Source organism: Zonotrichia leucophrys, chromosome 28, assembly GCF_028769735.1.
Source record: "Zonotrichia leucophrys gambelii isolate GWCS_2022_RI chromosome 28, RI_Zleu_2.0, whole genome shotgun sequence".
NCBI lineage: Eukaryota > Metazoa > Chordata > Aves > Passeriformes > Passerellidae > Zonotrichia > Zonotrichia leucophrys.
In genome coordinates, this window is record NC_088197.1 from 751,247 (window position 1) to 1,018,990 (window position 267,744).

Here is a 267,744-nt window from a genome sequence, read left to right on the forward strand (position 1 = left end):
TGGACTCATTTCCAATCTGCGGTGCCTTGGTGACATCTGCAACACTAAATAAAGATTCTCCCGAGCCTTAGCACGGCGGTTCTGTGACAAATAAGAAGACTAGAGGCAACTTTGGCTGCCAAAGCTGCGAGATTGGTGAGGTTGAGCCGCTTGTTTGGTTCCCGGGAGGGACCAGCAAAGTTAAATACTCCTGGAAAAGCCGAGTTGGGCCCAGCAGGTAACGCCGTTTTTTTCCAATTCGGGACAAAGCGCCGAGGGAAGATGCTGAGAAAGGGAGTGGGTGTCCCCAGGGTGTGCCTGGGGTTGGTGTTGGGGACGGGGCTGGCACCGTTCCCTGGGGACTCGGGAGCGGATGGGGCGCCCGCCAGTGTCACTCGCCCCGAGTCACACAGGGCCAGGGCCAGGAGCCACCCGGGCTCCACCACCCATCCCTGGCGGCTCGAGCCCAGGGAGCCAAATCCTGGCACCCAGGTGGGCTCCCAAAGGCACAGAATGGGGTCCCAGTGGAAGGTGGGGCTGTCCCTGCACTGTCTCTTCCACATCCCCTGCTGACAGGAGAGGCCACCTGTCCTCACAGATGCTTTGCAGTGCTCAGGAAGTGAGAGGTTTTAAAGTGAGGGGTTTTGCCCACTTTGACCAGGGCTCAATGTCATTTCTGTTGGTTTTTTTGGGTGTCTTTACCAGCAGCTATTCCCTCCCCCTAGCTAGCAGCCCCCACAGGAAAACCATGGGCTGGAGCATCGAGGAGAGGGGGGAAAGAGCTCCCCGGAGGTATTGGGTCCTTATGGTTCCCAGCACAGTTTTGCAGCTTAAGGGCTTAAACCCAAAAATTGCTGCTAGCATGACAGAGGCTGCAGGAAGATGTTCTTTGGGAGCCAGAGTTCAGCAGTTCCCCCCGCCCCAGCTCAGGGTGGCCTGTTTCCAGGCAGGATTCCCAAAACACTGGTGGCAAAGGCTTGAGAGTCCTGAGGCCAGTCCCTGGAGGATGGGGGAAATGGGGTGCTTGGTTGCTGCTGATGTCCCCCCAGGTGTGTAATGGCTCCCCGTACCCCACTCAGGGACATTCTGTGCCCCCCAGCCAGGCTGAGGCAGATTTGGGGGGGGTCCCGCCCTCGCCCCATCCCGCAGGGTCCGGGGGTGCTGCTCTGCTGCTGGGTCACTGCTGCTCCAGTGTTCTGCTGCTCAGCTCCGCTCCCTGGTCGGGGTTTGCTGCTCCTGGGAAGTTTTTGCCTCCGTTGCTTTCTGATGGGGTCAGGGGGTGAACCATGGGGCTCTGTCTCTGCACCTTAGCCCTGTCCCCCACCAGTGCCCCTCTTCTTCTCCCGCTTGCCCCATCTTATCCCCAGCCCCCCCAGCCTCTCTCACTCATCCCCCAGTGCCCATCTCACCCATTCCCATTGCCCCAGCTCCTTCCAGCTCCCCCCCAGCTCTGGCTCCCCCCATTGCTCCGTGGGACCGTGGGACATGGCTGTGCAGGGCAGATGGGGATCCTGGTGGGGTGCTGGGTGCCTTGGGGGGGTCTGTGCCCCAGGAGGGTGCTCAGCTCCCCTCTCTCCTCTCCTTGCAGGTGTGGAGCTGCGCAAATGAGAAGCAGGTGAGTGAGAGCAGGATGTCATTGGGGGACCCCATCCCTTCCCTGTCCCCCCAGTCCCAGAACATGCTGTGATGCTCACACAGTGACCACAGGGCCCCTGCTCCCCCCCGCCCCCCTGCCCCCCACCGCTGCCTTGGGGCACCCCAGGGTGCAGCACCCAACACCCCTGCCCTGACTTGTGGCTCCCCTGAGACTGCCGGGCTGGACCCAGAGCCCCTGGGGCTACAGACACCCTGTCAGGGTGGGCCTGCAGCTCCCAAAGGCACACACACCCTGCAGCTCCCAAAGGCACACACACCCTGCTGCACTCCCAAAGGCACACAGACCCTGCTGCACACCCAAAGGCACACCCACCCTGTGCTGCACTCCCTGCACACACCCTGTGCTGCAATCCCTGCACACTCTGCACTCCCTGCACACACAGCCCCTGGGCATGCACTGGTTCCACTGGACACACTGCCCACAGCACACACCCACAGCAGCACCCGGCACAGGCTGCTCATGCTGGCTGCACTGCACAGACACAGCACACGCTGGGCAGGCACTGCACATTGCCACACACAGGCACACACTGCATGTGCTGCACTGCATGGTGTGTGCCACAGGCTCTGCAGGTGCCTCTGCTGCCTGTGCCATGTGCACTGCACACACTGCACACACCCTGCACACACTGCACACACTGCACACACTGTGCACACACCCTGCACACACTCTGCACACACACTGCACACGCTGCAAATACTGCACACACTGTGCACACATACTGCACACTGCACACACACTGTGCAACACTGCACACACTGTGCACACACTGCACACACTGCACACACACTGCACACGCTGCAAATACTGCACACACTGTGCACACATACTGCACACACTGCACACACTGCACACACACTGCACACACTGCTCACACTGTAGACTGGGTGCCCACAGCCCCTGTGCCCACAGGCTGTGCATGCTCCACACACACTGTGCTCCCTGCACACCCAAAGTGCTGTGCACACCCTGCATGAGCACTGTGCACACACACTGTGCCCTGTGTGCAGCAGTGCAGACACTGCACAGCACGTGCTGCATGCATGGCACAGAGGCATTGCTCCCTGGCACTGCTCCTGAGTGCTGCAAACCACCCTGCACACCCCTATCCCTGCACACCCCCATCCCTGCACACCCCTGTCCCTGCACACCCCCATCCCTGCACACCCCCATCCCTGCACACCCCCATCCCTGCACACCCCCATCCCTGCACAGCCCCATCCCCACACGTGCACATCCACACTCTGCATTGCTGCACACCTTCCATCGCATGCCCAGCCCAGCCTTTCCCCCCGGACACCGGTGCCTCACTGGGAGCCTCCCTGAGCCCCCCTGGGCCCTGCCCAGGGTGTGTGTACCTGTGCCCAGGTACAGGCACAGCTGCAGCTGCTGCAGGCACACAGTGCACAGCCCCACTGCACACACAGCACCCCACACACACACCCTGTGTGCGCAGCCTGGGCAACACTCAACACCCAGCCCCTGCTTGCTGCCCTCTAGGACCCTCAATGTCCCCTCCCAGCATGAACTCATTCTCCTTTCCCCTCCCCACTCCCCCTGAGGCATGAGGTGAGCCTTGGCCGGCGGGTGTGGGCAATGCAGTGACTTCCCCTTGCCCCAGGATTACAGTTTTCGGCCCCATTTCCATGTCTGCTGACATCCTCACGGTGGAAAGAGACCCTTAATCCCCTGCAAATACTGCAGGAAGATTTCAGATGCCGGATAAAAAGCTTAAAGATGAAACGTTGCGAGGGTTGAAAATGCTTATAAGCGTCACCCAAACGTTATTAGCTGGGGGACAGCGCCGGGTCACGCCCGCCCAGCCTCGGGACTGACACTGGGTGCCCCAACGTTCCAGGGCCAGCCTGCTCCATGGAAGAGGCTGGACAAAGGAGCTGGGGAGGAAGGAGGGAATTAACCCAGGCTTGGTCCCCTCCAGGCCAGGGCAGAGAGAGATCAGGTTGGCTCTCAGTGATGGCACTTCCATAAATCCTCCATTTCAGAGGAAATCTGACTTTTAGCACCAGCGGGTTCAGTGGCCCGGTGGGATCTGACAGCAGAGCCAAGTATGAGGCATCCCTTGGATTCTGGGTCAGTCCCCAGGACCCCGGGTCAGTCGCCGGGACTGTGGACCAGCCCCCAGGACACCACAGCCCTGCGATCCTCTGCTGTGGCAGAGAGGATTATGCCTTTGCATAACCTGTTCTAGGGCCACCCTACCTTCCCATCCCTCCTTTTCCCTGTCCGTCCATCCCTGGGCTGGGACACGTGCGGGGCCCAAAGCCCCCAGGCCCCTCTGACTCTGCGCTGTCCCCCCAGGTGCCACCATGTTCCTCAATAAGTGCGAGGGGGACCTGGGGGAGCTGCGGAAGCCGGGGGACGGCGAGAGCTCCCCGCCGGCCGCCGCCGAGGAGGAGCAGCCCAAGAAGAAGCACCGGCGGAACCGCACCACCTTCACCACGTACCAGCTGCACGAGCTGGAGCGCGCCTTCGAGAAGTCGCACTACCCCGACGTGTACAGCCGCGAGGAGCTGGCCATGAAGGTCAACCTGCCGGAGGTCCGCGTGCAGGTAGGGAGGGCAGCACCCCTGCACCCCGGACCTGCCCCTGAGCCGGGGCACGGGGACCCCAAGGTGATGGAGAGCTCCTCAGAGCCAGCTCTAGTGCCAGTGCCTCCCTCTGTGCCTCAGTTTCCCCACAGCTCGATACGGGAGTGGCATCTCTGCAGAGCCAGCTGCTCCTGACAAAGCCAGGCAAAGGGTTTAAAGGCTGAGCCTTGTTCCTCTGTGGGGTCCCATTCTGACTTACAAGGTCTCAGCTGGGCCCATGGGCCAGAGGCTCCAACAGGACACAGAGATGGTTTTCAGAAATCTTTCCCCCTTCTGGTGCTGGCTGCTCCCATCCCTCCTGCTGCTCGCATGGGAAAGTGGCCAAAAAACCCACCTAGGCTGATTGTGGCTCCTTCCAGGTTTTTGGGCTGGGAAAGCACAAGATCCTCATGGATTTGAGGGTTTTAAGATTGTTGGAGCAGGCAGATTGGCAAGGCAGTGGGACTGGGGAGGTTTTGTTCCTTAGGCTGCAGCAAAAGACTCATGGGGGGACTGAGCCTGGGAAGAGCCTGGGGTCCCACCAGTCTTCTCCCCACCTTTCCTGGACTGACAGGGTGAGATCAGGGAGGGAGAAAGGGTCAAGGAGCTGAATGAAGCCACTGTGAATGAAAGCAGTAGCCCCCAAACAAATGAACTGAATTCCCCAGGCCTCAGCCCCAGTGAAGACAACGCAGCCTTTTTTGTGGGGGTCCAAACCATAAAGACACCTCTGCTGAGCTCTCTGAGCAACAACTGGTTTCACAGAACCACAGAATCATTCAGGTTGGAAAAGCGCTCTGAGTCCATTGAGTCCAACTGCTCCCCCAGCACTGCCAAGGCCACCACCAATCCATGTCCCCAAGTGCCACATCCACACATCTTTGAAGTCCCTCCACGAATGAGAACTCCACCACTGCCCTAAGGAAGAAATTTCCACTAATCTCCAACCTAACCCTCCCCTAGTGCAGCTTGAGGCTGTTTCCTCCTGTGCCCCCCTCGCTCCCTGGGAGCAGAGCCTGACCCTCCCCAGCTGCCCCTCCTGTCAGGAGCTGTGCAGAGCCAGAAGGTCCCTCCTGAGCCTCCTTTTCTCCAGGCTGAGCCCCCTCAGCTTCCTCAGCTGCTCCTCATCCGACTTGTGCTACAGCCCTTTCTCCAGCTCCGTTCCCTTCTCTGGACGTGCAGTTTGCACCAGTGCAGCCCAGTGTCCCCAACAGCCATGAGCAGCCCGTGGAACCCTCCCCTTTCCCACCCAGCCATTCATCTTTCCTCCCCTTTGCCTCCTGCAGCAGACCCCTGTGCCCTGTGCTGCTCTGGGGACGTGGGGACCAGCTCTTTAATGAGCAGTTCCCACGGGGCCAGACGTCCCCACTGGATTTGGGTCGCCAGTCCCTGTCGTTCCTGCTGGGTTTTGGCACAACTGTGACTGTTTAACTTATGAAAGCTGTGACCAAGGGGCTGGGAAGGTCGGATAACATTGTCCCATGGACTGCTGGGAGTCTGCAGGGCCGGGCTGCACGTTCCCACGGAGCCAAAGGGGCTCTGTGCTTACACCTCTCCCTTCCACACCCTGGAGATGTCCTTGGTCTCTGGGGCTTGTGGGAGAGGTCTGGCAGAGTTGCTGGGGTTGCTGGAGCCCTGTAGGACAGCCCTTGTGGGATGGAACACCCAAACGGCACAGCCCCACCTCGAGCACTTCCCGTGGGACACCCACAGGGGATACAGCACAAAGGGGACCCTGCCTGGGGCAGAGGCACGGGGCAGAGGCAGGGGGCACCCTGCGTGGGACACAGCGTGTGGGGCACACTGCAAGGGCCCAGCTGGGCACAGTGAGCTCACCTTGGCTCTCACCCTGCAGGTCTGGTTCCAGAACCGACGAGCCAAGTGGAGGAGGCAGGAGAAGATGGAGGCCAGTTCCATGAAGCTCCACGACACCCCTGTGCTCTCCTTCAACCGGCCCCCCATGACCCCCAACGTGGGGCCCATGAGCAACTCCCTGCCACTCGACCCATGGCTGACGTCCCCCATCTCCAGTGCCACCACGGTTCACAGCATCCCTGGCTTCATGGGAGCCCCCCAGGCCCTGCAGCCCCCCTATGCTGGGCACTCCTTCCTCAACACGCCCCCGCCGATGGCGCAGGGCATGCAGCCCATGGCCCCCGCACCCTACCAGTGCAGCACCCCCTTTGTGGACAAGTACCCGCTGGAGGAGGTGGACCAGAGGAGCTCCAGCATCGCCTCGCTCCGCATGAAAGCCAAGGAGCACATTCAGACCATTGACAAGACCTGGCAGCCCATTTGATGAACGGTCCCCTCCGAGCTCCCCGGCCGCCACTCCTGCCCCCGGCGCTGGCGGGCGAGGGAGGACAGCGGGTGCTCAGCAGGACCAAGCTGGCACCGGGCAGGGATGCCAGGCTGCCTCTTCCCCACACTGACCCAGCACCAGCAGTGCCAGGGGAGCGAGTCGGGTGCTGGCAGGGCCCCACGGCTGGGGGAAGCACTCCAGGAGAGCTCCTTTGCCTCTCTGAGGCGTCAAGATCAACTGAGGATCTGGCTGAAGCTCAGGCATCCCACTGTGCCAGCGGGCCACCCACCACATGCCAGTTGGACACCTCCTTTCTCCACACCCCCTCCCCTTTCCATTATTATTAATTTTTTTTTAATGCTGCAGATTTAAACAAAAGTGAACAGAAAGCTCTAGTTTTGTAGGGAGTACTTGGGGGGATGTTTTAGCGGTGTTGGGGCACGCTGTGGTCGTGCCAGATGTGCCGAGAGCACGGGTGTATTGTGAGTAAAGAGATGAGCTGGACGGCTGCTGCTGGCTGGAGTTGGAGCTGCGGGGCCGCGGTCGGGCCGTGCCCTCCTCAGCTCGGTGTGGCTGCCGAGCCTCTGCCAGAACGGAGCTTTCCCTGGGGGCACCATCCCTGGGCACCCTCCTGTCCTGCTCCCAAACCTCTGCCAGAACGGAGCTTTCCCTGGGGGCTCCATCCCTGAGCACCCTCCTGCCCTGGTCCCTCGGGATGCTGCAGGCAGGGCTGGGCCAGCTCCAGGCACAGGTGACCTGGGTTTGGCTTGTGCTGCTCCATGGCCTCAACAGTCCCAGGTCCCCTGCTGGACTGTCCCTTGGGGGCTGTGCCCCCCGCCCCAACACTCTCAGAGGTGCCAGAGGGCTGCTGGAATTGTGCTGGGGGGAGGATGGGCAGCAGTGGGACCCCCGAGACCCTGGTGAGAGGAGGGGGTCGGCTGTGAGCCCTGGGCTCACCACAACAGGGTTCTGGGGGGACACCACACCTGGCTTATCCCTTGCCAGTGTTCCCTGCCAGGGGGGAGCTGGGGGTGGTGACAAGGTGCCGTGTCCTCAGGGGTCCCCAGAGTGCAGTTCTGTCCCATCTGCCCACCCGCTGGAGCTCGGGGCACAGCCAGAGGCACCCTCACCCTCACCGATGGCAAAAGCCAGCATGGCCCCAGCACACGGCTGAGCCCACAGCGGCTCTGAGGTGCTAAGCACAGCTGGGACAGCAAGACAGGGGAGTTTATGAGTGGGTGCCCGGGGTCCCTGGGATGCCCTGAGTGTCCAGGGTTCCTGGGGTGCCCCAGTCCCTGGAGGAGCCAAACAAAGGACAACCCACTTCCCACCAAAGCTTTTCCCCAGAAAATCTTCTCACTCCGGACCTGACCAGAGTCCCCGTTGGGGGCTGGCTGGGGCAGCCTCATCCCGACCGCGTCCCCCCTGCCCAGAGCCCGCTCAGCGCCCCCAGCCCGGGGTCTCACCCGATCCAAACCCCCCGGGCCGGGCTCTGACGCCTGCAGAGCCCCGGGGTCGGGCGGGTGTGCCCGGGATGCCAGCGGGCCAGGCGAGGCACTGACCTCGGCGAGACCCTGCTCCTTGTGCCCCGTCCCCCGGCTGCTGCTGCTCGTCTGTTTCGTTAGCGACAATTAAACCTTTAACAACCCATTAAACGCATAATCGATGCTCCCCGGCTCCTCGGCCCAGCTAATGGGGCGAAGCGCCCCGGCCGAGGCGAGCTCCGGCCGGCAGATAATGAAGCAACGGCTGCGGAAGTAATGGGGTTTGATCCGGGGGACGGGACGCGCTCAATGGGGGCTGCGCTTTTCACATGACATAATTGCCGAGGCTGGCGCCAGCCCGGGGCACCCCTCGGCCTCCCGAGCGCCAACAAAGGCCGGCTGGCGCTGGGAGCGGCAGCGCCGCACCCCCGGCCCGTTTGATCGGAGCCGTAATTGGGGCGAGGGTGCTCCGGCAGCGCCGCCCGGCAGCGCGGAGGGGCCCGGCGGGAGCATGGATGGATGGATGGATAGATGCGCCTCCCCATCCTCGGGGCTGGGGGCTGTGTGAGTGATGGAAATGAGCTGTTTTCCTTGGGGTGGCTCGGGGGATGTCGGGGTACCCGCACTCGGTACCCCCCTTCCCTCCCGTGGGTGCGCCCGGTGCTGCGCTGCATCTCCTGCGGGAACGGGCGAGATTTCTGACCGCAAAAATGCCATTTAAACGCAGGGAGGACGCAGAAGCACCGAGCCGCCTGGCCGGACCACTTTATTGGTGCTTTCCCCGGTGGACACCCACTGGAGCCTGCCCCAGCATGTAGGAGTTTGTGTGGGAAAAATTTAAGCAAAAAGGAATTTTTTTTCCCTTCGATCCCAATCCTGTCCTGAAATCGCTCACTGCCCAGATGGGGCCGGTTCCTGGGGCTGTACTGTGAGGAGTGGGTGCTGCTGGCAGTGCTGGAGGTACCAGGGGATGCTCCCACCCCCTCGTGGCCGAGCAGGAGCCCTCCCGCTCCCACCCCGGTAATCTCCTCCCGCGGGATTTGCCCCTAAGCTGCTTATTTCTCTCTATTTCTCCCAGGCCTGAACGAACCTAGCCCTGCCCCGGCACGACGCCTCGAGCCTGCTGAGCCGTGGTCTCTGGCACTCTGCCCCTGCACTGCCTGGTGGTGGCCTGGCATGTGGGGCTGGCACTGCCCAGGGATGTGGGGCTGGCACTGCCCAGGGATGTGAGGGTGGCACTGCCCAGGGACGTGGGACTGACACTGCCCAGGGATGTGAGGGTGGCATTGCCATGCCCAGGGATATGGGACTGGCACTGCCCAGGGATGTGGGGCTGGCACTGCCCAGGGATGTAAGGGTGGCATTGCCATGCCAGGGATGTGCAGCTGAGGCCCACAGTCCCCGCTGTGCTGTGCTGTGAGACCTGCACCCCTTGGCTGAGGCCAGGATGGAGCCCAGCCTCTGTGCATGTCACCTGCACCCCGTCCATGCCCCGGCCCCCAGCAGGACAGGCACGGTGCCAGAGGGCTGCGGTGACGGGGTGGCACCTCACTGTCCCTCTACAGGGTGTGGGAGCCGGGGCCCTCGGGGCTCAGGTTCTCCTCGGGGGTGTTGACCCACGAGCTCTCCCCCACACCCCAGCTCCCGGGGGCAGAGGGGCACAGGGGGCTGTGGGCTGGGGAGGGGGGCGCTGCCCACTGCAGGTTGAGCTTGGCGATGAGCGGCCGCCCCACATTCACCCGCTGCCGCTCCTCCACAAAGTCATCCATGCCCTGGTAGCGGTACTGCAGGCACACGGTGAAGGCCAGCTCCTGCTGCAGGGACAGCAGCACCGTGGGCTCCTGCCCTGGCACGGCCATGGTCACGCCGTGCCCCCGACACCGCTCGCCATGGCTCTTACCCGCAGCTTCTGCAAGCCACAGACCCGGCTGTAGAGGCAGCAGGAGGGGCAGCCGAGGCTCCAGACGGGTGCCAGTGGGCTGCCCAGCTCCTCTGGGCTCTCCTTGTTGGTGCACTTGAGGTCCACATCCAGCTCCTGCCATGACAGCATTCACGTGAAGACCACCACAGCTTCCCCCCGTTCCCCAGCGTTGCCCTGGTGGGGGCTTTGGCAGCTGCTCCCACCTCGGGAATATCAGTGAGCCGGGCCTCACACTTGGTGATGTCCTTGGGGGCAGCCACCACACGCGTGTAGATGATCATAATGTTGGAGAACTCGGCAGCAAAGCCCAGCTGGACGGTGACACCGCAGTCAAAGCAGAGGTGCCGGCTCTCCGGCAGCACTGGGGAGGGGACAGGGAGCACAGGGCTGGCACCTGCAGGGGCTCAAGGCTCGAGCTGTGCCCACAGGTGAGGCGGCCACTGGGTCACCCCAGAGCAGGGCTGCTGTTGTTGCTGTCTCCAGGCTGGTGGCTCTGTGCCAGCTGTTTCTCCTCCAGGTGGGAGGAACCCAGCAGGTGTTGTTCACAGCCTCTCTCTGCTCCTGATGCCAGCTTGGGACAGGCTCCCATGACTCACCGTGAGCCTTGGCCCACTGCAGGTTCCTGGCAGAGGACTCGTCCTGGCCCGGGGGGCGGATGGGGTCTGTCAGCGCCCGTCTCTCTGAGAGGTTGCTGCGGAGCTCCAGGGCCTGCCGGCCCCGCGTGATCTCCAGAGTGCCCATGTCTGCAGGGGCACAGGGGGTTGGCAGGGGCCCCCAGGGGTGTCACTGTTCCCCACTGCTCCTCACTCACCCTCGGCCACCTTGTCCAGCAGCACCGTGATCTTCTCATCCTCCAGCAGCCAGCGCTTGAGGAAGGTGACGAAGATGCCGTTGGAGAGCTCACCCTGGCTCAGCTCATAGGCTTCAGCATCTGCACACCTGCGGGGACAGGGCAGTGGCTGGATCTGTCATGGGGTCTGGCACTCCCTGGGAATTGGCCCCCAACAGGATGACAGCCCTAAGGAAGCCAGAGCTGGGTGCCCAGCACTCTTCCTGTTCCTATCACACCATCTGGTCACTGTGTTTGGGACAGGAGAGAATGGCCAGATCCTGGATGCTCAAAGCATCACCAGCCCAAACCCCTGTGCTCTGGAGGAGTCTTGGGGCTTCATGCCAGCAGGTGCTGCCCAAAGCCAAGCAGTGCCATGGGCACCTCCCTGCCCTGTGAGGGACTGGCAGCTGCTGCTTGCCCAACCTCTCCAGCATCAAGGGTGGAGGGATGCAGCCGTGGGGGTCTGAGCCCCTGAGCTGGGCAGGGAGACTCAGCCCCACTCTGCCTGTGCCAGGGGATGGTGGGAGGGGACCCACGTGGCATAGCCAAAGACGATGTTGGCCGTGACCTCCAGCGCCCCAACCTGCGGGATGATGTCATCATTGAGGTTCCTGCAAGAGAAGAGAAGCTGGACAGAGTGAGAACCTGTCCCCCTCCCAAAACCCACCCCAAAGCACACCAGACCTTGAGGGCTGCTCTGTACCCCTCTGCCCGCCCACTACAGCGTTTGCTAGCTCACAGGGGCAGTGAAGTCTTGGGGCATTTAGACAAAGACAATGGGTTTAGATGGGACCCTGGGTGTGCCCTGCTACCTGCCCCCAGGAGCCACCACCACCAGGTCCCTGTGCTGGCTCTCCCTGAGCGGCAGCTTGTCCCCAGGTGGGTGGCAGGGCCGGGTCACCTCTTGCGGCACATGTCAAGCAGGAAGATGTTGAGGCCGGTGCGGCGCTGCTGCATCTCCTGCAGCACCCGCTGCACGCACAGGCAGTGCTCTGACGTGTAGGCGCTGGGCGCGTCGATGGGCACCATGAAGCTGTTGCCAAAATTTTCATAGCCGTGCCCGGCGTAGTAGAGCAAACCTGCTGGGGAAACAGAGGGCAGGTGACATGGTGACATCCATCCCCTGACCTGCCAGCACCTGCTTCTTGCCTGGGCGCACCCCAAGACTCCACCAGCATAAAACCCTCAGCTCCCCCGGGGCTGGAGCCACCCTGGCGGGTGCTGTCGCACCGTAGACGCCCTTGTCAAGGAGGAGGAGGAACTCATCGACAGCCATCTGCATCTCAGCCTTGCGCAGGTCCAGCAGGGACACCACCTTGAAGTTGAGCTGGCACAGGAGGGCACCGAGGGCGTGAACATCCACGATGGGCGCCTGCAGCTGCTTGTGGTGCAGGTAGTGCATGTTGCCAATCAGCAGCGCCACTTTGTCTGTGGCTGCAAGGACAGGAGAGGGAGGTGTTGTTACAGAGTGGGACACACCTGCCCTCCATGCTGCCCACAGAGGTGACACCCAGCTCTGGCCAGCATCACAGTCCCTGGGTACCAAGGTACCCTATGGCATCCCTGGCTCACTGATCCCTGAACCCTCAGGTTATGGGTAAGGGCTAGGGTTGGGGATTTGGGTTGAGGGTTAAGATGCTGATCTGCTCTCCTAATTCGAGTTGGGGCTGGGCTGCTCTTTCACTCTTCCAGTATGCTGCATCCAAAGCATTCCTGGCCTGGTAAAGCCTTATAAGGTGACAGTGATGACACTGGCTACAGTCAGAGTCCCCCAGGGCCACCAGCCCCTCCTGGGCAGGCTCTTACCATACAGCTGTCCAGGGCTGCCATGCTCTAGGGAGCCTGGGAAGAGAGAAATGCCGTGCCATGGTCCTTCAGTGCCAGGGGAGCGTGGCAGGCAGAGCAGCACAGACCTGTTTGCTCTGCTCCCACCTACCTCCATCCCCCTCCTGCCAGGAGCCTCCAGAGGTGAAGAGCCGTGGGCCTGTGGCAGAGGGGATGTCAGGAACACTGTGCATGACATCACCTCCCAGCATGGGCTGCAGTCCCCCCAAAAACTGTGCAGCCATGAGGGCTTTGCTGGGAACAGAGCAGGTGGGGGGTCACAGAGGTTTTTCTGGGGCCCTCACCAATCTCCACGTCCACCTCCTGGCTCCACACCTCGTGGAAGAGGTTGAACACGTGGCAGGAGTAGCTGCCCCGCTCGGCCGTTGTCACCAGCTTCACCTGCCAGCAGGGCAGAGCGGGAGGCTGGGGCAATGTGCCAGACCACGCTGCACTGTGCCACGCTGTGCCATGCTGTACCATGCCATGCCGTGCCAGAGGTCCCTCCATACCTGGAGCAGGGGTGCCTGTGCCCCTTCCACGGGGCGCCGGTTCCTGAACCACTGGTACTGGGGCGGGGGGTTGCCGATGGCTCTGCACTCCAGGGCCAGCGTGTCCCCCTCGGCCAGGCGGCACGGCCGCGGCTGCCGCAGGATCTGCAGCCCTGCCATGCTCGGGCAGTAGCCACTGCCTGGGCAAGGGAAGGGGGGGAAATCAGGCACCCAGCCATGGAAGCACTCGGCAGCACTGCTCCAGGCCTCAGGTTCTGCAGCCACAGGCCCTGGCACCCATGGATGGCGTGAGGCAGCAGGCATGAGGAGGGCATGTGACTCCTCTGTGGGCACCATCACCCCAGCAAGCCCAGAGACCTTCACAGCTGAGCCAGGGCCTTACTTGGCAAATGATACCCCATCCCTGTCCTGATGGGGCAAGAGGTGCCCTGCAGGAGATGTCCCAATCAGGCAAGTGGTGCCCCATCACTGACAGCCCAGGGACAGAGATCTCAAGACCCACCTGAGCTGGGGCTGCTGCTCTTCTCCACCTGCACGTGAGCCCACCTGGAGAAGGTGAATGTGGCCCCACAGTTCACCCGGCAGATGTACCACTGGCCCGCAGGAGTGGCTGTGTCAATCACCAGCTCTGGGGATGTGGCTCCAGGCACCTACAGGACAGGAGGAGGCCAAGGAGTAAAGTGCTCCCTCACCCGTGCGGGTCCCTCACCACAGCCAGGGTGTGGGGCCCTGCTCACCTCCTGCCTCCCACAGAACCACTGGTACATGAGCCCTGGTGGGCCAGTTGCACAGCAGGTCAGGGTCACCTGTGTCCCCTCCGCCACCACCTGCGACTCTGGCTGCACCGTGATGCGAATGCCATCCTGGACTGTGGGAGAGGAGAGACCGGCCTGGGCTGGCTGAGTGCCCTGTCCTGCATCACCCCATACCATCCAGTCCCATCCTATCTTGCCCCACTCCCATCCACCACAGACTCTCCTCTCCCAGTCCAGCCCATCCTATCACACCGCACACCTCTGTCCTGTCCCAGCCATCTCATCCCATCTTGTCCCATTGGTATATTCAGTGCTATCCCATCTGCACATCTCATCTTGTTTCAGCCTATCCCATCCCACTCTGCTCTATCCTACCCTGCCGTATCCCATCCTATCCCATGCTGTCCAAATATATCCTGTCCCATCCAATCAGACCACATCTCATCCTATCTCATCCTGTTGCACCTATCCCACCCCACCCTGCCTGCCCAGCACCTCACAACCAGAGCAAGACCCCCAACAGGAATTGCTGTTCTTCACCCCCATGCCCATTTCCTCTTGCTGAGCCCCTGCCCCCGGCGCTCCCGCGCACCCCCGGTCCCTCTGTCCGTCCGTACCGGCGGAGCTGAGCACCCGGCAGGCCTGTTCGTGCCCCATGCGCTCCAGGCAGCCCAGCAGGTAGCGCAGGGTGCAGTCGCGCTCGGCCAGGAGCTGCAGCAGGCACTGCGTGGGGCTGCCGCGGGGCTCCAGCACCTTCAGCGAGCACATCTCCAGCTCCTCCACGCTGCGAGCGCCCGCAGCCGTCAGAGCCACAGCCCCAGCCCTGGCCATAGCCCTGGCCACAGCCCCAACCCCAAGCACAGCCCCGGCCCCAGTCCCAAGCACAGCCCCGGGCCCAGCCCCAGCCACGGCCCCAGCCCCGGCCCCGGCCCCGGCCCCGGCCCCAGCCACAGCCCCAAGCACAGCCCCAGCCCCGGCCCCGGCTCCAGGCCCAGCCCCGGCCCCGGCCCCAACCCCAAGCACAGCCCCGGGCCCAGCCCCAAGCACAGCCCCGGGCCCAGCCCCAGCCACGGCCCCAGCCCCAGTCCCGGCCCCGGCCCCAGTCCCGGCCCCGGCCCCAGTCCCGGCCCCGGCCCCGGCCCAGCCTTCTCCCTCGGGGCGGATGGAGCCCAGCCCGGGGGGAACCGACCCGTGCGCCCCCGCTGAGCCCCGGCAGAGCTGTGCCCACGGTGACCCGGTCGGAGACAGCCTCCGGCACGGCTCCCCCAGCCCTACCTGCACCTGAAGCGTTTCTCGGCCCCAGCCAGCTCGGCCAGCTTGCGCCAGCCCCGGCCGGCGTTATCCAGCAGCTCACACAGCCGGGCCACCACGTCCTCGCCCAGCGAGCCGATGGGCATGCTCCAGTCCCCCATCGCTCCTGGGGACGCCGAGGGACCAGCTGTCAGTGGGTGGGTGACGGGGTGCCAGGCCCCCGTGCCCCACGGGAGCCTTCTGGGCACAGGGTGACTCAGGGGAGAGCAATGAGATCCCTGAGCCAGGAGCCTGAGGAGGTGCTGGGACCTGGCTGGGCAGCGCTGCTGGATCTGGCCGCCGGCAGGCAGTCAGGAGTGACACATTGCCACTCTGCCAGCTGGGTGGCACAGGGGACGCCACTCACCCCCCTAGCCTTGGGCAGGGAGCCAGGGCACTTTAGCCTGGCCCCAGGAAAGGGACCTTCATGGAATGGAGTCCACAGAACTAGAAGGAGGGGATAGCCCCCATCACCTTCCCCATCCTTTCAGGTGACACAGAGGATGGGGCCCCAGTACCCCTCTTCTTCTGGCAGAGGCCCCAGTGGGGCAGCAGCAGCCTCCCCTTGCTGTCACCAGGCCTCTGCATGGTGTCACCAGGCCTCTGCATGGTGGCCCTGGAGCCACCAGCAGGGGCCTAAGAGGGGTCAACATAAGGTACATGGGGGTCTTAGGACTGGGACCCAGCTCAGCTTGCCCTGAATTCTGGGAAAGGTTTGTGTGACACGAACCATCTGGACAGGGCAGTTCCCTCCCCCTCCCCTCAGGTCCCTTCCCAAGAACCCACCCCAGAAGGACCCTTGTCCCCAGGACTGAGCTGCCCAGAGCAGCTGGGTGACACTCACCCCAAGCAGGGGGCTCCAAGGCAGTGGACAGGGACCCAGGTGCTCCGTCTGCTCACCTGCTGCTGGATTTGGGATCTGGACACACTGGGGGTGGTGAGGGAAGGGTGGGCTGCAGGCCTGGCAGGGATGGGTACTCACCACAGGGTATGGCTGAGCCCCATCAGCTCCCAGGCTGTGCACTGACCCCACACAGAGGTTCAGCCCAAAATCTCCCCCAAAATCGCCCCCGCGCTGCAGCACAGCACTTCTGCTTCCCTCCCTCTTCCTTCCTGTTGTGCAGCACGTGGGCGCAGAGCTGCCACCCCCCGCCCACAGCCCCGGGGGAGCTGGCACGGCCCCGTCACAGGGCACAGCCTGTCACAGGGCACAGCCTGTCACACAGCCTGTCATAGGGCACAGCCTGTCACAGGGCACCTGGGCCACCGCCAGGCCAGGTAGAGGCTGCACTGTCCCTTCCTCACTGCAGGAACCCACAGGCACCCCTTTTCCCCAGAGCCAAACTCGAGCCCAGAAGGAGCTGCAGGGCAGTGAGTCCAAGGTGGAGATGAGCTGAGGTGACTGTGGCACCTCTCAGCCAGGTGTGCCCAACACACAGCCAGAACCGAGGCCAGGGGATGGGCTTTGCCAGGCTGAAGCTGCCCAAAGAGAAGCAGAGTTAGAGCAGTGAGGCCCCCGTTGTGTGGGGAAGACCCTGCCTTCACTGTCCAGCCCAGCCAAGCCCTGCATCCCAGCACCACTGCTCCTGCTGCTGGAGGAGGAAAGGAGAGCATGGTGTGGGGGTGGCACTACAACAGGCCACCATGTCCCCTCCCTCACCCTGCCTGCTGTCCCACAGCACTGCCAAAGCCAGGCCCCTCCTGCCAGCCCCAGGGAGCACAGGCTGCTCAGGCCCCGAGATCCCCTGGCCAGGGACGCAGTGACACAGGTGGGTCATTCCTCACCCCACATCCCCACGGAGCCCTCAGCCCCAGCATCGTGGCACAGCAACAGGACCCGTGTGCAGTGTGGGCTCTCTCTGTGACCCAAAACTCGAGCTTCTGTATGAACAAACACACTGAGACCTCGTGGCCTGTGCTGCCTCAGCCCTCGGCATGAGCTTGCAAAGGGTCTGGGGTTGTCACAGCCTTTGTAACACATAACAGCCTCACCAGAGATTTATTTTTTATTTACAGCAAGGAAAAGAGACCAAAAGCCAGGGCAGATCCCAGTGCCATTTGTGCTGGCACACAGGGAAGCCCCCAGCTCAGCAGCACCTACAGCTTCTTGCCCTTCTTCAACTTGTTGCGCTGCCATGTGTTGTACTTCCGCAGGCGCCTCCAGTACTCGAGTGAGTCGGGGTCCAGCTCCTCCAGCTTCTTGGGGGGCCCGAGGTGGATCTTAAAGAGCCTGGGGGTGAATGCAGAGGGTGTAAGGCTGTGGGAAGGACGACAAAGGGACAAGCACAGGACGGAGCAGGATGTGCAGATCCCTCATCCCACATCCACAGTGCACCCACTCCTGTCTCCTGACCCTGGGAAAGGCTTCTGGGTCGCAGAGGGGCAGTCTGCCTCCTCGCAGAACACTTCTCTGTCCCTCTTACACAGCTCTGTGCCCCTGGGATGGAACCTCTGGGACACAGAGGGGAGTGGGGCAGCACGCACCAGTCGGGGTACTCGGACTCGGGCTTCAGGGCCACCTCCGGACCCTCCTTGAAGTAGTTGACCCCCATGGCATGGGTGGCGAGCATGGTGGGGTCGGTGCACACCTCCGGCCCCTTCAACGCCTCCTTCGGCACACCCTTGCCTTTGGACTTGGCGGCTGTGGGGAAAAGGGCAGGGTGAGGTAGGGTAAGGGCAGGGTGAGGACAGGGTGAGGGCAGGGGGTGTGCCGGGAGTGAAGGATGCAGGCAGGGGAAGGGATGGGGACTCGAGGGCAAGGGCACCGCGGGGCGCTAACAGGGACCGGGGCGAGTGAGAGTGGGGGGCACGAGGAATGGAGCTGGGCCGGCGGCACCACCGGGGAGGGCCCTGGGAGCGGGACACGGGGCCCGGAGCGTGGGCAGGGCATGGCCGGTACCATGGGGAGAAGCGCGGGACCGGGGCACGGAGGGACGGGGGGACACACGAAGGGACACACGGGGGCGGGGCCGGAACCGGGACCGAGGAGCGCGGGCCGGGGCCGGTGCCCGTGCGGGCCTCACCGGGTTTCTTGGCGTAGCCGCGGGCCGAGGCACGGAGCACAGCTCCCGCCGCCCGCAGCAGCGCCCGGGCGGCCATGGGCGCGGGGCACGGCGGGACCGGGGCGGGGTCGCGGCCGCGCCTGCGCAGCGCGAACGGAAACGGCGGCGGGACCGTCCCGTCCCGGCCGGAGGCGCCGGTAGTGACCGAGTCCGCCCGGCCCGGGCCCCTCCCGGGCCGCCGGTCCTATGGATACCGGCACCACCATGGACTTCCAGGCGGCCGCGCTCCCTACCCCCGGCGGCGGCGGTGATGAGAGCGCGGAGCCGCGGGCCATGGACACGGAGGACGGACCGGACGCCCCTGGGCGCTGTGGAGGCGGCGGGCGGCCGGAGGAGCCCTCCCGTAGCGCCCCGCAGCCCGGCAGCGGCTCCGGGCCGGAGGGGCCGGGGCCCGCCGCAGCCCCGGAGCTGGCGGGGGGCGCGGGCGGACGGACCGAGCTGTGCCGGGGCTCGGGAAGGGCGATGGAAGCGGAGGAGGTGCCCGAGGCGCCGCAGGGCTCTGCCCGCTGGGAGCCCGGTGCCAGCAGCGCCTCTCGGGGCACGGGGCGCCCCCGGAGCCCCAGCAGCGCCGACCCCGCGGGCATGGAGCTGGATGAGACCCCCGAGCCCTGCGCCCGCCCCGCACCGGGGGCCGAGTGGGCCGAGGATGTGGAGGACGAACCCTCGGAGATCCAAGGGCTCCTGGCTCAGCTTGAGACCCTCGACCCCAACCTCCGTGACTGCCCGTCCGCCCCAGAGCAGGGCTCGCCATCCCGCTCGGGCTCCGGTGCCCGGCGGGGCCGCGGGCAGTGCCCGGGCCGGTGCCGGCCGTGCCCGCTGCACGTGGCCACGGGCCGGGGCCTGGCGACGCGTCCGTGCTGCCCGCAGCACTCCGGCTGCCACCGGCCCTGCCACGGGCTGCTCTTCGCCGAGGCTGACCGGGAGGACTTGCTGAGCCTCCTGTGCTACGAGGGGGGACTGCCCGAGGCTTGTGCCGAGACCCCCTTGGCCCACTCCGATGTCCTGGCTGGGACCAACCTGGAGATGCTGCAGGCTCGGGAGGACCCAGCCGCTGTGGAGAAGCCTGAAGGGCTGGGGAGGCCAGAGAGCTCAGAGGAAGAACCTTCTGGCAGCTGGTGTTACGGAGAGGGGCTTTGCGAGGACGATTCTGCCTGCGAGGCTGCTCGGGAAGGTTCCCCGGAGCCGGCGTGGGCAGCGCTGCCTTCCGCTCTGGTGGCCGGGACAGAGCAGCCACCTCAGAGCACTATGACCGTGAGTGCACCGTGCCTTGGGCTGCCGTGGGGCAGCAGGAGCCAGGACGTCCCCCTTGGCTCTGGTCCCTCCTGGAGTCTGGGATGGGGGCAAAGGAGAGCCAGGGCCGACTTTCCTCAGGTCTTACAGGGCCTTGCACTGCGAGATTGCTCATACAAGACCCTCAGTACCAGCTTTGCCCTGAATGCATGCTTGCGTGGCTGGCTGGTTCAGCGTGTCCTGGCCTAGAGGCTGGTGCATCCGAACAGCCCCTCTGGTCCTAGGGTCCTGTGCCATCTTCCCCTCCAGCCCCAGGACCCTGTTCTTCTCTGTCCAAACCTGGGACCCTATGCCATTTCTCCCATCCTCAGGGACACTCTGCCTTTGCTGTCCCACTGCTCCAGGGCTAGTCAGGCTGAATCCCTGAGGCCCCAGCCACAGCCTCACTTGCTCTCTTGTTGCTTTGCAGAACAGGGAATCCCCATCATCCTGCCCAGCCTTCAAAGAGGGTGAGTTGCTTCTGTTCTTGAGCAGCAAGCACATGAGGAATCCTGCCCCACCTGCTCTGACCCTGAATGGGCATGGTCCGGGGTCCCGGTTAGGGAGGGAACAGCAGCTCTGCACCCACCCAGAGCGGGTGCACCAGGCTCCACGTGGCTCGTTTGAGGGTTTGCTGAGGAAATGGAGGTGTATCAGGGATCGGGGGGGGGGGGTATACTTGGGGAAAAGGGTGCCATGTGTTGCCAAGGGAAGGGGGAAGCAGCCCTGGACCCCCAGTGCTGCCAGGTGTCCATGTACCAAGCACTGAGCTGCTTCATTGTGTGTAGGAATGCAGCTAACAAGGCAGCAGGAGTTGGTACCCCCAGTTTCAGAGGTGGGGGAGCAGCCTCTGCTCAGTCCCTCCCAATACCTCAGTTCCAGGCCCTTGTGACCCAGAGGACTTGCTGGATGGTGTGATTTTTGGGGCCAAGTACCTGGGCTCCACGCAGCTGGCCTCGGAGAGGAACCCCCCGACCAGCGTCCGCATGGCGCAGGCACAGGAGGCCGTGGACAGGATCAAGGTGCAGGAGGGATGGGGGGCATGGCTGCCCCGAGCCTTACCCCATGAGGGTGTGGGGCAGCGCCCAGGGTCTGCCTGAGGGCACCTGGCTGTGGGGCTGGGTCCCAGCAGGGTCCTGTGACCTCTCCATCATTCTGCAGGCACCCGAGGGGGAGTCCCAGCCCATGACGGAGGTGGATCTGTTTGTCTCCACACAGAGGATCAAGGTGCTCACTGCTGACACTCAGGTGAGCAGGAACAGCAGTAACCTCGTGTCTCTGTGGCTGCTTCAACATTCCTGTTTGGCCTCAGGCTCTCAGCTTTACTCCCACGCCAGCAGGGTCTTGCCTAGTGATGGCCTATGGATGAGGACACATGTCTGGAAGGGGACATGTCACTTCATAGCCATCCTGTGTCATGTCCTTGCCTCTCTCTGTGTGGCTGCACAAGGCCTCTCATGCCACCTGCACCCTGTGGAGCTGCTGGGAACCCAAACTGAGATCTGGGAAACCCAGGCTGGAAATCTGGAGAGCTCTTTGCCTCAGGATTAGTTTCTGCATTATAGCAAGAAGGAAGAGCTGCCCTGTCCCCTGGCGACGTCCAGGGACACAAATGAGTCCTTGATGAAGAATCTGTTTGTACCTTTTGGCACAGACACGGTTTCTGCCCAGCATGTGCTGGGCAGCTGTGCCACATCCCGGCACCGTGGCCAAACCCTTCCTGCTTGCAGTGCCAGCAGGCTCACGGTGCCCACATGGTCTGACAGCCCCGAGGGGGCTGAACTCCGCCTGTTCCCCTTGCCAGGAGGCCATGATGGACCACTCCCTGCAGACCATCTCCTACATTGCCGACATCGGCTCCCTCGTGGTGCTCATGGCGCGCCGGAAGCTGCCGCGGCGCTCGGAGGCGGCGGAGGAGAAGCGGCTCTACAAGATGATCTGCCACGTCTTCCACTCGCCTGATGTGAGTGAGGCAGCACACGGGTCCCTGGTGTGGGTGGGCAGCCCTGGGGACCTGAGTCCCATCCCAGTGTAATAACTGGGTGTTCTGGGCTGGGGTTGCAGCAGAGACCCCTCCCTCCCCACTAGGGAGAGGCAGAAGCCCAGCCTGAGCATCTCTGTCCCCCATAGAGCCCCAGCAAGTGCAGGGGAGGGTTGGCTCCACACAGGGGCCCATTCCAGCAGGGAGGGAGCCAGGACATCCTGGAGCTCCCAAGCACATTTCCTGTGCTGGGCACTGCAGGGCACTGGGAGCTGTTGGCTCCAGCCCAGAGGCACAGGCAGGAACAGCCGCTGTGTTTCTGCAGGCCCAGGTGATCGCCCAGGCCATCGGGCAGGCGTTCGGCGTGGCCTACCAGCGCTTCCTGGAGGCCAACAGCATCGACCCCAGCGAGCTGAGCCCGCGGCAGTACAGCCGTGCCCTGCAGGACCAGGAGCAGCACAACACAGAGCTGACCCACTTCTCCCGGCAGGAGAACTGCAAGGACGTAAGAGCTGCTCCGATGGGTGGGGACAGTGTGGGGAACCCACTGGCACCTCTGTGTCATCCACTCTCTGGCTCCCTGTGCAGCTGAGGTGCTCCCTCCAAAAGCAGAGCCCGTCCCAGCCAGCTGTGAGTGCAGCTGTGGGCTGGGACAGTGCTCCATGGCTCTGGTGGAGGTTGTGACTGTAACCCACCTGTTCTCCCCCAGGTGTGCATCCGGAAGCAGAAGGGGGAGATCTTGGGCATTGCCGTAGTGGAGTCGGGCTGGGGCTCCATCCTGCCCACCGTGGTCATCGCCAACCTGATGCACGGGGGCCCCGCGGAGCGCTCAGGCGAGCTGAGCATCGGGGACCGCCTCATGTCCGTCAACGGCACCAGCCTGGTGGGGCTGCCCCTGGGCACCTGCCAGAGCATCATCCGGGTGAGCCAGGGCAGGGTGACCTCCTGCCTCACGCCATGGGGGAGATGGGGACTGCCCTGAATGACCTGGGGGTGTCTGTGACACCAGGATTCCTTTGGGGCCCCCAGCTTTGGAGACAGGTGTGCCCAGGTCATACCTGTCCTGCAGGCTGTGGCAGTTCCTGCTCAGAGGGCTTGGAGGAAGGCAGGGGACAAAGGGACAAAGCTGGGGAGTGCACTTGCTGTGGCCCCGCCTGAAAAGGAGGGTGGAGGTGGAGAAGGGCACCTGTCCTGAAGGGAACTTGTTGCATCATCTACCTCTCAGTAGGATGGGAAGGAGCTGGAAGCAAGGACAGCATAGCCTCAGGGGCAGGGATGTCTTGGGCTGGGTTTGTAAGTTCTTGTCCCTGCATTTGCATTTGCAGTATCCCGTTGTGTGCCTCAGTTTCCCCATTGAAAACAAGTTGCTAATCCTCAGCCCTCACATGAGCAATGTGGGTGTTGGATGTTGGGTGCTGCTGCCTATTATCTGTTCCCAACAAACCTCTTCTGTAGAAAAGTAGGTTGGATTAACATTTAGGCAATGCAGTTAAATCCACACATGACAGTCACCACAGCTGGCTCAGTGAGAGAGGCTAGAAAGGCTCCTTTTTGCAAGGTTTTAGTTCAGCAAAGTATATCACATGTGGCTGAAGGGAACCCAGCAAGAAAGAGAGCAACCACGAGGCGCAGGCAGCTTGAAAAGGGGAAGGGGTGGGGGGCAGAGCTAAGGGCAGGGCAAAGGGGATTGGTCTCCAAGGGAGGGGGTCAGCCACCAGTGGTACCAAGCCATTGAGGGGACAGGGAAAGGGGAAACCAGGGGAAGTTGTCAAACAGAAGTCCATGTGGGAGTCTGTCTTTTCCCCCAGGAGGACTGCATTACCCCTCAACCAGTCTGAATAGCTTTCCAAAATCTGACCATGCCCCATCCCACCTTCCAGGAGCTGAAGCACCAGACTGAGGTGACACTGAACATTGTGCACTGTCCCCCTGTCACCACGGCTGTCATCCGACGCCCCGACTCCAAGTACCAGCTGGGCTTCTGTGTTGAGAACGGTGTGGTGAGTGCCCGTGGGATGGGAGCTGCGCCAGGTCTGCTGAGGGACAGGCAGAGCCAGCTGTGTGCAGGGACCAGCGCCCAGCTCCCACACTGCAGGTGCCTGCCCAGGCCGAGGGGTCACAGGGCTCTGCAAAAAGCTCCTGACAGCCTTTCTGCAGCACTGGTGGTTGTATCCCTGTTCTTGGTGCTCTGTAGCTGTTTGCTTTCAGGGTGGTGGCTTCTTCCTGGCTTTCTGGGCATGACCTCAGTGACAGTTGTTGCTGTCCCCTGTGCTGAGCTACTCCCTGCCCTGGGCTCTCATGTGGCTGTGTTGGGAAGGCAGAGAGGGACATTCCTGGGCTCAGCGGGAGCTGGGTGGGTGGCACAGCCCCCTCGCACCCCAGCTGCTCCCCCTAGCACTGGAGATGTGGGGCTCTCCTGGTGCCCCAGGGAGCAGCTCAGTCTCTGCAGCCCCAGCCTGAGGGGAGCAGGAGGGCTCAGTGGGGGGACTGAATCAGCTGGGGGACAAAATCCTGGGGGCTGCCCTGGCCCCAGCTCAGCACGTCATGCTGGTGGCAGCAATGCCCAGGAACATCCCTGCCCTCCCTGCGTGCCCAGGGCTGGAGGAGCTGTGCACCCAGGCAGAGCTCTGGCCGAGAGCCTCCGGGGCTGTGAGGGTTTGGAGCAGTGGTGGCAGGGCCGGGCTGAGGGCACAGCCCTGCTCTCACAGCCCTCTAACCCCCCAGATCTGCAGCCTGATGCGCGGGGGCATCGCGGAGCGGGGCGGCATCCGCGTGGGGCACCGCATCATCGAGATCAACGGGCAGAGCGTGGTGGCCACGCCGCACGACAAGATCATCCAGATCCTCACCGAGGCCGTCAGCGAGGTGAGCTGGGCCCCACGGAGCTGCTGGGCTCGGAGCTGTGAGCAGCACCCTCCAGGCCAGGCCGGGGTCTCTAATCTGTGCCTCTCTGCCTAGGTGCACATCAAGACCATGCCAGCCTCCACGTACCGTCTGCTGACAGGGCAGGAGCAGCCCCTCTTCCTCTGAGCCACCGTGCCTGGGGCAGGCAGGACGAGCCCAGGGCTGCAGGGGCAGGACTGGCTCTGCCTTCTGCCTCAGCCCTGCAGCAGAACCCTGAGCAGGGCCTAAGTCTGCACCTCTTTTGTTTTACTCAGGACACAGTGGGACACTGGGGGCTGATACCCAGCCTGAGCAGCACCAAGGTCTGTGGTGCCACGCTTTGGGCACCTCTCCCACTCCAATTACCTCTCCCCAGCTCAGAGTGCCTGCACAGTGCCTGTCCTGCTGCTGCACAGGGTCCCTCACCTTGGCCTTCTGCTTGTGGGAGGTGAGGGGGCCTTATGTGAAAGCTCCCCCCACCCAGTCACTGACTTTTGTACTTTTACACTCACCAACAGTGCCTTTCCCAAGGTGGGGATGGTGCTGGAAGCACAGCTCAACTCCAGAGCACAAGCAGCAGAGCCCCAGAGTAGCACTGACCCCACATAGCCATGTGTGGGTGCACACTGGCACCCCTGAGGGATACCCAGCAACTCCCAGACTCAGCCTTAAGGGCAGAAGCGCTCTTGGCACCTCCTCTACTCCCATGGCTTGGCCAGAGGCTGTTGGGGTGCAAACTCTCCGTTAGACACGTTGCACCAAGCTGGGAATCTGCCTCAGCTTTTCCGTGGTGCTGCCTTGGATCACTCTGCATGCACAGCCCAGCCCAGAGCCACAGCCCTGGGAGCAGCAGAAGGGAACATGGCATTGCCCAGCCCCACATCCTGGCAGTTTGGGGCTGCAAGCTATTTTGTGAACAGCTCTCTGGGACCCCAGGGCTGCAGCAGTGCTGACCTGGCTATGCCTTTGTGCCTGGTTGCTCTAAAAATAAAAATTTTGGGAAATATGGGAGGCTGCATTTGAGGAGCTGCAGGGGGACTGCAGCAGAGGAGGGAGCACATCCCAGGCCTGCCCTGGTGCCAGGCCCCAGGTGCCCCTGTGCTGCCTCATTGTACACAGGGCCACTGGCCAGGGAGGTGCTTGGATCCCAGCAGAACAACTCTGCTACACAGTGTCCCCTGAATGCTGCCACCCAGCACTCCCAAAACCAGCCCATCCTCATCCAAACATCCCTTTTATTCCAGTAGCAGTGGCTGTGGCCAAAAGGGAAGGAGGCACGTGGTAGTGCAGGCACTTGGTGATGCAGGGTATAGCAGGATTGGGCCCAGCCCAGCCTGGCCACTGGGGCACCACCTGAGCTCTCAGCTGCACCCAGCTGTGCAGGGCTGCAGGAGGGCTGGCCTGGAGGGACAGGCCAGCTGTGCCACTACACATCTGTGGCTGGGCCCCACTCGTAGCCTTCATCCTGGTCTGAGTCATCCCTGGCCCGTGTGAACCTCCTCCTCACCGCCTCGTGCTCGTATTCCCTGGGGAACAGAAGGGTGCTGATGGCTCTGTGTGACAGGGACAGGGCCCTGCTGGGACTGTCCCCAGCCCTGGGCAGCTGCTATCCCCACCCCGGGGCACAGGGTACCTGATGCTGTCATAGCTCCTGCCCTGCCGTGGCCGTTTGGGCACCTGGGGAAGAAGAGGTGGGAGAGGTCAGGGGCAGGACAGGGGCTGTGCCCCAGCCTGGGGCTTTTGCCCCTGGCCACCCAGAGCTGGGCACAGACACACAGCTGGACCCTGCAGCAGCCAGAGGTGACACCCTGCCTGTGCCATAAGAATGGGAGTCATGCTCCAGAGCTGGGCAATGTGCCACCCTCCTCTGCCCCACCAGGCTCTTGTACCAGTCCAGGACAACCCACCTGCTCACTCTGGCTGTGGCTCGGGGCCAGCTGTGCTGGCTCAGAGGAACGGGCCAGCCCAGGCTGGTCGTAGGCCTCCTCTGCCTCGCCGTCTGTGTAGGCGCCCGCCTCCCCATCCGTGGTGTCATCGTAGTCGCTGTTGGCTCGGCTGTCACACGTCAGGTAGCCTGAGGGCACTCTGCTTGGTGGGTTCAGCAGGTCCAGACTGTCCTCGGTGGCCACATCTGCCTGAGGGGTGGGGATAACAGAGACATGGGACCTCAGCTTTGGGGGGCCATGTGCAGCCCTCGGAGGCCCAGCCTTGCCAGAGAGCCCATGCCCTGTACCTGCTCTGCTGTTGTCCAGACTGGCTGGCTTTGCTGTGTCCTTACGATGTCCTGGATCTGCTCGTACCATGCATTGCCGCTGCCACTGAGGCTGATGGTGGCCGTGAAGAGGTGGCTGCAGTACTTCTTCATCTTGTTGGCCTGGGCATAGAGGCGCCGGGAGCTCTTCCTGGAGTCGGGTGCCAGCCACTGCCGCATGGCCTTGATGCCCTGGCGGCTCTCGGGCTCGCAGAACACCACCACGGGGTAGTACTGCACGTAATTGAGGCGCTCTACAGCCGAGGGTGTGATGTCCAGCAGGGCGTGCTTATTCTGGGGCAGGGCACAGCCATCAGCCCTGCTGGGAGCAGGGATGAGGGCCATGGGTTTGCCACAGGCCCCAGCTGGCTCCAAGGACGTGGGAACGGTCTCACCTTTTCTGCGATCTGCCGCACCGAGTCCAGCTTGATGACCTTGGACGATGCCCCATCTCGGGGCACGCTCGCTGCAGGACACAGAGATGGGGCATGAGAGGGGCTGCACCTCCCACAGCCCCGGGCTGGGCATGGCCATGCCCAGCCTGGGGCTGTGTTCCTCAGGGAGAGGACGGGAAAGGGTGAATTAGGCCAGGAAGGTGTTGGGGTGTCATAGGGAGGGAGCCAAGGTAAGGAGCTCTCACAGGGTCTGGCTGCTGGGTGTCATTTTCTCCCCAGCCTGGGGGCACTTACGGGCAATTTCAAACAGGTCGGGCAGCTCCCTGCTCAGCTTCTGCACAGCGATGTCTGCGATGGGGCCCAGGATCACCACGGGTCGCTTGAAGCTGGCTGTGGGAGGACACAGGTGCTCAGGGGTGCTGGGGCAAGGGCAGAGCTCCCAGCACTCAAGCACTCAAGCACCCAGCCCCGCTCCTCGTGGTGCCCACAGGCCTGCACCTCGCCCTGCTCCTCCCAGGACAGGAGGGCCCATCAGCAGCCACAGCAGGGCAGCCCCAGGAGCCGTGTCCCCAAGGCAGGTCAGGCTGCCCTGGTGCCCACCTTCCTTGAGGACCACCCTCTCATAGGGTGGGTAGCGCCCCTGCTTTGTGAGGGCAGACAGGTCCTCCCGGCTCTTGCGCAGCATCTTCTTGGCTCCCCGCAAGCCCCGCAGCTTCCAGAACTCAGCCCTTGCCCCGGAGGGGTTGGCTCCAGACGTGGCTTTCAGCACCGACTCCAGGCTGGCAATCTGCTCTGCCCTGGGAGAGGAGAGGGCTCAGGACCTGCAGCCTCTGGGTTTGAGGAGCAGCTCAGGAGAAGCTGGCACCCTTGCTCGGTGGCACAGCCAGGTGAGGCCATGCTAGACTTCTCTCTCTGGGACTTTGGACAACTTGACAGTCAGCTGCCTCACCACTCTGAGCAGGGATTTCACCAGCTCCCGCTTCCCACCACTGTCCCACCAGCCCTGCCTCTCACTGAGCCCACCATCCCTGTCCCGGCTCACTTGGGAGCCTTCTCTGGCTTTGCTTGTCCAGGGGCTGTTCGTGGCTCCATCCCTACCTGCTCCGGTTGGGGATGATGCCCTTCTCCTGCTCCTGCAGGTCCCTGCCCATGCGCACAGCCAGCCAGCTGCCCAGCTTGCCCCGGTACATGGTGTCCAGCACGTGGAACACGTCCCCACGGACAAAGCTGAGCCCTGACGGCGTGTCCTTCTCAAAGTCAAAGTGTGTCCGGATGTAGAACGAGTCACCCACGTTGGACGAGACCATCTTCCTGTAAACTGAAGCCCAGGGCAAGAGGGACCATCAGGGGAGGAGATGGTTGAGGAAGAAGATGCTGGAGAGGTTTGGGAAGGCACTAGGCTGGCTGGGAGGCTCCACAGGAGCCCTTGCTGCTAAGGAGGGTATTGGGGATGCTTTTTCCTCCCATGGCACTCTCAGGCATGCTGGGGACAGTAGGATCTGACTCGCCAGCACATGCTGGCCTCTCCAGGCTGAGCCATGGTCCCAGAAAGCCCCTGTGCTCCAGGAAGCCAAGGCACAGAGCTGGGATGGTCTGGTCCCCTCCCATCAGCACTCTGGAGGAGGAGGAGGGGAAGAAGGACCACCCTGAAGGGACAGGAAGGGCCATGGCAAGTCCAGCAGGTCTGATGCTTGCCCAGAATAGACAGAGGATGGAGAGGCCCGAGCCCAGGATGAGCCTGGTCACCACTCACTGTCCTGCTTGCTCTGGATCCACAGCGTGACCTCCTCGCCTGGGGGCAGGGCCATGAGATATTCCACAGCCTCCTCACGGGTCACGTTCTGGAAACTGGTGTCATTCACCTGCCACAGAAAAACACTTGGACATGGTCCTGCCAGCAGGACAGAGGGCATGGGCAGCAGCAGAGGACCCAGGAACAGCAGTGCCCAGGACAGAGTGGGAGAGGGAAGTGATCCTTGTCACCCTGGAGGTGATACCCTGGGGAGATATTGCACCCAAAAGTGCTGGGGCCAGTCCAGATGCAGCAGCATATGGAGCATTTTCAGCCTCGGGTACCTGGAGGATCTGGTCACCTTCCTGAACCCCCTGGATGTCAGCCAGGCTCCCTTCCTGCACGCTGGACACGAAGATTCCCACATCATTGCCACCTGTCAGCCGCAGCCCCACACTCTTGGCCTTCACAAACTGCACAACCCTGGCGTTGGTGCTGTACCTGCCACAGGGAAGGACAGTCAGCCCCGTGGTGACATGCAAGGACAGGACAGCAGCTCATCATGTGCCCCAGCCATTCCCCTGCCTCTTGCAGACATACCCATCCTTGTGGGCAGCTCGGGCAGTGAGGCTGGTGAGGGGGCTGTGCCCATCCTGCTCCATGGCTTCCAGAAGGTCTGCAGGAAGGAGAGCTGGTCTAGGAGCAGCAGTGGCTGTGCCGAGGCACAGGGAGCCCTGGCATAGCTCCATGGGGCTTTGGGCAGTGGAAATGCACAGAAGCCTGGAGCCCCCCCAGTGCCCACTCACCTGGGCCCTGAGCATCAGCTACAGCCACCTTGGCCACAGGCTCCCTGCTCGATCGTCCCCTCTCCCTGGAACAAGGTTGAGCAGGATTTAGGCAGGGCAGTGGAGAGAGCAGAGCAAGCTGGGCATGGCAGTACCACCTTCAGGGATACTGGCTTAGGAATGGAGAACCAGCATCCCCAGACAGGTGGAGAACACAGAAGGATCTGCCAGGGGACAGAGGGGCTCATGGGGACAGTGTGGGCCTTACGATGATTTTGTCCTGGCAGCAGCTGGAGATCGTGGGGAGGCCTCTGGAGATGGTGGATGGGACAGCTCAGAGTCGATGTCTGAGATATCTGCGGGCACAGGAAGGGAGATATCAGTGGCCATGCAGCCCCCGTGCTGTGTGACTGACCCTGGCCCCAGCACCGTCCCCTCACCGTCCATCTGGGAGCTGTCACTCTGGCTGTCAACGTCGGGGATGTTGACCAGGAACTGCCGGTGGTCACGGAGGATGAGCAGGGTCAGGATCCCCTCTGTCTGCTCAATGAGCTGCTGGGTTTCAGCCAAGGACATGTCCTGGCTGGCTACCCCATTGATCTGGAGGGGCAGAGTGGGAGGCCTCAGGGCACCTGCTCCTGGGAAAGTCACCCCCAGGAACACCCCACGGGGATGGGATACTCTGATTGCCATCTTCCTGCTCCCTTCCCAGCTCCTCCAGGCCAGCCCCAGCTCCTGCAGCTTCACCTGTTCTGTCCCTGTTCCTGGCTGCTTCCCAGTGTGACCTCACTTTGTACAGAGGAAACCATTAAACCATTAGCATGCTTTGTTAACACCCACTTCCACCTGCCTGGGGCTATGCCCGCAGGCAGGATTGCAGGACCCCTCAGACACCTGAACCTCAGTTTTCCTTTGCCCTGGGCCCAGCACTGTCCTTCCATGCCCAGGCCTGATGCAGGGAGTCAGGCCCCAAGCAGGCTCTGGGGCTGAGATCTCCCTGAGCAGTAGCTGCTTTTCCCAACAGACTGTGGGATGCAATCCCTTCTGTTTACCCCAGAGTCACTTTAGCACCAGGTCCCAGCAGCCACGGGTCTGCCTGGACTGGCTGTGCAAACAAAGGGTCTCCCTCCCTCCCTTCTATTTCCTCCTCCCCAAATACTTTAAGCATTGTTTTATCTGACAAACACCTGTGACTGTCATCCAGTGGGGACATGGACACACAGTGGGGGACCACACCCCGTGGGGACAGTGGGGTGGACATGACCCCAGTGTGCCAGCAGGACATGCCACCAGCCCTGGCAGCAGGGAGCTGCTCCCTGGGACAGCCAGGGTGGCACAGGCAGAACTGCCTCCAGCATGGCCGTGGCTGGGCCCTGGCAGTGACACCAGCCAGGGACGACCCCTCCAAAGAGGGACAGATGAGACTCCCAGTGAGTGCCCTGCACCCTGGGGCCCCCATACCTTCAGGATGAGGTCTCCCTCCTGCAAGGAGTTGCCCTTGGCCGCCAGCCCGCTCTCCACGATGTGCTTGATGAAAAGCTGACTCCCCAGCTTCAGGCCATACTCTGCAGCAGAGAGAGCCATGATGGTAGTCAGGCAGATGCAAGATCCCCTCCAGGTCCCTGCTCAGCACCACCCCCACAAGCCCCAGCTCCCCTTGGGGTACTGGCAAGCCAAAGCTGAGCTCTGTAGCCCCCAGCTGAGGGGAGGAGGTTTAGTGCACCCAGCATGGCATGCACTGTCCCCTTGCTGCAGCCAGGCCCTGGCACCCACCCAGCCTTCATCCCCTCCCTGGGGGAAGGCATGGCCGGAAATCAGGCAACAAGAGCCAGAGGCAGCAGGAGCAGGAGGGCCTCACCCTCATTCTGCTTCTGCTTCACCAGGACCGAGGTGATGGGCTTCATTGGCACGTCCTGGCACGGCAGCCGCTTGAAACCCGACACCAGGGCCAGCCCGTTGGTGTCCCCGTCCTGGCCAAAGGAGCAGTGTCTGCCCTGGCCTCTCCGATCTGAGCTGCTGTGCAGGCGGTGGCTGCTGTCCTGGCTCCGCCTGCGGCTCCGTGCCACCAGCCGGTGCTGCCTGCGCTCGTCGTGCGGGTGACCAGAGCTCCTCTCGCTGGACGAGTCCCCGTCGTAGCCCTGGCTGTGGTCCAGGTCATCCCGGGAGCGCTGCAGCCGGTACTCCTCGTCTGAGTCGTAGTGCCGGGCCACGGCAGGGGACCCAGGGCTGCTCTTGCTCACGGGGAGCTGAATCTTCTTCGGCCTTTTCAGTGTCTGCAGGTGCACAGTGAGCAGAGGAGGATGATGGTACAGCTGTGTCTGCCAGGAGATGTCCCTGCAGCAATTCCCAAGCCCCAGACCTCGGGCATATGTGGACAGGGGATCTGGGATGGGGACAGGCACCAGCATGAGCGTGATGCCAGCCCCCATCCCACCACAGAGCACACTCACAATGTTGGCGATCTTGCCACAGGTTTTAAGTGTCTGGATGGCAACAGAGGACGGGACGTTCTCCATGGAAATGCCATTCACCATCACGATGTGATCCTTCTTCCTGGGAGGGAAAATGCAGCTGAGATGCTGTCCCAGGCACAGCTCCCAGCCCAGGGAGCTGGTGGGGTGGTGAGCGTACCCCAAGGGTTCCCATTCCAGCCAGGCAGGGCAACAGTGGTGCTGGCCCTGTCCCAGCAGGAGCGATTCTCCATCCCTCCCACCCTTGCTGGCAGTGACCCCCCCCCTCTGGCCCCATGTCCCTGTGCACTCACTGGAGCTGACCCATTGCTGGTCCCCCAGACACCACATCTGAAACAAACACCGCTGTGTCCCCGGTTGTCCTGTTGGGACGGTCACGGCCTCCGGAGACAGCAAATCCAAAGCCCCGGTGAGGGTCCTGGTGGGGGTGGGCAGAAGGGTCAGGCAGAGTTGACCCCACAGACCCCATCCCTCCCACAGGAGAGAGACTGACCTTGCTCAGTGTCACCGTGTGCTGCTCCCAGATCACCATCTCCTCCATGCTGGGCACCCACCAGCTCAGGCTGGGCAGGGGCTCGGTGGCAGCCGCACGGCCGGGGGGCTCTGAGTGGCTCCGGCTCCTCTTCGCAGCCGCCGGCCCCTTCCTCAACCCAACATCCGGCTGCAACACAGAGCAGCAGCAAAGCTGAGCCATGAGCACAGGGACTGTGAGGCTGCAGGGGACAGAGCTCCAGGGTGCCAGGACACAGGGACTGGCAGCTGTGGCACAGCCCAGCTAACCCTGCTGAACCCAGAGCTGCCTGTGCACCACGACGTCACCCCTGGGGATCCATCTCCATCCCCTCAGACACGGGTCCATGCAAAGGGGGTTTTACACAGGGCAAGCACAGGACTCATCTCCATGGCTGGGACCCTGTCCATGCCATCCTCTGTCCTCCTGGAGCTGCCAGGCCTTGGGGTGCTGCTCTGGGTGGTGTTTTTTAGTGCCTGTCCACCCACTCTGGGCTTCGGCAGCTCTGCCAGCTGGTTTGGCAGCACCACTGCCCCAGTTTCACCATTTCATTTCTCTGGGTTTTCCCCAAATCCAATGTTTTCCACCTGAGGCAAACAAGCCTGACTGACAGAATAATGTCCCTTTGAGGCTGAAACTTCTGGGATGGGCCCAGGGATCTCCACCAGCTTCTGGTTCCCTGTAGGTAATGTCAGCATGAACCCAGAGAGACATGGTGGGAGACAGCACGACCAGAGCCTCCCACCAGCTCCCGTGGGGTGGGACAGGGACAGGCCTGTTCAGGGCCTCACAGAATCATGAAGTAGGAAGAGGCCTTCAAGATCATCAAATCCAGCTGTCACTCCACACCACCATAATCTCCCCTAAACCATGTCCCCAAGTGCCCCATCCAGATGCCTCCTGAATGCTTCCAGAGATGATGACACCAGCACCTCTCTGGACAACTTATTCCATTGCCTGACCACTCTTTCAGTGAAAAAAAAATTGTCTAGTATCTAATCTGAACCTCCATCGGTGCAGTTTGAGGCCATTTCCTCTGGTCCTGACACTTGGCAGAAGAGGCTGATGCCCACCTCACTACAATCTCCTTTTGGGAGAGCAGTGAGGTCCCCTGAGCACCCTTCTCCAAACTGCACACCCTCAGTTCCCATGGCACCACACAGCTGTGGTGTCTGAGGGCTCTGGAGTGCCTGTGCTCATTCCCAACAGCCCCCAGCACACCTCAGCCCTGCCAGGGATGCCCACATTGGTGCCACAGGGAGCTCAAAACCTCCACAAGCCCTTTGGGAATTGGCCACGGGGCAGCTTTGGTGGGACAGAGACACCTCGTGGGCAATGCCAGGGTGGTGCCACAGCAGGGGTGTGGCAGTGGGCAGCACAGCCTGGCACCAGGACATCCCATGGGCAGCCCCCCAGATGAGACCAGCCTGAAACGAGCCCCAGCCCAGTGCAGCGCAGGGAGGGCTGGGGGAGGCCTGGGGTAATCATTCACCCGACAGGCAGGTGAATGCTGCAGCCACGGGCGGGGAGGGCAGAGTCCCCTGTGCGTCACCAGCTGCCGAAACCAGCCCGAGCGCCACCCTGCCACCCAGGGACACGCGGGACCGGGGGCAGCTGGGGCTGGGCAGGACCCCAGGGTGGCAGCACCCGCTGTCCTGGCACTGGGAAAGCTGATAATGAGCAGGAACTCCCAGAGTGGCACTGGGGTGGTTTCAGCTGTGTCACCAGTGCTGTTTGTGCTCCCTGGACACCTACAGGTCACACGGTGGGAAATATAGGGCCAAGAGAGACCAACCTGGAGCAGCCAGATCAACCCTCTCCCTAGAGTGGTGACATCTGCTGAGCTAGAGCCACCCAATACAGCCCCTCACTGTCCCCACCTGGCTCCCACTACTGTCCCACCACCCTGGTGCCCGTTGCTCTCCAGGCAGTGCCTGGAGCAGCAAGGGGATGGCAGCAGCTCCAGCGGCACGGGCATCGTGCCTACGGTGCCACCAAGCCCTGTCCCTGTCCCCAGTCTCCCCCCAAGACCTGGCGCGGGGCCTGCACCTGCCCAAGGCCGAGGCTGGCAGCAGGAGGAGCCGGCTGAGCCGGTTTGCGACAGAAACCAGCGCGCAGCTGGAATGGCCCCGCAGGGAGAGGCAGTATCTGGGCAGAGCTGACCGCGACACACCCAGCACCGGACACCGGCAGCCCCACACCGCCCCACACACGGACCGTGGCACCAAACAAAGCCAAGCTGTGCTGGGGCAGCTCAGCCCACGGCCAGGTGCCCGGTTCGGGGCTGTGTCAGGCCCCAGGTGACACCGCCCGCCATGGGGACAGCCACGAGTCGGGGGTCCTTTATCGGAAAGTGACACACGCAGCCCGCCCCAGCCGTGCACACAGCCAGCCCCACCACCCAAAATGTTTCCTAACCCCCTCCCCTGACAGAGCTCCTCATCCTGGGAACCTCAAAGCCTTCCTGGGACCAGCGAGGCACCTGCTCTCAGCCAGTGCTGCAAAACCCCTCGTCCCTTGTCAGGTCCTGGCCATGCAGCACCGAGGTCCGGATCCCCCAGGGGCTGTGCTGTCCCAAGCCCACCCAAAGCGCTGATCCCGACCCCCTGCCCTGGGAAAGGTCTCTGGAAGGGCTGCCCCGGACCGAAGGTAAGCCGGCAGCAGAGCGGCAGGTCCTGCAGCCCTGGGGCGGGGAGCTCCGACCCTCGGGGTGTCTCCGTGCTGTGGGGCACAGCTCCACGAGGGTCACTGCGTCCTGCAGCCAGCCAGGGAGGGACAAAGCACGGCCAGTTCCCCAGGTGAAAGCATAGCTGAAAGCCAGAAAGGAGGGCTGACAGGTCCCGGGGGACAGAAGGAGGCACTCACCGAGCCTGGGATCCGACCAGGAAGGAGCGGAGCGCCCGGGCTGGTGGCAGTGGTGTCACTCCAGGGTGCCTTGCGTAACCCTTTGTGGCCCGGACTCTGCCTGCAGCAGGGAAGGAGCAGGAAGGGGGTTCCGGGGGCAGCTCCCCGGGCACAGTAGCTCTCCCGGAGGGCTGTCCCTGCTGTTCTCCACCGCGATGGCGGCTCAGCCACCTGCACTCATCACCGTCCCAGCGCTGCACCGGGACAGGCTCGCAGGATGCTGGCGGTGCCTGCAGACAGGGGCTCCTCTGCCCCAGTCCTCGTCCTGTCCAGGGAAGCGGTGGGACTCTGCCCCAGACTCCCAAACCCTCCCAGCGTTACCCATCGTCCCAAGAGGGGACAGACACGGAGGCCAGCCTTGAGATCCCTGTCCCGGGAGGTATGGGGGAAGCTGGTGATGGCTGCTGCCCCCTCTCCTCCCCTTCCCTTGCCCCTGTCCGCACCTGAGGACCAGGTCCCCGCCATCCCTGGTTCCGCGGGGCCGCTTTCCGGCGCTGACAGCGATCAGGTCCACGCCGCGCTTCTCCGCCTCCCGCCGGGGCCGGTACCGCTCCCAGCCCAGCGCCGGAGCGGCGTGGGGAGACCAGTTTCTGCGGAAGCCCCCGGCCCGCAGCCGCCAGCCCGGAGCCGGAGCCATGCCGCCGCCTGCCCCTCCGCTCGCTGCTCGGGACCGGCTGCTCCCGCGGGGAGCCTGCAGCGGCTCCCGCCGCTCCCTAGGACCAGCCACAGCCGGGAGCCCCTCTGGCAGGGCCCGGCGCCGCCGAGCAGCCTCATTAGTGCCGGTGGCCCCGGCGTTGCCTCCTGGCAGCGGCAACCCATGCGGGGCACGCGTGGCCCCGGGGCTCCGAGAACCGGCGGGGCCGGCCCGGGCTGACTCGCGCCCCTCGGCTGACCCGGGCCGGGCGGCGCCACTAGATGGTGCCGCGGGGCCAGGAGGAGCCGGGCCCCGGCTTGGGCTGGGAATCGGCGGCGCTGAACGGCGCCGGGGCCGCGCAGGGAGGAGTGAGCGTGTCCGGGTGTCGGTGCATGGCAGGCCCGGTCCAGCCCGGGATTGTCCGGCTACCGGGAGCTCTCGGAGACGATTGGGGGCGGAGCGAGGGGCGGGTAGGCACCACCCGGCACCGGGAAGGCTCGCGGAGGGCCCCGGTCCGGCCGGGGCAGCGCGGTGGAACCCGAACCGCGACGGGACGGGGGGCACGGGCTCTGCCGCGCAGGGCGGGACACGCCCCCGCCGGACCCCGCCCCTCCGCCTGCGCCACGCCCCCGCTGCCATGGGCACCCGCAGGCCACGCCCCCGCTGCTATAGGCACCCACAGGCTACGCCCCCGTTGCCATGGGCACCCACAGGCTACGCCCCCGTTGCCATGGGCACCCACAGGCCACGCCCCCGCTGCCATGGCGACCGGCAGACTACCCGCCCCCGGGAGCCCCGCCTCCGCTGCCATAGCAACTGGCGGGCAGGCCCCGCCCCCCGCGGGGCCCCGCCCTGGTGCCATGGCGACCGCAGGCCCCGCCCCCCGACCCTGTGGTGTTTCCCCCTCCATCGGAGGTGTCGCGGCTGCCGCACCGTGAGGGATCGGCGGGAGTTGCTGTGGCTTCTCTTGTCCCTCCCCTCCCCCGTCGAATCCCACAGCCCGCTGGTTATCGCGACAGCTCTCCGCCGCATCGCAATTAACTCCGGCGGAAAAGCCCCGCTGTGCTTCCGGCGCTGTTCGGGGCGTGTCCGGCCGCGGCGCCACCCGCGTTCTATGGTCCGCGGCGCTCCCAGGGTCCCCCGCGCCGCGGCCGGTACCCGGGAGGAGCGCGGCGGCGGGCGCTGGCCTGTCCGGGGCCTGTCTTGCCCCGGGGCTGCGCCTGCCCGCGGCCGCCATGGAGCTGGAGGTGCCTGAGGAGGCGGAGGGCTCGGCCGCGGCGAGTGCCGGTGCCATCACTCCGGAGGCCGGCGTAGGGGGACCGGACGCGTCAGGAGGTAACGCGCCGCGAGCACTGGGGGCCGCCCCTGGTTGTCCCCCACCCGGCCGGGCTCCGGCGTGTCCCCGAGTCCCGCCGGCTCGCAGTGGTTCAGCCCAGCCGTACCCCCGGCCGGGCCCCCCCGCGGGGTGCTCGGAGTGGTTCGGTCCAGCCCGCCCCCCCTCCCCGGAGTGCGCCCCCCCCTCCCCCCCCAGACACCGCGTGGTCCCGTCCAACTGCTGCTTCCCTCCCCCCCCCCTCCTCCGGCCCCGGGGTGGTTCCGCCCCGGCAGGGACACCGGGCTCCCCCCGCTCTGTCCTCGGCACGTGAGGGGCTGCGAGGGGCAGCGGCGGCGCCCGGACCACCGCGCGAGGCACAGGCCGCCCACCTCCGGCACTGCTCCCGGAACCGGCCCCGGCTGGGCCTGCAGGGCCGTGTTGGGGCCGTCCTGTCCCGTCCCCGCTCGGGGGTCGCCCCCCGGAGATCACAGGGTCGGGGGGGGACAGGCAGACCCTGGCAGCGCGGGCGGGGGGGCTTTGCCGCCGGCCGGGGTCCCTCCCGCCGGGTTTGTGAGGGCTCAGAGCGAGCCGAGCCCGGCAGCGGCGTTAGCAGAAGGTTTGGGGTTCCTGAGTGGCAGGATGGATCCATGGGGCTGCGCCTGTGCACCTGCCCCCGCCTCCACCGCTGCCTAATTATTTCTAGTTCATTAACAGCCTCAGGATTGCTGCCTGAGCCGCGCTCGTGATGCTCAGCCCTGCTGCTGACACGCTCCTGCGCAGGCCCGACGCGGAGCTCCCGGCACCTGCCGGAGTCCGGGCTGCTCAGAGGGCTTGGCTGTGGGATGGCAGCGATCTCCGTGGCGTCAGGCCTTTAAATGAGCATCATTAGATCTTCTGAGAGCAGCTAATTACAGTGGAAGCCGTGCTCGTTTGGCAGATGCCATCTGCCCTGCTGGGGCTGTGGCTGTAGTGTGTATTTGGGTAAGGTGCCGAGCTCTGGGCTGGGGGAAGCTGCCCCAGCCGTCCTGCTGTGGTTCCTCGGTGCTGCAGAGACATGCAGGGGCTGGCAGCCTGCAGCCTGCCTTCCCAAGGCTGCTTGCTGTGCTCCCACACAGCCTTGGACACCTTTTTGGGAGTGTTCTTCTGCACGGGCAGGGGGGGCAGGTGATGCCAAAGGAGGGAGAGAGAAGCTCTTGCTGCTCACTCGCAGAACAGTTTGGTCTGGAAGGGACCTTAAAGCCCATCTTGTTCCATCCTTCTGCGTGGGGAGGGACACCAATGAACAATTAAAATACAGTTTGTCCTTGTGATTTCACTGTCATATATCTGGTTTTTGGGGAGGATAGGGGGTTGTTGCTCAGGACTAGGCAAAGTGTTTATGGAGACTGTTGCTCAGGAAGGGTTTAAGCAGGGTGAGTGTATTTATCTTCTTCCATGAGCAAGTAAATCTGAATTTATGAACCTGTAAGCTGTCTTACCTCCACGGTGATAGTAAAAAAGATGAAACAGAGCCAGTAATCTCACCAATGCTTTGATTTCTCAAGTCAAGTTGCTTACTCCTCACTTGGGTAGCGTCCAAATTGTGTCACTTGGCCTCAGCTGCTCTTGCAGCTGGAGCTCCCGGGGGGCTGGGGACAGCGTGCACAACAGCAAATGAGATTTTGCTGGAGAAAAGCAAACCCTGGGGGATGGAGGTGGCCTTTGGTGGGCTGTGGGAGGGCATGGCTGGACCCACACAGGGTAGGCTGTGCTGTGGGTCTGGGCTTGTCCATGGTCTGAACTGGGTGACAGATCCCCGTAGCACTGGTGCCTGTGCTGCTGTGTGGAGGGGTTGAAATGCCCGTAGCCCACCTACATGGGTGCTTTGTGCTGCTCCCCTCGTGCTGTCAATGAAGGGTCACAGCATGGCTGAAACCTGGTGGGAGAGGAGGCATCTGGGTGCTGTGCTCTGCCTGAACAGCATGGCAGGGTTAATCCAGACTGGGCCAGGCCAGCAAACACCTTCCCCAAACCCTCAGTAATTATAGAAAAATTACAGTTAGTCTGGTACAGGAGTAAAAGTGCCTGGAGAAGGGCTGGAAGTTGGGGAGGCCTTGGCAGTATGTTGACTTAAGGTACAGAGTGTTCTGAAGGGAGCTTTTGGAAATCTCATGCTTTGAGGGAGAAAATTTCACTTATTGCCAGCAGCAGGGCTCATTCATGAACATACAGGCCCAACTCGTTCATTCCTGAGACCCTGGCTTCAAAGTTTTAAAAAGTTTTGTGACCAGCTAGTTGGAAGGGAGTTTTAAAATCTAATGGATGCAGATGCTTGCTGTGCCTTGTCCCTGAATCTGTACCCTCATGCCCTGGGGAGGGACTCCAGGGAGTGTAAGGGCTGCTCCAGGGTTCTGGTGAGCTGTGGGCAGGAGCAGAGGGGGTGTGTGGGGTCACAGGTGAGTACTGGGGTGCCCTGATCCCAGGCATGGCTGGGTAAGCAAAGGCTGCATCACCATTCCTCTAGCCAGGTGCAGTCTGGAGACACAGGGTCTGGAAACCTTTTATTCAAGGGTGGTTGGGTTATGGGAGAGCTGTTACTACAAGGGAACTGGCACCATCCAAGTGTTGGACAGCAGGACTGGCCTCCACCATCTCCTGTCTAAAGTGGGAATTCTCAGTGGGGAAGCAGAGTTGACTTGAAGTTGGATTTATTTCCATTGGTCAGGTCTCCTGTTCCACGGGCTTCAGTCTGCCCATCACTTATGGTCCAGAGCTGGAGCAGATGCCTCCTATGTGTTCTTCAAGGTTAGATTCTAATCTTTATGGAACTGAAATGATTTAACAAGGATTCACAGTTGTGCTGGACAGCTGTCTTGCTGTACCCGTGGCTGCAGGAGCACAGTGAAGATGCCAGCCCCAGGCAGGGAGAGCCAGGTGTGCAGTGTGCTGGTGGCACCTGTGTGGTGCCTCCAAAACACTGCAGAGTGTTGATTGCGACAGCCCAGGAACAGGATTGCAGCTCTTCCCTCTTAGCAGTGATAACTTTGAAGTGACTTTTGAAGGGTTGCTGGAAGCAATTTTTTCAGTGAGCAGATTAGAGATAAGAGAAGAATTCCACCCTGTGGGGCATAAGCAGTTCAATTCATACCAACTCGATGGAGAGGGGAAATTGAAGAGAGCTTATCAGCTTGAGGAAAAATCAAATGTAAACATCATCCCCAGCATGATTATGGTTCACAGCTTAGTTGGATGTCACATGCCTCTGTGGCGTGAAATGGTGCTAGCGAGGATGATTACAGAGGGAGTCAGCCAGGCAGGAACAGGCAGAAAAACACCCTGTGCCTTGAACTCTTAAAGACCCTGCAGTCACTTCACAGTCAATAAGTCACAGCTCAGCTGCAGGGAAGGAGGAAGGCAATGAAAATAGAATTCAGGCTGCTCTGGCAAATTAATTGTTGTTTAAGATATGAATCGGCTGGAAGCACGTAGGGAAGCTGGGATGTGGAGCCTGGGAGCTGGGAAGGGCAGTGTGCACAGCAGGCACATGTGGGCACTGCCCTAAGGATGCTGAGCCTGCCTGTATGGTGTCAGGGCAGGCTGCAGAAGGAGTTTCTGAGAACACACAGGATGGGGAGTGATTATTCTCATTTTCATTAACAAGCACCTGGCATTGACCTGTGGGTAACCCATTCCACCGCTGCTGGGCAGAGCTGCCACTGCCTGTCCCACTCGGGGGGCACGTGGGCCTCTCTGGAAGAGCTGCCCAGGGAGTGACCTGAGAGGATTCAGTATGAACAGTATATATAATTTGGGAACTATTAGTGAAGTGATTCACTGACATGACCATTATGGGCTCTTGCCAGATGCACAATCATAAGAAATATGGTGTTCCCATATAAGGTGGTTATAGCCTGAAAGGCAGCAGCAGGAATTCCACACTCTCTTCCTTCATGGACACATCTTTCAGTTAGCACCAGTTGACTCCAGAAATAGTCATGCCATGGCTGTGTGATGCTCTGATAAAGACTTGAGAGCTCTTCTCATCACTTGCTGCTTCAGCTTTGTCAGTGTTTGATTATTCCCATCCATCCTCTTGGGCTGCCAAGCTTATTCCCATGTACCATAATTAATCTCTGGAAGCCTGGCAGGTTCCTCACTCCCGACATGGATGCACAACCATGTGGTTGCTGGGACCTACTGGTGTGAGATCTGTTTATCTGTGCATGTGGGAGCTGCAGGTGTTATGTGGGGGTCACTGACTTGTGACTCAAGAAGCAGAAATCACTGCACCTTTTGCACTGCACTGGGGAATGTCAGGAGCAGAGTGGGAGAGGGAAATGTTTGCTAATCCCAGTGCAAGGAGGATTGCCTTTGTTTAGGTGGAATTGAATGCTCAGTGCTCCCATCCACAGCATGGGGAGGGAGCTGCTGGCCATGTCACTAACATGAGATGCTCCCTCTGGAATCCTGGCTGCAGGAAAGTGGGAGCCAAAGCAGGTCCTGCCTTGCCCAGATGGTCTGATCCCATGGATACAATGTCCCAGATCTCCCCTGGATCCCAGGGAAGACAGTGGGAGCAGCAGGTTTTGGAGTAGGCTGCCAGTTTTGGGACACACTCTGGTTTAACACAGAGGCCTTAGCACCTTCTTTTCTCCAGGATGTTTATGTTGAGAGAGAAGTGACTCAGAATGAAAGAATCGTTTGGGTGGGAAGGGACCACCTCATTCCAAGTCTCTACTGCGGGCAGGGACACCTTCCAATGGACCAGGGTGCTCCAAGCCCCATCCAGATTGGCCTTGAAGCTCATAAATAGCAGCAGAACAGCAGGTGGCAAGGTGGGGTATTTCCTTTCCCATTAAGTCTTTCCAGGTCTCTAACCAAGATCTCTGACAGTCCCCTTTGATTTGTTCAATAACCCAGTGACAGTGTTGCTGTCCTTCACCCATCTCCCAGGCCTACACGCTGGGTCAGCTCATGAACGTGTGTCATCATAATTTTTTAGTCACATCAGACTGATTGTCTGATCATGTCTGTGGGACCAGGCAGAAGCATTGTGCAGGTGCAAAGCCCTGGTTGTTTGGTGTGGATTCCCTGTAAGTAGTTACTGTTAGATAGACAGACACACCTCTGTGGTATTTCACCATTTCTAAATCCACGGTGAGTGCAAGAACTCAAAGGAGAAAAGTGCTGTTGTGTTTTGTAAGTCTTTGGCAAAGCAGAATTCCTGGCCAAGCATGGTCTGGATGTTTGCTGCTGGCTGAGGGTGCCTGTGCAGCTGCTGGTGTTTCCCTGAGTGCTGGGCTGAGGCCTCACACCCTGCTGAGCCCCTGCTGCTGTTCTGCCGTGGGAATGCACTCCCAGGCAGGAAAACACATGAGCACAGCACAGAGGAAATCAAGGCACTGCCTGGGACCAAAGACTCTTCAATGCTGAAATGAAACAAAAGCACAAGAAGGAAGAGGATCATGTAAAGAACCAAACTTGTGGCCTCTGTGATGTGGGCTTGGTGTTGATCCCCGGCAGGGCAAGCATTGCAGAGCCCAGCATTGCTCACCTGCCTCCTGGGGAGCTTGTGCCAAATGGAAAGCAGCTGCTGGGCATCCCAGGCTCTCTGCTCTGGGCAGAACTGGCAGACTGAGTGTGGACAGGAGCCTGGCTTCTCCTAGAGCCCTGTACACACCAGTGATCATACAGTGATGTTGGGGCTTTTCCTTCTTAGGTAGGTCTTTGAAATACTCACTTCCTAAGCAGCCTGGCACTTGTTTGCTTGACCTTTTTTGTGATGCCAAAGCTGGGTTAACCTCCCGACTTTCTGGAAAGCATTTTTTGCAATTAAAAAGCTTAAAGTGATTAGAGCAGCTTTTCTGTTTCTTTGTCTCCTCACCCACGTATTTAGCAGAAAATGTTGTCAACCCCAAATTAAGTGTCATCATCTTCCATGGTGTGTTCTTGTGGCTTCCCAGCTTACATGTGGGTTTTGGCACTGGCTTGTGGTGAATTACCAGGCTGAGTCAGAGGACATGTTGTGGTGGGGAGGAAATCTGAAGCTGGCAGTGTGCTGGGGTGTCCCAGTGTTCCCAGCCCTGCCCATGCCACTGGTCACCATTTACCATGACATATTTTTATCTCACAGCTCTGGGGAGAGGCTGTGAGTCCCTTTGCCTCTCTTTCAGCTTTCTTTGAAAGCTGCAAGCTTTCAGCTGTAGCAAGCATACTGCTCTTTTCTAATTCTATTGAAAAAACCACAAATGTGTACAGCTAAGGAGTTGGTGTGTGATTTGAAGGCTTCTCTTCAATATTTACTGTAACACAGAAGCAGGCTGGAATAATCCACACATGTAGAAGAGCTGTGTTCTTTCATAGCACGGAGCTGGCATGTTCTTTACAGTTGCACCTCTGGCAGATGCCTGTGAGAAGTGCTGTCCCTCTGGATAAGTGCTTGACTTTGCATCTGGAGTTAGAGGAAACAAACTTTGCTATGTCCAACCACTGCCTGTGCCGTTTGCATTCATGCTTTGCAGACTCATCAAGTCAGCCCAGTCCTCATCCCCTTTGTAATCAGCAGAACCTGCATGTTCTCTTTGCAGAAATTGCTACTCGAGAGGGTGGGGAAGACTTCCTGGGAGAAAAGAGAAGTTGTGAACCAGCTGTTTGCCTTCATCGTTGAAGACCTGCCTGTTGCATGGGGAGTGTTTGAAAGGCTAGGACCCACATCCCAGGAGCACAACTGTAGCTGCTCCTGCTGCCCAAGGCCCTCCTTGATCCAGGAAAGGGAACCAGGTCATGGCCTGGGGTTTGTCACAAGACCAGCCCGGGCACATCCACGTCCATGACTGAAAGGGCCTGGAGATTAGCTGAACATGGGAACAGCACAGGCAGCAGCTCCTGTCTTTGTTCTGGGTGAAACAGCTCAGTCTCCTGAACTGGGAGGAATTAATGGATTACAAGACAAGGGCAGCTTTGCCTTTTTTGTGGTCATTAAAACATCAGCGCTGCTGGGATGGTGCCACTGGTGCTGTGGCTGCTGGGGAGCTCGGGCAGACTGGTCAGACTCCACCGAACTCCAGCCCTGCTTTTCTCTTTGCTGCATGGTGTTCACCTCTGCTTTTCTCTTTTCTGCATAGTGTTCACCTCTCCCAGCCACGCCGGGGAATGAGGCTTGATTCAGCTTCTGCCCTGTGCTCTGGCTGCTGCTGTTAAAGCTTTCCTGCTTCTGCTCTCCTGTGGGAGCTCTTGCATGGGTCTTGGTGGCTCCTGCAAAATGAGTTTTCGTGCTCTGAGGGCCTGTTTAGGCACAGCAGCTGTAAACTCTTCAGTTTAAAGTCAGTAATGCTTTTTTGGACAAAGCTCTGTCAAACTGCTGACTCTTCACATTCAAGTTGTCTGTGTTCCTGTGTCGTGGCAGACACCTCCTAATTTCTTTTCCAGAAGATCTGGTAGTGCTTTGACCTCAGCCATGTCCTGAAGAAAATGCAGCTCACCAGAGGAAGGGAGTGCTGGGCTGGGAGCCAGTTGGGTCTCTACTCCTTCACTGAATTTAGTAAATCAGAGTAATTCCCCAGCTGTTTCATGTTTTTTTTTTCCATAGGAGAAGTGTCCTGCTGCTTTTGGGGCTGGGGGCCTGAGTTCACAGTCGTTTATCAGGGCTGGTGTTAGAAGCATGTGCCATGTCCTTAGTGTGACCCAAGCTTTGGGCAAATCAGGATGCTGCCCTTCAAAATGGGTGTCTTGGATGTGTCAGACTGTGCTGGTGACCATGTTGTGCTTCTGCAAGAGTAGAATTAGTCAAGACTGTTTTGCCTGCTCATTTGCTGCCTGACAAGATGTTGTTTAAATTGCTGGTTAGACTTTTCTTTCCCTTGGCATTTGCTGTTCTCAGTTGCTGCTTTATTTTCTGTCACCCCAAGTAAGTGAAGGTCTGGATTTCCAGTGGCTGAGACAACCACTGGGACTGGTGAAGTGCAACCTGATGGAGTTGAGGACTGACACAGAAACATGTGTCATGTCCATTGGAAGAGCATTGTTTGTGAAGTCAGTCTCTTGGCAATTCAAGCTTGATGCCCAAACTTGCCTTCTGCCTCCCTGGTTAAGGTTGGGTTCACCTCACCTGGGCAGAGGGGTCTTGCCAACCCTATGTGGGACAGGAAGGCCGGGGAGGAATGCAGTAGGTAGAATAAAAGCAATTCTCCTGTATATTTAAAGCAGTAGTAATTTAGGTCACCTTAATCTGCTCTCCCTCCTCCCTTTCCTGTGGGATGGGAGAATATCCCAGCCATGTGTGCTGCAGGGGGATGATGAGGGGGGACCACCTTCCTCTTGCTGCTGTCGAGCTGTGGTGCATCCTGTGGTCTTGGGAGGCTTCTCTACCTGTTTATTACCTACCAAAATAATCAAATATAGCTCTCCAGCAGTACAGCAAAACAGTGTTGTTTCTGTGCATGAGATGAATGACTTCAAGGTGATTTAATTCAATTATTTCAACTATTTTTTGGGGTGGAATTCCTGATTTGTGGATGGAACTGTCATTCTGGTTTAAGGACGAGCATCCTGCTGAGCTCTAGGAATTTACCTGGTTTTTCACCAGTTATAGTTGGGCAGCAGTACAGTCACAGCATTGCTTCAGGTGCTGTTCACTGCTGGTCCCGTCAGCCCTTTAGTGATGGAGTTGGCTCAGAATGGCTGTGTATGGATTTTTATCTCATTCAAGGCTGAGCTCAGGTAATTCAGGCCACTTGGCACCAATTTGAGCAACTTGAGTGGAGCAGTTTGGGTTGGTGCGTTGATACAACTCACAAAGGGTTCAGAGCACTTGAGTATTTTTATGTAATTGGCAAATTTTGAGAAGTTTCATGAAATCCTTTCAAAGCTCAAGACTCATCTCCTGAGTCCTGTTAGGCTCCCAGCAGACCACAGTGCTGGAAACCACAGAGTCACAGAATCTCCTGGGTTGGAAGGGACCCATGAGGATCATTGAGTGCAGCTCGTGGTCCTGCACAGGAGAACGTCCAGAATGCCACTGAGTGCCTGAGAGCATTGTCCAACACTTGGGAACTCTGGCAGAGTTCAGGCTCAGCCACCAGCAGTGCTGGGTCCTGCTTTGTCCAACACACTTGATAAAATTTTGGGAGTCACAACAGCTGAGTGGGACATGGCTGGTTTCTGCCCTTGGAGCCTGCTTGGTTTTGTGACCACAGTGGATCCCACAGAGGGGACAGCCCAACTGAAGTCACTTGATCCCTCTGGTGTCTGTTGATTTTACTTGAGGTCCTGAAAAACTGGGGCATTTAAGAAAAACCTTCAGGCTTGGCATAAGGCCTAGAAACACGTGTGTGCATTGTACAAAGTAAAGTGAAGGTGATGAACTGGGGCCTTCCATGGCCTCTGGTTGAGTCTTTGGGATGTGCAGCTCTCATCCCAGTGTAGGGCTGGAACTGGAGCTCGCCCTGGCTTTGTGACACCGATGGCATTTTCCACGTGGGTTAATGGGGGAGAGGGAAGAGTTCTCTGCAAGGCAAAAGTGACTTTGTTAAAAGTCTGCTGCTCTAAAATACCAGGGAAGATCTGCCTGTCTTTCTGCTGCCTTGTCATGTTTGGCACATTCTGTGACCTGGGCCAAGGCACAAGGAAGTATTGCCAAAGCCTCTGCTTTGAGGAGGATGCAGCAGCTGAGGACAAAGATGTTGCAGTAGTTTTTCTTTCTGTAGTTTCTCTGCACATCTGATGGACCAGATTTTGTAGATTTTTCAGTATAAAATTGTCCATTATTGCAGTTTTCAAGGGGAGGGAGCTGGCTAAAATCCTCCTCTGGCTGAGTGCTCCTTCCCTGAATGTGCTGATGGCACTTCAGCAGTCACAGTCACTCCACTTGGATGCTGATGTGGAACTTGGTTGTCTCTGTGCATTCTGGATTCCGCAGTTTCTGTCGGTGTAGCTGGTTCTGCATCCCTGTGCCAGGATGAAGGGGTGGTGTGCTCAGTCCCACATGCAGCCCAGAGGGCAGATGTAATACCTGAAACTGCTTGTCTTCTTTTTAAATGTCACTTTTAACTGGGTGTCATCTGCAAAGTGACAGTTTTCCTCCTCTCTGTACGTGTTGGGTGCCGCTCTCTCCATCTGGCTGGCTGTGTTGACGGGGGCAGTGTACAAAATGCTGGCAGAAATGCAAACTGTAGAGATGTAAAATAGTCCCTGACTTTAAAGCTGGAATAGAGAGAGCAGAAAATGAAGTCTCAAAGCTGTGCTTGTCACTGTTAATGACATGCTCAGTTACAGACACTTGCTGAGGTGGAATTCAGAAATAAGGCCTTGGGTTTCACTCTTGCTTAACAGGTAGGGATTATTTGGGAGTTTAAGTAGAACATGTTATGGGGTGATTTTTGTGGTTGGTGAGGACTGTTTGTTCAGTGATTAGAGCTGAAATCTGGAAGGTTAACAATTGCCTTTGCTTAATGGAATGTTTTTTCCCCTTGTAATTCTGAGTTACATTACAAGACAATGAAGTTTTTCAGGAGGTGGATATTGTGTTGCATTTTGTAGCTTTTCACAGAATCCTGGAATATCCTGAGCTGGAAGGGACCCTCAGGGATCATCCAGGCATTAACCAGGAGACCCCAACACCCTGAGCACCCCCGGGAGCTCCTGCAGCTCTGGCAGCCTTGGCACCATTCCCTGGGCAGCCTGGGCAGTGCCCAGCAGCCTCGGGGGGCAGAACCTTGCCCTGAGCTCCATGCCAAGGCCTGGCACAGCTGCAGCCCTTGCTGGGCTCCTGTCCCTGTGCCAGAGCAGAGCTCAGCCCCTGCCCCTGTGCCTGCCCTGGGGAGGAGCTGCAGCCCCCGAGGAGCCTCCCCTCAGTCTCCTGGGCTGCAGCTGAACCAGCCAAGTGCCCTCAGCTGCTCCTCAGCCCTTCCCCAGCTCCGTGTCCCTCCTCTGGGCACTCTCCAACAGCTCTGGGTCCTTCTGATCCCGTGGTGCCCAAAGTGCCCCCAGCACTGGAGCTGAGGCTGCAGCCTCATACTGATTGATGTACATATGGATTTTTTAAATTCCAAGATACTTCTTCTCAACCCAGCATCTCTTCAGGCTTAAATTAATTTTGATGGTAGAGAACTGCTGACAGTCTTTCTCCTCTGTAGTCTCAGAGGGTTGGATGTTTGTTTTCATTTCAGTATTGGGCAGGAGTCACTGGTGGATTAACTATCTGGGACACTCTTTTGAGTAAGTGGCTTCTGGACTGATAATGCCAGAAAATGCTTATTAAAGAAAATGAGAAACGTGGCAATTTGGGAGGAACTTGGTTTAATATGTGCAGGCTCTGGTTTTGCATGGATGGGATGGCAGTGCACTTCCACAGGGGATGAGATTTAAGGTTTATAACAATCTCAGAGACATACTGTGGCTCCCTGAACTTCCAGATTTTCAAACACAAAGATTGGATTTATTTTTAATCTTTTCTAAACTGAAAACTGGGAGTGAAAGGAGGCTAGAAGTGCCCAGCATGAAGAGCAAACTGTGACCTAGAGAAACAAGGTGGGTTTTTACAGCAGCTGAAGAAATTAAATTTAAATGCTGTTTTGCTGTGAAGTGGGTTAAAAACTTAATCTGTAAGGGTGAGGTGGGGTGAAAACTGACTTAATTCAAGGCCTGTGGGAGGGAGGGATAAGATGTGTCTGAATGGCAGCTGCTCATCTAAAGGAAAAAGGAGTGTGTTGCAGGCAGAAGTAGCAAGTGCTGCCAGTACTTCATGTTTTCTATTAGAGCTCCTGCTTTTGATTTGACAGGAAAACAATCTCCAAACCTCCTTTGCCTTATGACTCACCTTTAAGTGCAGGCAGAACCAAGGCTCCCATTTTGGTGAAGAGGAAACCAAGACTGAGGCCCATCCTAAACCGTAGAGCTTGGTCAGGCCACCCTTGAAAGGGGCTGTGGTAGCTGCAGGATGGTTCTGCTTCATCACAGCTGCCTTCTCCTGTTCCATGGGCACCTTCCCCTGCTGCTCTGGGCTCCCAGCTGCCCTCCTGCCCTGCTGTGGGAAAGGAGCCCAAGCTGTGCCTTGGTGGGACAGAGCTGGGGGCTGCAGCCATCTGCTTTGGAAGGAGGCTGCTGGGTTGGGAGCCAGGAAATGTAAACCTTAAGCCATGAGACTGCCCTTGTCAGCTGCAGAATCCTTTATTCCCCACTGAGAGCTGCTGTGTGAGTGTTGGCCAGTGTCACCACACACCTCTGTGTGTTCCTGCCTCCACAGCCACCACCATAAACCAGAGCTGGTGGCTGGGAGGAGAAGCCTGAGCACACAGCTGGGTTGTCCTCCTGGAGATGCTTTTCAGAGAGAATATTTGATGTCAGTGTGCCTGGCTGTGGCTTGTGTTTATCTCCAAACAGAGGAGCAGATTGTGCTGTTCCCCCTCTCTTTTGCAGGTCAATGGCAGTGTGTGTTTGTTTGATCCAAATTTGTAGTGTTCTGGTTCAGAGGAACGAATTTATTTCTTGTTTTATTGAAGTCTTAGCAAACAGTGTTAAAGAATTCATGAGGTTCTTCTGTGTAGTTCAGAAATGCTAAGCTGAATTTCCCTCCATGCTGCTGGCTTGAGTTGTGTGCCCAGCAGGACCAGAGCAGTGATTGCCCCCTGTGCTGGGCACCCCAAATCCTGGGGTCACTTTGGGCCCCTCACAACAAGAAGGACTTTGAGGGGCTGGAGGGTGTCCAGAGAAGGGAACGGAGCTGGGGAAGGGGCTGGAGCACCAGGAGAGGCTGAGGGAGCTGGGAAGGGGCTCAGCCTGGAGCAAAGGAGGCTCAGGAGGGACCTTGTGGCTCTGCACAGCTCCTGACAGGAGGGGACAGCTGGGGTGGGGTCAGGCTCTGCTCCAGGGAACAGGGACAGGAGAGGGAACGGCCTCAAGGTGGCCTAGGGGAGGTTCAGGTTGGACACTGGGAAAATTTCCTGACTGAAAGAGTGCTCAGGCCTTGACAGGCTACCCAGAACAGTGGTGGTGATGATATCCCTGGAAGGAAGTGTTCAAAAAACAAGTGGAAACGGCACTTGGCTGTATGGCTTAGTGGGCATTGAGCTTCAGTAGAGGTTGGGCCTGATGATGTTGGAGGTCTTTTCCATGCTTGGTGATTCCATGATTCATGTGGCATCCCAAGTTTTTCCTTGTGCTGGGCAGATGCTGAGTAAAGCCCTGAGAAGGGCACAAGTTGTTCAGGGCTCTGTTTGAGAACCTTGGAGAGCAGAAGTAGTTCCCAGTTGCATCTGGAGCTTACAAAGTGATTTCAGTGCACATTTATGAGCTGTGTAGGCAGCCAGCCTGGGCTCTTCCTGAGGTGGTCACTTGTGTTTTTGCAAAGTCATTGTCTTGGGAATTCAAGCTTGATGCCCAAACTTGCCTTCTGCCTCCCTGGTTAAGGTTGTGTTCACTCCACCTGCGCATCCTACCTGGGTAGAGGGGTCTTGCCAACCCTGTGTGGGACAGGAATAGTCTTAGTTGTAGTCAGTCAATATTCTTTAGTTGTAGTTCTCTCTGTTTAAGGCATGCCTTTCCTCCTCCTCACTGGAGAGGAGCTGCCCTGAAACCCACAGCACCAGATCTGGAGGCTCTGGCAAGCTGGGAAGAGAGCTGACCCAGCTGGCTGGGGTTCAGCTCCAAGGTAACCTGTTGTCTTTCATCTGTCAGACACATCCTAGAAACCACATCACTTCAGAGAGACCTTGAGCCCTCCTCTGTCCTGTGCAAGTGCAGGAATGCCAAGGTGAGGCACATCCCGTGGCCTCTGCAAGCTCAGCCCAAGCTGGTGCTGCTCCCAGAGGGGTTTGTGGCTGTGCTGGGTACAAGTGTGTGCTCAGCCATGGGGGAAACGGTGCCAGCAATCTGCAGGGTCCTCAGCACCTGGGAGCCTGCAGGAGTTTAGCAGAAGAAGCTCGGCAGAAGCCTCAGTTCTGCCTGAGCAGCGCCTTGGGAGCCTGAGTGCTCTTTTGGAATTTGCTCTTTCTTCTTTTGCATCTTTGGTTGGGCACATACCTGTGCAGAGTCTGGAGATCTGGCTCCCAAATGAATGAATAAATGGGCATTGTTGCACTTGGCTAAATAGAAGTAATAAATTCCTGGCTGAGCCTCTTAAGTGCAAGTCCTCCAGAAGAAGCTGCTTTTCTGCCCCAGCTTTGAGCAGGCTGCAGGTGTGTGCCAGAGCCAGCCTGTCCTCCAGCTCTGGCTGCCTGCGCTGCAGGAGGCTGGCCCTGGTCTCAGTGCAACTGAGACATCCCTGTAGCCCGGCATGGGCAGCAGGCTGTGTCTTCATGCCCTCCTTGTGTGTCTCACCTGTTTGAATTTCCTAGTAAGAGCTCTAGAAGTGTTTTTTGAGATGTCATTGTTTTTTAGGTATCTCCTTTTCAGCTCCTAGCTGAGTCACTGGCTACCATGCTACAGCCAGGATCCCAGGGAGAGGAGAGACTTGCTGAAACTTTGAGTTACAATTTTTGGCAGCACACTCCATCTTTGGAGCTTGTTCTGCTGTGGTTTTCTTCCATCTGTTCAGGTGCCTTTGTGAGAGCAGAGCAGGAGCACCTGACCCAAACACTTGAGTCACAGAGAGCAGAAGGCCTTAGCTAGGCTGGTGAGAAAAGAACATGGTAGTGAGCAATAATGTAAATTTATTCTTAACCTCCAACTCCCCACACCTTGTGTCAGTAGCTGTTGCCCTGGAGGTCATTCCTGAGTGTGACAGCACAGTGACCTGTCTGTCCCGAGCTGCTGCTGCAGCTCTGGGCAGTGTTGGCTCCCAGAGCCCCAGCTGGTGAAGAGTGGAGGCTCAGGATCCCTTCCTGGCCACCAACCCTTCAGTCTGGGGAAGAGAGAAGGTGTTGGCATGTCCAGGGAGGGGAGGGATCATGGAACCACAGAATAGTTTGGGTTGGAAGGGACCTTAATGCTCATCTTGTTCCATCACCTGCCATGGGCAGGGACACCTTCCACTAGACCAGGTTGCTCCAAGCCCCATCCAACCTGAGCTCGAGCACTGCCAGGGCTGGACAGCCACAGCTCCTGAGGACATCCTGTGCCAGGGCCTCGCCACCCTCACAGCCAAAAATTCTTCCCAACATCCCATCTAACCCTGCTCTCTGGCAGTGGGAAGCCATTCCCCCTTGTCCTGTCCTTCTAAGCTCTTGTCCAAAGTTCCTCTCTGGCTCTCTTGGAGCATCTTTAGGCCCTGCAAGGGGCTCTGAGCTCTCCCTGGAGCCTTGCCCAGGTGAACACCCTCAGCTTCAGAGCAGAGGGCCTCCTGCTCTTGCTCCAGGTCCTCTGGACTTGCTCCAGCAGCTCCATATCTTGTTGATGTTGGACCCCAGACCTGGAGGCAGCTCTGCAGGTGGGACCTCACGCAAGTGGGGTGGAGGAGCAGAATCCCCTTCCTCAACCTGCTGGTCACAATTCTTTCAATGCAGCCCAGGATCCATCTGGATCTACCTGGAGGAAAGAATTTGCAGTAGCTGGGATGGATTAAGCAGAGTTTGCTCCTGAAGAGCTGGCCAGCCCTCACTTTGTTGTGCTCTGGGATGTGGATGGGTGGTGCAGGAGAGGCACAGGCATCAAGGGTGGTGAGGTGCTGCCAGGCAGGCACAGGACATGCTGATGGGAAGGAGTGGAGTTGGAAGAGTGAGTTTTGAATGAGACCAAGAAACCAGCTCAGATGAGCTGTATCTGCAGCCTGAAGAGCTTGGATTTCTCCTTTTTACATCAGCAAAAACTCAGGTTTATTTAGAAGTAGGTCATAGAATCATGGAACCATTAAGGTTGCAAAAGACCTGCAAGATTATCAAGTCAAACCTTGACTGGATGTGTCACTGCTCTGCTTTTTTAAGCATGTTTTCTTAACTGTGTGTTTTCATTTGTACCTGGTCAACTTGAAAACCATGTCTGAGTTGTGCAGAGGATGTGCTCTTTGAGGGCTGTATCACAAACTCACACTCTAAAAACTGGAAATGCAACCTAATGCTTTTGTCTGGAGATCTGTTTTTGAAACAGGTAGAAGTTAGAGATCTCCCTGCCTCCTTTCCCACCCAGGCCTTGTCCTCAGCATTGGGATGCAAAGCTCCACATTGCAGTGTTGTCAGCAGCACCTGTGGCAGCCTGGAAGTGTTTGGTGAAGGAGTTTGTTGGCTGCTCCCATGGGCTGGGTGCAAGGAATTTATCTCCAGTGACGCAGGTTACACGTAACCTTGCTCTAAAATCCCCTTTCGAGTCTCCAGTGCTTGAGCACCCTCAGAAAATCTCTGTCAGGTGATGTTAGCCAGAGTGGAATTAAATCTTACAGGATTTAGCCGAGCAGCTTTGGCTACAGAGTAAATCAGGAAATGCCCCACTAGGTAAAAATCCAGGTGCACCTTTGGGATGTCTTGTGAAGGGTGGCTGCAGTCAGAACAGCTGTTTTCCCTTTGGGGGCTGCTGTTGCTTGGGATGCTGGGATCCCACAGATTTAAAGCTGTGCTGACTGTGGTGGCATCTCTATGTCCTGGTGTTGTGGCAGGTGATTATTGGGAAGCCTCAAATAGATTTCCTTACCTTCTTTGACTGTAGTAACTGGACTTCAGCATGTTTTTTAGAGTGCCAGAAAATGGTGGATACCTTTAATGGGTTGCAGTCTTGTATTCTCAGGCTAAATTAGATTAGAATAATTCCTGCTGGTGAGTGAGCAAGGGGCCCAGGCTCCTTTGAGGAAGACATTTTTAAGTAGTGGAAGTTAGAAATTATCTGGTGGAGCCCTCCCAGAGGGAGCCAGGGCAGAGAGATAAAGTCGGGGGGATAGTTTGTCACTGTCTCATGCAGCCTGCAGTCCAACTCTTGTGGTGTCTGCTGGAATGATTCCTTTGCATTGCCAGTGCTCCCTCAGACAGGCTGAGATCCTCTGCAGGATACCCAGAGAAGGAATATTGGAAAGGGAGCCAAGCTGATGTGCAAAGGCATCCTCCTGCTCTAGTTAAAGGGGGTTTGTCCTCTCAATAACAATATCTTGTGCTATTTATCAGCATAAGAAATTTTAGGATTGAGCACAGTGAATATATCCTTTTTCCAGGTAGCAGTTCCCTGTCCTTTGCCTGGCACCTGCCTTGAGGTGTCCTCACAGAGCCAGCGAGTTCCAAAAGGAGCCTGGCTGGTGCAGGGGCTCCAGCAGCACTAATCCTACCTGGCTGGGAGGTGCTGTGGGCTGACACTAAGCCCCAAGCAGGCAAAGCCTGAGCTATGCCACGATGGAAACCCTGGGTATTTGGGACAGAACAACTGTTCTGGCTGTGGCAAGCAGGGTGTAAACTCAGATTAGTCAGGTCAAGCTACTCCCTCATTATTAGTGGCATTGGGAGAGCAGCATGTTGGAGGATGGAGGTGAGCCTCCTTCCCTGCACATTGGTAGGACATGTTAAAGGTCCTGGATCCTGCTTCTCATCCGGAGTCTGCAGGCAGGGGGGATGCTTGGAAAATGAAGGAGGGAAGTGAATTCCTTCACTGCCTTGTGCTTCTCTGACCTGGGTTTGGGAAGTGCCTCTCAGGGACCTTGTGGCAGCTGGAAACTCCATCTGAACACACAGAATAGAGTCCCAGGGGTACCTGGGTCATGTGCTACATTCAGGTCCCAGTGGTTTTACAACACAGCTAGAAAGGCAGCAGGAGGTTCTGTGTCCTCTTGCTGCCAAACCTCAGCTCTGGGCAGGCAGGACATGCTGGAGTGAGCAGAGTCAGTGGGTTGTAACCTGCTAGTAGCGGATTTGAAGCTTATCCTTCCTTTGAACAAAGGTAAGGGCAGCTGAATGTTGCTCTGGCTCTTCTGGATGATTGTGAGGAATGTGGCTTCAAAGTCCTTCAGCCTTTTATGGCCCTGCTCTAAATTGGCGTCGTGGTTTGAGTGTGGCACCTCTGTGCATGAGTGTCATCACAGGCACAGAACTGGCTCTGTCCTGCAGAGGTGACGCTTCTGCTCCATGTTTGCTGTCTCTAATCCTGCTCCAGCTTTGTCGTGAGTGCTGGTGGGCAGATTGGGCTTGCAGGTTGTAATAAACAGCGAAGGCAGAAGGAGGGAAGAGGCCGCCATTCCCAGGCATTCCCAGGCTGCTGCTGGGTGTCCGACCTTGGGAGCCTCCCCTGCCTGCCCCCACTGCCCGGGGGGACGTGCTGGGAGCCTGTGTTCCTCCCTGCACGATCCTCCCGTGGCCAGCGTGTGGAAGGGAGCAGGAACACGGTGTTCAGATAAGGCTGCACCTTTCCCATGGAGCAGATGTTTGCCCGAACATCCCCCTGGATTGCATAATTACTGAGGCGAGCGGCTGCAGCCTGTTCCGCTGCTGGGTGGCAGCTATTGTGTGCTGCTTTTGATGAGATTCTTGTTGTGCTTTTTGTCACTGTGTCACACGCTTTGGGCTCAGCACTCCAAAATTGTCCTTTTTCTACGTGCAGCTGATCCAAAACAAGAAAACAAATCAGTTCTTTTTGAATTTCATTTCCCTGGTCTTGTCCTGCTTGTTCCTCGCTGTAATTGGGCTTTGGTGCTGTAAGTGCTTTTGCAGGGAGTTGTTAAGGAAGCGTTGCAGTGTGGTGATGTCCTGGCTCAGCTCCCTGGGGAGGGCTGAACTCGGGGTGCTGCGCCCCGGATGTGCTGGCACCTGCACTGACGATGAGGAAGGGACGTGTTAACTCCCTGCTTGCGTCTTCAGCTGGGATAAACGGATTTATTTTTGAGGCAGAAAGAGTTTCTGCATAAACCCAAAAATAAACCAGGCTGGTAGATGCCTTTACTGCAGAACATCCTTTTGTGGCAGTGCCTGGCAGTGCTGATGCTCCATAAGCTGGAAGTTTGCTTTGATCAGGAGAGCTGGGCTGTAAAATACAGGTTCAGTGCTGATCCCTAGGAGCCAGCAGGGGAGCAGCTTCTGGGGTCAGAAACATGAGGGGGTGTCTGGGGCTCCCTGTGCCCGTCTGTCTCCACTTAATGGAAGAGCATGTCCATGCCCGGGGTGGAAAGGAGGGGTCAGCCGTGTCACTGCTCTCAGCAGGTAGCACAGCAGTGCCCCGAGGCCCAGCCTGCACATTAAGCTCTTTCCCTTCGTTTGTACAAGCCATTTATTTGTACAAGCCTTGCTGTTCCCATCCCCAGCGTCTTGCTGAGGAAAACAAGACAAAGGCCATGGGAAGAGTGCATCACTCGGAGCTGGGGCAGCAGATCCTGGTGTGCAAATGTTGTTTTATGTGAAGGTGGCTCCTGTGTGCTTCAAACAAGGCACGGAGCCCACGTGGGTGACAAGAAGGAGCAGAGGACAGGGAGGAGGTCAGGGTGGCTGAGGTGGGATTAAACAGGATTATTTCTCTCTGGCCTCTCCTGTACCCAGTTTGGATACTGCCTGGTGCTGCCAGCATTTCTGCTGCAAACAGCTGCTGGACTGTGGATGCTGGCTGAAGTGTCCTGAGGAATGTTGAGCTACCTGTGCTGCAGGTGCGTCAGAGCCAGGCCTCTCCTCCCCCTGTGTGCTTGCCCATAGGGATGGAGCCAGCCTTGCCTGAACACTGGGATGAGTAATGGGGTGAGCCAGGCAGTAGAGAGGGTCAGCACCAGTTTTGTGTGGATGATCCCAAAAGTCAGTCAGTCTGGCCATGCTGCAGGGAAAAATAAATACATTTAGATGGTAAAGCTTTATGTAGGTTCTACATAACAAGCAGAATTTATCTCAGGTTGCTTTATTTCTGTCTTATTTCTCCAAGCTCTCAGATGCCAGGAGCAGTGATCCACACCCAGGGTGCTGAACAGCTACAGCTCTTTTGCCAAGAGATATAGCACATGTGAGGGGAAAAAACCCCAACATTTTAATTTAATTTTGTGCCTTACTTGATGATTCTCATCTGAATAAAATTGTGTTGAATTATGGGAAGAAAATATATTTAATGATCAGAAGTAGATGCCTGGGAAGGGCAGGTTGCACTCAGCTGCCTTCTCTGGGGGGGCTCAGCCAGCTCCTGCTCCCTGTGGTGTCCCCTCCCCTCCCAGGACTGCCCTGTGCTGCTGCTCCGTGTGCTGGGAGCTGGAGCCACACGTGTGGCATGTGAGAAAAAATTCAGGGATTGCTTTTGCCTGTTCCTTGAGACACAGCCTGATGCTTCTGCTGGCTGCTGCTCTGGATCAGAGGCTGCTTCCCAGCTCAGGAGTGTTTTCTGGCTTGCAAGAGAGATGGAGAGGGACTCTGGAGAAGGGCCTGGAGGGATGGAACAAGGGGGAATGCGCTGTCAGAGGGCAGGGATGGATGGGATATTGCAAAGAAGTGCTTCCCTGTGAGGGTGCTGAGGCCCTGGCACAGAGTGCCCAGAGCAGCTGTGGCTGCCCCATTGCTGGAGGTGCCCAAGGAGGGGGCTCAGAGCACCCTGGTCCAGTGGAAGGTGTCCCTGCCCATGGCAAGGGCTGGAATGAGATGAACTTTAAGATCCCTTCCAACCCATACTATTCCATGGTTTGCTGAATCACCTTCCCCCAGTCTCCCTTAAGGTTAATTTGTTTTTACCAGCAGTCTCTTACAGGTAGTAACAGTGGTCTCTTTTGATGGATATGTTTAATTTCCATCCTTTCTGCCTGTATATATAGCAATACATGTGCAGGGACTTTAACTTCCACACCTCCTGTCTTGGCATTCTTGTTCCTGCCTTTGCCTGTAAGGCATTGACTGAGCAAGCTGTATTAGGGGTCGGATGGAACAGGGAATCACGTCCTGGTTACAGTCTCCACATCCCCTCATTGTCCACATGGGCTGCTCAGCTGTGTCACATTGTCTTGTTCTCAATGGAGAAAGTGAAAAATGAGATAGGCACACTCCTCTGGGACACCTTCCACCAGAGCAGGCTGGGTGCAAGTGGCAAACTGCAGGTCTCTGGTGGGCTGGATTTCTGGGAGAGTCATGCTGCTGCAGCCTCCAGCCAAGGAGCTTATGTAGCATTTCTATTTTCACGTATTTTTAGTTCCAGTCACATTGGATGTCCTTATAAACCCTTAAATAAAGTGAAGCTTTTAGTAAAGATGCAGCAGCAGTTCTGATCAGAGAAAGGAGTCCACTGGTTATTCAGATTTGTTTTGACTTCTCTAGGGCATCATAAAGCATCAAATACGTAAAATTTATAAATATATGTCTGTGTATATAAAGAAAACTTCGTTGTTAGATCATGTGGGTGCTGCCCAGGGAATGGTGCCAAGGCTGCCAGAGCTGCAGGAGCTCCCAGGGGTGCTGTGGGTGGGGCTGTTGGGGTGGCTGTGCAGGGACAGGGGCTGGGCTCAGTGGTCCTTGTGGGTGCCTTCCCACTCAGAATATTCCAGGATCCCACTAGGATATTCAGGATATTCTGTGATCTTAAATTAGGCTGCTGCTGGATTTTTGTAAACCTTTTAAGGAATTCCTTTCCAGTGGACAGAAGCCTCTAATGCCTGATTTGATGGTGAAGGGTTTTGGCAAGTCAACCTGCCTCAGCTGGTTTGGAGGGAGTGGAAGGGACACCTTCCACTATCCCAGTTTGCTGGCCTGGAACACTTCCAGGGATGCAGGGGCAGCCACAGCTGCTCTGGGCACCCTGTGCCAGGGCCTGCCCACCCTTACCTTGTGGAGATTTTGCTCTTCTGGCTGGTAGAGCTGAAACTTGAGCCCTTCCCTGTGCAGAGGCTTTCCAGGAGGAAATTCCTGCCTGTCCTGCAGGGTGTCAGCTCAGTGGTGGTGATGTCCAATGTGACTGTGAATATGGAAAAAACACAAGTCAAGTCTGAGATGGGAATTGCTGAATGCCACAACTGAAGTGTTCATTTCAGAGGCTGCACAGAAGCTCAAGCCCTGGGACAGGGTCACTGGAAGCCCTGCACAGATGAGAGCAGAACTGAAGGCAGCAGGTCAAGCGTGCATGAAGTGCCTGGCAGAGCCCAGGCACAGACTGGAGGCAGAAAGTTGGGGTTTCATCTCAAGGTTTCCCTCCAAGAGCCTCTCATCCCATTTCTGAGCACGGCCTGTAAGCCAGCCCAAATCGGATCAGAATTATTTCAATTAGCTCGTTAAGTGTCGAAACTTCCACAGCAGCGCTCCCGCCAACCCCAGCGCTGCCTCGTGGCTCAGTAACCCCTGGAGCTGGAGTTAAATCAGATTTTGCCAGACCATCTGTCAGCTTGTTTGAGCGAGCACAGCCATGTGCCATGCACAGAGGAGCCAGGGGATGATTTTTATATTTTCTGACTAGACAAGTTGATTTTATAAAGCTGATTACTTTTTATTAGTTGTGGGGGCAGAGGGAAGTTTTGCTGGGGTTGCTCTTGCCCACGTCAGGTGTCATTCCTCCCTGAGATCTGTGGTTCCTTCCCTCCAATACCTTTCCTTTGTGTGGATGGTTGCTGTTGATTCCACATTTGGTACGTGTACAGCAGCAGACACTTAAAAGCTGGGAATGAAAGTGGCTTGTGGTAATTATCACAAAATTAAAGATAATCTCCTGTTCTGGAATTATGACAAAGTGCAGAAACGAGCTTAGTGCAGCAGGAGAGCAGTGGCAGCCGTGCAGGGAGAGCACGCTCCCCTGGCCCAGGGCTCTCAGCTGTGCTGTGCTCCCAGTGATTTCCAGTTCTCAGTCTGGGGCAGCATTAGCTCTTTTGGGTTCCCCCATGTTCTGGAAGTGCTGCTTCAGCCTGTGCCCTGGAAGTTCATTAGCCAAATGCTCACTCAGAGCTGTATTTCCTGCTCCCCAGGCCATTGCAGGGTGTTTTGTTCAATGATCACAAAATTGTGTTGGCTTAGGCCAAAGAAGGAATTTTTCAGCACAGTTTGAGCTCGCAGTGGTCCTGAGCCTTGTGGTGCTGCAGTCTGAGAGCTTGAGGAGTGACAGGGTGTCCCTTGTGGTGTGTGTCACCCACCTGTGTTAGGGACACCCCTCACTGAGGGCCCAGCCTGAGTGTGTGCCCGAGGGGAGCTGCTCTGCCCCTTTGGGGTCCCACTGCTCTCTCCTCTCTGCCCCTTTGGGGTCCCACTGCTCTCCCCTCTCTGCCCCTTTGCAGTGGGATTGTGCAGCACAGGGAATGGCATTTCAGTGGCTGTTCCTGAGGCAGGAGGTGGGCGCTGTTTAAACGAGAATAACAAGAAGTGACTCTTCCCGTGCCACCCTGGCTCTGCCCCCAGGCCGGGCTGCAGCCCCAGGGGTGCTCTGCAGACAGCTCCAAATGCTGCCTGACATGACCTGTTCCACATGAGGGACTGCCCAGTTTGTGGAGATCAGGATGGTGAGACACCTGCAGCACTTCTGAGTCAGAGCTGCTTCATCCCCCCTGTGATCACCAAGGGTTTTTGTTGGGTTTGTTGTTTATTTGCTTTCCGGAGTCTGAAATATTTTCCAAAATGTGACTGAGTCACACACTTCCCTGGTGTTGTCATCCCATTATCGTGGAATCTTGGGATGTTTTGGGTTGGAAGGGACCTTACAGCTCATCTTGTACTACCCCCTGCCATGGCAGGGACACCTTCCTATACACCAGGGTGCTCCAAGCCCTGCCCAGCCTGGCCTTGGCACTGCCAGGGATCCAGGGGCAGCCCCAGCTGTGCTGGGCACCTGTGCCAGGGCCTCACCATCCTCACAGGGGAGAATTTCTTTGCAGTATCCCATCTAACCCTGCCCTCTGGCAATAGGAAGCCATTTCTCCTTGTTCTGTCCCTCCAGGCCCTTGTCCAAAGTCCCTTTCCAGCTCTCCTGGAGCCCCTTCAGGTTCTGATGCCCAGGTTCTTGTTCAGGCTCCTTCTGAAACAAGCCCTGGAGCAGCATCACTGCTTCTCTTTGAGGGGGTTGAACAGGTACCATGGGTAAACCCTCAAAGTTCTTCCTTCACCAAACGGGGAAGATGCTGAAGCAGCAGAATTGGGTTGGGGGCTCTTGGGCTTTTCCTGCTCTCCAGCCAGGTGGGACAGAGGACATCCACTCCCTCCCAGGGAAGACCACCCCCTGATCTGAATGTAGATGAACTCAAAACTGCACTCAATGGTCTTTTGCAATTTTAAGCCCTTTCTGAAGGATTATGCCAAGCATCTGTGCCTGTAGGAACACTGTAGGACAGGGGCAGGGAGTGGCAGACTCACAGTGGAAGTAAGGCCTTAAAGCTGTTCCCTGAGTTTGTGTTCTGTGCAGGAGACTCCCCCATGAGAGCTGCTCTGTGCACACAGAGGTGCTGGGGTGCTGTGGGGAGCTCCTCTCCAGCAGCTCTTGATCCTTCATGGTCACTCTCAGGAGCCAGCTGGGCTGGATCTCACAGCCCCACCTTCCACACAGGAGCCTGTGCTCTCTGCTGTCTGAAAAACTCAGAAAAACAAACTCAGGCTAGGAAATGGGAGATGGCCTCATGTCAGAGGGTTTGGGCCTGTGTTTCCAGCTCTGATTTTATACCTAAAGGCTTAAGGCAAAACCCTGATTTCCGCTGTTGGCTGTAATGGAGCAGCAGTGGCTTCTCCTGAGGCAGCAATAAAGATAAATGATGCATTCATTTGTGTGATATATTTGGACATAGGATTCTATAAATATATTCAATTATCAATACAGTTTGTCAAGTGCCTTCTGAGTGGCTGGAATACAGCTTCAGGAGTGTCTCTCTGGGTTTCTGTGTGGATCCAGTTCTTCAGTGTAGTGTGGACCCATTGCTTAATGGGGCAGCAGAGATTTGCAAGACCTCTCTGCTGGAGCCTCCAGGAAATGCTGTTGCTGGGAAAAAATGTGCATTTTGCTGCTTCTGAATATGAAATTGTTCGTGTGACTCCTGTACCATCAGATTCCTGAACTGGTGAAGCTGAAAACTGAGTAAAACCAGCTGCTCTAAGGGCTGGCTGCTGTACTTGAAAAGACAAAGCTTTGAGCTGTTTTCTGAGAGTTTTGGTGGTTGGGTTGGGGTTTTTGTTGGATGTCCCTACTTCTCCTGATGCTCTTCCCTTTTGTCTGCAGGTCTGGGCCCAAAGAAGACACCCATCACTGAGGTGAGATGCGTAAAGCTGGCTTTGACAGTCCTGTGTTGAGAAATGAGAACACAGAGCTCTAGGAAACTCTTCTGCCTGCTTTTTCTGAGCAAAACTGCATTTCAAAATATTTACAAGATTACTACAAAATCTGTATCTGTTATTTGGGAGAAATACAATTAGTGGCAGGTCTCTGGGGTTCCTTCATTGCATCACTGCAGCCACAGAAGGGATGTGGGGGGATTGTGCCCATCTTGTGGCCAGGTTTGGCTGTGTGATCCCTGGTGCCTCTGCATCAGTGACAGGGCACCTCTCCCACACCAGCACCTGGAGGTGGGCACTGGAGAGTGCCCACTGGGCATCCCCAGGCCTCTGTGCTGGGTCTTACCTGTCATTGTCACTGCTTTTAATGAAGGGATGGAACAATTTTCTGGCTAAGAATGATTTATTGCTCAGATGAACATCAGTCTCAGAGCTGTGAGGTTTTAGAGGAGCAGGCAGTCGTCCACAGCTCAAAGTAGTCACAAGTTTTTTGTTACAAGACAATATATAACTTTTTAAACCAATAGACAGTTGCCACGGGGTTTATTTTGCTTTTCTAAGCTATCACCTTTACTTACCTCTGCTGCACTGTGCATGCTTTTATCCAATGGGCTATTATCACACATATACACATATGCTTCTATTATAACTTCTAAACTTTTAGCTTACTCTATACAACCACACCCTTACATTATAAACCCTTCACTGTTTACCCAGTACAGTTTCTCACTTACTTAAGGCATATTCTTACTTACAGCTATAGAAACATAAGTTTATGATTTTTCTGCCTAATGTTTGTGTATTGTATTTTTACATCAATCCCAGCTTCTCCCAAGGCTGCAAATCAAACCTTTCCATGTCTGTGGAAGTTTCTATTTTTCTTATTCCCACACTTACCCACTGGGAGTGAGTTGGGGAGGCTGTGATTTGTGAAGCCCTAAAACAGGGGAACATCTCCAGGGACTCATCTTCTCTTGTAGATATTCCAGGTCACAGGTTCTGAGTCACTGTTACCTTCTGGAGCAAAACTCTTCACAGTTGGCAGCAGGGAATCTAGTAGGAGGCTCTGTGCTGAAAGCTGTTCCCTGAAACCCACACTCATGGTTTAGGGCATCATGTTCAAATGATTTTTGTTTGATCAAATTTTTTTATATCCCCCATCCCATTTTCACCTGTGATGATGAGCATTTATATACATGAACAGCAAAACCTTCCCAGAAAATTGCCTGCCATGTGACACTTGATTCTTTTGTACCTGCACAGGAATGTGTGTAGTGGGAAGCTCAGCTGCTGTGGTTGCATCATTCAGTGCACAAACAGGGCCACTTTTTCTTGCCCTGGAAACAGCCAGAGGCAGAGCAGGAGACTGGAAGAGACTTTTGTCACTGCAGTTCCTAGGATGGCAGCCCCTTCCCCTGCCTGTGTCTGCTCATCGTGCTGGGAGGATGATGGGGAGCCATTGGCAAGGCGGGACAGCACAGCTGGGGCTTGCATGGAGAAAGATCCAAGGGGTTGGTGGAAGGAAAGGCTGAGCTGTGCTGCTGCTCACAGCTGCTGGAGGAGGAGTGCTCAGAAGCAAGGCTGGCCCTGCCAATAAAATAGGGTAGGAAATGGGATTTTTGAAGGAGAGCTCAGACTGCCCCTTAGTATGAGAAGTATGAGCAGATTGACCAGAAATAACTGCAAGCTCTTGATCAAAAGCTAAAGTACAAAGAACTCCTTAGTCTGAGCAAAATTATCCATTGTCTGCTGGAGCAGTTGGTTTGGAGCTGGGTCTGTGCAGCACTCAAGAGGGACGGGGATGGAACAGTGTCACTTGGGAAGTGACCTTGGATCTCTCTGTATGTTGTTCAAAGGAACATCCAGAACTGTTCTGCAATGTCACAAACCCCAAAATGGTGCTGGTCTCTAACAGCATTTCTAGCAGTCTGGTGGGCTCCAGGATCCATGGGGGGGTCAGCTGGCAGAGAGCTTGGGTGGGGTGCAGTGGTGACTGGTGGTGGAGTACAGAGTCCCTAGGCTGCAAAAGGAGCTGCAGGGAACTTCCAACACCTGCTTACACCAGGCTGTTAAAGAGCAGCCCCAACCTGCTGCCTTCTGGGTTGGCAAAGAAAGGCCTAGGCAGACTCAGAGGCAGGAGAGGAGAAGGGGACAGGAGCACGTTTGTTGGCACCCTGAAGTGCTGGCAGTCTATGGCATTTCTGTAAACTTCAAAACTTGTGGAAGAGACATTCCTGTGGCTCACCCTGTGTGGGCTCAGCCTTGGAATTGTAAACAGATGAGATCTTGCTTAAATGGATTATCTCAGTGTGAGAGGGGCTGGGCTGTCCCCATCAGCTGGCTCTGATCTCTCCAGCAAAACCCGAGGTGTCAGTGTGACACCTGAGGGCGTGGGATTTTAAGAATAAGTCTCTGTGGCTGTTTGATTTAATACATGACTGTTTTAACTCAATGGGAACTGCAGTCAAGCACCAGGGCAATCTTGGCAGTTGAATCTTTTCTGAGCTCGGTGTTTTCGCTGAGGGCTCTGCAGTGAGCAGTGAGGGTGTCAGGTGGAGTGCTGCTATTCTAACTCATCTTCAGGGGAGGATTCAAAGAGCTTCACTTTCTGCAGGGTGTTCACCATGAGCCCTGTGTGCAGTACAGTGTGGGAGTGTGTGTGCTGCTCTGTATGTGCTTGGTGGCAGCTCAGCCTGTGCCCTGACTGTCCCTGTGCTCTCCTTGCAGGGCCCCTCACTGCCAGGACAGCCAGGCCAAGGAAAGAGGATTGGTCATCGAAGTGTGGATGCTTCTGGGGAAACCACCTACAAAAAGGTTTGGGTTTGGGGAGTAGGGGATGGCACCCAAGTAGGTGACAGGCTAAGAGAAGTTCTGGCCCAGTAGTTATTAATCTGGTTGAGATTTTTATGCAGCACTCTTGGACAGCACAGTCCTGCAAATAGCAAATCTGAAGCCCTAATTGATCTCTTCAGCAGCTGGGTAAACTTGGTTAGCAGCGTGTGGTGCCTGAGATGACCCCACAAAAGTCACAGACATGACTGTGTTCTAATGCAGGGGATGTTATTGTGATTATCTGCTGTGAAATGCTCACTGACTGCTCTTTTCCTTTTGCCAGACCACCTCATCCACTCTGAAGGGGGCCATCCAGCTGGGGATTGGATATACTGTGGGAAATCTGAGCTCCAAGCCAGAGAGAGATGTCCTGATGCAGGACTTCTACGTGGTGGAGAGCATTTTTTTCCCAAGGTAAAGGAGAATGAAAAAAAAATAAATGCATGAATTAGTTATTTTCTTTTCCTCTCACTGATTTTTCAAGAGAGCTTCCATCTGTCTTTAGATCAGAGTTGCATGCTCTGAATGTTTTAAATCTGCTCTGTAATACACAAACAGAACAGTGGGAAGTGTTGGAATCTGCAGTGCACTGGCCTGCAGGGAAGCACAGTGAAGGATGCAGTACTGTGCACTCCAGTTTGTTACCCTTCCTACACGCTTCCTAGCTGTCCATCTAGCATTTCTTCCACAAAATTATACCATGTTTTGTATGGAAGCAACTCCTTCTGGGAGCTCTCTAACTGTGAATAAACAAAGCTCATAAAAGTTATGTTCTCTGTGTAAATATATTCTGCTTGGCAAGTGGTTGTTCCTTTAATCTCTGGAAATAGATTTTGGCAGATAGTTTGAAACCTGTTTTCCTGTTTTCGTACCACAGAAGAAAGGTGGTGGTGCTTGTTCCAAAGATGTCTTTTTGCAAGGCTCAGTGCATCTGAAGCTTTGGTGTGCCTGTCCTTGAGTGTGGGTGCTAACAGGCTGTGCCATGTGTGTGTTCTGTGCAGCGAGGGCAGTAACCTCACCCCAGCTCACCACTTCGCCGACTTCAGGTTCAAGACCTACGCCCCCGTGGCTTTCCGCTACTTCCGGGAGCTCTTTGGGATTCGTCCGGATGATTATTTGGTATGGGTAATCATTTTAGATTTTGCTGTCTTGTCCTCCTTTATTTACCTTTACCATGAGGGTGGTGAGGCCCTGGCATAGGTTGCCCAGAGCAGCTGTGGCTGCCCCATCCCTGGGAGCGTTCCAGGACAGGTTGGATGGGGTTGGATCAACCTGTTGTAGTGGAAGTGATTTGTGCCCATGGCAGGGGGTGGAATGAGATGGGTTTAAGATCCTTTCCATCCCAAACCATTCCATGATTCCAATTCTGAGTTTGCTGGATGGCAGCTGCCAGCCTGGGCCATGCCCTGCACACAGTGTGAGCTGTGTAAGCCCTGCAATGGGCTTCCTTCTCTGCTCCTTGTGGTAACAATAACTTACTGTGTTTACAAGCTAAAGGAGTTGTGTGCTGCTGGGTGCAACCCTGTAATGTCCCCTGCGACTCTAAGGACAAAGATGGGAATTTTTTCTTGTGTACTCACTGGAGAGCTATGTGAGAGTAGTTACTTTAATCATCTTAAAAAGACACAATAAACTACAGCTTGTTCTTGTGCTTCAAAAGCTCCTCAGAGCTGGAAAGGCTGGTTTTCAAATACCTTGGAGTACAAGCTGTTGGGGCTTTGAGTGCCCTGTGATTGAGTTTGGGCCCTTGCCTTTGTGTGACGTCCTGTTCTGTGTGAACTGGGGAAGGAAACACATCCACGAGAGCACATGCTCCCCTTTTGGAACAGCCCTTTTTGTGTGACTTCACCTGTAGGTAGGGGTGGTCACAGCTGAGGACCTGCCATTGAAACAAGCCTGTGCCAGGGCCCGGTGGGGGGGTAACAGTGATCCCCTCCTGTGCCAGCCAAGGCAGTGCTGCCTCATGGATGAGTGTTCAGAGCTGAGGATAGGCAAGGAGTTTGCCTCAGCTGCAAAGGTCATGGCTCTGATTTGTTGTTTCTGCTTCTCCTGACTGTCTCTTGCCTGCCACAGCAGCAAATGCCTTTAATTATGCATGAGATGATTAGCTTGATCAGGTCTGGGGTTGTTAATCTGTGCAGAGCTGAAAGCTGTTTTCATTACATAATGATGAGCATTTAATTTATTGTTCTGATCACCTCCCTCTCCCCATCTCACCTCTCACTGAGCAGTTCTGTGATCCTGCCCTGAACCCACCTGACCCCTGCAGTGTCTGGATGGGCACTGAGCTAAAATGTGCATCTGCCTGCCTTGCTTTCTCCTTTTTTTTTCCTGTGCTGCTGGGAAGTCCTTATTTGAGGACCTGTTTGTGTCCTGATGAGCAGATGTGCTCTCCCACTTCAGATCCCAGTGCAGAACTCTTTGCTGTGCCTGAGCAGGGCTTGTCCCTTTTCATTGCACACCTGGGATAAGATGATAAGATCTGTAATGTGTTTTTAGCAGGATTGATGGAGTGAGGTGTGGCTGTAAAAATACAGCCAGGTTGGATGGAGCCTGGAGCAGCCTAGTGGAAGTGCCTTGCCCATGTATGAAGTGAGATGAGCTTTAAGGTCATTTCCAGCCCAAACCATTCTGTGATTCTGTGAATCTGGCACTGACTTTTGCAGAGAACAGGGGAGCACAAGGCCAGGGGAGCTGCTGAGAACAGCCAGTGTGTTGTGTTCCCTCCAGCACAGTGATATCTGGCTCCCTGAGCAGGCTGTGGTGTCTCCTGAAATCCTCTGTGCCCATCAGCCTGTGCTGGGCTGTGCTCAGAGAGCCTGAATGTGATACGTGCGTGCAGGCACAATGGGAGCAGATAAGATGTCATTATGAAGGCTGGATATTCCTGAAAGCAGATGATTAGTGGGATACTGAGCAGTTGGGATGCTCTGAACTGTAATCTTAGTCTCTAATTATAAATTGTCCATCAGTTTGGTTGCTCAGACCAAACCTATAATGAAAATAGTTCTCACTTGAGCTTTACTACCCCTTAATCTCCCAGGGAGATGACATGATGGGGAAGGCCTTGAGGGCATAGAACTCAAATCTGCAGTAAATGGGGGATGAAGCATCACCTTGTTTTCTTTTTCTGGCCAGTATTCGTTGTGCAACGAGCCTCTGATCGAGCTGTCCAACCCCGGCGCCAGCGGCTCCCTCTTCTACGTCACCAGCGACGACGAATTCATCATCAAAACTGTGATGCACAAGGAGGCTGAGTTCCTGCAGAAGCTCCTTCCTGGATACTACATGGTGTGTATCACCCAGCAGCTCAGAGCCAGCTCAGCTTTGTCGTGGCAGCTTTTCTGTCATGGCAGAGCACCTCACAGGTCATGTCCTCCACCTGCCCCCATGCCAGGGACAGTGTTAACAACATGTCATGGAGCCAGTCCCAGAAGCATGAATCCTGCTGATAATTAGCAAACTCTGTGGGTAAACATGAGGCAGATAATTGTGTTGTAGTTTGGAGGCATGTTCTGGCCTCAAAATGGCTTCCCAGATGTGTGCTTCTGAGTGCCCTTTTCCCAGAGCTAGTTCATTCCTTTTTCACTTGGCAGTGTGCATCTGCCCCAGCCTGCATTTGGGGATGGCTGCTGATTGCAATCATAGAATAGTAAAACTCTTAAGTTTGGAAAAGACCACCAAGATTATCAGGTCCAACCTTCAGCTCAGCACCATGAAGGTCACATTGTCCACAAGTGCCACAGCCGCACATTATTTGAATGCTTTCAGGAATGGTGACTCCACCACTGCCCTGGACAGCTTGTTCTAATCCTTTACAACCCTTTCCATGAAGAAATTTCCCCTAATATCCAACCCAAACCTCCCCTGGCACAACTTGAGGCTATTTCCTCTCATCCTGTCCCTTGTTGCTTGAGAGCAGAGCCTGACCCCCACCTGGCTGCACCCTCCTGTCAGGGACTTGTGGAGAGCAAAAGGTCCCCCCTGAGCCTCCTTTTCTCCAGGCAATAATGCAACCACCCTGGTTTTGTGGGGAAAGCACTGCTGTCCCTGAATCTCTCCCATTCCTGCTGTTTGACCATTACTCTGAGGATTGTCCTGACTCCCACTGGCAGCAATTCCAAGCTGGAGGCCCCCAAGGTACCAGCCTGCTTTGCATATCAGTCTGGCAGTGCAGGATATTGAGACCCAGAGACTTGCATTGGGTCAAGTAAATTGGACCCAAAGCTGCTGTTCTGGTGTAAAAACCAGGAGCTGGTCTCCCTGCACAACTGTGCTGGAAATTCCAGATTTATGGATGAGGACTCTTGACATTCAGTTACAATGACCAGGGATTTGTTTGTTGTGAAGATGCCAAGGAGAAGGGGATGAGGAGCAATGCTGCTGCCCCATCTGTGTGCCTGAGCAGTGGGGTTGTGTGATCCTACACTGGTTCTGTGAAAATCCTTTCCTCACTCAATATTTACCATGGGAAATTTACCCAAAAGAGGCATTTTATGGGATGTCTGTGTGTGAGTGACAGCCAGGCCAGGAAGAAATGGTTCCCTGTGAAGGTGGGGATGCCCTGGCACAGGGTGCCCAGAGCAGCTGTGGCTGCTTCATCCCTGACAGTGTTCCAGGTCAGGTTGGACAGGGCTTGGAGCACCCTGGGACAATGGAAGGTGTCCCTGCCCATGGCACAGGTGAAACCAAATGGTCTTTACAGTCCCTTCCAACCCAAACCATCCTGAGATTCTGTGAATCACTTGCTTTTGCAGGTGGCACTCACATTCCTGGACAGGATGAGTTTTCTTGGAACGCACTGCCTGTTGCCTGATGTGTGTGGTAAATCAGGTGTGGGGTTTTGAGTGGGAATGGAGTTGCACTGTTAATCCTGCCATCATCAGTCAGTGAATTAAACTGAACTTACCTGTCTGATGCAGAGTTCTGAGTGACCTGTTGCAGCTTTCCACTGTCTGTGGGTTCTGTGGTGCTACCCCAGATCACCCTGCTGCTTCTCCCACCTGTGTCAAAGGAGTCAGGGAAAGGAAGCAGGGTGGTTTCATCCTGAGTTACTTTAAAGCTGTTTCCATTTACCTGCCTCCATTACTTATGGCACTCTCCAAGAGGGCTCACTGCTGTGCTCAGGTGGGTGAGCTGAGGGGAATGAAATTTTAATACAATCACGTTTCTGCAGTCTGTCAGAACCTGTCAGGTCTGTCTTTCCTGCCACAGCGTGCAGAGAAGTTCTGTTTCCTTCCCAAATGTGCCCAAAGCTGAACAAGCAAATCCTGCCTGTCATGTCATTCCTAATTATTCTGTTGCCTAAAAAAAGGAGATGACAGCAGAACAGGATATCCGTGCTTTCTGGTTGACTGCTTTATAAAGCAACTCTGCAACAGGAGGAAAACATTTATGTTGTTTTGTTTAAAAAATAACCCTGTCCATGGTTTATTCTGGGCTGGAGAACAGCTCTTGATTCTGACACTGGTGGAGAGATAAAGAGAGCTGTTATTTTTAAGCTTGAAGTTCCCACTTATTGTGTTTATTTCTCTCCCAGTTTGATTTCCTTTTTTTAGCTGCTGTACTTGGGGAAAGCAGGGGATTTCCGGACTTGGTTATTTGCCCAGAGAGTGCTGAACATCTCAGTCCCTGTGTTTGCAGGTCCTAAAGCCACTGAAATGCAGGACTTTGTCAGATGCATCCACTGAGCTTCTGTTAAGCTCAGAAAACCTCTCAGCAAAGAATCCCTAGTCCAACTGTTGCCATGCTTTGTGGTGAACACAGCAGGAATTTTCTGCTCAAATGACCTTTTCTCTGTGCTTCTTTCCACCCTTGCTGCAGAATCTGAACCAGAACCCCCGGACTCTGCTGCCCAAGTTTTATGGACTGTACTGTGTGCAGTCCGGGGGCAAAAACATCCGCGTGGTGGTGATGAACAACATCCTGCCCCGAGTGGTGAAAATGCACTTGAAGTTCGACCTCAAGGGTTCAACCTACAAACGCCGGGCATCCAAGAAGGAAAAGGAAAAGTCCAGCCCTACGTACAAGGATCTGGACTTCATCCAAGACATGCCAGAGGGCCTGATGCTGGATGCAGACACCTTCAGTGCTTTGGTGAAGACGTTGCAGCGAGACTGTCTGGTAAGGAGAGGCCAGTTCAGGGACAGGCTCTTGAGCATGAGGAAGAGCAATTCCTGATTGAGAGCCTTACTAATGAGCCCAGAGTAGGATCAGTCTTTTCTCCTGCACTTTTCCCTGAAAGCCAAGCCATGGCAGCCTCTGAGGACTGAGGCTGTGCTCCTTTGCCTGGTGCATCACACTTTGGCAGCCTGCTCCCCTTGGAGCTGCTTTGCTGGAGCATTTTCCCTGTCACGGTGCAGCAGATACAGTGGGGTGTTGTTTGCAAGTCTTCAGGCCTTTGCTGTGATTGTGGGATGGCCAAACTCTGCAGTCAAGCCCAAAGGTCACTGCTGGTTCAGAAACTTTCAGGCTCTGTCAAATGAGTTGTTAGTGGGGATGTGGATGGGATGCTTTGCTTTGATTACTTTGATTCCGTGCTACAAGGTCTGTATTTCTGCTGCTGGCTTGATATTTTCTCTTTGTTCTTGAACTCAATATTAACCTGTAGGTATTGGAAAGCTTTAAAATCATGGACTACAGCCTGCTGCTTGGGGTTCACAACATAGACCAGCACGAGCGGGAGCAGCTGTCGGAGGGAGCCCACAGCACGTCGGACGAGAAGCGCCCCGTGGGGCAGAAGGCCCTGTACTCCACAGCCATGGAGTCCATCCAGGGAGGGGCTGCCCGCGGCGAGGCCATCGACACCGACGACACGTGGGTGAAACCTGGGCTCCCTCCTGCTGCTGGGAGGGGGAGGCTGGAGGGGGAAATCCCTCAGGAGGCCCACAGGTGTTGCTGGTCCTTTGGGGGCTCCCTGAGCTGGGTGTTCCCTGGTAGCAGCAGGCAGGCAAGGGGACTCCACACGGCTTCTGGGGGTGCTGATTAGATGGGGGTTTATTGGGGGTCCCACCCCTGGGAGCAGCAGGGCTTCTGAGGGGAAGGGAGGGGGAGAGAGGGAGAGTCTGGGGGGGAAAGGGACCAAGAGAGACTTATCACCCCCCACAGCTTCACAGGGAGATTCAAGGTGGGCACAGAATCAAATTTGGGATTACAGATCCCTGATACTGCAGGGGAGGATCACAGGCTTTGAATAAACCCCACATTTTCGAGGGGTGAGACAGAGCAAACCGTTCAACTAAAATGTAACACCACACACAGGAGCTGTTCAAAGGAGCAGCTCTCCTGAGGTTTTGGTATTGCTGCCATTGTGGTGGGAAAGAGGGAAGCCAGGGTGGGAAATAGTTCTGTAAGGCTCTGGCCTCACAGCAGTCTCTCATCTTAGGGTAGGCTGTAGATTGTCAGTTTGTGTAACAGCCTCTAAATACCCACCTGTTCCCTGGGGAGGAGACAGTTCTCACTCAGCACCCAAATACTGGAGCAGAATAGGGATCAGTCTGTCCCTAGGAGCCTGGAGTTCTCCATCACTCCCACCTCTGGAATCCCTGGCAGTTCCCTGAGGCCATCCCAGTGGGGGTAGCAGACAGCAGTACCCAGGTGCTGGGTCACTGCTGGAGCTGGAGGCTGGGGGTTGCCCTAAGCCTGTGCTGTGCTTGGCCTGGGATTCTGCCTGGCTCTTGGGCCAAGGAATGGTGGAGTTTGCTGCTTGCTGCTGTCTCAAACCAGCTGCTGTGGGTTTGATGGAGGGTCAGTCCTGAGAGCTGAGATAATACTGTGGTGTTTCCAGTCCTGCAGGCAGCATCAATAATTGCAGTGGCTGCCTGAAGGATTATCTGACATTCCTGTGCTTTGGTTGTGTGCTGGTGCCTATGGTTGCTGCACTTTGGCAGGATGGCATTAGTGTGGACAGGACTAGAATCCTTTGTCCTGAAGGATTTACTGCCCTAATGGCAGACAGCTCTCACTGACCCAAAAATAACCTGATCCCCAGAATAAAGCAGGCAGGAGAAAGCTCCGTGGTGCTTTCTGGCCCAGGCAGAGCTGTGCCACACAGCACAGGTGCTGTCAGGACAGTGGTGTGTGGCCATGCAGGCAGTGACCCTGGGACATCAGGCTCAGGCCAGGTCACTCCCATGGCTGTGCCCAAAGTGAGCACACCAATTTTAGACTGTGTCTGACACCACCAGAGCCCCTTAGCACGGCTGCTGTTGCCCTTCCCCGAGCTGGGTGTTAGAGGTGCCCTGGCTGAGGCCGCACCTGCTGAGGTTCTGCTTCACCTGCAGGATGGGAGGGATCCCAGCAGTGAACGGCAAAGGAGAACGTCTCCTGCTGCACGTGGGAATCATCGATATCCTGCAGTCATACAGGTGGGTAACCTGGCACTGTGGGTTGGCTTGCATTGAATTGATATTTGGTGAGGACAGAAACCACCACACAGTGTGTCTTTTGTGGCTGATAACATCTCTTTTAGTACCAAATGGAAGCAGGGGGCATGTTCTGTCCTGGGGACTGTGAGAATGAGTAGATATGGCTGTCCCAAGCTGGCCATGGGCTTCCATCATGTCCTTAGAACAGCTGGGGACACTCAGCCCTTTGTCCAGGATGTTGAGCTGCTCATAAAGAAGTCGTTTCCCACCTCAGTGTGGGAAGCAAATCTCCAGGGGTGTAATGTGTACCTCTTCCTGCCCAGCTCCTCCTTCCCTGTGGTTCCCAGGCAGTCCTGACCTCCTGGGGGAGATGCTGGAGAAAGCTCAGTCCTGGTGACATTGGCAGCTCAGGGATCTCCCCTGTAGGGTATGACAAGGGGGGGTTGGTACATAGTGCATGCCTGAATCTGTATCTTTATTTTTCTCTCCACTTCTCCTTGGAATTAGGTTCATCAAGAAGTTAGAGCACACCTGGAAGGCCCTTGTCCACGACGGGGTGAGTGCCTGTGCAGAGGCAGGAGTTGTCCAAGCCTCACAGGATGCTTGGTGTCTATTTGTGGACCCTGATCTGGCACAGCTGCAGCTGATGAAAGGAGCAGTTCTTGCCCCTCATTCCCGCCCAGCAGGGTGGTGCCACTTATTCCCAGCCAGGTTTCCTTGCTCAATCCAGCTCCTCACACGTTGAGCTGTTGTGATCACAGCTTTCCTCCCCTGCTCTGTCTCCCATGACACCAGGAGCACACACAGTGTGTGTGTTCCTGGGCTGTCAGAGCCCTGGTTCTCTCTGGTGACTGGCTGTTCCCACCTCAGCAAGCTCTGTGCCAGCAAATCCCTTTCCATGTTTCCTTGCTGGCTTCATTCCTGCAGCAGCCAGGTGTGTGTTTCTGAAAGAACCTTGGATGTGGAAAGCATTTTTCAGCCTTGCATTTCCTGGCTTCCCTTAAAGTGGCAAAGGAAATGTGGAGATGCCAAGTCATGGAAGCACATTCAAACATCAGCAGCAGAAAGAGCTTCAGTTTTACTGTTTTAAACAAGAACATTTGAAATATATGGAGACCCTTGGCTGAATTTGGGTGTCTGTGTGACATGCAAAAGTATCCAGGTTTGATTGGAATGGCAGCCAGCAAAGCCAGAAGAAATTTCATGTGCAATCAGGCCAGTGTTTAAAAAAAATCCAGGAAGTCTACAAAGGAATAAAATCACCGAAATCCATTATAAAATCACAGCAAGAATATAATCAAATGCAATCAGAGGCAATGCTTCAGGGTTATTTATAGCATTAATTAGAGTGTTTCAGTTAAGCCTTTCCATTTTAAGGCTCTGTCAGTGCTAAATGTTGGAATAAAAAAGACTGTTGGTTGTTACAGAAATTCTGCCTTGAGGGATCATTTTAAAATTAAACAATTGCTTCTTGCTGTTGTAGGACACGGTGTCAGTACACAGACCCAGCTTTTATGCAGAGAGATTCTTCAAATTCATGACCAACACGGTGTTTCGAAAGAATTCCTGTAAGTACCAAGTTCAGGGGCTGCTGTGCTCTCAGGTTTTACCTTGGCCTTGCTGCTGCAGGCTTCATGAGGAGTCTGGGCTGGAGCCTGAGCAGGGTTTTCCAGTGTGGTACAGCTGTGAGAGCTGGGGCTGTACAGCCTGGAGAAGGCTCTAGGAGGCTTTAGAGCCCCTTCCAGTGCTTAAAGGGGGCTTAGATAAGGGAGGGGGAAGGATTTTTTATACAGGCAAGGGGCAATTGTTTTGAGCTGTCAGGGTTAGATGAGAAGTTAGGAAATATGAGAGTGAGGCCTGGCACAGGGTGCCCAGAGCAGCTGTGGCTGCCCCTGGATCCCTGGAAGTGTCCAAGACCAGGTTGGACAGGGCTTGCAGCAACCTGCTCTAGTGTCCATGTCCCTGCCCATAGAAGGGGGGGAATGAGATGCATTTTTAAGGTCCCTTCTAACCCAAAACATTCCATGATACAGAGCAAAGCTAAGAACTGCAGAGCCTTCAGATTGTCACAGCTTGCCTTGGTCTGCTCAGACTCCCACCCAGTCCCTGCAGCTGACCTGGGTTCAGCCCTGAAGGGATGTGTGTGAGGGCAGAGCCTCTCCTTGTGAAGGGAAAAACACCTTTGGTGTGACAGTAGCTGGTGGTGGTGCTTTGACTCTTGGGTTTTCTGTGGTTGAAATGGCTCCCGAGGTATTAAAGAGTTTTTTTCCCAGCCCTGTGACTGAAGAAGTCGAGATTCCTCAGCTCTGGTTCTCAAGGTTGTTTATTTTCTCTTATCTATTCCATTCTTTCTCTGACCTGCTGAGGTCTGTCCAGCAGGTTGGATTGTGGCACACTGACTGCCCTTGGAGTGGTGTTGGCTTTTCATACTAAAAACTACGTGTACTTTATTTACAATAATTTTCCAGTACCTATCACCTATGTTAGACAGTCTGTCTCTACTCTAAACCAATCCAGAAGTGTCACCATCACAGCAGAAGATGGAGGACAAGAAGAAGAGCACAGGACACACCCAGATTCCTCCATCTTGCCTCCTGAACCCCCATTCTAAATCCCCAAAATTCTACTTTTTCACCCTGTGACAAATTAACTATCATTCTACTCAAACTCTTGTGGCTTCTAAATCTTCACACAAAGTTGGCAATTTTCTCCATGGGCTAAAATGGAAGGCACAGGTGTTTTTGACTCCATGCCAAGGTCTCTGAGGCCCTTGCCAGGGTCTTGAGTCCTCCAGGGCAGCCAGAGGAATGTCCTGGGTTCCGACATGTCAGAGTTCAGGACATCCCTCTGGCTGTCCTGGATTGCCAGGACCCCTGCCAGAGGCTCAAAGACCTTGGCACAGAGCCCAAGACACCTGGGATTTTAATTATGACCCATGGAGCAAATGATCAACCTTATATGAAGATCTGCAAGCCACGAAAGTTTAAGTAGAATAATAACTAGTTTGTCACGGGGTGAAAAAATAGATTTTTGGGGGTTTTTATAATAGGGGTTCAGAGAGCAAGAGAGAAGAATCTGAGTGTGTCCAGCCTTTCTCCTTCTTCTTAGCCTCCATCTTCTGCTGTGATGTTGGCACTTTTAGATTGGGTTAAAGTCAAAGCTCACTGTCTAACATAAGTTGAAACCCAAGCGAGCTACTTACGAGCAGCTATTATTGAGCGAACCCGTCTCTGTGGCAAAAGAGTGGGATGACTTGTTAGTAGAGGTGAAAAGCCAATCGAGCTGGGTGATAGCTGGTTGCCTGTGAAACGAATCTAAGTTCCCTCTTAATTCTTCTCCAAGGAAAACCCACAAACCCTAATGAAGCGAATTAAGGGCTATTTAAAGGAGGTACAGCTCCTTTAAAAAAGAATACAATCTCCACGAGCGGATAAATAATGACCCCCCCCCCCGCACTGTGGGCCCTCAAGCAGCCATCAACAAAGAGTGCGTTAAAGCTCTATACCACAAAAATTTAAGAACCCAATGACTCCCTCTCCATTAACAGGCCAACCTATTGCAGACATCTTTATGAAAAATCCTTTCCTTGGGATTTTTCCTCCTGAGAAGCTGAGAGGCCTCAGGAACAAAATGTAAACAATGGTTATCTGCTGCTGTGGAATGCAACAAGTAGATCTGTGATTGGCCCATGCTGAATGTTTGTAATTAATGGCCAATCACAGCCCAGCTGGCTTGGACACAGAGCCCAAGCCACAAACCTTTGTTATCATTCTTTCCTATTCTATTCTACTCTCAGCTAGCCTTCTGATGAAATCCTTTCTTCTATTCTTTTAGTATAGTTTTAATGTAATATATATCATAAAAAAACAAATCAAGCCTTCTGAAACAGAGTCAGATCTTCATCTCTTCCCTCATCGTAAGACCCCTGTGAACACTGTCACACTAAGCTATATTTAAATAGGAGAGCTAATGCTAGAATGAGTAACCAGGGTCCTCCCTCTATGACACAAGCTTACATCTGTACATTATTAACAAATCACCAATATATGACAAGTCAAACAAGCAGAGTATTAAATATCTTGTTAACCCGACAGAGGAGCGTCCATTAACATAAGTGATAGTATTGGAATATGAATCCCAATATTACCAGTTAGATTGTGCCTGGGCCAGTGTGACCCTCGCTGCCAGGCCAAAGGCGGCAACTGTGGTGTATCACCCCAGAGACACCTTTAGCTTGCTGGTGGTTTCAGCTGGGCACTAAACAAGTCCAGGCTTGTTAGGAACTCCGTTTACCTCAGGAAGAAGACTTCAGGCGAAGGTGAAGAGATAAAAAGGAGAGGATTCTGCTGGAGGGTTTAATATCCAGAGGTTTATTCCATGGTTACAGGGGTCTGAATCTTGGGAAGAGCTCCAACAGAATCCCGACCACATGGCCGGACTCACCTTTTAAGCTCAGGGGGAGGGGAGGGGACAGGTGAGCCACCAACCAGGTGGGGGGGGCGGGGTCTCAAGGGACGAGGGACACCTAGACAGGCCAATGACCTCTGGGCCTGAGGGGCATCCTTTGAATTTGACCAACCACACGACATCTTTGCTGGAATGTTAAGCCTGATTGACAGGACTCACTCAGCGAGGGTTTTGGCACACCTGGGTAAGGGACCCGGAAGTTTAAAACACACTGCAACATGATAGGTATTACAAAGTCATGGTAAATAATATACACGTAGTTTTTGGTATAAAGAGATAACACCACTCTGGGGGCAGCCAAAGTGCCTCTGTCTGTCCTGCCGGACCTCAGCAGGCCAGAAAAAAGAATTTTATAGATAAGAAACAATAAACAACCTTGAGACCGAGAACTGAACAGTTCTGACTCCTTCTTTGACCACCGAGCTGAGAAGAGACTCTGACGCATCTCAGAGTCCCTCTGACCAGCTAAACCCCGAGAGCGACATTTGCCCTTCTGTGCCCCCCAGCTCTGAAGTCGTCCCCGTCCAAGAAAGGGCGCAGTGCCTTGCTGGCCGTGAAGACGGCGGGTCCCACGGCGGCGTTCTCAGCCAGCCAGCTGGCCTCCGACAAGGACGACACCCAGTACGACCTGCGGGCGGCCCGGAGCTACCCCACGCTGGACGATGAAGGTGACAGCCCCGCCCGGGGCGCGCCTCTGTGCTTACCCTCTCTTTCCTAGCAGTTCTTTAGGATCCTCCCTTGTTCTCATCCAGTTCCCCACTGTGCACCAACTGCAGATATTTCCTCATGGATAGCTCTTCATTGCATGTCTTGCTGTGCTTTGCAGGTGCTAAACCTAACCAGGACAGGGAAGAAGGTAAGAGTGCATTGTTTTGTCGCAGCACCAGCAGGTACTTGATGCGACACCTCTGCATCAAAGGAGACCAGATCCCTTCTTTGCAGCACTCTGGGGTTCTGCAGTAAAAATGGTCGCCTGCATCACTGCTGCAAGACAGCTGCTGCCAAGGGGCACCATCAGTCATAGCCCAAAGCCAACAGAGAGTTGCATTTTCTACCCTTTAAAAAAAAGATTGGGGGTTGGGTGACTGGGAACTGCAGCACTCCAATGACAGTGTTTGGGCAGTTATAACAGGCAGGATCTTGCTGTTAGAAAAAAAGAGGAATGGGCTGGTTCTGTGCTGCCTTTCCTTCACTTCCATCTGGCTGCATTTACAGCTGAGTGCTGGAGGACAAGCTCCTCCAGTGCATGGGTGTTGGATTGCTCCCTGTGCAAAGCACTGAACACTCAGTGCATCTCTTAATTCTCTTGGATATTTATCCCTGGTGATCCAAGGCTTTAATCCAGCTTTGGTCACCAGTGAGAAGTCATCACTGGCATTCTATTCCCTGCCTATTATGCTGGGAGTGGTGCTGACTGGCTCTCCCCAGAGGATGCCTTGGGAGAGGCTGTCATGACCCAACTACACTTCTGCCTGTCTGTGGTTTGAGTGCCCAGTCCCAATGGGGGTTGCAGGTTCATGGTGGAACAGCCTCGCACGGGGCTGGTGTAGGTGAAGTGTTGGTGTTTGACTTAATTATCTCTTCTTCCTGCTTCTGCTCTGGGCCAGCAGGCAGGCCAGACCTGCTCCCTTGCACTCCTCCTTCCTTTGAAGAAGCTACCACGGCCTCCATAGCCACGACACTATCGTCAACATCTCTGTCTGTCCCCGAGCGATCCCCCTCGGAGTCCTCTGAGCAGCCCAGGTACAGGTGAGGAGATTTCCCTGCTCCCACTGGTGCTGAGTGGCTGCTCTTGGCTCTCTGTGCTGCAGATCCCGGCAGGCTGCCCTGCACTCTGCAATGCTAATGACCGATTTTAATTAAATCTCTCCTGGGAGCAAGCAGACACAGCTTTGATGGGATTAATTATTGCTGGAAGAAGTGTCAGCTGTTAAGTAGAACATCTCCCTCATGGGATGTGGAGGTAGATTTGGGGACAGTGCAGGATTTCTGGCTTAAATGCTCCTTCAAACTCTCCTGTTTTCTTTCCACAGGAGGCGTACACACTCCTCAGGGCAGGATGGCAGGTGAGAAATGGGTTTTCTGACCTTTTGTCTCATCTGCTCTCTGCTGCAGAGACCTCATGTTTATCCCTGTGCAAAGGTCACTTTTAGAGGGCTGAGTGGGAATTTCAGCAGCTCCAGGATTTTGGCATGGATGCTGAGCTGCTTCTGCAATCAGATGATCCCCATTTCTTACATGGAATTTTCCTTGCAAAGCAGATCTCATAGTGCTTTGAAAATACCAATTATTTGATAGGGAAGGGGACAACAGTGTTGTCCAAATTTACCCACCCACCCAGCACCAGAGTCAAGGAAGGTCATTTAAGTCCCTTTAGGCAAGTAAGTGAGCCCTGACAGCAGGAACATTCCTCCTCTGAGCATCTGCTTGTGGCCTGGGTAAAGTGAAAGGGCTTTGCCTTTATGAGGCACTGAGCACCATCAGTCCCCACAGAAGGAGCTTCCAGTGTTTTCAGAAACCTGTGAGGCTTTTTTCCTCCTGTGGTGTCTCAGAGCCAAGGGCAAGGTAGGACAGAAATGCTGTGCTGCAGAGGGGTGTCTGATTTTAGAGGCTCTTACCATTAATATTGTGCATTATTGTGGAATTATTTTGCATCAGTAAAAATGACCCCATTGCCCATGTCAGCAGGATCTGCACGAGGAGCCAGCGGATGCTGCTGGCTCTGCCCTCGCTTTCCAGGGCATTGTGTAGGTGTAGTAGGCTTTGAAATGACATCAGAGATCAGTCCTAGGATGTGCCATGGCAGAGAAGCCTGACAGGCTGATGTCCTCTCTCCCTGCAGTCAGTGTTTGGTGCTTGGAAGGAAAGGTCTTTGGAAGATGAGGGTTTGCCCCACGTTACTGGCATCTGCTGTTGTTCCAAGCTTTGAGTGATTTACTGAATTCAGTTGATAAGCACTGTGAAAAAAAATCCCTTTCTATGCTATTTCCTAATGAAAATCCCTCTAGATGCTGCATGTTGCTGAATGCTGCCCTGGAGGGCAGGGACCTGCTCACTGTGAGAAGTGTCAGGGACTTGTGAAGCACCTCATGTCCTGCAGAATCCAGTGTTAGGAATTGCTGAAAATTGGAGACTTAAACCCAGGTCCCAGTGGTGGGGCCCATGTGGCAAATGCAGTGACTTCATCCAAAATAGTTCAGACTCGTTGGTACCTCCTGGAGGGAGGGAGCTGCTGTGGTGTGTGACTGTTCCTCCAGAAATGGGTCAGGTGAGTCAGAGTGACCTGGGAGCGTTCAGGGAGCTCAGTGCCTTGGTCAGAGTAGATCTTTCTGTCACACATTTGCCAGAGCTACACTGACTAGGGCCTGTCTGCAGGTGTGGCCACCTTTGCTGGTTTTTGCCCAATTTGTCCCTTTCTAATCCCAATGCTTCCATGTGCCCTTCCTGGGAGAGTAGGGACCTTGCACTTGTGGAGCTCTCTGGGATCCCCTGGTGAAAACCAGTGCAGACACAAATTTGTTAAAGCAAGAATTTACATTCCTGAGCTGAGATGGAAAAAACCTTACCCAATTTGCTCAAGAATGTGTCATGCCTCTGGTTATTCTGGTCTTCTGGGGAATTGAGTCCAGGTTTGAGGTCCAGCCCTGTGAGGAAGAGTGTAGCAAGTTCTGTGCATGGAGCTGGACTGAAGTGCTGCCCACTGGTGAGAGCAGGGCAGTGCTGTCAGTGAAGCCAGGGCTCAGCCCTTCTCTGACAGCTGCCCCTGGGCTGGGCAGGCTCCTGCTCCTCCTTCCCATGGGGACAGCCCTGCTGGCACAAGTAATTGCTTTAATAGCATGAGGTATTAAAGTGAAGATTGTCAGAAACAGTTCCAGAGTGTGCAGATAAATCTCAACCCTGGAACAGTTTTGGTGTGCTGGGAGTGTTGGGGGAGGTCAGAGGCTCTGGGCTGGTGCCAGGCTGACTCTGGACACAGGATTTCCCTGGAGGTCCCTTCTCTTTGCTCCCATGCTCCATTTGACACTTCCTGCTGCACTGGCTGTTGAACTCCTTTGCTCTTGTCCTCTTTTCCCACCTTGTTATTCCTGAGTGCTGTAATCTTCCCTCTCTTTTTCCTGGGAGTTTTGGTTATCCAAACCCTCAATCCTGGGGGGTCTGAGTGCTCCCTCTGAGCTGAAATCAGCCACTGAGTCTGTGCTGGGAGCCCAGTGCCATGGTAGCAGCAGCAGCAGCAGCAGCTGTGTGCTGGGGCAGAGCTGCACAAGAGGCTTGGCTGGCTCTGGACTGATTCAGGCTGATGTAAAATTGAGGGCTGTGCATGTCTCATGTCCAGCTGTGTCCCCTTTGGTTTCCAGGTCACACGAGGAGGGGCGGGTCCAGGAGGAGGTTCAGCAAATCAGTGTCGAGCTGGAGCCCAAGTGTGACGTTGAGATTGTAGCTCCTGAAGAAGAAGTCAAAGAGTGAGTGTTCTAGAGTGTTGCAGATCCCACACAGTGGGTTTTGAGCTGTGGCTGCTTGTGTTGGAGGCCTTGCTGGAGTCATGGGTGTTCAGTGAGGCTGAGCACAGCACTGACCTGACCTGCCCTGACGTGACCTTTCAGGATGTGATAGCATAGCATCTTCAGAAGCTCCTCTGTAATAAATCCGTTTTGCTTGCTCCTGTCCTGACTGCAGTGACTAGACTGTCATTTCTTTCCCCTGTGCAGAGAGGCAGCTTCTTCAGCCTGTGCCATTGTCACATCCCCAGCCACCATAGAGGTGGAGACGGCCAGCCAGGCCTCGGAGCCAGCCAGCCAGGCCTCGGATGAAGACGACGTGCCAGTCACAGACATTTACTTTGTAAGAGACCTTCTCCACCTGGCCCTTGGGGGGTGATGGGAAGGGTTGGACAGGGCTGTCAGTATCATTCCAGGCAGTCAGGTGGGCAGTGGCTGCCCTGCACCATCTTGGTGTGAAGCACCTTGAGACCTCGGTGCTGGGTGGGTTTTTGAATGCAGAGAACTGGATTAAACTCAGAGAACTCAGAACAGCATCTAGTGGGGCTCACACAGGTGGCACTCCTGCTGTGGATGTAGCTGTAGCTGTGCTGCTCTACTTCCAAGCACAAGTGTTTGTCTAGGCCAGCACATTTGCTCCTGGGACAACCCAAGGTGATGTGGGTGCAACAGAGAGGGTTTTTTCCCTCAGCCAGAGATCTTGGCTGCATTCCTGACACAAGCATGGCCTAGAGCCAAAGGGAGGTGGTTGCAGAGGGTGACCCTGGGCTCTGGTGAACTCCGGCTTTTCCTTTCCCTGCAGGCTGCATTAGGTGATGCAGTGGGAGTCTAGTGCTGAGCCAGGGAGTAAGTTGGTGGTTGGCAGCAGAGTGCCGTGGAGCCTGGCGCTGGTCCTCACTCAGCTCCCACAATGGCTGAGCAACTCCTGCAGACCAGAGAAGAGGTTTTTTAGCAACATGTACCTGTCCCATGGATTCCCAGAGCACAGCTGAGTGCCTGTCCTGTGAGAGCTGAGCTCTCTCTTGTGCCTGGGCACTGGAACCCTCATTAAAAGAGGTGCCCGGCTCCTCCCTGCTCGGACTTGTTGCTGTTAGTTCTGTGGTGCTGGAGACAACCTGAGCCCATGCAATGGGCTCCTTCAGGCTAAACTAAAATGCAGCATTGGCCTTCCCCTGGACTCTTGTGACTCTGCTGCAGAGCTGCTTACTCATTGCTGAGTCGCTCTGAGGCTTGTGGGAGCTGTGGAAGGAATCAGCCCTGTTTTACAGCTTGTTTGGGGTTGGATGCATGCTGTTCAAAATGCAAACGGCTCCCCTAACACTGCCCCCTCCTTGCCTGTGGAGGGCAGCTGTGTGCAGGCAGATCCTGCCTGCTCCCCTGGCAAGTGTCTTCTGGTGAGGGTCAGCTGCTCTTCCTCTCTGTCGCTGGGCATATGGACTGCCCCCAGCCTGAGGGGCACCTCTCTCCAAGAGAAAATCCTGCAGTGTGTTCACAGAGAGTGTGACTGACTGCTCATCAGCATTTCATACTTCATCTGAGTCTGAGTTTTGCATTAAATGTGTGTCGTGTGCTGTGGAGTGTTTTTCACTGCTGGGATGAAGGGAAAAGCTGATTTGAGTTCCCATGGGCGCTCTCCTTGGAAGAGCACTTGAGCTGGAGCTCAGGTGAGGCTGCACGCGTGCGCTCAGGCAGCACCACAGCTGCTCCTGCTGGAGTGCTCAGGGGCAGTGCTGGGTGAAGGGATGCTGTGTGCAGAGGAGGGTTTGCCCAGTCCCAGGAGGCTGTGGGCTGATGACTGAAGTCTGCTCCTGGAGAGCTCTTCATTCTCCTGTTTATCCCCAGGGAATAAAAGTGCAGAGTGTGGCAGGGCATGGGCGCCGCTCTTCCCTGCACGGCTTTCCCACCCGCTCACCCGTTCAGGCCTGGAGTTGCCCAACCCCTTGTTTTTTGCTTTCTCTTTCATCCTCTCTTTCACATCACCCTTTTTTTCCTCTGTTTCCTTTCTCACCTCACTTGTCCTGGGGCCACTCAGTTCACAGATGGGAGGTACTGGATTTACTCTCCCCGCCAGCGCAGACTCCGAACTACCTCGCATTCCTCTGGGATTGTAAGTGACCACACCAGCACAGCATGTAGGGGAGCAGAGCTGCAGCTTTGAAACACTGGGGCCAGCATCCCATTTCTCTCAATGGCTGGGGCTCTGGATTGAGTGGGCATTAGGAACCAGCCCAGCAGAAATGGGGGAAGCATATTGAAATTACACCAGTGGATCTCCTTGTAGGATCTGAGAGAATCATGAGCTCTGTCCCTTTTCTGCAGACTGGTGACACAGCTCCTACCCTGGGATGGGCTGTAGTTTCACCCAGCCCTTGGCAAAACTGAGAGCAGTGAGGCCCTGGCACAGGTTACCCAGAGAACCTGTGGTTGCCCTCTCTCTGGAAATGTCCAAGGTCAGACTGGATGGGTTTGAAGCAGCCTGGGGTAGTGGAAGGTGTCCCTGCCCATGGCAAGGGGGGATACTGGGTGATCTTCCATCCCAAACTGTTCTGTGAGTCTTAGTACCAGATCTGGCCAGAGAGGCACTGGGGCCTCCATAGGGGATGTCAGGCTCAGCTGCCTCAGCCCAGGAAGAGGGTTTTAAAGACACCATTAAGATATTTTGAAGATTCTAAAGCTCCAGTAGCAAACAGAACTGTTTTAGCTTGTGGGGAGCATCTCATAAACCAAATGAGACAGGAGCTGGCACTGAGTTAGGGCTGGTTTCAGCTCTCCAGCCCTTCTCAGCATCACCAGTGTGCCCCTTCCTTACTGAAGGTGTTCTGTGAGCAGGTAGGATTTTCCTTTCCAAAAGATGCAGGGAGGCATATGAGCTCTTAGGGGCTGAATCTAGAGCTGAGATTGTTCTGGGGTCTAGCATTTAGCTTCTCCTGCTTTGGGAAAGTCCCCAGGGGGTGGTGGCAGTGCTGCTGCTGGTGCAGCCTGGTGCTCCCATTTGGGGTACAGGCAGGGTGCATGGGGAAGCAGGGGCAGGAATGTGCCCCTGGCTGTTGCTGATGGCATGAGGAAGGTGCTGTTGGGCAAACAGGCAACTCCTCCTGCAGCCCCTCCTGCGCCTCAGCTGGGTTTTGGCTGCCAAGAACAGCAGGGGAGGGGTAATGCCAGGCACTGGGTGCTCTTTCATCTCCTGCAGCTCCCTGCATGCATCCAAGCTCCTAAAAGGCTCTGAAGGAGACTGGCTGGAGCATGTGGTTCAGTCAGGATGGATGAACCATCATGGATGAAAAAGAGGATGTGGGACAAGCTTGATGTGGTGGGGAGGTTTCCTGTACCTCTGACAGAGCCCTGTGAGAAGCTCCAGGCAGGGGCTTCTCAGCCTTCCTTCCTCCAGCAGTCTCTGCTAATGGAGCTGCAGTTCCTGGGGGGTTCAGCATGTGGAGCCCAGTGCTTCAAAGCTTCTCTGGCTTCTTTTAGTTCCTTGTACATTGTAGGCTGCCGCACTCAGTTCCTGGGCTGGGAACACTGCAGGCTTCTTCCAAACACCCAGTTCTGCACTATCTTCCTTTGCAAATGCCAGGCTGGGTCAAAGGGGGCAGTTTCTTCTCTGTGGGAGCTCCTCTGGAGACAGAAGAGCCTGTTTGCAATGTAAATGGGCCCCCCCTGGGAACACTGTCAGCAGAGACCAGCCCTTGAATCTGTGCTGTGTAGGCAGCAGTGTGTGTCTTCTCACAGCAGTGCCCAGTGCTATTATAACTGTCCCTCAAGGCACACCTCCTTCCCCTCATTCTTTTCAGGGTCCCATTGTGTTTTGCCTCCTGTGTTGTACTTGTTCCCATCACTCCACTGTCCCCAAAATCTCAGCAATAACTGTTTCCTTTCTGTGGCCACCATCCTCCATGGTCTCACCCCAGCTCCACTGCCTTCTGCAGAGAAGGAGGAAGGCACAACAAACAAATCCAGTTTCCCAGGAAAAGCCCTCCTGGATATCAGTTTGTAGCATGCACAGGGCTCTGGAAACAGGAGGGTGAGAGCTGGTAGCAGGTAGCAGGAGCCAGAAGCTGTCACTGCTCTTAGGTAAGTCACTTCCCAAATCTCTCAGTTTCTCTGCAGCCAGGATGGTGCCATGGCCAGGAGCTGAGGTTTCCCTGACATCTCAAAAGCTCTAAAACTCTCCCTATGAGAGGAGAGGGTGTGCCACCCCCACTGCCCCAGTTGGCAGGGAGCCGGTGTGTGCTGAGGATGAGGAGGGCTCCTCTGCTGAGAGCTGCCTCTGGGCTCAGTGCTCTCCCTCCAGGTGGACAGCTGTTCTTACTGTATTGTTTCCTGCTCTTTTTATTTTCTCCTTTTATTTTTTCCTCTTCTCTCCTTTGCTCCCTGCTCTGCTGCTGCTCTCCCTGCATTCTCCCTGCCGTCTCTGGCCACTCTGGCAGCCGACAGACGAGAGGAGTTGGGTTTACTCCCCGCTCCACTATAGCACTCAGCTGCACTCTGTCTCCGATGAGGAGAGCGATACAGTAAGTGTCCAAGAGCCGTGTGTGGGTGCCCGCTGGTCGCTCGCAGTCTGTGCTCCCCCTGCAGGGTCAGCTCGGCCTCTGGCAGCGTGGGGCTCCTGCACGGCTGCGGCAGAGCCCGGCTGCCCCTCAGGGCAGCTCTGCTGGCACAGCCCTGGCCTGCTCAGCAGGGACTGTGGCTTATCCCCAGCTGTTTGGTGCAGGAGAAACTTTGGGGAGCTCAGGTTTCCCAGACATGTTGCCATTTCTGGAGGATGTAGAACAGCCTCTGGTTGTGCTGGGAAGTTGGCGGGACAGAGAGTTGACTGATGTGAGCACTGGTGCTCAGGGGTTGATCCTCTTTCCTCTCACAACCAGAAACACATGGAGGGGCTGGGGCATGTCCAGAGAAGTGAGTGGACATGGGGAAGGGGCTGGCACACAAGTGTGGTGAGGAGCAGCTGGGGGGGCTCAGCCTTGAGAAAAGAAGGCTCAGGGGGAGCTTGCTCTCCACAACTCCCTGACAGGAGGGGACAGCCAGGTGGGGGTCAGGTTCTGCTCCCAGGGAACAAGGGACAGAAGAGGAAACAGCCTCAAGCTGTGCTAGGGGAGGTTTAGGTTGGATATTTGGTAAAATGTCCTGACTGAAAGGGGGTTGTCAGGTATTGGAACAGGCTGCCCAGGGCAGTGGTGCCATCTCTGGAAGTGTTCAAATGACTTCTGGCTGTGGCACCTGGGGACACGGATTAGTCGTGAACGTGGTGGTGGTGCTGGGCTGATGCTGAATTTGGTATTCTTGGAGATCTTTTCCCACCCTAATGATTCCATGATTCTGTGACTCTGTTCTCTCTGCCTCTTGCAGTAATTTCTATGCAGACACAGAAGTCCCAGAGAGCAGCGATTCCCTCTGCAGGTCGATGTGTTCCCTTTTCGTTGATGCAGCCATTCCAGTGGGATGGGGAAGAGCTTGCTGACACCAGTATTGCTGCACTGCAGGATCCCGGGCACTGCGTTTCAGAATGGAGCAAAACTATAACCATGTATTTCTACTCACCCCAGACGTGGGCAGCAAAGAAACCACCCGCTCACCCGCAGCTCCCAGCAGAGAATTCTAGCTGGGTGTAGAGAATCCTGGGTAGTAACACAGTGTTTTCCAGATGTGCACTACCATAGCTACCTATCCATGTGTGATACTGTGAACCTTTTTAATTTTTTAATCATGTATTTATTTCTTTTATCTTTGCACAGAGACAGCACAAATGTGCTTTTTTAAACATTTAGTTTACTGCACTTTTTTTTTTTTCTTCTTTTTTCTTTCTTTTGTTTTTTGGTCATATATTTGTGCATCAAAAAGGAGCATGAGACTTCACCGAAGAATGGGTAGGAGCACGTTGCTGGGGAGGGCAGGGAGCGGAGTGGCTTCATGTGAGGCAGCAGTGTGGTCTCACCAACCGAGGGAGTCAGGAGGTTTAAGGCTGTCCAGACACTGCCACGGTTTTTCCAAGTGGCCCAAGGCAAATCACCAAACCACTCTGTGCCTCGGTTTCCCCCGTGCTAATGGGTGCACAGTACCTGCTTCCGTTACAGCACTTAAAACCCTGGGATGAAAGGTGCTATGAAAATGAAATGTATTAAAGGCCATGGAATAGAATTGCTCCCATGTTACCATAGTCCAAAGCAGCCATGCCAATTCACTTGGATCCAAACTCTCTAGTGACTTCTCCTGTCTGTGACACCGTGCGGGCCAGCACACAGTTCCTGGTGACAGTGACGTGGACTCCTCAGCTCTCCCCGAAGTCGTGATGGGTTCCAGCTCCCCCTGTGCTGCACTGCTGCCACCCCTCCCTCTGTGCTTGGAGTCCACACCTCATCCCCGTGGCACCGCCTGCTCCGCCCCGCAGGCACGGACAGATGGAACTGGGACCGCCTGAGCCCGGCCACGCTGGAGGGCGATTCCCCCACTCTGCCCAGCCCACGTGGGGCTTGTCCAGACCCTGCATCCTCCTGGAGCCACTCAGCCCCTCACGTGCTCGTGGGTGAGCCCTGGGGTCACGGACACTGGGCTCACACCCTGCCACAGGGCAGGCAGGGACACAAGGGCACATCCAGTCACTGGAGGCAGCAATGGGAGCCCGGCTCTGCCACGGAATTGTGTCAGCACTGCTGTGCTCACGGACACTTGGACAGAAACCTGGGTGACTGGGGTGCTGCCTGGGGTCACAACTGCTGCTGGAAATGTGGGTGAGAGGGTTTGCTTTGCAAGGGCTGTGGGCTACAGGTGAGAGATTTGATGTCAGGGGTAGTGTTCAGGCTCATCCATCAGCAGGACACATATCATAGCATAGTCTGGAATCCAGCAATCCTGTCCTCATCTCCCAGAAGGAAAACAGGAAGTCCTTTAGACCAGAGGGAGACAGGTCTTGTTTGTGTGCTTTATGAACCTCGCTTGAGAAAGAGTCTCTGTATTCCCTTTACAATCTTCACTGTCCTTGGATTCCAGCCAGAGGGGTGGGGAAGCAGGACCCTGCTCTCAGGCCTCAGCCCCACAATCTCTTCACAGCAGCACTCAGGAGTGGTTATGTTGGGTCCCAGAAGGTAGCTGGGCTGATGGGAAGCTCTTCCTTCTGTACTGTACTGAACTTAGTGAGAATCTTCAGGAATTGATGGTTTTTTCTTGCCCAGAATACAGGACCTGGACTTCCCTTCCCTGCCTGTAGATGCAGAAGGCTGTGAGTTGTGCTTCTTGGAAGCACAGTCGGGGGATTGTGCAAGTTGCTGCTGTTCATGTATCCATGTATTTACCAAATAGTCTATCAAAAGTCTCTTGAGAAACTCTCCCCTTTCTGTTGCTGCTTGGCAGCTCGTTCTCCCACTGCAGTTCCTGTCCCATCCCACCTTCCCGTGGCACCCAGGGGCTCTGCAGGCTGGGGGGCTCAGGGGTTGGTGGAGGGGAATGGGGGCCATGCAATACCTACAGCCTCACCTGCCCTTGGGCTCAAGGCAAGGGGCTTCAAAAAGCTAAAAATTCAACATCTTTTACCTCCAGCAGTGTGTGTAGAAGGCCAGAGGAAGCCACATCCCTGCTGCAGCTGCTGCTGTTGGGTGCTGTGCTGGAGGAGGGAGCTCTGGGGGGGAACCAGGGTGGGCTTCAGCTGTTCTGAGCCAGGGCCCTGCCCTGGGACCACCTCAGTCAGGGGCTGGAGGGTTTGGCCTCATCAGGACTTTCCAGCCACCTGAAATCAAGCATCTTTTTTGAGATGGTTCAAGCATCGTTGGTGGAGATTTTATTCCCCTCATTTCTAGGGGGTCTAAAGCTGTTTGGTCTCCCAGAGAATGAGCTTTGTGAGCTGGAGCTGTGCTTGAGTCCTGAGAGAGGGGGTGAACCCAGAGCTCCTGCAGCATGTTCATCCAATTCAAAGAATTGTGTTCCCTTTCTGAGATGATCCTTGTGCAGTTCTGTAGTGCTGGACCCTTTGGAGCAGGTCTGGATGGGCTGGGGTGGTCCTGTAAGAGGATAGGCAAAGGCTTAGAACAGCTTTGTCAAGGGGACAAGGAGGAACCTTCCTGTAAACAGATGTTGATTTGAAATGGAAACTGCCCCTGTTCAGGCTGGCACAATCCCTGCTGTGTCACCTCCTGGGCCAGCAGCTCCCAGTGCTGGGGAACTGCTTCCCAGGGAGGCTGAAAGGACCTTGGGTTTTAGAGCTCATTCTTGGCCCCCGTGCATGGCACTGCAAGGGAGCAGCAGCAGCTCTGGAATGTCACAGGCCCTGCCAGTGCTGCCTGGGCAGGAACAGCACCTGCTCATGGGAGAGAGTATCCCTGCTCTGCGTGTTCCTCCAGCTGCACCTCAGCTCCTTCTGGGCCTGAGGTGCTGTTCTGTGCCAGGCTCCCTTTAGAGACCCAGCAGGTGCTGTCCAGGCTCTCCATCGTTAAAGGAGGCACCACAAGTCCTGTACTCTGAGATCTGACCCTGCAGGACAGCCCCTTCCCACACAGGTCTGTGCCACTGCTGTGCCACGGTCCCAGCTGGGATCTCACACTCTGTACAGGGGACATGCCCTGACCACTGCCTGCTGCTGGGGCTGCGGGTGAGCTCTCCCTGCCAGCTAAGGGGCTGGCAGGAGAAAATGGGCATCTCTGTCCTTGAGTTTGCAGTCAGGCTCCTGTAAAGGCTCTGGGGCAAACCCAGGAGCTCGCAGAGACCCTCAGCAGCACACAGGGCATGCAGCGTTTGGTCGCCGCTGCCTCTCCGGCCACGTGTGCTGAATTGCAGGGTGGGAAGTGTTTTAGTGAAGCGAGAGCACTCGCAGGCCTCGCTCCAAAGCGGGCAGAGGCGTTTGCAGGGCTCCATCGCCCCCGCAGTCCCCTCCTCATTGCCAGCCACTGCTCCAGCGCTTCCCGGATGGACAAGGGACAGCCAGGCCATGGCTGAGGGGGTTTCTGTCCACGGCTACCCCGCGCAGTCTGTGCCGGTGGCTGTCCCTGTCCCCACGTGTCCTGGTGGCTGTCCCCGTGGATGTCGCTGATCCCCCGCGTGTCCGTGTCCGGCGGAGGGGGCGCGGCCGGACGGGGACGCCGATGCTGAGGCGCGATCCCGGCTCTGCTCCGGGGGCTCGAGGCCTGAGCGCTGTTTTTCTTTTCTCGGTTGTTTTGAGGGTTTTTCCCCTCATTCTCCGGGGAGCCCGTCTCCAGAGCTCTATACCCGCTCCATAAAGCGTTCCGCAGCCTGTGCCGAGCTCCGCCCTCCGCCTCCCTCTGTGCGCCGCGGGCACGGCCGGGCCGGTAACGGCGGGGATGGGCCGGGCCCCGCCCCGCTAAGGGCTGCCCGCCGCCCGCCTGCCTGCACCGGCGCCGCTGCTGGGGCGGGGCGGGCGCAGGCGGGCGGCGGGGCAGCCTGGTGAGCTGAGGCCCCACGAGGCCCCGGGGCGGAGCCGCCGCTGCCGATGGGCTCCGGGTCGCGCAGCCCGGGCCGGGGCGGCCGCTCGGAGCGGGAACGGGACCGGGACAAGGAACGGGACAGGGACAGGGACCGGGAGCGGGACCGAGACCGAGACCGAGAGGGGCGCTCGCGGTCCGGGAGCCACGGGCGCCGATACCGCAGCCGAAGCAGGAGCCGGAGTCGGAGTCGGGGCCGACGCCGGGAGCCGAGCTCGGGGTGAGTGCGCGCCTGGCCCGCAGCGGCCGTGCCGTGGCTGTGCGGCAGCGTGCCGGGGCCCGCGCGGCCCCAACCGGCTCTGTCCGCACCGCCGAGAACGGGAGGGGGAGCTCGGCCCTGCCGGTCTCGAGGAGGGCCGGGGACTCGGGGCGGGCGGGCGGCCCCGAGCGCTGCTCGTGACACCGGCCTGGGGCGGTCGGGGTGGGGCTGCAGGTACCGGGGACAGTCAGGGATGGGGGTGCAGGTACCGGGAGCTGTCAGGGGTGGGGGTGCAGGTACCGGGAGCGGTCGGAGGCGCGGGGGTGGTGCAGGTACTCCTCGCTGTCTCGGTGCTGCCGGTGGCGCCGGTGCTGGGCCGGCCTCACCCGTGCCCGGTACTGCCGTGCCCTCCTCCCGCTGAAGCCCGGCTGTGCTCCCCCAGCTCGGACTCCGGCGATGAGAGACAGAAATGGAAAAAGAAGAAGAGGAGCCGCAGCCGGGAGCGGCACCGTAAGGAGCGGAGGAAGCAGCGCTCACGGTCCCGCTCACGGTCCCGGGGCCGCTCCTCCGGCTCCAGCCCCGAGCGCGGGCGGGACCGGGCAGCGCGGAGCCGGGAGCGGCGCCGCAGGAGAGATGGATCCAAATCCTCCGTGTCCTCCGTCAGCTCCCCCTCCCCACCGCGGCCCCGCGGCCGGGAGGAGCCGGGGCAGCAGCTGAGCCTGCAGGAGCGGCTGAGGCTGAGGGAGGAGAAGAAGAAACAGGCGGCTCTGATGAAGGCCCTGGAGACGCCCGAGGAGAAGCGGGCACGGAGGTTGGCCAAGAAGGAGGCCAAGGAGAGAAAGAAGAGGGAGAAGATGGGCTGGGGTGAAGAGTACATGGGCTACACCAACACCGACAATCCCTTCGGGGACAACAACCTGCTGGGCACGTTCATCTGGAGCAAGGTGAGCTCTGCCCTGGCCCTGCAGCCAAATGGAACAGGCAGGGGCAGCCAGGGGAGGATGTGTGCCTCAGGTGGGGTCTGTATCCAGGGTGGGGAGATAAGAAGACGGGTCAAGGGCAGGAGAGGATCCTGGAGCTGCTGGGAGCTGCAGGCTGAGTGCTGGGCACCATTTACTGAGTCAGGGACATGGATGTGGTAACAGGAACGCTGCACTTCTGCTAAAGGAATGACAGAGAGTGGGGGTGTTCGGGGTTAGGGAGAAGAGAAGGCTCTCTGGAGAAGGGGAGGCTCTGGGGACACCTTAGAGCTCCTTCCAGTGGCTCAAAAGCTCCAGGAGAGCTGGAGCAGAACTTGACGAGGACCTGGAGGGACAGGACAAGAGGAACAGCTTCCCACTGCCAGAGGGCAGGGCTGGATGGGATATTGGGCAGGAATTGTTCCCTGGCAGGGTGGGCAGGCCCTGGCACAGGGTGCCCAGAGCAGCTGGGGCTGCCCCTGGATCCTTGGCAGTGCCCAAGGCCAGGCTGGACAGGGCTTGGAGCAGCCTGGGACAGTGGGAGGTGTCCTTGCCCATGTCAGGAGTCGAATGAGATGAACTTTAAGGTCCCTTCTCTCATGATTCCATGGTACTGTTGTCCTGGCACTCACCTCATCAGGCCAAGTGGACTGTGTGGGCTGAGCCTGGGTTTGCTGAGGGGCTCAGGAGCAGTGTTTGAGTGACTTAGGGACTTTCACCAGCATCAGACCTCACTGGAGCAGCAGGAACAGGTGAAGGGAATAGCATTTGCTGGCCAGCAAGGGGCTGTGGAGGTCCTTGGGTTCCACAGCTTCCCTTGGCCATTCTGTTTAAGGCACTGGAAAAGAAAGGGATCAGCCATCTGGATGAGAAGGACCTGAAGGAGAGGAACAAGCGAATCCAGGAGGACAATCGCCTGGAGCTGCAGAAGGTGGGATAAGATGTCCTTTCCATGTCACTGTCTAACAGAGAGCCCTGTTTACAGCCTGGTTCTCACTGGGAAGGCCCCATTTTTTCTTCTCCTGGGTGTGTCCAGTCTGTAGGATTGTAGGGGCCATAGAACTTTGGCTTCTGCTATTCCAGGATGAGAAACCTCTTCCCTTGGGTTTAAGCTCAGGAGGTGCTGAGGACGACAATGCCAGGTTATGACACTGAGGCACTCGGTTGTGCCTGTGTCCCCTGTCTCCCACAGGGCTGGCAGTGGGCCCAGGCAGCCTGGCCCTGCTGGCTCCCCACTCTCCAGGAGCTCAGGCTGATGGCAGGAGCCAAGGCCACTCAGGGACAGGTCATGGCATGGCTGTGTCCTCGAGCAGGGGTCTGTGGTGTTTGCACAGAGGCCCATCCACAGTGGCCTCACAGCTCTGTCACCCTGGGCAGGTGAAGCAGCTGCGCCTGGAGCGGGAGCGGGAAAAAGCCATGCGGGAGCAGGAGCTGGAGATGCTGCAGCGGGAGAAGGAGGCAGAGCACTTCAAAACCTGGGAAGAGCAGGAGGACAACTTCCACTTGCAGCAGGCCAAGCTGCGGTAGGTGTGGCCCTGCTCAGAGCCAGGCCTGGCAGGGAGCAGACGATGGCACTGCTCACTGTCCCCCACTGTCCCTTCGCCAGGTCTAAGATCCGGATTCGGGATGGGAGGGCGAAACCCATTGATCTCCTGGCCAAGTACATCAGCGCAGAGGATGATGACCTGGCTGTGGAGATGCACGAGCCCTACACCTTCCTCAATGGCTTGACTGTCTCTGACATGGAGGACCTGGTGGAGGACATCCAGGTGCCTGCTCTGCTGGCCCCCTGCCTGGGCTCAGGGCTTCTCTACCAGCTCTGCTCTTCTGCCCCCGCTGTGGAGCAGGTGCCTGATGTGTCTTCTGCCTGCAGGTGTACATGGAGCTGGAGCAAGGAAAGAACGTGGACTTTTGGAGAGACATGACCATCATCACAGAGGACGAGATAGCCAAGCTCCGCAAGCTGGAGGCCTCTGGGAAAGGAGGACCAGGTGAGCAGGAGAGCAGAGCCTGGTAGGGGTGTTGGGGTCACTCTGTGTGCTCAGGCCCAGAGGGGCTCTCTCAGACCTGCTGGATGCAGGCTGGGGGTCTGGCAGCTGTCCCTGGCTGTCAGCAGAACTGGGATGGGGCAGCTGGGTGCCTGGACACTGACTGGCTGCCCTCGCCTGTGCAGGGGAGCGTCGGGATGGTGTCAACGCCTCGGTCAGCTCAGATGTGCAGTCCGTGTTCAAGGGGAAGACGTACAACCAGCTGCAAGCTCTGTACCAGGGCATCGAGAGCAAGATCCGGGCGGGAGGGCCCAACCTGGACATCGGGTACTGGGAGAGCCTCCTGCAGCAGCTGAAGGCTTACATGGCTCGGGCCAGGTGAGAGCAGAGAGTGGCAGCAGTGCAGATCCTGCCGTGGGCAGAGCTGGGGAGGCATAAACCCAATTGGAGGAGGGAATGGGGCAGGGTGTTCTGCCTTTTCTGAGATGGCTGATTTCCAAGAGGGGAGCAGGGCAGGACACACAGGCCGTTCTGCAGTGGTGGTGTTTAGTGAGGTCTCCAAGAGGGAACTGAACTGGGGCTTATTCAGCCCAAAGCCATCCACGCCTGGCATGTTTCTGCCCATGGAGGTGGTGTCAAAGCTTTGGGCAGTGGGAGTGAGGTGGTTCTGCTGGGTGGGACCGACAGCTCCTCTCCTCTCTCAGGTTGCGGGAGCGGCACCAGGACGTGCTGCGTCAGAAGCTGTACAAGCTGAAGCAGGAGCAGGGTGTGGAGAGCGAACCGCTCTTCCCCATCATCAAGCGGGAGCCAGCTTCCCCCAGTGACAGGTGAGCAAGCACCTGGGCCTGTCCCCGGGCACAAAGGCAGCCTTGTGCCCTCTCCCTTCCCGAGGCAGAGCTCAGGTGGGCAGCCAGCGAGGGTACCATCCTCGTCCAGTCCTCTCTTCTCCCTTCCATGCAGGCTGGATCCCGAGGAGAGCCTGGAGGCACAGCCAGGGCCATCCTCAGAGGCAGAGGCAGAGCAGGACACAGAGGCCAAGGGAGAGGCGGAGGGGGAGGCCGTGCTGATGGAGGAGGATCTGATCCAGCAGAGCCTGGATGATTACGATGCGGGCAAGTACAGCCCCCGGCTGCTGGGCCCCAACGAGCTGCCCTTCGACGCCCATGTGCTGGAGGCTGAGGAGGACACGCACCGGCTGCTGCTCCTGCGCCAGCAGCTCCAGGTGACAGGTGAGCCCCAGGGCAGCCTGCCCAGCATGGGGGTGTGCAGTGATTTGGGGTGCAGGACTGGAGAAGACACTGCCCTCAGGAAGGGCAAGAGCTGGATCTGGGTCAAGCACCCAGAGCTGATCTGGCAGAGGGGTGCCCCTGGAGCAAAGGGACACTGTGGCCTAGGCAGGAGCAGTTCAATTAATCGTTGTTCTAAGATCTTCTTTGATGGGGAGGCCTTATTGGCATCTTGGGCTTGTGACAGCTCAGTTGCATTTTAATCTTAGCTACTTGGATAGCATGTGACCACTCTTTACGCCGTTATAAAGTTAATTTGGGTCTCCTGTATGACTGCGGAGGCTGGCACAGGATTTACCAACCCTGAATTTGCTATGGCTAAGTGAAGTTTGCACTTAGGGAGATGGTGCTCAGGCTCCTGGTGCTCCCTGGGAGACCTCCCTCGGTACCACCAAAGTGTTTGGGTGCAGACAGGCAGGAGGGATGTTTTAGTTGAGTTTTCCAGCACAACTCAGCCCAGTGCCCACTCAGAGCCCACAGGGCAGCCCGTGCATTCCTCTATCCAGTTCTGCATGCTCTGCACAGCAGCTCCTTCTCTTGGAGCAATGTTGCACGGCCCAGGCCTGGCTGGCGCTGCAGAACCTGATGTCCCCTCTCCTGCCCTACAGGTGATGCCTCCGAGAGCACCGACGACATCTTCTTCCGCAAGGCCAAGGAGGGCATGGGCGCGGACGAGGCGCAGTTCAGCGTGGAGATGCCGCTGACAGGCAAGGCCTACCTGTGGGCTGACAAGTACCGGCCCCGCAAGCCCCGCTTCTTCAACCGCGTGCACACGGGCTTCGAGTGGAACAAGTACAACCAGACCCACTACGACTTCGACAACCCCCCCCCCAAGATCGTGCAGGGCTATAAATTCAACATCTTCTACCCCGACCTCATTGACAAGCGCTCGACGCCCGAGTACTTCCTGGAGGCCTGCCAGGACAACAAGGACTTCGCCATCCTGCGCTTCCATGCGGGGCCGCCCTACGAGGACATCGCCTTCAAGATCGTCAACAGGGAGTGGGAGTATTCCCACCGCCACGGCTTCCGCTGCCAGTTTGCCAACGGCATCTTCCAGCTCTGGTTCCATTTCAAGCGGTACCGGTACCGCCGGTGAGGCTCTGTGCCCTCGGACACCCGGCAGGGCTGGGCAGGGGCTCTCACCCCACGGCACAGACACTGCTCCGTGCATGGCCCAAGGCCTGGCCCAGCACTGGGTGCATTCCTGAGGCTTTTCTCTGTCCTTGCATTTATCATGAAGAACACAGAGACTTTGGTATAAATAAAATAAGGGTTGTTTTAGCCATGAGATCCTGGGCATGGGCACCCCCACTGCTCCTGCATGACATCACCAGCCAGCCCTGGGGACTGGGTAGTGCCCATCCCCACAGAGTCAGCCCCATGTGCTCCTTGTCCCACTCCAGCCTCCTCCCAGTCCCAACATCTGCCTTTATCAGTGCCAGACCAGTCCAGCTGCTGCTCCCCAGCTGGAGTCACAGAGCCCTTGACTGCACCAGCTCAGCCCTGCCCTGTGTCCTGTTTCATAGAGGGGCCCCTCACCCTCCCCCAGGCCCCATTCCTGGCACGTCCTCCCATGGGATCTGGCTTCCCCAGCCTGGGAGCACTGCCACATCCCTCAGTCCTGGCTGGGGCATGGGAGGCTTTAGTGCTGCACGGCGCCTGCTCTGGTGGAGCAGAGGAGCGGGATGCTGGTTGAGATATTTCCTTACAGGGGAAAATCCGGATTCCAGAGCCTGCAGTCCCTCCCACGCCATGCCTGTGAGGCTCTCCCTGCCCTGGGCAAGAAGCAGTTGCAGTCCCCAGTATCCTGTTGATGAGGTGGGAGTTCCTGAGGGCCTCTAGTGATGTTCAGATGGGTTTTGGGCACTTCAGAGGCACTTCAGGGTTGAGCTGGGGCTGGCTGGTGTTGGTCCCACCAAATGATGACCAAGGGCACAGCCACAGTCTTCTGGGATCACCTCACATGGCTCCATCCCCACAAGCCCCAAACCCCAGGGTGTATATGCCTGTTCAGGCAGGCAGGATGAGGTGCTGGTCAGTAGTGCCCAGGAGTGCAGGAAACCTCTGCCCTGGCTTCACCAAGAGACCATTTCCTACCTGCATCCACTCTCTCCCCAGTACAGGCCCACGGTGCAGGGACTTCGGGGTCTGCCCAGGTCCCCCAGCACCAGGACAGAGGCAATCCTGCTGTGCAGGGGCCTCCAAGCCCTTGGGGGCTGCCCCATGGCTCAGGGAAGTTGCCTTGTCCTGCTCCTGGCTCTGCTGCAGAGCCACCATGGGAGCTGGTGCTCAGGGGGCTCCTGTTCCTGCCCTGGTCACCCACACTTGTGGGGCTTGGCCTTCTTGCAGATGGGGGAGCCCAACTGCCGTGGTCCTGCACGTGTGTGCCCCCTCCCCATCCCGCCGGACATCCCAGGGCCAGCCCCGGACACGGTCCCCGGCCTCTCCTTCCTGGCAGTTATTTCCTGCTGCTCCCTGTGCAGGGGGGCTTTGGGGCTCGGCGCAGGAAGTGAGTGAAGGCCTGGCCCGGGAGGAGGAAACAGGGAAAAAAACCCAAACCCCAAAGCTGGTGGTTGGTGCCCTCCCTGCTCAGCTGCCAGGCAGAGCCTCCCTCCCCACAGCCCATCCCTTTCTGTCCTGGGCACACACAGAGGTGGGGGAGCTCCCGCAAAGCCGTCCCACTGTATCTCCAGCTGGAACAGGGTCCATGTCCTCTTCCAGGCACGGCCTTTCCCTGCACGTCTGACTGCAGGCCCTGGATGGGGCCACAGGAGCCTGAGCCCCGAGAGCTGCTGCAGCCTCCAGCCACGTACCGGGGCCAGATTGGGGTCTGGATCTGACGGCTTTTCCCTGACCTGGCTGCTCCCAGTGCTCCTCCCAGCCCTCATCTCCCCCGCGTTTCGGGACAAACAGGGCCCGCAGCGGCTCGGCCGGGTGGTGCCCGGGCAGGGCGGTGGTGGAACTGCCCCGTGTCCCATCATCCGTGATGGGCTCGGCCCTCCCGGGCACACCCGGCCCCACCTGGGGCAGCCGCGGCTGCCGAGCCCCGCGTTCCGCTGCCGGCGGGGCCGCTCCTGTCCCGGCACTCGGGGCCAGCCCGATCCAGCTCCGCGGGCCGGCCCTGCCTTCCGCCGGGGCTCTCGCTGCCCCAATCTCTGCTCCAGCCCAGGGGTGGCGGGACGATGGCTCTGCAGCCCCTCAGTGCCCAGCCGGGGTCAGGAAAACCTGCCCGGGCATCCAGCCGAGAGCGGAGCCGCTGTGCCCCTGCTCGCTCGGGATGAACCCGCGGACCCTGCGGAGCCAGCTCCGAGGCCGGGGCCGAGCTATGCCCGCCTCGGCGGAGCACGGGCACCAGCGATGGAAGCTGCCGCTCCTGGGACCGTGGGAGGGAGGGAACGCTGCCTGGGACGTGCCACCCCAGCTGGTCTCGGGTTTGGACAGCGCAGCGACATCCCGAGCTCGGAGCTGCCGGGCTGGGAAAAGCCCCGGGAGACGAATCCCGCAGGGCAGGGACGGCCGGGGCTGCGGGAGCGCCCAGGGACCCCCAGCCCGCGGCCGCCCCAGCGCCCGGAGCCGCCTCTCCCCCTTTTGGCTCCCGGGGTCGCTGCGGGGCTCGGCGGGGACGCCCCCCCCCCCCCGCGTCGGTCCCTCGGGGGGCGGCACGGCCGCAGCGCCCACCCCCGCCTGCACAGGCACTCGCCCGAGTAAACGAGTGAGTAACGGGGCGGGAGCGCAGCCCGAGCGGACCCAGCCGCGGGAGCCTCCGCCAGGGGGGCTGCACCGGGGGGGGCTGCCCGGACCGGGGGCCACCCCCGCCTGAAGGCCCGTCCCGAGCAGGGAGGGAGCGGAGAGGGACGGGGCCGGTTCCGGGGGGCGCGGCGAGCCCGGCCCTTCCCCCGCCCCGCGGCGGAGCTGAGCCGGGCCGGGCTGAGCCGACAGCCGAGCGGCCGGGCTGAGCGACGGCCGCCGGCCGCTGAGCCGAGCCGAGCCGAGCCGGGCCGAGCCGAGCCGAACCGAGCAGCCGAGCCGGCCGGCGGGCCGCTGACCGCCCAGCCGAGCCGGCGAGCCGAGCCGAGCGAGCCGAGCCGAGCCGAGCGGGCCGGTGAGCCGGCCGAGCGAGCCGAGCGGAGGTCCCGCCGCACGAGTAGGCTCGGGTCTGCGCGGGGAGGGATGCGTTGGAGGAGGGCGAGAGATTCGGGACCAAGGGACAAAGAGCCCGGGAGGCTGGGATGGACGGACAGAGACGGGGATGGGCGGACAGACCGCCGGGACGGCTCTGGGGGCTCCGGGGCTCTGTAGGACGGTCGGGACTCCAGCGGCTCCCGAGGCTCCCGGGGCGCTCGGCTCCGCACACAGCCCCGAGGATCGGGGGCGTTTCGAGTGAGGGGAAGCCGAGACCCCATCGTGGGGGAAGGACACGTGGTGACCCCGGTCCCCCCACTGTCTGTCTGTCTGTCCCCGGGACCGAGGGTCCGCGTCAGGAATCTTCGGCGTCCCTCGGAACCAGGGTTTGCTTTCGGGGCTCCCCCGCCCGCCCCGTGTGCCGCTGGCTCCCTCTGGGAAGAGCCGGAGAAGGACGAGGAAAGGCTCAGGAAAGGGCCGGGAAGGGAAGGGTCCATTCCGGGCTGTCGGAGCGGGCGGCCCAGCAGCCTTGGAGCCCTGGAGATGCCGCGGGGCTGCGGGCGGGGGGCCCGGGTGCCCCAGGGCTCTGCACTCCAGGACACCCGGGCTGATCCTGCAGCCACCGCCTGCCCGGCTCCGGGGCCCTGGAGACTGGGGATGGTGCCAGCTGCTTCCCAGTCAGACGAGAGGCTGGGGACCTCTGCCCTGGGCCGCAGCAGGGACAGGGAAAACCCTGGCAAGGACAGTTACCATGCCTGGCCGGAACCATCCCGTGTGTCACTGCTTCCCAGAAATGTCCTCTGTCCTGGGAGTCTTTGGGATGTCTCTGCTCTCGGCCAGGCCAACTTCTTCAGGAACAGGTCCTTGTGATTGTTGTGGCCCCAGGCAGGAACACTGATGCTCTGCCAAGTCCTCATCCCCACAGCCTTTCCTGTCCTGGCTGATGACCTCGACATGATTTGGTACCCCCGAGCCCCAGGCTGGAGGGAGGTGGCAGTGGGACCACACCCACCCCTGGCAGGTGACACAGTGTCCCGTGGGACCACCTGCACCAGGGGGAGGAGGCAGAAGGGATCGTGCAGGAAGGTCACTGTCCTGGAGAGCTCCAGCGAGTGGGATGTGGGATAAATACAAACGCAGGGATAAATGCAGACACCCTGCAGCATCCTCTGCACGGCTGCCCTGTGGCTCAGCACCACATCCAGGGCCAGAGCCAGGCCGAGGGTACCATGGGGTGTGGGGGAGTCACTGCTGTCTGGTCTGGGGGTCCCTTTGCTGGTGTGTGGTGTCTCTCCCTGCCCCCATCCTGGCCTGATCTTGCAAGCCCTGTCCAGGCCCATGCCTGGGGGAGCCTGGGGAAGCAGCAGGCTGGGGCAGGGGCTGATAAGGAGCAGCCTCCCACAGTCCCCATCTGCCTTTCCCTCCCTCCCCTCGGATGTGGCCAGGGCAGGAAGCAGAGCCCAGCAGAGGCAGGGCAGCCCTGGTGCATCTGCAGCAGGACCCAAACCTGCCAGGAGCCCCCACACTGCTGCCAGTGCCTCACAGCCTCCAGCAGGACATTTTAGAGCTGGCTCCTCTCCTCTGGGACTTTACCCCAGCACCCCTTGCCAAACCCTTGCTTCCCTGGCATGTCCATTTTTCTGGGTGCAGAACCCCAAACCCAAGCACAGGGGGTCACTGGGGGCAGTCCCTGGGCTCAGGATTTCCCTTCTGCAGTGGCTGCCCGTGATGGGGGAAATGGCAAGTGGGGACCCCCAGCCCCACAGGAGCCCCTTCCCCCAGGCAGCCCTGGTGTGCTCTGGCACAGAAGGGGTTCCCTCGCTCCAGCGCTGCAGCTGCTGGGTGGCCCCTTGTAAATATTTGTTTCCCTCTGAGTGCTGTGCCCAGCTGAGGCAGCTCTGCTCAGGGGGGTCCCAGGGCTCAGCCCCTGAGCCCAGCTCAGAGTCCCCCAGCCCCGGGGTCCCTGTCAGGCCACAGTGGGGCCTGGCTGTGCTTTTGTCAGGGCAGGAGGTGCAGGGAGCACGGGGGGGTGTGGGTAATGGTGGGATTTGGAGCTTCTGCGGCTGCTGCCTCCGTGCCTGGCCAAGGTGCCACTGCAGGGTGACCCCCCTGGCACTGGACACTGTGGGGAGGGGTCATTCCCTGCCCCAGTGAGCAGCCAGGAGCACCCTGGGGCTGTGAGCACCCAGGTTAGAGGGACACCAGGGGGGCAGAGGGACCCCCGTGAGCAGAGGGAGCACTCTGGACAAGGGGAACATGTTGGGGACAGCACCCAGAGCAGTGTGGGCAGGGGGGTGGCAAGGGACAGCTGGAGGGGGACTGGCACACCAGGCACTCGTGTGGCACCGCTGTGGAGCAGGGGTGACTTTGTCACCTCCCAGAGGACGTGGGAAAGGCTGGTGACTCCTCGGGCTCTCAGAATGTCACGCTGAGGCCTCAGGACTGTCTGCAGGGCCGACGCCTCTGGGGCTGGGGCGGTCCCTCGGGGAGCAGTGAGAACAAACAGCAGCGAGTTTTCACTCTGGGCTCATGGAAACAGCCGGGCTCACCCTCACAGTGATTCACCAGTGCTCTGCCAGACCCCAGACAGACAGGACAGGAGAGGGACGGGGCCGAGCCACCACCGCCATCCCCGGCCCTTTCCCTGTCCCGGGGCTGCAGGTCCCGGGGCACGGCCGGTGCCGGGGCAGGGCAGGGTGCTGGCACTCTGTGTGTCCTTAGCCCCGTGTGTCACCAGACTGAGGCCCCAGAGGATGTTGCAATGCCTGGCCCATCCCAGCCGGGCTGTGGGATCAGCGCCTGCCTCGGGTGTGCGCAGCGGCCGCACCAGGGGCCAGAGAGGGGCTGGCAGTGAGGGGTGTCTGGGGCAGGGACAGGGCATGGGGACCATCAGGACAACACTCACAGAGCCAGACCAGTGATGGACCAACGTCCAGGGCTGGCAGTGATCAGAGTTGGTGTGACATTGGTGTGAGGTTTGATTTCTGTGAGGGACAGAAGACAGGTGGCAGTGTCACCGTGCACTGGGGAGGAGCTCTGCAGTGGGGGCTTTGCAGGGGTGGCGTGTTGGGGTAGGGCTGGGCATCCCACTGGGCATCCCACTGGGCTGAGGACCCTGTCAGCCCTGTCAGCCAGGAGGGTGGGCTGGGGCAAGTGGGGTGGCAAGAACATCCAGCCTGGAGAAAGGGGTCCCAGGAGGAGAGGAGGGGTGTGCTCCCTGTGGGGGTCTGTGCCCCAGGTTGTCCAGTCCCCACTGTTGCCACGTCTCTGTCCTGTCCCACATCATCCCATTTGCAGCCCGGACTGATTTGCAATGGAGGGCCATGTAGGACCAGGAGCTGGATTTGATGAACCTTGTGGGTGCCTTCCAATTCAGGATATCCCATGATTCTGAGATTTCCAGATGCTTCCCAGCCCAAGCAAGGCAAAGTGGCACTGACCAGGCTGTTCACCACCACAGCCATCCCTGTCACACCCTGTCCTGGTGACAAACCCACAGCTCCCACTGTGAGGGGTGCCAGGAAGCCAGAGCCAGTCTATCACCCACACTGGCTGTGGTTTGGACACAGTGCCAGGGTTGCAGCACAGCCTCAAACCTGTACCTCAGGTTTCCTCAGCACACTGGAGGAATGGGGCATCCCCACAAAGAGCCAGGGGTTTATGCTCAGGGACAGGCAGTGTCAGAATCATGCCCTGGTGCAGCCACTCTGTGCCTGCATCCTTCAGAGTGTGTCCCCAACCGTGACGGAGGGTGATGGCCCAGGGATCTCTGGCTGAGTCCCCTTGGGGCAGGAGGGAGCCAGGCTGTCAATGCTGAGTTTCCCCAGCACCCTCTGTGCCGGGATTCAGACTCATGGCTGCAGCCCCACATGGCTCCTGGCCCAGGACAGTTAATCCCAGCAGCTGGAGGGCTGCAGCCCTTGGCACCCTCTGCAGCTGCGCCTGGGGGCGGCACGAGCCGGGTCCCACCCTGGTGTCCCCTCCATGGGCTGGGGTCCCACCCTGGTGTCCCCTCCATGGGCTGAGGTCCCACCCTGGTGTTCCTCTCCACAGCCCCTGGAGGACCCCATATCTGCAGGCTGAGGATGGATGATGGGTGGGCCTGGCCATAGGGAGCAGCCCTAAATTGCCTCTGTTCCCCCGCAGGGATTGGTGCCGGCAGCGGCGGGAGCTGCAGCCATGGAGCAGAGCCAGGCCGGGGCCTGAGGCTGCTGGAAGGAGCAGGAGGGGGTGCAGGACATGGAGCCCCCCAACGGCAGCACGGCCGGGCAGGCAGCCTCGTGCTTCGGGGTGTTCAATGCCAGTGACGGCCGTGCCAGTGCACAGAACAGCATCGCCTCGCCCTGGTTCTCCACGGCCTTCGGCCTCATCGGCCTCTGCTCCAACCTCTTTGCCCTCTGTGTCCTGGTCAGCTCCTCCCGCAAGCTCTCCAGCCAGGCCCGCTCCTCCTTCCTCATCTTCCTCTGCGGGCTGGTGGTCACAGACTTCATGGGGCTGCTGGTGACAGCCTCAGTCATCATCCCCTACCACTTCACCAAGTTCTCCTGGGCCAAGGTCGACCCTGGCTGCCACCTCTGCAACTTCCTCGGCTTCTCCATGGTCTTCTTCGGGCAGTGCCCGCTGCTGCTGGGGGCCACCATGGCCGGGGAGCGCTTCTTGGGCATCAACCGCCCCTTCTCCCGCTCCACCAGCCTCTCCAAGCGCCGCGCCTGGGCCATCGTGGGGCTGGTGTGGGGCTTCTCCTGCTTGCTGGGACTGCTGCCGCTCTTCGGGCTGGGGCGCTACACGCTGCAGTTCCCCGGCTCCTGGTGCTTCCTCACCCTCCTGCCCGACACTGGCGACGTCGTCTTCTGCCTGCTCTTTGCACTGCTGGGCATCCTCTCCGTGCTGCTCTCCTTCATCCTCAACACCATCAGTGTGGTCACGCTCTGCCGCGTCTACCATGACCGCGAGTCGGTGCAGCGGCGCCGGGACAGCGAGGTGGAGATGATGGTGCAGCTCGTGGGCATCATGATCATCGCCACCATCTGCTGGATGCCCCTCCTGGTGAGGCCTCGGTCCTGGTGTGCCCCATCACCACCCCTCTGTGTCCCTCCTGGCTCTTCATGTTCCCCTGTTCCTCCTTGTGGGGTCTCAGCCTTGGTGTGCTCCCCCAGTGTCACTCCTGGGGCTTGGTGTCCCCCACCCCTCACAGTGAGGTCCCAGCTTTCATTGTGTCCCTTCCATGTCCCTGCTAGAGAGGTCCCAGGTGTGCAGGTGTCCCCTTGGTAAGACTTCCCCTGCTGGTGTCCCCCTGCCACCTCTCTACACCCCGAGTTGGCCCCTGGTGACAAACAGAGCAGTGCCCCAAACCAGGCCAGGACTCCTCCCAGGGGCTCAGTGCCTTGACCTTCATCACTTCCCCACCCCGGAGCAGCTCACGGATCCTCCACTGACACTTTTGTCCCCTTTTCCCCCCAGATCTTCATTGTGCAGATGGTCCTGCAGCAGCTGCCTGGCCAGGCCCAGGTGCTGCCCACGGACACGCAGGAGATGCTGCTGATCTACATCCGCATGGTCACCTGGAACCAGATCCTGGACCCCTGGGTGTACATCCTGTTCCGCCGGGCCGTGCTGCAGCGCGTGTACCCCCGGCTGCCCCCCCGGGCCTCGCTGGCCTCCCTCAGCCCCTCCCTGCCCCGCAAGCTCACCGCCGCCTCCGTGCTGCAGTAGCACTGGGGAGGGGCACGGGGTGGGGGGGGACACGGCCATCCCCCCTCACCCACCGTGGATCCTCATCACCTGCATCCAGGGGCTTCCCCCCACGATAGCCAAGGGGCTGTCAGGGGGCTGCTTCCCCCTCCCCGTCCCCAATAAAGCACAGCTGGTGCAGCTCTTGGTGCCTGCTGGGGGTGATCACCTGAGGGGGCACAGGGAGGGTACCTGGAGGGAGCCCACCCTGCTGACAATCAGAGCAACAGCCCTTCTCCTGTCTCTCGTTTAATGACCCACAGCCTCTGCCCACCACGTTTGGGATAGTGCAAGGGGGATCCTCAGGAAGGTGGGTGGGTTGGGTGCCTTCTGTCCCCCAAGCCAAGGGACAGATGTAGGTGCTGCTCAGGAGGGTGTGGGGGACAGGATGGGGACCCCCACCAGCACCTCAGCCCCAGATGGAGTGGGGATGAGGTGAGGGCGTGGGGAAGGGACAAAATTGAGGGGCAGCACCTGCCCCCCAGCTACTCCTTATCCCCCTTGGGGTGGCAGACGGCTGCCCACACCTCGGCCACGAACTCCTGGGGGAAGGCGAACTCGCCCAGCACCGAGTCCAGCCCCTGGGCAAGCTGGGCCACGCTGGGGCTGCCCTTGGCTGCCTCCACCATCGTCGAGGCTGTTGGGGAGAAGAGGGAGGTCAGGGCCAGTGTGAGGGGCTGGGACAGGAGCAGGGGCTGAGTCAGGAGCTGGAGCTGGAGCAGGGGAAGAGGCAGGAGCTGGGACAGGAGGGGGAGCTGGGGCAGTGCAGGGGCTGGGGAGGGGGCGGGGGCTAAGGCAGGGTTGGGGTGGGAGTGAGGGTCAGGACGGGTCAGTGATAGGAGTAGGGGCAGAGTTAGCTCCTCGTCCAGGCCCCTCCTCACCCAGGTCGCTGTCGCGGATGCCCATGTAACTCTCGAGCAGATCATCCACCCGCCGGGCGGCTTCTTCCTCGGAGGGGCTGGGCTGGGGGCGAGGCGCCCGGGGTGAGTGCGGGGCAGCACAGGGGATGCTGATCCCCATCCCGGCACAGGGTGAGCAGCCACAGGCTCGGGGTGGGGGGCTCGGGGTGGGCCTTACCCCCTCCTCCAGCACGGCCGGGCCCTGTGTCCGCAGCCGCAGCGTTTCCTTCCCGCTGGCCACTCTGCCTTCGCCTGGGGATTTGCCTGTCCGTGTCCGCTGCCCGATCATGTCTGTGCCCCGGGGCGGGGGTGAGGGCACGGCCAGGACCGGGCACCCCCAGCCCCTCGCTGCTCACTGCCCGGCCACGGCCCAGCCCCCAGGGGCACTGCAGGGTGAGCCGTGTGTGGGACAGGGGGGTGTCAGGAACACCCAGGGGTGCAGCGGGGGGATGCTCGTGGTTTTGGGGTGCTCACGATGCTCAGGAGAACACAAAGCAAGGGGGTGCCCGTGGGGGCACGAGCAGGTGTGAGGACCCCCATGTGAGTGCCCCAGGGCTGTGGGGTACACACACACAGGGGGCAGTGAACCCTGGGAGGCACTCGGTCCCTGGGGAGGGGCTCCAGGGCCACAGGGGCCTGAGGACGATCCCAAGGTCCCCAGGGCAAGAGCAGGGGAACCTCCCCTACTCACCGAAGGCCTTTTTCGGCTGGACCAGGCGGAGGGTGAAGGGCTGGGCCCGCGGCAGCTCCCGCAGCATCCGGGCCACCTCGTAGTGCCGGCAGCCCACGATGGTGTGGTCGTTGATGGCCTCGATGCTGTCCCCCACACACACTGTCTGCAGCCGGTTGATGATGCTCCCCTCCTTGATCCTCTGGGGACCACGGTGGCACAGGGACACACGGCACAATGGGACAGCCAGACACAGCCCCCATCCCGACCCACACACAACCACCTCGGGGGTCCCACGGCCTTTGGCAGCCAGGTCAGGCAGGGAAGCCCTCCCAAACGTCCCCAGGCCAGGGGAGATCCCCAGGGCAGGAATGGTGTGGGGAGTCAGGGAGGAGCCTGGTCCCAGGGAGAGGACGTGCAGGGGATGTCACCTGCAGGGCCACAGTCCCCAGGGCTGCCCCGGGGGTTCACCTTGATGAAGGCGTAGCCGGCCCCGTTGTCTGTGATGGTGAGGCCAAGCGCGTCCTCTGTCTTGGTCACCTCCACCTCCTTGGTCTCGCCCCGGACATGGGCAAAGATGAAATCCTCCAGGCCAATCTGTCCCCCCAGCAGCTTCTGCATGTCCACTTTGTGCGTGTTGAGCGTGCAGAAGAGGATCTGCCCCAGGGAACCCCATCAGCAGGGACTGGGGATGCCCCAGTAGGGCAAGAGCTGACAGGGGAGGCACGGCCAGCTCAGGGGGACTCAGTCAGATCCGGGCACCACTAGAACAGAGAGGCCCAGGGACCCCCAGCCTGCCGGGGACCCTGCACTGCCCCATCCCTGCGCACCTTCCCCCAGCCCCAGCCAGCTGGAATCTGGCAGCCACTGCTCCCTGCCCACATACAGAGCGTAAACTGAAGCACAGAGCCCCAAGCCCTCCCCAGAGGAGCCAATACAACCCTGAGGCCATAATACCCCTGCAGAAAATTTCGGGGACTACATTTGCAAGCATCTGGGGACTTGGGGGAGCACAGGCCACAGACAGTGCCTCAGGGTGGGTGACCCCGCCCCAGGCCGCAGCCCCTCACCTCGGTGGGCGAGATGTCGAAGACCTCGGCGATTTTGGCGTAGAGCTCCTTGACGTTGGTGAAGCCCTCGATGCGGGCCGTGGGGCTGCCGTGGGCCAGCTGCGTGTGGAACACCAGCCTGGGCCGGGCGCGGGGGGCCCGGGGGGCCGCGGGCCCGGCCGGCTCGGGGGTCCCCGGCTCCTGCCCCACGCCGTTCTCCATGGGGCCGCCCTCGGGGGGCTGCCGGCCGTGCCTGCCCGCCCGCTGCATCCCTGCGGCGCTGCTGAATTATGGATGGGGCTGGCTCCCCGCCGGCCGTAAGGCGATCCCCGCACCCGGGAACCTGAGCCGCTGGCGCAGGTCACCCGCGGGGATCGGGTGAGCTCTGCCACGTAGGAAGAGCCCCGGCCCCGAGCCAGCACCATCGCATCCCCCCAGGCGGGGCTGGGGGCTGCAGCGATGGGCTCAGGGCTGCCCCCCACGGATCCACCCCAACCAAGCCCGGGATCAGCTCCAGAGCTCCCGCTGAGCACAAACACACAGGGACCAGAGCGGTTTTCTCCCACATTTATTTGCTCCCATCTCCATCCCCAGCCCAGCGGCAGCAGGAGATGGCCAATGGCAGATGCACAGCGCGGGCCCGGCAAGCGAGGGAGGGGTGGGAACACCCCGGGCCCCGGCAGAGCCAGGGCCAGGGCCAGGCCCATGTAGTGCTAAGTAAGAAAATAAGACACTCTCTAATTACACAGTCTGAGATTAATGACAGGCAGTCCCGGGGACACCAAGCCTGACCCCGGCTGCCAGCACAGTGGTCCCACAAGAGCAGGGGGGCTCAGGCAAAAGGGGCAGGAGGCAAAAGCCAGTGCAGCACACCCAGGGTCCCTGCAAGCAGGAAGGGGTCGGTCACAGCTCCCCGGCTACAGGGTCCCCAGCCCAGGACAAGGTGGCCCCAGCTCCCCTCTTCCAGGGGTCCCCCACCACAGGAGGGGGTACCCAGCTCTCCTCTGCTCCCTGCCCCAGGAGGGGGTCACAGTTCCAGCTTCCCTCTGGCCTAAAGAGTTTTATTGCTTTCAGGATCTCACTGCCTGGTCCCAGATACGGAGGGGAAGGAGGGGAGCCAAGCAGGGTGACAGAGGCAGAGGCTGAAGGCACGCATCAAATAAAAGCTGAGGCAGGTGGTGGGAAGGAGCTGCCCTCAGGCCCTTGCAGGGATGGGACCAAGAGGTTCCCAGGCTGGCCAGGGGACAGGAGGCAGCACCAGGACCAAGGGGGTCCCAGTCACTCCCACTGCCCCCATTCCCCACAGCCCCAGCTCACCCTACAGGGGTGTGTTCACTCCAGGCCCAAACCCACCAGCGCCTCCCCTGCCCCAGTCAGGCTTCAGGGAGCCCCTGGTTGGCAGGGCAGGGCTGGGGGCCCAGGGGAGAGCCAGGGGTGCTCACACCAACGCTGACCCTCTCCCAGCACTGCCCCAGCTGTCCCTCAGCCCTGTCACCGCTTGTCCCCAAAGCCCAAGGTCCCTGGAGCCGGTGCAGCCGTGGGTTGGGCAGTCTGGGCTGGGGGTCCCGGCTGCAGGAAGGTGCGAGGGGCAGGGGGAGCAGCCAGAGCCCCTGCAGACACTGTCCCCTGAGTGAGCTCCAAGGGACAGGCCCAGGGTCCAGCCAGGTCCGGGGTCTGGAAGGACTGGTCCTCTCACAAGTGTTCACTGAGGAGGGAGAAAAGCACAGCTGAGACACAAAATCCCACAATGGCTTGGATTGGAAGGGGGCCTAAAGTTCATCCAGCTCCTCCCTCGGCCATGGCAGGGACACCTCCCACCATCCCAGGGTGCTCCAAGCCCTGCCCAGCCTGGCCTTGGGCACTGCCAGGGATCCAGGGGCAGCCCCAGCTGCTCTGGGAAATCCATTCCAGGGATGGATTCCACAATTCCTGATTCCCAATCTCCCACCCAGCCCTGCCCTGTGGCAGTGGGAGCCATTCCCTGTGTCCTGTCCCTGCAGGCCTTGTCCCCAGTCCCTCTGCAGCTCTCCTGGAGCCCCTTCAGGCCCCAAAAGGGGCTCTGAGGTGTCCCTGGAGCCTTCTCCTGTCCAGGTGAGCAGGCCCAGCTGTGCCAGGCTGGCTCAGAGCAGAGGGGCTCCAGCCCTGGCAGCATCTCCATGGGCTTCCCTGGACTTGCTCCAACAGATCAGCATCTTTGGACATGGGGACACCTCCTGAATTCAGGGACTGGGCTTCCCTCTCCCACAGCTCCCTGGAGCAGCTACACCATCTCTGCCCATCCCTGTCCACACCTTTCCTGCTCATCACCAGCAGCTGGAGCTCAGCCCTGCAGTGCCATGGGGACACCTGTGCCACCCACCTGGCAATCCTGGACAAGATCTCCTTGACACGCAGCACCAGCGGCTCGTGCTGCAGGGGGTTGCTCTCGATGGCACTGTGCAGTTTGGCCATGTAGAAGTCCAGGGTGCTCAGCGTGGGGGTCTCCCCAGTGCCTGTGAGGTGACAGCCCGGTGAGCAGGACCAGCAGGTCCCCACCCCACCATGCTCATGTGCTGGGGACTACAGAAGGGATCCCAGCACCAGAAGCCATCTCCTGCAGTGGCACAAGCCCAGGAACACAAGGATTTCGGCCAATCTGGGGCGCAGCTGTGAGCGTGACTCCAGAGAAGGAGGGATCCCAGCCTGCCCTGTCCCAGCTGGCTGCAACATCCCTGGGCTTCCCATGTGCTGCAGGATGCCCCCCCAGCAGCAGATGGGCACTAACCACCACCCCACTGCCCCACAGTGCTGCCCTGTATGGGATGGGGGGACCCCTCAGTGCCCAGGCAGGGGTCCCAGCAGTCAGGGCCCCACAGCTGCCCCCAGCTCACCGGGGATGGGGAGGGAGGCGAAGCTGGCAGTGAGGGCCTGTCGCACAGACTGGAGCTGCTGCTGCAGGGCCAGGGTCTGCCTCTCCTCCTGCACCAGCTCCTGCTCCAGCTTCTCCTTGGCGCAGTTCATGCTCTCAGTGTGCTTCTGCAGGATGGCGTTCTGCTCCTCAAACTCCGTGTTCATCTTGCGCAGGCGCCGCAGCTCGGCCTCCCGGGCTGTGGGACAGCACCGTGCCCGTGGGGACAGGCCCTGGAGAGCCCCTCAACCCCAACCCAAACTCAAACCCAAACCCACACACAGCTCTTCCCAGCAGCTGTGTCCCCACAGGCTTCCCAAGGACCCTCCACAGCCCCTACCCTTGTTTTGGTCCAAGAACTCCTCGGTGAAGATGGGCACATCGAAGGTGGAGAAGGTGTCGCTGCACTCACCAGCCTGAGGGACAAGAGGGAGGGCCTGGGCAGGGCTGGGCCCACCAGAGGGGACCCCAACACCGTGGGGCCGGGTGAGGGCTGGCCCTGTCTGGAGAGGGAGGATGGCTATGCTCTGCCTCCCACCCCTCCAGGAACCTGGGGCTCAGCCCCAGAACTCCCTGTGCCCACTCACAGCTGCAGCCAGCCCAGCCCAGCAGTGTGATGTGCCTCAGTTTCCCCACACAGAGCCTTACCTTGTGCGGGTGCCCGTTGAGTAGGGTGTTCACACCCACCGTGCCCACGTCCTCTGCAGGGGAGGAAGGAGGTCACCCAGGGCCCAGCCTCAGGTCTCCAGAAAGCTCTGGCAGCACCTGGCTGGATCCTGGATCCTGCAGCCATTGCTCCCACAGCCCACCTTTTTTGATCTTTTTCTCCTGGATCTTCTCCGTGCACATTTTGTAGGCCTCTGACTGCTGGTACTCCCGCAGCTCCTTCATGTACTGCTGCTTCTCCCGCTCTGCCTCGTCCAGGTACCGCTGTGGGGGATCACAGAGGGGCTCAGCCTGACCCCACCCACCCTCCCAGGAGCTGCTGACCCTCCCTGCCCAGCTCCCACCCCCCAGCACTGGGCCCAGCACCTTTCTTGGGGCAAGCTCAGGGGTTTGGGGAGCTGCCCAGCCCTGGGGGCCAGTACCTGCTTCTCAGAGAGCTGCAGTTTGCTCCACTCTGCTCCCAGCATCTTTGTGATCTCTGGGAAGGGCAGGTCGGGGTGCTGTGTGCGGATCTGCTCGCGCCGCTCGTTCAGGAAGCGCACATAGCCCGTCACGGGGGCTTTGGGGCCATTGGGAAGGATCTTCTTCCTCTTCTTGCCCTTGGGCCAGCCCCTCTTCTTCACCGGCTGGCACCCACGGGGAAGGGACAGCCCATCAGGGACCAGAGCCATCGCACCAGGGGGACACAGGGGAGCCCCCAGGCCCACCTGGGCCATGCAGCCCTCAAGGCAAAGTCTGAGCCCTTCCCTGGCCCATGGCCACACCCACAGCCTCTCCTGGGCTGGTGCAGGGTGAGCAGAGGGGCAGGGACAGCCCCAGGCTGGGCACCTGGGCCCAGGCATGGAGTGAGAAGGGACACGGGCTCTGGCACTCACCTCCTCCTCTGGCTTCTCACCACCCACCCGGGCCGACTCCCCCTTCTCCTGTTTGATGGCCACCAGGAAGTTCCCATGCTGAGCCTTGCCCGTGGCGTGTCTGCAGCCAGAGAGCACCGTCAGAGAGGGCTGGGACACCATGGGGACCAACAGTGACACACCCCCAGCAGCATGAGCTCACACTCACCAGATTCCCCAAAGCCCCTGAGTCAAACAGCCCAAACCCAGCATGGCCATGGAGCCCTTGTTCCCATGAGGGGAGGCTACAGCAGAGCCATGGCACTGAAGCAGAGCCCAGCACCTGAGCAGGGCACCCCTGCACCCTAAAGCTGCCCTGAGGTCTGGGGGCAGCCCTGGGGCTCCTCAGGGCCATTTGGATGGGGGTTGGCTCTTGGGGTCAGGAAACACTGACAGTCACATCCCTGCCTGTCACCTGGGCTTGGGACACGCCTTGGTGGGGGTCCCAAGGGACTCTGCAAAGGAGCAGAAGCCACAGGGGTTTGGATCCTGGCACCAGGGGCACCACCTGGAAGCATCACCCACACCCCAGGAACCCTGGGGGCAGAGGGTGAGGGCAGGGCACTGGCTGGAGCTGCTGCAGCCACAACCACCCCAGCAGGTTTGTGCTGCCTGTGACACCTCCCCAGCACCTCGAGTGGCTGCACTGCAGGGCCCAGCCCCTGTCCCAGGTCACTGCCACAGCTTCATGGATCAGCAGCTGCTTCAGGCAGAGCCTCCCTGCCCCACCGAGCACCCCGGGTGGGCAGAGCCTCCCTGTCCCACCACAGCATCACCCTGGGGCTCCCCAAGCCCCCTGGCAACTCCTCCCGCTGGCTCCATCTCCCAGCCCTGTCCCATTCACACCCCAGGGTCCTCAAGGCAGCTCCTGCTCTGCTGGAAATGTCCTCACCACATCAGGGAGCCACAAAGGGCTCCTGAGTATCACCAAGTGATGCTTGGGTTCCAACCAGGTGCCCAGATCTGGGAACCAGCCCAGGGCCAAACACAAACTCTGGCACAGACATGTGCCAAAAGCCACAGTGATCCCAACATGCTCAGGATGCACCTTGGAATTTCCCTTGTGTTTGCCACACCATGTACCTGGAGCAAACCCCAATTTCTGCAGAGAGCCCAAGCTACTGGTATCCATTTATCACCCAGACAAGCCATCCTTGCAGTTAATTTAGGCAACCCCTTCCATGAGCCTGACACTGCAGTGGCCCTTGTAGAAAAAGTGGGACAAGTCCCTCCACCAGGATCAGAGGCAACCAGTGCCCTACACCCCCACATTCACAAAAAACCCTACAGAAAGGTGTGAGACCACCTCTTCTTCCAGCTCCTGGGGAAAAAGAACCCTCTGAGGCTGTGCAGGGTCATGGCCAGCCTTTGGCTTTATCAGCTGCAAGAGCAATGTTCCCAGTGATGTGCACAGAAAAGCATCATCATGTTTCCCAGGAACACACTGACACCCTCGAGCCCAGACAGATCTCCCTCCCCCTTGTGATCCGGATTCCTCGAATGCCTAAGGATGCTTTAAAAAGTAAAGTTATCTCAGGCAAGATTCCTCCTCAGCCAGTTTGTTCTGGCATTCACCTCCCTCCACCTCTGAGGAGCTTCCCCATCCGCCACCCCCGTGACAGGAGGGCCAAGGACAACTCAGGACAGCACAACTCTCAGAGGAATTCAGCCCTTGCTGATTCTGATCTCCCAATATGCTTAGAATCACAGAATCCTGGAATATCCTGAGCTGGGAGGGACCCTCTGGGATGATCAGTGCAGCCCTGTCCCTGCCCAGCCACCCCAACACCCCCACCCTGAGCACCCCCGGGAGCTCCTGCAGCTCTGGCAGCCTTGGCACCATTCCCTGGGCAGCCTGGGCAGTGCCCAGCAGCCTCGGGGGGCAGAACCTTGCCCTGAGCTCCATGCCAAGGCCTGGCACAGCTGCAGCCCTTGCTGGGCTCCTGTCCCTGTGCCAGAGCAGAGCTCAGCCCCTGCCCCTGTGCCTGCCCTGGGGAGGAGCTGCAGCCCCCGAGGAGCCTCCCCTCAGTCTCCTGGGCTGCAGCTGAACCAGCCAAGTGCCCTCAGCTGCTCCTCAGCCCTTCCCCAGCTCCGTGTCCCTCCTCTGGGCACTCTCCAACAGCTTTGGGTCCTTCTGATCCCGTGGTGCCCAAAGTGCCCCCAGCACTGGAGCTGAGGCTGCCCCAGAGCAGAGCAGAGTGGGACAATCCCTCCCCAGCACACACAGACCACCCCCAAGGCTTGGAAGGGAGTGAGTTTCTGCTGCTCTTTCAGCAGGGGCTCTGACACACAGCAGGGTGGCCAGAGGAGGTTCTGGCAGCTGGTGGCACTTACAGCAGGGCGGCAGGCGGCTGCTTGGTGCTGTGGGCCATGGGCAGGGGTCTTGGTCAGCACCCTGTGGGCAGAGCACAGTTGGCACTGTCATCGGGTGGTGGTGACCCCGCTGAAACGCCCCTCGGAGGTGCCTCCCTCATGTGAAATCACAGAACCTCTACCCAAATGGCATCTCCTCCCCAACCAGCCCCTTACTGGCCTATCCACCCACCCCAGCCCCAGGATCCGGCACAAGCTCCAGCCACTCCACTGACCCACCCCTCCCTGGGGGTGCCATCACAGCTCCCAGGGGCTCAAGCCCCTTGCTCCCCTCCCACCGCGATCCCCAGCGCCCCCTGAGCCCTACCCTGCAGAAACCCCCCCTTCCCGAGAGCCACTGCAGCCCCAATTGCTTCATCCCGGGTAACTCCCTGTGCGCCCCGGCACCCCAGTGCCCCCAGCACCCCTCACCGGCCCTCCTGGGGTCCCATAGCAGCGCCCCAGTGGGCTCGCCCTCAAAACCCGCCCTCTACCCGCGCCTCCTTCCACAGGATCCCCTCACAGGAGCCCCCCTCCCGCAGGAGCTCCTCTCCCGCAGGATCGCCCCAGGAATGCCCCTCCCAGAGGATTCCCCCGGATCCCGTCACAGGCTCCCCCCCCGCAGGAGCCCTCCTTCACACAGGATCTCCCCCACAGGATCCCTCTTCCCACAGGATCTTCCCAGAGGATCCCCGCCCACAGGATCCCCCCAGGAACGCCCCTCCCAGAATATCCCCCCCCCAGAAACGCCCCTCACAGGCTCCCCACCCACAGGATCCCCTCAGGATCCCCCCTCCCCCAGGATCCCCCCAGAGAAGCGCCCCTCCCAGAGGCGCCTCCCAGAGAATCCCCCACAGGATCCCCTCAGAGCTCCCCTCCCTAAGAACCCCCACAGGATCGATCCCCCCACAGGAGCCGCCCCCCCCCCAGAGGATCCCCCCCTCACAGGATCCCCGTCCGGACCCGCCGCCGCCGCCGCTCACTTGACCACGCCCCTCTATTATTATGCAAACGAGGCTCCCGCCGCAGCTCCCCCGATTGGCCGCTCGGCGCCGACTCGCTGAGCGCAGCCAGACGCGGGTTGGTTGGATGTGATGACGTCAGAGGGAAGCGGCGGAAGGGGGATCGGGGCTGGCCGGCGCGGCGCGCGCGCGCTGCTGGCGGCCCGACCAATCAGCAGCCAGCGTGGGGACGAGGAAGTGTTGTGGAGAGGGCAGCGTCTTAAAGGGGCAACGACAAAGAGGAGGGGGCGCATCTCCGGTGGCCCGATGTGGGCAGCGCCTTCAAAGGGCAACGTCATGGCGGCGTCCCTCGGCCGCCGCCCTATCCCAGTGTGCCCAGTGTGTTCCCACCGCTCCCAGTGACCGCAGTGCCCACCCTGCTCCATCGCTCCCAGCGGCCCCTGTACCCACCCAGCAAGGGGTATCCATGACACCCGTACTTATCCTAGAGTCCTAGTGCCCCCAGCACTCACCCAACCCTGCTTCCTGTCCCTCCAGTACTGCCCATACTGATCCCAGTGACTCCATTAAATACACAAGGGGGGGTCCCCCACGACCCCCAGGCTGCTCCCAGTGCCTCCAGTATTCACACAGTTGGGGATCCCCATGATGCCTGTGGTCATCACAGAGTCCCAGTGACCCTAATACTCCTCTCTAGAGGGTCTCAGTGCCCTTCAGCACTGGTCATACTGATCCCAGTCACAACAATACCTACTCAGCAGGAGCTCCCAGTTGCCCAAGTAAGCCCACACTACTCCCAGTGACACCAGTATTCACCCAAGACGGGGTGTCCCATGACTCCAGTAGCCACTCCAGAGTTCTGGTGAGCCCAGTCCTTTCCCCACACTGTCCCCAGTCACCCCAGTACCCCCACACGACTCCTACTAACCCCAGTGCCCATCCAAGCAGAGTGTCCCTGTGACATCTGCAGTCATCCCAGCATCCCAGTGACTCCCAGCTGACTGGTCCCAGCGCCCACAATCCCTGTACCCCCACTCCTGCAGACTGACACTCCCCACTTGGTGCATACTGGGGTATGGGGTGACTGGGAGAAGTGTGATGGTGTACTGGGATCAGTGGGGCTTGGGCATCATGGGGACCCTCACTTGAATACCGGGGTGCTGGGAGCAGTGAGGGTGTACTGGTGTCACTGGAATTCTGGGGTGCCCGCTGGCAGCATGGAGACCATCGCCTTGCTGGGGTGGGTACTGAGGTCACTGGGAGCAGTGTGGAGGTACTGGAGTGACTGGGGCATTCCCTTGTGGGTGATGGGACTGTCACAGGCAGCACTGGTGTGACTGGGAGCTGTGTGAGGGCCCTGGGGTCTGCGGGACTGCTATGGGCAGGGCAGGAGTGACTGGGAGTGTGGGAGTGATACTGGGATCACTGGGGACAGCACTGGTGTGACTGGGAGCAGTACAGGACAAGTACTGGCGTGACTGGGAGCACTGTAGGCACAGCACATATGTCACTGGGAGCAGTGTGGGGGTAATACTGGTGCAACTGGGAGCAGTATGGGGGCAGCATTGGTATGACTGGGAGCAGCAGTGCCATGGTACTGGTGTGACTGGGATCGGCGTGAGGGCAGCTGTGATGTGTCTGGGAGCAGTGTGGGGACAGCAGCGGAGTCCCGTTCGGAGTGGGGACAGCACTGATATAAGTGGGCGCTGGGATCGGTGGATCGGACTGGGGACACCACTGGTGTGACTGGTGTAAGTGCGCGCTGGGATCGGTGGATCGCTGTGGGGATAGCACTGGTGTAACTGGGGTAAGTAGGCGCTGGGATCGGTGGATCGCACTGGTGTAACTGGGGTAACTGGGGGCCCCCCCGTCCCGCCTCCCCGCCCGGGCCGCCCCCCGCTCTCCCCGCCCAGGCCGGCTCCCGGGGGATGCGGGGATCAGGCGGTCCCTCCCTGTCCCTGCCATCTCCTCCCTCCTCGCTCCGTGTCCCTCCCCGTCCCCTCCCATTCCCTGGCGGTGCCTCCCGCCGGGCCCGTCCCGCCGCTGTCCCCGCGGGCTCAGGCCGGGCCATGGCGGAGCCGCCGCTGTCCCCGCAGTCCCCGGGCCCGGCGCTGCCGCTGCGGGCGCGGCTCAGCTTCGCGTGCGGGCACTTCCTGAACGACGCGTGCTCGGCGCTCTGGTTCACGTACCTGCTGCCCTTCCTGCACGCCGTGCTGGGCTACGGGCACGCCGCGGCCGGGGGGCTGCTGCTGGCGGGCCAGGCGGCCGACGGGCTCTGCACGCCCCTGCTCGGCTTCGAGGCCGACCGGGCCCACGGCTGCGGGCGCTGCGGGCGCAGGAAGGGCTGGCACCTGGCCGGTGGGTGCGGGGACCGCAGGGACCGGAGACACCCGGGCGGGGGGTGCGGGGACCGGGAGCTCTGATGGGGGGAGCCGGGAGGGCTGACTCCGGGAGAGCCTTTCTGGGGTGTCCTGAGTGGGCGACAGCCGAGGGGGGACTTTGCTGGGATGCCGTAAGTAGAGAGGGATCACCCCGGGGGAGCTTTCCGTGTGCCGGTGTTATGGAACAACCACCAGAGCCTTTCTGGGATGCTCTGAGTGAAGAGGGATGGCCCCGGGGGAGACTTTCTGGGGTGTCTGTGTTAGGGGACATCCAGAGCCCTTCTAAGATGCTCTAAGTGAGAGGGGTGGCCCCGAGGGACCCTACTGTGTTCTGTGTTGAAGGACACACAGGGGAGCCTTGGAGTGGCCCAAGGGTACCTATCCAAGGTGTCTTGGGTAAAAATGGGTCGCTCAGAGTGGCTTTTCTGCCGTGGCCTGGATGGAAATGAGCGGCCATGGGGAGCCTTTCTGGGGTGCCTTGGGTGGAACACACTGCTGGGCTGCCAAAGATAAGAGATGGGTAACCCCGAGGGGCTTTGCTTAGGGGAGGGCAGGAGTCTGGCTGTGAGGGAGGGAGACCTCGGGTGCTCTGGGTTGGGGGTCACCGGGGGGAGCCTTTCTGGGGTGCTCTAAGTGGAGAGGATGGCTCTGGGGAGGCCTTTCTGGGGTGCCCTGAGGGAGTGACTGAGGATGCCTATCCAGGGTGACATGTGAGAATGGGTGACCCTGGGGGAGCTTTTTTGGGATGCCAGGGGTGGGAGACCCTCCTGGGGTGCCTGAAGGGAGAAGGGTGGCCCAAGAAGCCTTTCTGAGGTGCTCTGAGTGGGGGAACCCAGGAGAACCTTTCTAGGATGCTCAGGGTGGGGGACAGTGGGGGATGCTGGGTGGAGGGCATTGGCCCCAAGCAGCTCTGCTGGGGGGCACGGGGGGGGCACTCTGCTAGGGGACATGGAGAAGCCTCTCTGGGGTACAGGATCAGCCCCAGGATACCTTTCTGGGGTGCTCTGGAAGAGGGGGAACAAGTCCAAGGGTGCCTTTCTGGGCTGGGGATTCAGTCTTGGGGGTTCCCTGGAGCAGGGAGGAACTGGGGTGCCTTGTGTCATGGAGGTCTCCCTGAAGGTGTGGGAGTCTTTCTGGGGAGGGGGACCATCATGTGGCAGTGAGGTGGGGACAGGGTCCCCCCAGCTGGAGAGGGGCAGTCCCAGGGGTGAGCAGAATTGTGTGCCCTGGGGGCTTTTGGGGGGCCCTGTGGAAGGTGAAGGGGGTCTGGTGTGTTGGCAGTGCCCTGGGTGACAGGAGGTGTGTCTGGTGAGGAGGGGATAGCCTGGGAGGTGCCTTTCTGGGATCCCCTGCAGCAGCGAGCTGGGGACAGAGCTGCTCCATGTGTAGGGCACAGTGGGATGCTCAGCCTGGATGGGGAAGGGGCACCATGGCATCCCTGTCCTGCCTGGGCACCATCCCATCCCGGGGGCTCCCCAGGCTTTGTGTGTGTGGGTGGCAGCAGGCAGGGGTGAGAACCACATGCTCAGACCTCAGAGCTGCAGCAAAACCAAGACCATCAGTAAAATCTGGGCTTTCCAAAAGCCCAGGTGCTTCCTGAGCAGCTCTCAGTGTCCCCAGGGCGGGGGCCCTGTGGCATGGGGCCCTTGGCTGTGCTGGGGCTGTGCACCCAGGGGCCAGCAGTGGGGTATGGCATGCACAGGAGGCTCTGGCTCACAGGAATTATTGACAGGTTTATCTTGCATTCTGCCCTGGGACAAAAAATGCAGCGGAATGCAGGGGCTGGTGGGGACCCATCTGCTGAGGTGCCTCTCTGAGGGCCCAGTGTGGTGTAGAGAGGGGTCCTTGGTCCTTCTCTGAGGGGACAGTGTGATGTGGAGAGCAGTGTGGTGTAGAGAGGGGTCCTTGGTCCCTCTCTGAGGGGACACTGTGATGTGCACAGGGGCCCTTGGTCCCTCTGAGGGGACAGCACAGCCTGAAGGAGGTTCCTTGGTGCTGTGACTGGTGCAGGAGCCGGCACATCCTGCTTAGCTGGCACTGGGGACGGGGCAGTTGCTGGAAGAAATGGCCACTGATAACAACCCTGGGTAACGACCTGCCTCGCCCAGAGCAGACCCGCGTGGGGGGAGGACGGTTGCAGTGTGGGTCCTCTTATCTTGATCCCAAATTTATCTCGACCAGTGCTTTGTGCAACCCAACGGCAGCCTGATAAGGCGCCTGACCTCGCCGGAGCTTGGCTTGGTGAGTCAGGGAGAGCGCAGGGGGGGCAGCTTCACCCCTGCCCCGGCGTCAGCCGGATCGGCCTCCTAGATTTAGGGAAGTGGCCGGAGCTGTTTCCTCCCGCTGCTCCAGCCGGGTGCTGCCGGCCAGCACAGGGGAAATGCTACCACGGGCCTGCAGAGAGCACAGCACAGCCCGGGCAGGCTGCAGCAGGGACGCAGGCTGTGTTCCAGGCTGCAGCGTGGCTTATTCCCAAGGCAGGGGCTTCCCCGGCGCCCACCTTGGCTGACCACAGAGACCGGCGGCGGTGGCAAACCCGCCGGATCCGGCCGTGCCGGGACCGCTCCGTTCCCTGGGTCACGCTGCAGCGAGGGGTGCTGTGTGGGAGCGGGGTGTCTCGTCCGGTGGCAAACCCGTGCTCAGATCAGAGGAAACGCTGTGAAACCGCAGCCTCGGGGCGGGGGAGACACCACGAGTTGCTATCGTGGCATCTTCCCACCGCGGCCGCGGCCCCGGGTGTTCCCGCGGGCGCTCCGGGTGTCCCTGCGTGCTCGCCGGCTCTTTCATGGGCTCCGGCTTCCTGACGCGGTGAAAGGAAGGGTGAGCGTCCCTTTGCTGCCTGCCTCAGCCTGTCCCAAACTCCCTGCCCCGGGCGCCGGTGCTGAGCAGCCCGGCGTTCCCGTGATCTGCCCCGCGGGGCCGGCGATGAGAGGCCGGGCCTTTGCCTTCCCGGGGTGCGGCAGGCGTGGGTGGAATGGTCCTGGGTGGGGCTCCCATGGCGCCCCTTGGGAGAGCAGGGGCTCCTCCGGACCCTCTGAGTCAGTGCAGCCACTCTGGGCACTGGGGGTACATGGCTATTGGGGTGCAGCCCTGTGCCAGATGGGGTGGCCGGTGGGGTGACCCTGGTGGTGGACACTGCCTGTCCCAGAGGGTCATGAGCAGGAGGTGACACTCCTGTGGTTGTGCAGGTGGCTTTGGCTCGTGGGTGGGCCCAGAAGCAGCCCTGGAGGCTGCAGCAGCCGGGCCCCACAGCTCCTGCCCCAGCGCTCCCCTGGCAGCCCTCACAGCCCAACAGGGCTGCAGAGCCTGAACCTGTGGGGCCCTGGGACACTCACCCCTCACCTGGGCCCAGTTAAAACCCAGGGAACAGAGAGGATCTGGCTTGGTTGGAGCCTTCATGGACCTTCCTGTGCCTGTGGTTTGTCTGGGACACAGGCGCCTCATGTGCCTGAGTCCCCTGTCCTTCAGAGGTCCTGGAGCACCAAAGCCAAGCAGAATGAGCCAGTGTGGGGACCCAGCACCCCTTGGGAATGGATGGGGCTGGGCTGAGATTGTCACAGCTACCCTTGGCTTTGTCCTTGGCCTTGCCCTGGCCTGCATGGCTGTGCTGTGTAGGAGCGAGGAGGAGGAGGAGGAGGAGGAGGAGGAGGAGGAGGAGGAAATCCCCTTCATGGGTGGGAGGAAGAGGAATCACTCATGAGGAAGAGAGGTTCTTGCAAAATGGAGAGAGTACCTTGGGGACCTGGCAAAGCAGGTGTCCCTCAGCTGTAGGAACAGCTCTTCATCAGCACACAGTGAGGCTGTGGGGGACATGTGGGACAGGGCACCAGGCTGTGTTGGGGTCTGGGGTCTGTGGAGCCGCTCGGCAGACAGACTCTGTGACTCTGGGAAGGGGGAGGGTGAGGCCAGGCTGGCCCCACGCGGCGTCCCCAGGCTGTGTCCCTGTGCTGGACAGCAGAGGGAGGAGCCTGGCTCTGCTGTCCCTGACTCAGCGGGCCCTTCCCGGAGCCCCCATGGCTCTGTGTCACCCTGTCACACGGTGGGTGATGTCTGAGTGTGGTGGAAGCATGGCTCTCTCTGCCAGCCCCACTGCCAGCCCCACAGGAGAGGGGACATGGAGACACACGGGGTGCCAGTGCCCCTGGGACAGCCAGAGCCCTCCCAGCCTAGGGGTGCCATATCACCAGGGGCAGGCACAGGGAGGGGTTATCTGACTGGATATCTGCACCTGGGGACCTCCTGCTGCCTGTGGGTGTGACACTGAGGGTCTGTCATGGTGTCTTGAGGGGACAGAGCAGTGCTGGGCAAGGACCTTGGCTGGGGCTGTCTGTCTGTGCCAGAGGGAAGGACATTCCCTGTGCAGGACAGGCTGAGGGGGTGTCTGGAGCTCCACATGTCCCATCTGGCTGGGGAAGGAGCCACCTCCCTCCCCAGCTCTGGGGTAGGACCTGTCCTGGAGAGGGCTCAGTGTGTGTCACACTGGCATCCCACACAGGAGTGCAGCCTCACTGCTCTGCTCTCTCTACAGGCACCACCTGTGTCCTCCTGTCCTTTCCCTTTGTCTTCAGCCCCTGCCTGGCCTGCAGGGACAGCACTCCACAATGGGCAGCCTTCATCTACTACCTCCCCTTCATCATCATCTTCCAGTTTGGCTGGGCAGCCACACAGGTGTCCCACCTGGCTCTCATCCCCGAGCTGGTGAGCAGTGACCATGGCAAGGTGGAGCTCACAGCTTTCAGGTGAGCACAGCCGCACCTGGAGGTCACCTGGGCCTGGGGAGCTGCCCTGGGTCCCATCACCGTGTGACAGGAGGTCCCTGGGTGCTGTGGCACACCTCAGCATGGCAGGACAAGGGCTGGGCCATGTGGGTGTGCTGTGGGATGTGCCATAGGACTGTGGTCCTGGGATGGTGGCCCAAAGCCTTTGCTGCCAGGGAGGAATGTCTTGATGCCAGGGATGTCAGTGATACAGCCTGTGGGACACTTCCCTGAGCTGGGGATGCTTCTCCTTTGGGAATGGACATTTAGGGGAGGGACTGTGCTTCCCAGATGCCCTCAAGGAGAGCTGGACATTGCTCTGGGTACTGTTCTGGAGGTGAGATGTCTCCAGGGCCAGGTGGGCAGTGCACTTGGCTCATCCCTGTCAGGACCAGGATGTGAGATGGGATGTTTATTCCATGGGGCAGGGTGAGCAGGGAGGTGTGGGGTAACCCTGGGTCTCCACTCTGGGGGTACCGGCTCAGGCAGCTCCTGGCATCCTTGAAGCAGAGGTGAGCTGTGCCTGGAGGGGGAGCAGACTGACCTGAAGGGATCTTGGTTTCCTCCCAGTCATGCCCCAAGCTGGGCTGGGCACACTGGGAGTTGCAGCAGTAAGGCTGACGCCTGGCCAGGTGCTTTGTGCCCTCAGAGGTGTCACCTCAGCCATGACACTGGAGTGCAGAGGTTGTAGCACACCTGACTTGGATGGCAGCTGTGGGCAGAGGTGTCCTGCTGTGCTGTCCCCATGCTTGTCCCTCTGCATCACCCCAAGGTTTCCTTCTGCTCAGGTATGCCTTCACTGTCATGGCCAACATCACCGTGTACGGCCTGACCTGGCTCCTGCTGAACTTCCAGACGGACCAGCCCGACCGCATGGAGCACCTGGGCCCACAGGACATCCCTGTGTTCCGGGTGAGTGGCACAGTCCCTGGGGTTCCCTCTTCCCATGGCCCAGCTGGGGAGGCACTGCAGGGAGTCAGTGCCCTAAAACCTCCCCAACTGGGCCAGAGCCACGCTGAGCCCTCTGTGGGCTTTGGGCACCCCTCCTCACCCTCCAGACTGCTGGGGGGCTGATGGGGGGCTGCCCCCACTGCTGTGCTCACCCCCACTGCCTCACCAGAACTTGGCCCTCATCGTGGTGGGGCTGGGGGCCGTGTTCTCCCTCATCTTCCACCTGGGCACCAAGGAGAAGCCGTACTCACCGGGGGTGCTGCCCGAGCCAGAGGAGAGCACCCCACTGCTGCACAAGGAGCCCCCGGGACCCCCGCGCCCGCTGCTGCTCTGGAAGGACTGGCTGCTGGAGCCCTCCTTCTACCAGGTATGGCTGGGCACGACTCCCCTGGCCTGGGCTGGCTGCTGGAGCCCTCCTTCTACTGGGTACAGCTGGGCACGACTCCCCTGGCCTGGGCTGCTGCCACGGGGCTTGCCCAGGGTGGGGGTGGGGATGGAGAGGGGAGCTGTTCTGGGCACCCATCCATCCCCTTCCCTCTGGGCCATGACAGCTGGGCAGGGCAGGTCCTTCCCACAGGCTGAGCTGTGATGCCCTGGCCCTGTGCCCTCCCAGGTTGCAGTGCTCTACATGGCCACCCGCCTCATCGTCAACCTGTCCCAGACCTACATCGCCATGTACCTCACCAACTCGCTGCTGCTCTCCAAGGTGGGTGCAGGGCAGGTCCAGGGCCACGTGGGAAGGTGTCTTGACATGGCCTGGGGCTTATCTCCTTGTCCTTGTCCCTTGCAGAAGTACATTGCCACCATTCCCCTGGTGATGTACGTCAGTGGGTTCCTCTCCTCGTTCCTCATGAAGCCTGTGAACAAATGGATTGGTCGGAATGTGAGTCCAGGGTGCTGGAGATTTGGAGTTTGACCCCAGGAGGAGACCAGGAGCCAAATCCTGGCTGTGAGCAAAGCTCCTGGCACACCTGAACTGGAGAGCAGGGACCCCTCATGGACCTCTGCCAGCAATGACCCACTGCAGCATGGGTCCTGCTGGGAGTGGTGGGCAGGGATGGGGATCTGTGTCCTGCTGGGACTGGGGGTGGTGGGCATGGATGGTGGCAGGATGTCTTGTACATCCCTTGGGCTGGGGAAGGCAATGTCCATGCAGGCCTGACTGGGCTGCAGAGCGCTGTGGTGCCCATCAGGGGCAGAGGGGGGGTCTGGTTACACTGGCCAGGGTGGGCACATGGTCTGCAATGCCAGCAGGAAGGACCTGCTTCCCCAGTGTGTCCCCTCCGTGCTGTTGGGTGGCAGTGGAGTGTCCCTTACCCTCACAGCCACGCTCCCACAACTCTGCCTGGGCTCAACCATTGGGCTGCAGGACAGCCTGGAGCATGCAAGGACCTGCTTTTGGGGTCTCCTTGTTTAAATACAGCTGGCACAGAGCCAGGACTGTCCCTCATGGGTCCTGGGCAGTGCTGGCCTTGTCCCCTCCCTGCTTGCTCCTTCCTCACCAAGTGCCAGCTGATGCCTGAACTCCTCCCTCTGCCTGTCCCCATCACAGCTGACTTACTTTGTGGGCATCCTGGTGGTCCTGGCCTTTGCCTCCTGGGTGGCCCTGGCCAGGCCAGTAGGAGATGAGATCTACGGGCTGGCGGTGCTGCTCGGGGCGGGCTCAGCCACCATCCTGGTCACCTCCCTGTCTATGACTGCAGATCTCATCGGCACCAACACGGTACGGCCGCTGCTCCTGCTGGGACAGAGCACACGGGGCACAGCACCCACGGTCTGGAGCGGGCACTGCTCAGGGTTAGGGGATGGAGACGCTGGGAGGGGGCTCTGCTGTGCCCCGTGTGCTGTGCCCCGTGAGTGCTGTGCCCCGTGAGTGCTGTGCCCTGTGTGCTGTGCCCCCTGAGAGCTGTGCCCCCTGAGAGCTATGCCCCGTGAGTGCTGTGCCCCGTGTGTGCTGTGCCCCTGTGTGCTGTGCCCCTGTGTGCTGTGCCCCCTGGAGCTGTGCCCCTGAGAGCTGTGCCCCTGTGTGCTGTGCCCCCTGAGAGCTGTGCCCCATGAGTGCTGTGCCCCATGTGCTGTGCCCCGTGTGCTGTGCCCCCTGAGAGCTGTGCCCCCTGAGTGCTGTGCCCCGTGTGCTGTGCCCGCTGTGTGCTGTGCCCCCTGAGAGCTGTGCTCCCTGAGAGCTGTGCCCCATGTGCTGTGCCCCGTGTGTGCTGTGCCCTGTGTGCTGTGCCCCCTGAGAGCTGTGCCCCCTGAGAGCTGTGCCCCGTGTGCTGTGCCCCCTGTGTGTGCTGTGCCCCCTGTGTGTGCTGTGCCCCGTGTGTGCTGTGCCCCCTGTGTGCTGTGCCCCCTGGGAGCTGTGCCCCCTGAGAGCTGTGCCCCGTGAGTGCTGTGCCCCCTGTGTGCTGTGCCCCGTGTGCTGTGCCCGATGTGTGCTGTGCCCCGTTTGTGCTGTGCCCCGTGTGTGCTGTGCCCCCTGTGTGCTGTGCCCCCTGAGTGCTGTGCCCCGTGTGTGCTGTGCCCCGTGTGTGCTGTGCCCCGTGTGCTGTGCCCCCTGAGAGCTGTGCCCCCTGTGTGATGTGCCCTGTGTGCTGCGCCCCGTGTGCTGCGCCCCGTGTGTGCTGTGCCCCATGAGTGCTGTGCCCCATGAGTGTGCTGTGCCCCGTGTGCTGTGCCCCCTGTGTGCTGTTCCCCATTGCTATGCCCCGTGAGTGCTGTGCCCCTGTGTGCTGTGCCCCGTGTGTGCTGTGCCCTATGAGTGCTGTGCCCTGTGTGTGCTGTGCCCCGTGTGCTGTGCCCCCTGTGTGCTGTTCCCCATTGCTATGCCCCGTGTGTGCTGTGCCCTATGAGTGCTGTGCCCCGTGAGTGCTGTGCCCCGTGTGTGCTGTGCCCTATGAGTGCTGTGCCCCGTGTGTGCCGTGCCCGTGCTCTGCTGCTCGGCTGCAGTGAGGGCTCTGCCCATGAGAGGGCACACGGCGCTGCGTGCCCAGCACAGCACAGCGCGCTTCCCTCTCCTCCCGCAGCACAGCAGCGCGTTTGTGTACGGTGCCATGAGCTTCACGGACAAGATGGCCAATGGCCTGGCTGTGATGATGATCCAGAACCTGCACCCCTGCCCGTGAGTGTCTCTGCAGAGCTGGGAGCCCCATTGCCTGAGGAAACATTCCAGGGTTGGAGCAAGAGACACGGGAGGGAACCAGCTTGGGTCTGTAGAATCCCAGAATGGTTTGGGTTGGAAGGGACCTTAAAGCTCATCTCCTTCCACCCCCTGCCATGGGCAGGGACACCTTCCATTACACCAGGTTGCTCCAAGCCCTGTCCAGCCTGGACTGGAACACTTCCAGGGATGGGGCAGCCACAGCTGCTCTGGGCACCCTACGTTGGGGCCTCCTCACCCTCAAAGGGATGAATTCCTTCCCAGTATCCCATCTAACCCTGCCCTCTTGTAGTGAGAAGCCATTCCCCCTTGTCCTGTCCCCCCCTCCCTTGTCCCAAGTCCCTCTCCAGCTCTCCTGGAACCCCTTTAGGCACTGGAAGGGGCTTTGAGGTCTCCCTGGAGCCTTCTCTTGTCCAGCTCTGATTTGTCTTAAACCCTTCTTCACCTTCTCTCCCAGCCTTGGAGGGCCCAAGCCATACCCTGGGGATATCCTTGCCCCGGGCCTTTCCCTCACACCCCAGTGCAAACCTGTCCTGACTCTGATATGAGGATATGGGACCACTGCCCACAGCCTGGGACCCCAGTCCTGGCCTCCAGCCACATCCCTGCCTGTCCTCACAGGACTGAGCTGTGCTGCCCTGCCTGTGTCAGCTTCTACCGCTGGGTGATGGTGCTGGTCACCGGCGGCATCGCTGTCGCTGCTGTCACCACCCTCTGCTCCATCATGGTGTGGCCCATCCGGATCCGCTGCCGTGAGTGGGGCTGGGGGCTTGGGGGCAGCCCAGCGTGGGGCTGGGGGCACTGGGAGCCCTATGGTCAGTGCCAGCCTGGGCTAAAGCCACAGTGTCTTTGCAGATGGCCCCAGTGGGGCAGTGGTGGGAGTGCTGTCGTTACTGGGCTGGCTTGTGGCCATGCTTGCAGGGGAGCCCTCATGGTAGGACACAGGGCAGGGCCATTGTCACACTTCCCTGCCACCCCCAGAGAGGGGCCGTGTTTGCTTGCTGGGCCCTTCTGGGGGGCAGCACCCCCCTGGCCCGGCTGTGGCCACGTTGGGCTCCAAGGGGTGTCAGGGTCTGGCAGCAAATGTGGGGGACGGCGGGGTGCCCTTTGCCAGGCTGGGGAGCCGACACCGCTGTTCAGCGCCTGTTCTGCCTCTCAGGGTGCCAGTGCCTCGCTGTGGGGTGGTGAAACAGGACAGGCCCCTTGTGCTGCTTGGGGCCCTGCTGGGTCAGGCCCCTGGTGCTAGCAGAGGGGCCAGGCCAGCACATGGGGGTCACCCCACACTGCCATCTCTCCTGACCTGTCCCTTTCTCTTCCAGGTGCTGTCAGCCTGCATGGGCTGAGGAGCGCGAGGACCCCTGAAAGTGGCACTGGGAGCACTGAGGGAGAGAGCCACAGCAGCACTGTCAATTGAGCGGGGCTGTGTCCTTGGCCACCGTGTCCTCAGGGCTGTGTCCCCAGGGCTGTGTCCTCGGCCACCACGTCCTGGGCCACCGCGGTGCCACACTCTGAGTCTGGAGGGTCCCCTGCACTGGGGGGCACTGGGCTCTGGGGAGGGGGTGACCCCACCCCGTCTCCTTGCACTGGACTCGTATTCCCACCCTGACCTCATGTCCCCATCCCGGACTCTGGTGTCCCATGAAGGCTGTCCCCGGTGCAGTGTGACCGGTGCAGGGTCACCTGGCACCTCTCACCTGCACAATGAACACTAGAAGGGCCTAGGCCAGGCCGGGGCGGCCCCAGAAGAGGGGAGCGCTCGGGGGAGGCCCGAGGTTTTAACCTGCTTTTGTAAGGTCAATACGTACAAACGGCACTTTATAAAGGAGGAGAAAAAGGAGAGAAAAAAACCAACCGCAGCGCTGATGGCTCCGGGATGGGGGTGGGGGCTGCGGGACCCAGAGCAGGGGTCGGAGCGGGTCTGGGGGCTCAGGGGGGCCCAGGGCGGCTCCGGCCCGGGCAGAGGAGCGGCCTGAGGGCCGGGGAGGGGGGGGGGGGGGGGGGGCGGCCATGGCGGCCCCGCGCGGGACGGAGCGCGCGCAGCGCTGGGGACAGGGGATTGGTCCGTGCGCGGGGCCCCGCCCCCGACGTGGGACAGCCAATGGGAGCAGGCCGTGCGCAGAGGGGGCGGGGACTGGTGGGGAGTGTGACTGTGTGTGTGACACTGGGTATGTGAAACTGTGTGTGTGTGTGTGTGTGTGTGTGTGAGACACTGGGTGTGTGAAACTCTGTGTGTGTGTGTGACACTGGGTGTGTGTGACACTGGGTGTGTGAAACTGTGTGTGTGTGAGTGTAACACTGTGTGAGAGTGTGTGTGTGTGTAACACTGTGAGTGTGTATGAGTGTGTGACACTATGTGTGTGTGCGTGTGTGTGAGAGACACTGTGTGTGTGCGCGTGCGTGTGCAACATTGTGTCTCTGTGTGTCTGTGTGTGTGACTGTGTATGAGACACTGGGTGAGTGTGTGTGACTCTGTGTGTCTGTGTGACTCTGAGTGTGACACTGTGTGTGTGTGTCCATACCTGTGTGTGCCCCCCACGTGTGCAGGGCTGTGCTGTGTGCACACCGAGTGTGTTCAGGAGGGTGCCGGGGTTATTCCATAACTCCTGGGATGGTTTGGGCTGGGAGGTCCCTCAGAGCCCATCCAGTGCCACCTCTGCCATGGCAGGGACACCTTCCACTGTCCCAGGTCACTCCCAGCCCTGTCCAGCCTGGCCTTGGGCACTGCCAGGGATCCAGGGGCAGCCGCAGCTGCTCTGGGCACCCTGTGCCAGGGCCTGCCCACCCTCACAGGGAACAATTCCTGATTCCCAGTCTCCCATCCAGCCCTGCCCTGTGGCAGTGGGAGCCATTCCCTGTGTCCTGTCCCTGCAGGCCTTGTCCCCAGTCCCTCTGCAGCTCTCCTGGAGCCCCTTCAGGCCCCAAAAGGGGCTCTGAGGTGTCCCTGGAGCTTTCTCTTGTCCAGGTGAGCAGGCCCAGCTGTGCCAGGCTGGCTCCATAGCAGGGTTTCTCTCTGGCCCCCGTCTGTGCCCTGTTCCTGCACCCTCAGCTCCGTGTGTGCCCCTGGCTGGGCTGGCACAGGGCTGGCACGGAGCCCCTTCCCGGGGCCGTGGGTTCGTGTGTGCACTGAGGACACGAGTGTGGGGTCAGGGGGCTGCAGGGGGCAGGGAGGGACACCCCGAGTGTGCCCGGTGTGGGGGAACGGAACGGGATGCAGACGGATGGGGCGGGAGCCGGGCCGGGCGGGGTGCAGCCCCTCGGGCCGGCCCGGCTCTATGGCGGTTCCCCGCCGCGGGTAGGGCCTTATCAGCCCCGGTCAGAGAGCAGGGCCCGAGCCGGGCTGGCTCCGCGGCCTTCGCACCTGCCCAGGGCCCGCGGTCCCGGCTTTGCCCAGCGCCCCCGGCCCGGCCGTGCCCCCTGCCCACCTCCCGCTGGGGGTGCCACTCTGGCAGAGACCCCCGGGCGAGGGGCGGCCGTGCCCCCAGCGCTGCCCGGCCTTGGGGCAGGAGGGAGGGGAGCGGGCACCGGGCGGACGCTGCCGTGCGGTGTCCCGGCACTGCGGGATGTCCCGGGATTGCGGGGTGCCCATGGATTGCGGGGTGCCCATGGATTGCGGGGTGCCCCCTGTGAAATCGCGGAGTGCCGCGGGACTGGGGCTGTGCCGCGCTGGCTCTCAGCGCTGCTGGGGCTGGGGTGCGTTTGCAGCTCTTTGGGGACGGCTGGCTGGTCCCGCACTCCCCGGGGCCGGGCCGGGCTCACCCCGCGCAGCCCCGGCGTGTCCCGGGCTGGGGCTGCCCCGGCCGCTCCCTGCGAACCTGCCGCGGCCCCGCCCGCTGCCCTTCCTCGGGAGGAGGAGGAGGAGGAAGAAGAGGAGGAGGAGGAGGAGGTGGCAGCGGAGCAGGAACGGCGCTGGAAGCAGCGAGAGCGGGACAGCTCCGACGGGACGTGTCCCCCGGCAGGAACCGGCTGTGCCCCCGGCAGGTACCGCGCGGGGCCGGCCCGGGACGGGGTTCTGGGGCCGCGCGTGGGTCTGGGGTCGCAGCCGCCTTCCCGTCCCCTCTGCAGCCACACCGGCCACGCACTCCCGCCCCCAGCCCCCGTGCGGGGATCACTTTCCCCGTCACCCGCCGGTACAGGGGTCACCCCTTCCCCGTCACCCCGCTGCCCACGAGGGTCGCAGCCAGCACACGATACCATGGGACGGGTTATGAGACAGGCTGAGCTCTGCTGTCCCGGTCCCAGCGTGGCCTGAGCCGTGTCCCTGTGTCCTCCCCGGTGGAGTGACAGGTTGATGACACTGGGATCTGCCGTGCTGCAGGAATAGGTTGTTCCCACAAGCCGCCCCCTCTCCCCCGGCTGTCGGACTCATCCCTGATGCCGGGGAAGCTGAGGCGCAGCAGGCGGGAGGTGCTGGGGGAGAAGCAGTGGCGGAGCGCGGAGGAGAAGGGAAGTGCCCAGCGGGAGCAGCCCAAGCTCACCAGGTGGGTGCTGCCCCTCATGGGGTCACATCCCGCACCCCAGTCCCACACCCCACCTGTGCCCCTCGAGTCACCCCCTCCGATGCCTCCTTCCAGATCCAGGACCTATGAGTCCTCCTGCAAGGAGCCGGAGCAGGCGGCTGAGGGCAGGCAGGGACCCCCATCCCCCTCGGTGAGTCTTGGGGTAGCGGAGCTGAGGAGCAGGACCCCAGCCCCGTGGGCTCGGCTGGACGCTCTCTTGGGGCGGGGGCCGGGGGAGGGAGCGAGGGGCTGCAGGATACCCGCGGTGCCAGGGCCGGCCCCGAGCACCGACCCCCGCCCTCCCGCAGCTGAGCAAGCAGGACAGCAGCTACCGCCGGGCCTTCGGGGAGCTCGCCGAGCAGGACGTGCTGCTGGGCTGCTTCTCCTGCGCCTGGCAGAGAGAAATGCCCTACCACGGCCGCCTCTACGTGTCCTCCCGCCACATCTGCTTCCACTCCAACCTTCTGCTCAAGGACATCAAGGTGGGGCTGGAGCGGGCGTGGGGCAGGCAGGGGCACGGGTGGCAGCCGGGAACATGCTGACACAGCCTGTCCCCTGGCACAGGCCGTGGTCCCTGTCGCCTCCATCTCAGCCCTCAAAAAGACCAACACGGCGCTGCTGGTGCCCAACGCAATCAGCATCCGCACGGACAAGGGGGAGAAGGTGAGAGCGGGGCCAGTGCGGGGGCAGCCTCACCTGGGGCTGTCTGGAGTGTCTCGGTCCCCGCGGGCTCTGGGCCGTGACCGAGGGGGCAGCTCTGGCACAAATCCCCCTCTCGCTCCCCGGCAGTTCCTGTTTGTGTCGGTGCGCCAGCGAGAAGCCACGTACCAGCTCCTGAGGTCGGTGTGCAAACACCTGCAGGTAACGCGGGGACTGGATGGGCAGGGGGGCTCCATCCATCCATTGCAGGGCACCTCCCTTCATCTCTCCTTGTCCAGGGCAGCGGCCAGAGCCCTCGAGACTCAGTGAGCTCCGAGGAAACCCTTGGGAAGTCTCAGGTAAGGCCAGGGAATGGAGGGCAGGAGGGTACAACAGGAGGAGGGGTGGTCCCAGCCCCCTGGATGGAGTGGGCTGGGTGCAGTGGCTGGGAAGATGAGGGGGGGGAACATGAAAAGCCCCAGCCCGAGGCAGCGCAGACCCCGGGACCTTCCCTTCTTGTGGGTGACACAGGTCCCATCAGGTCCTGCCCGTGTCCCCATGGCAGTGGGGCAGGTGCCTCGGGGACACACATGGTGACTGGGGCTTGTCCTCTTCCAGATCTCGAGCCAGTCAGCCCTGGAGCAGAGCACCCCGGAGCCCAAGAGCCTCCCCGGATCCCTGGGTGAGCGGCGGCCCCGGTGCCCTGGCCCTGTCCCTGCCCGCAGCCGTGCCTCCCGGGCAGCTCTGGGCTCTGCTCCTCCCCACACACGCCTGGTCTGGGGGGGCGTGCGCGGCCCTCACTCCCCAGCCAGCATCCCCACAGCTCCAGGGAGTGCAGGATCAGCACTCTGGCCCCGTGTGCCCCCAGGACACACAGACCCCTCCCTGGGGCATTCATCGAGTGTCTTCCGGTCACCCGCAGATGAGCCCAACCCGAGATCAAGGCAGGCAGAGGATGAGGATGGCGAGGTGGCCCTGCTGATTCCCAGATGGGTGCCTGCAGCAGAGAAACGTGGCCTCTGGGGTGGGTCAGGGGGCTCGGGATGGGGGGATGATCCTGGGGATTTACACCCTGGCAGAGCCGAGCACGGACTCTCGGTGCCACTAACACTGCCTTGTCCTGGCAGGGAGAGCCCACGCCGTGCTCTGGGCCTGGGTCACTGCACTTTGGTCCCGGATAAACCCCCAGCTGAGCTCTCTCAACATCATCATCACCATCTACCTGCTGCTGTGAGTCCCCAGGACCTGCTCCCAGCCCCGCTCCCCATCCCCACTGACACAGCCTCTCCATGGACAGGCCAGGGTCCCCGCAGTTCCCCTGAGACCCTCATCCCCAGGGCGAGCACACGGGGGCCTGTCCTGGCCCTGCTCCTGCCCCGTGTGCCACCCTGTGCCCGCTGGCTGACGCTGGCCTGTCCCCAGCATGGTGGCCTTGCTGCTGTCCTCGGGGTACATCGGGCTGCGCATCGCGGAGCTGGAGCAGCAGCTGTCCTTCGCGGAGGCCGGCCCGCGCCTCAACCTGTCACCGCAGTGAGTGGGGGACACGGGGGGCCCTGTCCCCAGCACAGGCTCCTCCTCACCCTGCCTTCCCCCAGGTACAAGAGAACGTGAGGCCACTGAGGACCATCAGCAGTGCTCCAGCCAGGCTCAGGGGCTGCTCTGAGCCCGTCCTTGGCCTCTCAGGGTGGCTCTGTCACCAAGTGCCTTCCAGCTCCCCACGATGCCTGGGGAGCCCATGGGCTGAGAGGCTCCATCTCCCTGTCTGCCCACCCTGAGCAGCAGCAGAAGAGACCCAGGGAGCTCCTGGCAGGGCAGGGAGCAGGGAAGGGGGGCTGGAGTCAGCAGCAACCCCCAGCCAGCCCTCCCTGCCCAGAGGGAGAGAGGGTCAAGCCCCAGGCAAGGCAGGGGCACAGAGAACAGAATATTTTGTTAATAAAGATTAATAAAAATCTATATTATTTTAATACTTATTATTTGCTGGGCCAGATGCCGCAGGATGAGCATGAACTAGTCCCCCATGCACCCCCTGATTCCCAAAACAGACCAGGACACAGCAGGACCCAGAGCTTTGACTCTGACTGGTGTAGGGAGGCAGCTCCAGGTGCTGATGTCCCAGGGGTCCAGGGAGCAGCAGAAGACCCTGAGCAGCCCCCTGGGGCAGTGGCTGCTGGTGACAATGGGAGGCAGAGGGGAAGGGGACAGTGGGGGGCACCAGGGAGCCCCAGGACCCTGCAGCTGGCCAGGCCCTGGCTGTTACCCTGCTCCTTCCCTAGGACAGGGCTCACCTGCCAGAGGAAGGTGTAGGGTCACAGGTACACGGTGGGGACAATGGGTTCCCACAGGTTCTGAGCATAAACTGGGGACAAGAGCAGAGTGGAGGCAGAGCAGAACCCGCACCCCACAAAATAATCCACCAGCCCAAAGCCCTGGAGCTTAATCCCTTTCTAGGCCAGTTAAGGGGCCCTGGGGCTTCCCTCAAGCACCAAGATGGGGAAACTGAGGCACTGACAGCTCCTTTCTCTGTGTCATTTCCTGGGCCATCCCTTCCTCAGACCCACAGCTCAGCTCCATGCCTGGGGCAGCGGCAGTGGGAGATGCCAAGCTCAGGGATCCTTGCTCTCCTCATCCTGCTGCTCAGCCCCATGGAGCAGCTCTGCCCCACAGCACCAGCCCGGGGGGTCTTCCAGCAGCAGGCCTGGAACAAGGCACAGGGCTGTGGGCACAGGGCTGTACCCCACTGAGAGGTGCCCACGGAGGGGGTGTCCCCCCTGTGAGGGTCCCACCTGCATGGGGACAGCAGGACTGAGGGGTTCTGCATCCCCAGCCTAACTGCAGCTATAGCCTGGCAACTGCCCCCCACCAAGGCCAGGGACCCCTTTTCGTCCTTCCTGCCATGCCTGGGGCACAGGGCAGGGCAGGCAGGGTGGCCGTGCCCTTTCCCAGCAGCAGGAAAGCAAACAGCAGCAGGAAGCTGGGAGCAATAAACCAGGTGAGATCTGTGCCAAGAAAGCTGGTACCTGCACAGGTGGGGTGGGGACCCTGGGGAGTTGCTGCACCCTTTGCTGTGGAGAAGCAAAGTGGAGCCATGGAGACCAATCCCAGTAAATTCATAACCTGTTTAATGACAGTTCAATTGCTTTACATGAAGGTTACAGCGTGCTCCATGTTTGTTTTCCATCACATGACACCTGGGATACAACGATGCCACAGACTTTTGTCACACAGCTCTGGGAGGACCCTGTGCCCGAGCCAGTGCCCACGGATCACACACACCGACACATCACCTCGGCTCTGCCCTCTTCTCTCTTGAGCAGCAGGTGACAGTGACAGCAACACCCTGAGACACCTGCACACACCCACCTGCACACGGATACAACTGGGAGCCCCTGCCTGGCAGCGAGGCAGAGAAGGTGGCGGTACCGGGCTGACAGCGAGCTCAGGGTGAGCAGCCTGTTCCTGCCATGCTCTGCCACCAACCGTGTGGCCACAGAACAGCCCTGGCTGGCAATCACTAACCCTGGCCTGGCAATCACCAGCCCCCTGCCAAGTGCAGTAAGAGAAGCCACCACGAGCCAACCTCCTCCCAAGGCAGACAGAAAAGTGAGGTGTAGACACAGGATGCAGTTTGGGAGAGTCCTTGGCAAGAAGGGACAATAGTGGGGGACAGAGCAATGAGGAGCTACCCCTGCTGTGCAGCTGGGAGCACTGGGCAGTGGCTGCAGTGCCCAGCTGGCACTGCCCACCCCACAGCACTGCCACTCCCTCCAGCTTCTTGAGGAAGTTCCCCCATCACAGGGGGAGAGGCAATTCCACTCCTGTGGAGTCCCAGGGCACTGGGGAACCCAAACATCACCACACTCACCATACACCCCAGCTGGGTGCCCTGCTCCAGAACGGGCTGAACCCTCCTGTGCACCCCCAGCCCAAGCACCTCCACCCTCGCAGAGGGTGCAGTAAAAGCAGTGTGTCCTGGGGGTGTGCACAGTGCTATTTAGCAGAAGGCAATCCACAACAGGAAAACCCACAGCACAGCCACCAGCCTCCCCAGCCCCCCTGAACGGCCCTTTCCCCAGGTGATGACACCCACAACACACCATCTCTTCCTGCAGGTGACCCTTTACTTCAAACCCATTCCTCACTTGAATGATCCAACTTAATTTAACACCTCCTGGGTGCTTTGGGGTGCTCCCAACCCACGGTGATGTGGAACAGTGCCCACAAGTGTAACAAACAACACAAGACAGGCCCGGGGGTGACTTCAAACCATGCCTCACATCCCATGGCCAGAGCTACACTAAAGCAGTTGCACTCAGTGTTTCAGAAACTCCATGGTAATTTCGTTTTGGTGGCAAGTGAGACTGTGAGATGACAAAGGGGCCTGTGGGCCTCGGAGCTGCCAGGGGGCTCCCAGCAGCAGCTCCTCACCAGTGACTGCCAGTGTGCGTGACACAGGCACAGCACTGCCAGGGGGCTGATCCCAGCAGCAGCTCCTCACCAGTGGCTCCCAGTGTGCGTGACACAGGCACGGGCGTGGTGGCACACGTGGTCCAGGCTGTACTGGCCTTCTCACACCTTGGCTCACCCTAAGGATACTGGTGGGACTGGGGACAGACAATCATATTCCTACCACCTGGTTTTAGGGAAAGAAGGCAGAGCAGACAAAACAACAAAGGGAAAAAAAAGCAAGGGAAAGCATTACCTATGCAATCTACAGGGAGAAGACAGGTCTATATACACAGCCAGGGAATTGCACATGGGAACAGGAAGCAACGCTGGGAGGGGGCAGGAGGCAGGCAGGGCCTGGGCAGGCACAGGCACAGGTCAGATGGAACAGGCTGTGCAGCCTGACAGCTTCTCTTAAATTAAAAGCACCACACACACACACACAGAGCATTTGTGATACACCCCATGGGCTCCAACACCAGCCAGAACTCTCGTCCCACACAACCTAAAAACCCCAAACCACACACCAAAACTCAACAGCAGGGCCCTGTGTGGGACTTGGAGATAACAAAAAAGCAACGCTGCAGCCCTGATTCAGGAGAACCTCTCTTCCAGCCAGAAGAGGCCCTGCTCACCCCAAAAATCATATCTTTAGCATTTATTTTTTTTCTCAAACACATCCCAACTGCTTTTGGCCTCATGGAGACTCCAGAGCAAGGCATCCACACAACAGCACCAAAGGAAGCTCCACATGCACAGGTGGTTGAGTGGGTTTCTTTTTTTATAAAGTCCTTGCTTCTGCTCTCTGGTAACTCCCAGGATCAGCCCAGAAGATGAAACAGCAACTGCAGAACTTCCCGAATCTGCTCCCTTAGAGGTGAAGCTTTTTCAAGTCTCCTCCAAAGTCTAGAGCCCCAAAGTGTATTTGTTCAGAGGCAGCTGTCAAGCATGCCCAAAAAAATCAAGCTGTCTTATGGAATGATCATGTCAAGTACTACAGTACCTGTCTGGGGAAAAAATGAAAAAAAGGAAAATAGGCAGTTTTCCAGTTTCTTCCTGGAATGGGGATGCCAGGCTATGAACAAAGCCCTTAGATGCCCAGCCTGGAGCTGTGCCCCTCGCACCAGCTGTACCGGAGCAGCCTGGCTGGCTCCTGCCTCCAGAGATGGCACTCTGGGACACAGAGCAGCACGCCAAACCCCTTCCCACAGCAGCAAGGACAGGCTCCTCTCTCGCAGGAGGCACACCATGGCAGGGGGCATGGCCTCGGTCCAGTCTCAATGGTCCATGTCACACGAGTCCTGCCCAGCACCATCCCGACGGCCGGAGGACGCAGGGTTAACATTGCCCTTGTACCCGTTTCCCTTAATGAAGGATGAATCCAATAACCTTTGGCAGTTCCCTCCCCTCCCCACCCCATCCCAAATACTGCCCAGCCCTGTGGGTCACAAGCACATATTTAATGAGCTGGGTCCTCCTGCAGTCCCACAGCTCTCCCTCCCCTTGGCTGGGCTCCGGAGGTCCATGCACGCCGAGGGAGTGGTCTGATCCTGGAATGTCAGGCTGTAGGTTCCCGGGGCACAGGGAGGGCGTTTATCGTATCCTGGTGAAGAGGTTGAGCACAGATACAGACTCCTGACAAGGGAACACAAAGCAGGGGGTAAATAGCTGTTACTCCACATGCTTCTGGGCTGGTTTGTTTTTAACCTGGTATCTCTAGCTCAGGGCATGACTCTAGCTCACAAATCAAAGTCCAACACCATAAATATTCCCATGGGTTTCTTCCAAACGGTTATATGTGCACAGCTGGTCAGAGTGCCATTCCCAGAGCGCTGCAGGCAGCTGTACCCCAGAGATGGCAAGAACTGGGGACCCCCAGGATCAATGCCAGCTTGCCCCAGTCCCTTTCTCCAAATCCCTCTGCCAGGGATCCAAGAAAGCTCTCAGAGCATCAGACACAATCTGCTTTTGGTGATGGCCAAGGTGTCACTGGCAGAATCCATTATCCCATTTTCATCCAAACCCCCATTTTAAGCAGTTTTGTAAAGAGGCAGGGGATAATCATGGAATCACAGAATGGTTTGGGTCTCAAGGGGCCTTTAAGTTCATCTCCTTCCACCCTCTGCCATGGCTTGCTCCCAGCCCTGTCCAGCCTGGCCTTGGACACTGCCAGGGATCCAGGGGCAGCCCCAGCTGCTCTGGGAAACTTGTGCCAGGGCCTCTCCACCCTCGTGGGGAACAATTCTTTCCCAATATGCCATCTAACCCTGTCCTCTGGCACTGGGAAGCCATTTCCCCTTGTCCTGTCCCTCCAGGTCCTGTCCCAAGTCCCTCTCCAGCTCTCCTGGAGCCCCTTTAGGCACTAGAAGGAGCTGTAAGGTCTCCCTGGAACCTTCTCTTCTTCAGCAGGACACCCCCAGCTCTCCCAGCCTGCTGTCACCCGAGGGCTCAGCTGCTCTGCTCTGCTCAGCAGCCCTGGACCAGCCTAGAGAGGGATGTTGTGTCACACCAGCCTTGGGCACAAAGGGCAACCTTTTACTTAAATCTCAGCAAAGCTGAATACTTTACTGCCCCAGCCCTTGATCTGCAGGAAGGGATCAGGGAGGAGGCAGCAGAGCAGAGCCAGTGTGGCCTGAGGTGCCCCAGGCAGCTGCCCCATGCCTGGCCTTACCTTTGTCGAGCGAGTTTTACTGAAGACGTTCCAGAAGCGTAAGGTTTCGTCTCCAGCTCCTGTGACAATGGCCTCCCCATCAGGGGACATTGCCTAAGAACAAGACAACAACCTTTAGCACCTGTCACATTTCAGAGGCTTGAAAACAAGACTTAGTTGGAATGCAGGAGAGATTTAATTGTCCTTCCTACTGGTGGTAGAAGCCAGCTACCTCCACTTCCAGGTGCCTCAGCAGCCTCAGGGGCAATTTGGGCCCTGGCACCTTATGGTGCAGCTGTGGAACCCATAGGGGGAGTGTTGTGGAAAGAATATTTGTGCTAAGAAATCCAAGCCATGTGTAACTGAGGCTGTTCCTGCCAGGATTATCAACCTGCCTGAAGGCAGGAAGATGATATGACTGGATTTTCTGGCTGTATTGGTTGCATACATTGGGATCTACCTCCCAAAACATTATCAGCATTTGTCAGCTCCACCATGAACTGCTGACACGCATGTAACAGTACAGCAGATATGAGATGGATCAGGATTACCCACAACAAATGCTTAATTCCCTGGGCAGCAGTGATCAGTGAAGAGGTGTGAGAGTCTTCTGGGAGCAAGGAGAGAAGCTTGTGTTTCATAAAATCACAGAATCCCAGAATGCTTTGGGTTGGAAGGGACCTTAAAGCACACCTCATTCTGCTCCCTCCCACTGTCCCAGGCTGCTCCAAGCCCTGTCCAGCCTGGCCTTGGGCACTGCCAGGGATCCAGGGGCAGCCACAGCTGCTCTGGGCAATCTGTGCCAGGGCCTTCCCATCCTCACAGGAAGAACTTCTTCCCAATATCCTATCTAACCCTGCCCTGTGGGAGTCTGAAGCCATTCCCCCTTGTCTGCTATTCCAGATCTTTTTCCAAAGTCCCTCTACAGCTCTCCTGGAGCCTCTGAGGCACTGGAAGGTCTCCCTGGAGCCTTCTCCAGGCTCAGAAGTTTTCTTAGAAGAAAACTCAGATGTTTCCTCAGGAGAATTTGGCAGGCTTTACTATCATTAACAAAGCCTCACATTTCCATAGCAGCAAATCCAAGTGTCCCTTGCAGGCACAGAAATGTGTCAGAGTTTTGCACTGCTCATGGGGAGCGTTCACATTCCCGCCCAGGCAGCTTATGGTGCCACTGGCACTGCTGCTTTGGGTGCCAGCTGGGCACACCTCCAGCCAGGAGAGCAGCTGGAGCCACGGCCATCACTCACCAGGTACAGGACTCGGTAAGAGTGCCCTGTGAGCTTTGCTACTTGAGTTAGCGAGGGGTATTTCCAGACGAGGATCTGGTTCTGGGAGTATCCATGGGTGCTCACCTGAAAGGGGAGAGGGGAACATGAATCATACAATCATGCAATTGTTAAGGTTAGAAAAGACCTCCAAGATCATCGAGTCCAACAGTCTACAGACTACACCACTGCTCTGGGCAGCCCATTCCAGTGCCTGACCACCATGAAGAAATTTAAACCTCCCCTGGTGCAACTTGAGGCCATTTCCTCTTGTGCTTGTTACCTGGAAGAAGAGCCTGAATTCCACCTGGCTCCACCCTCCTGTCAGAGGAAGAGAAGGTGCCCCCTGAGTCTCTTTCTTTCCAGGCTGGATCCCCATAGCTGCCCCTCAATAGCCTTGTGCTCCAATAGCCCCTTCCCCAGCTCTGTTCCCTTCTCCGGACATGCTCCAGCCCCTCACTGTCTTTCTTGTTGTGAGGGGTCCAAAACTGACCCCAGCACCTGAGGTGCCTCAGCAGTGCCCAGAACAGGGAGGCAGTCACTGCCCTGGTCCTGCTGGCCGCACCCTGGTTGGTACAAACCAGGATTCCCTTGGCCTCCTTGCCCACCTGGGCACACCTGGCTCATGCTGCCCACGCTCCCCAGCACAGGGAAGGACTCACCAGCTCATTGGCGTGTTTGGACCAGGCCAGGTTGCACACCTGGGAGCCGGTGTCGATGCACTGCAGGGGCTGCCCTGTCAGCGTGTTCCAGAAGCGGATGCAGCGGTCGGCCGTGCCTCCCCCTGAGGCCAGCAGCCCGTGCTGGTGTGGGGACCAGGCAATGGCCTTGACTGCTGCCAGGTGCTCTGTGTACTGCTGGACAGGACTCAGGCTGGAGTGATTCCAGACAAGGAGCTGGCAGAGAGAAGAGACATGATCAAACCTGTGCCTCAGTCCTTTGTCCACTACACCCACGAGGCACAGTGGGACTGACGAGGCCAGCTGGGCAACAAGCTGATTTCCCATAGCTCTGCTCAGACATGCACTGCTCCACTCTGCACTTCACAGAATCATGGAATGGCTTGGGTTGGTTCAAGCTCATTTAGTTCAAATCCCTGCCAAGGGCAGAGACACCCTTTATAGACCAGGCTGCTCTCAGCCCCATCCGACCTGGCCTTGAACACTTCCAGGGATGGGGCAGTCACACCCACCCTGACACCACACTCAGCTGAGGAGTGTCCTACCCCCAGGCCATGTGGCAGGAACAGGCCCTAAGATAAGGGAATAAATCTAAAGAAGCAGTGACACTGAAGGGGGCCTCAGACCCTGCTGTTGTCTTTCTGGCTGTATCATTCCAGAACACATCCAGAAATCTGCTCAGCTCATTAGGAGTTATTCTGAGCAGGAGGAACTCGGTCCAACCATGCTGTCACACAGGCACTGGGCACATTCCCTACCTAGCAACCCGCTCCAAAGGGCTTGGAACCTGCTTTTTTGTGACAGATGCTTCTCCCATATGGTGCTCAGTGAGCTGCAAGCCTGTGCTCCAGGTACGAGAACTCACAGAGCTCTACCTCAGCTTCCTGTGCATACAAACATTACTGCAACAAACGTGACCATACACTACCAAACAAAGCCAGGAAGGGCAGCTTAGCAGTGGCTTTGTTGAACTCAACCCCCTGAGCCAAACTAGAGATTTAATTAGCTAAATACAGAAACAAAATTAAACTTGCCTTTCTCATTTTATTAGGAAGAGAAGACTGAGTAGAAGCCTAGCATGATTTATGTTTGGTCATGGTCCAACAACCAAAACAAAAGTCCTTTTCAGAGAGGCCAAACATCCTTAAAGAATCACTGAACCATTAAGGTTGGAAAAGACCTTTAAGATCGAGTCCAACCTTTGACCTAATCCCATCATGCCCAGTAAACCATATTGCATATCCACTTGTTTTTTTAACACTTCCAGGAATGGCAACTCCCCCACTGCTCTGGGCAGCCTGTTCCAGCGCTTAACCACTCTTTCAGCAAAGAAATTTTTCCTTAAGCATAGAACCATACAATGGTTGGGATTGGAGGGGACATCAAAGCCCATCTAGTTCCATCCCCTGCAATGGGTAGGAACACCTTCAACTAGACCAGGTTGCTGCACATCCTGTCCAGCCTGGCCTTGAACACCTCCAATGATATAATAATGCCCAACCTGACAACATTTCCCCTCACCCTAGAAAGAAGGGGATGTGACATTTCCCATGACCCCCTGTGTTGTGGTGTGTTTTTAGCTTCCGGGTCCCTTTCTCAGGTGTGCCAATATTCCCTTCTCCCTTCCCCCTCGCCCCTTGCTGAGTGTGCCCTGTCAATCAGGCTAACATACCAGCAAGGCGTTGTGTGGTTGGTCGATTTCAAAGGATGCTCCTCAGGCCTGGGGGACATTGGCCCATATAGGTGTCCCTGGTCCCTTGAGACCCTGCCCCTTCACCTGGTTGGTAGCTCACCTGTCCCCTCCCCTTCCCCTGTCCCCGAGCTTAAAAGGTTAATGAGACCATGCGGCCTCGATTCTGGTGGAGCAGTTGCCCCGGTTCAGACCTCTGTAACCATGGAATAAACATCTGGACATTCAACCCTCCAGCAGAATCCTCTCCTTTTCTCTTCACCATCGCCAGAAGCTCTCTCTCCTGAGGTAAACGGAGTCCCTGACAAGCCTGGACTTGTTCAGTGCCCTGCTGCAATCCCCAGCAGCCAAGGTATCTCTGGGGTGAATTACACTACAGTGCTGCCTTTGGCCCAGCAGTGAGGGTCAGAACTGGCCCAGGCACCATCTAACTGGTAATATTGGGATTCCTATTCCAATTCCCCTGGAAGGAATGTACCTTATTATCGTTGCCTCCAGAGGCCAGGAGCTGGTGGTCCGTGGACCATTTGAGCCCACAGACCTCCTGCCTGTGTCCCTGGAGGCGGCGCTCCGACTGCAGGGGCGGCGTGCGGATGTCGCGCTGCAGGATCATCCTGTCCCGGCTCCCGGACGACAGCTGGTCCGCGTTCCACGCCAGGGCACCTGCACCAGCACAGAGCCTCAGAGGTGCCCCAGGAGCCACTGAGGCTGCAGAACACCTCTGAGGTCACCAAGTCCAGCCCTCAACTCAGCACTGTGACAGTGCTCACAGGGGCTCTTGGATGAGGGAAGAGATGAGGATCTGACTCCATGTTTCAGAAGTTGATAAAGTTTTCTTTATTTCTAAGCAGGAGCCTGCTTTGCTTATTCCTGGTCACATCTCACAGCAGACACCAGGGAGAGGGTATTCTCATGGGGGCACTGGCTTTGTGTCAAGGCTAAACCATGACATTTTTGGTTGGGACAGGGGACCTTTAAGATCGAGTCCAACCTTTGACTTAATCCCATCGTGCCCAGTAAACCATATTGCATATCCAACTTGATTTATTTTTTTATGATATATATTACATTAAAACTATACTAAAAGAATAGAAGAAAGGATTTCATCAGAAGGCTGGCTAAGAATAGAATAGCAAAGAATGAAAACAAAGGTTTGTTGCTCGGCTCTCTGTCCGAGCCAGCTGACTGTGATTGGCCATTAATTACAAACATCTAACATGGCCCAATCACAGATGCACCTGTTGCATTCCACAGCAGCAGATAATCATCGTTTGCATTTTGTTCCTGAGGCCTCCCAACTTGCCAGAAGGAAAAATCCTATGGAAAGGATTTTCCATAAAAGATATCTGTGACACACCAGCGCCACATTCACCACCAAACCATGTCCTTGAGTGTCACATCCCCATGACTTTTAAACACTTTTCAGGCATGATGACTTCACCACTGCCTGAGGCAGCCAGTTCCCATGATTTGTAACCCTTTCTGCGAAGAAATGTTCCCAATATCTAATCTTAACCTCCTCTAGCACACGTTGAGGGCACACCCTCTCATCCCTGCGAGCACAGCCCAACCCCCACCTGGCTCCACCCTCCTGTCAGGAGCTGTGCAGAGCCACAAGGTCCCCCTGAGCCTCCTCTTCTCCATATTGAGCCCCTCCAGCTCCCTCAGTTGCTTCTGGTGCTTCAGTCTCTTCCCCAGCTCTGTTCCCTTCTATGGACATGCTCCAGGCCCCTCAAAGTCTTTCTTGTTGTGAGAGATCTAAAACTGACTCCAGGATTCAATGGGGGACCTCAGCAGGGCTCAGCACAGAGGGATGGTCACTGCCCTGGTCCTGCTGGCCACATTATCAAGTCCAACCTTTCCAGTCCTGCAGCAGTTGGTAAGCAAAATGCAGCCATCAGAGCTGCCAGGGTTAAAAAAAAAACCCTAACAAACCTCAAAGCACTCCTTACAGACATCCCTCACATCCACTCTCTGGAGTCCTAAGATCAGGGCACAAATAGAGGTTCCCTGAACAAACTGACTGCAGGTATTATCAACCTCACTTCACAGTGCAGTAAAGCACAGAAACATCTTGGAATGTGCATGGATTTCCCAAATCTCGCCCCAGAGCTTAGATTCACAACATCTCTGAGCAGAAAAAAACAGCCCTCCAAAAAAGGGAACTGGAAATCTCAGTGTGAAGCTGCCAGCAGAGCTGAAACTGGAAGCCAGCAGCAGTGAAAAGATGTTGTAACCAAACCCAAAAAGCCTCAAGCAAGGAGGAAACACCTGCTGCAACACCCAACCACCATCACACCGAGATCAGAACACCAGTTATGAGATATTACTTTGAACCTGCTCAAGAGGACAACAGGGGATAAATATCAATCCTGGTACTCTGAGTTCTCTATTTCCAGCAGATGCCTGGATAACAAAGCTCCATCAGGAAGAAGTGACCCCTCAGAACCCTCTGCTTCCCCACTCCTTACCAACTCTGGCTGTGTGTCCCTCCAGCATGGAGAGCTTCTTTCCTGCAGCTGCATCCCAGATCTGTACAAAGCCCTTGTGAGTGCCAACGGCCACCAAGTTTCCCTGCACAAACAGAGAGCCAGGATCAGCACAGCCAGGAAGCACAGGCAGAAAACTGAAAGTTGAGGAGAAGACTTGACATAAATCCCACAAGATGGAAAGCATCCAGAGTTCTTCCATTTGACATGTTTTTCCCTACTGAGAGGCCCAAGCAGCCTGTCTGGAATATATTTATTGTAACATTTTATTGTCAAGAGCTGAAGAAGCAAACTGGCTCCTTCTCCCTCCCACTCCTCTTAGCAACGCCTGGAGAACCTCAAGACACAAGAGGCTGCTCTCCATCCCCTCCCTTTTAGCAGAGAAAAACCAGCTCAGGGAGCTAACTCCAGCTATGGTGACAATGCCTATGTGCCCCATGTGTCAGCTGTCCCTGGTGACAGTGTCATACTGACCCGCTCTGACCAGCCCACGGAGGTCACGGAATCGCCTTCCACAGAGAGGTCGCACAGCCGCGTCACCTTCAGAGAGAGGAACGGGGTAAGGAACGTGGCTTTGTCACACTGGCTGTCCCACAAACCACAGCTGTGCTCGGGATAGAGTGTGACAAGTGCTGAAGCCCTCACACAGCACATTCCACAGCCCTGAATGTGGAAAAACCCTGGAAAAACCCTACATCAAGGGGCAATTCAATCTGCAGACACTCATGACCATTACCTGACTCGTACAAGCACTCCACAGGTAAACACAAGTCCCAAGGCCAACGCTGAGGACGTTAAGAGAGGACCAGTCCACCAGGTTCAGGTAGAAGTCATCCTGCAGCTCTGGGGCATCCAGCACTTTGAAAGGAATCTTGGAGATTTTCCGAGTTGGTTTTCGAGGTGATCTTAGCAGCTTCTGACTGTTTACAAAAACAGATAAAAAAACAACTACAGGAATCTGCACATCACAGCAGATGGGAGGCACAGGTGCAGACACTCTTTATAGAGCACACTGAAGTTTCTATAGAAATGCAGACACAAAAAGGCTGCACAACCCTTTTTCAGTAGCAAGACTGGAAGGAATTAGGTTCTGCTCCTACAAAGGAGCTATGAAGCAGAAAGGTAAACTGATTACTGAGAGCTGACCAAGACATGCCAAACACATAGACAGGGTGGGCACCTGAAGACATTCTCAGAACTTGACTGTTTTATTTACTATCTCTCCAGATTTCCAAACCAAATTCACATTTATTTTAGAGCTTTAGGCAGAAGTCCTGAGAACCTCACTGAACCCTCTGTCCCCTCTATCCCAGCCCTTCCCTTCTTTTAGTTTGCAGAGGATCAGTGTTACCTTTTGTTGCTGACAGGAGACAGGGAATAGGGTGAGACCTCGTTGCCATCATCCGGGCTGGAGCGTTTTGTGCTGAGTGAGTACTGCATAAAGAAACACCTCGTGAGGACCCTGCTATGCCAGAGGCCTGGGGCATCACTCCCAACATGCACTGGTGCCAAGCTAATTCCAACACCCAGTTTTTCCTTTCCCATGTGCTCCAAAACCATACAAAACCCCTCAGCAACACTCCAAGTCCAAAAGCCTGATTTGGCCACTCACCACGCTGCCCAAAAGCCTGGCTCACACAGCTCTCCTGCCAGCACAAACACAGGAAGCACACTGCTTGCTGCACACTCAGGCTCCCTTTGCAGGCCACCACATTTGCTCTCAACAGTTTATCTCAGCCAAGCCCCAACACCAACTCACTGCACGAGCAGCCTGGCAGAGCCCTGTGCTCTGTTCCTGTGCGCCACACACAACCCCCACTGGTGCTAATGCAAGTAACCAACTCACAGTGAAGAGAGATTTCTTCTCTGGGGTGGATGGCTGCAGCCTCCTGTCCTCTGTCTGGGGGTCCTGCACCTTCTCAATCCCTGCTCCCAGGAGTTCATTCTTCAGCAAGGCAGAGTAGGCAAGGCCATCTGTAAACCCAAACAGGCACAGAGCAGAGAGCTCAGAGCAGGAATAGCAGGGAGTATCAGGATCATGTGTGCCTGACCTGGAGAAGGGAAGGCTCCAGGGAGACCTTAGAGCTCCTTCCAGTGCCTAAAGGAGCTCCAGGAGAGCTGGAGAGAGACTTGGGACAGGACCTGGAGGGACAGGACAAGGGGGAATTGTTTCCCACTGCCAGAGGGCAGGGATGCATGGGATATTGGGCAGGAATTGTTCCCTGGCAGGGTGGCAGGCCCTGGCACAGGTGCCCAGAGCAGCTGGGGCTGCCCCTGGATCCCTGGCAGTGCCCAAGGCCAGGCTGGGCAGGGCTTGGAGCACCTGGGACAGTGGGAGGTGTCCCTGCCATGGCAGGGGGTGGAAGGAGAGAGGCTTTAAGGTCCCTTCCAACCCAAACCAGTCTGGGATTCTACAACTTGTACTCTCACAGAGTCTCTTAATAAGCCTGGGGCCCTCATTTAGAATCAAGATTAGTAGCAAGTTTCACCTCCTTCCACTCCATCAGGAAAGTCATTTCATGACACAATAAACCAAGGCATAGACTCAGCCTCTTGCATCCAGACACCCATCAAAAGCAGTGTGCTGGTACTCACTGATGATGTGGGCATTTCCCAAAACACCAGCATGAGTTTTGGCATAAGCATGAGAGTGCCAGTATGGCCTTAACCTCCCCAGCAGTTTGCACTCAGAGCTCTGGGCACTGCCAAGCAGTAGAAGGGTGATCTCACCTTTGCCAGTGTCTGATGTAGCATCCTTTGCTTTTCTGTTTTGGCTTGGTGATTTTTCATTTTCCTGAAATGGAGAAACATGCCATCACCATAGAGAAACCTGAGGGTATATATGGTGAAATAGCAACTGCAGGGAGCATGGGGTTTGAGGCACACACTCAGTGGAACTCTGCTGGGGCAGCAGAAGAGCATGGTGCAGAAGGGAAGCAGAGCAATCATGTCAGCCAAAACAAAAGGTACCACTCCCTTGGTTCCAAGGCTGAGCTGTAGGAGAAGGGAGCAAAACTTACATTTATTCTGTGGAAGTTGATGCTCCAGTTGGCCCCAGCTCTTGAGGGAATGAATCTGTCACCATGCTTACTAGGAGAAGACATTGGAGAATTGGAAGGTGTCAAGGTTCTTCTTATCTCTGCTACCTGAATTAAAGAAAAAAAGACACTGATCTTACCCTTGTCAAGCCCCAGAGTTGGTTAGTTTGTTAGGCCTCAATTTTTTATGTTACACCTGTAGTTGTTGAGGTTATGTATGAAAAAGGTATTACTGAACTCCACAAAAACAGCTTCACCCCTTTTTGCAACCTGAACTGAGGTCATGTATTCAAAAGCTCTCTTAAAGTGAAGCTATTTGGGTATTCATAGAACAGCTGAGGAGTTCACACCTGCTCACAACCCAACAAAAGACTGTGGTTTGCTTTGAGAAGGTGCCAGGTCTTTCAAAAGCTCCAGGAAAACAGTAACAAGTGAGACAGACAACATAACAGTGAGCCTGAGCCCATGTGTACTCACACAAGGCATTGTGTTCTCGTTCTGTATGTTGATTTGCCGTAGGAGACGTCTCTCATAGTCCTGATCCATGGTGGGAATGGCTGCAGAGATCAGCCGGCTCAGGAATTTCTGTTTGTGAAGTCCAAGCAGTAACTAGTGTGCTGCAACAGACAGGAGAGAACAACAAAATGTTACACTCCTCCCTGCTGAAACAGCCTCTCCAAAGTCTCCTAAGCCTGTTCTTTAAACTTGAGACCACTTTTCCTATTCAGAGCATTGGTGCCAAACTTGTGTGACACTGAAGAATGCAGGCAGCCAGTATTTTGTGTCTGACAGGACCTCACCCCACCTGGAGCAGGGACTGCCCTGGGCCCTGCAGCAGAGTTTGGCAATCCTTCACAACAGGGGCATGAAGATTCCAGGAACCTGCAGCCTGTCCTGTCCAGGCACTGGCACCAGCTGCACAGAGAGGTGTGGCTGTCCCATTCATAACAGTGTTCAAGGCCAGGTTGGATGGGCTTGGAGCAACCTGGTGTACTGAAGGTGTTCCTGCCCATGGCAGGGGGTGGAATGAGATGGGCTTTAAGGTAATTTCCAGTGGGATTCTGTAATCCCACTGCTCAGGTCAGGGACACAGGAGCAGTGCTGGAGGTGGGATGCTTTTAGCCATGTCAGAAGTACTGCAGACTTTTAACACCACCCACTGGAGGAACACACTAGGCACACTAGGGATCTAGTAGTCCCAGTGAACATTCCATGTCTGATGTCTGCACTATCCCAAATCCTCCTCGTGGCTGGCACAAAGCTTGCTCACTCATACAGCTATACAGTCTAGAAGCAACATTAACATCATTTAAGCACATATTTTAAGCATATATTTTAGGACAGGACTGCTTCATAGCTGAGATTTGCCAGGTAAATTAACATGTGCATCAATAAAAAATTGATGAGCTGACACTTGTGTGAGAATACACAGTCACAACCCTTGCCAAGCCCCAAGGGCAGAGAGCAGCACCCCCAGGGTCCAGCCTTACCCATCACACACCTTGTGTGCCCTATCCACAGCTGACATGGGCACAAAACACCAGAGGAGACATCAAGTTGGTCTTTCAACCCAAGATAAACATATCCAAAGGCAAAGGTACACCTAACACATAAGCAAATTCCCACAACACACAGGTATCTGGAGGCTGTGCAGAACAAAAAAGGATTTTCATTCCTGTTATTGCATAAACATTTATGGCACCTGGCCAGAGTCCCAGCTGCACAAATGGAGGCGCCTCGAGATATAAACTTGTGGTAAAATCCCCGAGGCAACTGCACACAAAGCTGGGCTGGGAGGAGCTGCACAGTGCCCCACTCAGGGACAGCCCTGCACTGCCCCATTCAGGGACAGCGCTGCACAGTGACCCACTCAGAACAGCCCTGCACTGCCCCACTCAGGACAGCCCTGCACAGTGACCCACTCAGGGACAGCCCTGCACTGCCCCACGCAGGGACAGCCCTGCACAGTGACCCACTCAGGGACAGCCCTGCATTGCCCCACCCAGGGACAGCCCTGCACTGCCCCACTCACTCAGGACAGCCCTGCACTGCCCCACCCAGGGACAGCCCTGCATTGCCCCACTCAGGACAGCCCTGCACTGCTCCACTCGGGGACAGCCCTGCACTGCCCCACTCAGGGACAGCGCTGCACTGCCCCACTCAGGGACAGCCCTGCAGTGCCCCACTCAGGGACAGCCCTGCACTGCTCCCACTCAGGGACAGCGCTGCACAGTGACCCACTCAGGGACAGCCCTGCACTGCCCCACTCAGGACAGCCCTGCACTGCCCCACTCAGGGACAGCCCTGCACTGCCCCACTCAGGGACAGCCCTGCACTGCCCCACTCAGGACAGCCCTGCACTGCTCCCACTCACTCAGGACAGCCCTGCACTGCCCCACTCACTCAGGGACAGCCCTGCACTGCCCCACTCTCTCAGGACAGCCCTGCACTGCCCCACTCAGGACAGCCCTGCACTGCCCCACCCAGGGACAGCCCTGCACTGTCCCACTCAGGACAGCCCTGCACTGCCCCACTCACTCAGGCACAGCCCTGCACTGCTCCCACTCAGGACAGCCCTGCACTGCTCCCACTCACTCAGGACAGCCCTGCACTGCCCCACTCAGGGACAGCCCTGCACTGCTCCCACTCAGGACAGCCCTGCACTGCCCCACTCAGGGACAGCCCTGCACTGCTCCCACTCAGGACAGCCCTGCACTGCCCCACTCACTCGGCACAGCCCTGCACTGCTCCCACTCAGGACAGCCCTGCACTGCCCCACTCAGGGACAGCCCTGCACTGCTCCCACTCAGGACAGCCCTGCACTGCCCCACTCAGGGACAGCCCTGCACTGCTCCCACTCAGGGACAGCCCTGCACTGCCCCACTCAGGGACAGCCCTGCACTGCCCCACTCAGGGACAGCCCTGCACTGCCCCACTCAGGGACAGCCCTGCACTGCCCCCACTCAGGGACAGCCCTGCACTGCCCCACTCTCTCAGGACAGCCCTGCATTGCCCCACTCAGGACAGCCCTGCACTGCCCCACCCAGGGACAGCCCTGCACTGTCCCACTCAGGACAGCCCTGCACTGCCCCACTCACTCAGGGACAGCCCTGCACTGCCCCACTCAGGACAGCCCTGCACTGCTCCCACTCAGGGACAGCCCTGCACTGCTCCACTCAGGACAGCCCTGAACTGCCCCATTCAGGGACAGCCCTGCACTGCTCCCACTCAGGGACAGCCCTGAACTGCCCCACTCAGGGACAGCCCTGCACTGCTCCCACTCAGGACAGCCCTGCACTGCCCCACTCACTCAGGCACAGCCCTGCACTGCTCCCACTCAGGACAGCCCTGCACTGCCCCACTCAGGGACAGCCCTGCACTGCTCCACTCAGGACAGCCCTGCACTGCCCCATTCAGGGACAGCCCTGCACTGCTCCCACTCAGGGACAGCCCTGCACTGCCCCACTCAGGGACAGCCCTGCACTGCCCCACTCAGGACAGCCCTGCACTGCTCCCACTCAGGACAGCCCTGCACTGCCCCATTCAGGGACAGCCCTGCACAGTGACCCACTCAGGACAGCCCTGCACTGCCCCACTCACTCAGGACAGCCCTGCACTGCTCCCACTCAGGACAGCCCTGCACTGCCCCACTCAGGGACAGCCCTGCACTGCACCACTCAGGACAGCCCTGCACTGCTCCACTCAGGACAGCCCTGCACTGCTCCCACTCAGGACAGCCCTGCACTGCCCCACTCACTCAGGACAGCCCTGTACAGTGCCCCACTCAGGACAGCCCTGCACAGTGACCCACTCAGGGACAGCCCTGCACTGCCCCACTCAGGACAGCCCTGCACTGCTCCCACTCAGGGACAGCCCTGCACTGCCCCACTCAGGGACAGCCCTGCACTGCCCCACTCAGGACAGCCCTGCACTGCCCCACTCAGGGACAGCCCTGCACTGCCCCACTCAGGACTGCCCCACTCCCCAGGTGCCACAGACCTGCCCAGGGCTTATCAGTTAAACACTGGGGTGAGTCACCAAGCTGCCAGGGGTGCAGCAGTACACGCTGCAGTTCAGGTAAATGTGATGAACTTTTACAATACTCTGTGAAATAAGCTTGAAAACAAGGCAAAGCACACAAACTCCACACTGCAGAGCTGATGGCCCTGCACCTCAAAGTTACAGGAAATGGGGTGATATCAAGGTGGTGACCACTGGGGTTCCACAGGGCTCCACCTTAGGGCCAGCTCTCTCAAATATCTTTGTAGGTGACTTGGGGGCAGGACTGGAAGGTCCTGAGTGGGTTTGCTCGGGAGGAAGTGCTGACATTCTCAAGGGCAGAGAGGCCACACAGAGAGACCCTGACAAATGTGAGGAGTGGGCAACCCCCAGCCGTGTGGTGTTTAACAGGGCAAGTGTTGGATCCAGCCCAGGGAAGGGGCAGCCCTGGGTGCAGGGACAGACTGGGGATGAGAGGCTGGAGAGCGGCGCCCTGGGAAGGGCCCTGGGGGTCCTGGTCAGTGCAAGTTGGATCTGAGTCCCTGCTGGGTCCTGGCAGCCCCAAGGGCCACCCTGTGCTGGGGGCACCAGGCCCAGGGAGGGATTGTCCCACTCTGCTCTGCCCTGGGGCAGCCTCAGCTCCAGTGCTGGGGGCACTTTGGGCACCACGGGATCAGAAGGACCCAGAGCTGTTGGAGAGTGCCCAGAGGAGGGACACGGAGCTGGGGAAGGGCTGAGGAGCAGCTGAGGGCACTTGGCTGGTTCAGCTGCAGCCCAGGAGACTGAGGGGAGGCTCCTCGGGGGCTGCAGCTCCTCCCCAGGGCAGGCACAGGGGCAGGGGCTGAGCTCTGCTCTGGCACAGGGACAGGAGCCCAGCAAGGGCTGTAGCTGTGCCAGGCCTTGGCATGGAGCTCAGGGCAAGGTTCTGCCCCCCGAGGCTGCTGGGCACTGCCCAGGCTGCCCAGGGAATGGTGCCAAGGCTGCCAGAGCTGCAGGAGCTCCCAGGGGTGCTCAGGGTGGGGGTGTTGGGGTGGCTGGGCAGGGACAGGGCTGGATCAATGATCCCTGAGGGTCCCTCCCAGCTCAGGAGATCCTGTGGTTCTTTGAGCTATGCCATTTTTCAGTACCAAAACTTGGACTTTTCACAAATGCTAAAATGCTTTTCTTCCTTAACATTAAGCATGCCAACACTTTTACAGGAGCATCCCTGAAATAGACAGTGCCAAGCTGGTTCTGATCACACCTGCTTACCTCTACCACCTCCTCCCCCAAGCTTTTCTCTTTTTTAATTTAACACATTACTCCCATATGTTCTTTCAGCGTCAAAACTGGAGAAAGCTCCCAAATTTAACAGAGCTCAGCTTCCACCAAGCGAAGCAGAGTCAGAGACGACATAATTGCAGTGAAAAGTTAGAAAAGTCTGTGATGCTATTAATAAAGCAGATTTAGAAAATAAAAATTAGTGCATGCCATATCAAACACTGTCCCTCGTTATGAAGTTTACTTACCACCACCCTCACCGACCCACAAGCTACCAAATGTGTGTCTCAAATGAAACAGTTCAACAAAATGCCCCCTCCCCCCTTTTCTTTTTTTGGGGTGTTGTTGTTTTAACACCATGAGTAAGAGAGCTCAGCCTGCAGAACCCACACGAGGAGCGTGATCAGCCAGGGAACACCACACATTTGAAGTGTCCTCTCAAAATGGCTCAGCACAGCATTCGTGAGATCCAGATCCAGTTACACAGCAAAGAGACATTTTAAATTCTGCATCTGAAACACATTTGACTATCAAGCTTTCCAGTTCCCATCTGCCCAAATTTCACCTACAACTTTCACTGAGAAACACAGCACAGATTGTTCAACAGAGAGACTGCAGAGGCAGAACACAGCAGTGAAGGTTCAGCACCTGAACAGTGAGATGTTTTTACCCTAAAACCTGTGCCACTAACAAGGCCAGGGAGCAAGCAGCACCTCTGGTTTGTGGGATGCTCTTGCTGTCTCTAAATCTGTCCGTGGGAAGTGAGTCCATTTCCCCCACATCAGGTACAAAAGGCTTTGCCAGAAGGACTTGGGGTGAGAGCTGCTGGGCATGAGCTGGTGTGTGCCCAGGCGGGCACGGAGCCAATGATCCATGGCTGGTATGAGGCACAGTGTGGCCAGCAGGAGCAGGGCAGTGACCATCCCGTGTGCTGGGCACTGCTGAGGCCCCACTCACACCCTGGGGACAGTTCTGAGCCTCTCACAAGAGGGATGGAGCATGTCTGGAGAAGAATGGAGCTGGGGAAGGCGCTGCAGCACCAGGAACAGCTGAAGGGAAGCTCAGCCTGGAGAAAAAGGAGGTTCAGGGGAGACCTTCCTGCTCTCCACAACTCCCTGAGAGCAGCCAGGTGGGGTCAGGCGCTGCTCCCAGGGAACAAGGGACAGGACAGCAGGGAACAGCCTCAAGCTGTGCTAGGGGAGGTTTAGGTGGGGCATCAGGAGGAATTTCTTCATGGAAAGCATGATCCAACACGGGCACAGGCTGCCAGGGCAGTGGTGGAATCCCCACCCCTGCAGGGACTCAACAGCTGTGTGCATGTGGCACTTGGGGACCCGGCTTAGGGGTGGCCTTGGCAGTGCTGAGGGGATGCTTGAGTTATGTTAGAGGCCTTTTCCAAACTGAATGATTCTGCAAGCCAATGATATGTGGGTTTGAAGTTCCCTTTAAGTTGAAGAAATAAAAGATCTTGAGGAGCTACATGTGTTACATATTCTTCAGACACCATTTTGTCACTAATTCTGCAGTTTATGCTTGGAGAAGAAAGGTGGGATTTGGTGGAAGGGTTTGGATTCCGTGACAAGAATCTGTATTCTGACTTTATGTTTGTCATGCACCTTCTGTCCTGTCTCTGAATTGGCTGCATTCTCTCACAGCTCATTACCTTCAGAACAACACTTACAGGCAGAGTTACAGTGCTGAACAAGTGCCTTTTGTTCTTTTTATTGACCCAACCTTCATGCATTCAAACACAAAAGTGTTTTTTCTTGGTATGGCATGTTTTTAATAAGCCAGCATGCAGAACACCAGGCCTGGCAGGGAAACAAGGGCAGTAATTTTGCAAAATTATTTCTGTGGTTTGAGGCAGGCTGCACCTGCTTGGATTCTCCAGCACACACTGAGGGAGGTGTAAGAGATGCAGGTTGGTTCTGTCAATTCAGACTGGTTCTGTCAATTCAGACATGCTCTGCTCAAGCAGTTCAAGAGCTGGATGATTCCTGACCCTTTTTTATTCCAGAAATTGTTCGTCTGCCTTCTCTTCTGGAAGGTATTTGGGTGGGTAAGTGTTTAACACAAGAAGGGCTGATGAAAGTGAGAGACTTGGAATACCAAAGACAGGATGTAAATGTAGATGTAAAACTGAATATATTTCCTAATTTACACAGGGCCAAAGAGGAGGGGTAAAGGATGCCTTGGTAACTTAAATACCATCAATGTTATGTTGATGCTTTATTTTGAACCATCTCAAGTCTGAAAAAGGTTGCCTGGAGCTTTTCTTACTAGTAAGTCCTAAATAGACCCCAAATTTATAGTCAGCAGGTGCCTACCCACACCCAGAGATGCTGCCTGCTCTTTGGGCCTGTATTAAATGGCAGAGGTTTTAAGGTAAAAACACATCACTACTCAGGGGCTGGATGTTTCCAAGCTCTCTGGAACAGCCCCATCATTTGCTAAGGACAAAACTACACAAGTACTTAGTCCTCCGAGTTATGACCAGCAGGCTCAAAATCAAACCTGGATGTCCTGCTTCCCCAAATCCAAAATATTCATCTTCATTTGATTTGACTAAACCAAATCACAGTACTTGCAAATCAGTAAGGCAAAGCCCTCAGCTGGCAGCAGAAGTGGCAGTTCCTCTATCCCTGGCAGCCTCCTCATGCCAGCTCCAGGATCTGACCACGTCACACAAAAAACCTAACTTGGCCCCAAAGGGTTGATGGGTCTGGCTGGTTTAGAAGGCATCTCCTCCTCCTCAGCCTGGAGTACTGCACACTATTACCAGTTATAGATCCCTTTACAGGCTTTCGAACAAGCAGTAAGGGAAAAGAGTTAAAAAATACCACCACCAACAAAAGCCAGGCCATAGGTTTAAGCTGTGTAACAATCAAGACTATCAGGAATGCATTCATGCCAAGGCTTCACAGGACAGCCTCAGGGAATGAGCAAAATAAAAATACTCTGTGCTTGGCCAAGCTCAGGCAGAGCTTGTCCACATTTAACCCACAGGAACATTACACCAACAAAGCACACCTTTGCAGGAACTGGCCTCCTTCCAAATCAGCAACAGCACCAAAAGTTAAAGTTGTGTGTTTTACCAATATTTAGCTTTTTAAAGTTACAAGGATATAATTTGTTACCCAGAAATTTACCAGGGTAAAGTGTGAGAAGCATTTATTTAATCAGCCATTTACCCCCATGCAATGGGAGCAGCTACAGCTTTATTTCAAAACAAACTACAACTTTTACTGCCTTGCCCTCATCAAAGAAGCACATTCACAGCTTTGTATGACAGAGATCACACTAATGACAAGTAAAAATTACTCAGTGTTATGGTATCAGATGGGATCTTCACCATTAGCTCTCACACTCCTGAAGATGCAACACTCCACCAAAATCCAGGATGCTGGACCATGGCAAGAGCCATCACACCACAGCAGCATTCTTCAGAGCATAGGATGTAGATGACTGCTCTTCACTGAAGATCCTGCAAAATTCCACGTTTTTCTGCCTTTCCAAAGCATCTTGCTGAGCACCTCCTGCCCTGGGCACTCAAACACCTTTATGCACTCACTGCCCTCAGCCTTACAGTGCCCCTGCTCCAGAAGCACCAACCCTTAGTGACCAGCAACACACACAAACTGAACTGCAGCTTCATTTGAAAGCAGAGGGTTCAAGGGCAGAGCCAGAACACTGACTGCATCTCCTGCCTGCACTCAGGCACCCAGTCTGGAACAGAAGTACAGAAGCTGGAGATGTAAGTGAAATGCACAGTGATCCGTGCCTCCCTTCACTTCCCACGGCAGAAAACATCTCTCCTTCCTCACAGAAAATATTCCCCCTTCCTCACAGGCACAGGCCCAACCTGCAATCCAGATCAGAGGTGACAAACATTTGACCTTCTGTACCTCCACCTGCACTCACAGACAAGCTTCAAGGCTTCCCATGGCCCTCCATGACAACTTCAGAAGCTCAGGTAAAGCTTCACCTCCACCATCCCAAAGTGATGCACAATCCCACCACAATGACAGAGAAACTCTGACTAGCACACCACAAAAATTTAGGGCACTCTGCTGGCCGAGGATGCAGGAAGCCTGCAGGAGCCAAGGATGCAATGCTCATGACACAGAGCTCTGCCTGTGGCCTGGACTGTCACGAGCCAGCAGAAACTCGGGGTTGTAAGACCTTCAGGAAACAGCAAAATCTGTCTTTGGAAGGGCCTTTAGCAAAGATAAACACTGGCAGCACTAATCACAGAATCCCAGAATGGTTTGGGCTTGAAGGCACCTTAAATTTCATCTTCTTTCACCCCCTGCCATGGCAGGGACACCTCCCACTGTCCCAGGCTGCTCCCAGCCCTGCCCAGCCTGGCCTTGGGCACTGCCAGGGATCCAGGGGCAGCCCCAGCTGCTCTGGGCACCTGTGCCAGGGCCTGCCCACCCTCACAAGGAACAATTTCTTCCTAATGTCTAATAAATCTTCTCAATGCACCATTACAAACCCAAGAGGTTTTCACCAGGATTTTTGTATACACAACAGTTGCTCTTAAATGCAAGTGCTCCTCGAAGAGGCCACTCCAGAAAGCCCACCAGGAACATGACTCTTGCTGCTCCTCACCCAGATGATGCTCAGGTATCACCATTGCTTTCAGCACAGATATTTTTTTCTAAATCCCTTTTTTTTCCACAGCTAAAGGAAAATTAAAAAGTGAAGATGATAGTCAAGTCTATACTCCACAGACCAGGCTATTTTCAACCTTTCAACTAAAACACAAATACAAGTGATGGCAACTACAGTAATCAGCAGCTGCCCCACCAGTGCAGCCATACAGCAGCCAGGCCCCTCACTGAGGGGTTCCAAATTTGCCCCAGCCAGTTTTTAATAAGTCAGGAGAATTATAGGGTTGCTATTTTACCTTCATAAATGACGTTTTCATTCAATACACATCCCACTGCAGCTTACCATTGTCTCTTGGCAGCGCAGAGCTCATCCAAGCAGACATGACAACCACGCACTCAGCAGGGGATTTCTCAGAAAATCACCACTATTAAGCCTCTTTTTTATTGCTTGCAGGTGGTGATTATTTCACCTTTTCACCATGATGCTCTGTAAATAAGAGGGACACACTTGTTCCCAGGGAATACAAAATACAGCACGAAGCCCTCAGCAGCACAGGAAGCCTTGCTCTGGGAAACAAAGCACAACACACGGGGTCACTTCGATGGCACCTCTTGCCCGTGGGCCAAAAGGCCCCTAATTAACAGGAAGTCTCCTTAAAGAGCTTTATCTGCTACAAAAGCAAAACAAACAGGAGGCAGCAGCAGGAACACTCCTGTTTTAGACGCAGTAATTGGCCAAGGCACCTGGTGAAGCAGCACCTGCAGCCCTGGCTGTGCTGGCTGGGGATGCTGCAGGGGCTGGGGTGAAGAGCAGGCTCAGCTCCAGCAGGTCTGGCCTGAGAAACACCAAGTGCTGAGCGAGTTCTGCTGCTCCCATGTGCCAATGGAAGAGGCTCCTGCTGGTCCCCCTGTGCTGAGGCAGCACAGCCCAGAGCCCCATCCCTTCTGCAGGGGCTGGGGGCTCATTCCCTGCACTGGGGAAAGGGCTGGGTGTGATTTCCCCAAGGTACTTCTTGCCAAGGAAAGGACATGTATAAATCTTACAATGTTCTGCTTTGAGATTTCATGTCAGTCCAGGACATAGGCAGTGCCATGAGGCAGGGCCCGATCAAACCCCACAGCTGTCTCCACACTGCCTGGCCCCCAGAACTCCCCTTGGATACAGGAGCTGAGCTCTGGTAGTTGCTGGCCTCCAGAGGGCCAGTTAAAGCCACAGCACTTCTGCTCCCACCTCACCTGGAGGCAGTTTTCCCCACACAAACATGTTTTGTACAAGTCACTGGACAGACAGGAGAAACAAAGGTTCTGCTTTCAACCAGTATATAATGACACCTATTTTGGTAATCACCTAGAAGACATTGACTTATTTAATTATTCTGTGTAGATTCAAAGAATCATTTAGGCTGGAAAAGCCCATCTAAGACCAGAGCCCAACTCCACCACTAACCATGGCCCAGGTGCCAGATCCACATGTCTGGTAAATCCCTGCAGGAATGGGGACTCCAGCATTGCCCTGCATATCCCAGAGTTACAGGGAATCACAGGGTGGGACAGGTTGGAAGGAACACAGAGATCATCTGGTCCCACCTCCCTGCTTAAACAGGGTCATCCCTGAACACATGGCACAGGATTGTGTCCAGACACTTCTGGAATATCTCCAGTGAGGGAGACTGCACTCCTTCCCTGGCAGCCTGTTCCAGTGCTCAGTCACTGCACAGGGAAGTTCTTCCTCAAATTCAGGTGGAATTTCCTGGCTATCAGTTCCTGCCCCTTCCTCTTGTGCCATTGCTGGGCCCCACGGAGCAGAGCCTGCTCTCTGCCCTGAGCCCTCCCTGCAGGCACTGAGAGAGGATGAGGGCTGAGGTCCCCCTCAAGGCTGAACAGACACAGCTCACTGAGCCTTTCCTGAAGAGAGAGATGCCCCAGTCCCTTCAGCATCTCTGCAGCATTCACTGGAGGAACTCCACATCCCTCGTGTCCAGAACTGGACACAGCACTCCAGATTTGCCTCAGCAGGATCAGCTCCCTGGCACTGCCCTTCCCAGTGCACAGCAGCATCTCCCTGGCCCTGGCACACATGGCTGCCCAGGAACAGCCTGCAGTTCACAGCACACCCAGGGCTCTCTGCAGCTGCCCCAGCAGCTCAGCCCCAGCTGCACTGGGGTCACTCCTCCCCCGGTGAGGATCCTACACCTGCCCTTGCTGAAGTTCTGACAGCTCCTTCCTGCCCTGCCCTCCAGCCTGTCCAGGCCCCTCTGCAGGGCTGCACAGCTTGGGGGGACTGGCCACTGCTCCTGCTCTGTCAGCAGCTCAGGAGGCACCAACCCCTTCATCCAACCACTGATGGACGAGTTAAACAACACTGGGCACAGGACTGAACCTGGGGGCTGATAAAAAGGAAGTGGGGATGGACAGAGTGAAGTACTTGGATCTTAGGGAAGTTTTTAAATAAATTTTTACATGTCAGTCACTCCAGACTCACTTATGAGCAGAAAAAAGGACAAGAAAAGGCTACAGAGTCTGCATTTTATAACAACTTACAGAACCTTCACGGCTTTTTGTTTGCTTCAGTTTAGTAGTTTCTATTCTCTGTCTAAGCACATTTTTGATATGGCTACTGACTTTAATAACATTCAGTTTTCCTTCAAAAAATCCACAGAAGACTGTTGTCCAATTATCTTGTACTTCCCAGTGGGTAAAGACAGCCGAAAGCAGCAGTTTTATAGATACATGCTCTGGTAAGGCTTCCAGTAAAGGAGAAGTCAGTGCTCCATAAGCAAAGATTAAAAATTCCCCAGCAGCCCTGTCCACAGAGCTTCACTGAAAGGTCAGGCATCCAAACCTCTGCTTCATCAGAACACCTAAAGTACTAAAGGTGCAACGGTGCCCTGGACAAACTACAAACATAAACCACAGAATTTACAAAACATCACAGCCTCAGTCAACAGCCCCACAAAACTCTGCTTCTGTATTATAATAATACAACCAAAATCAGACTAACATGAGATTACAGAATCCCACAATGGTTTGGGCTTGAAGGCACCTTAAACCTCATCTCATTCCATCCCTGCCATGGCAGGGACACCTCCCACTGTCCCAGGCTGCTCCCAGCCCTGCCCAGCCTGGCCTTGGGCACTGCCAGGGATCCAGGGGCAGCCACAGCTGCTCTGGGCACCCTGTGCCAGGGCCTGCCCACCCTGCCAGGGAACAATTCCTGCCCAATTTCCCATCTAACCCTGCCTTCTGTAAGTGGGAAGCCATTCCCTCTTCTCCTGTCCCTCCAGGCTCTTGTACAGAGTCTCTCCATCTTTTTTGTCGGCTCCTTCAGGTTCTAGAAGTCTGCAGTGAGGCTTTGTTGCACACAGCACAACTGCTCTCTGAGGAACATTCAGCACAAAATACTGGGGTGTTATCATTAAATACATGCAGGACGAATCAGCACCTCACAAGAATATGAGCACAAAGCCTTCAAGAGAGCTACAAATCAAGAGAAAACAATCCTCCATGCCATGAACCAACACCTTCCCGAGGTGACGCCAATGTGACCTGACAAAACCTCCCTGCCCCAGCAGAACCTTCTCACCACCTGAGGACCCTCAGCTCAGGCTGATCCTGCACACAAATCCCACGTGCAAAATGTCACCAACAGGTTACAAACACCCTGATGAAACCCACAGCGATAACGAGCTCCCCCAGACCCCAGAGCCATCGGGTGGGCAGGGGCACATCCACCGAGCTGTAGTAAACAACAGACTGCTGGCCGAAGTTTCTGCTGCTGCTTGGCAGCTCCACGCCACTGAAATCTCTGTTACCGTTTGTGTTATCAACTTGATCAAGAACCCAGAGTTAGTCCAGGCTCCGTTTTTTGCGTCTTTCCCCAGCGGGCGAGGACACACGGACGGAGCGAAGGGCTCACACCGCGAGCTCCCAGGTGCTTTGCACAGCCCGGCCCCGGCTGCAGGTGCGGGATGCCCGTTACCAAACACACCGGAGCGTTGGGGCTCACCGGCCCCGCTGTGACGGGGCACAGCCCGCCTGGGCCCGCAGGAACCGGCACGGACCGGGCCCATCCCCGGCCGCAACGGGCGGGGAGGGAGAAGCGGGGCTGCTCGGTCACCGGCTGCCAAGGGACAGAAGGAAGGAGAAAGGGACTAAAGGAGGCAAGGCAGCCCCAGCCCCGCCCGGCCTGGCACGGCCCGGCCCCTCCGCACAGCCCGGCCCGGCCCACAGGCCCGAGCCACCGGGGGAAAGTGCGGCGCCCAAGCCTGCCGCAGGCCCCCCGCCTCGCCGTGCCGTGCCATGCTCCGCACCGTGCCCCGGGCGCTGTCCCGGCCGTACCTGCTCCGGTGCCGGTGCCACCAGCCGGCCCGGCCCGGCCCAGCTCCGCCTCCTCCGTCAGCACCCGCCGGCCCCGCCGCTGCACAACATGGCGGCCGCCCCCGCCCCCGCGCGGGGCACGACGGGAGCGCGCCCCGCCCGCCGCTTCGAACACACACAGGAAGCGGCGGCGCGCGGCGCCATGGCAACGGCCCCGCTGACGTCACCGCCGGGACATGACGTCATGGCCGGCCCCGGCGTCTGTGTGTCTGTCCCGGGAGGGCACCGGGCCCGCACTGCTGAGACACTGAGGGGCCCTTGGAGTCCTTAAGGAGGCCCTTGGGGGCAGCTCTTGGGCCTTGGAGGGTTCCTTCGGTCGCTGGGTGTGTGTTTGTGTGTGTGTGGGTTCTTGGGTGCTTGAGGGAATTCTCTTGGTCCTGGAGGGGCTCTTAGGAGCGCGTCTGGATCCCGGGAAGGGAGTCACCGTGTCCCTGAGGGGCTCCCTGAGTCCTTAACGGGGTGCTTGGGTCTTTGGGGGGCTCCTTAGTGGGAGTTTCTTGGTCCCTGCAGGGGTTCTTGGGTCTCTGGAGAAGGGTCTTGGATCCTTAAGGAGTCTCTTGGGTTCTGGGGGTTGTTCCTGGTCCCTCCAAAGGGTGTGGGATTCCTGTGCCCCCCCAGAGATTGTCTATGACTCAGTGTAGGACCCCCCCAGGACCCCACAGAGTGGCCGTGCCTCCCCCATTCCTGCTCTCTGGTCCCCATTGCCCTTCCCAGAGAGGTGTGGGGTGAGTGGGGGAAGCCAGCTGTGTGTCCAGCCCCTCCTGGGAGGGCACTGGGGCAGGGGTGGCTGCTCAGCCCCACATGGCCTGGGAGGAGCTGGGGCAGGTGCTGCAGGAGGACTCTCGGCCCTGTGCCCTTCTCAGAGCAGCTGGAACCCCCCAGTTCCTGCCCATGCCCACAGAGGGGGCCCGGGGTGCCTGTGGGGGGCAGAGGGTGCCTCCCCCCAGACTGCTCTGGTGACACCAGTGACCACCTCACTGTTACCCTGCACAGCACAGCCACCCATTCTGGCCCTACTGCAGCAATGCAGTGAGCTGCATGCAATCCCTGATATTAACCTTGGACTCCTGGGTTATCAATCATGAAGCTCAGCCTCCCATAATAATCAAGTCTCTCATTAAGGCTCCCTTGTATGTTATTTTCAACAACACCTGATAGCTGCAGTCCTGAGAAGGAAACAGAATCATTCCTAGAATATCCTGAGCAAGGAGGGATGCTCAGGGATCACCAGTGCAGCCCCTGTCCCTGCCCAGCCACCCCAACACCCCCACCCTGAGCAGCCCTGGGAGCTCCTGCAGCTCTGGCAGCCTTGGCACCATTCCCTGGGCAGCCTGGGCAGTGCCCAGCAGCCTCGGGGGGCAGAACCTTGCCCTGAGCTCCATGCCAAGGCCTGGCACAGCTGCAGCCCTTGCTGGGCTCCTGTCCCTGTGCCAGAGCAGAGCTCAGCCCCTGCCCCTGTGCCTGCCCTGGGGAGGAGCTGCAGCCCCCGAGGAGCCTCCCCTCAGTCTCCTGGGCTGCAGCTGAACCAGCCAAGTGCCCTCAGCTGCTCCTCAGCCCTTCCCCAGCTCCGTGTCCCTTCTCTGGGCACTCTCCAACATTTTTAGGGGTAATGGATCCTTTGGATCCTTCTGATCTTGTGGTGCTCAAAGTGCCTCCAGAACTGAAGATGATTCCCTCTAGCAGATCCTGGGCTTGGGCCGTGAGGAACCCAGAAACTTCCCTGCAGCACCCCCACATTGTCCATTGCCTCAGGAGATCTGTGGGATCTGCCCTGCCATGGCAGTCTGGAAACCCAACAGATGTTGGGAGAGTAGGCACCACTTTCGGGATACCATCCAGGCCCTGGCATTACTCCCAGGTGTACAGAAAAATTAAAGATACCAGAGGTTTATGTCCAAAAAGGAGACAGAGGAGTCCTGTAACTTTATTCATAAACAAAGGGAGAGACCATGGGGCATTTCCCATGGGGCCTCTCAGATTGTTGGGGGATGCAGCCTCCTTTTTATCCTAATTGTCATGGCCACATCAGCCTCTCCCTTTCTCCACTGGCTGAGGTGGAGAAACTTCAAACTTCCTGAATTTCCTACTGTATGTCCCCTTCTAATATGCATCCCCCCCTTTGTTTAACATATGATATTCATTCTATTGTCTTTGTTCTTCTTCTCCAAGTTCAGGGGTTTAGCAGGACCTTGGCTGAGCAGCAGTCCTTGTGAATTAGTAACACTTTCTGAAACTGATGGTTTCTCCAGTTACTTCCTTATCTACAAGTCCCTGGCCCTATCTACAAGCAGATTCACACAGTCTGTTTGTAAAGACACATTCATATTATTCCTTTCACCGGGCACCAGCAGGGCACTGGCACTGCCTGTCTGTGCTTGGGCCTTTTGCCATTCTGGTGCCAGTCCTTGCCCAAGCTGAACCCACTGAGCTTTTTCCAGTCTTTTCCAGCCTTTTCTAGCCTTCCTGCAAATCTAAGGCAGATTTGGGATTTTGTTGTTGTGGTTTTCCTTGTTTCTGTAGTGCCGGTCCTTGCCGCAGCTGAGCCCAAGTGAGCCTTTTCCAGCCCAGCCTGGAGGCGGGAAGGGAATGGAGTGGGATGGGGATGGTGGTGAGGGTGGGGATGGTGGGATGGTGTGGTTTGGTGAGAGGTGGTGATGGTGGTGGGGATGGAGATGGCAGAGCTGATGTGCGGAGTGGCGGGAACGAGGATGGGGATGTTGGTGCTGTGGGGATGGGAATGGTGATAATGGTGCTGTGGGGATGGAGATGGGGATGGGGATAGGGATAGGGATAGTGATAGGGATAGGGGTAGGGATAGGGATAGGGATAGGGATAGGGATAGTGATAGGGATAGGGGTAGGGATAGGGATAGGGATGGTGATGCTGTGGGGATGATGGTGCTGTGGGGATGGGATGATGGAGATGGAGATAGGGATAGGGATGCTGTGGGGATGATGGTGCTGTGGGGATGGGAATGGGGATAGTGGTGTTGTGGGGATGGGATGATGGAGATGGAGATAGGGATGGTGATGCTGTGGGATGGGGATGGGGATGATGGTGGTGTGAGGATGGGGATGGTGATGCTGTAGGGATGGGGAGGCTATGGGATGGGGATGATGGGGATAGGGATAGGGATGGTGGGGCTGTGGGGATGGGGATGATGGTGCTGTGGGATGGGGATGGGGATAGGAATAGGGATAGTGGTGCTGTGGGGATGGGGATGGTGGTGCTGTGGGATGGGGATAGGAATAGGGATAGTGGTGCTGTGGGGATGAGGATGGTGGTGCTGTGGGGATGGTAGTGCTGTCTGGATGGGAATGGGGACGATGGTGCTGTGGGGATGAGGATGATGGGGATAGAGATAGGGATGGTGATGCCGTGGGGATGGGGATGGGGATGGTGATGCTGTAGGATGGGGTTGATGGTGCTGTGGGGATGCGGATGGGGATGGGCAGCACGGTGCGGTGCGGTGGGGATGGACATGTCCCTACCGCAGGCAAGGATGGGGCTAGCGGTACGCCGCCGTGCAGAGCCGTGCCGCGCGGAGCGGAGCGGCACCGGCACCACCCCGTCCCGCCCCCCGGTGCCACCGTGACCCTGCCGCCGATCACTTCCAGGGCGGCCCCGGCTCCCGATTTGAAAATGCGGGAGCGGCTGCTGGTGCTCCTGTGCGCGCTGGCGCGGCGGCGGCGGCGGCGCGCCGGGGCCATGGCCGGGAACGGCACCGGCACCGGGAGCGGCGGCGGCAGCGGCGGCGGCGGCGGGGGCTGGGACGGGCCGCAGCGGCGAGCCTGGCTCCGGCACTACTACAGCCAGCGGCAGAAGCGGCTCATGACGGTGACCGGGGCGGGGCCGCCGGGACCTGGGGACAACCGCAGGCGGGGACGGGGTCACGGGGGACGGAGGGTGCGGGGATACGTGGGGATCGCGGGGACACAAAGGATGGAGGGTCACTGAAATCACGGGGACACAAAGGGTGGGGGACACGGGAGACGAGCGGAAGTCACGGCGACACGGAGGATGGGGGGATGCGGGACAGATCCCGGGGACACAGGATGGGGACACGGAACACATGGACATGGGGGATTTGGGGCGCGGGGTACACGGGAGCACAAAACATTGATGGGGGGAGAAGGATGCAAAGGACAGTGGTGGAAAGGATAGGAAGCATGGGGAAGTCACAAGGGGGACATAGAGGGTGGGGGACATGTGAGACCCAAAACACGGGATGTGGGACAGGAAGGACACATGGACACAGAGATCACAAAGGATGAGGAACATGGGAGTTCTGTGGGACACAAAAACAGGGACACAAAGGATGGGACTTGAGAGACATGGAATGTGATCCTGGACACAAAGGATGCTGAATGCTGCAGACATGGGGGTGACATCAAAGGTGAGGGATGCATTGGGAGATACAAGGGATCCCTGGCTGCAAGGACAAGCTGAGGGGAAACATGAGGAACCTGCTGGCCTGGGCAGTGGCTGAAGAAGGTGACTAAAGCCTCTTTTTAGTTTAAAGTTGCATTGTAGAATTTAATAACAGAAAAACAATTCCTGTGGAAGGGCCAGGAGCTTCCCCTTTCAAATCATGATTCCTACCTTTGAGGGATGCTCTCTCCCCCTTCCAAATTGGGACTTACCCCACAGTTCCCTCGGCTGCTGGAAATTCAGCAATGCTCATTAAAATACAAACCCCCAGAGGGAATGGCTACCCCAAAAAAGGGCTTTGCCAGAAAGCTCCATCTGCAACACCTGAGCATCTTGTCTGGAGTCACACCTACTGCCTGGTGGGTTTGCAGTGAGGTTTCCCAGGAACAGGAAGATTTGACTGGTGTTAGACCAGTTGGGACCACTGGCCACTTGGCACTGGCCATCCTCCTGCCTTGAGCAAGTCTCTTGAGCGGGGTGGTCTCTTCAGAAGGGGGTCCCAGTGAGGTGCAGGGAAGTGCTGTCTCACACTGCTGTCTCCCCCCTGCACTGCAGCTCCTCATCGCTCACCGGAGGAGAACCAGCTGCTGCTTCTACCCCCGCGCCTGGCCCAGCCTCAGGAGCACGGACTGGTGGGAGCAGGTGGTCCTGAAGGAGTTTGGGCCCCAGGACTGGCTGGAGAAGTTTCGGATGTCTAAGGAGACTTTTTTCTACATCTGCAACCAGCTGCGGCCTGGGCTGGCTCCGCACAGCGCGCACTTCCACCCCGCCCTGCCGCTGGAGAAGAGGGTGGCCGTGGCCCTGTGGCACTTGGCCACCAACGTGGAGTACCAGACCCTGAGCCCGCTCTTCGGCGTGGGGCCCTCCACGGTGCAGAGCTGTGTCCGGGAGGTGAGCTACGCCGTGGTCTTGCTGCTGAAGCCGCTTTACCTGCGGCTGCCCGACGAGAAGGAGCTGGAGAACATGGCGCGCATCTTCTGCACGCGCTGGGGCTTCCCGCACTGCATCGGGGCGCTGGACAGCCTGCACATCCCCATCCACCCGCCCCTGCGCCTCACCGCCGACTACTGCAACGGCCAGGGCTGGCACTCCATCCTCACTCAGGCCACCGTGGACGGGCTGGGCCAGTTCTGGGACGTCTCCACCGCCTTCCCGGGCAGCATGGAGAACAGCGCGGTCCTGGAGAGCTCCAGCCTGTGGGTGCTGGCCAAGGAGGGCCGGCTGTGCCCCAACCCTCCTAAGCATTTCATGGGGAAGGCACAGAAGTACGTGCTGCTGGGCGATGCCACGTACCCCCTGCAGGACTGGATCCTCAAGCCCTACCAGGAGGACGAGAACCTGACCCAGCGCCAGCTGCAGTTCAACTACCGCCTGAAGCGGGCCCACAGCGTGATCGAGAATGCCTTCCTGCGCCTCAAGGCGCGCTGGCAGATCCTCCTCAAGTGCGACGACTGCAGCCTGGAGCTGCTGCCCACCCTGGTCCTCGCCTGCTGCATCCTGCACAACGTCTGCGAGGCCCACGACAACCCCTTCAACGAGGAGTGGCTGGAGGGCGCCGAGCCCACCGAGCTGCCCAAGCCCTGCCAGCCCGCGCCGGCCGCCATGGAGGACAACCGGGCCGAGCAAGTGCGTGAGCTGATGTGCCAGTACTTCGAGAGCTGCGGGGAGGGCTGATGGCCCAGGAGCAGCTGCCCTGCACATCCCTGCTTGCAGACTCACTGTGGACTCTGGCAAACTGGCCCAGTGCTTCCAGCTGTACCAGGCGGGCCCAGGGTGGGGAGGGGCGGCTGTGTCACGCTCGTGCTGGGTTCGCTGTGCAGGTTTCAGGCAGTGGAATGTATTTTGTGCCCATTCTCTCTCCCAGGATCTAAACTGTTTGGTGGTGTGTTGTGTGCTGCGGGAGTACAGTGGGGATTAGGGCTGGGAGGGGGCGGCTGCTGGGGTCTCCCTTTCCTCTGTCTCAAAATCAGCAGGAGCCTTGAAATAAGGCAAAACTTCTTTGGAGGTTTGAAACTTGCTGTGTAAACACACATAGGAAGGAGAGGGAAGGAAGAGGCGGAGCAGTGGCTTGCAAGGGCTGACACCAGCCTGGAATTACACTGCATTCACAAACTCAGGGATGTGCTGCCCTGAGGGTTTGTCCAGCCTAGCACCCCCCAGCCCCTCTCCAGAGGGGTTTTGCTCAGCCTGGCACACCTGGATTCTCTCCAGACAGGTTCACCCAGCCTGGAACACCCTGACCCCTCTCTGGAGAGGTGTGCCCAGCCTGGCACCCCTGGTTCTTCTCCAGTGGGATTTTGCCCAGCCTGGCATCCCTGACCCCTCTCCTGAGGGATTTTGTCCAGTCTCGCACCCCAGGTCCCTCTCAAGGTGGGGTTTGCCCAGCCTGGCACTGCCTGAACCCTCGCTGGTGGGATTTCTCCCTGCCTGGAACACCCCCAGGCCCCCTCAGGGTGGGCCTTGCCCAGCCTGGCACCCCTGGCCCCTCTCCAGAGGGGTTTGTCCAGCCTAGCACCCCCTGCCCCTCACCAGAGGAATTCTGCCCTCCTTGGAACACTGTAGCCCCTCTCAGGGTGGGCCTTGCCCAATCTGGCATCCTCAGCCCCTCTCTGGAGGGGTTTGTCCAGCCTGGCAGCCTCGGCCCCTCTCAGGGTGGGCCTTGCCCAGCCTGGCAGCCCCGGCCCCTCTCCGGAGTGTCTGTGGCTCCGTTCCGCGGCCCCGCCCGGCTCCGCGCTCCGTGACCGGGCCCGGCCATGGCGGCAGCGCCCTGCCCCTCCCGCAGCGCCCCCTGGCGGTCGCAGCGCCCTCAGCCGGAGGGGCCGCAGCGCCCCCTCGCGGCCGGCCCCGCCCGTGCGTACTGCGCAGGCGCTGCCGCCGGGCGGTCACGTGGTGGAGCAGCAAGATGGCGGCGCGCGGTGAGTGCGGTGCCGGTACCGCCGGGCCCTCCCCGAACCCCCCGGGATCCCCCGGCCCGGCCGCTCCTCTCGGGTCCCGCTCCCGCTGGCTCGGCGGCTCCGTCTGTCGCGGCAGGCGGTCTGTGTCCGCCTCGGATATCCGGTGAAACCGAGTGTCCGAGGACACGCGCTCTGGGGTCAGCCCCGGGTCCGGTTCTCCGGCACAGGCCGGGCCGCGGCCCTTCCCGCCCGCCCTGCCCCCGCTGGCAGCTGAGGGCGCACCTTGACTCCCTTTCCCGGACGCAGGAGTGTGACCGAGGAGCCCCCCGGAGCCCCGAGCGTGCCCGGAGCCGCCCGCGCCATGGTGACGGAGCAGGAGGTGGAGGCCATCGGCCGCACGCTGGTGGACGCGGCGCAGCCGCTGCCCGCCCGCTTCCGGGCCCTCTTCACCCTGCGCAACCTGGGCGGCCGCGCGGCCGTGGAGTGGATCAGCCGCGCCTTTGGGGACAGCTCGGCGCTGCTGAAGCATGAACTGGCCTATTGCCTGGGCCAGATGCAGGACGAGGCCGCCATCCCGGTGCTCATCCGCGTGCTGGAGGACACGGCCCAGGAGCCCATGGTCAGGCACGAGGCAGGTACGGCAGCGGCTCCTGCGGCTCTGGGGGCAGGGGAGGGGGCTGGCTGGCAAGTGGGGCTTGGGGTGCTTCCCCCACTGTACAGGGCACCTCATGGGGGCCTGATCCGGCTTGGATGTCAAACCCTGAGTCACGTAACACCTCACCACCTTCTCTAGCCACATCTGGCAGGACAGGTTGGCCAGGCTTCTCCTGTCGTGTTTGTCCTGTTTGGAATTGGTCAGTCTGGCCTGTGCCCACGTTTGCCCCATTTGGGATCGGTCAGTTTGGCCTGTGTCTGTGCTTTAGAGCAAAGCAAGGCATTGCCAGAGGGCACAGCAGGGTTCTTCTCACACAGACACTCTGATTACATCCTGATCCATCTTTCAGGTGAAGCCCTGGGTGCTATTGGGAACCCCAAGGTGCTGGATGTCCTGAAACGCTATTCCCAGGATCCCGTGGTCGAGGTGAGCTTCCCTTGGGGCCATTTCCTCTGGGATCAGCATCGCTGGTCTTGGAGCAGGTCCCACACTGGCCGGGTGGGTGAGGACATGGCAGTGACATCTGCTGCGTGCTGGGCTGCTGCTGGCGCTGTCCAGTGCTGTTATGCAGCCAGGGCCGTGTCCCTGTCCCCACAGGTGGCAGAGACGTGTCAGCTGGCCGTAAGGAGGCTGGAGTGGCTGCAGAACAACCAGGAGCAGGCAGGCAGCAGCCCGTACCGCTCTGTGGATCCTGCTCCCCCCTCAGAGGAGACAGATGTTGCCAAGCTCCGGGAGATCCTCCTGGATGAGTCCCAGGAGCTGTTTGAGCGCTACCGGGCCATGTTTGCGCTGCGGAACGTGGGGGGCCAGGCTGCTGTGCTGGCCCTGGCAGAAGGTGAGGGCCTGGCCTTGCTGTGGGTCTGTCCGGGCTAATCTGGGACGAGCCCTTCCCAAATCCAGGGGTGCAGAGCTGCTCTCACGTGTTTGTGTCTAAGGCTGCTGTTCCCTGCTACATTGCAGAGTGCTGGGTGGTCTCTGGTGTTCCAGAGTCCCCTTGCCACCCTCCAGACCCCCTTCCCTGAGGGAGGGAGGGCACTGGCTGTGATGGGGGTCTGGGGTTTTTGGGGTCATGCTCTCCTGGCCTGGAATATCAGGGCCTGGTGGTGTTTGGGAATAGTTCTGGAGAGGGGAATGTCCCTGAGTGAGAAAAGGGCAGACCACATCCCAGGAACTGTTTGGACCTACTCCCAGCCTGAGGGAAGTGGGTCAGGCTCTCCAGCCATCTGAGCCTGTTGAGGTCCATAAGGTGGGATCTGTCAGCTCCTGCTCCAGCTGCTTGGTCCTGGAGGGCTGGAGTTCCTGGCCATGCTGCCATGGCCTGGAACATCACGTGGTGGGGCAGAACCTGGGCAGGCAGGGGGCAACAGCTCTGCTGGGGGTGGGTGCTGCCATCAAAGGAGGCACAGGGACAGGGCTGGGATCAGGGAGCAGGCTGGGATCAGGGAGCCAAGTGGGATCAGGGAGCAGGGTGGGATCAGGGAGCAGGGTGGGATCAGGGAGCAGGGTGGGATCAGGGAGCTGGGTGGGATCAGGGAGCCAAGTGGGATCAGGGAGCAGGGTGGGATCAGGGAGCAGGGTGGGATCAGGGAGCAGGGTGGGATCAGGGAGCAGGCTGGGATCAGGGAGCAGGGTGGGATCAGGGAGCTGGGTGGGATCAGGGAGCGGGGTGGGATCAGGGAGCTGGGCGGGATCAGGGAGCAGGGCTGGGATCAGGGAGCAAGGTGGGACAGCCCTTCCTGTACACAAGGCTGGGGTGGTGACCCTTGGCATCCCCAGCTTTCAGGTGGGGGCTCCATCCAGGTATCCTGGCGCGTTTTGGGGCACCCTGATGAATTTTGGGGTGTCCCAGCTCACTGTGCCCCCTCCCGCAGGGCTGCGCTGCGGCAGCGCGCTGTTCCGCCACGAGATCGGCTACGTGCTGGGGCAGCTGCAGGACGAGGCGTGCGTGCCCCAGCTGACGGCAGCGCTGTGCAGCCGCGCCGAGAGCGCCATGGTGCGGCACGAGTGCGCCGAGGCGCTGGGCTCCATCGCCCGGCCCGGCTGCCTGCGCGCCCTGCGCGCCTTCGCGGCCGACGAGGAGCGCGTGGTGCGCGAGAGCTGCCAGGTGGCCCTGGACATGTACGAGTACGAGAATGGCACCCAGTTCCAGTACGCCGACGGGCTCTGCAAGCTGCAGGCCTCCTCCTGAGCCCGGGCTGGGGGCTGCGAGCTGGGTGTGCTGCCTGCCACCCCCTCCTGCTGCCGCCGGCGGATCCGTGCCTTGCCGAGCTGCAGGAGGGACTGGGTTTGCTCTCTGGCACAATTACAAGCACCTTTTCCCTCCAAATCCGGGCTGAGCTGCTACTTGCCTCCCCAGCGCTCCTCGCCAGCTGCTGTTTCCTGGATCTGCCCCTTTTCCCTGCCAGGATCGGCGCTGCCCGCCCGCAGCGTGGCTCAGGGCTTGGACCAGATGGGCTCAGCTTGGCACGTCGGAGCCTGCTGCGGCCCTGCAGGGCCTGGGCCTGCCCTGGGTTGGTGCTGCCCCGTCGGCAGCTCCGTTCTCCGCAGCTGAGCTTTGCTGGGGGCTAGGATGGGCTTTGGGCACCCGCTCTTGTGGGCTGTGGTGTTGGGATGCTTTGATATTGCTCTCGGTGCTGGTGCCGAGCTGGGGCCCTCCTCACCCGCGCTGTGGGTTTGGCTTCTCCTGTTGGGACAAGCTGGAGCTGAGCCTGTGGCAGCCTCTGCCCCAGGATGGGGGTTGTTTCATGGCAAAGTTGGGAAGATATGGCTGGGTTTTTTTCTGCAGGGAAGGGCGCTGCCATTAGGGTGGGCAGGGTGAGGCAGAGCCTGCTTGGGCTTTCCCCTGTGTTTAACCAGGGCCAGGAGAGCTGAGGCTGCTGCTGGCACCCAGATCCCTCAGTCAGCCCAGCCTGGGCACTGGGGTTTGGGGTTTGGCAGGGAATAAAGCACTGGCAGAGGAAGCTGGAGTGAATCGAGCTGTGATTTACCTGTGCCCAGGTGTGCAGTGCCCCCACTGCCATGGGGTCAAGCCCTGGGCAGGAGGCTGGGGGCTGCCAAAGTGAAGTCATAGAACCATTGAAATGGGAAAGGACTTTTAAAATCGAGTCCAGCCATATTGGGAGGAACAGGGCCTGGGGTCCCTGATGGCATGAGGTGAAACCCCCAGCCCTATGGAGGAGGATGATCTGTCTGAGGTGCCCTGGTAGGTCCCACTGCCCTGCAGGGCCTGGCATCCTGCTGGGCATCCCTTTTCCCCTTCTCCAAGGGCTCCCTGTCAGTCACTCCCAGGCTCAATCCTCTTAGTCCCTGAAGCCAGCTCAGCATCCCCAGGGCTCTGGTGCTCAGGGCCACAGCCAAGGGGCAGCCCTGGCCATGGCCCACTCTGGCCCAGTTCAGGACCCCATGGAAAGGGCTCTTAGTCAAGATGTGACCAGTTTTGGTCACCTGTACACGCCAAGAGTCAGTGACATGTACCTGAGTGCTGTGGGTAGGGTCACCTGTGTGCCATGTGGAGGGTGAGGGGCTCCAGACTGCCCTTCCCCAGCACTGAGGACAAACATCTGATGTTTTCAATGTTTGGAGTCAGCAGATGTTATGGGTTGCTTGTCCCCCTTCCCTCACCCTCCATAGCCCCTGGCAGGACCCAGGTGGCACTTTGGGGTGTCCCTGTGTCATATCCATGCCCAGCACAGTGAGATAGACAGGTGCCTTCCCCAAGGCCACGTTATCATTCCCACTGTTCCCTTGCTGGCACGTGGGCTCCAGCACCCTGGAGCTTGGCAGGCTCTTTGTCCCCACTTCCCGCCTCGGCTGCCCCCACCTTTGCTCCCCAGCTTTGCCACAGTGACTCACTCACACCTTGCAGGGTTGTTTCCCAATCATTCTGTGCCAGCATTTGTCTCTGCTCTCCCAATGCCTTTTAAGACAAAATGAACAAAATGCATTTCTGAGGCTGCGATCTGGGCAGGGATGCCCTGGTGCAGCAGAGCTGGAGGTGCTGGACTGGAGCAGGACTCAGCCTTGAGCCTTTACTCGGCACTGAACTGCACCAGCACCTTCAGCCTCTGCTGGGAGGGTTTGGGATTTTTTCAAAGCTGCTGCTGGTCTGGGCTAAAACCTGCACCCTCATGGTGTGGGGGGAATTGCTTTTGGGGGAAACATGGACTCGGTCCCCTCTGCAGGCTGCTCTGCCCTGGGGAGGTGACACTGGGTGCAGGGGTGACACTGGGTGCTGGGGTGACACTGGGTGCTGGGGTGACACGTGGCAGCCACCTGGGAAGGTGACAGCCTCTTGCCATGGGCTGCTCCCCTGTACAGCAGAGGGGGCCCCGTGGGAGCTCCCGTGGCTGTGACATCCCCAAATCCCTGCTCCCGTGGGCTCCAAGGGTGCTGTGTCCTCTGGGATCTCAGCCATCTGCTCCAGGGATCCGGGGCCTGCTGAGGGATTTAACCCAGCCCAGGGGAGGGAGGAAAGGCCTCGGGCATCCCTCCCCATTCCTGTCTTTGGGAGTTCTCCAGCTGTCCGTGACTCCTCACTCCCAGAGGGGCAGGGGTGCCAGTGGTGCTCCCAGAGGAGCGGGATTTGGGGACCCTGGCCCACATCAGAGCCCCCTGGTCACCTCCCATGCTGAGGCAGCCCGGCTGTGCCTGGATTAGCAGGTGCTAAGCTCCTCAGCAACGCAGCTCTGCCGCCGGGTGAGTGGCACTGCCACCAGCTGTAGGGACACCGCTGTCCCTGAGAGCTGCTGGCACCGAGGAGCCTTGTGGACCCTGATGCCACCTCCCCCCCTGCAGTCCCCTGCGTGGCAGAGGCTCCAGTGGCTCGGGGTGGGGCTGCAGGGGTAGCTGGCCATGGCCCTGCCAGGGGGTGTCCCCCTCCCTGGCACCGGGGGGGCACCGGGGCCTCGGCACTTGCTGCAGTCGCCCCCCGAGGAGGACGGGGTGCTGTATGTGGACTACAGGCCCCCTGCCCTGGACAGCATCCACCTGCCCCGCTATGTGCTCTACCTGATGATGGCAGCCACGCTGGTGCTGGTGGTGGCATATGCCATCGTGGGGCACCTCATCAAGGACCTGGTGCACGACTTTGCCGGTGAGTGCTCCCCACAGCGGGGCCGGGCTTTGGGCTGGGGCCAGGGGGATCCCCCCAGCTGAGGCTGGGCTGCGGCTGGGCTGGGGCTGCTGACAGCTCCCTCTGTGCCCCTGCAGACTGGGCATTTGGGCCCAAGCCGGAGGAGAAGGCAGAGATGGCCGAAGGCCCCGTGCTGGAGGCAGAGTGGCTGGAGGAGGATGAGGTGCTGGTGGAGCAGAAGGTGGAGGATGAAGGCAGCGGAATCCTGCCCAGCACGGACACCCCAATCCCGCTGCAGCTGCTCGCTCCCCGCAGCTCCGTCTCCTTTGCTGACCCCCCCAAGAAGAGATTCTTCTAGGCTCCTGGGACACCCTGTCACCAGCAGGGCCCTGCAGCCCTGCCTGGCCATCGGGTCACGGCGTGGCCCTGGGTGTAGGCACTGCCCAACCCTGGCACAGAGCCTTCCCCTCCCTGCCAGCCCCGGCGCTGCTCTTGGGCTCCCCTTGGGCTGTCACACCAATGCAGTGTGGCACCACTTGTCCCAGCCCTGCTCACCCCTTGGGCTGTCACACCAATGCAGTGTGACACCACTTGTCCAAGCCCTGCTCACCCCTTGGCCCAGCACGGCACGGGGGTGGCAGGGCTGGGGCATCCCAACCTGTGCCTGGGCTAACAGCACCCCTTGGCACAGCCATGCTAGCCCCGGCCATGGGCACATGGGTGAATAAAGGGGGTGCTTGGGGGTGCAAGCCCACGGTGTGGGGGCACAGCTGATGGTGGCAGGCGGCACGGGTGCACACAGAAACATGGATACCCCTCTGAATGGGCCAAGTCAGCGTGGGCACAGGGGTAGGGACAGACGGATGGACAGCTGGATGCTGAGGCTGGCTGTGCCCCCTCCACCCCCTCAGTGCCTTGGCACTGCCAGAGGTGGCCCCAAACCAGTCTTGGGGGACAAAGCACCCTGAAGCCTCACTTGGGTTCTGGGAGAGGGCACTGGGCATGGGGCTGTTTTATGGACCTGCAGCCCCTGACTTAAACCCAGGCTGAGGTTGGGTCCCTGTGCCCCCCGTCTTCTTCTTAACCCCTTGAGGAATTGACACAGGACACAGCAGGGTTCTTCTCTGTGTCTTCCCTGCCAAAGTCCACTGTCCCTCCCTGGGTGCTGGTGGCCGCCCTCTGCCTCAGTTTTATTGTGCCCTGGTGGGTGGGCGCCCTGCCATGGTGTCCCTGAGCTAACCCTGTCAGTGTTTCACTCCTGGCAGTCTGTGGGCACACACTCCCTGAGGACATGATGGGGTCCCACCTGGGATTGTCTGGGGGCAGCTGGCTCGTGCCCAGGGGAGGACTGGGGTGCCTGGCATTCCCCACCCCTCTGTGCTGCCCCGTCTCCATGGGATCTGCCCCAGCCCTGCCAGCTGGGATAGGGGGAACCAGGCAGGGTGGGCACTTCTCCACCCCATCACCCATCTGTCCCTCCACCTGTGCCCCCACCCACACCTGTCTGTCCCTGCCTCCATCCACCTGCCCTGGGCACAAGGACACGCCTGTCCTTTGCCACGCTGCTCCCGGAGGTGGTGGCCGCTGGGTGTGGTGGGGTGCCAGTGCCTGAGCCAGGGGAGTGGTACCACCTGCCAGGGATGACAGGAGTCACGTTGCCATGGTGCTTGCAGCCACTTTGTCCTCTTGGGGCCAATAAAGGCGCCTGTTGCCCTGGGTGCAGAGTGCAGGCACGATAGCAGCAGGTGACAAAAGCTCAGCTCCAGGAGCAGGCTCCAGACGTTCCCCAGCCTCTGCCCAAAAATGCCGAAGCTCTTGCAGCCCCTGTCGCTCCTGCTCGTCCTCGCTTCCACTGCCCAGGGACAGACAGGTAAGTGCCCCCGTGCCACTCTGTGCCCTGGGGTACCTGGGGAGGTGGCCAGGCCTCCCCTCAAGCATCAGATCAGCTCCTGGGAGACCTTTCCAGTGGGACCAGTCTGTCCCAGTGCTCCAACAGCAACTTTTGGGGGCAGAGCAGGAAGATCTGGAGACACCCACCTGCTGCCCCAGTGCTCCCCACTGCACTGGGGACAGGTGAGCTGTGTCGGGGGTCCCTTCCTTGGTACCCAAGGGACACTGGGGAGGGGGAACAGTGAGTGTGTGCCAATGTCCCATCCCATGGGGGGTCCCATCCCCTGGAGGATGGAGCTCCCCTGAAGCTGTCCCCATCCCTGTCTTTTCCCTTGCCTGTCCCTTGGCCATGCAGGCACGGGCCCCAAGGTGCTGCAGCCGTGGCTCATTGGCCTGACGGCCGTCGTCGTCTTCCTCTTCGTTGTCTTCGTCGTGCTGCTCATTAACCGGCTCTGGAGTATCAGGAAGAAGAGGTTGGATTGGTGTGGGGGGCGGGGGGTGCTGGCCAGGGGACAACTGCGTTGAAAGTTGCCATGGGCTGGGGCAGGGCTGTCCCCGGGCACCGTTCAGCCTCTCTCCCCTCGCAGGAAGGAGAACGACCACCCGGAGAGCCTGGAGACTGACAGGTACCACAGCCCGGGTGCCGCGGGGCAGCACCGGGACCCCCCCACACCGGGGCCGGGGCGGCGGTGCCGGTGCAGTGTCCGGCTGACCGACGTTCCCTCCCTCCCACAGGCTGGAGCGCTCCGGCCACGTCAACCCGGCTGCTGAGGACTGGGAAGAGCTGAAGGACGACAGGGAGCAGAGCAAGCCCGCGGCCACGGCCCTCTGATTGCCCCCGCATCCCCGTGCCCGCTCCGGAGCGCCTCTGATGGGCACCGCGCCCTCCTCCCGTCCGCGGGCCGGGGATCCGCGCCGGGTTTCGGCGACAGCCGCGGCCACCGTGGCACCTCCCGCCCGCGGCCGGCCCGGCTCGGACCAAGACCCGGCGCGGATCCCCGGGAGCTGAACGGGAGCGCGGCGGCAGCGGGGCCTCCCCGTGCCCCCGACCCTGGCCCGGCGGGGACCCGGCCCGGGGGCACGAGGACATCCCCAAATGTGCCCACTAAATGTGTCCCCAACCTACCCCGGCGTCAAGCGTGTCGTGTCCCCGCGCGGGGAGGGGGCTGTCCCGCAGCCCTGGGTGCCACTCGGGCTGGGGACAATGGCCGGTTCCTGGGCAGGGCGGGGCCGGTGTCCAGCCCCCATCGCTGCCAGCCCAGCCCGGAGCGAGTGGTGGGCACCGAGGGGATGCGTGGGGTCCTGGGCAGTGCTTGGGCACCGTGGGCACCGCGGGGGTGAAGCGCAGCTTCGGCCAACGCCGATCTACGGGTGACGTCAGTGACGTCACACCACTAGGCGGTGACGTCACGCGCTTGAGGTGGTGACGTCCCGTGGCCAAATCTGAGGCAGAGGAGGCGGCGGCAGCTCCGAACTCCCGCGTGAGCCGCGGCTGCCCCACCCGTGTCCTGTCCCCACCCGTGTCCTGTCCCCACCCGTGTCCTGTCCCCACCCGTGTCCTGTCCCCTGCGGGCTCCCGGCTCCGTCCCCTGCTCTGCCGGGCCAAGGGCGGCCATGGGGGGGTCCCTCCTCTGGGTGCCCCCCCGGGGCGGGCTCTGCTCCCCCCAGTGCCCCCCGTGCCCCCTCCCCCGCTGGGACACCCGTGTCCCCCCGCTTGGGCACCGCTCCCCAGTTCCCCCGGGGCAGCGAAGGAAGGGCGGAGGCGAGCTGGAGTTGAAGCATAGCTTGTTTAATTTTTATACATTTTTTTTTTTGTCTTTTTTTTTCGTTTTCATTTTTTAATCTTTTTTTGTGTGTCAGTTTTTTCTTTTTTGTTTTTTTCTTCTTTTTTGTCTCTTTTTTCTCTTTTTTGCATAGGGGAGGGGGGGGAAACAACAACAACAACAAAAAAAAAAAAACAACGGGAAAAAAAAAAACCAAAAACAACAAAACCAAAACAAAAGAAACAAAACAAAAAAGAAAACCAAAAAAAAACCCCCAAAATCCGTATCAGGGTCAGTAAGTGTATGTAGGCAGGAGCGGCGCTATCGGTAATGGCTGCGTACAATGGTATAATCAAATATCGTGAAGCACCAGGGAGGCGAGCGGGGGTCGGGGGGTCCATGCGGGGCCGGGGGGCGCGGGGGGCGCGGGGGGCCCGGCCCCGGCCCGCGGCCCTGGTGCGCTCGCGGTGTGTATCGGCTGCGGCAAAGCGAAAGCGAGAATCCGGCGAACGAGTAAAATATAACTGCGGGGAGGGGGCACCCCCGGCCCGGGGGAGCGGGGACCCCCCGAAAAGGCGGCCGGGGCAGCCGGCGGCGCGGAGGCACTGCGGCGGGATTTTTGGTTTGGGTAAGAGGCGCGGTCCGGCCGGCTGCCGCCGCGGCGCCTTTTTGGGGCGGTTTCTGTCCTTTTGCCGCTCTTTGCCCAGGGGTGGGATGTCCCCCAAGCCCGGCTCCACCTCCCGCTGCCCCCGGGCATCGCGCGGGGCGCCCGGCGGGGCACGCGGTACCCAGAGCGGCACCCATGGACCGGGCACCCCTGGGCATCGCCTGGGGCACCCAGAGGGGCACCCGGAGCGGCGATGGCGGGTACGGCTCGAGGCACCCTGCGGGGCACCCGTGAGCACCACCTGGGGCACCCAGAGAGGCCCCCGTGGGCATCACCTGGGGCACCCAGAGGGGCACCCAGAGGGGCATCATCTGGAACACCAATGGGACCCCCATGGGCACCAGGTGGGGCACCCACAGTGATACCCAGGCACACCCAGAGGGTCACCACGGGCCTCTCCCGGGGCACCCATCACCAGGGGCACCATCCCAGCCGGTGGTGGGATACCCGGGGTGGGGCAGAAAGCAGCAAATTCCAAACTCCGAGTACAAAAAAAACCCAACCAAAACAAAACAAAAACAGAACCAAACAAAAACCAAAATAAAAAAAAATTAAAAAAAAAAAAAGGAAAAAGCCCAAACTCCACCAAACAAGACATATATATATATATATACATATACATATATATATATATATGTATGAGATTTTATATATATATATATTCCTTTGCGATTTAAAGTACCTTAACTGTGTGGGGGCCCGCGCCCCCCCCCCGGCCCTGCAGCCCCATATATATATATGTGGAGATATATATATATATATATATATATATATGTACAGGTTATTTGTTTTATTTATAGGTCACAAGGACTATTTTTAATTAACTTTTTTAAGCCGACGAGCCCGACTAAAAACCCTCTAGGAGAGCCTGTAGTGCATGAAACCCCCGCGGTGATTGTCGAGCGGAGCCCCCTCGTATCCCCATCCTGCGGGGGACCCCCAGAGCTTCCCCAGGGATGGGGCGCTCTCCCCCCCCGGCTTTGCGCTCACCCCCCGACCGTGGCCATCGAGGCCGTCAGAAGATTAAAAAAAAAAGAAGGGAGAATGATTAAAAAACTAGAAATAATAAAAATGAGCGGTGCCCCCTCCCCCGCGGAGGGCCCGGGGTGTTGCATATTCCCTTTGGGCAGGGCCGGGGTGCGGCCCCGGGGGTGTCGGGGAGCAGTGCAAAGCCCCGGGGGCACGGGGGGCTCCCGGCCCCGCAAGGGGAAACCCCGGCACGCCCCCCCCAGTGCCGCCCGACGGGCTGGGGGGCGTCCAGTTGATTCTTTTTTGCCTTTTTGAATTTGGTTTAAGGTGCTTTTCTTGCCGAGGGCGGGTTTTGGTGCAGCCGGCCCGGGGTGGGGAGGCAGCAAAGCGGGGCAGGGGCGGCCCGGGGGGGTCCCCGCGGGGACTGGGGGGGCTCCGGGGCTTCCTCGGGGCGGGGGTCCAGGCCCGAGGGGCGCCAGCGCCCCTCGCCTCCCCGGGGCTGGCCCAGGGAGCTGCCCCGGTGCCCCCGCTCCCTCCCTCCGCTGTCACTGTCACCGTTTAAAAATGCTTTTTTTTTTTTAATATTTTTTGCTTTGAGCTGAGCTTTCTCCAGCCTTAACCCCCCCTTCTTTTTTTTTTTTTTTTTTGTTTTTTGTTTTTCTATTTAAAAAACCCTCTCTCACTTTTTTTTTTTTTTAATTTTGTCTTCTTTTCCCCCTCTTTTTTTTTTTTAATTCTAATATTTCATTCCCCCCCACCCCCCAGCTGGACGCCGCCCCCACTCCCTCCTTGCATTGTCCTTGCAGAAATCAATACTGCACCTTGCATCAAGAAGCGTCTCCCAAGGCTCCCCCCAAGGGTCCGGGACCCTCAAACCAGCCTCAACTGTGGGCGAAACCCGGCGGGACGCGACCACCCCGTCACCCCCTTCTAATACTTTTGGACACCAAAAAAAAAAAAAAAAAAAAAAAAAAAAAAAAAAAAAAAAAAGAACAAAACCAAAACAAACAAACAAACAAAAATTCAAAACTGTTGACGACGACGTTTCTTCATGCCCGACCAGCAGCGATGCCGGTGCCACCCGCCCACCGCTGTCACAACCCGCGTCAGTTCTCAGCCCCAGGGAGCTCGGGGGTCTCCAGCCGGCGGAACGCGGGGGTTTTAAGGCAAATTCAGGGTTTTTCGGGGGTGTCGGGCCCCTGCTCGGCAGCGGGGGAGGGGGCAGGAAGGCACCACCTGCCGCTCCTGCCGCACCCGGGCATGGAGCGCTGCGGTGGCGGCTGCGACCCCCCTGTCCCCAGCCCGGGGTGGGGGCTCAGCTACATTCACTCGGTTCCATTCCTGTGCGGGAGCAGCCGGGCTCGGCCCCGCGCCCCGCTGAACACCAATGTAAAACTGGGGGTGCCCCAATGGGGAGCGGGGCAGCCGCGCCCGGCCCGGGCGGCCCCGCGGCTCCATCCCCGCTCCGAGCCCCGCACGCCCCGCTCGGTCCCGCCCGCCCGGACACCGCGACCCCCGAGGGGTCCCTGCCGCCTCCCGCCTCGCTGCCTTTGGTTGCTGGAAGCAGAAAAAAACAACTCAAAACCCCCCAAAAGGGAAGGAAAACAAAGAAAAGAGAGGCAAAGCAAAGGGGTGGCCGCCCCCCCGGCCGGCCCCCCCACAGCTATTGCATATTCCGGTGTGTTGGCGCAGAGGATGCATCGGTATTACCAACTGGAAGACGTTTCTGAGGGGGAAAATCGGTTAAAAAAGAAGAAGAATAGAGAGAAAAAGGGACTTTTCCGGCCGAGAAGAAGCCATGCAGGAGGCGAGGGGGGGGCAGCGGCCCCCGGCCCCCCCGGCCCCCCGGGAGCCCCGGGCATGCAGCGACTCCCTCGCACTGATATCGGGTCCAGTAATACTTAGGCTTCGAAGGCAAGGCACATCATGTGGTATAAAATTTCGTGCAAATTAGGAAAACATGGATTTTTTTTTCTTGTGTGGTTTTTTTTTACGGCTGTTTTTTTCTTTTATACAGATTTTTTTTTTGTTTTTTTCCTCTTTTTTTTTTCTCTTTTGCTGAAGGGGAAGGTAGAGCCGGTTAATAAGAGTCTGCCATGCACAGCATCAGCCAGCCGCGGCTGGGTTGAGCCAGGTCACCAGATCCTGTTAAAGCACCATGCAGTTTATTTGTCTTTTTTTTTTTTTTTTTTTGTCTTTTTTATGTGTTTCTTTTCTCAGATCTTTTTTAAAAAAAAAACAGGTTTCCCTCTCCGCCAAGCGCTTTTTTTGTTGTTTTTTCTTTTCTTTTTTTTTTTTTTTCCTTTTTTAACTTTTTTTTTTTTTGGTGGGTTTTCTCCTTTTCTTGTCCTTTTTTATTATTTTTCTGTCTCCCGGGATTTCCTGCGTCAGCCCTTTCCCCGGTGTCTCGTTGTGCCGTCCCGGGGGTGGGAAGCGGGGGCAAGCGGGGATCGCTGGGATGGGGATGCGGCGCCGCTCGCTGCTCCTCGGGGCGGCTCTGGGGGCCACGCGGGTGGCGACGGTGGCCTCAGTGATGTCCCCTGGAGCTCCTGGAGCTCCGCGGTGGCTTCTCTCCATCAGCACCGTTCGGGTGTCCCCTGGGCCGGAGATGCTCGGGGGATCAGTCTGTCCTCATCTCGCTGGCACAACGGGCGCCTTCGTCCTCTTCCTCCTCCTCGCCTGGGCCCTCGCGGGGGTCGCTCTGCTCTAAGGCACTGCCACGTCCCTGTGTCCCCTTCCCGGCCCCGCTGTCACCGCACGGGACGGGGGCGGCTCCTCCGGGACCCCTCCCCACCGCAGTTCAGGCACTTGACGCGGGGCCGGGGGCTCCGGGGGGCTCCGGGGGGCTCCGGGGGGCTCCGGGGGGGGCTGGCTCTGCCCTCGCCGTCGCTTGGGCTTCTCTGCTCCATCCTTTTGTATCCAAAAAAGAAAAAAAGAAAAAAAAAAAAAAAAAAAAAAGCCAAACCCAAAAAAAAAAAAACAAAACCACCAAACCCAAAAACCCCAAACCAGCCGTCCCGGCAAGCCGGTGCCGGGGACTCCACCTCCTCCTCCTCTTCCTCTTCCCCTTTTTTTGTGATTTTGTTTTCTTTTCTCTTCTTCTTTTTCCTCTTTTTTTTTTTTTTTTTTTTTTTTTTGATGATTCCCTCTTAAAAGTGCATTTCCTACAAAATGTGCAACACGAGCGCACCCTGCCTCCCCCCCGGTACCTGTCCACAGGAATGCATAGCTCAAACACACGGACGCACGGCCCCCTCCCGCGGAACCCCCGGGCGCGGGGACACGGCTGGGGACACGCTGGGGACACGGCTGGGGACACGCTGGGACACGCTGGGGACACGGGGACACGGGGACACGGCTGGGGACACGGCTGGGACACGGGACACGGCGGGACACGGCTGGGGACACGGCTGGGGACACGCGGGGCCCGGGCCGGTGCAGACTTGGGGGAGGGAGGAAGGCGACCAGAGAGATGGTGACCGGTGCCTCGGCGCGACCGTGGCCGCCGGGCTGCGACAGTCCCCGAGCCGCGTCCCCGATGGAACCGGGGTGCCACCGCCGCTGTGACGCGTGGGGCGAGGTGGGAGCGTCCCGACACCGACACCGACACCGTGTCCGAGCGGGAGCCGAGGTGCCACCGCCGCCGCGACCATCCCGGCCGTGCCCACGCACCCGCTGGGGTCACAACCCCCCTCCTCCTGTGCCACCCGCTCGATCCACCGTGCCACCGCACGAGCGTCACCGCAGCGCGATGTCACCGTCCCCGGGGCGCTCGCACAGCACCGAGCGCCTCCCGCCCGACCGGGAGCGCGGGGCTGCGGCAGCGGGAGGGGTTCCCGGGAGGGGCTCCCCGGCCCAGCCCCACGAACCCCCGACAGTCTGGGGCCGGGGGGGTCGGCGGGGGAGGTTTTGATCTTTTTTACTCACATAGAGGCAAGAACGAGAGAGTCAAAGCCGTTTGCATATTCGGCGAGCGGCCGGCGGGGCCGGGAGGCAGCGCTGGCACCGCTCGGGTCAGGTCTCAGCGCGGCGCCGGCCCACGGGGTAAATAATAGTGTTTTTTCTTTCATTTTTTTTCTTTTTTTCCTGTTTCTTTGTTTTCTGGCGCATCGCCGGGGTGGGGGGAAAGGTCCTCCTGGGATGGGTTGTTGGTTTGTTTGTTTTTTTGTTTGTGGGGTTTTGTTTTTTTTTTTTTTCCATTTTAAAACAGTTTGACCCTTTTCCTTCTTCCTTTCCCTTGCTCTTTCCTTCGGGTGTGGGTTTTGCTTGTCGTCGTCGTCGTCGTTGTCGTCGTCGTGAGGCCGCGCTCTCCGTCGTCACCGCAAGGCTGGGCCTGGTGCTCGGGGACGGGGATGTTCCTCTGGGGGTGCCTAAAGCAGAGAAGGGAGGCGAAGGGGCGGCACGGCGGCGATTATCCCAGGTACCAGGACTGCCGGAGAGAGGAGAGAGGCCGGCGTTAGTGCTCTGCCCCGGGGCTGCCCCGTCCTCCCGCCGCTCCCACAGCCCGAGGCAGCCGCCCCTGTTCTGCCCCTGTGCTGTCCCTGCGCTGTCCCCGCGCTGTCCCTGTTCTGTCCCCGCGCTGTCCCCGCTCGGCGCACGGGGCTCGCTCCCCACTCCTGCGCTGAGTTTGTCCGTCCTCCGCACCGCGGCCACCCGCGCTCCCCTGGGGCCGGTCCCTCTGCACCTTCACGGCAAAGGGAGGCTCTCCCAGGGCCACCTGGGGACAGGTAGGGGGGTGGCACGGCTGGGGACCCCGCGAGGTGGCCCCCTGCCACCCTCCCATTGTTTCCCCCCCAGCCCCAAGTTCAAGTTCATTCCCGATTACCTCATGTCTGGTTTCCGTTGGAAACGAGACAGCTCGGGGCCGCTGCTTCCCTTAACCCTTCCAGGCCCCGCCACACATGACCAGAGCGTGGCAGGTCTCAGCTGCCCCTCTGGGACACCAGCTCCTACCCCGTGCCTCAGTTTCCCCTGGCACGGCATCCTCGAGCCCTGGGAGCCTCCCTGAGCATGACTGGGGACACCCATTCACAGGGACCCTGGGGGTCCTGGGGCTGCGAGGGGCTCTGACCCCTGTCTCCGGACAGGGACTCTGGCCCATGCTCTTCCAAGGCTCTCCTGGTGCTGCCCAGGTCTCCTCTTTAGGGACCCAAGGCCATTGGAGGGCTGCCCACCCCATGTGCAGGGCTGGGGAAACTGAGGCAGGGTGGGGGGTGTGATCAGAGCCGGGTCCCCCACGTTTTTCCTCTGGAACGGCACAGCACCCTCGGGTGTCCCAGCTCATGGTTCCCAAATCTCACAGCCTGGCACAGCACAGCACCCCCAGGTACCCTCTGTCACTGCTCACAGCCCCCAGTGCCCACCTGGCACAGCACAGCACCCTGAGCACCCCCCGAGCCAGGGCAGTACCCCAGGGCGCCCCAGCATGGCACTGTCCACACCCCATCCCTCTGTCCTGTCACCTGTGTCACCTGCCAGGCAGGACTGCAGCTGCCCAGGCCAGACCACTCGTGCCACGAGTGAGGCCAGGAGCTGCCACCCCATGCTGGCACCATGGCGCTGCCTGCAGCACCAGTGCCAGCTCTGGAACCCAGGACTAATGGAATGCCCCTGGAAAGGCAAACACACCTCCTGCTGCAGCTGGGGTGGCCACGGGCACAGCTGAGCGACAGCAGTGCCCATGCCCACACTGAGAGGGACCCACGGCCCTGGTGCTGCCCCTTTGGGGATGTCCTGGGCACCTAGGCAGGGTGGTGCCACGTGGTGCCAGGCAGGACACAGCCAGAACACGGCAGTGACCTCTCTCTATGACTGGTGGTGGCCCTGAGCCACCAGCAGTGCCTAAAGCCCTGGCACCGGGTGCCCACAGCGAGGATATCACAGCAGCAATGCCCAGGGGCCACAGCGGTGATGCCAAGGCAGTGATGCTCACAGCAGCAAAGCTGGCAGTGCCAGTGCCAGAGCTGCAGTGCCATGGTGGTGATGCCCACGGTGGCACTGCACATGGAAATAACCCCACAGTGGTGACGTACACAGCAGTGGTGCCCAAAGTGGCATTGCCACAGTAGCAACACCCATGGCAGTGATGCCATGGCGGGGATGTCCACAACAGCAATGTCTGCAGTGGCCAGGCCGGTGGTGGCAATGCCCACAGCGGTGATGCCACTGCTGTGGTGACACTCCTCGTGGCCTCAGACATGGTGGCAAGGCCACAGCAGTGATGGCCACAGAGGTCACATCCACAGCAGCAATGTCCCACAGCAGTGATGCCACAGTGGCGATACCCACGGTAGTGCCCACAGCAGCAATGCCCACAGGAGCAACAAACATGGCAGCAACGCCACGGCGGTGATGCTGTGGTGGCAAGGCCCATGGCAGTGATGCCACGGTGGCAATGCCCTCAGCAGCGATGCCATGGCAGTGATGCCACGGCAGGGGCGCCCACATCAGCAATGTCACATCAGCGACAGCCACAATGGCAATGCCAGCACTGGCCATGCCCACGGTGATGCCATGGCGAGGGTGCCCGGGGTGAGGGCAGGAGGGTCCCCCCAGCAGCATCCCCGCTCTCACCTGTGCCTGATAGATACTCCCAGGATCCCTTGGTCCTAATCCCACGAAGGAACGGTTCGCAGGGGGCGTGCCTGGTGCAGAGTAGGCTGGGGAACAAACGAGAGCTCATTAACGGGGCTGTGGGTGGCACTGCCATTGTCCCCCCAGGGGCCAGGCCCGGCCCTCTCCCTGGCACTGCTGGGACGGAGCTCCCTGGCACCCGGTGCTGGCGACCAGGCGAAGTCCCTGGCTGTGACCTGCTGGCAGGCGGATGGAGCCCAGGGTGCTGCACCCACGGGTGCTGTGCTCGGACGGTGCCACCCTGAGGCTGGAGGGGCGAGGTGCCCCGGGGTGCAGGCGCAGATGGTGCCCAGGCTGTGCCCGCGCTGTGGCTCCCGGAGCTGAGCTGCCACGGGGAGAACAATGGCAGTGTCCAGTTCCACTTGGCCACGTCACCCTGCTGCCACCTCCATCCCTCAGCTGGGGATCCAGCAGTGGCACCTCCAGCCCTGCTGAGCCTCTGGGTTCAGCCCTGCTGGAAGCAGAGTGCTGCCAAGGGGAATGGGGGATTTGGGGACAGCCGGTGTCCTCCTAACGCGTCCTGCCCTGAGCCTGCAGGAACTTGCACTCCTCTGTCCCTCCCCAAGGCTGTGACCCCATAATCAGCCAGGCCATCCCATGCTGTTCCCTCCAGATTGTCCAGGCTTTGGCTTCTCCATGCCATGGGATCTCCACACCTGCTGACCAGCTGCTGGCAATCAGCCATGGCCCATTACCCGGGGACAACGGCTCCATCAGGCAGGGCTTGACTGTGTGGGGACACAGCAGCCACGTGGGGTGCCATGTCCCATGGGTACAGCAGGATGGGAACAGGAACAACCCCCTCACAGAGTGCGGCGACGGCACAGTGTCCCACCACTGCAGCACAGGCTGGGGTGACACCAACTCCCCTCTGGCTGTTGGGCCCAGCACCCAAAACCCTCCTGGCCAAGGCACTTATGGCCCCAGAGGTGCAGGGGAGACCAAGGAATTTGTCAGCCACCGTGCTGACAACCCCCGGGTACCACCTGCAAAGAGCTCTGGGGACCCACACACAGTCCCTGCTCTGGTGCCACCTCACACAGTCCCTGCTCTGGTGCCACCTCACACAGTCCCTGCTCTGGTGCCACCTCACATCCCCAGCCAGAGCAGAATCCCCGCTGCCAAGGACCCCCATGGCAGCAAGAGTCCAACACCACACACCAGGCACACTGCCCCTAGTCCCAGTGCCACCCGCGTGCCAGCTGCTCCCTGCTCCCGGCAGCACAGCCACCACCATGGTGGGACAAACAGACACGGAGAGACCATGGCCTCTCCCACAGCACTGCCCACACCGAGGGTCTGGGCAGGACACTGCTTTGGAGAGCCCTGCCACGGCTCCACTCATGCTCAGAGGGACAAGGGGCTCGAGCTGGTCCCCGGGACCAGCACACAACCCCTTGGCTCAGCGGCCACGGCGGCCACCGGCCCAAGCCCTGTCCGCTCCGACCTGCCTGAGACCCAGCAAACTCATGGCGTGCCGGCTGCCGCCCTCTCCCCGGCTGCGGGGAGGCCACCTCCGCCAACATCCCCCCAGCCCGGGACAGGGGGACACCCTGGGGGGCTGGGAGAGGAGGGGCCAGCCGGGCCGGGGAGCAGGGGGGCGCCGCGGGTGCTTACTGGGTGATGTCGGCGAGGTCGTCCCTCCCTCGGAAGTTGTCGTGGTGGATTTGGTGTCAGGAGAGACGGCCAAGCGGGGCATGCCGGGGGGAGGTGGCGGCGCCAGCATCTGCGTGGGCAGGTAGTGGCTGGGCACTTTCACTTGACCACTTCCATTTAACTGGGGACAACACAGACAAAAAACAAACAGCACAAGCCATTAGGATGCACGCGCACAGCAGCACGGCCGGGGAGCCCCGGGGACAGCCCCGGCACAGGCAGGGGTGTCCCTCACTGCACACATGAGTTTGGTGGGTCTCAGAGCAGCCCTGAACGGTCGGCGCTGGCAGCAGGCAGGAAATGACGGCGGGACAGGAGGGGTTTGGGGGCTGTGGGGGCCACGCTCCGTGGGGTCATGGCCCAGAGTGGCGCACGCTGCAGCTGGGACCCCTCTCTACAGTGACAGGGGGTCTCTGAAGCACTCCTCCGAGGGGTAGGGGCACCCAGAGCCTCCAAAGGCTCCTGCACCACTGCTCCGTGCCCAACCTGGCCGTGGGCTGCTCCTGATCTGGTGTCCAACAGCCCAACACTGAGTCACCGCGCAGGGGAGCAGTGGCCATGCCCCTCAGCCTGGCATCAGCCCCTGCTGGAGAGGGGGAACAGGAAAGTGGGGGGCAGAGGTCAGTCAGAGGGGCTCCCCAAGAGCTCTGCATCTGGGAGGACAAAGGGGGGCACAGGGCAGTATGGGAGCAGGAACACCCCCAGGCTCTGGCTTTGGGTATAAAGGGTGCCCTTCACGGGGTGTGTGGGGTGCTGGGGTGTGTTGTGTGTTGTGGGGTGATGGTTTGGGTGCTGCACTCACTGGGTGCTGTGTGTGTGCTGGTTACAGAGGCTGTTTGGTGATGGGAGCGTGGGCTGTGGGATGATGGCAGCGTGGGTGTGTGGGGTCCCATGGCTGTGGGGTGCACTGGGTGCATGGGAGTGCAGGGCACTGTGGCAAGGGAAGGCCCACAGCAGCACAGTGTGGCTCTGCCACCTCTGTGGGGACACTGGGGACATGGGTACAGCTCCAGAGGAGCTGACAAGTCACCCATGGGCTCTGCAGGTGGATGGGGCACGTCAAGCCCATCACTCTTCAGGACACGCTGGCGGACGGTGACTCCAGGAGATGGTCACACACCCCTGGCACACACCTTGCTCCCCCAACACCCCAACACCGGCTGACGGCTCAGCCCCCGCACCCCAACACCCGCGGTGCCCCGTGCTGGGCCGGGGCACAGCACCTCCATCGCCGCACACACGAGGCGCCAACACGGAGCAGGCGCGGCAGCTCCCGAACCAACGCACGGCACGGCTGGAGCTCAGCCCCACAGAACACCCGCCGGTGCCAGCGGCACACCCCGACCCCCCCGTGCGGCGGCAGAGGTGACAGCGGCGGCGCCGGTGCAGGGGACTCTCGTCGGGCAGCCCGGCTGGCAGCAGCCCCCGGTGCCCACGGACAAGGCTGCGTCCTTACCGGTCCGGGCTGCTGGTTGGACGGGTCGCAGGCCAGCGAGACGAGATCTTTGAGCGGGTCCTGCGGGTTGAGATGAGGCGGGTACCGGATGGCCGTGTGCGGGAAGTAGGTGGAGGCCGTCTGGGGAAGGATGGAGGTGGTGGGGAAATGCAGCGCAGACGATGGGTGCGGGCTTCGGGCGATACCTGCGGGCGACAGCAAAAGGGGACACGCAGCTGTGTCACTGGCTAGTGGCTGCCCCAGCCCCCCGACCCCTCAGCGCTCTCTCTGTGCCTCGGTGTCCCTGGCAGGACACTCACCACTGTGCACAGCGATGACGGGACGGTGGTGCTGCGTGAAGCTGCTCAGCCGGGGCGAGGAGTCCTGGGGTGATGGGCTGTTGAAGGGGGACTTGTCCATCTCTGTCTTCTTCACAGTGGGGGAGATGCCTGGGGAAAGCAGGGTGCAACGTCAGGACCCCGAATCCCATGGCTGCTGCCATCTCAGTGCAGTGTTGGGGGAGCTCATTCCGGGGGCAGGGGGCACCCCGGGGTCAGGGTGGGCATGGGGAGGGTGGTGGTGTGAGCGTGTGTGTGTGCTGGCAGGAGGTGGGCACCTCTGAGGGCACACCTGTGTGCATGAATGAGTGTGCATGTGTGTATGTACCAGCACAGCTCTGTACCTGTGTGTGTACTCAGATGTGTGCTCCTGCAGGTGTGTGTATGTGCGTGCACACAGCTCTGTGCGTGTGTGTGTCCCACCCTGGTGGCAGAAGTGGGTGCCCTCACGGATGCCACTGTGACCCTGCAGCCCCCACATGGCACCCACCTCCCCTGGCACATGGGGCTGGGGGCTACAGGAGCTCCTGGGGAGGCAGAGAGGTGCCAGCAAGGGGGTGACCACCCCAGAGCCCCCTGGCAGCAGTGGCTGCCCAGGTCCCCGAGGCCACCCCAGGGCACGGGGCTGAGTGGGGGGGTGGCAGGCACGTTAATCCCCTGCCTTCGTGGCTTTAGCTCTGGCCATTTGGCCCGGGCCTGGTAATGGGTTTAGCCCTTTCTCAGTCGGGCGTTAGGAGGATTTCCCAGAACATCCCGTACAGGATTGCCAAGCGCCCTCCCCGCCGCCAGGGCTGAGCCCCCCCTGCCAGCCACCCTCACCCCTGCCCGGGTCAGGGCACAGATGCCCTGGCACAGCTCCCTCCTGCCTCCATGCACCATTTTGGGGAGGGGGCTGCACCTTCCCCAGGCCCCTCCCTGCACCAGCCCCACGGGGCAGGATGGGGTACAGTCCCTAAACACACGGGACACAGTTTGGGGGCTGGAGCTGCATCCCCCAAATCTCCTTCCAACAGGATTGGTGCCTCCAGCCCTCCAGCCAGGCACCCCCAGGCTCTGGCAGGGCTGGGGGGCTGCTGTGGAGCCCACCCCACTGCTGGGGGAGGCAGGAGAAGAGCCAAGCGAGGAGGAAGAGGAGCAGCTTCTTTGCCTGCACCTCGGGGTGTGGGAGCTGCTGTGCCAGCCCTGCAGCATCACTTTAATTAGCCCAGCCCCCCCCTTTCTTAATGAACAGCTAATTGGGGCTTGTCTAGACAGGAAAGAGAAAAAAACCGCCAAGCCAGAAAGCTGTCCACAGTGATGTGGGGCTGGGGGAGCCGACCTGGGGCTGGGAGAGGCTGGTGTGGGGCTGCCAGACCAGCCATGGGGCTGGAGGCTGGGCCGGCCCTACACAGAGAACCCGTGTTGAAATAGGGGTCCCTGTAGCAACACCACAGTCCCCACAGAGCCCTGCCCAAAGTGGGGGGGCACAGACACACCTGGGCACCTATGGAAAGCCTGTGCCTAAATCAGGGGGGCTTGACAGCAACCCCACAGACCCCATGGAAAAGCAGCAGGAATGTTCTGGGGGATTTGAGGGTGGTACTGCAGCTCCCATGGCTGGTGTGCCCTGACCTTAAGGCCCATAGGGACACTGGGGCACAGACAGGGCCCAGATGGTCACACGGGGTTCTGGCAGGGGTTTGCAGAATGCTGGGAGCAGGATGGGGGCCCTGGGCACAGGAAGGCACTGGTAAGGAGCTGGCACCTACCCCCTTCCATGTCTTCTGTCCAGTTGCGGCTGCTGCTGGTGGGGGAGTTGGAGGAGGTGTAGTACTCGCCCCCAGGGCTGGTGTCAATGTCATCCTCCATGGACCCCGACTTGTGCCGTTTGCTCCTGGGGACAGGGAAGGGTCACAGAGTCACGGAGTGGTCTGGGTTGGAAAGAACCTTAAAGCTCATCCCATTCCACCCCTGCCATGAGCAGAGACACCTTCCATCATCCCAGGCTGCTCCAAGCCCCGTCCAATCTGGCCTGGGACACTGCCAGGGATCCAATGGCAGACACAGCTGCCAAGGCCTCCCCGCCCTCCCAGGGAAGTGAACCCATCTAGCCCTGCCCTCTGGCAGTGGGAAGCCATTCCCCCTTGTCCTGGCACTCCATCCTTTGTCCAAGCTTCCTCTCCAACTCTCTTGGAGCCCCTTTAAGCACTGGAAAAAGCTCTGAGCTCTCCCTGGAGTTTTCTCCACGCTGCACAGCCCCAGCTCTCCCAGCTTGTCATGGGTAGTGCCAGCCCGTGGCAGGACTTGGCTGCCCCTCGCCTTCCCCACGGCTGTGCTGGGGCTGGCCCTGGCACCACCCTGCGGTGGCACAGCCCTGGTGGCACCTACCCGCTGGAGGAGGTGCTGGGCAGAGTCCTCCTCATGCCGGTGCTGGAGGGGTTCAGGTCATAGGCCAGGTGGCCCTGCAGCTCCCCCAGGGAGAAGTTTGGCCCTGTGCCCGTCACCACCGGCGCTGCAGGGAGAGAGAGAGGGGGGTCACTGGGGCTCGGTGGGGAGGGGAGCCCCAGCCCATTGTAGGGTGAGGGGGCTGTTGGGACACTGCTGTGCCCAGGCACATCACAGTCACACTCACTTCGGGACACCTGGATGAGCTCGGTGACACTGAACACCCCCGAGGTGACGAAGCTTTCCTGGAAGTCTGTCGAATCTGTGTGGGAGAGAGGAGGACGTGCTGAGGGGGCAACAGGACCACCCCTGCCACCCTGCACTGCCTTGAGGGCACCCCAAATTCCATCCGTCCCCCTCCTCAGCTTCCACTCCACTTCCTGCTCCAGCAAGAGCACCCCAATTGGTTCTGTCTGCTGAAGATGCCCTGGACCTGCTCAGTGCCTCAGTTTCCCTGTGGCCAAGAGAGGTGGCAGGGCTTGAGGCTTCACCCTCACCACGGGGGCTCTATGGCAGCTGCTGTCCCCAAGGGCTGTGGCCTCTGTGGGACTCTGCTGAGTGTAGGACAAGGCTAAGGCTATGCCCAGCTCATTGCAGGGGCCAGGCAGTGGCTGGCAGCTTGATCATTTGTCATAGGCCCCCCTCCTCCGCCATGGCAGGGACCCTGGGGACAGTCTGGGGTGTCCCTTGTCCTTTTCCCAAGCGCTGCCCTCTGCACTCACCCAGCGTGATGGGTTTGCTGTCCTCCTGGTCCGAGCCAATGCCTGTCCGGGGGCTGCTGCTCTGCTCTGCATCTGCAAGAGGCAAAGCCCAGGGTGAGCCCCCTGTGCCAGTGGCAGCCTCCAGGCTGGTGTGAGCCAGGGGTGCCACCAGCTGACTGCCCTCCTGTTGCCCTACTGGGGGAAACTGAGGCACAGGCCTGCCCAGCAGCTCTCACCACACAGCAGGGCCATCACCAAGCTGGCATGTCCCCAGCCACTGAGGAACAGCCACCAACCAGCCCCCCTTGCTCTCCTTGCCAGTGACAGGAGCAGGGACAGCCTCACATGCAGGGTCTGAGCAGGAGTGGGAACCCCAGGGCAGGGCTGGGTGATGCTCCCCTGTCCCTGCTCCTGCCTCCTCTCCTCTCTCCAGCCACAGCCGTGACCCAGTGCTGCCCCACCAGGCAGTGTCACCGCAGCATGGCACAACCTGTGGCCTTGTCCTGCCTCTGCCCAGCTCCTGCAGGGCAGCAGGGCTTGGGAGAGCACCTGCTCTGACCTCTGAAGCCCTGTCCAGCCCTGCTCCCTCTTGGCTAAAAGTATCCTGGCTCAGACGCTGAGCTCAGCAGCCCTGGCACGGCATGGCACAGCCCAGACCCTGCAGTCAGGAGCATCCTTCATCACCTGGCTGCTCCCAAAGCCCCTCCATAACTTTTGCCATACATTTCTCCCCCATACTCCTTCTTCCCTCTGTTTCTCCATTCTCCTCCTCCCACCCCTTGGCCTCCGGCATTTCTCTCTGGCAGCCTTGGCAGATGTCAGGAAAGGGCTGAGACAATCCAAAAACACCAACAAAACCACGCAGCTGCAACTGCCAGCCCATGTGCCCGCCTTGGGATTTTTCCCTTTCTCCCTGCTTTTTCTCCTCCTTTTTCTCCCCTCAAGTCCCTTGCACTCACATGTGGCTCCCAGACTGGCTGGGCAAGTTATCAATGTGGGCCCCATGCCACCCTCCACCCTGACACCCCTGTGTGCTGCCCACCAGGCAGGTTATCCATGGGGGCGGTGGGACTGTGCCACCTCCCAGCCTGACACCACGCTGTGCCCACACCCCCGGGACGGCTCAAGGCCGATGCCAAATCAGCCATTTTGTCTCCCTGCCCAGCTGCCGCCACCCCCTCCAGCCATCCCGTGCCAGCCTGGCACCACGCTGGCAGCGCCATGGCATCCTGCCCTGATGCCGCTCACCGCCACCAGCCCCCCCGTGCCCGCACCCCAGGCTCCCTCCAGGCAGCCATTTTAGGGAGCAGAAACTCCCCCTGGAGACGGGTGCAGGGTTCTTCCCTTCTCTCCATTTCTCTTTTTCCCCCATTTTGAAGCGGCTGCGAGCCCAAGTATCGGGGTGTGGGTGGTGGGAGCGAGGGGGGCACAAACCAGCGGGGACGGGGGAGTGGCTGGGGACCCCCCCGCGCATCCACGGGCACCGCGTGGCCGGACACGGCCCCTCCTCGCCTCTAAAAACAACAAATCTGGCGGCAGCTCTGGAAGTGGTTAGCGTGGAGCCCGGCCAAGGCGCGGGACGGAGGCTGGCGGTCACAGCCTGAGGCCGGCCCGGCTCCCCACAGCCCCCAGCGTGGCCTCAGGGCTCCCAGGGACCCCGATGCCTCCCAATGGCCCCACCTGCCCGGCCCGGGCTGCTCGGCCTCTGGGTGCCTCCCCAGGCCGTGCCCTCGGCTGGTGCCACTGAGGTGCCCACGCAGGACCCAGGGACCCCCACCACTCGTGCTGAGGTGCCCCACATGAGCTTTGCCCACACCAAACCACCCCAGTTCCCCCAGGGCACTCGGGAGGGCTATCCCCGGCTCCGGGTGTCCCAGGTGGGCCCCACGGCCCTGGACCCCCACACAATCCCACAGCACCGCCCTGACCCGGCACCGCCAGTGCCCCTCACCGACCCCTGCTGCTGAGGGACCCTGGGGAGCTGTCCCCAAACCGAGCATTCGGCTCCCCTGAGCAGCAGCCGGGACTTCCCCGAGCTCGGAGCTCCGGCAGCGGGGCCGGCCCCTCGCTGCCCCCTCAGTCCGGGCTGATGGAGGCGGTGGATGCGAGGCGGGGGCCGGGGCTCGGCACCCCCGGCGCTCCCCGTGGCTGGGCGGGCGAGCTCGCCAGCAGATTTCTGGCTGCCTCCTCGGCGCGGGGCGGCCGGGCCAAGCGCTGCTCTCACCGCCATGTGACGGCCGCCTGCGCCGGCTGGCGCGCTAAAATGGCGAAGGGAGCCCCGGGCTCACGGGCCGCGCTCCCCACAAGGGGTGTTTGGGGGAGACTCCAAACCCAGGGCCCAACAAGTGGCCCCACTGCACCAGAGAGGAGAAAGAAGCCTGTAAAGCTCCCCCATGCCCTCGCTGCTTCGTCGATTCTGCGCCCTCCACTCCCCCTTCGGGAGGCCGGGATGGGGGATGGAGGTGGGGGTGGTCCTGCTGCCAAACTGTGGGGAGCTCAGCGGGGAGGGGGTTCAGTGCCGGGGTCGTCTCCAGCGAGGCACAGGAGAGTGCTCAGTGCCCAAACAGGTCGATCCAATCTCTTTTAAAAATAGCCAAGTGTGTGCCCGGGGGGGCGCGGGCTGCCTGGGCTCCGGGCCGCGCTGGCAGCCTGGCCCGGTGCCACCCATTGAATTACGGATCCCGCACCCCGGCCCCGCTGGCTGGCACGGTGCCCCCGGGCCCCAAGCGACACCCGCCCGCGGTCTCAGCGCGTGGGAACGACCCCCGGGCAGCAGGGCCGGCCCCGGGGGGTGTCACTGCAGGCCGGGTGCCCCCCGGGGCTGGCGCAGCTGCGGGAGAGCCCTGGCTCGGTGCCCGAGCGCTGACGGTAACAGGGCACGGTGTTACCGGCAGCGGCGCGGGCGCAGGCGCAGAGCTGGAGGATGCCGGGGCTGGGGGAGCTGCTGGCGCCGGTGTGAGCAGTCCCAGCCCCACATCGCGGGCAGCAGCCTTCCCCCTTTTCCCCAGCTCTGCCAGCCGAGGGCAGGGGATGGGAGAGAGTTGAACACTGCTGTCTGCAGGCTTCTGCCCCGTGCCTCAGTTTCCCTTGGGGCTGGCTGGAGGGAAATTGCCCCCCTGCCTCATGTTCCGTGCCACAGAGCCCCAACACCTCCTCAGGTGTCACTGCACTCCTCCGGCTGCCCACGGCGACAGCGTGGACCAGTAGGGCCCGGAGTGAATAGCGTGGTCAGGGTGGAAGATCCCTGGAGAGCGGAGGGAGCCAATGTGCCGTGGGGCAGATCCCACTGCAAGGGCTGGGGCGAGCGAGGCTGGGGGAAGGTGTGATTTGGGGGCCCTGCCCTGTCAGAGCCCCAGAAAGCTCCTCATCCCAGTCTCGCAGTGACCCCAGGTCCGAGCGGCACCGCCTGTTCCGCTGCCCGTCCCACTGTCCATCCCTCTGCCGCCAGGCTGGGGTGGCCCTTACATAAACCCGGAACAGTCCTGCTTGTGTAACCTCCTTTATATAATACCCTGAACCGCCGCGTGTGCCGGGTAAATCCTGGCTGAGCCGGGCCGGCCGGCGCGCCGGGGCGCGGGACCCCCTCCCGCTCCGTGCCGCGCCCCCCGCCATGCCCGGGGACCTGCGGGGTGAGGCGGCTCCGCTGGGCCCCGGCCACCAGCGCTGCGGGGGCGGCAGCGCCTCCTCCCCCTGCCGAGCGGAGCCCCGGGGAGGTCCTGGCCGGAGGCATCCCCCGAGGTGGCGGGGCGGTGGCGGGGGGGACGGACGCGCCCCGCTGCCACGTACGCCGGCCGCGGCCAGCTGGCCCGGGCGGGAGCCTGGGAGGCGCGAGCACGTTGGCCGGCGGCTGCGAGCGAGCGGCGCTGGGAGCGAGCGCGTTTGTCCTCGGCCGACCCCGGCCGGCACGGGGAGATGGCAGCGGCCGGGGGGAACCCCCCCAGGAGGGCGGCGCGGCCGCCCCCTCGCTCAGCCCTGCCAGGCCTGGGCTCCATCCAGGGCTGCCGGCGTCCGCGGAGGCGAGCGGGGACAGATGGCAGCGGGGAAAGGGATGGGGAGAGCGGGACAGACAAAGGGAAGGCTGAGCCCCCCCTTCCCCGGGACTCTCCCCTGCGGGGTGCTGGCATCCAGCCCCCGCGCCCTGGGCTGGGGGTACCTGGGGGCGCAGCTGCAGGGAGGGGGTGGGAGAGAGGACAGACGGATGGGAGAGGGAAAGGAGAGAAAGGAAGGGAGGGAGGGAGAAAGGAAGGAAGAAATTAAGGTGGAGAGAAAGGGAAAGGAAAAGGGACAGGGAAATATGCTGCCACTATCTTGCTGCCCCAGCAATTCCAGCCCTGTGGCAGAGCCCCACAGCACAGCCAGCGTCCCCCCCGAGTCCGATGTGCCCCCAACACGGCCCCTCCGATGCTCCCCCAAAAGCAGCCCCTGCACCACCACCACGCAGGGCTGAGGCAGCAGTTTTCAAGCCCCTCCTCAGGACTGGCCGAGACCCCAGTGCAGGGACCAGTGTGACAGGGGACCGTCCCCGTGCCCCAACTGGCAGTGCCAACCCTGATCGGGGGTGTAGGGGCGCACAGGGGGCTTGCCGGCGTCTGTTCCCCCCCTCCCGCGGCCACGGGCGGGAGGGAGCACCGTGGGCATCTGCCGCCCCAGCTGTCCCTTGCCAGCGCAGCACGAAGCCGGGCACCCGGCCAGGATGGCAACTGCGGCCCCGGGGAGGGCACGGCGCTTGCCAGCGCGGGGGGACGGCGGGTGGCGAGGGCGGGGGACGGCAGGTGCTCGTGAGAGGAGCTCGCTCATCTTTTATTCATCGGGTGCCTAACGGTGCGCGGAACCGCTCTGGCCCCTTGTCCCCTCGGGCGGCACAGGACGTGGCACCCCGTGCCAGGGCCCGGGCAGGCACCGCTCACGCTGCCAGGCCGAGCACGGCCCCGCTCGCTTCGGCGGTGACGCGAGGCCGGGGCTGGCAGCGGGCACTGCGGGGAAGCCGTCCGGCTCCGGCACGCCGCCGGCTCGGCGCACTGCGGGAGAGCCGGGGAAGCCCTGACCTCCCCAAGGTCGCCGGCACATCGATCCGGAGAGCTCGAGCACATGGAAACCGCCCCGGCCGTGCCAGCGCCGGGCTCGCAGCGGGGCCGCGCTCGGCAGCAGCGGCACCCCGGGCAGTGACGCTGCACAAGACGGGGGTGGCACCCTGGGGAGCCCCCTCCCATCCCGCTGCTGCAGCACACAGCCGTGGGGGCAGGAGCGCAGCCCCTGCGGGTTCTCTGCTGTCTCAAACCCTCGTGTCCTTTCTCGGGGGGTCTCCTCCTGGACTTGCTGGGCTCTGCCTGCCGCGTTCCCCTCAACCGCGGCCTCCCTGGCTGTTTGGCTGGGAGTAGAGATACCGGGAACAGAGGGAGGCTTTGCTCGTGTTCATCTGTGTGCTGGGGGGTTCTCCAGCCTGCCTGCCCACCGGTGCCCAGCTCTGCGAATGACAGATCCCAAATATTGTGAACCCCATCAATCTTCTCGTGACCCTGGCGATAAATATTTGCGCGGGGGCTGGCGGAGCGGCGGTGCCCGGGGAAACGCCTGCCCCTCCATCTGGAGGGGCTGAGCAGACGCTTGGCACGGCCGGCCTGGCACGGCCGCAGCGCGCCTGGGACGAGAGCCCTGGCACGGGCTCCCCGGCAGATTGGTGCCATCTGCCTCGCGCCGCACCCAGCGGTGAGGCTGGTGGGGGGAGATAAGGGGCTGCCAGGCGGTGGGAGACGCAGATGCTGGCACAGCGCGGGGGTCCCTGCCTCCCCCCAGGTGCTGTCTTCTGGCGGCGGCACGGCCGGGGCTGCCAGGAGCTCGATGCCACCCTGGGGCCCACGGCCTGCTTGCCCTGGGCACCCATCTGCTCCCACCCCGCTCGGCCTGGGGGCACTGCCGGGAAAAGCTCACTGCAGGGCAGAGCCTGGACCCCCCCTGCGCCCTGAGCATGGGGGCGCCGAGAACCTCAGGGGGGCCAGTACCGCCCCTGCTCTGCCTCTCCCCGGCTCTGGGAGCCTGGGTGGGAGGGGTGGGGTCCGAGGATGGGGGGCTACCAGCATGGGGATACAAGGATGCATGGATGGCGCTGCAGGGATGGAGGCAGCATGGTGAGAGCGCAGCAAGGGAGCCCGTGGAGGTGGGGAGCACTGGTGGGAGGTGCAGGGAGGGGGGCACTGTGCCCCCCACCCCCCAGACTGGCTGCTGCCGACAGGAGCTGCTGGGAGGAATCTCTCCGTAATGCTCCGAAGGTCCTGGCACCATCGGCTGGGGAGATTGATTACCATTTTACTGCAATGCTTTTGACTTTCACCGGCGACCTCCGAGCTCCCCCAGCCCCCCCGCCCCCCCCGCCGCACACCCAGCTCTGGGCTGCAGCGCCGTCCCCTCCCCCACTGCGGTGTGCACAGCCCAGCCCTCACCCAGCCCCGCACTCATCCCGCACCCATCCTGCATCCAGCCCGGCTCCCATCCTGCTCCCATCCTGCATCCAGCCCGGCTCCCATCCTGCACTCATCCTGCATCCAGCCCTGCTCCCACCCTGCTCCCATCCTGCACTGAGCCTTCATCAAACCTTGCTCCCATCCTGCATCCAGCCCTGCACTCATCCTTCAGCAAACCCTGCTCCCGTCCTGCTTCCAGCCCTGCTCCCATCCTGCACTCATCCTGCATCAAACCCTGCTCCCATCCCGATCCCATCCTGCCCCAAAGGTGCCGGGGGTGCTGTCGCAGGGCCGGTGCTGCTCTGGGAGGACTCCCTGCACCCCACGGCCACCCCAGGGGCCAGCAGGGCTGGGACGGGACCTTCCCGCAGCCTAGCACAGCTCCTGCCTCAGTTTGCCCACCCGGGGGCACGGAAAGCCGAGGACAGCAGGAAGAGTCGAGGGGCAGAGCTCGCCTTTGACATGGGCCTGGGGGGGCTGTCCGGGCGCTCAGCCCCTGCCAAGGCTGCCCCAGCCCGCGGGTGGGGAGCGCAGGGCCGGGGGCTCCTCCATCCCCCCCCTCCCCGGCGTTGCCAGAGCAGCGGCTGGGAAATTGTGCTGACACCGGCAAAACCGGGCGGCGGGGGCGGGGGAGCGCGGGCGCACGTGCTCGGGCTGATAACGGCGCTGCGGGGGCTGCGGGGAGCCCGGAGCGCCCGGCCGGGGGGGCTCTGAACGGGACGGAGCCTCCCAGCCCCCGCCTGTGGGGCTGCGGATGCTGCGGGGGAGCGGGCAGGCAGGAGCGGGCAGGAAGGAGGGAGAGGCAGAACCAGGCAGGAGGGGGCAAGAAGGAGGGAAGATGCAGAATCAGGCAGGAGGGGGCAGGTAGGAACGGGCAGTGTGCCGGGCAGGAGCAGGTAGGAAGGAGCAGGAGGGCAGCGTGTCGGGCAGGGAGAAGCTCGTGAGCCCACCAGGCTGTGGTACAGAGATCCCCAGCACCCCTCGAGTGCTGTCAGCAGCCTGGCCATGCCATGCACGGTCCCATCGATGTGGTGGCTTCTTCCCTGCCTCAGTTTCCCCACCAAGGTGGGAGGCCGGAGACCCCTCCCATCGGCCACAGCCTGACAGAACATGCCCACCGTGGGCTGGGACCAGGCCATGCCGAGCACCCAGCACCCTGCAGCACCCCAGGGGTCCCATGCTATTGCTCCTGACCCATGCTGGTCCCCCTTAACCAGGGCCAGAGCGACCTTAACAGTGAAAGTGAGAGGCTGCCAGGCCTTATCAGGGAGTATTTACAGCCGCTGTGTTCCCAATTAGACAGTCAGGTGACTGCGGCTGCTGGGGACCCAGACACCGGGGTCAAGGTCGCCGCTGGAGGGGCGGGGGTGGGAGAGGGGCAGCCACCTCCCGGGGACAGCAGCTGGACACGGCATGGCCAGCGAGGCACACCAGGTGGCAATGGGGACCCGCTGCAGAGGCTGTGGGGGTTCTGCTCCCTGCCTTCAGCCTGGCCACTGTAGGGCCCCCAGTCCAGCATCAGGGTGCCCCCAGTTCAGGGTGCTCCAGCCCAGTGTGACGCTGCACCTCCAGCTGAGCCAGCACAGCGTGCCCCCAGTCCAGCTCAGTGTGCAGCAGCCCCGTCCCAGTGAGTACAGGGTGCCCCCAGTTACAGCGTGCAGCAGCCCAGCCCAGCCCAGCACACACACCCCACTCCTGTCTGGGTGCACAGGGCACCCCCAGCCTGCACCCTGGGACCCCCTTCCCAGCAGGGCACCCATCCTTCCCGTGCTGGGTCCCTTGGTGCCACGGAGCGGGCAAGTCACGTGCATGGGCACAGGTCCTGGCAGCACACGTGCTGGCACACGGGGGCACGGCTGGGCAGACAGGTCCTGGCTGCACACGTGTGTGCAACAATGGATGTGCCCCACACCAGCCCAGGGTCCCAGCTGGGCCCTGGGGCAGGGTCTGGCCCTGGCTATTCCCTGCTGGAGGCTGTGCCCCACCTTTCCCCAGAGCCACGAGGGCCTGGTAGAAACCCCTTCCCTGGGTGGTGGGGGAGGTCACATGCCTGCCCTGCCTCAGTTTCCCCAGTGACACCCAGCATATCCCATGGATAGCTGGGCAGAGAGTGTGCCCACCGTGATTCACAACACTGGCACCTGATTTGCTGGCACTGCTGGCACCACAGTGGCCTCTGTGGTGTCACTGTCTGTCCCTGGGCTCTGGCCAGTACCAGGCAAAGAGCCACAGCCCCACGTTCCCCCTGCCATGGTGCTGGTGAGGGTGGGCTCACGGGGCTGGGGGACATCACCTGGTGCTGTGGGCATGGGCAGGAGGTGCTGCCAAGAGGGGACCAATATCCTGCCACCCCTGCACACCTGGGTAGCCTGGCCTGGCCAGAGGTGGCCAGGAGACCCTTGACTGCCCCTCCTGTCTGTGAGCCAGCCTTGTGCCACAGCCCAGCCCACAGCTGGGATCACACAGCAGCTCCCCTGGCCCCTCACACACCTGGGGGTGCTGGAGGATGGCAGGGTGAGTGGGGCACCCCAGCTGCTGTCAGGGTGTCTGTGCCACATGTCACCAGCCGAGGACAACAAACCTGCCCAGGTAAAATCCCTACACTGAGCCTCCCCTTCCCAGCATGTGGGGAGGTGATGTGAGCTGGTGGAGAGAACAATGGCTCAGGGACCTGAACTGAGAGAGAGAGAGCTGCTGCCTGCGCTGCACTCCGTGACTCAGTTTCCCCCTTTGGGAGCAGGTTTGACCCTCCTTGCTGCAATGAAAGCAGCCAGTTCTCCCAGCAAGTCCATGGCACCTCCAGGCAGGTGAAGGGCCAGGACCAGTATCCCCAGCAGGAGCTGCCCCCACCATTATTGCTGTGCCCTCCCCAGCCAGCCTCGCTGCCCTGTCCCTGCTCTGGCACCAAGGGGTTGGCACCATAGTCCATGGCAAATGGGCACTGCTGGACCTCCTCCAGCTCCAGCCCTTGGGGATGCACCAGGAACAGGCTGCCCCTTCCCTGCCCACGCTGCCCACTCACTCTGCTCAGCTAGGCACAGGATGTGGGGTTAGCTCTGGGTTTAACCCCCAAATCTCCATGCTGGGAATGCCCAGAGGCAGCAGCATCCTCAGGCACCTTTGTGTGCTGCTCCTGGGCAGCTGGGATCAGCCCTGGCTGGGGGAGAGGCGCCAGGGTGGGGGGCAGTTTGGAGAGGGAAGCACTGCGAGGTCTGCAATGGGAAAGGTGTTTGGGAGCGGTGTCCCCAGCTGGAGACGGGGATGGGACAGGTGGGGAGGGACAGCTAAAGCACAGGCAGGCCCTGCCCTGCAGGCACACAGCACCCACCTCTCTCACGGACGAAGTAGGCCAGGTAGAGGTCGAGCTCCTTGACGGAGACGCTGATGTGGTGGGGCTGGACGCAGAGGATGGGGTTGGTGCACTGGCCCGACTTGACCAGGCGCTCGCCGTCGGTGCTCTCCAGCGGGATCCCTTTGAAGAGGATGACCATGACCAGGTCCAGCCGCCACACCTTGTCCGCCTGCCGCAGGCAGTCGATGCGGCGCATCTTGCCCTTCTGGTCGGGGTTGGAGAGGACGCAGCACGAGGGCTTCTTGCCCGTGATGGAGAGCACGAAGTCCTCGCGGCACTCGGGCCGGATGTCCTTGCGCAGCTTGGCCAGGAGGCGCGAGGCCCATTTCTGCTTCACCTCCGGCTTCTCGCTCAGCAGCTCGTCCTTCACCGCCCTCTCCTCATCCTTCGTCATCCTCTTCTCGTGCTTCTTGAAGTACTTGCGCTTGCGGGCCTGCAGGTTGAACCAGGTGTAGGCAAAGGCCCTGACGTGGGGGAGCAGCGCCTCGATGAAGGGGTGGAACTCATCCTGTGGGAGCAGAGGGACAGGGGGTCACTCCTGGCCGAGTCGCTCCAAGCTCCCTCCCGAGGTGGCTGTGGAGCCCTGGGGACCTGCCAGGCTCATTCCCACTGCGCTGCATTCCAGTGCAACCAGAAGAAAAAGCTGTGGCAGAGGCACATGCCCAGCAGGGTCAGGGATCCTCTCACCACCCAGCGAGGTTATCCCCATTCCAGCAGACCTCCATAAATCCCACCTGCAATTTTCCCGAGCCAACAACCTGCAGGGAGTGGCTGGGCAGTACAGGAGCCAGTGCCACAAAGAGACAGGCTCCTGCACAGGGCTGGCCACCTCAGCAGCACCCGGACCCTCTCCCCTTTGCAGGATCTGCTCCCACCAGGTGCAGAAATCCCACCTGGAATCCCAGCTGACACTGTGCCCACCGGAGCCGCTGTGCGGGCGTCAGGCGCTGCCACACCACAACACCCCAGGGCCGGCTCCCCCACGCCTGCAGCATTCCGGGTGCTCCCACTCGAGCTCTGGGTGCCTTGGACCTCTCCACTCCCTCTGGACCAGTGAGAAACTCCCCCAGTTTGCCCCAGTTGCAGCCAGCCCGGCGGCTGGCGCCTGGCCCGGCACACAAGACGTGCTCTGACTGCCTTTTTCCATTTAGTGAGCGCTGCTGGATGAGTCCAGCCCCAAAAAGAAAACAAGGAAAATGCATCCCCATCCCTGGCCCCTCCTTCCCGCATCCCATTTTTTTTCCAATTTGGAAAATCAGTGCTTCCTGGCTGGGGGCCCACAACCCCACCATGGGATGGAAAGGTGTTGGGAGCCTTCCTGGTGAGGAGCAGCACAGCTTGGAAAGCAGCAGGCAGAGGGTTGGACATCCCTGTGTGGAGCCAGGGCAGCACCAAGCTGGTCCCCAAGGGCAGGATTTGGCCCTTGGGGTCCCTCATGACTGTGGGGAGGAGGAGGAGGAGGAAGGAGCTCAGCTGGATTCCTGCCAGGGCTGAGAGAGGGGTGGCAGGTGACAACTGCCACTGCCATGCCACAGGGTCATGCCTGGCGAGGGTGCCAAGGCCAAGTGCTGCTCTGAGGTGAGGAGGTGGCCACAGGAAAGGACAGAGCTGTGGGATGGGGTGAGCACTCCAAATCCAGCCCCACTCATCCCAGAGCAGCGATGCCATTCCCTGGCTGAAGCAGCTGTGTCCCAGAGTGACCCTGCCTGGAGGGAACAATGTCCCCTGAAACAGCTCCCGGCAAGGATTGGCCCCATGCAGACCCTGCTACTCCCACTTGTTCCCAAGTCCAGCACAGATCCCATTAACCCTAAATCTGCTCCCCCAGCACAAACCCTGACAACAGCAAGCGTGGCTCCCTGGGTGTCCCCTGAAGCAGTGACCCCTGCACAGACATCCCAGTGCAGACCCCACTGTCTCTGAACCCAGCACAGACACCGGTAACTGCCAGCCCCAACCCCCAGCACGGCCCCACTAACGCCCCAAAAGTCCCTGCACGCACAGATCCTTCCTCATGGGACAGACCCTGCCACCTCTGGGCCTGCCCCTCTCTGGACCCAGAGTTGTGGCCCCACAGGTGTCCCTGCCACACTCAACAAGGGACAGGGGACTGTCCCCTCACTGGGAGCTCCACGGGGACCCAAATCTGCAGGCAAAGCCATCCTAACCCTGGGGACCCTGCCCAGGGGACTCATCCTGCCCGAGGAACCCCTCTTGGCCTGGGGAACCTGTCCCCACCGGCTGCTCCCGAGGCCACCACAGGGTCTGGTTCCCTCTTCCCTCCCCAGCAGCAGCCGCTAATTCAGTGCAGCTGGGCAAGGGCTGGGCATGTGTCTTAAATCAGGGAAGAAGGTCAAAGAAAAGTAAGACAGGAGCCGAAAAAAGCAGCAGTGAGTTCCAAAAACAATACTTGGCCGGGGCGGTGGGCGGCTGATCTTCCTTGGTGGCCGGTTATTCAGACGAGCCCGACAAATTGCTGCCATCCCCTGGCCCCGCCACCCTCCCCAGGCAGCCGGCGGCGGGGCTGGCCCAGGGACACCGCGCCATTGTCCCCATCCCTGCTGTCCCGCTCGGGGACTGCCACCCCTGCAGGGAAGCGGGGCAAGAACCAGGTTATCCGGGTTGGGCTGGGTGAGGCAGCACCCGAGGGTGCTGTGGGGGCCGGGGGCTGCCCTGCCCAGGTTCTGTGCCCTCCCCCGCCACCGTGCCGAGAATTCACAGTTCCCTCTTGGAACCATAACCGAGACCCTCCAAAAACCCCTCTGCGTGCCGAAGCCCCCGCAGCCCTCGGTGCCCCCGCGGCCGGGGCAGCCCCCCCGCCCTGGCCGGGATTAGGGCAGGCCGGGAGCTGCACCCAAAGCCAATCAGCCCCTCGCCAACTTTCCCTCCCGCCCGGCTTAACCCGCGCCGCGATGCCGCCGTTAAGCGGCTTTAGCAGGGCAGGCGAGGGCGGCTGGGGGGCATCGGGACAAGCACAGGGGAGCGGCGGCGGCTGCGGGGCCGAGGGGACACGCCAAAGGACGGGGGGACCGTCCCCACCGTGCAGCAGCGAGCCCCGCAGCCGGGCACACCATCCCCGCTGGCACCGGCCGGCTTCACACCCGGGAAGGCAGAGGCAGGGATGCGCTGTCTGTCTGTCCGTCCCAGTCCCAGTTTCCCAGACCCTGCTGTGAGCTGGCACAGACATCCCAGTGCAGACCCCACTGTCCCTGAACCCAGCACAGACACCGGTAACTGCCAGCCCCAACCCCCAGCACGGCCCCACTAACGCCCCAAAAGTCCCTGCACGCACAGATCCTTCCTCATGGGACAGACCCTGCCACCTCTGGGCCTGCCCCTCTCTGGACCCAGAGCTGTGGCCCCACAGGTGTCCCCCAGCCCAGCAGCCCGAGCGCCGGCAAAAGACTGGTTAAGTGTTTCTCCTGCTGTTTTTCCTTTGCGGGGCTGGGAAGCAGAGACGTGCTGCAATACCCCAGACGAGGCTGCTCCCGGGGCATTTCCGGATGGGAATCTGGCAGCAGAGCCTGCGCTTGGGCCTCATCCAAGCCAGGCTTGTAAAGCCCTGCAACCCAGGCAGGAGCACGCCTGCGCCGGGCGCTGCCGGCCCCGCTCCGGGCCCCCCTGCACCCCCTTGGAGGGGCTGCGCAGCGCTGGCTTCCCATGCCAGCTGCTGTCAGGGGAAACTGAGGCACGGGTCAAGTCCGGCTCTGTCCTGCGGTGGAGCGGGGAGAGGAAGGAGGGATACTCCGTGTGGAGCTGGCCATGCCATGGAGGATTAACTCCTCCGCAGCCCAGGGTTTGGGAAGGGGCACAGCTGAGGCGCTGCCTCTCCCCGTGCTCCTGCCACCGGCTCGGCAGCACTGGGGACACTCCGGGGACAGGGGGGATGCTCCGTGCCACGCAGGGACACGGCAGCTGGCACGGGCACCGCGGCATGGGCTGGCCACCCTCCGAGCATCCTCCGCTCCAGCGCCTTGTCCAAACAGGTCGGGCTCAGTGAAACAGCCTGAATTTTCCAATGAAAAAAAAAAAACAAAAAAAAAAACCACGTTTCCTCAGGAAATTCCCGAGCAGTTTTCACGGGGGAGGCGCTGGGGTGAGGGGCGGAGGAGGAGGAGCGGGACGGGAGGGGTCAGACACCTCGGCAGTTGGTTTTGTTCTCCCACCAGCCCGGCCTGGGCTGCGGGGAGCAGCGGGATGCGGGACAGCCCTGCAGGGACCACACAGGGCTCGCTCCATGCAAGGATGCTCAGCCGCACGCCTCCGAAGCGCTGCCGGCTCCTGCCAGGTCCCCGCGGCCCTGCGAGCCCGGGCAGGGGCTGGCAAGCCGGGCCCCCTTGGGAAGCCTTGGCGTGGTGGCAGCGGAGGGGGGGATGCGGCTACAGAGGTTCCGGTAACCCTGAAAATCCCGGTACCTTTAAAGGGCACGGCAGGGACTTGCTTTCTCCTCACCAGAGCCCACAGATGCCCTCAGCACGGACCGGAGCCTCCGGTAGCCGCTTATAACTGTTCGCCGAAGCGGCTCTGGGTAATGAGTTAACCTGGTAATGAGACCTGTTGCCGAGACAGATGCAAATGATTGGGAAGTGCTCATTAGAGGGGATGGAAGGAGGCACTTAGGCCCTGAAAGGCACCCAGCCCTTCCCGGGGCCGCCCTGCACCCTATTAGAGCCCATTTTGCAATAATTGCTCCAGAGGAGGAAATCTATTTGGATTCATCATAAAGTATTTATTAACAAGAGCTTATTCATAATTTTTGCTGCTCGCCGGTGTGGCGCGGCCGGGCGTCCCGGCCTGCTCTGCATCGGAACGCGTTCCCCGGCCCGGGACAGAGAGAGAGCGGCAGGGCTGGGGCGGGGCAGGAGGGGCACGGGGGCACCGAGGCTCCCGGGGCAGGTACGGGCTGTGCGGGCCTTGCTGTGCACACCCGGCCCCACGACACAGCTGCCGTGGGGCAGAACACTCTGTTACAGCCGCGTTCTCCCCCAGCTTCTGGCTGACCCAGCCCCTCGCTTGCAAAACCCCTCCTCAGCCCACGCCGGGGCACAGAGCCGGCGCCCAGGGCACCTGGCTGGCACCCGCGGCACAGGTGGAGGTGAAGGCAGGACACTGTGCAGCCTCCTCGCACTTTCCCTCTCCAGATCCTGCGGTTCATTTCCCCCCGGAGCCAAGAGCATCCCCCAGCCAACACCCACACACGGCTGGGGGCTGTGGGTGGGCAGCACTGTTCCCACTGCGGGTTCTGGTGGAAGAGTGAGCACAAATGGGGCAGAGAGAGACTCCCAGCCCTCATTTGCTGCCGCGATGCTCAGGATCAGCCCAGGAGCGGGGGGTGGGCTGGTACAGCCCCTGGTGCTCACCACGCACCCAGGACCCCTCACTGAGCCACCCTGGGGTCTCCACACCTGGCGCTGCCCAAAAACCCCAGCCCGGTGCCGTGAGCCCCCCGGAGCGGGCAGGTCCCGCCGCCCCCGGGCCGGGCCGGTGCCCACCTGCCCGCGCCGACGTGCCGGGGCGGGAGCGGAGCCGGCGCTCGCCCTCGCAGGTGCTGCGGCTGCGAGCGGGGGCGCGGGGAGCGCGCCGAGGCCGCGGGTCACAGGAGGCCGCGGCGGCACAGAACCTGCCAGTTGCTTTGGAAAACAGCAGGAAGAAAAGCAGCTCTCTTGGCAGCCCCGGGCTCCGGTGCCAGCGCTGCCTGGGCCCCCGCCAGCCTGCGCAGCCCTCCCCGCAGCCGGCAGCCGGGGGTGGCCCAGGTGGGATGGAGCCGCAGGGGGCTCGCGGTACGTGCCCCGACACCGTGCCCAGCACCGCCTCTGGTCTGCCTGCGTGCACCCCCGCCCCAGCAACAACTGGCACTGCCGGTCCCCGCTTTCCTGAATGCGCCCCAAAGTGGGGAGCAGCGTGCCCAGCGTGCAGGGAGGGGCACGGATGCCCCAGGGATGCACCCGGGCTAGCACTGGGTGGTGGAGGGGCCAGGAGGGTTCTGCTGAGGGAGACTCGACAATGTGAGAGCCCAAAGCCACTCGCTGCCTTCCTGGAGAATCACTTGGACTTCCCACGTGCCTCAGTTTCCCCAGGTGCCGTCTCTGCGCGTCCCCTTTGGGGTTTGGGAGCCGACGGCTCAGCCACTTTCCCAGGGTGACCCCACCTGCCCCCAGGGTGAGGCGCTGCCTTTCCAAAAATAAGGAAACTGAGGCATGTCACCTGCCAGGCCAGCCCACAGAAGAGGCGGGATGCGACGGTGACTGCTGAGCTCTGGGAGAGGCCTGGGAGCGGCACTGGGGGACCCAGCCCATGGCCACGGAGATGTCCCCTGGTCCTAGGAAGCATCCCGTGGCCAGCAGCACCAGAGCCACGTGGCTTCCGAGCCGAAACCCCCCCGGGGCTCCAAGGAAGGGAAATGTTTTATGGAACTGGAAAAAAAAAAAAAAAAGAAAAAAAAGAGCTTTGCCAACGGGTCCTGGCGCTGCTGCTCCTCCGCCCTGCCCTGCGCCAGCGCGGGGCCCTGGGGGTGGCCTGTCCCCCATCCCCGCTCCTGGCAGTGGGGGGGCAGTGTCCCAGACCCACAGCTCTGCCCATCCCAGAGCCCAGGGTCAGCCTGGGAACTGCCAGGACGCGACCTGGGGATGGAATTTGTTCCCAGCAGCACAGAGAGAAACTGAGGCAGGAGATCTGTTGGGGTTGGCAGCACTCTGTTCACTCTGGGGAGGGGGCACCGCCACAAAGGGTCCCCCCAGCCCCCCCATGCCGGGCCCAGGGCTCTGAGCCCGGCTTTAGCCCCTGACGCAGGAGGTTTTATTTCCCTCCCAACATATTTTTAGCCCTGCCTGCTTTGTCCTGGCCTTTCCGAGGGGGATTAATGGTGCACCATTAAAGGTGGGGGTGCAGAGAGGTGTCCCCAGCTCCGTCCTGGGGGTGGTTGGTGCTGGGGGTGTCTCTGCAGCCCCTGATGGGCAGTGCTGTGATGGGTTTGTGGGGCTCACTCTGCTGCAAATCCAATCCCGGGAGCAAGTCCGTGGTTAAAAATAGCCCCGGCCTTTTCGGCGACCTCGCAGGAGGATCGGCCACCCCGGCGCCCTGGAGGTGAGGAGTTCACGGCCCCCCCGGCCCAGCTGCGCCTTTGCTGTGCCACGGATGTGCCAAAGGCTCAGCCCCTCCTGCAGCATCTCATCGGGACAACCTGCCAGGACCCTCCACAGAGAGAGGAGAAACTGAGGCACGGGTGGGGCCTGGAGATCAAAGGGGCCGGAGAGGGTCAGCTCTGAGCCTGGCCAGAGCCTGCACTGAAGGACGGGACTGGTTCAGCGGGGTGGAAGGGGAATGTTCATCCGCTTTCGGCAGCTCAGCAGAGCCTTCCTGGGCAGATTCAAAGGCTGAGCCCGGCCGGGTCCTATTTCGGGAGGGTTTTGGACGCCTCCCAAGTGACAGAAGTGGGTGGGGGCTGACCTGCACAAAGGGACTCTGTTCGGGCCTGGGCTCGGCGGTGCCCGGCGCGGGGCCGGGGCCGTGCCGGTCCCTTTGCTCCCCTGGGACGGGTCCGCAGCCCGGGCTGGGCCGGGCCGGGCCGAGCGCCCTCCTCCCGTGCCGGTGCCGGTGCCCACCTGGCTGTAAACCGAGGCGCGGGGCGGGACCGCCCTCGCCTCGCGGTGCTGCTGTAACCGCTAAGTGACACTGCCATACCGCGGGGACGGCCGTGCCAACCTGCCTCGTGACGTGGGCTCCAACAGCCACCCGCCCTGGGCTACCTGCCCAGGCTGGCCCCGAGCCATCCCCTAGGGGAGTCCAAGGTCCTGCCGTGGGGTCGGCGCTCTGGGAGCCAATGCCCCTGTCACAGCTCCACGGGGGAACAGGAAAAACCCCCGGACGGGCCGGGTCCCAGCGGCTCCGTGCCACCACAGGGCACACCGTGGTACCAGCACCGCTGGCCCTGGCACTGGGAGTTCTCCTGCATCACCTCACCCTGACCCCGCTCAGGGGGGCTCCAGAGAGCTCCGGGGCCGCGGTGCCACCACCGAGCCGAGCACATTGTCACTGTGCCTGCCAGCAGGGCTGGGAGCGCCCACGGGCACCGGCAGCAGAGAGCCGGGATGGGGCTGAGTCCTCACCAAGGTCATGCTGGGCAAGCTCCCGTCCCTGTCCCCACATGGGACGCAGCAGTTGCGGCTCGGCCCCGGCTGCCGCTGGTGACTCCTCTCTCCAACCAATTCCCCACCGCAAGGCGAGGAAGCTGCTGAGCGCGTCCCGGTTCCCTCCGGCGGTACCTCAGGATGCGATGCAGTCATCGTTAATGCATCTGGACTCATTTATGGGGATGAGAAAATGTTTCCAGGTTTCCCACAAAGTCCCATTAAGATCCCAGTCCCTCTCTATTTTTAGTGCCCTCATCAACAACGCCTTTCCCAGCCACCCCGGCGCTCCGGAGCCCCATGGGGCTGGCAGGGCACCCTGGGCACACACCCTGGGCATACACCTGCCTGGCTCTGCGGGGAGCTGAGCTGCACCCAGGCTGGGCAAATGGAGGGGCAAACCCTGACCCTGCAGCTTTGCACCCATGGGTGCACCCTGGGGGTGGGGGTGCCCCAGCCTGGCATTTGCCTGGGAGCACAGAAAGAAAGAAACGTGGTGAGAAACAACAGAAGAAGCCACCCCAGGTCACAGCATCAGTGGAGGCTGCAGGACCCCACGGAGGATGGGAGAGCAGCTGGGTCTGAGCATCGCTGCAGGTGTGGGGTCACGCCCTGCAGCACCAGATTGTCACCTGGCCATGGCCATGTCCCAGCCAACCCGTCCCTCAGCAACCCCCGGCGCCCTGGCAGCGTCTCCTCGCAGGCCGCGGGTGCCCACAGGGCTCTCGGTGCAGCTGGCAAGGGCGCCTGGATCCTGCCCTCGGCGCTGCGCCCTCCGGGCTATCTATAGCCATGACCTCAGCGGGAACCGGGGCAGGACCCGGCCGCGCATCGTCCCTTCTTGGCAGGGCCACCGCCTCAGCCCCCACCCGGCACAGAACCGCCGCCAAGCCGAGCCTTTTATCCCGTACGTTCGCTAATCCGGCGGGATTCGATGTCAGGGGCTGCCCACGGGAGGCTCACAAAGGCCGTTTCCAGGGGTGCCCAGCCAAGCCATGGAGAACGCCAGCGGGCAGGGCAGGGCAGGCGGCGGTGCCGGGTGTCACCGCGCTGGGTGACAGGCTCTGACCCCGGGGCTGGACGGCAGGGAATGCGTGTGACCCGCCCGCGAAGAGGTCGAGCAGGGGACGTCCTTGCGTAGGCAGGGGTGACATGAGGACACCCCGCAGCTGCGCCCCGCAGGCGTCGGGGTCACAGCCTCCCGCAGAGCCGGGGGTCGTGGGGAGGACCTGCTCGCTGTGCCCCGGGGGAAGCGGGAAAGGGGTGGCCCAGAGGAGGGGAAATTCCCCAGCTTTTTTCTCCAACAAACTCCTTGGCTTGTGCAATTAGAGAAATTTGTTTAACAAACTCCCGGGGGAGCGGAGCGGGAAGGTGGGGTGGCGCGGGGCCAGGGCGCTGCTCACACAGGCCCGCGCCCTCCCCGCCTGCGCCTTTGATCAGCAGCGCACGGCGCAGGGGGACGGGAGCCCTTCCCCGGTGTGCCACGGAAATGCCACGGAAATGCCCCGCACCCTGCGGACACGCTGCCCGCGGCACCCTCTGCCACGTGTCCCCTCAGCCGCTGCTTCGCAGCCCCCTCCGCTCGTCACCCCCATTGCCATGTCCCTGGGGCCCGCCGGGGTGGCACGACCCTGGCACCGTGCCACGCTCAGCCTCCAAGCCCGCGGCCGCAGGTGCGCACACGTGTGTGCCCGCCGTGCCCGCGCCCAGCGCAGGCTCCGGGCGCGCACCCGCCCGCTCGCTCCCGCTCTCTTTCTCATGCGATGCCATTTCCATCAAAAACTCTTTACTCGGCACTTTTCCCCTCATTGGTATTCACGCCGCGCTCTCGCTGTCCTGGCGCACAGGTTACTAAAGGAGATTTTGCGGCGCAGCGTGGCGGGGGTCACATTTCAGCCTGCGCCGTCTCGCTTTCCCAAATCGCTGGGCAGCAGCCAGGGACGGCGGGAGGGGGTGCAGGATCCGGCACATCGCAGCTCCCGCCAGGCAACCGTGGCACCGAGCGGCCCCGTCGCCCGTGGCAGCGGGGCGAGGCGGGCTGGCGGCTCTGCGGCACACAGTGATGGGTGGCTCCCTGGGGACAGCCAGCAGGTCACCGGCGCTCGCCGTCCTCCCGGCAGCCCCACGGGCCTGTGCAGTGTGCGAGCACCTCAGAAAGGGGGTCTGAGCAGAGGCAACTTAGCGTTGCCACCACTCATCAGCACCCAGATGAGCCCTGGGTGACATCCACCGTGAGAGTGTACCCCCAGAATGACACGCTGGGTGTGGGGGGAGCAGTGGTGCCTCTCTGTTTCAGGGCTGGTTTGGGGAAAGGGGAAATGTCTGGGTGGAAAATCAACATTTCTCTCGTATGGGCTTTTTTTTTTTTTTTTTTTCCTTTGAAAGCAAAAATATTTCTTGGTTTTTCGTGATCAGAAACATGTTGGGGGTTTTTTTGGACAACAGCCGGTCAAATACCATTTCCCCGTGAAGGGAATGCAGGGGCCCTTTGCAAGGAGAGCGAAAACCTTCTTAAAAAACAAAGTAAAACCCACAGTTAAAAAAAAATCCACCCAGCTATGGACTTGAATAAGCTCCCAGGGAAGAGGGGTCAGCAGGAGGGCCGGATCCCAGCGTTCCTGTGCCAGGCAGTGCTGCTGGAGTGCTGGTGGTGGTGGTGGGGAGGGCAATGTCCACGGCAGGCAGCCCAAAGCCCAGACCTGGGGATTTCGCCCAAAACGCTGCCCAGCGCTGGCTGCCGGCCGGGGAAGGAGGATTAATGCGCTTTTAGAGCAGTGGTGAGTTAACCGAGAAATCAATCCTTGGCAGTGGCTGGCCCCAGGTCCCCCAGCGCGTGAGCGCTGCCGCACCTGAGCCACGGGATCCTTTCCCAGCTCCTCTCCAGGACTTGGGAAGCTCCGGGTCTTGGCGGGCGGCGCAGGGCGCTGGGTCCCGGCCAAGCTGGCACAGAGCGCCCGGCCGCGGGGGATGCCCGCCCAGGGCCGACGTGACGGACGGCGAGCGCGGGTGCCAGGCAGGCCCGGCATGCCCGGGGGTACCCTGAGCATCCCCTCCCTGCAGCTGGCACGTCCCTGGGGTCTGCACACCCCCCCTGGAGGGTGAGATCTCAGAGTGCCTGGCTGCCAGGGCAGGGAGGGAGGCTGAGCTCAGGCTTTTGCCTGCACCGATTTGTTGCATTCAAAAGCATCTTGGTACCGAAAACCCATGAGGTGAAGCTTTGCCCCACTCAGACTCAGCCGCAGCAGCAGCCCTCAGCCATGCCGTGTGGACGTCACCAGTGATGCCACATGATCCTGGCAGGGCTCGGCACCCACTGATGCCCTGGCTGCTCCCATCGCCCTCGCCACCCTGCCTCGACCTGCCCGGCACACCCCAAGGTGCTGTGGGAGAAATCCTCTCCTCATGGGTCCCTAAGGAGCACATCCCCGCCACCCCAGGGCCCTGCCTGCACTTCCCAGCTTGGGTGCAAGGACTGCTGGGGACAGCAGCCCCCCCAGCCCCCTCCCACGGGCTGCCAGCCCCCTCGGAGATGCTCTGTGCTGGCACTGCCATCCCTGCGCCGAGGAGCCACAGCACGGCCGGGGGTGGCAGGCAGCGTGCCAGCTTCACAGGGAGGGATTTTACCTCCCCAACTCTCCTTCTTCCCTTCAGTGAGGGACTCTGGGGATGCTCCCCACCACCGTCCCCATCCCCATCCTGCCACCAAGGGCTTGGCTTGTGGCTACAACAGGTGCAGGCACAACGGCAGTGATGGGGGAAAACGGGCACCCCTTGGGCTGCAGGGATGTGTCCAGGGGCCAGGCACACGGATGGCTGGCACAGGCACCATCGGGCAAGGAAGGTGGGTGAGCAGACAGGGCAAGCTGTCCCTGTCCCTGGGGCCATTCCCAGAGAGCCTTGCCTGGCAGAGACCTGCCACCACCTCCAAAGACAGGACACACTGACCCTCCCTTTCCCTGGGAGTACCAAATCCCCACTCAGGCCCTCCCCACCATGCACAGCCCGGGGTCAGGACGGGTCCCTCGGTGCCACCGTGGCAGCTCTGCCCCAGGCCCCTGAGCTCCCCACTCGGGGAGCCGCCTTTCTCTCTCTTTGCTGTGCCCTGATAAGGGCCAGCTGGGCCAGCCCTTGCCATGGTTCCTCTGCCCAGCGAGCCTTGCCACGCCAGCACCGCCTTGGCCACACCGTCCCCGCCACAGGCACCCCTGCAAGGGGAGAAACCGCCGGGTCCAAACAGGATCAGGCTCCTGGCATCCATGCCCAGCCCTGCCAGGCTCAGGGGAATAGAAAAGGGAGCTATTCCCAACTGCTCCAAGAGCTCCGGGCAGGGCTCTGGGCTCTGGCAGCTGGGCTTTGTTCGGCAGTCTGCAAAGGCGTGCGCACACCCGCAGCGCTGGGATCGCTCCCTGCCCTGGCACACAGGGAACTGTGGGCATGAGGGGCCTGAACCACGGTCAGGGAGGGAACCGTGGGCAGGGCGAAGCTGCCCAGGGAAGGGAGAAATCGGCAGATACCTGGAAAAAGGGCGGCAGATTTACTGCACGAGGCCCCAGACAAGTTCAAGGTGATGAGGGGGAGAGCGGCACAGCGTGAGCGCCGGCCAGCAGCCCCTCACACAGCTGCCTTTATCCCCTCCCTCCCGTGTGCCCGTTCTGGCCCTCCGGCCCAGCATCAGAACCCCCCTGAACACCGGATCTGCTTCTCCCGGGTGAGGATTTAAGCTGGGACCGGGCAGGAGCAGCGGGCAGGGCTCGCCAGGGCAGGCGGGCACGGCGGGCGCCGCGGGGAAAGCGAGGATCTCCCGAAGGTTGCATTTAAAGAACAGCCTCATTGTTTTTCCCAAACAATACTCAGCAGATGGGAGAATTGAAAGTGTGTTGCAACCTTCCCTCTCTTCCCCCGCCATGCCCGGCTTGCTGCTCCCATCCTTTGGCAGCCGATCTGAGCTCCCGGCTGGAAACCAGTTCTCGGGAGCTACTGGTGGAGGGGGTGAGCACCGGGGCTGAAAAGCCTCGGCGCTTTTGGGAAGGGGGTTTGCCAAAGGATGCCCCACGAGGTGTGCCCAGCAGGCAGCTCCCAGCCCCAGCCACATGCCTGCAGCAGCCCAGGGGTGTGTGGGGCTGGCCGTGGCCGCGGAGAGGTGGGATCCCCTCGGATGCCTGGAGATGTGGCTGTGACCGTGCCACGTGGCTGCAATGCTTCTGGCAGCCCAGCTCCACCCCCCAGGCCCGGAGCTGTGCCCGTTTGCTGGTACCAAGGGTTGTGCCAGGCCAGCTTAGCCAGGCGCTCCCCGATGCCCCTCGCATCCCGTGGCACTGACTGGGCACACACAGGGGTCCGTGCCTGGGCACTGGCTCTCGGTCAGGCAGCGCGGGTGCATCGCCTCTGCCATCCCAGAATCAGCTCTGCACCCTGGCATGGAGCCTGGCAGAGGGAGGAGGGTCTCTGACCAGACCCTGCTGGGATGCCCAGCTTCCAACATTGCAGCGGCCTTGGAGGACGGCGCCCATCTCACTTCTTTCCCATCCTGCAGGGACCAGGGTGGGGAGCTGCGGGTGTGCTGGGGGCACTGCCAGGTACCAGGCACGAGCCAGAGGTGTAGCAGCATCGCCAGTTATAAAATGTGCAATATTCCCCCACAAGAAGGATCCCAAATGTCCCCCAGCGCGGATCCAGGAGCCAAGGATAACTGTTACCGCTTTGGAAATCCCTTCGGCTTCTCGGGAGCAGCTCCCGGGGGACACACGTGCAGGCCCCTGGCAGGTGCTCAGCTCCAGGGTTATTTCGGAGCCCGGGCAGCCGGACCCCCCCGGCCCCCGCCCCGCTGCCCGTGGGCAGGGAGAGGCCTCGGCGTGGCGGCGGTTCCGGCGCTGCTTCCCTGCTAATCTCGGCAGCTCCCTCCTGGCTGCCCGGCCTGGCCCCGAGGGGGACAGAGGTGAGCTGCGGAAGCGGGAGGAAGTCCCCAAGCAGGGACACAGAGCGGGGAGGGCACAGAGCCACCGCCAGCCTGGCGGGAGCTGCGGCCGAGGCCGTGGCCAGCAGCGTGTCCCGGGCTCTCAGCCCTTTGCCAGGGCTCTTTCGGTGCCGCCGGGCTGCCCAGCTCGGGCCCGCTCCGGCCGGGAATGTCGCCTGCGGGGTCCCGCGGTGCCAGGGCCGTGCCGGGCTCCGGGGCTGGCGGTGCTGCTGGCGGGGAGATGCGCAAAGGCCAAGGCAGGGCGGCTCCCGCGCACGTTCCAATGTATCCACATCACCATCCGCAGCTCCCGAGCCCGGGCGAGCCTGCCCGCCGCGCGGGTGGGATGGGAACGGGAACGGGAATGGGAATGGGATCGGCTGGGCTGGAGCTGCGGACCAGGGCTGGTCCCAGCCGAGCCGGGCTCGAGGGGGAGGACACCAGAGCCTGCCCCGTGCCCGGGCAGTGGGAAAAGCCGGGAGCAGAGCTGGGAACAGCGCGGGTTGGTGAGGAGAGAGGCTCCGGCCAGCCCCGGCCCGGGCAGCGGCCGCACGGCTCGCACAGCACACCAGCACCGAGAGCTGGCAAGAACCGCGCTGCCAACCCAGCACCAGCCGGACACTCGGGGGGCTGGGACCCCTGAGAGGGATGGAGTCAGGGTGGGAAAGGCGGGTTAGTAAAGAAAAGGAAAAAAAAAAAAAGAAAGAAAAAATGGGGAAAAAAAAAAAAGAGAAACAGCAAGCAATAAAGCAAGCAAGAAAGAAAAAAAGAAAAAATAAATACAAATAAAAAATAGAAAGAGAAAAAGAAAGAAAAAGAGTTAAAAAAAAAAGAAGAAAAGAGAAAGGAAGAAAGAGAAGTAAATAAGCCAGATTGAGGTGTGACCCTTGCCAAGTCAACCACACAACAGGGAGCACCACCTCAGGGTCATCTGAGCAGCCCTGGCACTGCCCACCCCGGCCGTGTCCTCACCAGGCTCACGCTGCGGCCGGGGGGGGGCCGGGGCCGGACCCTGCGCTGCCCCCGCACCCCAGCGGGCCACGAGGGGACCCCCGGACCCCCCCGGACCCCCAGGGACCCGCACGGACCCGCACGGACCCCCGCGGGCAGCGCAGCCCGAGCCCCGGGGCAGCCCCAGCCCCGTGCCGAGGGAGGGGGCCTGGCAGGGCAGGGCAGGGCAGGGGTCCTGCAGCAGCCCCCCCATCCCCTGCCAGCCCCCCCAGAGCAGAGCCGGGGGGCGCACACGAGGCCGGGCCCCGAGCGGGCAGCGCTGCCAGCAGGGAACAGGTTACGAGGCAGAGAGAGCCGCCTGCTCAATAATTAAATAAATATCGGCGATCAATAAGCGCGATGCAAAGGCAGAGCCGCAGTGGTCGCGCTGTGGGCAGGGCAGGGCAGGGCTGGGGGGGGTTCCTGGGTGTCCCCCCCGCTCCTGGGGGCTGCAGGGACGCCCCGCTCGGCGGCACCGCGTGCACCGGACCCCGCCGCGGCCTGCGGTGACATCGGTGTCCCCACGCCCGCCCGGGGCTGCCCCTCGGCACCCCGGCACCCCCACGGGGGCTGGCATCGCCCCTGCCTGGCACAGCGCGGGTGCCCCCACATCCTGCCGTGCCCGGCCCCTGCCCTCGGCGCAGCGTGGCACGGCCGGGCGCGCTGGCCCAAGCTCGGGGGGTTCTGCACTAAACGCCCGTGCCCCCCCCAGCCCCTGCACCCCACCATGTGCGGCCAGGCTGGGGCAGGGAAGGAAAAAGTTTCGCGCTACGCAAGAGGCGGCACGGCCGAGCCCGAGGCTGCAGCCCCGACCCCCCCGGGCTCCCCGAGCCCACCGGGGACCCCCCGCACCCCACGGAGCCCCCCTGACCCCCAGAGCCCGCGGCTTCCCCGCACCACCCACCTCTGGGCGCAGCCACCAAAAAATAAAACCCAAACCACAACGCAATCTTCCAACCCCCCCACGCCCCAAGTGAAAGTGAAGGCTGAAAAAACCCAAAAAGCACCAGAAACACCATAAAAAAAGCCCTGCAAAAGGCGAGGGAGGGGGACAGGAGGGGAACGCGGCTCCTCTGAGCAGCTCTGCACGGCCCCAACCCGCCTTTCTCTGTTATGATTATTTTTAGGGAGGGAGGTGTTGCATTTTCTTGGGTTTTCTTTTTTTTCTTTTCTTTTTTTTCTTTTTTTGTATTGCAACTGCTAAAGTCTGTTGCGGCGAAAGGAGCAAATTGGGGGGAGGGGGACGCGGGGGGGGGGGTCCCGGTTACCTGGGTCAGGCAGAGAGGAGACGAATACATCCCGAGCCGTGCTGGGAAAGTGCCTAATTGCAGGGCTGAGACTCGAGGCGTAAAAGTTACTGAGTCATTTCGGAGGCTGGAGCAGTCCGGGCGTTTTTTCTCTCTCTCTCCTCCGGAGCGGCTCTGCGGGGCCCGGGGGGGGGCAGCCGGGCACGGGGGGGCGGCCCCGCGGGAGGGGGGGCCGAGGAGGAAATAAAAAGATTCCAACTTCCACCCCCCCGCCAAAAAAACTAAAAAAAAAAAAAAAAAAAAAAAAAGAAACCAAACCAAAACAAACCAACCTCTAAAAAAAAAATTAAAAATAAAAAGCAAAATTCTCCCCCCCCCCACTTGGAAAATAAAGCGCTTTTTTTGTTGTTGTTGTTTGTTTGGGGTTTTGGGGGGGGCGGTTTAAAGAGGCAGGAGGGTCATCCTCGCCCCGGGGGGGGGTCGGGGGTCCGCACCCAGCCTGCAGGCACGGGCGGCGGGGAAGTTAGAAGGGAAGCGGCTCCATCCGAGACCCAGGCAGCGGAGAGAGAGAGGAAAGAAAGAATGAGAAAATGAAAAAAAAAAAAAAAAAAGACAAAAAAAAAAAAAAAGAGCGAGGAATGAAGTGACGTTATGAAAAAAGCCCATCCCAAAATATTACATCCCATTTAAAGATGTAGGAACCCCCTTTGGCTCGCAGGGCCGAGGCGCTGCGGGGCAGGGGGGGCGGGGGAGGGACGGGGCCCCCGCGGACGGCGAATCCCCCTCGGCCCGGCGCGGAGCGCGCCCGCCTTTGCTTGTTTTGGGGGTTTGATTTTTTAATTTTTTTTTTTTTTTTTTTTAACTAAACGGAGCCAATCCGGCGATGGGAGAGAGAAAAAACCCTGCAGATTCATGTGCAACTTCTGAGCAGCGGCCCCGGCGCGGGGGGGGTGTTGGTGTCACTGCCCGCACCCAGCCCCGGTGCGGGGGGGCCCCGCCGCATCCCGCTCATCCCGCGGGCGCGCTGATCCCCCCGGCCGCGTTATCCAACCACCGGCAGCATCACGGAGCCACGGGGGAAGAGAGCGCCACGGGCAGCCCCGCGACCCCCCCGCGTCCCGGGGAGCCCCGCAACCCCCCCGCACAAAGGGAGCGGGAGGGGGAAACAGCGGAGCCCGAGCCCGGCAAACTCCACAGCGCGAGTTGTGGCTCCGCACCCCCCCGGCCGCGGCCGAGCCGGGCGCTAATGACGCTAATTAGAGAGCGCGCGGGGAGCGCCACGGGCGGAACACAAAGGGGATCCCCGGGCACCTCCCGGCCCGGGGGGGCCGCGCCCCGCTCCCCTCCGCGCCGGGGGTCGCCCGTCCCCGCAGGGACCCTGACCCGCAGCGCGGCCGCTCCCGGCGCGGGGCCGCGGCTCCAGCGCTGCTGCTTTCCCCCCAAAAATAAGAAAACCGCTTTTTTTGGCCTTTTTTTTTTTTTTTTTTCCTCTGAAGGGACGAGCCCCCGCAGCGCCTCTTCCCGCACAACTCATTTCCACTCTCAACTTCTGCCGACCCCCGCCGCCCATCCCCGCCCGGGTTGGAGTCACCCCGCACCCTCCCCCCGCAGGGACATCCCGGTCCCCCGGGATGCGGCGGCTCCGCGCAAACTTGGCCGGGCGGGCCCGGTCCCCGCATCCTCCCGTGGCCTGGCAGGAGGAGAAGCGGGCGAAGCCTCGCACAGCGGGGGCGGGGGCAATGTTTTTATTCTCACACCGAGCACGGTGATTCCCTTCTCCCACCCCAGCACGGGCAGGGCGGCCCCGCGCAGCGCGGACTTGAGCGCGACCCTCCCGGGCGTCACTTCCAAGTTCAAGTCGGTGCGGCTGGCGGCCTCTCCGCCCCTTTTTTAGCGGCCATTTTCAGCTCCATCCAGTCCTCCGCTGGCTGCGGAGCTCCCCCCGCGCCGCGCCGCGACCTCCCCGCCGGGCGGCTCCCGCCGCCGCCTCCGCCCCCCGGTACCGCGGGCGGGTGGGCAGGGGGAGGAGAGACGGCGGCGGCTCCCCCCGCCCGCCCCCGCCGCCCCGCTCCCCCCGCCCCACACCGTATTAAACTCGCCCCGCCGCCCCCTCCCCGGCTGCAACTTTTGCTCGTGGGGGCACCCGCAAACACACGCACACGGGGGGGTGAAGGGAGAGGGGGGAAGTAGAAGAGAAAACGAAAGTGTCATGGGACCTACCATCGCCAAGTGCAATTAACGGGCTCCAAGTTGCTGCGAAGCGCAAAGCAAAGAGGATGGATGGGCTGGTTTGGGATTTTGGTCTAAAACGTGTGTTTTCCACCGCGCCGAAGGAGGAGGAAAAAAAACCGCTGCCCCGCGAAAGAATTAAAAAATTAAAACCCCAATAATAATAATAATAATAATAACAACAATGATGGCAATTATAGTAAAAGTCCTCCGAGGCCAGCGGCGCGGCGCGGTGTCCCCCGCGGGCGGTCACCCTCGCTCCGGCTCCGCGGCGCTGCCGGGGGCCATGCCCGGGCGGGGGCCGGGCTGCGGGCGGGGGGCGCGGGGCGGCGGTGACGGGAGCGCGGAGCCCGCGCCCGGCCGGGCCTTGTGCGCTGCGGGGGTGGCGGGGCTGGGGGATGGCGAGGGGGATGCGATGGGTATTTTTGGAAGGCAAGCAAAAAAAAAAAAAAAAAAAAATTTTTTTTCCTAAAAATTAAAAAAAAAAAAAAATTAAAAAAAATTAAAAATAAAGCCCGGGAGCGGGGCGGGCGGGCGGCGCCTACGGCAGAGCAGCGCGGGCATCCCCGCCGCGCCCCCCCGGCGCAGCCCCACTCCGGCCGGGCACGGCTCCTCCTCGCAGCCCGCAGCGCCCCGGCCCCATCGCCGCCGCCCCCGCCTCCTCCTCCTCCTCTGCCTCCTCCCCTCGCCCGGGGCACCGGCGGCGTTGCGGCGGGGACGCTCCCGGTGCGGGGGCGGGGAGGGAGGAGGAGGAGGAGGAGGGAGAGGAGGAGGCGGAGGAGGAGGAGGAAGGCTCCGGCCCCGCTCGCCCGGCAGCGCGACGGCGGCCCCCGGATGGTGCGGGTAGGTGGCGGGGGCTGCGGCGCGGCCCCCCCGGGCCCGGCTGGCTGCGGGGCCGCCCCTCCGGCCCTGCCCGGCGCGGGGGAGGCGGGGGGGGCGCGGCCCCGGTGCGGAGCTACCGCAGCGCGGGGAGGAGCCGCGGGCAGCGCTGGGCCCACCGCCCGCCCCCGCCCCGGGCATCCCCCGGGCACCCCCGGCCCCGCTCTGCCCCCAGCGCGGGCATTCCCCGGGCACGGCCCGGCCCCGCGCCGCGGACACTCGGCCTGGCCCTCACCCTCACCCCGGCACACGGACACCCCCGTTCCACGCACACAGCTCTGCACCCCGCTGCGGTCACCCCGGTCACTCCACACCCCGTGTGTGCCCCCCGCCACCCCCGGGTGCGCACACCTGCCCTGCTCACCCTCCCTGCCACCCCCCTGTCACCCTGGGGGCAGCCACCCCCGGCTGTGTCCCCTGCAGCCCTCTGGAGCATCCTCCATCCCCTCCAGGGCTGTCCCCCCACACTCCCGTGTCCTGTTCCCTTCACCCAGGAACACCCCCGGGTTCCCCAAGGCTGCTTTGCGCCGGGGCTTTGCCCCCTCCCCATCCCACTCCAAAGTTGGCAGCGACCCGGGCACTGGGCTTGGTGCGGCTGTGGGGGGGGAGAGCGATTCCCTCATTTCTATCGACCCCTTTTGTGTCTGGACCTGGATTTTTAACCCTTGTTATCGAGTAATCCTTTAATCTCTTAATCCTTTCAAATAACCATATTTTTCTATAGGAAGGCAACAAAAATTAGATATTTTTTCAGTTTGCTGAGGGCCGAAGCGTGCATCGTGTGCCTGGATTTTTCGGCACGCTCCGTAGTCCTGAACAAACAGGAACATAATCTCCGTCTGCCTTGAGCTCAAATGGTTTCAGTGTGATAAATAATATGCTAAATAATTTATTGTATATTTTAAAAATAAAATTAAAGCAAACTACTCAGTCATTTCACTAGTTTTTATTCCATAATTTTTCCCCTCTTTTTTATATATATATATATATTTTTTTTTTTTTTAGGGGGGTACTCTGAGCCTGATCATTTTTACAATCTCAGCTCAAATTTAGCAGGGATTTTGAATACACGGGAGGTTTATTTTATCCATCCCCATATCCCCTTTGCCTGCTAAACCCACCACATGCATACCAAGATACTGGACATTAATTTGTACATTCACGGGTATTATATTATATAAATATATATAATATATATGCATATATTTACTGAGTTATTTGTCAAACACAAGTACGGCCATCGGCCTTATGGAAATGAGATCTAATTTTATTCCAGCTGTCTATAAAAAAAAAAAATTCTTTAAATGTAAAACCTCTCGAACTTTTTTCACGTTGTTTTTTGGGTTTTTTTTTAATCACCATCTGCTCCCCCCCAAAAAAGCCACTTCCCTGTTTTAAAGCTTTAAAAAAAAAAAAAAAAAAGCTGAAATGAGCAGTTCCCTCGCCTCGTCCCAGCTCCAGAAGCCTCGAGGAATGTAAACTCGGCGGTAACTCCGCTCGCCGAGCACAGTTTGCATTTTCTGCCCGGCTCTGAGCGCGATACGGCGCAAAAATAAACCCTGGGAAGGATTTGCCAATTTTTAACCGCTTCCAAGGCCGCCGTGGTGCCCGCTGGCAGCTCCCTCTCCCTGCCAGGGTTTTATTTTTCTCCAGTGATTCCTTATTTCCCCTGGCCCGGCAGGTTTGGGGGCACATTTGGGGATATTCGGGCTCGGGCCGTGCCAGGCTGGCAGTGCCAGGGTGGGCGAGGAGGGACAGAAAGAGAGGGCTGGGATTTTATTTTCCCTTCTGCGAGGCCCTGGGGTGCAGGGTGATGGGGAAGGGGTTATTTATTTCTTGGTGATTAATAAGTTATTATTTATAATAAATAATTGTTTGTATTTATTTATTATAAATAAACAACTGCCATGGTTATTTATTTTTGTAGGGCTGTTAAAAGTATTTCCTGGGTGATTCAAAGCTGGGGCTGGAGAGCTGCTGGCCTTGGTTTTGAGATATCCCTGTGGGCTTCCAGTGGCCTAAGAGCACACCTTGTGTCACCCCAAATTCCTCCTGCAGTCTGTCCCCCCAAAATGATCCCATTTCTCCTCTGGCAGTGGGGACTCATCCTGCAGGAGCCGAGGGTGGAAATAATTTCAGTGCAGTGAGTGGCACCTGTCCCTGGCATTGCAGGGCCTGAGGCAGAGCAAAGGGCACCCCAGGCGCTGACCCCTGACCCGGGGGTGCTGCGGGATTTGGGGTGCTGCAGGATTTGGGGTGCTGTGGGCTGTGCTGCCCATGGGGCTCAGGAGCTGCCTCCAGACCCTGCACCGACCATCCCCACTCCCCCTGCAGCCCCTCAGCCTGAACCCCAATTCCTGGTGTAACCCCCAGGCAGAAAAACACTAAAAATACAAAAATCCTAATTTTTTGTGTGTTTTTCCAAGCTGCCTGCAAACAGTGTTTTGAGGATGGGGGTGGAATCCAGAACCAATTTAATTTTCCTGTGCAGGCCATCCCTGCTGCCTCAAATAAAACAAAAAGAGTGGGGTGGGTTTGGGGTGCAGTTCTGCTCCTCCAAGTGATTTTTCGCAAGGATTAAAGCCTGGAGGTGGAAGCTGAGTTACCCTGATTCCAGGGAGTGGCTGGATCAGGCCCTTTGTTCATGCCATGGGTTTTTATCCCAGCCTGTTTGTGAGCTCACGACCCCCCGTTTATAAAACCAGGGCTTGGAACAAGTGGGAATTTGTGGGCCCCCCCCTCAAAGCTGGGTTTTATTTCTAAAGGGCATTTCATGGTTGATTTGTGCTGCTAAGACACCTCGATGCCAACTTTTGGGCTCAGCCAAGGGGGTGCAGACACCCATGGAGCAGCACAGGGCTGGATGCCCCCCCATTGCCACGGCAAAACATCCCCCAGCCTCATTAACCCTTTTTTTGGGCTCATTTTTAGCGTTTTTACAGGGTTTTTTCCAAAGTCCCATTCTGCTGGGCGCAACAGCACGGCCGAGCCACGTCCCTCTCTGGAAAGAGGGAGAGAAAGGGAAATAATCTATGTTGGGATAGTTTTGTTGCTGCCTTTCTTTGCTTTTAAAATAACTTTTAAGGAGAATATTCTGGTTTTGACCAGAATTTATTTACTTTATTCCTGCATATGGCTCTTGGCCTGGGTCCCAAACAGGCAGAGGTCTGGCCTGGCTCGATTCAAAGCCAAAACGTGCAATGAAAAGAGATTTTTTTTCCCCCCCTTTTCTCTTTCTTTCTAAAGCAGGTTTTTAACTAGTGAAATTGTTGCTGACAAGGGGGGGATTTCAGTTTAAAAATTGCTAGCAGATTTCAGGGAATTATTCTGCAGGAATTTCATGGGGTTTTAGGATTTTTGCTGTGGCTTTTTATTGTTTTTTTGGCTGCAAGTTGGATGTAAAAAAAAAATAATATGAATCCCCAATTCTTCCCCCAACTCTGTATTTTTTCCATTGGCTCAAACATCACCTTTTCCCCCTGGATTTGTTGGAATCAGCCCTCAAAGAGCTCGTGTAGCCCTTTCCCTGCTCTCACACAGTGTGGCACAGGGAGCCGTGACCTCACCGGAGCAAAGCTTCCCCAAAATGACCCTAAAACTTGGTTTTACATCAAAAAGGGGCTTTAGGGGTTGCCAAATAGCTTCAAACACCACCAGGGGCTCGTGGTGCTGCTGCTCTCCCCGTGCTGGGGGCTTGGGCCGGGACTTTGCAGCCACACGTGGATGGAGGCGCCAGGAATTCTTGCAAACACCGAAATTTCACTCGTTAAAAAAAAAATCCCAACATCAACCAAGCCCCAAATGCAAAATGCAACCAGGAAATGTTTCCTCACTAGTTTTGGTTTTGTATTTTTTTTTTTTTTGTCCACAAAAAGACATAAATCAAATCTGGCCACTCTCCCAGGGCTGGTTTGTCGTGTTGGTGTTGGGGAATTTGGGGAAATTTCTGGAGTGGGAGGAATGGGGAGGAATATGGCCCTGACTCTTTGTTTGGAGCGAGTGAATCCCCGTTTGGTTTTTGTGGCATAGCTGGCACAGGGGGGTCCTGCCACTGTCCCCATGCCATGGTCACCCTGCCATGGCAGCCCCTCAGCCCCTGCACCTCAATTTAGGGAGCAGGGGCACCCCAGTGCCACCGCCCCGGTGACATCCTGGCACAGGGACGTGGCTCTGTGCCACCACACCGAGCCCAGCTGCGCCCAGAGCCAGGGGGGCTCCCCAAAATGTCTGTGTGCCAAGGGGAGCGCACCCAGGGGAGAGGGAAGGACAAAAATCCCCTCAAATCCGGCTTTGCTGGAGGGGAGGGCAGAGGAGCAGGGAAGCTTTGGGAGCTGAAAGTGAAAGTGGCGAGCGCGGCGCGGGTTTGGGGACCCAGCTGGCACCCTGTCCCCTGGGGGGTGCAGGAGCTGGGCCCGGCCAGGGCAAAGGCAGCTGCCGGTGGTGTTTGGAGCCCCAGCAGAAGTGGGAAGGAATCCTGGGGGAATTTTAATCAGTTGCCAAAGCAAACAGAAGCGCGGGGAGGTAACGAGGTACCTGCTCCCGCGCGGATCCAGCACCTCCGGCTCTGCCCCCGCCCAGCCCCTTCCCACGGTGTGTGCCCGGCGCTGCAGGGCCGTGCCAGGGCAAACACCTGGCAGCAGCCATGGCAAACCACCATGGCCCACTGCAGCAGCCCCACAGCGGGGCCAGGTGTGGGGCTCACACTCCCAGCACAGCCCCGGACCCTCCAGCGGCCCTTAGATGAGGCCTTTGCTGTGGTAGGAAATGGTTTCTCTGAGGATTTTGTTTTGCCAGAGGAGAAAACTGGGCTGGAATTTGCAAGAAGAAAGTTTGAGGGGAATGGCAAAGAATTATTATATTAGTTTTCCAGAAGGAGCTTCCAATTGTGCCGGCACACAGCGCCGTGTCCCGGAGCGACACAAACGGGGGCAATACCCAAAAGTGGTATTAGGTGAAGGGTCCCTTTCCTAGGAAAAGTTTGGCAACTTGCAGGCTCTGTTGCCAGCCTCTGTCTGCAGCTAAACCAATTACTGCAGACAAATTGGCATGGACATTCGCCTCAGTGAGCTCTCGGCCGCACAAAGGGCTCGCCTTCCCTCCCTGCCTTCTCTCCTCACCTTCCATCCTTTCCTTCCCTCCTTGCTTTCCCTCCTCACCTTCCATCCTCGCTTTCCCTTCTCTCTTTCCCTCCTCATTTTCCCTCCTTGCTTTCCCTCATTTTCCCTCCCTTTCCCTCCTTGCTTTCCCTCATTTTCCCTCCCTTTCCCCCTTCCCTGACACGATTTTACGAGAGAGGAAAATTACTCGGATGCTGAGCGTACTGTAAGTAATAAGGGCTTTGAAAATAGGCTCCTAATTAAAAATGATACCACTGCTCGTTTGTTTTTAAGCACATATTAAACTTTTTTCCCTTTCCTGCTGCATTCAAATGTTGGGGTTGCTGGCTTGGGTCTTTTTTTGTGAAAACTGGCTTTCCATGCCGTGATTCTGGTTTGATTTGATTCCCCCCTTCTGCCCCCCCCGGGGTCTGCTTCGAATTAACGAAAGCCAAATCCAAGAAGCTGGAAAGGGATATTATAGAATTTTCCATGTCCTTATTATTTTTTTTATTAGCGGGACCAGGCAGCTCGGCAGAGCAGGGAGTTTGTGACTGGGGGGGCTGCGTGAGGCACTGGTGGGGGGACAGCAGCCCCCACCTGCAGCTCAGGGCCTCAGCCTTGGGGGGCACCAAGAGTTTAGCACAGGGCATTGAGCAGCACCAGGAGCGGGGATGTTCTGTCCGAACACGGGGTTTGCAGGCTCACCCCCCTGCAGCACCCCAGGCTGGTGGCAGGGCGCCCCAGAGCTGGTGTGGCACCCTCATCATGGTGTCCTGGCATGCACCAGCCTGGGCACACGGGGCAGGCACCCAGGGATGCTGTGACCTGCCAGGGGCTCCCTGGGGGCTGTGCTGGCACTCAGAGATGTGGGCGCTGCTGGCTGTGGCAGGGCATTGTCCCCAGGTGGGTGCCCAGTGGGCGGTGGGCACTGTGAGACCCAATGAGGTCAGTGCCAGGGCCAGGCACCCTCTGTAGGGTGGGAGGCCTTGGATAGCCCTGGGGAGAGGGTACAGGGGCTGTTTCATGGTCCTGGTCCAGCCTTGCCTCCCAAACCGCAATGATCGCAGGGCCAGGGGCTGGGGGCATTAACGAGGTGGGGACAAACACCTCACCGTGCCAGGGCGAGGCACTCGGGTGGGTTTGGGTTTGCTCCCCGCCTGTTTCGCGCTCAGAGCAGGGCCTGCAGAGTTAACACCAGCCACGCCAGCCCTTGGCCGCCGGCACATGCTCTGCCCGGCCCTGAACCGCCGCCAGCTCCCGCTCCGGCAACAACAGCCCCCATTGTGTGCCAGGCGCCCGCGCCAGCACCCAGCTGCCGCCCGGGCCCAGGGTGCAGCGCAGGGCCACAAGTGGACTTTGTATCCCCGCTCTGGGCTGCTGGGTGGTGCTTTGCTGCTTGCTTTTTTTTTTTTTTTTTTGCCTTTTTTTTTGCCTTTTTTTTTTTTTTTTTTTAATAGGAAGCGAGGAAAACAGGGCGTTCGGCTCCCGGCGTTTCGCCCAGCCGCTCTGCAGCGAGCCGGGAGGAAAATATTTTTTTAAAGACAATTGCTTGGCTCTTTTTGCATTTTATTTTGCTTTCTTTTTTTTCTTTTCTTTTTTTTCTTTTTTTTTTTTGCCTTTATTTTTCCTTTTTTTGGCTTTTTATTTTGCTTTTTTTGCCTTTCATTTTCCTTTTAATGCTTTTTTTATTAAACTTTCCCCCTTTTGTTTTTTTTTTCACCTTTCCCCTCTTTTATTCCCCCAGCTTTTTTGTGCCTCCTTTTTTTTTTTTTTTTTTTTTTTTTTTATTTTTTACTGCTTTTTTCCTGGTTTCTTGGGTCTCTCCCTACGGGGCTGTGTTTACCCAAGTGGCACCATGTTTGTCACCGGGGCTGGCTTGCTCCGGTGTCTAAATATGTGGTGGAGGCACGTGACAGAGGGAGCAAACATCCTCTGCTGGCTGCCAGCATCAGGGCTGTTCCTCCTCCCGCAGGATTGGGGCTGAAGCCTCCCAGCTGCTGCACCCAAACGCCGCCTCGGGGCTCAGCCCAACCCTTCAGCTGTTTTGGGGTGAGGAAGGGGATCTGTGCTCCTCACCCCAGGCAGGATCTGTCCCTGCTGTCCCATTCCCATGGGTGCAGGAGAAGCACCACGTCCCTCTGTGTTCTCAGTGGGGAAACTGAGGCACAGCTCCCTCCTTGCAGGGGGAAATCAGGCTTGTGGGGGAGGATTTTCCTGCTGGATCCTGAATCTTTTAAAATCGGCATTTTGGGGCCTTTCGGGGTGAAGGCTGTTGCTGTGGCAGAGACGGGTTCTCACACACTGCTCCTGCTCCCGTGGCACTTTGGACATGCAAGGCACGATGCAAGGAGCATCCCTGGCCGAGCAGGGGGTGCTGGGGAAGGTGCCCAGGTGTGCAGAGGGCACTTGGCAGCACGGAGGCAGCAGGGCCAGGCTGGCACTCCCCACCTGCCCAGCCAGCCTGGCCCTGCTCCCAGAGCAGGAGGAGGGGGAAGGCAGTGCCACGGGCCAGGAAGCCGAGCCAAATCTCAGCCCAGTGATAATGTTGAACATTGATTTCTGTATTCCCCTTCCTCCGGCCTGGCAGGACTGTGGGATGTGTGGAGCCAGCAGCTCCTGCAGCCGGAGCCTCCAGCGCGGGGCATCCTGCGTCCGTGTGTGCCCTGCATCCCAGCCAGCTCTGAGGCCCAGACCTGCCAGGGGGAGCTTCGAGGCACAAAGAGGCTCCAAACAAAGGGTATTTTGGAGGAATGGAGGCACCATGTCTGAATCCAGGGGGTTTTGGCTGCGAGCAGGCCCTTCTGGGTGCTCTGCTGTGTGCAGCATGTGCCAACCTGGTCCCGAATCCCAGTCCTGCCTTGGGATCTGGATACCGCAGACACCCCAAACACCCCAGACCCCCCCATGCTGCACCTGTGTGTGACACTGAGGCGGGAGCAGGGCTGTGGGGAGTGCAGTGCAATCCCTGGGCTCCAGAGTGTCTCAGAAATGTGGGTTTAGGTCACATTCCCAAATCCCTGCAGCCCCAGCCTCCTGCACAGAGCGTGGCTCTCTCCAGGCTGGTGCATCCCAGACCTGCCAAGGTTCTGGTGCAGGTGTCACCCTGCTCCTGGCCCACTCTTCCACCAGCCTTGGAGGGGCCGTGGCAGCACTGGCACCCCAGAGCAGCCCTGCAGCACCATAAACCCAGCTCCAGCCTTGGAACTGGGAAGTCTGTCTCGAAACCAGTCCGACTAGAATAACTGGGAAGGCAACTGTGGTTTCTTTTCAGGAAAAAAGAGATCTCGAAAAAGAACTGAAACTGTTTTCATTTGGACAAAAATATTCCTAGACATTTTTCCACATTTTGCCAGCAAGAAAGAGCATTTGCTTTTCATTTTTCAATGGAAACCCAGAGAAATGTAATTGAAAATGATGTTTTCCCTGAGAAAGAAGAAAAAGGCAATTACTGTTAAAAATCCATTTTGGTAAAAACAAAGCAACTTGGTGAAAGAAAACCCTCCCCAAAGCAGCCTGGCCTGTGCTGACACAGATCCCCCTGAGCTCTCATCCTGCCGTGTGCCGGCCGCTGGTCACTCTGGCTCCCTGGTGGCCGGAATGGCCGGGAGCTGGCCATGGCCAGGAGCCAGCTCTGGCCTGACAGCAGCAGTGGGACACAGCAGGACACCCCACCACGTCCCACCACGTCCCCACAGCCCGCCTGCATTTTGGAGCGGGGTGTGAAGCAAACATGAGACGACCTCAAACACTCAGTCCCATGGTGCTTTTTGGAATAGTGATAATTAAATTCAGACTTTTTTCCTTTCAAAATGCCCTGGAAAAATCCAATCACTTTGCAAATCAAAATAAGCATTTCCAATTAATCCTCTAACTTGAACCACATGGCTTTTAGGGAACGCGGTTGCACTCTGCTGAGACGCTATTTTTAAACCGGTGACGGCTCCGGCGATGTTCCGAGCGTGCTGCAGACAGGCACGGCACGGCACGGCCCGGCCCGGCCTGCTGGGGGCTGCCCAGGCAGCTCGGGGGGTTCAGCTCCCCTGGCTGTGCCCCGGGGTGCAGGCGGTGCCCCCCGGCCAGCACAAGGGCAGGTGACAGCGCTGCCTGCAGGGACACGGCCTGAGGCTCCCTGAGCTCCTCACACGGTGGTGGCCGCTGTGGCAGAGGGGACACACAGCCACAGCCTCCTGTGCCCGCCCTGAGGTGTCCCAGCACTTCCACATCCCTGCCCTGGCTGGGGGCTGAGGCTGCACAAACCCATCACAGGCTGCCTGGGCACTGGGGCGGTGCCAGGGAGGGTGAGGACAGTGCCCATGTCAGAGATGGAGCGTGAGGACACTAAAGTGTCCCCCCAACTCCCTCCTGGGTTACTGCAGAGACTCTGCCAGAGGGGAAAAGCCTCTCTTGCAAGGCCACTATGGCTGGCACCACCACAGTTGTGCCAGCGGGAGGAACTGGTGGCATACTGGGTCACTTTCCCCTCTGACACCTCTTATGTCCCTGGGGACAGGAGCCTTGAGCCCATGGTGGGCAAAGGCACGCAGGTGAGGGATGGGGCCAGCTCTGCCCCCTGGTCCCTGTCCCTGCCCCACTCAGCAGTGGCATTTCCAGGGCCCCTCCCTGGCGGTGCCAAGGCAGTGCTGAGCGGTGCCAGCTGCCACCCGCCGGGCCTGGGGGGTTATTTTTAGCCCTGGCTGGGGATTTGGGTGCTAAGCAGCCGGCACCTCACAAGCTGATTTGAGCACTAAGCTGAAAAGCTGGGGACGTGGCCAAGGCAGGCAGGGATCCGGCCCTGGCCCCCACCTGCCCCCGGGGCTGGGGAAAGGGAGCTGGGCCCTCTGCGAGGGGTGATGGGAGAGCCTGAGGAGCTGCGGGCTGGTACCCCCATCCTGCTGCCTGATGCCCAGGGGTGCCAGGGGCACTGACACGGGGGAAAGGGGCTCTTGGATCCCCTCCAGGCCTGGGGGCTGGCGCTGGGAAATGCCGCCGTGGGCTGGGCGAGGCGGGAGCCGGCCCCAGCCAAAGTCAACTCAGGCACCGCCATTCCCAGGCTCCGTGTGCTGACGGACGCCCCAGTGCCCGGGGCCAGGGCAAACGGGGTGCTCTCCACCCCCCCAAATCCTCCTCTTCCTCACACGTGTGCTCCTGCACGTGTTTTTCCTCTGGGACTGTTTTGGGAGCAGCCAGGAGCCTGCAGCAGCATCCCCTTTGCTCAGAGGCTGAGGCTGTGGCGGGGCCAAGGTTGGGTTTGGCTCTGCCTTGGGCACGGAGCCAGCACCTGGAGCTGGAGCCACGGAGATGCTTGGGGAAGGTTCATCCCCCTGTGGGGATACTGTGCAGCACCCACAGCATCTGTGCAGGGAGAAATTGGGGTGCTGAGCTGCCCTGGGAGCTGGGGCAAAGGAGGGACGGCAAGGTGAGACACTGGGGTGCTGAGAGTGCCCTTGGCCTCAGCCCAAAATTCTCACTGTGTCCCCTAACCAGCTCCTTGTCACCTTCATCACCTCCTGCCCATTCCTTGTCCCCCATGCTGGGGACACCAGCACGGTGACATGCTGTGGGCGGCTCATCACAGCGGTGAATGGCAGGAGGGCTGACCTCGGCCTGCTCCCCCGGCGCCCCTCAGCAGCTCCAGGGTGGTGCCCGCTGCTCGCAGAGCCCGCAGCCTCCCCGCCATGCCAGCTGGCTGCCAGCCCTGCCTGGCACCGGGGCCTGCCTGCTCCTGCCCGCACATGCCAGCGGCAGCGCCGGGCCCAGCCCCGGTGCTCAGCACCTGTGCCAAGGAGGGCAGCCCGACCCTGCCAGCCCCTCATGCCACACTTGGCCCTCACACCACCATGGGCTCGTGGCACCCAGCACCGCCATGCCTGGCATGGGCACTGTGGATGCCCCGCTCCCCTCCCGAGGGAGCCGCAGCATCTCCGGCTGTGCCCGGGCTGGTGCTGGTGGGTGTTTGGCAGACGGGCTGGAGGCGGCGCTCGGCACTGTACCTGTGCCAAGCAGGCGCTTCCAAACGCTGCTGGTGCCAGCGGGGCACGGCTGGACCCCAGAGGGAACGGATGGGGGTGAAAATGAGGAGCAGCCCCTGCTCTGGTCGTGCCAGGCAGGGTTAGGGGGGTTCTGGTTCTGCCAGGCAGGGTTAGGGGGGTTCTGGTCGTGCCAGGCAGGGTTAGGGGGTTCTGGTTCTGCCAGGCAGGGTTAGGGGGATCTGCAGGAAAAGGAGGCGGCGGCGTCCAGCCCTGCCGTGTGGGCTTCCCAAGCTGCTCGCCGTTCATTTCAGAGCTTATTAAGAGCTGGGCTTTGTCAATAAGGCACCATATAAAGCACATTGTTGTCTCTTAGCAACCTTAACTAGTTTAAGAAGAATTTTGTTTGGTTTTTTTTTTTGGTTTTTTTTTTTGAATATAGAAGAAATTCACCAGGAAACGGCTGCGCCAGCCGGGTTCATCCGGGAGCACCCGCTCTTCCCGCACGAGTCAGCGGCTCAGCACAATGGCTTGGCCACAGCTCCAGCCCCGGCTCCCGGCGAGCAGGGCCTGCTCCCAGTTACAGAATGGGAGTGCAGGGAGCACTGGGAGCCTGCTGGGCAAGGACACAGATCCAGGATGGCGATGCTGGTGATGGGGAGATCACCAGGCTCTGCCAGACCCCCCTGGCAGCCTGCAGGAATGGGAGAGGGTGTGGAGTGATCCTGTACCGGGTTTGAGGACAGGAGGGAGCCCAGGCCATGCCCCATTGTTCCCTGTGTCCCCAGCCCTGGCCCTGCACAGGAGCTGCTGGGGTGGGTGCCATGGCCAAGGGCACCAGGCAAGTGGTGGCAGAACCACAGGTCCTCCACTCCTGCCAGACTGGGACCAGAGAGGATGGAGACAGGGCTCCCACCACATCCCTGCCCGGGCTGGACTGGGATAACTGGGCCCCAGCCTGTCACTCTGCGTGGTGCTGGAGCTGGTTAATGGCAAACGGCGCCTGGGAGCATTAACCCAGGCGGGGGGGTGGGAAGGGGGGGTACAAACAGGCGCTGAGGGTGAATCTGCAACCGCAGGAAGTCAGTTATTAATTCGAGTGAGGCGTTTTGCCCCTTGATTTACTGTCATCAGGCCTTTATGTAACGGCAGGGCACGGGTGGGCAGTGCTGTGGGGAGGGGGTGGACGAGGTGGGGTGCAGTCCAGCACCCCCCAGTGCTCCCTTCTGCTGCTTCCTGAGCCCCCCATGTGAAAGGAGAAGGGCACCAGGGTGGGAGCCCTGTGTGCCACCGTGTGCCAGGGGAACATGGGGACCCCGAGAGAGCCCTGTGCCTTCCCCTGGCACTTCCTCCTCCCCACCCCCCGGTTCTCAGGATGGCCCCGGCAGGCTGTTGACATGGCTGGGGCCTCGCGTCCTCATGTCACCTCCTGGGCCGGGGGACAGGAGCTGGCAGAGCAGCTGCCGCCTGCGCGGGGCCGGCGTGCAAACAGGGGGGTGTTTGTGCACGGATGCGCTTGCACATGTGGATGGAGGTGCACGTGTGAGCACGTGGGCACGTGCACATGCCTGTGCGTGTGCAGATGCGTGTGCACACGGGGGTTTAGCACGCGTGTTCAGGTGTGTGTGTGTGTGCACACATGTGCAGCACTGTTCTCTCAGCACACACCACCGCGCACACGCTGAGGAACACGCGTGCACACGCAGGGACAGGGGACACGGGGGTTGTGGGACCCCCAGCAGCCCTGTGGCAGCGCTGGGGCACACGGCAGCCCTGTGGCAGGGGCCATGGGACGTGGCAGAAGCCCAGGGCTCGGTGGCAGGGCGACACGTGGGGTTCCAGGGGACACAGCAGCCCTCGGTGCCGGCTGGCGGGTGGCCCGGGCGGGAGAGGGCTGGGGGATGCAACACTCCCCTGCCTTCAATTGGCTGAGCGATAAATAAATAAAAGGGAATTAAATAAATAGAGGCGAGTCGGTTTATATAATCGCTGGTACAGTTTGTCCTGAACCTCTGCACGGATTAGAGAGCTGGCACCGGCCGTGGGTCATTAGCAGCTGGGCTGAGCCCCCCCAGCGCGACTGCCCCGGCCGCGGCCCCGCCCCGGCCCCCAGCCTTGCCCCCTATTTACCGATCCGGGTACTTTTTAACGAGAAACCTTGGCAAGGGCCGAGCGTGTGTGTGTGTGTGTGCATGTGTGAGCTGTGCAAACGTGCACAGAGGGGCACAGGGCTGTGTGCGGGCACTGCCTGTGCCCAGGTGTGCCAGAGCAGGTTGGTGTGTGTGCAATGAGCTCTGTGTGTGTGTGTGTGTGTGTGTGTCACTCTGTGTGTGTGTGTGCACAGGACTGTGTGCATGCACATGTGTTTTCAAGTTTGTGTGCATGGAGGCCAGCACACACATGTGCCTCAGCACGTGGTGTGCATGTGCAGACGTGTGTGTGTGTGGGCACCTCACACCTCTGTGTACAAGCACGTGTGGTTTGTCCCCCTCTGCTCAGGAAAGCACCTTTCTCCCACAGCTCCAGTTTCTTCTGGGGTGCTGGAGTGTTCCTGCAAAACCTTTTGGTTTCTTCCCTGCCTTTTGGAGCAGCACTGGGAGGTGTTTGTTGGGGTGTGTGGGGAGCCCCCTCACAGAGTGTGGCATGCAGGGCAGGAGGCATCAGTGTGCCCCAGGACACACTGGGTGCCAGCTGGCCAAGCTGCCCATTTATCCCCCCCCTCCCCAAATACCCCCGCACCCCCCCGGGCCCCCTGTCACCCACACACCTCGACTCCCCTCCTCAGCTGCCCCAAATTCTCCGCGTGGCCAAGGCAGAGTGGGAACCCCTGATGTCCCGAGCTCATCCCGAACTGTCCCCGCAGTGCCACCCGGTGCCGGGGCTGAGTGTGCCCGTGCCCATGTCTGTGCCCATGTCTGTGCCCGTGTCTGTGCTGCTGCCGGTGTCCGTTCCCCCGTCCGTACCCGTTCCCGTGCCGGTGCTCGTTCCCATGCTGGTACCGGCGCCCGTGCAGATGCCAGTGGCCGTTCCCGTTGCCGTTCCCCTGCCTATTCCCTGTTGCTGTTGCCATTCCCATTCCCGTTCCCGTGCCCATTCCCGTTGCCATGCCCATGCCCGTTCCCCATGCCCGTTCCCCGTGCCCGTTGCCGTGCCTGTTCCCCGTTGCCGTGCCCGTTCCCATTCCCCGTTGCCGTGCCCATTGCCGTTCCCGTGCCCGTTGCCGTTCCCGTTGCCGTTCCCATTCCCGTTGCCGTTCCCGTTTCCCGTTGCCGTTCCCGTTCCCGTTGCCGTTCCCGTTCCCATTCTCCGTTCCCGTTGCGTTGCCGTCCATTGCCCGTGCTCATTGCCGTCCCATTCCGCCCGTTCCCGTTGCCCGGTTTGCCGTCCCCGTTGCCGTTCCCGTGCTCATTGCCGTTCCCATTGCCGTTCCCGTTCCCCGTTGCCGTTGCCGTGCGCGCTCTTCTGCTGCCACCTAGTGCCCCGCACGCCGAGTCCCCGCAGGGCGCTCACAGCCCGTGGCCTCCCCGCCTGGGCAGCGCCTCGGCTCGGCCGAGCCTGGGGATGCCACCTGTGCCTTGGGGACACCTTGGTGCCCTCTCTGGGGATGCCAACGGGTCCCAGGGCTTTGGGGTGGTCTCAGGGATGGGAAGCAGCATTCCCCCTGGACACCGGGAGAAAGGCAGCAGGAGCTCGGTGCCCGGCAAGGGCTCGGTGGCACGGGCTGCTGCGATGGCTCTTGGATGCCCCACCACGCCCTTCCCGCAGCCGCCCCCATCTCACCGGGCACAGGCTGTGCTGGAGGGGTGCAGCACCCTGCTTTTACCCACCGCTGACCATCCTGGCACTCTTTGTCCCTGAAGGGACCGTGCCATGGAGGGGCCACGGGTGGCACCAAGCCCAGGCAGCACCAGCCAGCCCGCTGCCACTGCAGCCGTGAGCGCCCGACCCGGGGATGGACCACAGTGTTCCTGACAGAGCCATTCAGGGCAGGATGATGGAGAGCAGCTCTCCTGCTTCTGTCCTGCCTCTCCTGCCTCTCTGTTCCTCTCCCCTGCCTCTCTCTCTCCTCCTCTCTCTGCCTCTCTCCTGCCTCTCCTGCCTCTCTGCTCCTCTCTCCTGCCCGTCCCCAGCTCCCTGGGATGGATGGGCGCCTCGCCCTGCGCTCGATCCCTGCTGACTCAGGGGCTCGGCACGGCTGCGGGGCTCGGCAGGGAATGCAGAGCCGGCCGAGGCTGTGCGGCTGCCGGCCCTGCCCAGCGACAGGGGCTGATCGATGGGGTGTCAGCAGAGATTCAGGCTCCTTGGGGCTGTGCTCAGGGACGTCTCGGCAGGAGATGCCGCAGAGGTATTTTTAGCCACGTAATTCATAGCTACCTCCAGCCTGATTAATTTTTTTCTCCCTTGGTCAATCCATCACACACTCTGCCCTGGTGGATGGATGCTTGGCGGGAGCTGGGCGTGCTGGGAGGGGCTGAGGCAAAACCTGGACACGGGGTCCATTTCAGAAAGCTTCGTTTGATTCTGTTTGCAACTGAGTAAAACAAAACATCTGCATGAGGGAGCCCAAATGCTGAGAAAACCCTGCCTCAGGTGCCCCCCAGCAGGACAGGGTGGGTGGACAGTGAACACCCGTGAGGCAAAATTGGTTCTGGGACTGGACCAGCTCCTGGGATGTTCCAGCCTTTCCCAGGACACTTCCCCAGCCATAGATGCCAAAATGGGAGCCAGGGAGGGGCTGCAGCATCCCACATCTGTCGTCTCTGTGAAAGCATTTCCACTTAGGCCTGATTCAGCAAAACTGTGTTTTCCCAATTGCTGCTGCACCCAGCATGAGGACACACAGTCCTGCAGGCTGCCAGCATCTCCCAGGGATGCAGGCACAGGAGGTGGATCAGGCAGCTGGTGTGCTTGTCCCCTCGCTGGGAAATGTGAGCTCAGGGAGCTCAAAGGACATCTCTGACTTGGGCTTTAGGCTCCCGTTTGTGCCTGCACCCACCCCATTCTGCACCCTCACAAACCCTGTGAGTGCCACGGCTGCAGCTGCCCGGGTGGGACCCAGCAGCTGTTGGTGCAGCGCAGGGCACGCAGCAGTGGGGTAACCCCAACACCCCACGGGACCCCCTGGGCTGCTGCCAGGGTCCCCTTCTGGCCAGCCCAGTGTCACCCAGCAATGGGGTCACCCCGACACCCCACAGGGTTCCTGGGCTGCTGCCAGTGTCCCCATCCGGCCAGCCCAGCATCACCCAGCAGTGGGGTTACTCTGACACCCCACGGGTCCCTGGGCTGCTGCCAGTGTCCCATCCGGTGTCACCCAGCAGTGGGGTCACTCTGACACCCCACGGGGCCCTGGGCTGCTGCCAGTGTCCCATCCGGCGTCACCCCCGCCCCCGTGTCCTGGCGCGGCCCTGCACGGCGCGGGCTGCGGGGGCCGCTCAAAGGAGCGATTTTGTGGCTCTGAAGCCCCGGCTCTGTTCGGCGCCAGGCAGGGAGGGCCCCGGGATGCTGGGGCAGCGTGGGTGCTGCCGAGGGAAGGGCACCGCGCTCTGCTGGGCACGGCGCTGCCAGTGCCCCCCACCTCCGGCCCTTTGATTCTGGCCCAGCCTCTTGCCCTGGAAACTGCGGCTGCCCACGGCAGGGTCGGGCAGGGCAGGGTCTGATCTCCTCTCCCTGAGCTCTGTGCCTGAGCCACAGCAGAGCCAGGCACCATCCCTGCATGAGGAGGGGGACACCCCAGTGTCCCCAGGACTGGGTTTTTGGGGTTCCTGCAAGCCTAAATGGCAGTGGCTTGTGCTTCCAGGCAGGAATCTGCTCAGCCTGTTCTGCTTCCCATTATCCTGGCCTGGGAGATCTGTGGGGTCCCTTGCAAAGGTTGATGGGTTCTTGGGATCTTGGGGACTGCGTCCCCTGGCTCAAGATTTTGCTGTGAAGCTGCAGAGAGGTTCCTCTGCTTCCCAAAACCAGTCTGAGGTTGTGCTCAAAGCAGATTTAAATCCAGTTTAAGGCAATTCACAGCCCCTGCCTTGGGCCAGCGCAGGTGCTGGGGGATGGACAGACAGACAGACAGACACACAGGCTCCCTTGCTTGTGCTGTCTCAAGGACAGGAGCTGAAGGGATTGGACAGGGCTGGCAGAGACGGGAGGGGGCTCACACCAGCAGAGACCTTCACTGCCAAGCAGGGAGATGCTGCTTCTTGCCAGCAGCAAAGATTTCTCCAAAACCATGTGAGTAAAGCCCCTGGAGTGAGCTGGGCCAAGGACAGCCAGGTTGGGACCCAGGACAAGGCTGGGATCAGCGGCAAACAATAGAAATCAAACCCCTGGAACAGCGAGATGACCACTGAGCACACATGGGCCAGGGTTCCACCCCAACCCTCCCTCCCTGCCTTGATCCCAGCCAGGGCCATGGCACAACCTTCCTATCCTTGGCCCCGTCTCTCTTGTGCCCACCATCAGCTTCCCCCTCCACAGCCAAACAGCCCAGGGGTCCCTGCAGCGCTGGCCCGGCCGCCCTCACTCACCATCCACCAGGTCTTGGCCCTCACGTCGTAGCAGAGCTGCCACCTCACGGAGCCCCCGGCCGGTGCCGCTGCCCTGCCCTCCTCCATCCCCGGCGGCTACCACGGGAGGCGGCTGGCACCATGCCCTGCTCCGGGGGCCATCGCTCACACTCCTGCCCCTCAAAAAGCGCCCAGGGCAGCTCCCAGCCCTGGGAAAGCGGCTACGGAGGCGAGGAATGATCCCAGGCCGGGAGTGTCCGCGCTGCCCCCGGGGAGGCGGGGAGGCCGCTCGGGGTGGGCTGTGGGTGGCACTGCCGGGCAGGGGCTGTGCCAGCCCGGGACACGCCGCAGGGACAGCACCCACGTCAGCGGGACAGACGGACAGCAAAGGCATGTGCTGGGTCCTGGAGGGTGTGGGAGCTGCTTGGGCTTTGCCTGCCCAGGGAAAGGGCTGCTGCAGGTGCCACCCACAGCCTGCCAGCCTCTGCTCCAGGGACCCCGGCATGTCCCATGTGGGTGATGGGCGCCCATGTCACCTGTTCCACCCAACACACATGTGCTCAGATGGGGGCACCCTCCTTCTCCTTCTCCTTCTCCTTCTCCTTCTCCTTCTCCTTCTCCTTCTCCTTCTCCTTCTCCTTCTCCTTCTCCTTCTCCTTCTCCTTCTCCTTCTCCTTCTCCTTCTCCTTCTCCTTCTCCTTCTCCTTCTCCTTCTCCTTTTCTCCTTCTTTTCTCCTTTTCTCCTCTTCTCCTCTTCTCCTCTTCTCCTCCTCCTTCTCCTCCTCCTTTTCTCCTTTTCTCCTTTTCTCCTTTTCTCCTCTTCTCCTCTTCTCCTTCTCCTCCTTCTCCTCCTTCTCCTCCTTCTCCTTTTCTCCTTCTCCTTCTTCTTCTCCTTCTCCTTCTCCTTCTCCTCCTCCTCCTCCTCCTCCTCCTCCTCCTCCTCCCCTGTAGCTCTGGGATGAAAGGGGGTGTGTGGGGGTGTCCCCTGAGGATCTGGGGGAGCTGGACCCCAGCAGAGCTGTGGGTCTGATCTCTGCTCCCAGTGTGGGGCAGGATCTGTCACTGGCCATTCCTGGCCCTGTCACCCTGGTGCCAGCAGGACCTGTGAGGAGCTCAGAGGGGCCTCAGGGGTCACATCCTCCTGGGCCCACTGTTCCACGTGTGCTGTGGGGCTCCCCAAAGGATCCCAGTGGGGTCACATCTGTCCCCTCCCTCTGAGCCTGCTCCTGCTCCCCATCCTGGGTTTTGGGCTTTGCCAAGGGAATCCTGACCCCAGTGAGTGTTGTGCTCTCAGCTGTTTGTGTCCCCATGTCCATTTAGCATTCCTTCTCCCGGGAACTGGGATTTGGAGTTTGGGGGTCGTGGGCTGACCCTTCCATGCATGGCTGGACAGCCAGCTCTGGCTTTGTTATTCTCAGGGACAATCAGGTCCTTCCCAGTGCTGCCTACTGGGACAAACTGGTCCCTGCTGGGTGCCCAGCCTTCCCCCTATGCCCCCTGTGCCCCCTGTGCCCCCTGTACCCCTCCTGACTGCTGCTTGCAGACTTTCCAACCCCAGGATTTTGCTGCAGGGATTGAGAAAGTTTTTGAGGAAGTCTGAGTTTTTGTGTGTTTTTTTTTTTCTTTAAGGCCCAGGAGTCATGGGGGAAGCTGAGTTTATGCTGAGCTGGAGATTTGATGACATTTGGGGACATCCAGACAAGAAGCTTTGGGGATGGAGCCATGCCTGGGGCCCAGGGGGCTTGGGCACCACCACAGACACAGTGCCAAAGGATTTTGGGGTGTGTGGGAAGGGAAGCAGCAGGAGGAGCAGGTTGCAAGAATTCAGCTCCTGGAAATAATTAATTTCAAGGCATGGAGATAACTTTCTGATTTACTTATTTTCCTAAACACTATTTTTAAAATTCCTTAATTTTGATCAAAAGCCAGGACTTTTCTTGGGAAAAGAACTCTGGAGCTTCTCATGAACACTTTCCTTTCCAATGAGAATTTTTTCATCCAAACAAGGGTTTGGGGCAGATAATGAACCCAAAATTGAGCCATGGTTGGAGCTCAGAGCTGGTACCAGGGCAGGAGGGTGGCACTGGGCAGCAATGGGTGCTGGGGGGTGGGCAGGCAGATTGAGCTGAATGATGAAAATCTCCCTGTTTGGAATCTTCCAGAATGGCTGTTTGCCTTGGAAAAGGTGGCTTTAAAGGGGTGGGTGATAGTGTGAGTGTGTGTGTGTGTGTGTGTGTGTGGGCACAAGCAGGCAAGTGTGTGTGTGACAGGAGTGTGTGTGTGACACAAGTGTGTGTGTGACAAGAATGTGTGTGACAGGAGTGTGTGTGTGACAGGAGTGTGTGTGTGACACGAGTGTGTGTGTGACAGGAGTGTGTGTGTGACAGGAATGTGTGTGACAGGAGTGTGTGTGTGACAGGAGTGTGTGTGTGAAACGAGTGTGTGTGACATGAATGTGTGTGTGTGATGTGAATGTGTGTGTGTGACATGAGTGTGTGTGACAAGAATGTGCGTGACAGGAGTGTGTGTGACGTGAATGTGTGTGTGTAACAGGAGTGTGTGTGTGACAGGTGTGTGTGAAACGAGTGTGTGTGTGACACAAGTGTGTGTGTGATGTGTGTGACATGAATGTGTGTGTGACATGAATGTGTGTGTGTGGCATGAGTGTGTGTGACACAAGTGTGCATGTGATGAGTGTGACATGAGCATGTGTGTGACAGTAGTGTGACATGAGTGTGTGTGTGGCCTCTGTGTGTGACATTTGTGTGTGTAATCTGAGTGTGTGTGACAGGAATGTGTGTGACACGACTGTGTGTGATGATGTGTGTGTGAAATGAGTGTGTGTGTGATGTGTGTATGACACGAGTGTGACACAAGTGTGTGTGTGAGTATGTGTGACATGAGTGTGTGTGTGACATTTGAGTGTGTGACACAAGTATGTGTGTGATGTGTGTGTGACTGGAGTGTGTGCATGACACAAATGTGTGTGACACGAGTGTGTGTGTGACATGAGTGTGTGCGACATGAGTGAGTGTGGGACGTGTGTGTGACACAAATGTGTGTGTGACACAAGAGTGCATGTGATGAGTGTGACACGAGCGTGTGTGTGACAGTAGTGTGTGTGACATGAGTGTGGGTGTGAGAAAAGTGTGTGTGAAGTGTGTGTGACACAAATGTGTGTGGCACGTGTGTGTGTGTGTGTGGTGTGTGTGTATGACACGAGTGTGACACGAGTGTGTGCCGTGCCCCACGTGTGCCGCACATGGACGATGCGCTGACGCTGAGCGGAGCAGACGCTCCCGCTGGAGGCAGCTCTGGTGCCCCAGGGCTGGCCGAGCAGGGAGGAGATGCCAAGAGACGGCACCAAAAATACACGGAGAGTCCTTGGAGGGCTGGGAAAGGCTCTGGCACGTCCCTGCTGTGGGGAAGGGCTCTGGGCAGCCTGGGGGGCCCCAAAGCTCCTGCCAGGATGGTGTTTGTGGGGGGAGCAGTGTGGGAATGCCAGAGCTGGGGGTGCCACAAACTCCTGGTTCATCTCCAGGGACTTGATGGGGGTCTGGAAGGGCTCTGACAGGCCATGGGGGGGCAGAGAGGGGTGAGAGCGCCCAGAGTGAGGGGAGGGAGGGAGGAGGTGGCCTCAGTGCTGACCCCACCCTGGCATGACCCCCACTCTGCCATTCCTGGGGCAGGGCTGTTGGGAGGCAGAGCCAGGAGAATGGATGTGCTGGGGAGGGGGCTGGGGCTGAGCCTGAGGACCTGGGGGCTTGCCTTGGCATCTCAGCATGCCCGGTGACCCTGCCTCCTCTGGGTCCTCACTGGTGCAAAGCCCAGCTCTCTGTGCCTCAGTTTCCCTGCAGGAAGGGCTGTGCCCACTGCTGCCCACCGTACCAGTATCTCCAGGGCCTTGTTCCTGGAGGTGGCAGTGGGCTGTTCACAGCTGGGCCTCCCTGCTGCCCACACTGGGTCACCCTGCCCGGGCTGTCACCCCACGGGGTTCCATGTGCTCCTGTGGGGGTGATGGGGCTGTGCAGGTGTGTGAGGGCACACGTGGGTGTCCCCCTGCCACACCTCCTGCCTCCAGTGGCTCCAGCACTGCACTGTCAGGGACTGGGGTTGCTCTGGGAGGGTCAGGCCCTGCACTCATTTGGGATCACTCCTTAGTGACGAAGCAGCAGTGCAAGGGTCAGGCCAGGGCACTCAGTCCCACAGGTGCCCCTGTGTGCATATCTTCCTTTGCTCTCTCTGCCTCAGTTTCCTTTGGTGTCTCTTTTCCCCGTGGTGTTCCTGATACCACTTTCTGCTGGGCAATGATCCCATGGGAGTAAAGTGGTGACAGCTTTGCTGGAGCCACCAGGATCAGCGGGATGGCAGTGTGAGCCCATCACCTGGCTCCACAACAGGAGGCAAATGGGGACAGGGTGAATCCCTGTCTGAGCTCATGTCCCCAGAGATGGAGGTGGAGGTCTCTGCTTTACTCTCATGTGGGACCCCTCCCATGAGGGCCAGCACCTGGAGCTGGGTGCTGGTCCCTGCCTGGGACCACGGCAGCTCCTGCAGCCCCTGAGCTGAGATCACTGCCCAGATCTGAGCCTTTTTTGGGATGTCACATTTGGTGGCCGAGAGGAGAGAGGACACAACAATGAGGAGGGGGTGACAACGACAGTGTGTCCCTGTTCAGACCCATCTCGGAACATGCCCAGCACGGCCCGGGGGGAGCATGCCTGGGGGGTGCGGTAAATTCTGCACCCCAAAGCCACCCCCCTTTAGGGCAGGACACGCACAGCTCCCCCAGCCCACCCTGCCGGGGAAGGGAGGGCACCGGGGCCCCCGGGGCTGGACGAGCCGGCCGGACCCACACCGGACAGCGCCGGCCCCGCTTTGGGCAGGGCCCCCGCCCGTTCCGCGGGGCGCTGCGGCTGTGCCAGGCCATGCCGTGCCGTGCCGTGCCATGCCGTGCCGTGCCAGGCGGTGCCGTGCCGGGCGGTGCTGTGCCGAGCCGTGCCGGGCGGTGTCGGGCGTTCCGCGCTCCTTGCCGAGCGGAGCAGTGCTGTGCCGAGCCATGCCGTGTGGCCGTGCCGTGCCGTGCCGACCCGAGCCGAGCCAAGCGTTCCGCCCCGTGCCCCCCCCGGGACCCCAGACCCGGCTCGGCCCCGGCTCCGGGCGGGGCTCGGGGGCGGCGCCGCGCGGGCGGGGGCGGCGGTGACGTCAGGCGCTGTCCGCGGTGCTGAGGGAAGATGGCGGCGCGCTAGAGCCGGGCGGCGGCCAGGGCCCCCCGCGCCCCCCGCGCCCCCCGGCACCCGCACCGCCGCCATGTCGCTGCTCTGCGTCGGAGGTACCGGGGCACGGGGCGCCGGGCGCGGGCCGGGCGGGGGGCGCGTCCCGCGCGGGGACGGAGCGGAGCCCGGGGCGGAGAGGGGGGAGCGCGGGCCCGGCGGGGCTGAGGGGAGCGCGGGCGGGAGGGGGCGGTGAGGCGGGGGGGCCGTGGGAACGGCTCCATTCAGCAGCGCCCGGCGCGTGGATTTATGAATGAACCGGCGGGGGCGCGCGCGCGGCGCGGGAGCCGGGAGCGGGGGTGGGGGAGGGGCGGGGGTGTGGGCGCGCCCTGCCCGCACAGGGATCCCCGGAACCCCCTGGGATCCCCCGGGATCCCCCGGAACCCCCCGGGATCCCCCCGAACGCTGGTCCTGACCCCAAACCCCCGCCGGGAGGGACGGGGCTCCCTCCGCGCCTCCCGCCGCCCCATGGGGCTCCTCCCGGGACCCTCCCGGGCTCCCCTCCCGCTGTGGGAAGGGGCTCCCCCCGGAACAACTCCCGGGCTTCCCCCATATCCTGCCAGCGCCGTGGGACGGGAGCTGCCCCCATAACTTCCCACTGCCGAGGAGGGAGGGGGCTCCCCTATAAACCCCCCCGGCTCCCTCCGTCGCCCTCCCCCGCCGTGGGGAGGGGGCTCCCCCCTTGCCGCCCACCCCAGCCTCTCCAGCTTGCCGCCCCCTCGGAGCCCCTGCCCTTCCCATCCTGCTCCCTTCGCGTCTCTTCCCACACCCCCCTCAAGCGCTGACCTCACCGTGCTCGTACACCCCCCCACCATCGCATGTCTCCCCATATACCCCCTACCCAGCCCCCCCCGGACCCCACCCCTCCCGCCTATCCTCAGGCACCCCCATCCTGCAGATGCAGCCCTCTGCATTCCCAACCACCCCCTCATCAAAAATAACCCATCTGTGCCCCCAACACCCCACATCCACTCCCACCCCCCCAATTACACCCTGAAGCAGCCCCGACCCCTAAAATCATCCATCCCCATTTATGTATCTCTACATTCTCTCAATCTCCCCAAAATCATCCATCCCTATCTATCTATCTATCTATCTATCTATCTATCTATCTATCTATCTATCTATCTATCTATGTCTACATTCTCACTCCCCCAAACAGACCCTATGCACCCCAAATCCCACACTGTGGGGATTGAACCCCTAAATGCCCCTCTCAGATTGCAGCCCGAGCCCCAGCCCCACCTCCTGCAGCCCCCTGTGCCCCTGCAGGTGTTGCCCAGCCTGGCATGGAGATGCTGGTGGGGGTCAGGGTACGACCTGGGGGTCTGGTGCTGTGTGCCCAGTTAGGGGAGCTGGTGCTGGTTTCCCATACTGGGATGTACTGGGGGACTGCACAGGTAGGGGATCCCTGCACCCAGCACACTGAGCCCTGCCCAATCCAGTGCCCAAATGAGTCCTGCAGGCTTGGCCTCAGCCTCGCTGCTCAGGGGACAGAAGTCGGGAGGGGTCCCTTTACCCCCTTCTCAAGGCCCTGTGACATCCTGGTGGGGACGGGGTAGCACTCGTGTGTCTTGGGGTCAGAGGATGGAGGTGGCAGAGTGACAGCTGGGACAAGGGGGGGCATGGAGTGTCTGGATTCCTGGATTCCCTCACCCCAGGTGAAATCTGGAGGAAATGGGGCTCTCTGGGTGCTGCCTGAGTTCATCACGATGGAGGCTGAGCCCCTTCCACCCCCCTGACGTGTCCTTGTCCCTGAGGTGCTGTCACAGCCCCCTCTCTGGTGGCAGTGCCACAGCTGGCATGCCCCTGTGTGCCCCCCCAGCCAGCCCCAGATTTCAGTACTCTCCTCTGGCAGGGGAAGTGCCTCTTTACTGCCACTTAAAGGACTGTCACATGCGGTGACACCCTCGCTGGCGCTGGGGGTGGCTGCTCAGAACAGCTCCGAGTGGGCTGGGGCTTCCCCCAGTGCCCGTCACCACTCGCTGCTCACGCTCCCCGGGCTATTTTGGGGGTCCCGGGGGCGGGGGTGCCACCCCAGAGCCTCCCCCGGCTTTCCCTGCCCCTCCTGGGGGATTTGTGCCAGGGGTGTCCCTGCGTGACAGGACTGGAGTGACCCGGGAGTGTGGGGTGACTGGGGACAGGAGGGGGTGTCTGGAGTGGCGGGAGGCAGACAGACAGATGGACAGGCGGGCGGACGGGCAGCTGGAGAGGCAGATGGAGAGACGGAGGGACAGATGGATGAAGGGGATGGGAGACGTGATCACGGAGGCTGAGGGGTGGGTGGGTGGAGGGACAGAGGGAGAGGAAGGACAGAGGGGTGGATGGAAGGACAGACGGGTGGGTGGACGGATGGAAGGATGGATGGAGGGGTGCATGGAGGGTTGGGTGATGGACAGACAGATGTATGGGGGATAGACATGGGGATGGGTGTGCGGAGAGACTGGTGAGTGGATGGAGAGTGGGGTGGGTGAACAGAGAGGGGAGGGGACAGAGAGACAGGTAAATGGACGGACAGAGGGATGGACACACAGGAGATGGACTAATGGTGGGAGTGGGTGGACAGATATGCAAATGGATGGACAGGCAGAAGGATGGGTGAGTGGAGAGACAGGAAAATGGACAGAGGGGTGGGTGGATGGACAGAAGGATGGGTGAATGGAGAGACAGGAAGGACAGAGGCGTGGGAGGATGGATAGAGGGGTGGGAGGATGGATGGACAGCAAGATGGATGGCAGATGGGTGGGTGGATGGCTGGAGCATGGATGGGTGGGTGGAGAGACTGGTAATGGACAGGCAGCAGGATGGATGTACAGAGGAATGCGTGGACAGGCAGAGGGAAGGACAGACAGACAGACAGGCCTGTTGGGGCATGCCAACAGCCCAGCCCAGTTTAATGCCAATCCCTGCCAGCTGCCTCCTGCCTCAATTTCCGCAGCTGTTCAACATCCCCTGAGAGGAGGGAGATCACCCCAGCCTGGGAGACCCCAGCTTGCTGATGCCACATGAGTGTCACACTGTCCTCAGCTCCTTGCCTGGGGACTCAGGTTTAGCCCCAGGGTGGCACCCCAGGACTCGCCACCCCTGTGCCAGCTTTGGGGACCCTTTGATGGGTGGGAGGGCAGCACATCCTGCAGATGGTGACAGCAGGACTTCTCCCTGGCAGGAGATGACAGCCAGGAAAGCCACGTGTTCCCTGGGTAATTGTTTGTTCCTGTCAGCTCGGGTATTTTTGGAGCTTTTCCTTCCTCTGCTCTCCCGTTCCTTTTTGGAAGCAGCAGCTGGTAAAGAATAGTGGGTGCCCCTGGACCCGGGGGAAGGGGGATCCCTGTCAGCCACAGGCAGGTTCTGGCTCCAAATGCTCTGTTAGAATAGAATAATATCAATTTATAATATGTAAAATAGAATGTATAAATACATTTATTTCATTTACATAATCATTACACACAGTGGTGCCAGCCATCCCCAGACAGCCCCCAGGCTCCCAGCCTGGTGTCACTCGAGGATCTTTGGGATCCTGGAGCTTTGTGCCAACCCCCCAAGTGTGAATTCCCCATCTCTGTGGTTCCCTGGGAACATGGCTGCCAGTGGCGTCTCTGCTGACCTTCCTTGGGGCACAGAGCCACCCAGCGTGTCACCCTTTCTGTGGCACAGGGCAGGCAGCCGGGTTGGAGGCTCCCCAGTTGTTTCCGAGGTGCTGCTTTCCCTTGCCTCAGTTTCCCCGAGGTTTCTGGTGCCTCCTGCCAGCCCAGCCAGGCACGTGGCGCTGGCGGCAGCCCCGCGTCCCCTCCGGCGCTGGTGGCGGCTGATAAGCGGTGGCGAGTGGCACGTCTCCGAAATCAAATTACCTTTGATGTCGCCAGGGCTATTTTCATCCCTGCTCGGTCACGTTGGTCCTGCACCCGCTGGCACCCGCGTCACTTACGCGTTCTCCCGGTGCTGTGTCATTCCCTCCCCGCCCGGTCCCCTCCCCACAGCCCCGCGGACACCCCCGGGCATTGGCGGCGTCGGTACCGGCTGTGCCCGGCCCCCTCTGCCCCCCCAGTGCAGCCACAGGCTGGGGACCGACCCCCCCCACAACGGGATAAAGCTGGGGGTGTCAGCCAGAACTGGGGGGGTTCCCGTGGATCAGATCAGATCCCGTGGAGCAGGATCCGAGGGCTCCCTGCACCCCCAACGGGCACGATGGGAACCAGCCCCACAGTGCCCCCATGGGGGGGACAGGGCTGGGGTGCAATGGGGGTGTTTTGGGGCTGTATAGGGTTTGGGGGGCATCTCCTCCACCCCTGGGGCTGTTTTGGCTCAGGGAGGGTTACAAGCACCACTCACCCGGTTTTCTTCGGGAAATGTGGGTCAGTGGTTTGGGGGAGCCTTAATTAACCCTGGTCCTGCTGGGCTGGTGCCACCCAGATGGGACTCCAATGAGGAACAGCATCCCCCAGACCACAGGTTTTCCTCTGGACATGGATGGTAACATCTTCTGTTTCTCCAAATAAATCCCAAGTCAAAAGTGTGGGGTCAGGGGGGGTAACACCCCCTCAGCAGAGGAGGGCTGGTCCTTTGGGGTTGCAAGCTATCACACAGTAGCAGGTTTTTGGGGGAGCAATTTCTCCCCTCTGATTCCCACCTCCATCTCATATCTGATCCCTCACCCTCATTTGGCATGGAGGATCCCAGCACTTTTCCCACCTGGCAGCTGGAGGGGCGTGGGGGGTCAACCAGGACTGGGGTCCTCCCACCCCCCTGACACTCTGGTGGGGATCCCCAGCCTTTTCCCGGGCTCTCAGCCTGATTTTCTTCCTTCCCTTTGTCCCCACAGTTAAAAAGGCCAAGTATGATGGGCCCCAAGGTAAGTGAGACCCCACCTGAGGGGAGAGGGTGGGGGGCTCTTGGGCTGCTTGGGTGTGGCAGGATCAGAGGAGGGGCTGGGGAAGGGGGTCGAGGGTCCCTTAGCTCTGGAGGCATCAGCTGGGGACATACACACACAAATGGGGGTGCCCTGGACAGAGGGGGTGGCTCACATCCTCCCAGCCCTGGCAGATGCAGGATCCCTCCTGGGACTGGGGTGCTGAGGGAAGTGTGTGGGGTGGCAGGAGGCAGTGTCGGGGAGTGGGGACACACTGGGGGTCACTTCACCCTCTGCTTGTTCCCACAGAGAAGTTTAACACCTACGTGACCCTGAAGGTGCAAAATGTCAAGAGCACGACCATCGCAGTGCGGGGCAACTTGCCCTCCTGGGAGCAGGACTTCATGTTGTGAGTGTCCGTGGGTGTGCAGGGCTCCATGTTGTGAGTGTCCATGGGTGTGCAGGGCTCCATGTTGTGAGTGTCCATGGGTGTGCAGGGCTCCATGTTGTGAGTGTCCGTGGGTGTGCAGGGCTCCATGTTGTGAGTGTCCAGGGGTCCCCCGAGCTCCCCCATCCCTGCTGCTCCCCCCTGCCCCCATAAACAACACGGGGAGTCCCCCACTGCCCTGAGCCCAGATCTGAGGGGCTCACCTGAGTCCTGGCAGTCCCTGAGAGGACAGGTAGAAGCTGGGGTGGTCCCAGGAGGCTGCAGAGACCTGAGGGGGGTTAACTTCATGGGGGTAACCTGATCCCTTTCCTGTCCCCAGTGAGATCAATCGGCTGGACTTGGGCCTGACTGTGGAGGTGTGGAACAAGGGGCTCATCTGGGACACCATGGTGGGCACGGTGTGGATCCCCCTCCGGACCATCAGGCAGTCCAATGAGGTAGGAGGCAGGCACAGGCTCAGCCCCAAGGGACATGTGTCACCCCAGCTGTCCTTTGGGCCAGGCAGAGCCTTCCCCATCCTGCCTGGGGCCACACCCTGTGTGCTGGGGTTGTGGGGGAATGAAAGGGGGCTCTGGGAGCTTTCCTCACTCCATTTCTACCTGACAGGAGGGCCCTGGGGAATGGCTCACACTCGACTCCCAGGTCATCATGACAGACAACGAGATTTCAGGCACCAAGGATCCGACCTTCCATCGCATCCTCCTGGACACGCGCTTTGAGCTGCCGCTGGGTGGGTGCCCTGTCCCCATCCCCATCCCCAGGCTGTCCTTCCTTGCCCTCAGCCCCAGGGCTGCTCATGAGCTTTGGAGCTCAGGCTGAGGGTCTGATCCTCAGCCCCAAAAGCTTGAGGGCTGTTTTGGGGGGTCTGTGCACTAACTGGGGTCTTTGCCCTCACAGATATCCCTGAGGAGGAGGCCAGGTACTGGGCCAAGAAACTGGAGCAGCTCAACGCCATGCGGGACCAGGATGATGTGAGTGCTGCCAGGCCTGGGGTGAGGGGGCAGGGGCAGTGCTGCCAGCAGGAGCCCTCACCAGCCCCTCTCTCCCCAGTATGCCTTCCAGGAGGAGCAGGAAAAGCCTCTGCCTGTGCATGGCTCACAGTGCTGTAAGTGCTGCCCTGTCCCTGCCCCGCTGGGGGACACCCACACCCTCCTTTCCCACACCGAGGAGTTTTAGGGGGTGTACTCCACATCTGCTTTGGGCATTGGATCCCAACCCAAGTGGGGTTGAACTTCACCCCATACCCAGTTCCCATCCCCATTCCTGTTGTCCTTCCTGTGTTTGCCAGTGTTTCTCTGCTGTCTCCCAGCTCCACAGTGGCTGAGCCTTCCTGTGTGTGGAGGGGAGCAATAGGAGCAATGGGGCTGATGAGAGCAGTTCCACTGGGGCAAGGGACAGCAGGCTGGTGTTGGGGGCTGCTGGATGGGGGCCCTGCAGAGGCATTTGGGGTGCCAGCTCAGTTTGTCCCAGCACATGCCTCAGTTCCCCTTCTATAACCACCCCAGGGGCATGCATGGTTCAGTGCCCCTGTGCTCAGCCCCAGGCCCCGTCCCCTGTCAGTGCCACCATGCCTGGCCATAGCATTGTCCCCAGCCTGGGTCAGTGGCACCATGCCCCCACAGGCACTGTCTCCAGTCCAGCTTGGTGTTGTCATGTTCAGTGCCCCATCCTGGATGCTGTCCCCAGGGCAGTGTCCCCAGCCCAGTGTGCCCTCTGGGGAGATGCTGGTTCCTCCCAACCAGCTGCCTCCATCTTTATTGTCTCTGCCCCTTTCTTTGTAGGCAACTGGAATTATTTTGGCTGGGGAGAACAGCAGAGTAAGTATCCTGCCCACTCCTCTCTTCCCAGCCTGGGGGTCCCCAGCACATCCCTCTTTGCCTGGCCCAGGGCTCAGAGGACCTGGAGCTTGGGTCTAGCCTGTGGCCTTGTGCCACGACTCTGTACTGGGTGAGAACAGTGTCACCAAGTGCCCTGTCCTGGGCAGGGCTGTCCCCATGGGCTGGTGGGGACATGGCACCATGGGGCTCTGTGCCCTTGGGGGTCCCAGTGGCAATGAGCAGCTCGAGCTGGAATATTGGTGGGGCAGAGGGAGGGTCCTTTCCCCCATCCTCTTCCTCCTTCTGTATGTCCCAAATTCCCCCTCCACCTTCCCCTCATCCCGCCAAACCCTTCCTGTGCTGACAACGTCAGCTCGCCCCTCATCCTGCGCTGGGCCCACCTCCCCAGCATGGTGGGGACACAGTGGTGGCACTAAAGGGCCAGATTTGGGCCATCCCCTGCCCTGCTCACTGTGGCCCCCTGCAGATGATGACCCTGACAGTACCGTGGATGACCGGGACAGTGACTACCGCAGCGAGACCAGCAACAGCATCCCCCCACCCTACTACACCACGTCCCAGCCCAACGCCTCCGTGCACCAGTACCCCATGAGGCACCAGCAGCAGAGCTCCCGCGACTCCTACACCGACTCCATGCAGAGCTACGAGATGGACTACTCGGACCAGGCTCCCATCAGGTACAGTGGCCACAGCCAGCTCACCCTGGGACCGGCTCTCAACCTCCCCCACAGGTGACAGAGGCCAGCGGGTCCCCAGGGGGACGCCAGGGATGGCGCTCCCAGTGACAGAGGGAAGGATGAGGTGAGGAAGAGTGGGGTGGTGCTGGCTCCATCCAAGCCTTCCCTTCTCACTGGGAAGTTTTCAAACTCTTTTGGGTCACTGCCCTCCTCTGTCCTCACTGGGCTTGGGGCCCCCCACCCCTGGCTGTCCCTGCTGGGAGCTGGGCAGTGCAGCGAGAGCAGGTTGGGGACACAGACTCTGGTGGCAGAGCCCAACCCGAAGTGCCAGCCCCATCCAGGTGGACAGAGCCTCCCTGCCAGAGTCCCCACGGCAGCAGGGGGTGGCGGGTGGCGGTGGGACCTTGCTGACCATGTTCCTCTCCTCCCCTGGCAGACGCTATGGTAGCGTAGACTCTGCCGCAATCGGGCGCAGCGACGCTGAGTCCGGTTCTGAGTCGAGCAGGCGGACCAGCCGCCAGCCTTCCCTTGAGAGCAGGCGGTCCCTAGACCTGTCGGATAGGTGGGTCCCTACCTGTGCGTGTGCCGTGTGCCGTCGCAGAGTGCTGTGCTCGGTCCTTGCAGCCATGGTGAGGCCAACACCAGTCCTGGCAAGGGCGGCCTTGTGCCACCCTCCCCGCCCCGAATCAGCCTCCTGCAGGGACAGCTTTGGGGTGCTCCAGGTGTCCCCCCAGCCCCTCTTGCTGCTGCACTCCAGTTCATGGGGTGACATCCCGGCATCCTGGTCCCGCTTGCTGGCACTGTGACTGCCTGGCAGCGCTGCTGCCTGTTCCTTGTCGTGTCAGCGGGTGTGGGACTGGGCCCTTGGGGACTCAAATGCCACTCCCTGTTCCTGGTCACCTGCCAGAGTGTCCCTGTCTGGGCAAAAGCTTCATGCAGTGATTTGGGATCCTGCCATGTGCCAAGAGCGCCTCTCCCAGCTCTGGCCAGGATCAGGATGGGGAGGTGTGGGGTTTCCAGGTGTGAGCTGTGTCTCCTGCATCCCTGTGCCCCAAGTGCTCCTTCCCAAGGTACCTGGATGATGCCAGTACCCCTCCCAGCTGGGACCAGCCTGAGCCATCCCCCAGCACTCTCTTCCCTGCGGTGTCCCCTGGCTTCCCCAGCCTGGCTCAACCACTCTGGGCTCTGCCCAGCCCAGCCCCTCACCTTTGTCCCCTCACACACCCCCTGAGCCCTGGCTGCCAGTGCTGGAGACGTGGTGTCGGCCTCTTCCTCGGCATGTCCCTGTCCTGTCTGCATGTCTGCTTCTGTCAGCCTGTCCCCACGGAGCCACGGGGCTGCCCTGTCCCCGGCAGCCTCCCGGGCCCCTGTGGGCCTCCCAGCGCAGGCAGCTGTGAGAGAAGGGGGCTGGGGGGGCAGATGGGGTGGGGGAAGGCGTCTGGCCTGGCATCAAGGGCAGAGAGGGGCCCCCAGGTAGGGATGGTGTCAAGGGGAGTGAGGGGGTTGAGGGGGTGCCCTGGGGTGGGGTGCCTGGGAGGGCTGTGCAGAGCACGGGTGACAGATCTGTGTGTCAGGGGCAGGACAGGGTGTCTGGCAGCAACAGGAGGCAGGATCTGGCACCCCCGGCTGGGGTGAGCCCAGGAGACAGACACTGTCAGCCCATCCCCACTGTCAGCCCAGGCACGGGCAGGGGGCTCAGAGTGCCCCTCCTGGGGGGCTGGTTCAGCCGATGGAGTCTCCTGGTTCTGTGCCTTCGGCTCCCGATGGGAGCTGCACATCCTCCCGGCCCTGGGGCAGGGCCTGGGGCTCTGCCTGGGTGCCACGGACCCACGGGAGCCCTGTCCTTGTGTCCCCTCGGCCCCCAGCCCCACAGGCAGCAGCCGCTACGCCTCGTCGGCCGAGCTGAGCCAGGGCAGCTCCCAGCTGAGCGAGGACTTCGAGAACGAGAGCCTGCGGGACTCGGAGCTGGACGAGAGGGACGGCGACTCCTACCACTCCTGCCACAGCTCCGTCAGCTACCGCAAGGACTCCCCCCGCTGGGAGGAGGAGGATGATGATGATCTCTACCTGGAGGAAGAGGAGGAAGAGTTCATTGAGGACTACAGTGAGACTGAGGAAGGCTACCCCAAGGAAGAGGAGTTGGAAGAGGAGGAGGAGGAGGAGCTGCGGGAGCAGGACACCTATGAACCCTCTGAGCATGAAACGTACCCACCACCACAGAAACCCCTGCCACAGCAGCCACAGCAGCAGCAGCAGCAGCAGCAACAGGTCCTGCAGCAACAGCAGCAGCAGCAGCAGCAGCAGCAGCAGCAAGCTCAGCTGGTCCCACAGCAGAAACCTCAGCAGCAGGAAAGGAAGGAAGAGAGGAAGGAGGAGAGGAAAGAGGAGAGGAAGGAGGAGAAGGACACCTCTGCTCCCCAGGAAGCCCCTGAGGCCCTCCAGGCCCAGCGGGCAGAGGAGGAAGTTCCCCTGCAAGAGGCAGCCCCGGAGACTGAGCCCCCAAAACCAGCTGAGAGGTAGGAGGGGAAGCTGTGGTGTCCCTGGGATGGCACTGTGCCTGCAGGCACTGAGGATGCTCTGGAGGTGGCTCAGGGATGGTGCTGGTGCTTGGCACAGGAGCAGGGACCTTCTGCTGTGTCTGGAGCTTTTCCAGGTGCCTGAGCCACCGAGGTGGGGGAAGCCCCCCTTGTGCCACCCAGGCAAGAGCCAGCACCCCGGGCACACTGCCTGGGCCCAGCCACCCCCTGTGCTGGGCAGGGCTCAAGGTGTTCAGGAACCTGCTGGGGCTGCAGGTTTATAACCTGGGACAAGCATGGGGCTGGGGGAATGGGATCTCAGGGCTGTGATTCCTCTCCTCTGGCACAGGCTCTTGGCACCCTGGTGGAGCTTGGTCAGAGGAGGAGATTTCCTTTACAGAAGTCAGTCCTCTCCCTAGGCCTGGTAGAAGCTCATCCATGGCCTCCTGTGCTGTACAAGTGAATTAATTGGTGGTCAGGTTCCTGGTGCAGCATGTGAATAATTCATGTCTTGGGGACAGATTATTCAAATATCATTATTGATCATTTCCATTTTCAGTGAGTGTCACTGCTCTGTGCAGAGGTGAACTGCTGTGATGGGCTTTTTCAGCTTTTTATTTAGTTTAAATTACACACCAGGAATGGAGAATCTCAAATTTAAACCAATGTGTAATGAGCTGGTTTTAAAAAACCTGGATATTTAGGCCCAAGACCTAGCAGGAACCTGAGGGCTAAATATCCAGGTTTTTCCTGCAGTACCCACTGGGCAGGGGACTTAGGGGTCCTGTGCTAGGATTTGGGCACTGTGGATTAGTGCTGGGGACCATGGATTGTGCTGAGAACCCCAGATTGTGTTGGGACCCCCATATTAGTGCTGAGGGCCTCAAATTAGCACTGATGAGCCCAAATTATCTTTTGGGACCCCCAGAGTAGCACTGGGGACTGTGGATTACTGCTGAGAACCACAGGTTAATGCTGAGGATCCCAGGTTTGCTCTGAGGATCCCAGATTAGCACATACAGAGCCCCTAGGTTCATCTCCTGAGTGCCCATGGCCTCTTCCCAGAGCAGTTCTGGGTTCCTCCCTCCCTGTTGCATCACACCAGGCTCTCCAGGACACTGGTATGTTTGGAGCATTTCTTTGCTTTTCTTCCATTGTCTTGATTTTGTAGGAGAGGAGAACAAACCCCACAGTACCCAGCATGTCCAGGCAGACACCTTTCCCTGGGCTTGGAACCACGGGGTGTTGGGTGCTCTTTACCCAGGGAGGTGGCCAGAGGACATTGTGGGGGCAATGGGGACAAAGGGTGTTTAATTCACATGCTGGTGTCACCAGCTGTGCCCTCTGTGTCACCTGGGTGCCCAGGGCAGGGTCTCCTGAGGGTGGGGAAGCTTCTGGCTTCTCCCCAGTGCTCTGCCCTGGTTGTGGCTGCCCTTTGCAGCGGGACCTGCTGCCTTTTCAGTCCTTCCTGGTACCAGGAGCCAGTTTTGCCATGGCCACGCTGTCTCAAGGCACATCAGGATCCCCCAGTTGCAGCCTCAGACCTGCTGGGGGTGTGGGGGCTGCTCCTGGTGCTGTGCTGGGAGGTGACAGGGGATGTGTGTGCTTGCAGGGAGCCGGCAGAGGAGGAGGTGCAGGACCCCAAAGCACGAGCCAAAGCCAACTGGCTGAGAGCCTTCAATAAGGTCTGCATGCAGCTGCAGGAGGTGAGGACCCCTGGCCAGTGCCACGGCTCAGGGCTGGGGGCACAGCCCCTTTCCACACCTGGGCAGCTCCCAGGGACATCCACAGACTCGGTGGTGCCAACAGTGGTGCCCAGAACCCCACTGGCACCAAGTGGGCTGCCCCAGAGGGGCCGGGAGTGCTGAGGATCCCCCGTGTGTGCTGCATGCGTGTGCTGGTGCGTCATCCCAGGCCCTCTCCCCTCTGTTGAGTTGACAATATTTTGTTTTGTTTTTAGACTCCATCCTCCATCTTTTCTTTTTGTTTTGGCTCTGGATTCGCTCCCTGGGGTCTTGGTCCCTCTCCCCACCGCTTCTCTTTTCAGTTGTCCACCACCATGGCCCTTGCACCCGCGTCTCCCCTCCCTGCAGGGAAGGGGTGTAGCCTGCCTGCAGGTAAGCATGTGCACCTGGAACCTCCCAGCCCTGTGTGTGCCTTCCCTGTGTGTGTGTGTGTGTGTGTGTGTGCTCAGGGATTGCCCATGAAGGAGGGTAATGGTGTCTCTCTGCCCGTCTCCTCCAAAATAATCCCCTGCCTGCAGGGGTGGCTGGCACTGCTGGATGATCCCTGCACACACACCCTCTTCCATGTGCTCTGGCTTTTCCCTGCTCTTCTTTCCAACTGCTGTGGGTCCCTGAGGACCTGCTGAGCTTTTGTGGTGTTTCTTCACTCCCCCAAGCCCTGAATTTTCACACAGTGTAGCCATGCCCCCTGCTTTGCCACCCTCATCCCCTTTGCTGAGCCCACCCACTTGCTCACCCGGCTCAGCCTCCTGAAGAGATTTATTCCCAGTGCTGGGAAGAGCCCCCTTGGTTTTGGAGCACACCTTTCTCTGCCCACCCTGCTCATTCTGTGAGCATTCACTGCCCTGGGGGGCTGTCCCCACGCTGGTGGCTCTTGCTGTGCCCTCACACTGTCCCTTGTTTTCCAGGCCCGCGGGGAAGGTGATGGAGAAAAATCCCTGTGGTTCAAAGGCGGGTGAGTACAAGGGGAAGCTGGGTACACTCTGCCCCCCTTCCTCATTAGGATGTGATTAATGAGCTTGTGTGGGGAAGGATTGCCAGGCTGTGGGCATTCAGGGAGGCCAGTCTTTTGGAGCTGGATTTTGGGGCTGGTCAGTGCTTTTGGAGCAGCCAGCAGTCAGGACATTGCTCTGTGACCCCAAGAGCTGCTGCTGAGGGGGAGAGCGAGGGGGTGAGTGGAGATGGGGACGAGGAGGGGTGGCAACTCCTGCTTCCCCCATGGAGTGGTGTCATGGGGAATGCAGAGCCTCTCACCTGGACGGGCTGGAGCTCCCAGTCCTGTCTTGCCCTCGCAGACAGCCCTGCCATGGACCTGGGCAGAGCCTGGTAGGTTGCCTGAGAACCCTCAGATCACTCCAGGGGTTTCTTTCCAGCAGGGCTGTGAAGTTCCATTCCTGCCTTGGGTTCCCTTGCAGCAAAACCTGAGGCTCACCTGCTCAGTGCTCCCTTTTGGGGTCCCAGAGAGAACCCCAGCTCTCCAGCCTCACACTGCAAAGCCAAAGCTGACTAAGCCAAATGGGCAGTTTTTCTCCTGGGTTTCACTTCATGGTTAAGCTCCATGTGGGGAAAAATCACAGTTTTTTACCAAAATCCCTTTCCCCTTAGTTTTTAGTTCAGTGATCCCTACCCTGGCTGGGGTGGTGGTGGGGATGGGGATCCCATGGGTGGGTCCCTGGCCACTCAGGGGTGCTTTGCAGTCATATTCACCAAATCCTAGATATTGAGAAGAAATCCTTCCCTGTGAGGGTGCTGAGGCCCTGGCACAGATTGTTCAGAGCAGCTGTGGCTGCCCCGTCCCTGGAAGCATCCAAGGCCAGGTTGGCAACCTGATCTAGTGGAAAGTGTCCCTGCCCTCAGCAGGGCATGGAACGAGATGGGCTTCAAGGTCCCTTCCAACTCAAACCATGGTTCTCTGAATGCTGAGTGACCGTGGGCAACAGCAGGGGGCCCCTTCATGCCTCAGTTTCCCCCTGCCCGCTGACTCTCCTCTCTCTTGCAGGCCTGGTGGCGGGCTGATCATTATAGACAGCATGCCGGACATTCGCAAGCGAAAACCCATCCCCCTAGTTAGCGATTTGGTGAGGTTCCTCCCAAGGCACGCCCCCACAGCTGCCAGCTTCGCTCCTGCTGCCCCACCGGACTGCGCCCCGCTCCCCAGCTGCCTCTAACATGGCTTGTGTTCTCTGTTTTCTTTCCTGTGGCCTGGCTGGGCCTTCCCTGCGGCAGGGGGGCGGCTGTAAGGTTTCTGCGCTGCATTAACAGCATGCCCGACATTAAGCCTGGACGCAAATCTCTCCCTCTAGTCAGCGATCTGGTGAGCGCGGTGCGAGGGGTTAAAGAGACAGCGCCCTGGGGCTGCCGCCAGCCCCTGCCCCCAGCCCTGCCAAAGGGGGCGTCCCGCACTGCCCGGGGGGCTCCTGGCCCTCCCTGCAGTGGGGAGCTGGGCTCTCCCTACCCGAGGGTGCTTCTCTTTAACGGAGCTCTGGTCCCTACCCCAAGCATCAGCCTAAGGTTTCCCAGGGCTAAATCTGGTTTCCCAATTCTTTTACTGGTGCTGTATCCCTGGTCCCTTTGTGTCCCAGCTGCCGTGCCAAGCTGTCCCTGCAGCTTGGGCCACACTGGTGCTGGACAGACAGACCGACCCCGGTACCAGGGGAGGGCTGGCAATGGCTTTTCCAAGCTGCCCAGACCCTGTGCTCCTGTCCCCACTGTCCCATGTAAGGGGCTGGAGACCCCCAGTGTATGGGCCCCCCATGATGGGGTCTCCTCCAGTCCCTGGGTTCAATTGCACAGAGTCACTCTGCTGGTCCCCTCCCACTCCTGGTGACAAGAGACAGCAATTTTGGAAACAAAGACACCCTGTCCCCAAGAATTAGGTGCCCTTCCCCTCCTTCCCCTCTCTTTACACCTTGTCATCTCCACTGTGTGCCCTCCCTGGGGTGCCACCCTCCTGTTCCCAACCTGTGTCCCCACATTCCCCCACCCCCTTGCTGTGCCCAACTTGGTGCCCCACCCCAGCCCTCTTGGGCAGCTGCTGATGCTTCTGCACTGTGCTGTGTTGGTGTTTTGGGGGTGGGGGGTGATGGGGTGGGCAGTGTGTGGGGTTTGGGGGTCTGCTGCCTTTCCCTGCTGGGATTTGCAGGCTGCAGCCAGTGCTGTGGTTTGGGGACACAGTGCCCCCACCACAGACTGCTCAGTGCTGGATGAGGGGTGTTCCCCCAATTCCCACTGGTTCTGGCAGGGAAGGGGCTCTCCTGGGAAGGGTTTGCACTAATGGCTTCTTATTCCCCCCTCGCTGGCCCTGGCTGCCCACAGGCCATGGTAAGTGCCCCCCACCCCATCTCCCCAGGGGTCTCAGACACGTGGGGAGAGGCTCTGCCCCACTGGAGCTGAACTGGGAATGTCACAGGCTGCTGAACTGGGAATGTCACAGGCTGCTGCCCTGGTTCCTGTCCCACTGCACAGCAATGGGGGCCGGGCTGTCCCCACTGCCCCCCATGCAGCCAGGACCCTTCCCTGTCTGGGTTTGGGGTCTGTCCTGGCTGTTTCACAGCTCTGGGGCTGTAGGAGGGAGCTCTCATGGTCTGCTGGATCTGGGAACTCTCTTTCTTTCCCACAGTCCCTGGTCCAGTCCAGGAAAGCGGGAATCACATCCGCGCTGGCCTCGAGCACCTTGAACAATGAGGAGCTGGTAGGTGCTGGGGTGGGCTGGGCTGGGGATGGTGGGGAGGGGGAAACTGGGCCTGGGGGGCTGGGCCAGCAGTGGAGGTGCAGAGTCTGTGCCCCACCAGCACCCTCTGGTGATTCTTGAGCATCCAGGATGCTCATGGCAGCACCTGGGGATAGAATCATGGGATCATTAGGGTTGGAAAGGACCAAAGGATCATCAAGTCTGACTGTCAGCCCAGCAGCACCACCATGAAATCAGTGTCCCCAAGTGCATCCTCTGCCCTGCTTCAGCGTTTCTCCCCCTCTCTCCCCTGTCCCTGCACAGAAAAACCATGTTTACAAGAAGACCCTGCAAGCCTTAGTGTACCCCATCTCCTGCACAACGCCCCACAACTTCGAGGTGTGGACGGCCACCACGCCCACGTACTGCTACGAGTGTGAGGGGCTGCTGTGGGGCATTGCCCGCCAGGGCATGCGCTGCGCCGAGTGCGGCGTCAAGTGCCACGAGAAGTGCCAGGACCTGCTCAACGCCGACTGCCTGCAGAGTAAGGACCTGGGGCCCACAGCCTTGTCCCTTCTCCCTTGTCCCTTCTCCCTTGTCCCTTCTCACCTTGCAGAGGGAGGAGGGAGCAACCCAGAGACTCCGCTCCTGACTTGGGCATGGGAGAAATGGTGGGCAGAGCAGACTCATCCTGGGCAGGGGGTAGAACCCTTCAGGTTTGGATTAATTCATGCATGGAATTGTAGAATTGTGGAATTGTTAACGCTGGAAAGGACCTTTAAGATTATCAGCAACCTTTAAGATTATGAGCAACCATCATCTCAGCACCCTTGTGGTCACCACTAAACAGTGTCCTCAAGTGCCACAGCCACATGTTTTTTGCACACTTCGAGGGGTGACTCCACCACTGTCTGGGCAGCCTGGCCCAGGGCTGGACAGCACTTCTGGGGAAGAAGTTTCCTCTGATACCCAACATAAACCTTCCCTGGTTGAGGCCATTTCCTCCTGTCCTTGTCCCCAAGCCCACCATGCCAACCTATGAGATCTCTTGTCTCTCTCCTGGGCAGCAGCAGCCCCCCAGCCCATCTCACCCATGCCTGTCCTCTCCCAGGAGCAGCAGAGAAGAGCTCCAAGCATGGGGCAGAGGACCGGACCCAGAACATCATCATGGTGCTCAAGGACCGCATGAAGATCCGGGAGCGCAACAAACCAGAGATATTTGAGCTGATCCAGGAGGTGTTTGGGGTCAACAAGACCACGCACACACAGCAGATGAAGGCAGTCAAGCAGAGTGTCCTGGATGGCACCTCCAAATGGTCAGCCAAGATCAGCATCACAGGTAGGCAGCCTGTCAGCCTTGGGGACTGTGGGAATGTCCCCACTGCCCAACCCCTCATTCTGCCAGGCAGCTTCAGCCCCTGGGGGGACACAGGTGCCTGTTTCAGGGATTTTCGTGTGGCTGTGGCACTGACTTCTCTCTGTCTGTTCTCTCTGCTGCAGTGGTGTGTGCCCAGGGCCTGCAAGCAAAGGATAAGACAGGTTCCAGTGACCCCTATGTCACTGTCCAGGTTGGAAAGACCAAAAAAAGGACTAAAACTATCTACGGCAACCTCAACCCAGTCTGGGAGGAGAATTTCCATTTGTAAGTTCACCCCCAATCTCCCCATTCCCCTCCCTGACCACTCGTGCCAGGCTGTGCTGGCTCTTGCCATGTCCCAGTAGGGTGGGGGGAGCCAGCTGGGCCTCATCCTGCCCCCACTGAGGTGCTGGGGTCCCTTGGGGTTCTGTTTTGTGCCATGAGGGTGTGACTCCAGGGGCTGCCTGGGTGTGGCACAGAGCTGCTGGGAGGGGATTGGTGCCCCCACATCTGCTCTCTTCCCCAGTTCCTGCTCCGTGCTAGTCCCTTTTGTTTAGGGAAGCAGTGATGGGGAGTAGCTGGGAAGGTTTCACTGCTCATGGTGGGGCCTTTGTCACCTCTGCAGCGAGTGCCACAACTCCTCTGACCGCATCAAGGTCCGTGTGTGGGATGAGGATGATGACATCAAGTCCCGCGTCAAGCAGCGCTTCAAGAGGGAATCCGACGACTTCCTGGGCCAGACCATCATCGAGGTCCGGACCCTGAGTGGGGAGATGGACGTCTGGTACAACCTTGGTGAGCAGCACAGCCTGGGTCCCTGGCCTGGCCTCAGGGAGTGCCATGTCCTGCTCAGCCTGGGACCCTGGCCTGGGATCAGGGAGTGCCATGTCCTGCTCAGCCTGGGACCCCTGCCTTGGGCTCCAAGGGGGAAGTGCTGCCAGCCATAGGCTGAAGGCTATTGCAGCAGGGTCTGCTCTTAGAAACGTTTTATATCAAAAGCCATCAGGATAAAGTGTTCTCCCAGAGTCATTTTCAGAACCCTCTGCCCAGGAGGTTCTAGAGCACCAGCCTCCTGCAGAAGGGAAACTGAGGCATAGAAAGGCCATGTCTCTAGCATCTGGAAATGTGGCCAAATCACAACGCCATCATGGCTGCACACCGTGCTGGGTGTCCCCTCATCCCTGGCCCTGTGCCACAGCACTGTGCCCCTCTTTGGGGCTGGCAGTGAGCAGGGTTGCCCCAGGGAAGCCTCACACCCTTCCCTCTCCCTGCACCCACAGACAAGCGCACAGACAAGTCTGCAGTGTCAGGAGCCATCCGGCTGCACATCAGCGTGGAGATCAAGGGCGAGGAGAAGGTGGCTCCCTACCATGTCCAGTACACCTGCCTGCATGAGGTGAGCAGCCCAGACAGGCACAGGGGGCACAGCCCCCTCCCCAGCAGTGCCCCCCTGCCACCACCTGCCCTGGGGAGCTGACAGGACCCGTTTGTACCTCCAGAACCTGTTCCACTTTGTGACGGATTTGCAAAACAACGGCGTGGTGAAGATCCCCGACGCCAAGGGGGACGATGCGTGGAAGGTTTACTTTGATGAGACAGCACAGGAGATCGTGGATGAGTTTGCCATGCGCTATGGGGTGGAGTCCATCTACCAGGCCATGACGTGAGTCCTGTGCCCCCATCTGGTTCAGAGGGGCTGCACCCACCCTGCAGGTGGAGGGTTACTGTCCCCATCTTCCTCTCCTGCTGCCATTGGCACTCACCTCCCTGCCATGGGTGCAGACTGGCCCCAAACCTCTGCACCCATCCTTCCCCTTCCCAACGCTCTCTGGCACAGCCTCATCTCAAGTCCTGTGTCCAGTTTGGGCACCACGAGATCAGAAGGACCCAAAGCTGTTGGAGAGTGCCCAGAGGAGGGACACGGAGCTGGGGAAGGGCTGAGGAGCAGCTGAGGGCACTTGGCTGGTTCAGCTGCAGCCCAGGAGACTGAGGGGAGGCTCCTCGGGGGCTGCAGCTCCTCCCCAGGGCAGGCACAGGGGCAGGGGCTGAGCTCTGCTCTGGCACAGGGACAGGAGCCCAGCAAGGGCTGCAGCTGTGCCAGGCCTTGGCATGGAGCTCAGGGCAAGGTTCTGCCCCCCGAGGCTGCTGGGCACTGCCCAGGCTGCCCAGGGAATGGTGCCAAGGCTGCCAGAGCTGCAGGAGCTCCCAGGGGTGCTCAGGGTGGGGGTGTTGGGGTGGCTGGGCAGGGACAGGGGCTGCACTGATGATCCCTGAGGGTCCCTTCCAATTTGGGATGCTCTGGGATTCAATGACTTATACACCCCAAACCCTGCATCCCCTCCCATGGCCCTAAACCCTCCCATGACCACCTCTCTCCGTAGGCATTTTGCCTGCCTCTCCTCCAAGTACATGTGCCCCGGGGTGCCGGCGGTGATGAGCACCCTGCTGGCCAACATCAACGCCTACTACGCTCACACCACGTCCTCCAGCAATGCCAACGCCTCCGACCGATTCGCCGCCTCCAATTTCGGTGTGAGTCCCATGGTAAGTAAACGCTCTTTTCTTCTTCTCTCCTTTTTCTGGGAGGGGGTGGGGGGCTCAGGAAGCAAAACGAGCTATGCAAAACACCCCGCTCCAAACTGCAGCCAGGCAGCAGTGGGGTCAGCCCCTGCTTGCCCCAAAAATCATCCCGCTTCTGTACTTCAGGAAGGAAAAGAGCCACCACCTTCCCAGGAGAAGGGCTAAATTTGTTCCCCTATTTATTATGGGAGCTTGAGCAAATTGGGTGGCAGTGTGCCAGGAGAAGGGGGCACCTTGGTGGCAAAATCAGAAGCATGTGGCCATGACCCACCCCTGCACTTCCTGGGGGCCTGGGGGGTCTTGCACAGCCTCATGTGCTTTGGGGGACCCCAGCCCGCAGCAAACTCAGCTGGTTGTGCCAGCACCACTGGGTGCCAAGGGGGCGAGTTTGTGGCAGGGCTGGGTGCCCCTTGGGGACGTGGGCAAGGAGGGGCTGAGCCCTCACCTGGGCTCCCTCAGTGCCACCCCAGAAGCAGGAAATGGTCACTCTGGGTGTGCATGGGGCTGCCAGGGTCAGTGCCCAGCCCTGGGTGCAGCTGGGTAGCCAGGGACACAGCCAGGGCCAAGCACAGCTCCGGATCACAGAGCTTTGGCTCCCCTCGCTGTTCTGGTGCAGGGGGAGTGAGCTGTGCCACGGATCACGCAGCTGGAGGAAACCAAACCCAGCCTTTTCTCTAATATGGAGGATTTTAAAAACTTCTCTCTTTCTCTTTTTTAGAGAGCCTAAGGTTGGGTGCTAAAGTGCCCAGCTGTGTTGCGTCCAGTGTTAGAGTGCTGCAGCCGCTCCTGGGTGTGGGGACACACGGCCCGGCCCAGGGCCCGGAGGTTTGCAGTGCCAGCACAGGCTGTGGCCATGGCTGAGCCATGGAATCACTGCCCCTCCCACCCCTGTGCCCCTGTCCAGGGCTCTGCAGAGCCCTGTGGGTCAGCCCTGACCCGTACAGCCAGTGCTGAGAGCCAGCCCAGGGCTCTCGTGGCAGGCACACATGGCTGTCCAGAG

The 267,744-nt window shown here is 59.7% G+C and overlaps 19 protein-coding genes across 43 annotated transcripts in view; 12 read left to right on the forward strand and 7 right to left on the reverse strand.

The window, feature by feature from the left end:
• Window positions 1-3,963: 3,963 nt before the first annotated feature.
• On the forward strand, window positions 3,964-6,523 carry RAX2 (retina and anterior neural fold homeobox 2). Its single transcript, XM_064734426.1, has 2 exons — window positions 3,964-4,206; window positions 6,080-6,523. The coding sequence occupies exons 1-2, from the start codon at window positions 3,964-3,966 to the stop codon at window positions 6,521-6,523; spliced, it is 687 nt and encodes a 228-aa protein (XP_064590496.1).
• Window positions 6,524-8,740: 2,217 nt separating this feature from the next.
• On the reverse strand, window positions 8,741-16,195 carry LOC135458974 (mucosa-associated lymphoid tissue lymphoma translocation protein 1-like). Its single transcript, XM_064734505.1, is given in 18 exon segments — window positions 8,741-9,824; window positions 9,911-10,045; window positions 10,135-10,292; window positions 10,528-10,674; window positions 10,743-10,870; window positions 11,300-11,374; window positions 11,665-11,878; window positions 11,881-11,949; window positions 11,952-12,197; window positions 12,570-12,605; window positions 12,700-12,747; window positions 12,893-12,989; window positions 13,100-13,278; window positions 13,602-13,749; window positions 13,837-13,967; window positions 14,472-14,638; window positions 15,130-15,271; window positions 15,989-16,195. Coding segments are annotated over 17 exon segments (2,370 nt in total). The 5' UTR covers window positions 15,267-15,271; window positions 15,989-16,195; the 3' UTR covers window positions 8,741-9,569.
• A 942-nt stretch (window positions 16,196-17,137) lies between these two features.
• On the reverse strand, window positions 17,138-18,302 carry MRPL54 (mitochondrial ribosomal protein L54). The gene is made up of 3 exons (XM_064734030.1): window positions 18,168-18,302; window positions 17,629-17,785; window positions 17,138-17,374 (listed from the first exon to the last, which is right to left on the reverse strand). The coding sequence occupies exons 1-3, from the start codon at window positions 18,241-18,243 to the stop codon at window positions 17,242-17,244; spliced, it is 366 nt and encodes a 121-aa protein (XP_064590100.1). The 5' UTR covers window positions 18,244-18,302; the 3' UTR covers window positions 17,138-17,241.
• Window positions 18,303-18,333: 31 nt separating this feature from the next.
• APBA3 (amyloid beta precursor protein binding family A member 3) lies at window positions 18,334-25,495 on the forward strand. Of its 2 annotated transcripts, none has more exons than XM_064734033.1 (10): window positions 18,334-19,457; window positions 19,906-19,945; window positions 20,352-20,497; window positions 20,637-20,723; window positions 21,280-21,438; window positions 21,782-21,961; window positions 22,166-22,378; window positions 23,337-23,456; window positions 24,165-24,321; window positions 24,415-25,495. In XM_064734033.1, exons 1-10 carry the CDS (start codon window positions 18,393-18,395, stop codon window positions 24,789-24,791), a joined length of 2,544 nt encoding a protein of 847 aa, XP_064590103.1. In that variant the 5' UTR covers window positions 18,334-18,392; the 3' UTR covers window positions 24,792-25,495. The 2 variants fall into 2 exon arrangements, with proteins under 2 accessions (XP_064590103.1, XP_064590104.1); XM_064734034.1 differs by having other exon boundaries at window positions 18,335-19,457; window positions 24,181-24,321; window positions 24,415-24,620.
• A 59-nt stretch (window positions 25,496-25,554) lies between these two features.
• TJP3 (tight junction protein 3) lies at window positions 25,555-36,632 on the reverse strand. Of its 2 annotated transcripts, XM_064734032.1 has the most exons (21): window positions 35,832-36,632; window positions 35,350-35,449; window positions 32,467-32,634; window positions 32,267-32,391; window positions 31,953-32,055; window positions 31,361-31,775; window positions 30,964-31,067; window positions 29,943-30,102; window positions 29,771-29,858; window positions 29,524-29,588; window positions 29,318-29,393; window positions 29,062-29,218; window positions 28,739-28,847; window positions 28,084-28,303; window positions 27,586-27,782; window positions 27,280-27,375; window positions 26,986-27,056; window positions 26,573-26,884; window positions 26,247-26,474; window positions 25,973-26,016; window positions 25,555-25,865 (listed from the first exon to the last, which is right to left on the reverse strand). In XM_064734032.1, exons 1-21 carry the CDS (start codon window positions 36,023-36,025, stop codon window positions 25,766-25,768), a joined length of 3,132 nt encoding a protein of 1,043 aa, XP_064590102.1. In that variant the 5' UTR covers window positions 36,026-36,632; the 3' UTR covers window positions 25,555-25,765. The 2 variants fall into 2 exon arrangements, with proteins under 2 accessions (XP_064590102.1, XP_064590101.1); XM_064734031.1 differs by having other exon boundaries at window positions 25,555-26,016.
• A 339-nt stretch (window positions 36,633-36,971) lies between these two features.
• Window positions 36,972-89,815, forward strand: PIP5K1C (phosphatidylinositol-4-phosphate 5-kinase type 1 gamma). 5 transcript variants are annotated; one of them, XM_064734408.1, is made up of 19 exons: window positions 36,972-37,357; window positions 62,280-62,311; window positions 65,060-65,146; window positions 65,448-65,578; window positions 66,166-66,283; window positions 68,303-68,455; window positions 70,988-71,287; window positions 71,775-71,980; window positions 73,447-73,530; window positions 74,038-74,086; window positions 75,014-75,098; window positions 78,504-78,665; window positions 78,824-78,853; window positions 79,605-79,746; window positions 80,031-80,063; window positions 82,353-82,457; window positions 82,704-82,836; window positions 86,921-87,004; window positions 87,843-89,815. In XM_064734408.1, exons 1-19 carry the CDS (start codon window positions 37,258-37,260, stop codon window positions 87,843-87,845), a joined length of 2,037 nt encoding a protein of 678 aa, XP_064590478.1. In that variant the 5' UTR covers window positions 36,972-37,257; the 3' UTR covers window positions 87,846-89,815. The 5 variants fall into 5 exon arrangements, with proteins under 5 accessions (XP_064590478.1, XP_064590482.1, XP_064590479.1 ...); XM_064734409.1 differs by having other exon boundaries at window positions 36,973-37,357; window positions 79,608-79,746; XM_064734412.1 differs by lacking the exons at window positions 86,921-87,004; window positions 87,843-89,815 and adding an exon at window positions 83,296-84,062.
• A 2,020-nt stretch (window positions 89,816-91,835) lies between these two features.
• On the forward strand, window positions 91,836-97,641 carry CACTIN (cactin, spliceosome C complex subunit). Of its 2 annotated transcripts, none has more exons than XM_064734406.1 (10): window positions 91,836-92,138; window positions 92,560-93,061; window positions 93,912-94,007; window positions 94,454-94,599; window positions 94,683-94,845; window positions 94,950-95,067; window positions 95,250-95,442; window positions 95,769-95,891; window positions 96,001-96,293; window positions 96,959-97,641. In XM_064734406.1, the coding sequence occupies exons 1-10, from the start codon at window positions 91,927-91,929 to the stop codon at window positions 97,447-97,449; spliced, it is 2,337 nt and encodes a 778-aa protein (XP_064590476.1). In that variant the 5' UTR covers window positions 91,836-91,926; the 3' UTR covers window positions 97,450-97,641. The 2 variants fall into 2 exon arrangements, with proteins under 2 accessions (XP_064590476.1, XP_064590477.1); XM_064734407.1 differs by having other exon boundaries at window positions 91,837-92,138; window positions 96,025-96,293.
• A 2,405-nt stretch (window positions 97,642-100,046) lies between these two features.
• Window positions 100,047-106,346, forward strand: TBXA2R (thromboxane A2 receptor). The gene is made up of 3 exons (XM_064734271.1): window positions 100,047-100,065; window positions 104,622-105,521; window positions 105,936-106,346. Exons 2-3 carry the CDS (start codon window positions 104,715-104,717, stop codon window positions 106,185-106,187), a joined length of 1,059 nt encoding a protein of 352 aa, XP_064590341.1. The 5' UTR covers window positions 100,047-100,065; window positions 104,622-104,714; the 3' UTR covers window positions 106,188-106,346.
• Window positions 106,347-106,690: 344 nt separating this feature from the next.
• GIPC3 (GIPC PDZ domain containing family member 3) lies at window positions 106,691-109,093 on the reverse strand. The gene is made up of 6 exons (XM_064734315.1): window positions 108,845-109,093; window positions 108,246-108,431; window positions 107,796-107,976; window positions 107,283-107,395; window positions 107,087-107,168; window positions 106,691-106,842 (listed from the first exon to the last, which is right to left on the reverse strand). Exons 1-6 carry the CDS (start codon window positions 109,091-109,093, stop codon window positions 106,691-106,693), a joined length of 963 nt encoding a protein of 320 aa, XP_064590385.1.
• A 281-nt stretch (window positions 109,094-109,374) lies between these two features.
• On the reverse strand, window positions 109,375-116,793 carry HMG20B (high mobility group 20B). 2 transcript variants are annotated; one of them, XM_064734074.1, is made up of 10 exons: window positions 116,568-116,793; window positions 115,604-115,664; window positions 113,252-113,351; window positions 112,799-113,002; window positions 112,520-112,640; window positions 112,359-112,411; window positions 112,051-112,126; window positions 111,694-111,909; window positions 111,183-111,315; window positions 109,375-110,528 (listed from the first exon to the last, which is right to left on the reverse strand). In XM_064734074.1, the coding sequence occupies exons 2-10, from the start codon at window positions 115,639-115,641 to the stop codon at window positions 110,516-110,518; spliced, it is 954 nt and encodes a 317-aa protein (XP_064590144.1). In that variant the 5' UTR covers window positions 115,642-115,664; window positions 116,568-116,793; the 3' UTR covers window positions 109,375-110,515. The 2 variants fall into 2 exon arrangements, with proteins under 2 accessions (XP_064590144.1, XP_064590145.1); XM_064734075.1 differs by having other exon boundaries at window positions 116,585-116,667.
• Window positions 116,794-118,503: 1,710 nt separating this feature from the next.
• On the forward strand, window positions 118,504-129,680 carry MFSD12 (major facilitator superfamily domain containing 12). Its single transcript, XM_064734073.1, has 10 exons — window positions 118,504-118,941; window positions 123,493-123,703; window positions 124,510-124,633; window positions 124,842-125,039; window positions 125,286-125,378; window positions 125,463-125,555; window positions 126,225-126,395; window positions 127,696-127,790; window positions 128,451-128,581; window positions 129,149-129,680. Exons 1-10 carry the CDS (start codon window positions 118,512-118,514, stop codon window positions 129,241-129,243), a joined length of 1,641 nt encoding a protein of 546 aa, XP_064590143.1. The 5' UTR covers window positions 118,504-118,511; the 3' UTR covers window positions 129,244-129,680.
• Window positions 129,681-131,037: 1,357 nt separating this feature from the next.
• LOC135458712 (GRAM domain-containing protein 2B-like) lies at window positions 131,038-134,916 on the forward strand. Its single transcript, XM_064733978.1, has 13 exons — window positions 131,038-131,121; window positions 131,279-131,807; window positions 132,145-132,307; window positions 132,401-132,476; window positions 132,634-132,807; window positions 132,890-132,988; window positions 133,115-133,186; window positions 133,264-133,323; window positions 133,583-133,646; window positions 133,887-133,988; window positions 134,092-134,194; window positions 134,387-134,494; window positions 134,560-134,916. The coding sequence occupies exons 1-13, from the start codon at window positions 131,038-131,040 to the stop codon at window positions 134,573-134,575; spliced, it is 1,650 nt and encodes a 549-aa protein (XP_064590048.1). The 3' UTR covers window positions 134,576-134,916.
• Window positions 134,917-136,060: 1,144 nt separating this feature from the next.
• Window positions 136,061-163,570, reverse strand: FZR1 (fizzy and cell division cycle 20 related 1). The gene is made up of 14 exons (XM_064734262.1): window positions 163,433-163,570; window positions 149,697-149,836; window positions 149,202-149,327; window positions 148,912-148,975; window positions 148,028-148,155; window positions 147,533-147,615; window positions 146,918-147,101; window positions 146,656-146,721; window positions 146,164-146,266; window positions 144,171-144,355; window positions 141,985-142,218; window positions 141,305-141,409; window positions 140,079-140,171; window positions 136,061-139,042 (listed from the first exon to the last, which is right to left on the reverse strand). The coding sequence occupies exons 2-14, from the start codon at window positions 149,763-149,765 to the stop codon at window positions 139,001-139,003; spliced, it is 1,482 nt and encodes a 493-aa protein (XP_064590332.1). The 5' UTR covers window positions 149,766-149,836; window positions 163,433-163,570; the 3' UTR covers window positions 136,061-139,000.
• Window positions 163,571-166,912: 3,342 nt separating this feature from the next.
• Window positions 166,913-169,768, forward strand: LOC135458713 (uncharacterized). Its single transcript, XM_064733979.1, has 2 exons — window positions 166,913-167,308; window positions 168,458-169,768. The coding sequence occupies exons 1-2, from the start codon at window positions 166,913-166,915 to the stop codon at window positions 169,574-169,576; spliced, it is 1,515 nt and encodes a 504-aa protein (XP_064590049.1). The 3' UTR covers window positions 169,577-169,768.
• Window positions 169,769-170,780: 1,012 nt separating this feature from the next.
• On the forward strand, window positions 170,781-174,417 carry DOHH (deoxyhypusine hydroxylase). The gene is made up of 5 exons (XM_064734401.1): window positions 170,781-170,817; window positions 171,103-171,431; window positions 171,801-171,877; window positions 172,049-172,286; window positions 173,323-174,417. The coding sequence occupies exons 2-5, from the start codon at window positions 171,158-171,160 to the stop codon at window positions 173,637-173,639; spliced, it is 906 nt and encodes a 301-aa protein (XP_064590471.1). The 5' UTR covers window positions 170,781-170,817; window positions 171,103-171,157; the 3' UTR covers window positions 173,640-174,417.
• A 1,692-nt stretch (window positions 174,418-176,109) lies between these two features.
• Window positions 176,110-176,890, forward strand: SMIM44 (small integral membrane protein 44). The gene is made up of 2 exons (XM_064734404.1): window positions 176,110-176,543; window positions 176,660-176,890. Exons 1-2 carry the CDS (start codon window positions 176,303-176,305, stop codon window positions 176,878-176,880), a joined length of 462 nt encoding a protein of 153 aa, XP_064590474.1. The 5' UTR covers window positions 176,110-176,302; the 3' UTR covers window positions 176,881-176,890.
• A 1,253-nt stretch (window positions 176,891-178,143) lies between these two features.
• SMIM24 (small integral membrane protein 24) lies at window positions 178,144-179,325 on the forward strand. Its single transcript, XM_064734403.1, is given in 6 exon segments — window positions 178,144-178,241; window positions 178,244-178,315; window positions 178,318-178,392; window positions 178,768-178,885; window positions 179,000-179,038; window positions 179,148-179,325. Coding segments are annotated over 6 exon segments (480 nt in total). The 5' UTR covers window positions 178,144-178,162; the 3' UTR covers window positions 179,245-179,325.
• Window positions 179,326-185,714: 6,389 nt separating this feature from the next.
• NFIC (nuclear factor I C) lies at window positions 185,715-223,746 on the reverse strand. Of its 8 annotated transcripts, none has more exons than XM_064734065.1 (11): window positions 223,345-223,746; window positions 204,785-205,316; window positions 195,020-195,091; window positions 194,485-194,559; window positions 194,241-194,364; window positions 193,622-193,746; window positions 191,856-191,984; window positions 191,557-191,741; window positions 190,062-190,221; window positions 188,385-188,470; window positions 185,715-186,240 (listed from the first exon to the last, which is right to left on the reverse strand). In XM_064734065.1, the coding sequence occupies exons 1-11, from the start codon at window positions 223,345-223,347 to the stop codon at window positions 186,223-186,225; spliced, it is 1,509 nt and encodes a 502-aa protein (XP_064590135.1). In that variant the 5' UTR covers window positions 223,348-223,746; the 3' UTR covers window positions 185,715-186,222. The 8 variants fall into 8 exon arrangements, with proteins under 8 accessions (XP_064590135.1, XP_064590134.1, XP_064590136.1 ...); XM_064734064.1 differs by lacking the exon at window positions 223,345-223,746 and adding an exon at window positions 221,146-221,304; XM_064734066.1 differs by lacking the exon at window positions 223,345-223,746 and adding an exon at window positions 209,224-209,270.
• A 23,246-nt stretch (window positions 223,747-246,992) lies between these two features.
• The window catches only part of UNC13A (unc-13 homolog A), a 36,864-nt gene continuing 16,112 nt past the window's right edge, over window positions 246,993-267,744 (forward strand). For 5 of the 10 annotated variants that reach the window (XM_064734577.1, XM_064734579.1, XM_064734578.1 and 2 more), the window contains exons 1-22: window positions 246,995-247,126; window positions 251,887-251,916; window positions 252,223-252,322; window positions 252,681-252,798; window positions 252,968-253,091; window positions 253,259-253,332; window positions 253,412-253,466; window positions 254,143-254,178; window positions 254,666-254,876; window positions 255,313-255,438; window positions 256,742-257,392; window positions 259,005-259,098; window positions 260,046-260,092; window positions 261,137-261,215; window positions 262,757-262,828; window positions 263,132-263,351; window positions 263,919-264,146; window positions 264,308-264,449; window positions 264,790-264,959; window positions 265,445-265,560; window positions 265,664-265,827; window positions 266,546-266,708. In XM_064734577.1, coding sequence (XP_064590647.1) covers window positions 247,105-247,126; window positions 251,887-251,916; window positions 252,223-252,322; window positions 252,681-252,798; window positions 252,968-253,091; window positions 253,259-253,332; window positions 253,412-253,466; window positions 254,143-254,178; window positions 254,666-254,876; window positions 255,313-255,438; window positions 256,742-257,392; window positions 259,005-259,098; window positions 260,046-260,092; window positions 261,137-261,215; window positions 262,757-262,828; window positions 263,132-263,351; window positions 263,919-264,146; window positions 264,308-264,449; window positions 264,790-264,959; window positions 265,445-265,560; window positions 265,664-265,827; window positions 266,546-266,708 — 3,042 coding nt within the window. In that variant the 5' untranslated portion in view covers window positions 246,995-247,104. Of the gene's footprint in view, window positions 247,127-251,886; window positions 251,917-252,222; window positions 252,323-252,680; window positions 252,799-252,967; window positions 253,092-253,258; window positions 253,333-253,411; window positions 253,467-254,142; window positions 254,179-254,665; window positions 254,877-255,312; window positions 255,439-256,741; window positions 257,393-259,004; window positions 259,099-260,045; window positions 260,093-261,136; window positions 261,216-262,756; window positions 262,829-263,131; window positions 263,352-263,918; window positions 264,147-264,307; window positions 264,450-264,789; window positions 264,960-265,444; window positions 265,561-265,663; window positions 265,828-266,545; window positions 266,709-267,744 lie in introns of all 10 variants that reach the window. The other 5 variants (XM_064734581.1, XM_064734585.1, XM_064734587.1 and 2 more) reach the window with 2 other exon arrangements.

What these genes read in the sequence shown, in the direction of transcription:
- APBA3 (XM_064734033.1), top strand. Translation starts at nt 18,393, where the DNA reads ATGGATACCGGCACCACCATGGACTTCCAGGCGGCCGCGCTCCCTACC. An exon ending in CTGCCCAGCCTTCAAAGAGG is followed by an intron (nt 19,946 to 20,351) that starts GTGAGTTGCTTC and finishes CCAATACCTCAG; the next exon opens with TTCCAGGCCCTTGTGACCCA. An exon ending in TCTGTGTTGAGAACGGTGTG is followed by an intron (nt 23,457 to 24,164) that starts GTGAGTGCCCGT and finishes CTGCTCTCACAG; the next exon opens with CCCTCTAACCCCCCAGATCT.
- LOC135458712 (XM_064733978.1), top strand. Translation starts at nt 131,038, where the DNA reads ATGCAGACGGATGGGGCGGGAGCCGGGCCGGGCGGGGTGCAGCCCCTC. An exon ending in ATGGCGGTTCCCCGCCGCGG is followed by an intron (nt 131,122 to 131,278) that starts GTAGGGCCTTAT and finishes CCACTCTGGCAG; the next exon opens with AGACCCCCGGGCGAGGGGCG. An exon ending in TTCTGCTCAAGGACATCAAG is followed by an intron (nt 132,808 to 132,889) that starts GTGGGGCTGGAG and finishes CCCCTGGCACAG; the next exon opens with GCCGTGGTCCCTGTCGCCTC.
- PIP5K1C (XM_064734408.1), top strand. Translation starts at nt 37,258, where the DNA reads ATGGAGCTGGAGGTGCCTGAGGAGGCGGAGGGCTCGGCCGCGGCGAGT. An exon ending in TTCGTCCGGATGATTATTTG is followed by an intron (nt 66,284 to 68,302) that starts GTATGGGTAATC and finishes TTTTCTGGCCAG; the next exon opens with TATTCGTTGTGCAACGAGCC. An exon ending in CAGTCACAGACATTTACTTT is followed by an intron (nt 82,837 to 86,920) that starts GTAAGAGACCTT and finishes CCACTCTGGCAG; the next exon opens with CCGACAGACGAGAGGAGTTG.
- LOC135458713 (XM_064733979.1), top strand. Translation starts at nt 166,913, where the DNA reads ATGGGGATGGGCAGCACGGTGCGGTGCGGTGGGGATGGACATGTCCCT. An exon ending in GGCAGAAGCGGCTCATGACG is followed by an intron (nt 167,309 to 168,457) that starts GTGACCGGGGCG and finishes CCTGCACTGCAG; the next exon opens with CTCCTCATCGCTCACCGGAG.
- TBXA2R (XM_064734271.1), top strand. Translation starts at nt 104,715, where the DNA reads ATGGAGCCCCCCAACGGCAGCACGGCCGGGCAGGCAGCCTCGTGCTTC. An exon ending in TCTGCTGGATGCCCCTCCTG is followed by an intron (nt 105,522 to 105,935) that starts GTGAGGCCTCGG and finishes TTTTCCCCCCAG; the next exon opens with ATCTTCATTGTGCAGATGGT.
- HMG20B (XM_064734074.1), bottom strand. Translation starts at nt 115,641, where the DNA reads ATGGCCCACAGCACCAAGCAGCCGCCTGCCGCCCTGCT. An exon ending in GTGAGAAGCCAGAGGAGGAG is followed by an intron (nt 113,003 to 113,251) that starts GTGAGTGCCAGA and finishes CGTGGGTGCCAG; the next exon opens with CCGGTGAAGAAGAGGGGCTG. An exon ending in TGCAGCTCTCTGAGAAGCAG is followed by an intron (nt 112,641 to 112,798) that starts GTACTGGCCCCC and finishes GATCCCCCACAG; the next exon opens with CGGTACCTGGACGAGGCAGA.
- CACTIN (XM_064734406.1), top strand. Translation starts at nt 91,927, where the DNA reads ATGGGCTCCGGGTCGCGCAGCCCGGGCCGGGGCGGCCGCTCGGAGCGG. An exon ending in ACCTGGTGGAGGACATCCAG is followed by an intron (nt 94,846 to 94,949) that starts GTGCCTGCTCTG and finishes TTCTGCCTGCAG; the next exon opens with GTGTACATGGAGCTGGAGCA. An exon ending in GCTTACATGGCTCGGGCCAG is followed by an intron (nt 95,443 to 95,768) that starts GTGAGAGCAGAG and finishes CTCCTCTCTCAG; the next exon opens with GTTGCGGGAGCGGCACCAGG.
- SMIM44 (XM_064734404.1), top strand. Translation starts at nt 176,303, where the DNA reads ATGGCCCTGCCAGGGGGTGTCCCCCTCCCTGGCACCGGGGGGGCACCG. An exon ending in CCTGGTGCACGACTTTGCCG is followed by an intron (nt 176,544 to 176,659) that starts GTGAGTGCTCCC and finishes GTGCCCCTGCAG; the next exon opens with ACTGGGCATTTGGGCCCAAG.
- FZR1 (XM_064734262.1), bottom strand. Translation starts at nt 149,765, where the DNA reads ATGGATCAGGACTATGAGAGACGTCTCCTACGGCAAATCAACATACAG. An exon ending in CCGTGGGCTGGTCAGAGCGG is followed by an intron (nt 146,267 to 146,655) that starts GTCAGTATGACA and finishes CTGTTTGTGCAG; the next exon opens with GGAAACTTGGTGGCCGTTGG. An exon ending in CTTACCGAGTCCTGTACCTG is followed by an intron (nt 140,172 to 141,304) that starts GTGAGTGATGGC and finishes TCTTGTTCTTAG; the next exon opens with GCAATGTCCCCTGATGGGGA.
- NFIC (XM_064734063.1), bottom strand. Translation starts at nt 209,047, where the DNA reads ATGGAGCGAGCCCTGTGTGGTCCCTGCAGGGCTGTCCCGCATCCCGCT. An exon ending in CAGCAAACCCATCACGCTGG is followed by an intron (nt 194,560 to 195,019) that starts GTGAGTGCAGAG and finishes TCTCCCACACAG; the next exon opens with ATTCGACAGACTTCCAGGAA. An exon ending in GACCTCGCCGACATCACCCA is followed by an intron (nt 188,471 to 190,061) that starts GTAAGCACCCGC and finishes TTTGTTCCCCAG; the next exon opens with CCTACTCTGCACCAGGCACG.
- TJP3 (XM_064734031.1), bottom strand. Translation starts at nt 36,025, where the DNA reads ATGGCTCCGGCTCCGGGCTGGCGGCTGCGGGCCGGGGGCTTCCGCAGA. An exon ending in GATCCAGAGCAAGCAGGACA is followed by an intron (nt 28,304 to 28,738) that starts GTGAGTGGTGAC and finishes CCTGGGCTTCAG; the next exon opens with TTTACAGGAAGATGGTCTCG. An exon ending in TGCGGCAGATCGCAGAAAAG is followed by an intron (nt 26,885 to 26,985) that starts GTGAGACCGTTC and finishes GCCCTGCCCCAG; the next exon opens with AATAAGCACGCCCTGCTGGA.
- RAX2 (XM_064734426.1), top strand. Translation starts at nt 3,964, where the DNA reads ATGTTCCTCAATAAGTGCGAGGGGGACCTGGGGGAGCTGCGGAAGCCG. An exon ending in TGCCGGAGGTCCGCGTGCAG is followed by an intron (nt 4,207 to 6,079) that starts GTAGGGAGGGCA and finishes CTCACCCTGCAG; the next exon opens with GTCTGGTTCCAGAACCGACG.
- MFSD12 (XM_064734073.1), top strand. Translation starts at nt 118,512, where the DNA reads ATGCGGGGATCAGGCGGTCCCTCCCTGTCCCTGCCATCTCCTCCCTCC. An exon ending in CAGAACCTGCACCCCTGCCC is followed by an intron (nt 127,791 to 128,450) that starts GTGAGTGTCTCT and finishes CTGTCCTCACAG; the next exon opens with GACTGAGCTGTGCTGCCCTG. An exon ending in GCCCATCCGGATCCGCTGCC is followed by an intron (nt 128,582 to 129,148) that starts GTGAGTGGGGCT and finishes TTTCTCTTCCAG; the next exon opens with GTGCTGTCAGCCTGCATGGG.
- GIPC3 (XM_064734315.1), bottom strand. Translation starts at nt 109,093, where the DNA reads ATGCAGCGGGCGGGCAGGCACGGCCGGCAGCCCCCCGAGGGCGGCCCC. An exon ending in CCGGCTACGCCTTCATCAAG is followed by an intron (nt 107,977 to 108,245) that starts GTGAACCCCCGG and finishes CGTGGTCCCCAG; the next exon opens with AGGATCAAGGAGGGGAGCAT. An exon ending in CGGCCGTGCTGGAGGAGGGG is followed by an intron (nt 107,169 to 107,282) that starts GTAAGGCCCACC and finishes CCTCGCCCCCAG; the next exon opens with CCCAGCCCCTCCGAGGAAGA.
- MRPL54 (XM_064734030.1), bottom strand. Translation starts at nt 18,243, where the DNA reads ATGGCCGCCCGGGCGCTGCTGCGGGCGGCGGGAGCTGTGCTCCGTGCC. An exon ending in CGGCTACGCCAAGAAACCCG is followed by an intron (nt 17,786 to 18,167) that starts GTGAGGCCCGCA and finishes TTTTCCCCACAG; the next exon opens with CCGCCAAGTCCAAAGGCAAG. An exon ending in GAGTCCGAGTACCCCGACTG is followed by an intron (nt 17,375 to 17,628) that starts GTGCGTGCTGCC and finishes ATTCACCCCCAG; the next exon opens with GCTCTTTAAGATCCACCTCG.
- DOHH (XM_064734401.1), top strand. Translation starts at nt 171,158, where the DNA reads ATGGTGACGGAGCAGGAGGTGGAGGCCATCGGCCGCACGCTGGTGGAC. An exon ending in CATGGTCAGGCACGAGGCAG is followed by an intron (nt 171,432 to 171,800) that starts GTACGGCAGCGG and finishes TCCATCTTTCAG; the next exon opens with GTGAAGCCCTGGGTGCTATT. An exon ending in TGTGCTGGCCCTGGCAGAAG is followed by an intron (nt 172,287 to 173,322) that starts GTGAGGGCCTGG and finishes CCCCTCCCGCAG; the next exon opens with GGCTGCGCTGCGGCAGCGCG.